This window comes from Elephas maximus, chromosome 2 (assembly GCF_024166365.1).
Source record: "Elephas maximus indicus isolate mEleMax1 chromosome 2, mEleMax1 primary haplotype, whole genome shotgun sequence".
Lineage (NCBI taxonomy): Eukaryota > Metazoa > Chordata > Mammalia > Proboscidea > Elephantidae > Elephas > Elephas maximus.
The window spans coordinates 74,865,985-75,104,723 of record NC_064820.1 but is presented as its reverse complement, the minus strand read 5'-3'; the positions used below and the strand labels follow the sequence as shown (position 1 = coordinate 75,104,723).

Below are 238,739 nucleotides of genomic sequence, written 5' to 3'. Positions count from 1 at the left end.
TAATTGGTAAAGTTAATGCATTTACTGACTATAGCAAAGCAAGAGGAAATTATTTAGGTGAAGTAGTACCAACTTTACGGTATAAATTTGGAAAATGTCAAACTCATGGAAACAACTTTCTAGGCATAATTAGAAATAACTATCTTGGATCATCCTAAAGAGGAGGTAGTGTATTACTAGCAATTTTCGTAAGTCCTGCTGAAGATATGAGGTAGCAGCTTCTCCTGCCCAAGGTGACCTACTGAGGTCCATTCCAGCAGTTATTGGTCCTTTCCGAATGCCTTTTCTATCAGTGGCTTGTGTAAGAAACTGTGATTGACTTATCAAACTCTAACCTGTTACTGAAAAATATGCTAAAAAGGAATAATGGTTATTGAAATCATTCTCCTAACTTTATATATCATATATTTTGCTGGAGCGTTTTCCATGTTTTTATACATGAGGTTTTTACCCATTTCCAGGAAACTGCTTAATCTCTTTTGTATAGGATTCTTTTCAAGTTCCACTTTGTAAAGAGAGCTTTTCTGTTCAAGGCTAGGGTCGTACTACTACCTTTAGCTTTGGGTCTACAATCCATTTAAAAACTATTGAACTTTTCAAAAATATAACCCTAAAGTGCAAACCTAATATAAAATTGACTTTGGCAGTCAGTTTATGAGATTTGTATACTTTACCGTCTTTGTCAGAGGTTTAGCATGATGTAAAATAAACATAATGGTTAAGTGCTTGACTGCTTACTGAAAGGTCGGTGGTTGGAACGCATCCAGAGGCAACTGCGAAGAGAGGCCTCAGGATCTGCTTCCAAAAGGTCACAGCCTTGAAAACCCTATGTGCAGTTTTACTATGAAAGACATGGGGGCACCATGAGGCAGAATTGACTGGACAGCAACTGGTGATGGTTAAACAGAGAGCATCTTAGCTTCCTTTTTTTTAAATAGTATTTTATTGCGTTTTTGTTGAAAGTTTACACAGCAAGTTAGGTTTCCATTTGATAATTTCCATATAAATTGTTCAGTGATATTACATTTATCACAATATGTCAACATTAACTTTTTTTGAACAGTTTCTACCTATACAATTTAATGACGTTGATTATATTTTTTAAGTTGTGCAACCATTCTCACCCTCCTTTCTGGAGTTGTTCCTCTCATTAACATAAACTCGCTGCCCCAAGGTTCCTATCTAATCATTGTAGTTGATATTGTCAGTTTTATTCTATATAGATAGTTCTTAAAAGAGGATAATGCTCAAGGCAGACTCTTTTTTTAACTGGTTAAGCTAAACCGTTACTCAGTTTTAAGAAGACTTCAGGGGATATTTTTGGTTTAAGGTTTAAAGATTATCTCAGGACAATTGTTTCAGGGGTTTATTCTCCCTCCATGGCTCCAGAAGTCTGGAATCAATGAGAATTTGAAATTCTGTTCCACATTTTCTCCCTTTGCATCAGGATTCTTCTTTGGAATCTTTGATACAAATGTTCAGTAATGGTAGCTGATTACCATCCAGTTTTTCTGGTCTCATGACAAAGGAGGCAGTTGTTCACAGAAACAATAACCCACACATTCCATATCCTCCTCCTGTTCCTGACTGCCCTTCTTGCTCTATTGCTCCAGGTGAATAGAGACCAATTGTGCCTTGGAAGCTCTGCAAGCTTTTAAGATCCCAGGCACTACGCAATGCACTGGGAGATAGAACGGAAGCATTAAACACGCTATTAGGGCAATTAACTGGGATGGCCCATGAAACCGTGACCCTAAACCTCCAATCAAGGAACTAAATCCCATGAGGTGTTCATAAGCAGCCTCAGCAGCTTTTTCTGTTGTTGTAAATATGTCACACAACGTTGCCAATTCAACTTTTTACAGGTGTACAACTTATTGGCAGCAATTACAATAATTGGCTGTGCAACCCTAACCTTAGTGCAACTTTTCCATCACTGTTAACTCCCCTTTTTCCCCTCCCCCACGCCCCGTAACCACTAATAAACTTTGGTTTCTATACCTTTGCCTTTTCTTGTTTTTTTATATAAGTGATGTCATACAATATTTGATCTTTTGTGATTGGCTTATTTTGCTCAGCATAATGTCTTCAAGTGTTAGCTTCTTAAGATAAGTTTCTAGTTGCCTTTAGTGATAAGCACTGATGAGAACCACCAAAATTAAACTGAAAAATACTTGATGTATTATTTTTATGAAATTGTGGTTAAATTTATTCACTAGGTCAAAACTGAGTAAGAATGTTGATTATACTACCTCATACAACTTTATCTCATAAAGTATTTGCTATATAATCACATTTTAAAAGATATTATCTTTATGAATGGCTAATAGTCCCTAGGTGGTATAAACAATAACACAACTCAGCTGCTAATTAAAAGGTTGGAGGTTCAAGTCCACCCAGAGGCACCTCGAAAAAAGGCCTGGTGATCTGCTTCAGTAATAAATGTAACAAACATTTTCAAGGTTATATAGATGAGATGGTGGGGGCCGGGGGTGGGCATAACTATAAAGGGGGAGCACCAGGGAGATCTTTGTGGTGTTGATGGTTCTGTATCTTCATTGCTGTGGTGATGACAATTAGTGGAAGATACACAGCCACTGTACCAAAGTCAATTTCCTGGTTTTAATACTGTACTATTTTTTTTTTTTATAGATATGTAAAATGTAACCATTGGTGGAAACCAGGCGAAGGATACACTAGGACCTCTGTACTATCCTTTCAAGTTCCTGTGAATCTTTAATTATTTCAAAAAAAGAAAAAAAAGTACACTTGCTAGTGCAGAAAGTACTTAGTCACATAAATCCATATTCTATGTTCCTGAGAGATGGAGAAAGGAAAAAAAAAAAAACCTGTGATGTTTTTCCTTTCAGGTCAAGACTTACTGGGAAAGAAAAAGACCTCTCAGACACAGAGGTGTGAAAAGTCAAAACAGAATGTATTTACACAGGAAAAAAACAAAAATTGCATTCATTAGAACGAAAGAAAAAAATGTTTTAAAACTCCATCATCTGCTTAAGTTTTTATGTCTCTAACCTATGAAAAGCTCTAATTTATCAATAAGAGTCCATTAGAAAAAAATAGAAGGGGAGGCTCTGGGTGGTGCAAAAGGTTAACATACTCAACTCAGCCGCTAACCAAAACGCTGGAGGTTTGACTATACACCCAGAGGTGCCTCAGAAAAGGCCTGGTGCTTTACATCTAAAAATCAGCCATTGTAAATCCTATGGAGCACAGTTCTCGTCTAACACACCTGCTCTCTGTTCCATGAGTCACAGTTGACTTAGTGACAACTTTTTTTTTTTTTTTTTTAGTTTCCTAGTGCTGCTGTAATATCACAAGTAGGTGGTTTTAAAGAACAGAAATTTATTTTCTCAAAGTTCAGGAGGCTAAAAGCCTAAATGAGGGTGTCAGCTATATTGATTCCTTCCTTGGTAGGCCCAGGGTTCCCTGGTTCTTGGGTATCCTCACATGGCATCTGTCTTCCCCAGTATGTGCACATATCTCTGTCTAATCTGTTCTTTTTATAACTCAGAAATTGCTGGGTTTGGGACTCACCCTGCATAGGTTTGGCCCAATTAACCAAGAAACCCCTATTTCCAAATAGAATTACATCCATTGGCCTAGGGTTTAGAGTTTCAACACATGTTTTGGAGAGGGGGGCACAATTCAATCCATAACAAATGGCTATACTATTTTACACTCCTACCAGTAATATAGGAGCCCTGGTGGCGAAGTGGTTAAGAGTTCAGGCTGCTAATCAAAAGGTCAGCAGTTTGAACCCACCAACCGCTCCTTGGAAACCCTATGGGGCAGTTCTACTCTGTTCTACAGGGTCGCTATGAGTTGGAATCAACTTGACAGCAATGGCTCTTTTTTTATTTTATTTTATTTTTCTTACTGGCAATATAGGTAAGCTCCATTGCTCCACAGCTTCGCCAGGTATTGTCAGTCCTTCTATCTTTAGTCACGTTGGTGGGTGGCAGTGATATCATGGTTTAAATTTGCATATCCCTAAGAGTCACATGTTTGCTTGTTGAAAGTGAACAAGACTTAAAGCTCTTACCAATGAAGATCAAAGAATACAGACTTTAGTATGGATTACACCTCACCATATGATCCACACAGTCCAATGCCTTTGCATAGTCAATAAAACACAGGTAAACATCCTTCTGGTATTCTCTGCTTTCAGCCAGGATCCATCTGACATCAGCAGTGATATCCTTGGTTCCACATCCTCTTATGAATCCAGCCTGAATTTCTGTTGGTTCCCTGTTGATATACTGCTGCAGCTGCTTTTGAATGATCTTCAGCAAAATTTTGCTTGCGTGTGATATTAATGACATTGTTTGATAATTTCTTAATTTGGCCGGATCATCTTTCTTGGAACTAGGCATAAACACGGATCTCTTCCAGTCAGTTGGCCAGGTAGCTGTCTTGCAAATTTCTTGGCGTAGACGAGCCCAAAGAAGGAACTGATGTCTTGGAATCATGGTGTTGGTGATGAACATTTAATACTGTATACCATAGATTGCCAGAGAATGAATAAATCTTTCTTGGAAGAAGTACAGCCAGAACACTCCTTAGAAAAGAGGATGTCTCATGTACTTTGGACATGTTATGAGGAGGGACCAGTCCCTGGAGAAGGGCGTGCTTGGTAGAGCGTCATTGAAAAAGAGGGAGACCCTCAATGAGATGGATTGACACAGTGGCTGCAACAAGGAGCTCATCTAACAACAAGAGTAGTGATGTTGAGCATCTTCTCATGACCTTTGTTGCTTGGATTCCAGGCAGCTCTGTAAATGCTCTGTGCTTCAGTTTCTTCCATCTTTAAAATGGGAATGTTGTTAGCTGTAGTTCAGTTGGCCCTAACTCACGGCAACCACATGCACAACTGAACTAAATACTGCACAGTCCTGCTCCATCCCCATGTTTGGTTGGGGATCAGACTTTTGGATTCATTGGGTTTTCATTGGTTGATTTTCAGAAGTAGATGGTCACACCTTTCTTCCTGGTCCATCTTATTCTGAAAGCTCCACTGACACCCATTCAGAATCATAAAAAAACCCACCCAGTGCCATCGAGTTGATTCCGACTCATAGCGACCCTATAGGACAGAGTAGAACTGCCCCACAGAGTTTCCAAGGAGCACCTGGCGAATTCGAACTGCCAACCCTTTGGTTAGCAGCCATAGCACTTAACCACTATGCCACCAAGGTTTCCATTCATTCAGAATCATAGCAACATGTAAATCTCCACTCATGGGGCGGTCGTGGCTGTAAATAAGGTGAATGGGCTAGAATCCAACTTAGGTCTCTTTGCATGGAACTCCATTAACCAGTTGCCCTTAAGTGGATGTGAACTCAAGGCAACTGTGTGTATCAGAGTAGGACTGCACTCAACGGGGTTTTCAATGGCTGTATCCTTTCAGGAGTAGATAACCAGGTTTTTCTTCCAAGGTAGTAGATTTGAACTGCCAACTTTTCGGTTAGTGGTCAAGTGCTTAAATTGTCGCGCTCCCTCAGGGACTCTGCATGGAAGGCAGAAACCACCAAACCCACTGCCATCAAGTCGATTCGGACTCATAGGGACACTGTGGGGTAGAGCAGAACTTCCCTATAGGGTTTCCAAGGCTGTAAATCTTCATGGAAGCAGAATGGCCACATGTTCTCCCACAGAGCAGCTGGTGGGTTGAACCACCGGACCTTTTGGTTAGCAGCAGAACGCTTTAGCCACTGCACCACCAAGGCTCCTGCATGATAAGCAACAGCCCCTAATTCATAGTGTTGTCGTGACGTATACATAAACAAATAGGTAAAAGTCTTAAAAGCACATTAAAAAATAGTAGCTATATTATTACTGGTTACTAAGTTGCACTGAATATTACTCTATTGCTTACCCCTATTTTCTAAATTACCCGCAATGAACATTATTTTCCAATAAAAAAAATTGTTTAACATAAAAACACTGTGGTCGAACGAAAATGTGAAATTGAAAGATTGAGGGGGATATGAGGTGGAAAAAAGCAAAGCGGCCAAAATCGGAGATTGGTAGTACTCACTAGAGAGGACGCACAGTCCTTCCATTACCCAGCCACCCTCCAGGCCACCGTGCTCTTCCGCTCCCAGAAGCCCCGGGCAGCGGAAGTCGTCACTCAGAAGAGCCCGAGCCTCACGCCGCGGATCCCGCAGTAGACTCGCCATGGCAATGGGCGGTAGCGGTGGTGTCCCGGAGCAGGAAGATTCGGTGCTGTTCCGGCGTGGCACAGGCCAGGTGAGGTCATGGCCGGCGCTGTCTCCCTCCCGGCTACCGGTGCGCGCTCTGAGCGCGCTTCTCCTGGCCTCGCGCTTTCCCTGGCTGCGGGGCGGGGCCTGGCCGGCCCTGCTCTATGCCCCACTCTCCTTACTGCAAACTCGATCTGCTAGGGGCGCCGTGATGGCTTTGAGCTAGGCCGTACCGTAGCTTGACAGAACTTTGATTTGTTCCCCTGTATCTGACTGGGAGGAAGAGAGGACAGGACCAGGATGAAACAGAGAAACCAAGTAGGAGTCTAATGAAATGGTCCAGACCTGGATCAGGATGTTAGCATTAGAGTTAGTGCAAAGTGTTTGGATTCTGGATATATCTTCAAATCAGAAGCAACAGGTCTTGCAGATGAATTCGATGTGGAAGTTAGAGAGAGAGGAAAGTTAAGGACAACTCCCAGATTGTCCTGACCGTTGAAAAGATGAGGTTGTCTTTACTGAAATGAAGACGACTTCAGGTAGAGCCGGTTTATAAGGGGGAAGATTAGGAGTTCAATCCTAAAAAGAAAAAAGCGTTGCCGCTGAGTCGATTTTGCATGGAATGGTGGGGGTGAAATCTGATTGGAGTGAGTTCCATAGCGGGAAAGGAGAAATTCAAGATTGCGTTGAAAACAAATGTACCTAGGAGTTTTATTGTAAATAGGAGGTAGAGTAATTGCCAGTAGATAGAGGGTGAGGTGGAGTAGAAAGGGTTTTTTTTTGTTGTTGTAGCCAGTTTATTTTCTTATTTTTGTTTATTTTTATCGTGTTTTAGATAAAAGTTTACAGAGCAAATTAGTTTCCCATTTTTGTTGTTGTTAGGTGCCATCAAGTTGGTTCCGACTCATAGTGACCTTATGCACAACGCAAACACCATCTAGTCGTGCACCAACCTCACAACTGTTGCCACGCTTGAGCCCATTGTTGCAGCCATTGTGTCAGTCCATCTCCCTGAGGGTCTTCCTCTTTTTCGCTGATCCTCCACTTTACCAAGCGTGATGTCCTTCTCCAGGGACTGATCCCTCCTGACAACGTGTCCAAAGTACGTGAGATGTAGATGTAGTCTCTCCATCCTTGCTTTTAAGGAACATTCTGATTGTACTCCTTCCAAGACAGATTTGTTCGTTCTTTTGGCAGTTCGTGGTATATTCAGTATTCTTTGCCAACACCACAACTCAAAGGCTTCAATTCTTCTAGTCTTCCTTATTCATTGTCCAACTTTCTCATGCATATGAGGCAATTGAAAACATCGTGGCTTGGGTCAGGTGCACCTTAGCCTTCAAGGTGACATCCTTGCTTTTCGACACTTTAAAGAGGTCTTTTGCAGCCGATTCGCCCAACTCAGTGAGTCTTTTGATTTCTTGACTGCTGCTTCCATGGATGTTGATTGTGGATCCAAGTAAAATGAAATCCTTGACAACCTCAGTGTTTTTTTATCATGATGTTGCTTATTGGTTCAGTTGTGAGGATTCTTGTTTTCTTTATGTTGAGGTGTAATCCACACTGAAGGCTGTGGTCTTTGATCTTCATCAGTAAGTGCTTCAAATCCTCTTCACCTTTCAGCAATCACGGTTGTGTCATCTGCGTAACGCAGGTTGTTTACAAGTCTTCACCAACCCTCATGCCCCATTCTTCTTCATATAGTACAGCTTCTTGGATTATTTGTTCAGCATACAGATTGAAAATGTATGGTGAAAGGATACAACCCTGATGCATACCTTTCTGGACTTTAAACCATACAGTATCCCCTTGTTCTGTTCAAACGACTGCCTCTTGATCCATGTACAGATTCCTCACGAGCAAAATTGAGTGTTCTGGAATTCCCATTGTCTGAAACGTTATCCATAATTTGTTATGATACACACAGTTAAATGTCTTAGCATAGTCAATAAACACAGGTAAACATCTTTCTGGTGTTCTCTACTTTCAGCCAGGATCCATCTGACATCAGCAATGATATCCCTTGTTCCGTGTCCTCTTCTGAATTGGGCTTGAATTTCCGGCAATTCCCCGTTGATATACTGCTGCAGCTACCTTTGAATGATCTTCAGAAAAATTTTACTTGCATGTTATATTAATGACATTGTTCGATAATTACCAAATTTGGTTGGATCACCTTTCTTGGGAATAAACATAAATATGGATCTCTTTCAGTCACTTGGCCAGGTAGCTGTCTTCCACATTTCTTGGCATGGACAAGTGAGTCCTTCCAGTGCTGCATTTGTTTGTTGAAATATCTCAATTGGTATTCTGTTAATTCCTGGAGCCTTGTTTCTGCCAGTGCCTTCAGTGTAGCTTGAACTTCTTCCTTCAGTACCATTGGTTCCTGATCATATGTTACCTCCTGAGATAGATGAACATCGACCAAGTCTTTTTGGTATAGTGACTGTCTGTATTCCTTCCATCTTCTTTTGATGCGTCCTGCGTCGCTTAATATTTTCCAATAGAATCCTTCAGTATTGCAACTCGAGGCTTGAAGTTTTTCTTCAGTTCTTTCAGCTTGAGAAATGCTGAGCATGTTCTTCCCTTTTGGTTTTCTATCTCCAGGTCTTTGCACATATCATCATCATACTTTGTCTTCCTGAGTGACGCTTTGAAATCTTTGGTTCAGATCTTTTACTTCGTAATGTTTTTATTTCGCTTTAGCTACTCGATATTCAAAAGCAAGTTTCAGAGTCTGTCCTGACATCCGTTTAGGTTTCTTTCTTTCCTGTCTTTCTATAGACTTCTTGCGTTTCTCATGATCATGTCCCTGATGTCATTCCACGACTTGTCTGATCTTTGGCAGTCAGTGTTTAACACATCAAATCTGTTCTTAAGATGGTCTCTAAATTCAGATGGAATATACCCAAGGTCGTACATTGGACTTGTTCTTATTTTCTTCAGTTTAACTTGAACTTGCATATGAGTAATTGGTGGTCTGATCTGCAGTCAGCCCCTGGCCTTGTTCTGACTGATGATATTGAGCTTTTCCATTGTGTCTTTCCACAGATGTGGTGGATTTGATTCCTGTGTATTCCACCTGGTGATGTCCAAGTGTATAGTCACCGTTTATGTTAGTGAAAAAACGTATTTGTAATGAAGAAGGCGTTGGTCTTGCAAAATTCTGCCATTCGATCTCCAGCATTGTTTCTATTACCAAGGCCGTATTTTCCAGCTACCAGTCCTTATTTATTTCCAACTTTTGCATTCCAATTGCCAGTAATTATCAATGCATCCTGATTGCATGTTCAATCAATTTCACACTGCAAAAGTTAGTTAAAATCTGAAATTTCTTCGTCTTTGGTTTTAGTGATTGGTGTGTAAATTTGAATAATAGTCATATTAACTGGTCTTCCTTGTAGGCGTATGGTTATTATCCTATCACTGACATTGTACTTCAGGATAGATCTGGGAATGTTCTTGTTGACGATGACTGCAAGATCATTCCTCTTCAAGTTTACACTCCTGGCATTGTCTGATTGTCTGATTCAGAATGACCAGTACCAGTCCATTTCAGCTCACTAATGCCTATGATATCGATCTTTCATGTGTTCCATTTCATTTTTGACGATTTCCAATTTTCCTAGGTGTACATTTTAGGGTCCAATTATTAATGGATGTTTGCAGCTGTTCTCATTTTGAGTCGTGCCACATCAGCAAATGAAGGTCCCCAAAGCCTAACTCCATCCACGTCATTGAGATCGACTCTACTTTGCGGCAGCAGCTCTTTCCCAGTCATCTTTTCAGTGCCTTCCAACCTGCGGGGCTCATCTTCTGGCATTATTATATCAGACAGTGTTCTCTGCTGTTCATAAGGTTTTCACTGGCTAATTCTTTTCAGAAGTAGATGCCCAGGTCCTTCTTCCTAGTCTGTCTTAGTCTGGAAGCTCAGCTGAAACCTGTCCACCATGGGTGACCCTGCTGGTATCTGAATACCAGTGGCATAGCTTCCAGAATTACAGCAACAGAAAAGCCCCCACAGTACGACAAACTGACAGGCTCACAGGGAAGTTTCTCGTTTAGATGGGTTTTTATATCTTTGTTTGTAAGATGGGAGAAATAGTATGTTTGTAGGCTTATAGAAAAAATCCAGTAAGGACAAAAAAATTGATGATAATTGCTGGAGTGATGTCCTAGCATAGGTAAGAGGAAATGGATTTGGCCTTTGTTAGGATGCTGACCATTTATGTGGTAGCAGTTATACGAGTACAGATGTGGGTAGATATGGTGGCATATATGGTGGTGGGAGATTGTGAAAGTTCTCTTTTGGTTCCTGTTGTTTTCTCAGCGAAAGACTCAAGGTCACTAGCTAGGAGCAAGTATGTGGGAGAAGGTGTTGGAGGTTTGAGGAGAGAGAAGTTAGAAAGCACCCCTCTAAGAGAATGGGTGAGTGTTGGACTAAGGAAATATAAGGCCTACTTGAAATTAAAACCAAAAAACCTGTTGCCATCGAGGTAATTCCAACTCATAGCGACCCTATAGGACAGAGTAGAACTGCTCCATAGGGTCTCCAAGGAGCAGCTGGTGGATTCCAACTGCGGACCTTTTGATTAGTAGCGGAGCTCTTAACTGCTGTGCCACCGGGGCTCCTACTTGAGATTAATGGTTGCAAATTTAAAGAGAATTGAGTTCATTTTATTATTGAATCTCGTGACTTTCTAGGTATAGTATTATATCTGCAAATACAGATAGTTTTACTTTTTCTTTTCCAATTCTTACATCTCTTGTTGTTTTATTTAATTACTTTATCTCCAATACAGAGTTTATTATATCTGCAAATACAGATAGTTTTACTTTTTCTTTTCCAATTCTTATATCTCTTGTTGTTTTATTTAATTACTTTATCTCCAATACAGAGTTTATTGTAGTGGAGATAGTGGGCAACCTTTATATTTATACCTTTCTGAATTGCTTTGTTTCAGGTGTCTATTTTGTATGTAGTGTAGATTAGACTTGGCTTTGTGAACCAATTTGAAAATCATTTCTTTTGATAGGCAAGTTAAGTCCATTCACATTTTTTATGTGACTGAAATCAGATCTGGATGCCAACTCATGTAAACCTCAGGTGTGTCAGAGTAGAACTGTGTTCCACAGGGTTTTCATTGGCTGACTTTTCAGAGGTAAATCGACAGGCCTTTCTTTTGAGACACCTCTGGTTGGATTCCAATCGCCATCCCTTCAGAACTCCATAATTACTTTATACGTTGTTTTATTTATTATGTTCCTGTCTTTGCGTGGTGTATTTCTTTGTATTGTTGTTGTTTGTTTGTTTTTTTCCAATTTCTCTTGGTATTTAGCCAGGTGTGTGTTTCTCGTCTAGTAGTTTCTGTTATCCTGTAACCTTTTTTATAATGCTCTTGACCACTTTTTTCTATTTTAAGTTTTATTATCTGGTTTGTCAGTTTTAAATAGTAGTATCCTTTGACTTCCACCTACTGTTTTTGTGAAGGATAATGAAGTTATTCTTTCTCCTTTCTCTCTCCCTTCTCCCTGTTTTATGCTGCATTGTTTCTGTTTTGCCTGAACATATGACATTAATATCCTTTGCTTTTCTCTTAGATCTACGATTAAGTGTATTTGATACTAACGGGTTTTTTTTTTTAACCAAAGTTTTTCCAGTCATATCTTGGTTGGATGAAGCTTATCTCCAGTAGATTCCTCTGGAAAGGCTAGTGAGTACAGTATTCTTCCCCATTTTAAACTTAGCTTATGGTCTTGCTACTTGAAGGACATCTAGGCTGCATATAAATTCCTTGACTCATACTTTTTTCCCATGAGTATCTATGAAAAAGTCAGATGCTAACTAATTTTCCTTATTTTGTGAATGACTTGGTGTTTTTGCTTGGAAACTCTGAGGATTTTTTTTTTTTTTTTTTAGGGTTTGTTTGTTTTGGTTTTTATTTTGCAGAGGCTCCATTGATACACTCGATATTCTTCACCAATCATCTTTATATACCACTTTATTTTTTTATTTTGTTTTTGTTCCCTTGGCTCTTTTCATGCCTTTCTGTGGTACCCTTTAGGTTTTCTGTCATACGTATTCTTCCTTGGATACCTTGTAGTCAGTCTTACTTTTTCTTCCATTTTCTTTCCTGATTTTGTTTAACTCTGGATTCAGATTTTCCCTTTTTGGGCCTTTTCTCTTTGGAATTAAATTTTTTTTTTTATTCCAAGTGGTTTTTTTCCTTATTGCAGGTGCTGCTTTGGGATATCTAATATAACTTATCTGTTCGTGGTTGTTATTTGGGAAGTTTTTTCAACTAAAATGTTTATCAGTGAAATTGGATGACTTTGTTTTTTGTTTATTTTGAAATGCCTTATTTTGCTGGTTTAGCAAGCTCAGACAGTGGAGATATGAGGAGTTTGTGTTGCTTACTTTGTACCTTGCTTCCAGAGAGCCCTCTTGAGAGCCCTCTTCTGTTCCTACAGTGGAGTGATACTTCCTTTACCAGTGGTGCCTTTTGCAGTTGTGGGGAATTGAAGTGTCTTCTGATTTTGTGATTTATTTCTTCAAGACCCTTAATTTCTACTGTTTTGCTCTCTTTCCCTTCACCAAGTCTGCAAGGAGCATCCCCCTCCCCCCCGCTTCCAAGTTGCAGTGTAATCTTGAACAAGTCAGTTAACCTCTTAGTTATTACTTTCCTTATCTGTAAAATGACTTAATGGTTTTAAGTGCTTTTTTATCATATAGCGAGAATAACTGTTCTACATTGGAACACATTTCTCTCATATAATGGAGGTTAACAAGAAGATGACAAAAGTTAGTTTTATAATTTAAAAAATGAGTTTTTTAAGCTTCTTTGCAAATTATTGATTAATATCCTATCAATCCAAGCTACTAACTGAAGGTGTTTTGTAACCTGTCTTCCTGTTGCTGGACATTACGTATCTAGACTTACCTCCAACTACTCCATAACGTGAGCTTGATTCTAGTTAGATTTGTTGCCTCACTAACCCCTCAAATATACTGTGTTTATTTTTGCTTTCATGCTTTTTTTGGCTCGTGGTCTTCCCTGAATGCTTTATATTTTCTTCTCTACCTATCTAAATCCTTTTGATTTTTACTTTCTAGGCCTGTTTCTTCCGTGGTCACCCAGCATACGTTAATTTTTTTCCTTTTAATTAAAATGTTTATTGTTTGTACTTCACATTTTAATATTTGATTATATTTGTTTTATATTTTCCTTGTTTTATGTGGTAATAACGTCTTAAACTCTTGGTTGGACCAAATCTCTTGAGAGCAGGTAGTATGATTTTCCATACCTCCCAGTGATGAGCACAGTGCTCAAAAATATTTATTTTTAAATTGAATTAAATTTAAATAAAAACAGAAATAGCTTAATGATTTTTAGGCCTTTTCCAGATTATTTAGTATCACTACTATTTAAAATGAAAAATTAATTGGTTAATCACCATTAACAGTTTGTATCCTTAAACATTTTGAGAGTTCTTTGAATAATCTATAGTCACATTGCAATGTCAAGAGAAAAAAGTTCTTTGGACCATAGGGTCTGTGGTCAGAATAGCATTACCCTAGTTTGGATAAAGTCAACCTGGTGGCCAGGTATTTCTCTTCTTGCCAAATTAAACCTTTTATCAAATCTTAGAAAAGATTGAAGCATGCATTACCCTTGAAGAGATCCCACTGTGATCAGTAGATAGGTATTAGATAGTAGGGCATTCACTTTATGACATGCGTTTTGGAACATTTGCAGATTTCCATCATTGGGGGTAATGTCACATAACCTCTAAATAGCTAGGCTTCCTGGGGTTTTATTTAGGTTTTAAAACACCCATTTTCCATGTAATTTGATTATGTCTGGATTTGGATGTCTCTTGCTACTGTCAAACATGTTTTTCATGAAACCCATCCAAACATGAATTGTTCTTATTCCTTATTCCTCCCAGAGTGATGATTCTGACATTTGGGATGATACAGCGTTGATAAAAGCCTATGATAAAGCTGTGGCTTCATTTAAGGTATGAAATGTTCACTCACTCTCCTTTGTTTCCTCGTATTATTCATTTGGTAAAAATTTAATTAGACAGCATACAGTAAAGTGTCAAAGTGCATGTTATTCAGCTTTAATTTTGATGATGAAGTGGAAATATGGGTTAGTTAAGTCAGATGATATCTTACTTTAGAAGTTAATAGCCTATCTGTATGTCATCCCTTTACCTAACCAACCATTTGCTGTCCAGTCAGTTCGAAATCACGGCGATCCTGTGTGTGTCAGAGTAGAACTGTGCTCCGTAGTTTTCAATGGCTGAGTTTTCAGAACTAGATCACCAGGCCTTTCTTCCAGGGCGACTTTGGGTGGACTCAAACCACCAACCTTTTGCACCACGAAGGTGCAAAATAGAGTTTTAAGCATCTGTTGTTTTTAATATTTTCACATTATATCAAACTATAGAAGTCCTTTGATTCACATTAACAGGAGAAGAAAGGCAGTATGAATTACAATTTTAAAACATTTGACAAACCTTTACTGAAATGAAAATGATGATGCTGAGTAATAATAGGGTAGTAGTTAATACCTGTAGAGTGTTTATGGTATTCTAAATGCTTTATGTACATTAAATTAATGCAATCCCCTCAATACCCTGTGAGTTGGGTATCAAGTCAAGTATTGCTGATGGTAGAAAAATACAACTGTTTTAGGAAGTATAGTCTGGTTTTAGGGCCCAGATAAGACATTTACCCAGTTGTCCAACATCTTCCTTTTCCCACTGTCTGAGGTAATTAGTCTTATTGATTAGCATGTGTGGGCCATCCCACTCCAGACTAGGCTGGGCATAGAGAACACCAAGCATATAGAGTCCCTTTCTTTCCTGTAGTCACTCCTTTAGCGTGAGGTAAATTTCAGACCTGTTCATTTTCTTGCAGCTGAATTCTAGGTTTTTAAATAATGCCCTTTCCAGTATACACTTAGAGTAGAAGTAGACTAATGAAGGGTTACCAAGAGGGTTCTGTAAAATACAAATTGCAATGGGAGAGATTAGAGACTGACACCAGTTAGGTGCCCCGTGGTTCGTGAGGGCCTGAACTAGTTATGACAGGTAGAATGCCCAGTTTAGGGATGGGGCTGGTGATATTGCAAGGGGAAGTAGCCGGAGTAAAGGAGGAAAAAGAACTGATTTAGAGGAAAGATAATTTAGTTTTAATCATGTTGAGTTTGAGGTATGTGTGAAGAGATGAAATTGATAATTAGAAATGTTGGCTCAAGCCAAGGAAAAAAGTCAGAGCTGGTTAATAACTTTAGAAGTCCATTTGCATAGAGGTGGTAATAGGAATGGATGACTGTGAGCAGATAAGGATGGCTATCCTTGATGCCAATACCAAGTTTAATGCTTGATCAGAGAAGTAATAAAAGCATCAGGGCACTATGTTGCTATGCCATCTGGGTATCATGAATTTCAAGAGAGAGATGGGTCTAATATTACAGAAAGGATGAGAATGAGGAGTCTTGATTAAAAGCGTCTTTAGAATTGATGATCAGGTGTATGATGCCTTCAGAAGCAGTTTTGGTAGAGTGTGGGATGGTGAAAAGAGGAAGTAAAGGCTTTCTGAAGTGGTGGGGTCTTGAGACCAGCTTATAGTGGTAACTGAGCTATGTTGTGATTTCTCTTTAATATATCAATCTGTAACATGTTCATTTCTATACATATTTTAATAGCATGCTCTAAAGAATGGTGACATTTGTGAACCTTCAGACAAACCAAAAGGCACACCTAAAAGAAAACCTACTAAGAAGAATAAAAGCCAAAAAAAGAATACCACGACTCCATTGAAACAGGTTATTTAAAACACCGAAATTTAACTTCAAAGTATTTCTTGTTACTGTCCTTATTAACTAGTGTAAAACATCTTTAACTTAAATGATTAGTATGGTGTAACTTAAACGATTAGTACATTGTTTTTCTGTTGACATACAGTTGTAAACTGCTATTAAACTTTCTATTGTTTAGGAATACGTATGCCAATACAAGTATAAGGAATTGAGTGGGAATGATAAATTCAGGGCAGCGTTTACTTTGTGGATTAGACGAGAGAGGTGATGTTATTTTGGAAAGGTACCCGAGAGCCTTAAACTCAATTGGCACTGTTTTACTTCTTAACCTGAGAGATGGGTATCTTTTTTTTTCTTTCAGGCACCCTAAAACTTTTAGCACCAGAGAACCGAAAACTCTGGGAAGTCATTTCTGCTCGTTAAAACAATAGACCTGGGAGCTAACTGTTGGGGTGTCTCACTGGTCAGCTTTAGTTTCATCACTACCAAGGGGGACGCAAGCTACCGTATGACGAGCGCTTACGTTCCAGACCCAAGTGCTGGGTACTCTACACACTTTCCCTCCTTTCTAGCCCTCACAACGAATATGTGAGGCGGAAGATATTATTGCCATTTAACACATGAGGGGCAAATAAGACTGAAGAGATTAAGAAACTTTTTCAAAATTATATAAATGGCAGAGTTACAATTTAAGTTTATGTATTTCTGGCCCCAAAGTCTTTTTTCACTAAAGTATCCCGTTTTCCAGATCAGATAACTGGAGAGTGTCTCCCCCCGCCCCCCGATCCCCCTCGCCCAAACGAGATTATATTTTACAGTCTTTAAAAGAAGTGTATGTGTGTGTATCTTTGGTTTCTTTTGTAGTGGAAAGTTGGTGATAAATGTTCTGCCATTTGGTCAGAAGATGGCTGCGTTTATCCAGCTACCATTGCGTCAATTGATTTAAAGAGAGAAACCTGTGTTGTGGTTTACACTGGATATGGAAATAGAGAGGAGCAAAATCTGTCTGATCTACTTTTCCCAACCTTTGGAGGAGTTAATAATGTAGATCGGAATACTCAGGAGAATGCTCAAGAGGTGAGAATACAAAAGAAAAATAGAATTCTTAGAAGCCAAAAATGGATGAGAAACTAAATAGTATAACTCGTCAGTTTGATTCACTAAAACATTAAATTTTTCCTAATGATACCTTTATAACAAAAACACATTTTTTTTTTCTCTTTTTAAAGAATGAAAATGAAAGTCAAATTTCAACAGATGAAAGTGAGAACTCCTCCAGGTCTCCTGGAAATAAACCAAATAACATCAAGTCTAAAGCTGCTGCATGGAATTCTTTCCTGCCTCCACCGCCGCCAGTTCCAGGGTCGGGAGTGGGACCCGGAAAGGTAAACCTGCTACCCACAGAAGGTTTCCCAGGTGGTAGTTCATAGTGTTTGGACATTCAGCCTCGGCATTAAGTTAACGGTAGCTTTTCCCCTGAAGTTTTTGCAGCTGTCTGTAACTGCTACAAATTCACACTTGGGAATTCCTTGAAAAGGAAATAAGATAATGATGCAGAATAGTTTATACTGAAAGACTTTCCCAGCTACTTTTGTGGAGAATTAGACTAATAATTTAGCAAAGTACGTAAGTTAGAAAATATAATAAGACTTTATCGTCAGCTGGATGATAGACTGTAGCTCACAGTATCACCTGTGTAAAATATATAAAAATTGGGAGAGAACACAATTTGGATGTCCTATTGGCAGCATCAATATTTACACCTAATATGGATAAAATCTTGAAGAGCTCCTGGATTGTTTCGCAGACTTAAAAAGTAAATATAGATTCTATTTAGGCTTCTTTTGTTATAAATAATAGAAATTACAGAACAAAAAAGATTTTTATTGAAGCTTGCATTGTTTTTCAGTTTCCTGAATGTAAAATGATCAGCCTCATAAAATGTATATGTATGTGTGTGTGTATATATGTGTGTGTGTGTGTGTATATGTATATATATATCATGCTGCATTGGTCTCAGGACCGATCATTCATGTTTAATGAGGGATTTGCTCGTTTTCACAATATATGCTCTAAGTTAGCATATGTATAGCCAAAAGAGCATCTATAAAAAGAGTGTGCAATTCAGTTAATTGTGGGAAGATATAGTCTCTTACGATTGAAATATTTTGCTAAATACCATTGTCTCTGGTTCCTTAGGTAGTTAAAAATCTTACTTTATTTTTACTTCCCAAATATCTGTATAGAAAGGAAATGAGAAAAATCTAGAGGTTGCCATTTGACTTACAAGTCTGTTTGATTTCAGTATTTGGTACGTGACTAAACTTTTTGATCTATATAATATAGATATTATTCTGGGCAATCATTTTGATTCTTTTGGTATTGAATCATTTTCTGTTTCATGTTGAAATTAGTATTTATTTATTTTTTAAATATCTCTTTACAGCCAGGCCTAAAATTCAGTGGCCCACCACCACCACCGCCACCCTCCTTCCTATCATGCTGGCTACCTCCATTTCCTTCTGGACCACCAGTAAGTGCAGAAGAATGCAGGTTAAACTGTACTTTCCTACACGGTTTGGGATTTATCAGAATATAGGTGATTGCTGGAAATTTTGCAAAGTGTAGGTGATTGGAAAATGTCATCTTAGACCAACCGTAGGGCAAGATTCTAATGAGCAAAAATTTGCACTAAATCTCCTGTTTCTTTTTTTTTAATGTTCTCTGATACCCAGACCCAGTCCTCTTATATCCCCACCTCTTGAGCCCTGGGTTGCCTGTTTCCTTCTTGGCAGAAGTTGTTTCTCATTCTATAGGGAGGAAGCCCCTGTTAGAAAGGATTTAATTACACCTTGTAGGGTAGTAATGACTTGTCCTTCCTGGTAGGTATACTTAGATGTTAGTCTCTCATTCTGTGGACTGGATTTCTAATGATAAAATTTTAAGTATCAAAAATTGCCCAGATGAGGCTAGAAGAACTAGATGGTGCCCAGCTACCACTGATCACTGCCCTGACACAGAACACAACAGAGAATCCCTGACAGAGCAGGAGAACAGTGGGATGCAGATCTCAAATTCTCATAAAAAGACCAGCTTAATGGTTTGACTGAGACTAGAGGAACCTTGGAGGTCATGGTCCTCAGATCCTTTGTTAACCCAAGACTGGAACCATTCCCAAAGCCAACTCTTCAGACAGGGATTGGACTGGACTATAAGATAGATAATGATACTGCTGAGGAGTGAACTGCTTGGATCAGGTAGACACATGAGACTATATGGGCAGCTCCTGTCTGGAGGCGAGATGAGAAGGGCAGAGAGGGACAGGAGTAGTTGAATGGACACGAGGAGTACAGGGAGGAGAAGAGGAATGTGCTGTCTCATTAGGGGGAGAGCAGCTAGGAGTACATAGCAAAGTGTATATAAGTTTTTGTATGAGAGACTGACTGGATTTGTAAACTTTCACTTAAAGCACAATAAATAAATAAATAAAATTAAAAAAAATAGGCTAGATACAAAGACACTTTTTGACAGGCTGTGTGTCTTGGGGTTGGGATAGGTGGATATTCTCCCCAAGATCTATTTAAAACTGTCCTTGAATTTTTTTTTTTTTTTTTTGAGGAAAAATATGGAAATATTCTTGGTCTTTTATCCAGTTTCATAATGGAACAACAAAAAAAGTTCTAATCAAAATGTTTAAACATTTTATGTACCCTATTTGGGAAACCCTGGTGGCATAGTAGTGAAGTGTTACAGCTGCTAACCGAAAGGTCAGCAGTTCGAATCCACCGTGCACTCCTCAGGAACTCTATGGGGCAGTTCTACTCTGTCCCATAGGGCCGCTATGAGTCAGAATCGACTCAACAGCAACAAATTTTTTTATTATAATTTGATCCTTGTTCAATTTAATTTTGCTGGTTAAACTATCGGTTTGGCTTTCTCCAAATGTCAGAATTTTTTTTTTAATTTCAAATAGCTGATATGGAATGTAGGGAAAGATACAATTAATGTCCAGTGTTCTTTATGTGAATTGGATCATCAGACTTCATGTTTTGTGTACTGGTTTTAAAAGTCCATCTTTTTCCGTTTCCAGATAATTCCCCCACCACCTCCCATATGTCCAGATTCTCTTGATGATGCAGATGCCCTGGGAAGTATGTTAATCTCTTGGTACATGAGTGGCTATCATACTGGCTATTATATGGTAAGTGATCACTCGGCATCTTTTCTTAACAATCTCTTTGTGGTTGTGTGACTAAAAAGTCATTTGTCTTAATGCTAAGGGAAAAAAGCTAGTCACAAAGGACTACATATTGTATGATCCCATATATGAAATGTCCAGAACTGGCAAATCTACAGAGACAGAAAGTAGATTAGTGGGTATCTAGGTTGGGTAGGGGGAGGGAGAAGGATGGGAGTATTAGGGGAGTGATGGCTAAGGGATACAGTTACTTTTTTGGGGTAATAAAAAAGTTCTAAACTTAATGGATTCGCAACTCTGTGAATATACTGAAAACCAGTGAATTGTATACTTTAAATAGGTGAATTGTGTGTTATGTGAATTATATCTCCATAAAGAGGTTTAAAAAAAAAGTCATTTGTCATGTAAGTTCCAAAAGTAAAAATTACTTGAAAGTTTAAAAAATATTAAGTTGCTCTTGCATCAGCCCCATTAAGTGTAATTGTAGTGCATTTAGAAATCTTTCATTGCATTGTTAGATTGTTTTTTAATTTTATTTGTTGTTGAGAATATACACAGCAGAACACACCAACTCAGCAGTTTCTGCATGTACCATTTAGTGACATTGATTACATTCTTTGAGTTGGGCAACCATTTTCATTCTCCTTTTCTGCATTGCTCCTCCCCCATTACCATAAATTCACTGCTCCCTAAGGTTCCTATCTAATCTTTCAAGCTGCTATTGTCAGTTTTATCCCATATAGATAGTTCTTAAAAGAGCATAATGCTCAAGGCAGACATTTTTTACTAGTTAAGTTTAACTAGTATTTCATTTTAAGAAGACTTCAGGGGATATTTTTGGTTTAAGGTTTAAAGATTATCTCAGGACGGTTGTTTCAGGGGTTTATCCAACCTTCATGGCTCCAGGAAGTCTGGAGTTCATGAGAATTTGAATTCCTGTTCTACATTTTCCCCCCTTTTGATCAGGATTATCCTATGGGATCTTTGATCAAAATGTTCTGTAATCATAGTGGAGCACCATCCAGTTCTCCTGGTTTCATGACAAAGGAGATAGTTTTTCATGGAGGCAATTAGCCATACTTCCCATATCCTCCTATTCCTGATGGTCCTTCTTCTTCTGTTGTTCCAGGCAAATAGAGACCAATTGTGCCTTGGATGGCTGCTGGCAAGCTTTTAAAATAGTAGGCGCTACACAACGAACTAGGAGGTAGAACAGAAGCATTAAACACATTATTAGACCAGTTTTGTTGTTAGATTATTTTGATTATACATTTTCTATTTTGAATGACACTTTATTTTCCAAACTCGTTAGTATTTGTGATATGATTTGAAGTTATATAGATTGTAGTATATGGAAAAATAATGGGTAATTTTTTTTTTTTTTTTTGTAAAAGAAAAATTAGATTCTCTTTGTGCATAGAGGAAGGTCTAGGGTAATAGGTACCAAACTGGAGCTTGGAGACTTGGACTTCAGACTTGTCATTTCATACATCAGTCTGTTGCATACATGTTCTATTGTAATTTAGCAGGGAATTTATTCTTATTTTTTTAAAAGGAAGCTGTTGTGCCATCTGAAATTATGATGTGTGATTGTAGCTAATTAATAGAAAAAAATTAACAACTGAATTGAAGCTGTAATTTTTTTTTTACGTATATCATCTGTACATATCCCCATTTAATATTCTTATTTAACAGATGGTTTTTGGTTTTAATTTAAGACCAGTCATCTCACTCTAATTCTTTAACCTTTCCCTTTTTATACGTTAAGTTTCTGTACGTGTTTTCAATAGTTTGTTTTTCTCATTTTTTTTAATTATGAAATATTTTGAAAAATAACACATATAATGTGTACATATATGGTATTAACATACTTTGTGTTCATTAAAAAAATTTTTAGACAGGGAAAGCTAGAGGAGTAAAATCATAACTCTGTCACCTAGATGCACCTTATGTTGACTTATATTCAGGTTCATATTGTGCATAAGGTCCTGGTTTTTGGTTGATCAGTATTATTGTTAATGTAAAATTTTTATTAAATATAGCATGCATGCAGAAAAGTACATAAATTACAAGTTTGCAGCTTGATAATTTTTCACAAAATGATCACACCTGGGTCATCAGTGTCAGTATCAAGAAAAAGAACATTATGTCAACCGCAGAAGCCTCCTTGTGTCTCATTCTAGTCATTAGCTTTCTCCCTTTCAAGGATAACCATTTTTCTGATTTCTAACTTAGTAGATGAGTTTTGCCCATTTTTAAACTTCTTATGGGTGGAATCATATATGTGTGTGTGTGTGTTTGTTCAGTATTTGTATTGCATTTCATAATCTATTTGTTCTACTGTCGATAGATAATTGTGTGGGTTCCAATTTTTGGCTATTATAAGTAGTGTGGCTATAAACGTTTATTTTTCTTTTTTAATAGCTTCATTGAAATATTCACATTCCATACAGTTTACCCTTTTAAAGTATACAGTTCAGTAGTTTTAATATATTTACAAAGTTGTGCTATCATTACTACTTTCTAATTCCAAAACATTTTCATCATCCCAAAAAGAAACCTCATTCCCCTTAGCAGGAGGGCAGGGGTTCAGTGGTGGAATTCTCACCTTCCATGCAGGAGACCCAGGTTCGATCCTTGGCCAGTGCACCTCAAGTGCAGCCACCACCTGTCCATCAGTGGAGGCTTTTGTGTTGCATGATGCTTAACAGGTTTCAGTGGAGCTTCCAGAGTAAGACAACCGGAATCAAAGGCCTGGTGAGCTATTTCCAAAACTCAGTCAGTGAAAACCCTGTGGATCACAACAGTCTGATCATGCATGAGGCCACCATGAGTCGGAGCCAGTCGGACAGCAGCTAACAGCCACAACCCATTAGCAGTCATTTCCCATTCCCCTCTCTTTCCGGTCCTTGGCAACCATAATATACTTTCAGTCTGTATGGATTTGCTTATTCTGGACATTTTATATAAATGGAGTCATACAATATGTTGTTTTTTGGGTCCAGCTCTTACCTCTACCATTTTTTCTTTCAAGAAAAATTTGGAAACGGATGGTGGTGGTGATTGTATAACATGATAAACATAATTGATGTCCCTGATTTGTGCATGTGAAAAATGTTGAAATGGCAATTGTTTTGTTATGTGTATCTATCTACCACAGGGAAAAAAAATCAGAATATAAATAACTAAGAGCAATATTGTTGGAATAACATAAAATAGGCTGTAACTTTGGTACTCATTGGTAACAAATCATTTTCACTACACCTTACAGCCAGTTGGGTGTAGATTAATAGTGAAGTGGAAAGCTGCTGCTTTAGTGAAAGCTAGTTTAATGTAAAATCCGAAACCAAACTCATTGCTGTCAAGTTGATACCTACTCATAATGACCCTATAATGTAGAAAAAGATAAAAGACATTGAGGCTCAGAAGAGAGAGGACATTTGGGTTGGCTCTCACCAGGAAAAGTAACAAATATTTGAGTATTGATTTTTTTTTTTTTTAACTTCTTCACTGGTTTCATTGTGTACTGGTCTTTAATGGCTTTGTCTCGATAAATAGGTGTGACAAGTAATTTTAGGTCACTGTATATTTTATTTGATGGAAGTAAGGTATAAGGAGCTCAGGCGTATCCCTAGACTTACTGAACGAAGAAAAAATTTCTTAATTGCAGCCTAGTAGTTTTTTACTTTGGCATTAGTTTTAAAGGACATTGGAAGGCTGTAAACTTTTTTCTGATGGTATTTTGTTAAATAACAGTAGAATGTGCTATATGAAAAAAAATACTTTTTAACATTTGTATAAAGTATATATGCTTGTCTTTTGAATTCCTTTCCTTTTTTTTTTTTTTTACAGGGCTACAGACAAAGTCAAAAAGAAGGAAAGTGTTCACATTTCAATTAAGGAGTAAGTCTGCTGTCACTAAACAAGTGAATCTCACTTTTTGTTTTATTTTTTTTGGCGCATACTTTGTGATTTGTGGAAATCAAATCATTAAAAAATGAAATGTTAAAAAATTGAAAATTTAATGTGATAACAGTATTAAAGATGCTTTGATGCCAAAACTCACAGATGAGAGATTGATCCCAGCCCCATTAGAATTCTCGTGGTGCTGAAGTATCATGTCACCAAATATTTGCTGGATGGTTGTGTGTGGGAATTTAATCAAGCCTTTAGATCTAATTTCCCATTTACAGGAAATACTGGGGATAAAGGATCAAGTTACGTGACACCACAAAAATAATTGGCCAAGTCTAGAATGTGGAATGTGGAACAGAAGATAACTGCCCTCATTCCTTAAAAATCAGTGTCATGAAAGAAAGAGAAGAAAAAAAAAAACAGGGGGAGGGATAACTAGTCTAGATTAAGAGATTTCAGAGAAGGAACAGCCAAATGCAGTGTGGGGTCCTTGATTGGACCCTGGTTTGAGAAACTTATCTATAAAAGACGTGGGGGGAAGGAGAAAAAGACATTGAAGAAAGTTGAACATGGACTGGATTTTAAATGATATTAGATAATTACTGCTAATTTTTTGAGCTGTGATAAGGGCGTTATAGTTTATAGGAGAATGTCTTTTTTAATTTTTGTACTGAAGTATTTAAAAGTGTTAAAATGTTTCTAATATTTTTAAAATGGCCTAATAAACTGTGTGTGTGTGTATGTGTGTCTGCCTGAAACATATATGGCAAAATGTTAATTACTGAATCTAGGTGCCATGTATATACTGTACCATTTTTTTCTATTTTCTGTATGTTTGAAAAGTGCATAATAAAAATTTTCAATATTTTTAAACTACGTTTTAAAAAATTGTATGTCTGTCATATTCCAGTTGTTGCATTTCATTTTGTACTTTTGGCCCCTATCTGTCAAATCGTTTGCCTGCATGGTATGCCTCTATTCCTTTAGTTCAGTAGGCTTTACTAGGCTGGATAATGTTACAGTAAATATCTTCAAATATGTAATAATCTGATTCTTTTCTGTCATAGCCTTAGGTTGAATCTCTGTTATGTGACTGTCTGATAAAAGTTTTTCACTCATCACTATAAATTTATAATGATTTGTGGTAGATGTTTCCATGTTGCCTTGAAAAGCAAGTTTTTGAAAATCACATTTTCAGAATGAGATGCGTTCCTGGCAGAGGAGCGTATTTTTTTATTGTATGATTTTCACATTTAAGAGTATAATTCCTTTTTGATTAAACTGCATTCAATTGAAGTTCTTCATGTGGGTTATTCAACCAAGTCTAAAAGAGTGAATAGAAAATTTAGCCAAGGAGATGAGATGGGTTAGAGTGTTCCAGGCAGAAAACCAAAAAAACCCATTGCCGTCAAGTCGATTCCGACTCGTAGCAACCCTATAGGACAGAGTAGAACTGCCCCATAGGATTTCCAGGAAGTGCCTGGTGGATTCGAACAGCTGACCTTTTGGTTAGCAGCTATAGCTCTTAACCACTTTGCCACCAGGGTTTCTGTTCTAGGCAGAGAACGTACAAAACTGGAAGGATCAGAGTACAGTGTGTTTAGAGGCATAAGGTAGCATAAATGTCATATCACTAATCCTAATACAACCCATCCGCCCTTATCCACCTCCCCTGCTCAATCCGTGGCATTTCCGCCCTCTTTGAATGTATTCTCTATTTATTTCTAAGACGTAACTTTTCACACTGTATTATCATTATTGTTTATATATCTGTCTGACTCAGAGGGGGCAGGTCCTATGTCTGGGTCTTCACTGTGTCTTCAGTATCTGGCACACTTTTTAGAATGAAGTGTAGGATGTGCTTAAAGCATGAAGAGAGGAGGAGGGAAAGTCATGAGAGGGAAAATGGTATATGAAAGAGACCTCAGAGTTCCCAGATCAAATCTTTCACTCATCGTGGAGGGTTAGGCATCACTTCTATTTTTTGCTGCTTTTTTTTTTCCTTTTCTTTTTAAAGGTGTTTTATTTGTTTTTAAACTTTTTATTTTGAGATCATTGTAAATACCCAGAGGGTTGCCAAGTAGTACACAGAGTTTCCTTATACTCTTTACCCAGCTTCCTATGATGTTAACATCTGTCATAACCACAGTACATTTATCTAAACTAAAATTACCGTTGGTACAATACTACTAATTAAATGGCAGACTTTAATTGGATTTCCCATTTTTCCACTTTTGCTAGCTTTGTGTGTGTGTGTATGTGTGGTAAATACATATACAACAAAATATTTGCCATTTCAGCATTTTACATGTACAGTTTTTACAGGTACAATTTTAGCATTTTACATGTATGGTTCATCATGTGTATATCCCATCACTCTATTTCCAAATTAACTCTTGTCAGTTTTAAGAAAGACTTCTTAAATAACAAATTCTTCTTTAAGTGAATGGTTTTGAAAGTTGAGTTAATGTAATCATATTTGACCTAGGTTATTTTTAGGCACAATTTACCTTAACTTAAATATTGAATAACAAAGCACCTTTCCCCTTAAGTAAAGAGAGAACAAAGCCACCACCACACTGTATGTCTAGACAGTTGTTGTCAGTTAAATGGCGTTAAGTGGTTGCCATTAACAGAAATAAGCTACAGGGTTAATGGTTTTGAATATTTATAAACTTAAGTCATAAGTAGTTTGAAGCTCTTGGCCAATGGAAAAACAGTGGATTCAATCCAGAAGTCAAATTCTTAAAGTTCAACAAGAACAACTCCTGCTTCTGTAAAAGCCTGTGTTTTACATACAGCAATCAGTAGAAGACATTCAGTACTCAGTTATCTCACTAAGTATTAGACATTAGATCACTTTTATTTATGAATCATGCTTTTGAAGAGTATTCAAGAGCGCTTATACAGAATCAGTTCCTTTCTGATACATTTTTGAGGTTTAAATTACAATAAAATGCACAGATTTAAAGGGAAGTGTTTGATCAGTTTTGACAAAGCTGTGCCCTTGTTACAAACACCTCAATCAAGATACAGAACATATCTCTAAACCAAGGAAATCCCTTTGTGCCCCTTTCTCACCCCCAGTAACCACTCTTCTGACTTCTATGGGCAAAGAGTAGTTTGCCTGTTTTAGAATGTCATATAGTGGAATCATGCTGTGGGGACTCTTGTACAGCATTACTTTTAAGATATAGTTACTTGAGTTCAGCTAACATTCTTAGATAATACGTGTAGCGTATTATGAAGATATCAAGTATTATAGTTGGAGAAACTAGTTTCTGAACTTTGAAGATTTTTTATTTTTTATTGTGCTTTAAGTGAAAGTTTACAAACCAAATCAGTCTCTCATACAAAAACTTACATACACCTTACTATATACTCCTAGTTGCTCTCCCCCTAATGAGACAGTACACTCCTTCCCTCCACTCTCTATTTTCATGTCCATTCAGCCAGCTTCTGTCCCCCTCTACCCTCTCATCTCCCCGCCAGGCAGGAGCTGCCCACATAGTCTCATGTGTCCACTTGATCCAAGAAGCTCACTCCTCACCAGTATCATTTTCTGTCCCACAGTCCAATCCAATCCCTGTCTGAAGAGGTGGCTTTGGGAATGGTTCCTGTCTTGGGCTAACGGAAGGTCTGGGGACCATGACCTCTGGGGTCCTTCTAGTCTCAGTCAGACCATTAAGTCTGGTCTTTTTATGAGAATTTTTTTTTGCTTTTATTGTACTTTGAGAGTTTACAAATCAAGTCAGTCTCTCATACAAAAATTTATAAACACTTTGCTATATACTCCTAGTTGCTCTCCCCCTAATGAGACAGCACACTCCTTCCCACTCTCCATTTTCATGTCCATTCGGCCAGCTTCTGACCCCCTTATCTCCCATTCAGACATTAGCTCCCCACCTAGTCTCATGTGTCTACTTGATCTAATAAGCTCACTCCTCACCAGTATCATTTTCTATCCCGTAGTCCAGTCCAATCCCTGTCTGAAGAGTTGGCTTTGGAAATGGTTCTTATCTTGGGCTAACAGAAGGTCTGGGGACCATGACCTCTGGAGTCCTTCTAGCCTCAGTCAGACCATTAAGTCTGGTCTTTATATGAGAATTTGAGGTCTGCATCCCACTGCTCTCCTGCTCCCTCAGGGGTTCTCTGCTGTGTTTCTTGTCAGGGCAGTCATCGGTTGTAGCCGACCACCAACTAGTTCTTCTGGTCTGAACTTTGAAGCTTTGATCCTTTTATTTTTGGTTATCATGACACATAAATTGACCTTTTATATTTAAAAATGGCATGTAATTTAGGGTAGCGCTATAGGGCACTTTTAATAAAACATGCTAGTTCTCGGTTTCCAGGTAGCAGATGACAAATGTGAAGCAGTGTTGCTGAGCATTAATGGGCCTTTGTCTTTAGATAACAGACTTCTGGTTAAGAATGAACAAAATCTTATGGATCTTGGTTTCAAGAGACTCTTGGGTATGTGTTAGTAGATTTGGCTTTCTGTTGTAAAGGAAACTAGAAACTGCTACATGATATTTATCTCCCCTTTATTAGTGATTATAATAGGTGTACTTTTTAAGTGATGACTTTGTAGTAGGCATAGTTAATAGTTATTTCATCTAATCTTTATAGCACTGATTGAGTTAGATACTATTATTCCCATTTTACAGATGAGAAAGCAGACTCACAGAAATGATTTGCCTTGGGCCACATAGTAAATGGTGGAACTATGTACGGCCTCTGAACTTTGTCCAGCTCTCAGCCCCTAGCAGCTGTGTCTGCCAGGCCCCTTGGAGTCTTGTCCTGCACATGCATAACTTAGGATTTGGACAAGGACTCAAGTGGAACTCCTACACAGATTTCTGGAGCTCTTTCTCTGCAAATCCCTCCTCTCCTGACCGTGCCTCCTCAAATTCCAGCTGCCTTATTCCAGTGCCCATACTCCAATCTCTGCTTCTTCCACTCAGGAAGACCACTGCTCTGCTCACGCTCCACCTTCCATCCTGCCACCAGAAAGGGGTGAATATGAAGCTCACGTAATGTGTTCACCGTTTTCAAGAGTCATAGCCCTGTGCTATCTGTTGTCCAGTGCCTGAAAACAGTTGTATCATATATCCTGGCCACCTTTATAGTTTATGGCAGGAGAGCAAGTCCACTACCAGCTACTTCCCCTGTTTTTTTTAAAATCCTAATTGGTGTAAACAAATGTTTGCATTTTCTTCAGGAACACTTGGCTGAATGGCACAATTCATTATATCACCTTTCCCATTTTTGGAACAGTATTCAGTTGCATGTTTCATGAAAGATTTGTCCACTGTGGTGATTAAAACACACTAAATGACAACAGTACACTCTACCTTTCAAGTACGTAAGAGTTAAATGTCAAAGTTGGGATTGTTGATACATATTTTTACATAGCCATGAGGAATATATTCTGGGCTTTTTTACTTAACATAATTTCATAGAAGTATTTTTGTGTATTGATGATTAATTTCATGTACCGGGTCATAGATTCTAATTAGTTCTGTAGATCATCACATGTTGTCATATGCTCCCTCCCAAAAATAAACGAGTTAATGCCCCCATTCTTCACACTTATTTATTATAGTTTACTTAAGAATTATTTCATTCTCTGTTGTTATTCTTGGTTATATAAAAGTTGCAAAATAGTTTCAATTTAGTTTTTGAAACATCCAGTTTATTCTTTTGATCATTTATTTTTAATTTTTATTGTGCTTTAAGTGAAGGTTTACAAACCAAGTCAGTCTCTCAATACAAAAACTTACATACACCTTGCTATATACTCCTAGTTTCCCTCCCTCTAATGAGACAGCACACTCCTTCCCTCCACTCTGTTTTCATGTGCGTTCGGCCAGCTTCTGACCCCCTCTGCCCTCTCATCTTTTCTCCAGACAGGAGATGCCCACAAAGTTTTTTGATCATTTTTTGTTTGTTTATTAAAAACATGGTTTTAGTCATTATTGCCTCATTATATGTATAGGAATCTGATAGGATTTATGTTTGAATGAAAAAAATCGAAAACTGTGTTTATTATGCTTCCTGTTGTTTGTACAAATATGTATTTAATATAAATCATGTGTATGATTGTATGAGAATTGGTTATCAAGAACAATACTCATGGTAAGTTACTTCTAAAAGGGGACTAGAAAACAAGAATGTGAGAGAGACTTTTTTAATTTTATAATTTTTGTGCCGGGTACATTTATCACCAACAAAAAAACTAACATGTAATTAAAATAATCTGGTTAAAATGTATCTATCTTCATTATTTCTTTAAACCTTTTTAAAATTCTATTTTCATAGGTTACTCGTACAGTGTACTTTTATGGGTAAGTGCTTTTTCCTCTTACTGTATGTTGGAGAGCACTCCGTATTGCTATGTAAAGCTATCTCGTTTTGTTTTTTTAACAGCTTCAGAGTATTCTTATGTATAACCCATTGCCATTGAGTCGATTCCAACTTATAGCAACCGTATAGGACAGAGTAGAACTGCCCCATAGGGTTTCCAAGGAGCACCTGGTGGATTCGAACTGCCAGCCTTTTGGTTAGCAGCCGTAGCTCTTAACCATTGTACTACCAGGGTTTCCACGTTCTTATGTATAGTATACCATATTTATTGATCCTTTGTAGGTGAAAATTTAGGTTGTTTACAACTGTTTGCTGTTTAATACTACAATGAGTTTTCTTTTATGTAGTTCTTTTTGTAGAAATTAGGAATATCTCTTTAAGATTAAGTATTTAGAAGTAAAACTGCTGGAGTATGCATTGAAATTTTGATAGATTTTTACCAAATTGCTCTCAGTAGTGGTTGTGTTCATATATATTTCCACCAACATTGTTTGAGAGTTCCTGTTTCCCACCATCTAGTTGACAGTTTATCAAACCTTTGGGTCTTTGTCAATCTAAAACTTGAAAAATGGTTATGTTTTATTTGTCTTTCTGTTTATTTTTAAAAGCTATATATCTCCTTTTTTGGAAAACCTTATGAACATTACCTTTAAGCGCTTTTTTAACTTTTTTTTTTTTTGTCCTTTTTGATTTGTAAGAATTTTTTATATGAGAAACCATCTCTGTGTGATATGAGTTTCTTTTTTTCTAGCATGTCATTTCTTTTGAGTGTGCTTATGGTGGTAGCGGTTGTTTTGACAGAAATGTTTTATTTTTATGCGGCTAAATTGTTTAATTCTCACAGTCCTTTTTATGGCTTTTGAGTTTTCTTCTAATGCTTCTATTTATAAAAGATTATTTTCCCTGTGTTTATGGTTATTTTCCTATTACCATTTTTTATTTTAGGTATTTGTGCTTAAACTATTTTTAATTTTTTTGCTTATAAAGCTTTATCTGTTTCTTTTTAAGTCATTTTACAATTTACAGAAGTAAAAATAAAGGGATAGTGAAAACTATTAGCAATTTTAATGAGAATTCAAATACAACAAACTCAGATTTTGCATATTTTTTCAGTTTTAAGTTTATTTATATATGTATCCAAAATAGGCAACTGTTCATCAGCTGTTATGTATGAACCTGGAACATAGCTATCTTTTAAATACTGATTCCAGATTTCAAATGCATCTTTAATGTGTTCTAATTTATCATTGCTTCTGATTCTTCTTGCACTTGCTTCATTAAAACATAATACTTTGGAAGACTTTGATGGCTCATAATTTTGTTGACTAGATATATATGATGGCTATCTTTGTTCATAACTGCAAAGATTTTCATTTTTATATTTATAAACACCAGTTACAATGATCGTCCATTTTTTCCATTTCTGTATCATCTTCTGGGTACCTTATGTTCACAGCTGTCTTTAACATTTGTCTGCTTAAACTCTGTCAAGTAAATTTTGGTGCATATGTATCATAAAAGATGAAAGAATGGTGTCATATGTCCTTGTAACAAAACAGGTTTGTTCAGGTCTTTATCACAAAATACTGTATGATGAAGTCCTTCATGTTGAATGACTGTAACTAGATGAGAATACCATGTTTCCTTTTTGTCCTTAGAAATAAATCAGTTCTTGAGTTGGAGAAAATTCAACTAAGTTGTTCCCGGAGACTCTCGTCCCAGTAACAGATCCCAGGAGTTGTTTGGCTATGTCTAGGAAGCCTCTGTCTCTGTGCACCCTATGTGCTTTGTTATATATGTGGATATGTATGCAGCATACACAAACTTGTATATACATATGCCAACTTAACACATGATTTTGATAATTGCTGCTTTGTAATATGTTTTAAAATCAGGTAGGGCAGACCAAATACTAGTATGCCTTAAAAGTTTTTAAAATATATTTTTGCTCATTTACTCTTCCAAATGAATTTTGCAGATAGTTTACCTAATTATTTAAGTATCCCATGAAGACTGAAATTAATATTACATTAAATCTTTATATTAGCATATTTTTATTCTGGTTTTACCATGTCTTTATCATTTTATAAGATGATAGGTTTTAAAATATAATTATATCTAGACTTTTTTCTTTCAAATTTAGGTACAGCTCTCTCCCACAGAGAATGGTATTTTGATGTTCCCTTGTCAGTGTGAAAAAAGCTTCATCATTTTCTTCATGAACACTTGGTTGGATAGCACAGTCCTCTGCATTTTTTCAGTTGTCGCATGTGTTCCATGCTTTAATAACCAAGGAAGTGTTTTTAGGGAATAATCAGTTTGAATAACTGGACAGTGCAAATATGGGTGGTTAAAAGATTCTCTGGGTTGCATATAGTGCATAAAAGTCATCTGTCAAATTACAGTTGAGCATGTTTTTATATTGTCACTTCCTTTGTATGTTAAACTTTTTATTGATACTTTTAAAAATAAATGTGATAAATTTTTTTTTTTAAACGTGAAATACATGAATATTTTTCTTTGGAATATATATGGTGAGGTTAAATCTGTCTGAAGATGTAGGAAGAAAACTACTTGGACTAATTGGGTAAAATAGTATTGAAAAGGTACAACCAGTTGTAAAGCACTCTCACTGATAATCCAAAGTTAAGAAACAAAGGCTAGCTGAGTGTCACAAGGACTGGATTTGCCCAGTCAGGAACCAAGACTCTGTCTGCTTCTTGGGAGTCTTGTTGTCATTTTCCTCTCTGTACCTTCTCTTTCTTGTCTTTGTCTCTGTCCTTGTCTCTCTGTTTGACTCCCCGCCTCCATTTTCCCTTCCCTCTCCCTCTCCCTCGCTCTCTTCCCTACTTCCTCTCTCCCAACTGCTTCCTCTCCCAACTGTGCCTGGCCCATTTCCTCAAAGAAGATTCAGCACAGTTGTCTGAGTTTAATTTTAGTTATGAAGGTAGCTTATTTGCTTTTAAGTAATTTTTACTGCTTTAAATACATAATACAATTGGAAAATGGTTTTAAGTTCAACCAAGTTATTAATTTCAGTGAATATTTATTGAATTTTGTGTCTGTGCTAGCACCGTTCTAGGTGCTTGGAAGACAACACTGAACACAACAGATGAAAGTCTGCCCTCATGAAGTTTGTAGTGGTGGGAACCAGACAGTAAACAAGTTAAATGTCTAAGGTGACAGATGGTTATAAAGGCTATAGATAAAAGAGAAGCAGGGAAAGTGAGATTGCGGGGGGTGCTTTTTAAAAAAAAATGGTCAGGGATGGGAAAATTTGGGAGCAGTTAATGGTGATGGTTGAACAACATGATGAACATATTAATGTCACTGAACTGTACAAGTAGAGATGGTTGAAATGGCAGATGCTTATTATTTACCATAATTTAAAAATTATTTACCATGAATAAAAAAAGAAATCAGGGGAATCCTTGTTGGCATGACATTTGAGCAGAGATCAGAATGAAATGAGAGTGAGAGCCATTCAGATAACTAGAGAGAACCTTCTAGGCAAAGGAGATGACAGGTGAAGGCTTGAAGGAATGAAAGACTCTAAGGAAGAGTCAGCCTCGCATGTTCAGGGAACAGCAGGGAGACCTGTGTGACTCAAGTAGAATGAACATGGGGGAAGAAATTGAGATGGGGTTAAGAGGGGCAACCAGGGACCAGGTCACGTGTAGGCCATTGTAAGGTCTTCAGTATTTACTTTGAGCTGGGAATCTATTGGAAAGTTTTGAGCTAGAGATGTAGCATGATGAGACATAAAAAGTGCCTTCTGACTGCTATGTTGCAAATAGACCATAGGGAGGAAGCAGGCAGACTAGTTAGGACCAGTGGGTAGTAGTGTTTGCATCTGAACGTATATTGAGGTAGAGCCTTCAGGATTTGTCAATAGATGGGATGTGGAGTATGAGAGAGAAGAGTCAAGGATAACTCCAAGCTTTTTGGCCTAAGCAACTGGAAGAATGAAGTTGGAATTTACTGAGCTGGAAAAGTCTACATAAAGAGTACTTTTTTGGAGAGGAATGGTAAGAGTTGGCTTTTGGACATAAAAATTTGAGATGCCCATCAGTAGGAGTTGCATATGAGTAAGGAGTTCGGGGGAAAGTCTGGGCTAGAGATGAAAATTTAGAAGTCAACCCAGAGGCGGAATTTAAAGCCATTCAACAGGATGAGATAGGCAAAGAGTGAATTTAAATGAAGATGTTGTCAGGAAAAAACTCCAGGAGTACTCCCAGTGTTTAGAGATCAGAGATATGAGCAGAAACAGCAAAGGAAACCAAGAAGGGAGCCCCCAGTGAGTTAGGAAAGTGAGGAGGGATGTGATGTCCTGGAAGCCAAGTAAAGAACAAACTTTGAGGAGGTGGGAATGTCATATGCTACCGATAGGTCATATGCTGCTAATGGGCCCAGTAAGATGAGGACTGAGAAGTGCCCATTGAATTTGGCAATGGGAGGTCATTGGTGACCTTGGGGGCTGTTCTGGTGGAATAATGTAGGTGAAAGCCTGAAGGGAGGGAGTGAAAGAATGAGAGAACAGTTGAAGATAGTGCATGTAGACAAATTTTGTATTGTTTACTTCTGAGTTTTTGTTATATTTGGATATTAATAAAATCATATTTGATACAGCTTTATTTTAGTAAGGGTGTTATTTTGTGCAACTTGTTTCAGTTACGTATCTGTGTATGTGATATGTATTTGATGTTGGTGGTGTGTGTATGTGTACTGCATTGTAATATTAAATATATTTTTTATTGTGGGTCATGGTAAAAAAGTTTGAAAAATATGGAGTTATGAAAGACTAGGTAGGCAACTCGGGGGCAGTGAGTTTATGTTAACGGAGGAGGAACACTTCAGAAAAAGAGGGTGAGAATGATTGCACAACTTGAATGTAATCAATGTCACTGAATTGTACATGCAGAAATTGAATTAGTGTATGTTCTGCTGTGTATATTCTCATCAACCACAAAAAAATAAGCAAGTTATTTAAAAAATATGGAGTTAAAGCAAGAAAGTGCAGGGAATCAATGTTTAAGGAAGAGGTTGAGTATATGTGGGATTTTACCCAAAGTGGGCACAGTGGGAGGATTTAGGGAGCTGAGAGGCTTGGGAAATGTGATCACAGAGGGGGAGTTTAGAACCAGAAGAGTGAGTGCTGGACAATGAGGGATGATCCAGTAAAGAAAAAGAGGGTATTTAGCTCTGTGGGCAGCACAGTCTCTGTTGCAATTTTTTTTTTAACCCTTTAAAAATGTAAAAATGACTCAGCTCAAGGGCCGTATAAAAACAGTCCAGGGGCCATACTTTGATGACACTGCTCTATACTAAGAGGCTCTTAACAGAAGCTCTGAACAAATAATTTTCATGGAGTCCTGTTTGTTTTTAAATTATTATTTTTAATTGGTAGCCTTTAAAAGTAGCCTGCCTTTTACCTTTGTCCTCCAGCTGTCCTGTTCCCCTCTCTGAAGTCAATCACTGTTAGACGTTTTCTTGTATATCAGTTGAAAGGTTTTCTATGAATGTGTAACATGCATGTGTACATCCTGTCATTCAGTTTTAAGAAATTTAACTAGGTTCTTTTTTCTTTAGGTTCACACTGTCGAATTTAACGTTATACTTGTGCCAGTTTTCAGTTTACTGAGTCTCATCTCCAAATCCATCCTTCATGCCTACTCTGCAGTAATGGATCTGGACCCTTGTCAGCAGGCAGAGTGTAACACTTTGTCAGTAGAGGGTGCTGGTAGCCGCTGGAGCAGCAAGAGGCTTCTTTTCCTGGCTCCAGTGAGCTATTCTAGGCAGATCCCTCCACACGTGTACCCGCCTTCCATAGCACCCAGCTCTGCAGTGTGGCTCCACCAGCACACACCTTGTGTAGTGTCTGGTTTCAGCGGTACCTAATGACCAGCGGCACGCTGCACCTTCCGTGAATAATTTCCCTGAAGCACCTTCTCAGCAAAGTTCCACCAGCCTAGCACCTCCTCAGGTCAAACCTTGCAGCCTCAGCGAGCCCCTCTGTCATCCAGTGAGTCAGGGCTGTGGCTCCAGTGAGGTCTGGACCTCAGCCCTGGGGGAGACTTGTTCTTTTCTTGGGTGCTCTGTCTCAGCTAAGGGCTGGTGGCTGTTCTCTGTATCTGCTTAGAGGTCTCTGTTCCTTATCCAATCTCCATTATGCCAACCCTTTGTTATAGTTCATTCTTTATATTAAATCTTCGCTGGTCAAATTACTTTGTGGTTTCTGTCTCCTGATTGGACTCTGATATACAATACTAAAAACATTTCTGATTACAGAAGTATTGCATATTTAATCAGACAAGCAGGAAGATAACCCCATCTCCTCCTCGTAATCCCATCTTCCAGAAGTAGCCCATTAATGTTTTAGTGTAACTAGTTTTATTTTTAATTTTAAAGATAAAAATAATACAGGTACTTGTAAGATCAAAAACAGTAGAAAAGGGAGAAAGTGAAAGGTAAAAATGTCTTCCAGTAACCACTATTAAAATTTTCTTACATATCCTTCTAGAAAATCCTAATGCATCTACAAACATGAGAGTACTTATTTTAAGAAGTGGGATCATACCAGACATACAGTCTTTATGTTTCGTACTTAGGGAATAGGGGAGTAAAATTGGCTTTTTCTCTGGTAAGAATAAAAATGAGGATAAAATAGTCACTGCTTTGCAACTTACAGTAGCATCATGAATTTAGAATTGTCTTCTGGCCATCCAGGAAACTGCTGTTGAAATTCTGGACACAGACGTAGATTTAGGCACTCATTCAAACGGACTACGTGGAGTAATATGAAGTCACTAAAGTGTGTTTTCTATGAGTAGAGTGGATTCATAAGAAAATTATAAAGCCATTCTAGCATATGGTGAACTCTCAAACATGGTTATGTAAAGAAGCATTAATACTCAGTTTTCTGGAAAGCAGCTGATCTTCAGTAACGCTAAATTCTATTCCGTATTTTACATGTATACAGTGAAACTGACGGCTTGAACTTGATGGGACCACCTTGTGTTTCCTGATCTCGCAAATTTTCCACCTTTGACAGGGTGCAGTCTTAACCACTCTTCTGTCCTTTTAGTGGAAAATATTTTAGTTTTCCTTCTCTGACAGGTTTTCACCTTATACAGATTACGGCTTTCACAGGTTTTAGTGTGTAATAAATGTTGACTCAAAAGCTTCTGGAAAAAGGCGTTTTTCCCTAAGCCCTATTTCTTTTTCACATTGGCATCAGATAAAGGGAAAGTGTAAGTAAAGTCTAGTGTATGTGTATATTAAATATATAAAACTAATCTTAAAAGGACTAAGAAATGTCTCTTAGTCCACAGAAGGTTCGTCTGGACCGCGTGTTCAAGTCAGCTGTTCATTCATCTATGTGTGAAACTAATTCGCTCCTTAAGTCAGTCATCTCATGTATAACTTGAGCACTTCTTCCACATTGTTCCTTTGAGATAGGTCAGTGCACCTCTCCCCGACCCCTCCTCGGCGACTTTGTTACTGTCTTTACCATAGTTAACCTGGAAACCTGATACTTGACCCTGAATAATGGAGGGTTAGCTACATAAACTTCATTGAAGGGCTAATCTTTACTCGGGAGGATGATTCAGAAACTTTAGAGGTACTGGTAATGATCTATTAAGCTGAGTGAGTATGCAGGTTTTTTTTTTTTTTTAATCACATGCCTTACACATTTCATTAATTTTGTATGTATGTAATACTTACTGAAATGTTTTCAGACAAGTTTTTGGAACTGTTGACAAAAAAAACTTCTTGATTCAGCAGTTTTTAGCTGAATCTTCTATTTCTGAATGATTGGGGAGAATGGCAGTACCCATTTCCAGTGAATAGTTAAGTATTTAGATTGAGGGTGTCTTTTTTTCATGGCATTAAGCAATGTGATGTCTTCTGCATCCAGGAGCCAGCTGAACATGTTAAACTTGGTCAAGCGTGGCAGCCGTGACACACACTGACCCAAAGACTTGACTGTTGAGGCCTGAGCTTTGATAAACTCTGTGAAATGCCTTGAGATACTCAATTCTTGCAAATTGGGCAGGTTACCAAGTTCTTGAAAGAAATTTCTATATCCTTCCTCTGTAATCTTGTTATTGATTGAAAGATTTAGGTTCTCAAGTTTCTGGAAACCTCCACTGATTGCTACCTTGGCTATGAAAACAAAATATTTATGAAATTAGAATCATAAGTACATCTGTATCAATAATGGCAGACTAGGTTATTTCAACCAATCTCTTGTTCAACCTCCGCCACCACCACCACTGAATATAGGAAATACCCAGTATAATATTTTAAAAATCTCCTTAAATATATCCTATATAGCTTGAGTCTTTCTGCTATATGCAGAAGGAAAGGAGAAAAAGAATGAAAAAGAATTGGACAGAAGCTGTATGCATATTGGTCAAGAACTTCCCAAAATGGATAAAAAGACATTAAGCCACAGATTCTAAAAACGCCATGCAGAATAAATACAAAGCGAACCCCACCCAGGCAGATTATACTAAAACTAGTTAAAAAAAAAAAAGCAAAGCAAAAATCTAAAGGCCACAGGGCAGGGTTCAGGGGGAGAAAGAGACATCTTCAAAGGACCAACAAAGGTTGACTGCCAACTAAACAAAATAAATGATGGAAATCAGAAACGTGAAAAAAAAACACGTAAAAGGACTGGTCAGTGGGGGGGGAGAGATGCTGATGAAGAGTGAGCTAATTAAATCAGGTGGACACTGGAGAGTGTGTTGGCATCTCTTGACTGGAGGGGGGATGGGAAGATAGAGAGGGAAGATGGCAAAATTGGCACGAAACGAGAGACTGAAAGGGCTGACACAATAGGGGGAGAGCAAGTGAGAGAAGGGAGTAAGATGTATGTAAACCTACATGTGACAGACTGGAATGGTAAATGTTCACTTGAAGCTTAATAAAAATTAATTCAAAAAAAAAAAAAGTGCCAAAATAGAATTCTGTATTCACTGAAAATATATTTCTATAATGAAGGCAAAAGAAAAGACATTTTCAGACAAAAAGTGAGAATTTCAGCAGACCCACACAAAAGGAAATGCTAAAGGAGTTTTTCAGGTGGAATGAATGATTCCTGATGAATGGAAATGCAGAAGAGACTAAGGAGCAACAGAAAACAGTAAATATGTGGTATATCTAAATAATTGTATGAAACAATGATAATGTCTTGTTGGATTTAAATTTATGCAGAATTAAATGACAGGAACAACAAAAAGGTCTAGATGGAGGTAAATGCAGTTAAAATGTTCTAAAGTCCTTACTCATGATGTGGTAAAAGTACTAATTTATATTAGTATCTAATAACTGAAAGATGCAAGTTGTAGTCTCGAGGATGCCACTAAAAAATAGTTTAAGAATGTATAACTAATAAGCTAACAGATGGGAAAAAATAGAATAATGAAGGCAAGAAAGGAGAGAAAAAGTATAAATGGAAAACATAGCAAATAAAAAAGATACAAATTTATATCATTAAATAAATATAAACAGATTAATACTGCAATTAGAACTAAAAGATTAACAGAATGGATTTTAAAAAACCTAACTATATGTTCTTTCCAAGAGACATACCTTAAATATAAGGACATAGACTGAAGTAAAAGGAAGGAAAAAGACATAAGATGCGAATAGCAAAAGAACACTGGTGTGGCTACATTAGTATATGACAAAGTAACCCTTTAAGGCAAGAAGCATCACTAGAGATAAGGGGATCAATCTACCAGGAAGATCTAACAATTCTAAATTTGAATGTACTTAGCTTCAAAATATATAAAGCAAAATTATAACTAAAAGGAAGACAAATCAGCAATCATAATGAGAGATTTTAACATATTTTTCCCAATTACTGATAGAACAAACAGACCCCCCCCCCAAAAAATCAGTAAAGTTATGGAAGATTCAAACAATACCTTTAACACACTTGATTTGACTGCAGAAAACACATTTGAGTACAAATGGAACATTAAGATTGACCATATGTTGGGCCGTAATACAAATCTCAACAAATTTCAAAAATTATACAGTCTATGTTCTATGAGAACAGTGAAAGAAAGCTGAAAATCATTAGCAAAAAGATAATTAGACAATCCCCAAATATGTGGAAATTAAGCAGTGCATTTCTAAATAACTGATGTGTCAAAGCAATGACAGAAAATATTTTTAACTGAGAATGAAATGTAACATATAAAACATTTGAGAGGCAGCTAAAGCCAAAGTCAGTGATCTAACTATCCATCTCAAGAAGTTAGGAAAAAAGAACAAATTATATCCAAGGAAAGTAGAAGGAAATAATAGAGGTAAGAGCTGAAATGAATGAAAACATGGACAGTAGAGAAAACAAAGCCAAAAGTTGGTTTTTTGGGGGGGAAAAAAAAAACTATAAACCAATCAAGGAAAAAGAGAAAAAGTATGAATATTATCAAGAATTAAAAAAGGGAGATATTACTACAGATCTTTAAAAAGATCATAAAACTATATTATGGGAAACTTTAGACAAGTGAAAAAAAACCACAGTTGTTAAGAGCTATGGCTGCTAACCAAAAGGTCGAAGCTACCAACCGCTCCTTGGAAACCCTGTCGGGACAGTTATACTCTGTCCTATAGGGCCTCTATGAGTCGGAATCGACTCAACAGCAACGTGTATACCATATGACTCAGAAATTCCACCCCTAGAAATATCTCCATACAGGCACCAAAATTCATGTATAAGAATGTTCATATCAGCATTATTAATAGTAGCCAAATATTGGAAATAACCCAAAGGTCCATCAAAAGATAAGTAAATTGGAGTATATATCATCATAGAGTGAAATGATATATAGCAATGAAAATCAATGGACTATAGCTACATAAATCAATATGAATGAATATCACAAATATAATGTTGAGCAAAAAAAAAAAAAAAAAAGCCAGACACAAAAGAGTACATACTGTGTAGGATTCCATTACATAAAGTTTTAAAGCAGGCAGAAGCGATCTATGATGCTAAGAAGCAATATAATGGCCACCTTGGGAAAGCAGTGTCAGAGAGGGGACACACGGGGAAGCTTCTGAGCTGTTGGTAATGTTCTGTCTTCTAATCTGGGTGATTGTTACAAATGTATGTTCACCTGAAAACTAGTTGTGTTGTACCCTTATGATTTGTGCACTTTATGTATATTAATCTTGAACTTAAAAAAAAAAAATTTCTGTAATGAGTGTTTGGAGGATATGTGGCCCACTAACTGAAACATTAGGTGGATGTCAAGAACACAGGCTTGAGGTCTTGTATAACCTTAAACGGGAAGCCATATTGCACTTCCAAATCTTACCAGAATGAACCTAAATCTACAGATGGGCACTAGAGGGAACAATACGACAGAGAAAATGAACTGAGTTGAAAAATGTTTTAAAGGGAATATGTTTTTTAGTAGACATTTTGTAGACCTCAGCATCTGTAGTAGAAAGCTTGGATAACACCACCGACAAGCAAGCTGAAATGCTTTAATTTAAGGATAACTCACCAGTTTCCATCACGCTGTCATCATTCAAAGTCTGGAAAAATGAGAGAACTCAGAGACATCGAAGCTGCTGTCATTGCTGGATGATCAGCTTGGCCGCTTGATAAATCCCATCCCCAGTAGGAAGGATCAGTTCTTCGAAGTTACTGAGAGAACCTAAAGTGTAGGCTATCAGAAGAGACAAAAAAATCTACTCTCTTTGTGCTATTTTGTTCCCACAACAATGGTAATCTATAGCCTCAAAGTCATGCGCAGCCCAGGAGACCCTAGGCCCCATGTAGCATGCAGGCCGTTCCTCTTCCTCTCCAAAGGCATTGCTGCCTCCAGACAACCATTCCTCCAACTTCCCCTGACCAACCTCTCCTGCACTGAAGTCCAGACCGCCTACTGTAGCTCCATTTCCTCTTTAAGACTGAAGCTGCTACAGGCCCCCAGGACATTCCCCTCACTCCTCAATGCCTTCAGCAGCCTTCCTTTCCAACCTGCTTCCAACCTGCTTCATGCTGCTGTGCTCAGTGATTTCAACATCTGCCTCACAGCCCTCAGCCTCACAAGCCACCACTCTCATAACCTTTGACCCCTTCTTAGCACAGCACACTGTTGATTACTAGAAAGTCCTTTATTTCTGAAGTCTCACACTTCTATAATTACAAATATCTGTTTCCTTAATGAGAAAGAGTGCTATTTCCATAATGTACCATGCAGACTACAGCCTCAAATCCACAGAGGCTTTAACTTGTAAATAAATTATAGGTCAAGTAGCTGTACTCATGTAAATCAAAGCGCCATTCTTAACTAGTTTGGGAGAATCACATTCAGCTGAAATCTGGATCAGTAATTTCTCCATAGTGTGGAAATTTTGGAATTCTTCAGGAATGATTGAAAAAACATTTAGCTTGTCATTGAGTTTCACAGACAGTTCTTTCAGGCACAGGAACTTGTCCAAATTAGGAAAGATTTGGTCTGGAAAGCAGCAGTTTCCCATCATTAATCTAAAGCATTCTAGATGAATAATTTTTAAGCTGTCGCTTTAATTCATAAAGCTGTTTTCATATTTTAAAAGGAAAACCTTCCATTTACCATAAAATATATTCAGAACTTCATATATGAAGACACTGTTTTTTGCAGCATTTATTGATACCTATTTAAAAAAAAAAATTTTTTTTTCTTTTTTATTATATATATATTTTTTTTTTATATGGAAGGAAACCCTGGTGGCATAGTGGTTAAGTGCTACAGCTGCTGACCAAAAGTTCGGCAGTTGGAATCCCCCAGGCGCTCCTTGGAAACTCTATGGGGCAGTTCTACTCTGTCCTATAGGGTCACTATGAGTCGGAATCGACTCGACGGCACTGGGTTTGGTTTTTTGGTTTTTTTATTATATGGAAAGTTTGTGCTACTCTCTTAACTCACAAAAATAAATAAGACACTGCCTTTGCCTTGCAAGCTGCTCACAGTCTAGCCGGGAAGATAGACTTGCAGATAGATAATTATGGAATGTACCAAGTGCTGTGATAAAAATACACATAGAGATTTCTCTCTTTTTTTTTTTTTTCTCTCAGTTGTATGGAGGAATAATGGTGGTGTGGTGGTTAAGAGCTCGACTGCTAACCTAAATGTTGGCTGTTCGAATCCACTGGCTGCTCCTTGGAAACCCTATGGGGCAGCTTTGCTCTGTCCTACAGGGTCACTATGAGTTGGAATCGACTCTACGGCAATAGGTTAGCATTCATAAATGTACAGTTCAATGAGTTTTGACAAATGTGTACGCCCATGAAACCAACATTCAAGTCAAGAGAATGAATTTCCCATCATCCGAAAGTTCCCACCTGTCTCTTTCTAGTCAATCTTGCCCTGCCCATTCAATCACTTCGATTTCTAGCACCAGGCTTAGTTTTGCTTGTCATGGACTTATAAATGGAATCACACAGGATGTATTTTTTAAGTCTAGGTTCTTTTGCTTAGCTTCATTTTTTTCATGGTATCTTTTGCAAAGTGGAAATTTGAATTTTGATGAAATCCAATTTATCCATTTTTCTTTTATGATTAGTGACTTTTGTGTCCCATCCAAGAAATCTTGGCCTATCCACAAATCATGAAGATATTCTTCTGTGTTTTCTTCTAGAAGCTTTATAGTTTCAGCATTTATATTTAGTCTACGATCCATCTCAAAATAATTTTTGCATATGGTATGTGGTACATGAATATTTACTTACAGTTATTATCATTATTATTGTTTAGATAGTTCTGTCTTAGGCCAGTAGGACCCTCTTCAACTTGGCTGATGAGTGAGTCCTTTTGATACAACCCTAGTAATCTTTTATACTTCCTTGCTTTCTGTTAAAACAAAATGTTCTAAGCTCATGCTAATCATTTCCTGCCCTAGACTTTAAATCAACCATCTCTCCACAAAGCCTTAATATCTCTTAATGGAGAATGGCTATTTGAAGACAGCACTAGGATGCTTATTGATACTTTTAGGTATTGATTTTAGGCATATTTTCAGTGAACAGAGATAAGACATACATATATTTATATTTAAAGATAAATATCTCATGATTTATACCGATATTTCCAATTCAAATTCAGAATTAGAGGGTGTTACTTAACTATCTTTGTATGTCCCTTTTCCCACATCAAGTGTCCTAGTTTTCAAGGTCATTGGAGATGATAGAATTAGCATATCCCTTTATTACTCATTTGCTCCATCCACGTTACACCCCAAATGGTGTCAGAATAATGATATGAACAGTACAATGAAAAATATGATACTTGACAACACCAAATGTTGGCGAGGATATAGAGTAACGGGAACTCTCATTCATTGCTGGTGGGAATGCAAAATGGTATAGCCACTCTAGAAGACAGTCTGGCAATTTCTTACAAAGCTAAGCATAGGATTATCATACAATCCAACAATCATGTTCCTAGGTATTTACCCAAATGAGTTGAAAACACATGTCCACATATAAACTTGCACACCAATGTTTATAGCAGCTTCACTCACAATTACCAAAAATTAGAAGTAACCAAAACATCCTTCTATAGGTGAATGGATAAACAAATTGTGGTATATCCATACAAAGGAGTATTATTCAGTGATAAAAAGAAATGAGCTATCAAACCAAGAAAAGACATGGAGGAACCTTAAATGCATATTGCTAAGTGAAAGAAGTCAGTCTGAAAAGCTCCATGATGTATGAGTCCAACTACATGATATTCTGGAAAATGTACAACTATAGAGTAAAAAGATCAGTGTTTGTCATCTGGTCAGGGGAAAAGGGGAGGGATGAACAGGTGAAGTACAGGACATTCAAAGGGCAGTGAAACTAGTCTTCATCACACTGTAATTGTAGATGCATGACATTATGCATTTGTCAAATCTCAGAGGACTGTATAACACAAATGAACCCTAATTTAAACTGTGATTTTAATTAATAATAATGTATCAATATTGGTTCATCAATCATAACAAATGTACCACACTAATACAAGATATTAATGATAAGATACAACTATACATGGACCTAGCCAGATGGAATACACAGGAATCAAATCAACTACATTTGTGGAAAGAGACGATGGAGAAGCTCAATATTATCAGTCAGAACAAGCCCAGGGTCAACTGTGGAACAGACCGTCAACTGCTCATATGCAAGTTCAAATTGAAGCTAAAGAAAATTAAAGCAAGTCCACAAGCATCAACATATGACCTTGAATATAGCCTGCCTGAATTTAGAGATAATCACAAGAACAACTTTGACATACTGAACACAAATGGCCTAAGATCAAAAGAATTGTGGGATAACATCAAGGCCATCATACATGAAGAAAGCAAAAAGTCATTACAAAGACAGGAAAGAAAATACCAAAATGGATGTCAGAAGAGACTCTGAAAGAATGTAGAGTAGCTAAAGTGAACAGAAGAAATGATAACGTAAAAGAGCTGAACGGAAGGTTTTAAAGAGCAGCTCAAGAAGGGACAAAGTATTATAATGAAATGTGCAAAGACCCGGAGTTAGAAAACCAGAAGGGAAGAACATGCTCAGCATTTTTCAAGGTGAAAGAACTGAAGAAAAAATTCAAGCCTCAAGTTGCAATATTGAAGAATTCTATGGGCAAAATATTGAATGACGCAGGAAGCATCAAAAGAAGATGGAAGGAATACACATAATCATTGTACCAAAAAGAATTGATCAACATTCAACCATTTCAAGAGGTAGCATATGGTCAAGAATCGATAGTACTTAAGGAAGAAGTCCAAGCTGCACTGAAAGGCATTGGTGAAAAACAAGGTTTCAGGAATTGACAGAATACCAATTGAGATGCTTCAACAAATGGATGTAATGCTGGAAGCTCTCACTTGACTATGCCAAGAAATTTCAAAGACAGTTAATAGTCCAACAGACCCGTATTTTTTTTTTAATAATTTTATTGTGCTTTAAATGAAAGTTTACAAATCAAGTCAGTCTCTCACATAAAAACTTATGTACACCTTGTTACATACTCCCAATTACTTTTTAATGAGACAGCCTGCTCTCTCCCTCCACTCTCTCTTTTCGTGTCCATTTCGTCAGCTTCTAACCCCCTTTACCCTCTCATCTACCCTCCAGGCAGGAGATGCCAACATAGTCTCAAGTGTCCACCTGATCCAAGAAGCTCACTCCTCACCAGCATCCCTCTCCAACCCATTGTCCAGTCCAACCCATGTCTGAAGAGTTGGCTTCGGGAATGGTTCCTGTCCTGGGCCAACAGAAGGTCTGGGGTCCATCACCACCGGGGTCCTTCTAGTCTCAGTCAGGCCATTAGGTCTGGTATTTTTACGAGAATTTGGGGTCTGCAACTGACCCATATTTGTGCCCATTCCAAAGAAAGGTGATTCGACAGAATGCAGGAATTATAGAACAATATCATTAATATCACATGCAAGCAAAATTTTGCTGAAGATAATTTAAAAAAGGGATGCAGGCATATATCAACAAGGAACTATCAAAAATTCAAGCTGTATTCAGAAGAGGATGTGAAACAAAGGATATCATTGCCGATGTCAGATGGATATTGGCCCAAATCAGAGAACACCAGAAACATGTTTACCTGTGTTTTATTGACTGAACAAAGGAACTCAACTGTGTGGATCATAACAAATTATCAATAACATTTTGGGAATTCTGGAACACTTAACTGTGCTCATACAGAACCTGTACATAGACCAAGAGGCAGTTGTTTGAACAGAACAAGGGGATACTGCCTGGTTTAAAATCAGAAAATGTGTGCGTCAGGACTGTATCCTTTCACCATACTTATTCAATTTGCATGCTGAACAAATAATCTGAGAAGCTAGACTATATGAAGAAGAACAGGGCGTCAGGATTGGAGAAAGACTCATTAACAACCCATGATATGCAGATGACACAACCTTGCTTGCTGAAAGCGAAGAGGACTTGAAGCACTAACTGAAGAAGATCAAAGACTACAGCTTTCAGTATGGATTACACCTCAACACAAAGAAAACAGAAATCCTCACAACTGGACCAATAAGCAACATCAAGATAAACGGAGAAAAGATTGAAGTTCTCAAGAATTTCATTTTACTCATATCAACAATCAATGCCAATGGAAGCAGCAGTCAAGAAATCAAATGACGACATACTGCACTGGGCGAATTTGCTGCAAAAGACCTCTTTAAAGTGTAAAAATCAAAAATGCCACTTTGATGACTAAGGTGCGCCTGACCCAAGCCATGGTATTTTCAGTAGCCTCATATGCGTGCAAAAGCTGGACTATCAAAGAGGAAGACTGAAGAAGAATCGATGCATTTGAATTATGATGTTGGCGAAGAATACTGAATGTACCATAGACTACTAGAAGAAAGAACAAATCTCTGTTGGAAGTACAGCCAGAATGCTCCCTGGAAGTGAAGATGGTAAGACTTAGTCTTGCTTACTTTGGGCATATTATCAGGAGAGTTCAACCTTTGGAGAAGGACATCAGACTTGGTAAAGTACAGGGTCAGGAAAAAGAGGAAGACTCTCAAAGAGATGGATTGATACAGTGGCTGCAACAGTGGACTCAAACATACCTACTATTGTGAGGATGGTGCAGGTCCGGGCAGCGTTTTCTCTTGTTGTACATAGGTGTTATGGATTGAATTGTGTCCCCCTAAAAAATGTGTGTCAACTTGGCTAGTCCATGATTCCCAGTATTGTGTGATTGTCCACCATTTTGTCATCTGATGTGATTTTCCTATGTGTTGTAAATCCTACCTCTATGATGTTAATGAAGTGGGATTAGTGGCAGTCATATTAATGAGGCAGGACTCAATCTACAAGATTAGGCTGTGTTTTAAATTAATCTCTTTTGAGATATAAAAGAGAGAAGTGAGCAGAGAAACGGGGACGTCATACCACTAAGAAACAAGAGCCAGGAGAATAGTACGTCCTTGGACCCTGGGTCCCTGTACTGAGAAGCTCCTCAACCAGGGAAGATTTTCCTCCAGAGCCAACAGAGATAAAGCCTGCCTCTGGAGCTGGCACCCTGAATTCGGACTTCTAGCCTCCTAGACTGTGAGAGAATAGTTTTCTTTGTTAAAACCATCCACTTGTGGTATTTCTGTTACAGCAGCACTAGATTACTAAGATAATAGGGTTGCTATGAGTTAGAACAAATTTGATGGCACCTAACAGCAACAACAATAGGAGAAACTGTGCAGAGGAGAGAAGGGTATACAGGAGCTCTCTGTACTTTCTGCACAATTTTTCTGTAAGCCCAAAACTGTTCTAAAAAAAAAAGTCTATTAAAAATATACATGATATTGAAAAAGTTACTTTTTAAATTTTTGAAATCCTTAAGATTTATTCTATGAAGAATCTACAGTATAACTATCATATTTTAAAGTCATTTGGAATAGTTTCTTCCTATGTGGTTATACCACCACCTGGCTATGCATTCTGATTCATTTGTTTCATTTTATTTATTTTTTTTTTAGGAATTTGCATTATAAATTTAATTTTGTTAAATAATTATTAAAAATTTTCATGGCTCCAAAGTAAAATTTACCAAACAAGGTATATCCAAAGAAGTCTAGCTAAAATTCTTGTTTCTTCCGTCACGATCTCCCCCTCCTTATAGGAAATCATTTTAAACATCGGTACAATTTGCCATGTTTGATAGCAGTGTATCACATATTTTCATCTTCCTGTTTACCTGTAAAGCTTTAGTGTAACTTGTGGGAGTTGGGGGTATGACTTAGATTGACTAGGTTGTAGCCATAGGGTACAGGGTAGTTTTACCTCTAAGGGCTGAAGCTGTCCCTGATGCCAGAAGTTCCCCTTCTGTTAATACAGTAAGCTGTGCGCTTGTATGTGTACACACATGTTGTACCTCTAAATCCCAAGCAATCATGAGGCTGCTAGGATAAGGCCTCTACTATCCAATTTGATTGGGTCACACACACACAGACACTTTACAAAGTGTTGGCAATTGGAAGCTATTATTACTTATAGAAAGTAAACAACAAGAACAAATCACTTACGGAAAGCAAAAAGTAACAGGAACAGATTTGAGGTGAACTGGTCCCCCCCACTCCCATGAGTACCCCACTTAGCATCATAGGAGAAGAATCTTCTTATGTCTAAAAGGGGACCTGCTCACCCTTCCCAAGTTACCTTTGTCCATTTCTGTGTCACTGATCAGGTACGCTGTGGATCAGGGGTCAGCAGGTTTCTCTCTTGCTCAGCTGGTGTGTTGTCTGCTGTAGTCAGGTGCAGCAGACTGTGTTTGTTCCCTCTCTCTCTCTCTGGCTTTTCTTGGCTGGCTCTGGCTCCCTGTGCTTACTGGTCCAGCTTGCAACCAGCAGCTTCAGGACAACCCTGGGCCAGTGCCAGGCTTGGGCTGGCATTACAACTCTTGAGGCAAAACTGTTATACGGGCAACTGCTGTACGGTGTATATGCCCAAGACTCTGTGGGAATACCTTTTGGCACCCTCAAGACAGGCCTCCTCTAGGCCCCCTCTGGACAGGCCTCTTGGCCTCAGGGTTACAGCTCTCAGCACAGCCGGTGCATCTGTCCCCAAAGGCAGGCCGGCTCGGCCCCCACTCTGCTGCATTCTCTGCTTGGTCATGCACCTGCACGCGGCCAGACTGTGGCTGCTTTTCCGTTACAGGCCTCTAACTCTCTTGGCAACTCTTGCCCGGAGGTGCTCAGCTCTGCTCTGTGAGCCAGCTTGCCCACTGGAGCTATCTGCTGGTTCACTGGTTCATGCTGTTGGCACCGCTGCCTCCGTTTCTCTGCTGCTCAGCTATGCTGTGCTTGCTGCCATTTCTCTTTAATGTTATCAGCTCAGTGTTACCAGCTCAGTACAACCCTTTCACTCAGATCTAGGAGGTTCTCAGTGCAGTGACACCAAGTTGGACAGGCTCCAGGCTCTTGTTGATCAAGAAGTCCCCCCCAAAAGCTCTGGGGGATTGGCTGGTTATATTGGAAAACTCCTTGTTAATTTCAAGGTGTGGCTTTCATAAACTGACCAGTCCCTTAGGCAAACTGTAAACCAACCAATTCTCTTGGGTGGGTTGCATACCACTTAGGCAGATAACAAACCAACCAACCCTTGCAAGGCTGCTTAGGTGGATAGCAAACTGACCAATTCTCTGGCAGATTTCATCCTGACTGATCATTCTGGGAGAATTACAAACCCAGAGCCAGAAAAGCCACATAAGAGAAACCCACTGCACCACATACAGTAAATCACCAGTGACCTGGGCTCAAATAATTTAGAATTTATCATTATTTTAAGAAAACCAGGTCTAAGACTGGAATATGTTTTGGAAATAGCAGGATAAAAACAGTTTCTATTTCATATACACTTTTTGGAAGAATTAAGTGACATAATGTATATAAATCTCACCATAGTGTTTGTCAATAGTAATGGCTGAATTGATACTATTATTAGAAGTAGTACCGATACTTACAATACTATAGTATTGATAATCTCAAAATAATTGCAGACTTAATCCCCCACCCCCACACACACCTATTCAATTATGCTTTGGTAACAGAGATTTTACTAATCTTCCAAAAGTCTAGGTACCAACTATATAGAAATTATTTTCATGCAGAAATTAAAAAAATTAAAGAGATATTGAAGGAATGCGTATCACATGCCAGCCACCATGCTAGGTCCTGAACAATTAGGCAGACTTAATGGGCAGATCCCCCACGTGTCTGTCAGTTTGTCCTACTGTAGGGGCTTGCATGCTGCTGTGATAGTGGAAGCTTTGCCACCAGTATTCAAATAGCAGCAGGGTCACCCATGGTGGAGAGGTTTCAGCTGAGCTTCGAGACTAAAACAGACTAGGAAGAAGTACCTGGCAGTCTATTTCTGAAAAGATTTAGCCAGTGAAACCTTATGGATAGCAGTGGAACATTGTTTGATATAGTGCCGGAAGATGAGCCCCTCAGGTTGGAAGGCACTCAAGAGACGACTGGGACTGGTGAGGAGTGAGCTTCTTGGATCAAGTAAACACATGAGACTATGTGGGCAGCTCCTGTCTGGAGGGGAGATGAGAGGGCAGAAGGGGTCAGAAGCTGGCCGAATGGACGTGAAAATAGAGAGCGGAGAGAAGGTGTGTGCAGTCTCATTAGGGGGAGAGCAACTAGGAGTATATAGTAAGGTATATATAAATTTTTGTATGAGAGACTGACTTGGTTTGTAAACTTTCACTTAAAGCACAATAAAAATATTAAAAAGAGAGAGAGAGACAACTGGGGAAGAGCTGCCTTCTGAAAGTGGAGTGGACCTTAATGACTTGGATGGAGTCAATCTTTCGGGACCTTCCTTTGCTGATGTAGCATGACTCAAAATGGGAAAGAAACAGCTATAAACAGCCGTTAATAATCGGAACATGGAATGTACGGAGTATGACTCTAGGAAAATTGGAAGTCATCAAAAATGAAATGGAATGCATAAACATTGATATCCTAGGCATTAATGAGCTGAAATGGACTGGTATTGGCCATTTTGAATCAGACAATCATATGGCCTACTATGCGGAGAATGACAGCTTGAAGAGGAATGGCGTTGCATTCATTATCAAAAAGAATATTTCAAAATCTATCCTGAAGTACAGTACTGTCAGTGATAGGATGATATCCATGCACCTACAAGGCAGGCCAGTTAATATGACTATTATTCAAATTTACACACCAACCACTAAGGCCAAAGATGAAGATATTGAAGATTTTTACCAACTTCTGCAGTCTGAAATTGATCGAACATGCAATCAGGATGCATTGATATTACTGGAGATTGGAATGTGAAAGCTGGAATCAAAGAAAAAGGATCAGAAGTTGGAAAATATGGCCTTGGTGATAGAACGATGCCAGAGATCGCATGATAGAATTTTGCAAGAGAAACGACTTCTTCATTGCACATACCTTTTTTCACCAACATAAACGGCAACTACATACATGGACCTCACCAGATGGAATACACGGAAATCAAATCAACTATATCTGTGGAAAGAGACAATGGAAAATTTCAATATCATCAGTCAGAACAGGGCCAGAGGCCAACTGTGGGGGAAAAAAAAAAACAAAACTGTGGAACAGACCATCAATTGCTCATATGCAAGTTCAAGTTGAAACTGAAGAAAATTAGAACAAGTCTACGAGAGCCAAAGTAGGATCTTGAGTGTACCCCACCTGAATTTGGAGACCATCTCAAGAATAGATTTGACACATTGAACACTAAAGACCAAAGACCAGACAAATTGTGGAATGACATCAGGGACATCATGCATGAAGAAAGGAAGAGGTCATTAAAAAGACAGGAAAGAAAGAAAAGACAAAAATGGAGGTCAGAAGAGACTCTGAAACTTGCTGTTGAACATTGAGTAGATAAAGCGAAAGGAAGAAATGATGAAGTAAAAGAGTTGAACAGAAGATTTCAAAAGGCAGCTCAAGAAGACAAAGTAAAATATTATAATGACATGTGCAAAGACCTGGAGATGCAAAACCAAAAGGGAAGAACACGCTCTGCATTTCTCAAGCTGAAAGAGCTGAAGAAAAAATTCAAGCTTCAAATTGCAATACTGAAGGAGTCTATGGGGAAAATATTAAACAACACAGGAAGCATCAAAAGAAGATGGAAGGAATACACAGAGTCACTATACCAAAATGAATTGGTCAACGTTCAACCATTTCAGGAGGTACCATATGAGCAGGAACCAATGGTACTACTGAAGGAAGAAGTCCAAGCTGCATTGAAGGCGTTGGTGAAAAACAAAAACCAAACCCACTGCCGTCAAGTCTATTCCAGCTCATAGCGACCCTATAGGACAGAGCAGAACTGCCACATAGAGTTTCCAAGGAGCGCCTGGTGGATTCAAACTGCCGACCTCTTGGTTAGCAGCCATGGCACTTAACTACTATGCCACCAGGGTGAAAAACAAGGCTCCAGGAATTGAATTGAGCCCACTGAATGTGGAAATTATCGAACAATATCATTTATACCACATGCAAGTAAAATTTTGCTGAAGATCATTCAAAAGTGTCTGCAGCAGTATATCACCAGGAAACTGCCAGAAATTCAAGCCAGATTCAGAAGAGAACATGGAACCACAGATGAAATTGCTGATGCCAGATGGATCCTGGCTGAAAGCAGAGAATACCAGAAAGATGTTTACCTGTGTTTTATTGACTATACTAAGGCATTTAGCTGTGTGGATCATAACAAATTATGGATAACATTGTGAAGAATGGGAATTCGGGAACACTTAACTGTGCTCATGAGGAACTTGTACATAGATCAAGAGGCAGTTTGAACAGAACAAGGGGATACTGCATGGTTTAAAGTCAGGAAAGGTGTGTGTCAGGCTAGTATCATTTCACCATGCCTATTCAATCTGTATGCTGAATCACCATGCCTATTCAATCTGTAATCTCAGAAGCTGGACTTTATGAAGGAGAATGGGGCATCAGGATTGGAGGAAGACTTATTCACAGCCTGCGTTATGCAGATGACACAACCTTGCTTGCTGAAAGTAAAGAGGACTTGAAACATTGATGAAGATCAAAGGCCACAGCCTTCTGTATGGATTACACCTCAACATAAAGAAAACAAGAATCCTCACAACTGGACCAATAAGTAACACCATGATAAATGGGGAAAAGATTGAAGTTGTCAAGGATTTCATTTTACTTGGATCCACAATCAACATCCATGGAAGCAGCAGTCAAGAAATCAAAAGACACATTGCATTGGGGAAATCTGCTGCAAAAGACCTCTTTAAAAGTTTTGAAAAGCAAAGATGTCACCTGAAGACTACGGTGCTCCTGATCCAAGCCATGGTGTTTTCAATCACCTCCTATGCATGTGAAAGCTGGATGATAAATAAAGAAGACCAAAGAAGAATTGACACCTTTGAATTGTGGTGTTGGAGAACAATATTGAATATACTATGGACTGCAAAAAGAACGGATAAAAAGAAGTACAACCAGAATGCTCCTTAGAAGCAAGGATGGTGAGACTATGTCTCACATGCTTTGGACATGTTGTCAGGAGGGATCAGTCCCTGGAGAAGGACATCACACTTGGTTAAGCAGAGGGTCAGCAAAAAAGAGGAAGATGCTGAATGAGATTGACTGACACAGTGGTTGCAACAATTGGCTGAAACATAATGATTGTGAGGATGGCGCAGGACCGGGCAATGTTTCATTCTATTGTACATATGGTCACTATCAGTTGGAACTGATTTGATGGCACCTAACAACAACAACAATGGGCAGCTACATCATTAACTAACTGAAGGATAATTTTCAAGCATCATTTCACATGTAGATCATTCTTTTAATAATAATAAGTAATTTATGTCTGTTTATTGTGGGTTTTCATTAGATACTATTTTATTAATTTTGCCCGAGTTACTTAAAAACCATTCTATTACTTAGGCCTTTTACTAATAAATGCTACTGACAAAAAAAAAAAAAAAAAAATCAGTGACATTTTATTTTAAATCTATTCTACCAGCAAGCATTTATGGTCTCATACCTTCAGAAGCTTTTATCCGCCTAAAACTAAATAAGAGTAAGAAAGTAAAATTAGACACCAGAACACTCATCCAAAATATATCGAGATATACCTTCTAACTTGGTTATCCTTGAGGCTTCCAGAGACTCCAGGGGCGTCAGGGTGAGAAGCAGCTTCTGTTCTGCTGCACTGAGCTCAAACTGGCTGATGGAACACTTGGTGAGAGAGGCCTTATATAGCTCAAGAGCCAGGCAGATGCTTTCAATAAAGGCCCTGCTGTGTTTGAAAATGGATTTCAGTGTGCTGTGAAGCTGCGAAGCTGAGAAGACTGTCCTCAGAACCTGAGCATCCTCGGGTCAATAGCATCACTATTAGTCACATGTCCCTCCAGAACAGGAATCTTGTACTACTTTGAAGAAAGGTTCCAGTAGCCAGTGCTGATGTCTGGTGATGCACTGAGTCGGATATTCTGAAAACTCATCATGTTCTCCTCTTTTTCAGCTAAATTCTGCTCCCATTCTTTCATAGGTTCAAAGGCAGAAGCATAGTCCTCATCTATAGCTGGCACTTGTGATTTGTCCAAACATGTTTCCAGGACTGAAAGATCTGCTCTGGGTGGTCTTTTGTTTGCTTTTATGAAGACCTGGATGCTCCTCAACAATAACAGGCTTTCTGGGTGGTCAAAAAAGTACTGTAAGTCAAGCACATCAAAACCAGTGTTTTCTCTTGAAGAAATCGCAAAATAAATAGAGAACATGCAGAAGCAGCGTTGCTTTGATAAGCAATATTTAGGGCAAATGCCAGTAAATATTCTGAAACCAATGAAAGGTAACCTCGAGGATGTAGTTGCCACAACCTCCTAATTAACTCCATCTTCAGTTTTTTTTTTTTTTCAGTGACATTTCTGGATAGTGCTTCAGATAGTCATCATTTTCAGATACAGTCTCAAATGACTGTTTATCATCAACCAGATAAAGCAAATGAGATACAATTTTTGGCCCTCCCTTTGTTGAAGGATGGCTGGAGACATAGTTCAGAAAATTGTTATAGAGACCTATAGCCATCATCATCATCATCATCATCATAAAATAGATGAGTTAATTTGTTTCAAATAATAAAGTCCCAAATCTTGATCTTCCTGCCTCTCCAAATCCAGGAGTTCAATCAGCCTCCTCCTGTAAGAAATTCTTGGAAAACAGGATTTAAAAACTGATAGACTGGTCTCAGTCTCTGGGCTGTGAATTTTCTCATCAAGCATATGGTTAGATCTTCATCTTCATCAGCCCCTGCTCCTGTGTGGTCATCATCACTAAACTCAAAGCAAGATGAAAAAAACCCTTTCAAGGCCAGCTCACCACAGGAGGACACAATCGCTTTGAGAAGTTCAGCTTCAGTTTTGTGCTTTAAGAAAAGGCATTCCATATAGGAACTGAAAACCCCCACATCATCAAAGTACTGGTCAAAAGGATACCGACACCAGTTAGCACAGACCGCTGCCACAAAGAGGGGAGTTTTCTGAATTCTCTGCAAGTTTTCGTTCTTTCTAACGTGAATCACAAACTTTTGCAGACGGGTCATATTGTGTGAAAACAGCTTCCATAATATATAGATGGCATCATAGAAGGGAAACTCTTTGATCTCTAGAATCTTATCTAGGTATCAGCAGATGTCCTGGGCCCTGTTCGTACGGACAGCAATCAGTAAGTAGGTCTCTGATGAATGGTTTTTTTTTTTTTTTAGTTTTTCTGTGACTCGGGGAATTGAACACATTCCTCTGTAGTCATCCAAAAGGAATAACACCTGATTCTGTAGCTGCTGGACGATGCTCCTCAGGCACAGTTCAGTAACAGATCCTTCTGTCTCTAGGAGTTGGTCACAGACAATGTTGGCCAATCTGGACCAGTCTGGCAGAGGTAAGAGAGAGAGAGAAGATCAGCTGGAACCTGTTTAACAGGGGACAGCATCCAATGCCCGGAGAAGAGCTATTTTCTTCAGAAGGGTTGTCTTTCCTCTACCAGCTTCGCCTTCATCACACATGACAGTTCAGTTTGGCAAATACCTCAGGCAACACGAGGGGCTCCTGCACGTGGTTGCTGATGTGCTGTGAAGAAATGGACAGATCACAACTCAGCAACTGGTCAGTAGCTAGATGGGAAGAGACCCTAAACAAAGACATGTGGCGGAAACTGGCGCTGGTGTAAACTGCTCTTAGTCGCTCACTCAGACCCTTTGCCTCCAGAAACCACTGGGTTTCCCCCTGTGCTGTCCCTGTGGAGATAAAACAAAGTGGCACAGCTGAGACTGAAAGTCACATCTCTCCCAATCCAAATACCATGCTCTTTTCACTACATGATTCTGTCTCTACTACTGATGTATTAGGATCTTTCACAGGCTTCTATGACTCCCAGATTGGGATGAGTCCACTGTTCTAGCCACAAAGTCAGAGTATGGGGAGCATGTACCCAAAGTACCCCACTTTCCATGAACACATGAGCACATGGAATCCTATAATTTCCCATTTAAAAATTTCAGCAAAGAAATTTGCTGAATGGTCCCTTTAAATACCAGTTGGTTTTTATTCAAGACACACTGGCTACTATCAATTTGGTCCTTCATTCGCTCTGGCGATGTGACAAGAACCCTGACTTTCTCTCACGTACAACACTGCATTTCAACACTGCTCTTCCGCTGGCAGCTCTTCCAACAAGTACAAATACTCTCTCTTTTCAAATCCTCTACATACAAATATATTTGAACATATATAAAATTCCACGTGCTACTTTACAGTTCTTACCTGGCGCTATAGAACTAATTTCTACTGAATCTTCAAGATTGCTTTCACGTGTGGTTTCCTGTGAAAAATAAAAGGCTTTATTAAATAAAAAATTGAATAAGAGGCTGGGGCATCATGTTATATTTGGAGGCTAAACATCTTCTAAATGCAGCCCACCCTCAAATATTTATGCTTGTCAAAAGGAGGGGTATTGCAAATACAAAACAAGAAACAGTCTGCAAATGTGCAAGAATATGTGTTCCTGGCAGTGGATACTATACAGGTAATTGGAATCGTAGCACCTAAGGCAAAAAGGATCCTCCAAAGATCATTAGACACAGCCTCTGCCCTTAGTTATTAACTACGTTTTCAATATTATACACCTGGGATATAGAAAGGCTATGTTTTTTCTTTAAAAATTAATTTTTATATATTCCCATTTTTTCCCCTTCAATTCTATTTTCCAATTCACAGTTATAAAAGATGCATCCAGTGAAAAACAAGTTGCTTTGTTTTCTTTTTGTGGGATGGCAAACATTCCTAATACACAGCCTCAAAATAAGGTGGTGTGTGTGTGTGTGTGTGTGTGTGTGTGCTAAATTGATAGTGGCTTATATCTCAGAGAATTATGTAGAATTTCTCAACTTAAAGGGTCAAACTATTATCTGGGTTTAAATTTGGTTGGTCATTTAATTTTGTCAAAAAAATAAAAATCTTCTCAGTCCTGAGAAAGGCTAAGTAGTAACTCAGGCCTTCCTGCCCTCCAAGAGAAGATCCCAGATGGAATCCAGGTAACTGGGATGTTAACTCTAAATGTAAAGAAGTCTGTACCCCAAAGTAGAAGGGATTCCCTACACATTTCCTGAAGTTAGGTATCTAGGTGTCTCTCTTGTTTACCGTGGTATCCCTGATGGCACCTAGCACACGGTACATGTTTATGGCAGGTGCTTAATAGATATTTGTAGAATTTACATATTTATTTATGATGAGCAATTCTTGTTCAAAATCAGTTTTCAATCACGTGATCACTTGCTGCTAAAATAAACAAAATGGTGTTGTTCTTTACCATTATTTCAGAAAGTTCACCATGGCTCTGAAGGTATGGAACCACTTCTGCAGAGGACTTCATATTCTGGAGAAATTGACAGCTATGCAGAAAAGAAAAGAGTTATAAAAATAGTTCTATGCAATTAAGCATTTGCACTAGGTGTTTAAACACATTGTTAGAATTTTAATGGCAAGAATTAAGTATAAAACTAACATTTCCAGTAATTCTCTCTGTCAGTGTCATTATCACATAAGACGTTTAAACTGTGGCTCTCAGCAATAGAAATGTCAATAGTTATAATGCAATGGTGGGGATATCCAGGGAATTTGGTGGAATGAGGGTATATTTAGCACTCACCCATGAAACCAAATAAAATGAACCTAAAGAATGAAAAACAAAGATGAAAACTCCATTTATGGATCCTGGAACAAAAAAAGGACGTTAGTGGAAAAAACTGCTTTCATTAGATGGAGTGGCAGGATTGTCGGAGAATCATTCCTTTAACATTTATTTCCATTAATGTTAGAATTCTGTTTAAGTAATGCAAAAAAAAAAAAAAGATTTGTGACTATTTACCTAGACCCTAGAAAAAACAGGCCTTCTCAGAGTCACTGTTTTCAGAGACCCATGTCATTCTAAAATATAAGAATATCTTTAAGAAAAAAAAAAAAAAGCTACAGTACCATTGTCTCTCCTAGAAGAAGATTAACAGTAATTCCTTACTGTCACCAAATATCAGTGTTCAAATGTCCACAATTCTCATTCTTTCTGTTTCTCTCCCCCTTTCCCCACCCCCCGCCCCCCTGGTTAATTTGAATCAGGATCCAAACAAGGTCCATGCATTACATTTAGTTGATATGTCTCTTAATGTTTTTAATTTGTAGAACTTTCTACCCCTTTTCTTTCCTGTGTCTCCCTCCCTCTCTCTGTCCCACCCTCTGTGTGTCTGTGTGTGTGTGTTTCTCTCTCCCCGATACATGGGATATGTGCAGATTTAGGGCGATCTCTGGAAGGATTTGTATACTTGACGACTGGGGAGTCTGGCCGGAACGGCAATCCTGGAGAAATGCGTGGATCATCTAATGAAGTCCATTTGTCCATGTGGTCACATCTCCATTAGTAGCAGAGCCGGAACTAGCACTCAGGCCTCTTGACTCCCTGTCCACTCCTTACTATACCACCACTAGAAAGAAAACTTAAATTTGAATTAGAAGTTTTGTTTTTTTTTTTTTTTAAGTTAATTTAAAAGCTGCTTCTCTTTTGTGGAAAAGGAATGCAATTTTTAAAAATGATATTCAATATGTTCTTTAAAAAATTCAAAATTCATAGATTAATTTCCATGTTTTAAGTGCGGTGATGTGCTTTGTTCATTAGATAAAACATGTTATTATTATTTTTATATAGCTCTCTTTACTGCCAGTAACTTTCATTGGACCATAGGAACTAGATTCAGTCATCACAGATTGTTTGTGGCATTCCTTATCATTCTCTTTGCCTTGACTTAGAATTTCAAACATAGAAAGAATTTTACACATAGAAACAGAAAAAACAACAACAAAATTCAAAGAACAAGCAAAAAACTTCAGCTTCTATGCTACTGTATATCCAGTCTTTGATTGTATTACGTTTTGTTTCAAGAGAGAAGATAATCTGAAGATTTCATTTTAAGTTACCACATGTTGTCACTAATAGAAATGAACAATTATATGAGAACAGCAGTAATTCTCATAAATAAATTTTGGGGTAAATTTTTGACAGTTTTATTTAACTTTAATAAAATTCACCAATTTTAAGTGTATAATTCAATAAGTTTTAACAAATATTCATTGTATGGCCACAAACACAATTATGATATAGGACATTCCTATTATAGTATTGGGGTAAATTTTAATTATGTTTATAATTACAGGTGTGAATTTCTTCAAAGTAAGAAATCCTCAGAGGAAACTGAGTCATTTGCTTCATACTAAAATATGCAGGAGCCCCAGTGACGCAATGGTTAAGAGCTCTGATGCTGACCAAAAAATTGGCAGTTTGAACCTACTAGCTGCTCCACGGGAGAAAAGACCTGCCGATCTGCTCCCCTAAAGATAAAAGCCGAGAAAACCCTATGTGGCAGTTCTACTCTGACTTATAGGGTCGCTATGAGTCAGAATCAACTCGATGGCACACAACAACATACTAAAATATTCACAAATGAAATTATTCTTTGAGATTTGTTTTAAAATAATAATCTGATTATTATTTTTATTTCAAATGGAAAAAAAGGTGGATGAAGTATGAGTTCCATATGGATAAATATTTGTTAGGGTATTCTCTATGTATATATTTGCAATTTGCCATAATAAAAGGTTAAAAATTGTTAAAAGAACAATGTACTCAGTAAAAACAAAGAAAGTCATATAGAAAATACTAGTAAATATACTATTGAAAAGAATTAAAGTTAATCACTTCATTTTCTCAGTAGGGAACTAAAGACCACTGCAATAATAAAAAGTCTGACTGAGTTTTTGAAGTAAAACATTTTTGTTTGGGATATATTCAACAGTGCATGAAACCATCTGAAATAATGTTTTAAACATTGTTTTTACATTTTCAAACTTCTTTCATACACTATACTACCCCATGCTAATTATTTCTATTTATTAAGGCAGATCCTGAAGCTGTCACTTGACAAAACATACTTAATGTATTTGGGAGTCATAAAAAAATGTTTTAAAAGCTGTTTAAAATAATGTAATTCAAACTTTTCACAATTGTACTGAGACCATTCCTGCTTGAATAAATTCTGGGGTGGTCCAGTTTTGGATAGAGAAAGATCAAAACTGTAGGAAACCCTGGTGGCATAGTGGTCAAGACAAAACTAACCAGTCTCACCTTCCTGGTGAGCTACGGTTGCTAACCGAAAGGTCAGCAGTTCAAATCCACCAGCTGCTCCTTGGAAACTCTATGGGGGCAGTTCTACTCTGTACTATAGGGTCACCATGAGTTGGAATCTGCTCGACAGCAAGGGTTTTTTTTTCTTGGGGGGGGCAAATTTGTTGGATTAGAATTAGTGCTCAATCACCTGCCTAACATAAAGTAGGAACTCAGTAAATAATCGTTGCTGTTATTACAGTCCTCATCCACATCTGTCATAACATCTGTGGCGTGGCTAGGACAGTTCAAAGTGCAACTTCGTGAAATGCAACTTACTTTACACATTAGAGTTGGCCCTCAGATTGAAAAAAAAAAAAACACTAAACTAAACCCTCCAATACCAAATAGCAGTTAAGAGAATCAAAGATCATGTAGGAGCAGAGGAAGGAGGATGAGTGAGAAGGAGACTGGGGTCAGGTTGGTCTCATGACTTATTTTTAGGGCCTTAACAAAGCAGCCAGTATTTCCTAAGGTCCAAATTTCAGGAAAAATAACTTTCTGGTAATATGCATTTTGCTGTTGGGTGCTGTTGAGTCAATTTTGACTCATAGCGATCCCACTTGACAGAGTAGAACTGTCCCATAGGGTTTTTTAGGCTGTAATATTTATGGGTGCAGATCACCAAGTCTTTCCCCCACGGAGCTGCTGAATGGGTTTGTATCACCAACCTTTCAGTAAGTAGCTGAGTGCTTAATCTTTGTACCACCAGGGCTCCTTGATAATATGCATATATTCTTGATAAATTAACACATTGAACTAAACCCAAAGCAAAACTAAAGCAAAATTTCTAAAGTTAAATTTTAATAAAATAGATCTTATACCTAATATGACTGCAGCATAATGAATCACTTAATGTGGCCCTCCTAGCATGGCCTTTGTGACACATACGTGGTGATTAAGTGGGACTATGAAAATAAGGTATATGGAACCTGTGATGGTTGGGATCGTGTGTCAACTTGGCTAGGCCATGATTACCAATATTGTATGGTTGTCCTCCGTTTTATGTGTTGTAGATCCTGACCCCTACATGCTGATGAGGCAGGATTGGTATAGGGTGTGTCTTAGGAGGGTGTGACCCAAGTCCCACCCTTACTCAAGTTGTGCCTTTCCCTGGGATGTAGCCTGCATCTAAGATATACGTGTGTGTCCTGACAGGGCTCTCTCTCTGCATCTGGATCCCATGTCCAGTTTATGATCAGTTGACCTCCAGTTCTTGGGACTCAAGCCAGAGGCTTGCTGTCTGACCTGCTGATTCTGGAGTTCACCCGCCTCTACAGCCCCTTGGGCCTGAGGCCTATCATGTGACCTGATGTGCCAGCTTCCGTAGCCTTATGAGCCAGCAGGCTGTGTTTGGATTCGTCAGCTCCTGCAGCCACGTGGGTCAGGAGAAACCTACGTCTGACCCACGAATTTGGAATTTGGGACTTGTCAGCCTCCACAACCATGTGAGTCATTTTGTTTATACGATTTGTGAGTTCTTTGAGATGTTGGAGTGAGTTAGGGGACCCAAACATGGGAGGAAGGGTACTGAGGGGAGGGGGAGTAGTTCACGTTAGAGATGATGGAGTGGTACAGGAGTTTGGAAAAGTTGAACATTTGGGACATCTTTAACCTCCGCTTGGTGCTGGTCCTTTTAGAAGAAATTATTCGTTTCGTGAAGAAAGTTTCACAAAATATTGCAAAAGTAACTGAAATATGGAACCTGATCTTAAAACTCCAGAGGAATACTTTTAGAAAATGATTTCAGGTTACCCGTAAAGACAAAGCCAGCTTCTGAAAGCTCACTTGGGGATATTCCTTGAGTGTAAAACAGCCAGTTCTTGAAGGATTCAAGTCTGACCTCTTCTTCTTGGTACCTTACTTTGTCCCCTCTCAAGTTTTTCTCCAGATACTTTACCGTTATATCATACTTTGCAATGTTACCAACATCTTTTGCCCAAAAGGAATTCACAGTCTGGATATAACTTCTTGAGGTCTTCTACGGGGAGTCTCTTGAGGCTGATGCTGTAGAGGATTAAGCTACAGCAGTAGCACCGAATCCCAGATATTACTCCCTTTAAATAAAACCCAGCAGCTGCCATCTTCTGAGGGGTCCAAGAGCTATATGACTCAGAAGTCACAAAAGACTTTAACCTCTTTGCTTCACTGCGCATTCTTGAGTTAAAGCCTTTCTGCATTTTTGCTTGGTCTTTCCGCTCCTCCTCTTCTATTTTCTTTGCGAGTTGAACTGCATCTATGCCCAGAAGGGCAGACGGTCTGGCAGCAAAGCATAATCAAACTAGGAAATCTCATTTAGAGGCTTCTCCTGGGTGGCCATTTTCTGGAAAGGGAAGGAAAAGTAGGTTGACTGAGTATAGTAACATGTTTATTATAAAGAGCACTTCCCATCATTTCTGAAGAAGGCAGGAATTGAAGGAGTGGCTGGATTTTCAAGTCAAAAGAAAAGTGGGAAATTATAAAGCATCAGTATTCATCCACTTAGTCAATCAACAAATATTTACTAAACACCTACTGTGTGTCAAGTGGAGTCCCTGGGTGGTGCAAACTGTTAACCACACTTGGCCGCTGACTGAAATAGTGAGAGGGGTATTTACTAACTAGATAGTAGACAACAATTATCTTAGGTAAAGGGAAGGACAACACACAATAGAGGGGAAGTCAGCACAATGGGACTAAACCAAGCTAAGAAGTTTCCTGAATACAACCAAACACTTTGAGGGACAGAGTAACAGGGGCAGGGGTCTTGTGAGCATGATTTCAGGGGACATCTAGGTCAAGTGGCAGAACAAAATTTATTAAGAAAATGTTCCGCATCCAATTTTGGTGAGTGGCGTCTGGGGTATTAAAAGCTAGCGAGTGGCCATCTCAGATGCATCAGTTGGTCTCAACTCTCCTGGAGCAAAGAAGAATGAAGAACACCAAAAGACACAAGGCAAATATTGGCCCAAGAGACAGAAAGGGCCACATAAACCAGAGACTCCACCAGCCTGAGACCAGAACTAGATGATGTCCAGCTACCACCAATGACCACCCTGACAGGGAACACAGCAGAGAGTCCCTGAGAGAGCAGGGGAAAAGTAGGGTTAAGAACCCAAAATGCAGTAAAAAGACCAGACTTGATGGCCTGACTGAGACTGGAGGGAACCCAGAAGACATGGCTCCCGTACTCTCTGTTAGCCCAAAACTAAAACCATTCCCAAAGCCAACTCTTTAGACAAAGATTAGACTGGACTATAAGACATAAAATGATACTTGTGAAGAGCGTGCTTCTTAGCTCAAGCAGATACACAAGACTAAATGGGCAGCTCCTGTCATTTTGCCTTACACAAGGCAAAATGAGAAGGCAGAGAGGGACAGGAGCTGGTTGAATGGACATGGGAAACACAGGGTGGAAAGGGAGAGTGTGCTGTCACATTATAGGGAGAGCAACTAGGGTCACATAACAATGTGTGTATAAATTTTTGTATGAGAAACTAACTTGAACTGTAAACTTTCACTTAGAGCACAACTTAAAAAAAAGTCTTGGCAATCTACTTCCTTAAGATCACAGTTATTGAAAATCATATGGAGCATAGTTCTACTCTGATACACATGGGGTCACTGTGAGTCAGAATTGACCTGATGGCAGTGGGCTTTAATGCAAGGAAAACAGTCTCTTTGTCACCCGTGCATAAAATCCATTTCAGCAGTGGTTCCTCAGGAAGCTCTCTGTATCAGTCCACAAGATTACTTAGCTCTTTGAATAGCAACTTGTTTTGGTTATGTCTTGATACCTCCCCCATAGAGTGTTAATTTTAAAAAAAGAAAATTTATATATGGAGCCCTGGTGGCACAGTGGTTAAGAGAGAGAGCTACTGACCAAAAGGTCAACAGTTTGAATCCACCAACCGCTCCTTGGAAACCCTATGGGGCAGTTCTACTGTGTCCTACAGGGTCGCTATGAGTTGGAATTGACTCTACAGCAATGGGTTTGGTTTTGGTTTTTTGGCCAAGGGATAACAGCATGGCTCCAGGCCTTCCCAGGGATAAATAAGCACAGTGTTGCAACAGCCCAGCTGAGACCAATCCTGTATTTGCATAACAAAGTTCAATGGTCAATTTTGCTGGTCCTGAGGCCATTAATGGAGCCCTGGTGGCATAGAGTTAAGAGCTTGGGTGCTAACCAAAAGGTTGGCAGCTTGTATCCACCAGGCGCTCCTTGGAAACCCTATGGGGCAGTTCTACTCTGTCCTATAGGATTGCTATGAGTAGGAATTGACTCGAAGAGCAATGGGTTTGATTTTTTGGAGGCCATTTCTAGGTAGGAGAGATGATTTCCAAGGCCCTTTCTAGGTCTAATAGTCTTTGCATACAAGTACTGAGGGGGCCATCAAGGCAACTATGTCATGCAGCTGAGATTTAAACCCAAGTTTAGTGGTACAGTGGTTAAGTGCTTGGCTGCTAACCAAAAAGTGGGCAGTTCAAACCTACCCAGCAGCACCAAGGGAGAAAGACCTGGAGATCTGCTTCTGTAAAGATTACAGCATAGGAAAGAAACACTATGGGCAGTTCTACTCTGTAAAACATGGGGTTGCTATGAGTCAGAATCAACTCGAGGCACCCAACAACAATTGTGTGGCTCCTGTGCCTGTTCTTCCTCCAAACCACCCTGCCTCCAACAAGAGAGACAAGAGAAAGAAATAAGATGGCCATAGGCTGAGGCGTGGAAGAAAAGTACCTTTGCTGTAGATGGTAATTTTCTTACCGGAGGTTTATCCAGAATCCCTCTCAAGTGGACGGAGAATGAATGCTCTCTGTTTGTCCTTTAATGAGAAGCAATAAGAAAATATTTGAGGAACTTGAACACAAAGCCAATTTCACACTGTCTGAGAAATCACCAGTAAATAATGTAAGGTATTTCGTCAACAGGGCTTTGTCAGGTCCCAATAGAGTAACAAAACCTACCCGGTCCCACAACAGAAGTACTCTATTCTAAATAGTTTAAGATTTGTTTTTAAGCAAGGAAATTATACTGCTAGTATAAAGCTTATTTCTTTAATGGTGACCTTTTCTATCTTCCTGGTATTTTTTAGGTTCTTTTATTCTTGGAGTTCTAAAACTTCAAAATACTGTGTCTAAGGTGGGTCTTTCCGCATTCATTGTACCAGGCACTCAGTGGGCCTTTTCAGTATGAGTACTTGGGCATCTCATCAGCTCTGGGAAATTATCTTCTATTATTGCTTTGATCATTTCTGACTGTCTGCTATTCTCTGTTCAGTCTTTCTGGTATTCCCATTATTCAATTGAAGCTTTTATCTTTTTGTTTTCTCATATATTCTCAGTATTTTTGCTCTACTTCCTGGGAGATTTCCTCTCCTTTATTTTCCAACTCTCTAATACCCAAAAAACCCACTGCCGCCAAGTCAATTTCGACTCATAGCAACCCTATAGGACAGACTAGAACTACCTCCATAGGGCTCCCAGGCTGTAAATCTTTACAGAAGCAGACTGCCACATTTTCTCCCTCAGATTGGCTGGTGGGTTAGAACCACTAACCTTTTTGTCAGCGCAGAACTTTTGGTTAAACCACTGAGCACTTTAACCACTGTGCCACCAGGGCTCCTAACTCTCCAATAGCATTTTTTAATTTGAGCAACTAAACTTTTAATATCCCATAGGTCTTTCTTGTTCCTTATTTTCATAGCATCCATTTTTTTTTTTTTTTAACCAATACAATCTTCCTGAATCTCTCTGGGGATACCAATAGTTAACTTCTTTGTTTTCTGAATTATCTCTGTTACCTCCAATGTTATCATTACTATTTGCTTTAGTGTTTGTTTTTCACATTGCCAGCTTTCCTCGAATATCTAATGATCCTTGGTTTTCAATTCATGTTCAAGAATGAGGCAATTTAAAGACTGATCGGTCAAAATACGTTTGAAAAAAACCTAATTAAGAGCTACAGGAGTGTGACTGGAACCTGGGCCCTTCACGTTATGGTGAGCAGATTAGGGAGCCTGAGTTTACCCTGGAGAAGTTGTAAATGTCAGTGTAACCAACAGGATGAAACTGCTCCCCCCTCCTGCTCCCATCCCAGCCAGGCTCTCTGACTTCCTGATATTTCTGTGTTGTCTCGGTAACAACACAAGGTCTTTACTGTTGCTTCTCTTCTTAAGGCCGCTTCACTCCTCACCAACTGCCCCGCCACCCCTCCATTCGGACATGAGCAATAAGCTGGAAAGCAAAGCTGTGCTTAGATGAACTTCATGCGTCATACATACCCCCAGCAGTCCTACTGCACCTCCACTGCACCCCCATACATGTTAATTGGTTCCTGAAATTGCCCACCTATTCCCAGAAACTTTATGAATTATGCATAAGTCCACTATCCAGAACACTGTAACTGCCCTAAAATCCCCAAATTCAGAGAGCTTGATTTGAGACTTAGTCTCCGAGCTCCTTGCTTCACCGGCTTGCAATAACATCCTCTTTGTCAAAGGCCTGGTATCTCTCACTTGACTCAAGGGGTCGCATTGGCAGGACCCATTCCCGTAGGGTTACATCAGGAAAACACTTTAGAAAAAATTATTTCAAGTTACCTGTAAAGACAAAATATATATATATGAATAGGTCACTAAAGGTCAGAATTGACTGGATACAACAGGTTCAACAGGTAAAGACAAAGCCAGCAGCTAAGCTCTCACTTGAGGATGTTCCTTGAAGATAAAATGGCCAGTTCTTTTTTTTTTTTTTTTTTAATTGTGATTTAGGTCAAAGTTTATAGACAAAATTAGTTTCTCATTAAACAGTTAATATACAAATTGTTTTGTGACACTGGTTGCCAACACCTCAATATGTCAACCACCCCAGGTTACCTGTTCCCATTCGTCCAGTTTTCATGTCCCTTCCTGCCTTCTTAGTGTGCCCATTAGTCTCATCTATATGATTGAGCTATGAAGCATGACCCTCACATGTTATGGTTGGCCCTATAGCCTGTCTAATATTTGGCTGAAGGGTGAACCTCAGGAGTGACTTCAATACTGAGTTAAAAGGGTCTGGGGGCCATAATCTCGGGGTTTCTCCAGCCTCCATCAGACTAGAAAGCCTGGTCTTTTAGTGTGTGTGAGTGAATTTGAATTTTGTTCTACATTTTTCTCCCACTTTGTCTGGGACTCTCTATTATGATCCCTGCTAGAGCAGTCAGTGGTAGTAACCAGGCACCATCCAGTTGCTCTGGACTCAGTCTGGTGGAGGTTGTGGTAGTTGAGGTCCATTAGTCCTTTGGACTAAACTTTCCCTTGTGTTTTTGATCTTCTTCATTCTCCTTTGCTCTAGCTGGGATGGGACCAGTAGATGTATCTTAGATGGCCACTTGCAGGCTTATAAGACCCCAGTCATTACTCATCACTGTCAGATGTGGAACGTTTTCTTCATAGACTATGTTATGCCAGTTGAGCTATATATCCCCAGAGACCACGGTCCCCAGGCTTCAGCCCAGTTGCTTGGTCTCTCAAGGCACTTAGATGTGTCTGTGGTTTTCCTCTAGTCAAGCTGTGCTGACTTCCTCAGTATTGCATACTGTCTTACCCTTCCCCAAAGTTACCTCTTACCTACTATCTAGTAGATAACCATCATAACCATCAAAGATTGTTTCTTTCTGTGAGAAAACATTTTCTTGTGTTTTTGTAATTGTGGTCCCATACAGTATTTGTCCCTTTGTGATTGACTTATTTCACTCAGCATATAATGCCCTTCCAGATTCATCCATGTTGTGAGAAGTTTCACAGATTCATCATTGTTCTTTATCATTGAATAGTATTCCATTTTATGTATGTACCATAGTTTGTCCATTCATCCGTTGATGGGCACTTAGGTAATTTCTATTTTTTTGCTATTGTGAATAATGCTGCAACGAACATGGGTGTGCATATCTCGACTTGTGTGACAGCTCTTATTTCTCTAGGATATATCCTTAGGAGTGTGATAGCTGGATCATATGGTATTTCTATTTCTAGTTTTTTAAGGAAACGCCATATTGTTTTCCAAAATTGTTGAATCATTTTGTATTCCCACCAGCAGTGCATAAAAGCTCAATTGCCCCTCAACCTCACCAACATTTGTTGTTTTTTGGTTTTCTAATTCATGCCAGTAATATCGGGGGGCGAGATTTGCATTTCTCTAACTGCTAATGATTTTGAGCATTTCCTCACATGTCTGTTAGCCCCCTGAGTGTCTTCTTTGGTGACGCGTCTGTTTATATACTTTGCCCATTTTTTATTGGATTTTTTTTTTTTTATTGTAGAGGTGTTGGGTTTTCCTATACATTTCAGAGATTAGACCTTTGTCAGTGTCATTGCCAAATTTTTTTTCCCAGTCTGTAGATTCTCTTTTGGTGAAGTCTTTTGATGTGCAGAAGTGTTTAATTTTTAGGAGGTCCCATTTATCCAGTTTATCTTCTGGTATTTGTAAATTGTTGATTATGGTTTATATTCTGCTTATGCCATAAATTAGGGCCCCTAAAGTTGATCCTATTTTTTCTTCCATGATCTTTACAGTTTTTGGTTTTATATTTAGGTCTTTGATCCATTTTGAATTAGTTTTTGTGTATGATGTGAAGTACGGGTCCTGTTATTTTTTTGCAAATGGACATCCAGTTTTGCTAGCATCATTTGTTGAAAAGACTTTTCTCAAAGATCAGGTGGCTGTAGGTAGATGGATTTACAACTGGGTTCTTGATTATCATCCATTGGTCAATGTGTCTGTTGTTGTACCAGTACCAGGCTGTTACGACTACTGTAGCTGTATAGTAGGTTCTGAGGTTAGGTAATATGAGGCCTCTTACTTTGTTCTTTTTCTTCAATAATACTTTACTTACCCCGGGCCTCTTTCTTTTCCATATAAAGTTAATGATTAGTTTTTCCATCTCTTTAAGTAACGCTGTTGGTATTCAGATCGGGGTTGCATTGTATTTATGGATTGCTTTTTTTTTTGGGTAGAATTGATATTTTCTCACAATGTTGAGTCTACGTATCCATGACCATGGTGTTTTTCCTTTTATGTAGGTCTCTCTTGGTTTCTTGCAGTACGGTTTTGTAGTTTTCTTTGTATAGGTCTTTTACATCCCCAGTTAGATTTATTCCTTTTTTTATCTTATTTTTTCAGGGGCTATTATAAGTGGTATTGCTTTCCTGGGTTTGCTTTCTGTAGTTGTCTTTATTGGTGTATAGGAATCCAACTGATTTTTGTATGTTTATCTTGTATCTTGCTACTCTGCTGAATCTTTCTATTAATTCCAGTACCTTTCTTGTGGAGTCTTTAGGGTTCTCTATATACAGTATCATATCACCCATGAATAGGATGTCATGGATTGAACTGTGCCCCCCAAAAATGTGTGTCAGTTTGGCTGGGCCATGATTCCTGGTATTGTGTGATTTTCCACCAGTTTGTCATCTGATGTGATTTTCCTGTGTGTTGTAAATCCTGCCTCTATGATCTTAATGAGGGGGAATGGGCAGCAGTTGTGTTGGTCAGGCAGGACTTAATCTATGGGATTGGATTGTGTCTTGAGCCAGTTTATTTTGGGATATAAAAGAGAGAAGTGAGCAAAGATACAGTGGGACCTCATACCACCAAGAAAGCAATGCTGGGCACAGAGCACGTCCTTTGGATCCAGGGTTCTTGCACAGAGAAGCTCCTAGTTCACGGGAAGGTTGATGAGAAGGACCTTCCTCCAGAGCCAACAGAGAGACAAAGCCTTCCCCTGGAGCTGAAACCCTGAACCTGGACTTCTAGCCTACTTTACTGTGAGGAAATAAATTTCTCTTTGTTAAAGCTATCAACTTGTGGTATTTCAGTTATAGCAGTACTAGATAACTAAGACACTTACCAATTTGGATGCCCTTTATTTCTTTTTCTTGCCTTATTGCTCTAGCTAGGACTTCCAGAATATTGTTAAATAGAAGTGGTGATAAAGGTCATCCTTGTCTTGTTCCTGTTCTCAAGGGGAATATTTTCAGCCTCTCTCCCTTGAGAATATTGGCTTTTGGTTTTGTATAGATGTTCTTTATTATGTTGGAGAATTTCCATCCTATTCCTATCTTATTGAGAGTTTTTACCAGGAATGGGTGTTGGACTTTATTGAATGCCTTTTCTGTGTCAATTGAGATGATCATGCATTTATTTATGTGGTGGATTATGTTGATTGATTTTCTAATGTTGAACCATTCTTGCACACCTGATCATGGTGTATTTTTTTTTTCGTATGGTGCTGAATTCTATTGACAAGAAATTTATTAAGAAGTTTTGCATCTATATTCACGAGAGATATTGGTCTGTAATTTTCTTTTTTTGTGGTATCTTTGCTTGGTTTTGGTATCAGGATTTGCTGGCTTCATAGAATGAATTCACAATTATCCCTTCCTTTTCTATGTTCTGAAATAGTTTGAGTAGTACTGTTGCAAACTCTTCTCTGAATGTTTGGTAGAATTCTCCAGTGAAGCCATCTGGGCCAGGACTATTTTTTGTTGGGAGTGTTTTTTTTTTTTTTTTTACCTTTTCAGTCTCTTATCTTGTTATGGATCTGTTCAGATTTTGTATCTCAGTTTGTGTTAGTTTAGGTAGGTAGTATGTTTTTAGAAATTTGTCCATTTCCTCTAGGTTTTCAAATTTGTTGAAGTATAGTCTTTCATAGTTCTCTGTTATGATCTTTTTTTATTTCTGTTGGGTCTGTTTTAATGCCCCCAATTTAATTTCTTATTTTGGTTATTTGCTTCCTCTCCTGTTCTTCTTTTGTCAGTCTGGCCAATGGGTTTGGCGATTTTGTTCATCCTTTCAAAGAAACAACTTTTGGTTTTGTTGATTCTTTCTATTGTTTTTCTATTCTCTTTTATTTCTACTCTGATATTTGTTTCCTTTCTTCTGGTGTCTGTGAGCTCCTTTTGCTATTCTCTATTTGTTCAAGTTGTACAACTAACTTTGATTTTGTCCCTTTCTTCTTTTTTGATGTGTGCACCTATTGCAATAAATTGACCTCTGAGCATTGCCTTACTGTGTTCCACAGATTTTGGTATGATGTGTTTTCATTCTCATTTGACTCTAGAAATTTTTTTATTCCATCTTTGATTTCTTCTATTACCCAGTGGTTTTTAAGCTGGGTGTTATTTGGTTTCATGTATTTGATTTTTTTTTTTCCTTGCTCTTTCTGTTATTAGAAACACTGGTGGTGTAGTCGTTAAGTGCTATGGCTGCTAACCAAAAGGTCGGCAGTTTGAATCCACCAGGCGCTCCTTGGAAACTCTACGGGGCAGTTCTACTCTGTCCTATAGGGTCACCATGAGTAGGAATAGACTCGACCGCAGTGGGTTTGTTTTTTTTGGTTTTCTTTCTGTTATTAATTTCTACTTTTTTGGTTCTGTGATCAGAACAGATGCTTTGTATTATCTCAGTGCTTTGGGGTTTGTTGAGGGTTGCTTTGTGGAAAATAGCTAGTTCTTGAAGGACTCTGTTTGGGTATGCCAAGGCCCACATTGAGGAGTGTTGATGATGCAGTGAGCAGTTAAGCTCTTGGCTGCTAACTGAAAGATCTTCAGTTCAAACCCGTGAAGATTACAACCCAGGAAACCCTATAGGGCAGTTCTACTCTGTCATATAGGGTCACTATGAGTCAGAATTGACTGAACTGCACCTAATAACAATGCCCACATTAGCTGTTCTATGTCTCTTAAAAACAAGTTATTCAACATTTTTAGAGAAGAATTCTCTAATTTTTTAGCCTCAGAGTTAACACCTGTCTGTCAAGTATTCTGATCATGGAGTAGGGGTAGACTGTTAATGCACAGACTTGCAACTAGTGTGTCAAGCTCATGTCACTCCTGCCTTCCTTCATACCTGGCATTCTCAGTCCCAGCTGCTCCAGAGACTTACAGAGTGGATAGTCTCCCACAGCTTATATGGGTATTTGGGCTGTGATTTCCTTTGACTTGCTTCCTTGATCAGTATCCCCTTGTTCTGTCTGAACAACTGCCGCTTGATCTATGTAAAGGTTCCTCACAAGCACAATTAAGTGTTCTGGAATTCTCATTCTTCGCAATGTTACCCATAATTTGTTATGATCCACACAGTCAAACGTCTTTGCATAGCCAATAAAACACAGGTAAACATCCTCTGGTATTCTCTGCTTTCAGCCAGGATTCATCTGACATCAGTGGTGATATCCCTGGTTCCAAATCCTCTTCTGAAACCAGACTGAATTTCTGGAAGTTCTCTGTTGATATACTGCCGCAGCCATTTTTGAATGATCTTCAGCAAAATTTTGCTTGCGTGTGATATTAATGATTTCATTCTATAATTTCCACATTTGGTTGGATCACATTTCTTGGGAATAGACATAAATATGGATTTCTTCCATTCAGTTGGCCAGGAAGCTGTCTTCCATATTTCTTGACATAGACAAGTGAGCACCTCCAGCACTGCATCCCTTTGTTGAAACATCTCAACTGATATTTTGTCAATTCCTGGAGCCTTGTTTTTCATCAATGCCTTCAGTGCAGCTTGGACTTCTTCCTTCAGTCCCATCGGTTCTTGATCATGTGCTACCTCTTGAAATGGCTGAATGTCAATAAATTCTTTTTGGTATAATGACTCTGTGTTCCTTCCATCTTCTTTTGATGCTTCTGGTGTTGTTTAATATTTTCCCCATAGAATCCTTCACTATTGCAACTCAAGGCTTGAATTTTTTCTTCAGTTCTTTCAGCTTAAGAAATACTGAGCGTGTTCTTCCCTTTCAGTTTTCTATCTCCAGCTCCTTGCACATATCATTATAATACTTTACTTTGTCTTCTTGAGCTGCCCTTTGAAATCTTCTGTTCAGTTTTTTACTTCATCATTTCTTCCTTTTGTTTTAGCTGCTCGATGTTCGAGAGCAAGTTTCAGAATCTCCTGTGACATCCACCTTGGTCTTTTCTTTCTTTCCTGTCTTTTCAATGACCTCTTGCTTTCTTCATGTTTGACGTCCTTGATGTCATTCCACAAGTGGTCTGTTCTTCAGTCATTAGTGTTCAATGTGTCAAATCTATTCTTGACACGGTCTCTAAATTCAGGTGGGATATATTCAAGGCTGTATTTTGGCTCTCATGGACTTGCTCTGATTTTCTTCAGTTTCAGCTTGAACTTGCATGTGAGCAATTGATGGTCTGTTCTACAATCAGCCCCTGGCCTTGTTCTGACTAATGATATTGAGTATTTTCATCATCTTTTTCCACAGATGTATTCAATTTGATTCCTGTGTGTGCCGTCTGGGGAGGTCCATGTGTATAGTTGCTATTTATGTTGGTGAAAAAAGGTATCTGCAATGAAGAAGTCATTGGTCTTGCAAAGTTCTATCACTTGATCTCTGACATTGTTTCTCTCACCAACACCATATTTCCCAACTACCAATCCTTCTTTGTTTCCAACTTTCGCATTCCAATCACCAGTAATTATCAATGCATCCTGGTTGCATGTTCAATCAATTTCAGACAGTAGATGCTGATAAAAATCTTCAGTTTCTTCAACTTTGGCCTTAGTGGTTGGTGTGTAAATTTGAATAATAGTCGTATTAACTGATCTTTCTGACAATGGCATTAGCTCAAAATTTTCACAATTTTTTGTCACTGAGTTCCCTAAATTAGCTACCATAGGAATCAAGGAAAAATATATTTTGCCTTTTCTGTATGATCATGTCAGGAAAATGGAAGAAGAAAATAGTACACTCAAAAGAGAAGCTCATGCAAGTCTTAAAATTCAGTTTTTGCTAGATTAAACTACTTTACATTCCTACCTAGAACACTTTAATTGCCTAGCTGTATTTCAATAGAGACAGCGCAGGCTTTTGGACAAACACTTGCCATTTTTTTCCCTAATTGCTAGTAACTGAAGAAGAGTTTCTATCTCTGCCATAAAGTGAGGATGCAAAAGAAATATAATCTAAGGAAAGCAACCTTTACACAGGTGTCTTTTGTTTAAAGTGGGCTGAGAGATGTTTTCTTTATGACAGTGGTGTAATAAAAGTTGTTTCAAAAAGTCATGGAATTAGTTTCATGAAGTTTCCCGGACAACTTAAAAAGATTTTAACAAGCTGTTTCTGGGAAATGAGGCCTCAGTACCAAGTAGTTCTCATAAATTTCTGAGCCATTTGGTTAGAACCGTTTTATTTCAAACTGTGATTTTTTTTAAGACCCCTCCTGAAGGATATGTAATGTAAGCATTTGAGACTATGACTGAAGAACTCTGTAATTAATTCCTGAAACCCAACACTGTGAGAGCCTTCCTCCTGTATCCCATTACCCAAAAGAAGCCCATTGCCCACTTTCTAAACCACCCTTCTTGTGATCTCAACCAAAGACTAACTAATCAAATGATTGTATTATAATTCCTTTGTTCTTTGGACTATTATCTGTTCCAGTTAGAAGCTCTCTTGCAGGAGCCATTCATTTTCACTTTTGCAAACTGGTGCCTCTCTGCATTCAAATGTTTCCTTTTTTTTTTTTTTTTTTTTTACCTAATCCTCTTAAGCTTATTTCAAGGACTGAGTGAGTGGATTTCTTCTCCACAACAGAACTGAAATCTATTTCGAGCATACTCCTTGCTGGCGCAGTTCTAAGAACTTAACGTATGCCCATTTAATCCTTTTAGCATCCCAAATGAGGTAGGTATTGTTATTATCCCCATTTTACAGATGAGGAAACTCAGGCACAAGGGGTTAGGATTAACCATCCAGTCTGACTAGAGTCTTCGCTTTTTTTTAACATACATTTTTTATTGTTGTAAATATATATGTAACAAAACATGTGACATTTCAACAATCTTTACATGTACAGCTCAGTGATGTTATGTTCATTGTATTGTCCAGCCATCACACTTATCCATTCCCAAATTATATCATCACATTTAACCTACACTTTTGACCCTATGTGATGCTGCCATAAAGACTAGATTTTAAGGAAAAACCCAAGTGTTCCTGAAGCTTCACTCCTTCCCCCTTTTGGTAGTGCAGCAAATTGCTGAGTTAACTCAATGAAGAACACAAGTTTTCTAGGTATTACCAAGAACACTGGTATGTGAGCTTCTATAGCTAAGCTTTGGTCCAACAAAGTCATTTATACACCCAAGAAATGAACATTGTTAAATAGTTGGCCAGGTATTCCCTACCCCTTTCCTAACATATAGGGGCAGTGTTCTTGTTTAGAAGTACTTTTATGGTGTACCTAGTTCCTCCTGGCCCAACAATTCTTTTTATAAGAGGTCCAGAGGCCAGGGGAAACTCTTCACACTGCTGGACTTTCTGCCTGTTAGTTCTCCCCCAATAAACTTTACTTTCCATCTATACAATTAATGTTGCTGTGTGTATCTGTCTGTGCCCAGTACACATTACATTTATTCCAGGACCTTGTAGATTTTGTTGTTCTTACACACTTTTTTTTGTCTGTTTTTACTATTCCATTTCCTACGTGTTCATTGATGATGTACAGGAGTCCTTCTGATTTATTTATTTATTTTATGATTTTTATTGTGCTTTAAGTGAAAGTTTACAAATCAAGTCAGTCTCTCACACAAAAACTTATATACACCTTGCGGCATACTCCCAATTACTCTCCCCCTAATGAGACAGCCCGCTCTCTCCCTCCACTCTCTCTTTTCGTGTCCATTTCACCAGCTTCTAACCCCCTCTACTCTCTCATCTCCCCTCTAGGCAGGAGATACCAACATAGTCTCAAGTGTCCACTTGATCCAAGAAGCTCACTCCTCACCAGCATCCCTCTCTAACCCACTGTCCAGTCAAACCATGTATGAAGAGTTGACTTCGGGAATGGTTCCTGTCCTGGGCCAACAGAATGTCTGGGGACCATGACCACTGGGGTCCTTCGAGTCTCAGTCAGACTATTAAGTCTGGTCTTTTTATGAGAATTTGGGGTCTGCATCCCACTGCTCTCCTGCTCCCTCAGGGCTTCTCTGTTGTGTTCCTTGTCAGGGCAGTCATTGGTTGTACTTGGGCACCATCTAGTTCTTCTGGTCTCAGCTGATGTAGTCTCTGGTTCATGTGGCCCTTTCTGTCTCTTGGGCTCGTAATTACCTTGTGTCCTTGGTGTTCTTCATTCTCCTTTGATCCAGGTGGGTTGAGACCAATTGTTGTATCTTAGATGGCTGCTTGCTAGCATTTAAGACCCCAGATGCCACTCTTCAAAGTGGGATGCAGAATATTTTCTTAATAGATTTTATTATGCCAATTGACATAGATGTCAATTGAAACCATGGTCCCCAAACCTGTGCCCCTGCTACACTGGCCTTTGAAGCATTCAGTTTATTCAGGAAACTTCTTTGTTTTTGGTTTAGTCCAGTTGTGCTGACCTCCCCTGTATTCTGTGTTGCCTTTCCCTTCACCTAAAATAGTTCTTATCTACTATCTATTTAGTGAATATCCCTCTCCCACCTTCCCTCCCTTCCAGCTCTCGTAACCACAGAAGAATGTTTTCTTCTCAGTTTAAACTATTTCTCAAGTTCTCATAATAATGGTCTCACACAATATTTGTCCTTTTGCAACTGACTAATTTCACTCAGCATAATGCCTTTCAGGTTCCTCCATGTTATGAAACGTTTCACGGATTCATCATGTTCTTTACTGATGTGTAGTATTCCATTGTGTGAATATACCATAATTTATGCATTCATCTGTTGATGGGCACCTTGGTTGCTTCCATCTTTTAGCTATTGTAAACAGTGCTGCAATAAACATGAGTGTGCATATACCTGTTCGTGTAAAGGCTCTTATTTCTCTAGAATATGTTCCGAGGAGTGGGATTGCTAGATCGTATGGTAGTTCTATTTCTAGCTTTTTAAGGAAGAGCCAAATTGATTTCCAAAGTGGTTGTACCATTTGACATTCCCACCAGCAGTGTAGAAGTGTTCCAATCTCTCCACAGCCTCTCCACCATTTATTCTTTTGTATTTTTTAAATTAATGCCAACCTTGTTGGAGTGAGATGAAATCTCATTGTAGTTTTGATCTGCATTTCTCTAATGGCTAACGATCGTGAACATTTCCTCATATATCTGTTAGCTACCTGAATGTCTTCTTTAGTGAAGTGTCTATTCATCTCTTTAGTCCATTTTTTAATTCGGTTATTTGTCTTTTTTTATTTGAGTTTTTGCAGTATCATGTAGATCTTAGAGATCAGGTGCTAATTGGAAATGTCATAGCTAAAAACTTTTTCCCAGTCTGTAGGTAGTCTTTTTACTCTTTTGGTGAAGTCTTTGGATGAGCATAGGTGTTTGATTTTTAGGAGCTCCCAGTTATCTAGTTTTTCTTCTGCATTCTTAATAATGTTTTCTATACTGTTTATGCCAAGTATTAGGGCTCCTAACATTGCCCCTATTTTTTCTTCCATGATCTTTATCATTTTAGATTTTATATTTAGGTCTTTGATCCATTTTGAGCTCGTTTTTGTGCATGGAGTGAGGTATGGGTCTTGTTTCACTTTTTTGCAGATGGATATCCAGTTATGCCAGCACCATTTGATAAAGACTGTCTTTTCCCGATTTCACTGTTTTGGAGCCTTTGTCAAATATCAACTGCTCATATGTGGATGGATTTATGTCTGGATTCTCAATTTGGTTCCATTGGTCTATGTATCTGTTGTTGTACCAGTACCAGGCTGTTTTGACTACTGTAGCAGTATAATAGGTTCTAAAATCAGGTAAAGTAAGGCCTCCCACTTTGTTCTTCTTTTTCAGTAATCCCTTATTTATCCAGGGCTTCTTTCACTTCCATGTGAAATTGGTGATTTGTTTCTCCATCTCATTAAAGAATGCCGTTGGGATTTGGACTGGAATTGCGTTAAATGTATAGATTGCTTTTGGTAGAACAGACATTTTCATAATGTGAAGTCTTCCTATCCATGAGCAAGGTATGTTTTTCCACTTATGTAAGTCTCCTTTGGTTTCTTGCAGAAGTGTACTATAGTTTTCTTTGTATAAGTCTTTTATATCTCTGGTAAGATTTACTCCTAAGTATTTTATCTTCTTGGGGGCTACTATAAATGGCATTGTTTTGGAGATTTCCTCTTCGATGTTTTTTTTTTTGTTGGTGTAGAGGAATCCAACAGATTTTTGTATGTTTATCTTGGATCCCGATACTCTGCTGAACTCTTCTATTAGTGTCAGTAGTTTTCTTGAGGATTCCTTAGGGTTTTCTATGAATAAGATCATGTCATCTGCAAATAGAGATACTTTGACTTCTTCCTTGCCAATCTGGATGCCCTTTATTTCTTTATCTAGCCTAATTGCTCTGGACATCCAAAACAATGTTGAGTAAGAGCGGTGATAAAGGGCATCCTTGCCTGGTTTCCGATCTCAATGGGAATGCTTTCAGGCTCTCTCCATTTAGGGTGATGTTGGCTGTTGGCTTTGTATAAATGCTCTTTATTATGTTGAGGAATTTTCCTTCTATTCCTATTTTGCTGAGAGTTTTTATCATGAATGGGTGTTGAACTTTGTCAAATGCCTTTTCTGCATCAATTGATAAAATCATGTGATTCTTGCCTTTTGTTTTATTTATGTGGTGGATTATATTAATTGTTTTTCTAATGTTGAACCATCCCTGCATACATGGTATGAATCCTACTTGGTTATGGTGGATTATTTTTTTCGATATGTTGTTGAATTCTATTGGCTAGAATTTTGTTGAGGATTTTTGCATCCACATTCATGAGGGATATAGGTCTATAATTTTGTTTTCTTGTGGTGTCTTTATCTGGTTTTGGTATCAGGGATATGGTGGCTTCATAGAATGAGTTTGGTAGTATTCCGTCCTTTTCTATGCTCTGAAATACCGTTAGTAGTAGTGGTGTTAACTTTTCTCTGAAAGTATGGTAGAACTCTGCAGTGAAGCTGTCTGAACCAGGGCTTTTTTTTATTGGGAGTTTTTTGATTACCTTTTCAATCTCTTCTTTTGTTATGGGTCTATTTATTTGTTCTACCTCTGTTTGTGTTAGTTTAGGTAGGTAGTGTGTTTCTAGGAATTCATCCATTTCTTCCAGATTTTCAAATTAGTTAGAGTACAATTTTTCATAGTAATCTGATATGATTCTTTTAATTTCAGTTGGGTCTGTTGTAATATCGCCCATCTCATTTCTTATTCAGGTTATTTGCTTCCTCTCCTGTTTTTCCTTTGTGAGTTTGGCCAGTGATTTATCAATTTTGTTGATTTTTTCAAAAAACCAGCTTTTGGTCTTGTTATTTCTTTCAGTTGTTTTTCTGTTTTCTATTTCATTTAGTTCAGCTCTAATTTTCATTATTTGTTTTCTTCTGGTGCCTGTGGGTTTCTTTGTTGCTGTCTTTCTATTCGTTCAAGTTGTAGCAATAATTCCTTGATTCTGGGCCTGTCTTCTTTTTGTATGTGTGCATTTATTGATATAAATTGGCCTCTGAGCACCACTTTTGCTCTGTCCCAAAGGTTCTGATAGGAAGTGTTTTCATTCTCATTGGATTCTCTGAATATCTTTATTTCATCCTTAATGTCTTCCATAATCCAGTATTTTTTGAGCAGGGTATTCTTCAGTTTCGAAATGTTTGATTTCTTTTCCCTGCTTTTCTTAATTTCCACTTTTACGGCCTTATGGTCAACAAAGATGCTCTGTAATATTTTCCATGTTTTGGATTCTGTTAAGGCTTGCTTTATGACCTAATATGTAGTCTATTCTACAGAATGTTCCATGCGCACTAGAAAAGAAAGCATACTTGGTTGCTGTTGGGTGGAGTGTTCTGTATATGCCTATGAGGTCAAGTTGGTTGACAGTGGCATTTTGATCTTCCATGTCTTTATTGAGCTTCTTTCTGGATGTCCAGTCCTTCATTGAACGTGTTGTGTTGAAGTCTCCTGCTATTATTGTGGAGCTGTCTATCTCACTTTTTAATGCTGATTGTTTTATGTATCTTGCAGCCCTGTCATTGGGTGCATAAATATTTAATACAGTTATATCTTCTTGCTATATTGTCCCTTTAATCATTATATAGTGTCCTTCCTTATCCTTTCTGATGGATTTAACTTTAAGGTCTATTTTGTCAGAAATTAATATTGCCACTCCCGCTCTTGTTTGATTGTTGTTTGCTTGATATATTCTTTTCCATCCTTTGAGTTTTAGTTTGTTTCTGTCTCTAAGTCTAAGGTGTGTCTCTTGTAGGCAGCATATATATAGACGGATCTTGTTTTTTTAATCCATTCTGCCACTCTCTCTTTATTGGTGCATTTAGCCCATTGACATTCAGGGTAATTATGGATAGGTATGAATTTAGTGCTGTCATTTTGATGTCTTTTTTTGTGTGTTGTTGACAGTTTCTTTTTACCACTTAATTTTATGTGTTGAGTAGATAATATATTGTCCTTTTCTCATATTCGTTGTTGTTGATTTTGTTTCTGCTGAGTCTGTACTTCTCCCTTGTATTTTATTTTAATGAGTAGGATAGTTTGTCTCCTTTGTGGTTACCTTATTATTTACCCCTATTTTTCTAAATTTGAACCTTTAATTTCTTTGTAACACCATATCTTCCTCTCCATATGGAAGGTGAATGATTACATTTCTTAGTTCCTCTTTATTATTTTAACATTGTCTTCTTTTATATACTAATATTGCTGTTACACTGTTTTGAGCTTTTTTTTTTTTTTTTTAATAATCCTGCTTTGTTTTTTTGGATTTCCCTGTCTGGGTTGACTTCTAGTTGCTCTGCCCAGTTTTCTAGTCTTGGTTTGACACCTGATATTATTGATTTTCTAACCAAAGGACTCCCTTTAGTATTTCTTGTAGTTTTGGTTTGGTTTTTATGAATTTCCTAAACTGTTTATCTGGAAATGTCTTCATTTCATGTTCATATTTAAGAGATAGTTTTGCTGGATATACGATTCTTGGCAGGCAATTTTTTTCCTTCAATTTTTTAAATATGTCATCCCATTGCCCTCTTGCCTGTACGGTTTCTGCCGAGTAGTCTGAGCTGATTCTTATTGGCTCTCCTTTGTAGGTGACTTTTCGTTTATCCCTTGCTGCTCTTATAATTCTCTTTTTATCTTTGGTTTGGCAAGTTTGATTATAATGTGTCTTAGTGACTTTTTTTAACATCTACCTTATGTTGAGTTCGATTAGCATCTTGGATACGTACCTTCTCATCTTTCATGATATCAGGGAAGTTTTCTGCCAATAAATCTTCAACAATTCTCTTTGTATTTTCTGTTATCCCTCCCTATTCTGGTACTCCAATCACTTGTAGGTTATTTCTCTTGATGGGGTCCCACATGATTCTTCAGGTTTCTTCATTTTTTTTTAATTCTTTTATCTGATTTTTCTTCAAATATATTAGTGCCAAGGGATTTATCTTCAAGTTCAGAAATTCTAACTTCTACTTGCTCAATTCTGCTTGTCTGACTTTCTATTGAGTTGCCTTTTTCTGTATCAAGTTAAGAACTTCCCTTTTGCTCCTAGTGACAATAAAAACTTCTTCATAGTCTTAGTGAAAAATAGAGTCAAATATCATCTCCACATGGCAGGAAGGAAAAAATTTCCTACAGGAAAGGAATTAAAATATTGGGTAGCCAAAACCAAACAAACAAGCAAGCAAATACCCACACAATCCACCACCCAATCTGAAGAGAGGATTTGGTGTTGTGAACTTTAAAATAATACCATTTTCAACATACTCATACATACACACAGTAATATTTTAAATTTTAGCTATTATAGGGCATATATAGTGTTATGGATTGAATTGTGTACCCTCAAAAAATGTTTGTCAACTTGTCTAGTCCATAATTCCCAAACTGTGTGATTGTCCACCATTGTGTCATCTGATATGATTTTTCTACGGGTTGTAAATCCTATCTCTATGATGCCAATGAGGTGGGAATTATTGGCAATTATGTTAATGAAGCAGGACTCAATTTGCAAGATTAGGTTGTGTCTTAATCTCTTTTGAGATATAAAAGAGAGAAGCAAGCAGAGAGACATGGGGACCTCATACCACCAAGAAACAAGAGCCAGGAGAACAGAGCACCCTTTGGACTCAGAATTCCTGCACTGAGAAGCTTGTTGACCAGGAAAAGATTGATGACAAGGACCTTCCTCCAGAGCCAACACAGACAGAAAGCCTTTCCCTGGAGCTGGCACCTTGAATTTGAATTTCTAGCCTACTAGATGGTGAGAGAATAAGCTTCTGTTTGTTAAAGCCATCCACCAGTGGCATTTCTGTTATAGCAGCACTAGATAACTAACAGAATTTGGTACCAGGTGTGGGATGCCTCCAGGCACTTATTGGTGGAGCTACAGATCTTTGGAACACTTGCTCCAGGAGGGCAGACGTGGGCTGCAAGACCCAAGGGGCTAAGAGGCCAAGGAACCAGGAATCAGAAGCTGAAGAGACAAGGAACACAGGAAGCAGAGATGCCTCAGTCTCAAGGGTAGGGTCATGACCTTTGGGGTCTCAAAGGGTAGAGGAGATACTCAAATGGACTAGGGGGATGGGGCTGCATGAAGACACAGGGAGCAGAGTTTCCATTACAGAGGGCCTGGAAGGCAGAGCTGAACCTCAGAGCTGAGGGGCCTCCACTCAGAATCTGGAGAGTGTGGCGAACACCCAGAGTCTGGAGGGCAGGGCCATTGACTAAGTGGTCACAGAGAACAGAGAATTATTTTTAACCTTAAAAGCTAATATAATGTGTTCTGCTGACTTGCTTGATGCCTGTTATCCCTTCTTTCCCTCCAATTTCTCCCATTTGTAATGGAAATGCCTAGCTTGTGCCTGTTCCACCATTGTACTTTGGAAGCAGACAACCTGTATTCTAGATTTCACAGATGAAGAGGAATTTTTGGATTTTAGACTTGAAGTAGATTTAAGTCTTTTGCTATGATATGATGGGGTGAATGTGTGGCAAGAACATGAATTTTGGGTGAAAAGAGTAGAAAAGGCACTCAAAATATGACTGGGGAGGAGCCGCATCTTCAAAATAGAGTCAACCTTAATAATGTGGATGGAGTCATGCTTTCAAGACCTTTATTTGCTGATGTGGCATGATTCAAATGAGAAGAAACAGCTGCAAACATCCATTAATAATTGGGACATGGAATGTACGAAGTATGAATCTAGGAAAATTGCAAGCCATCAAAAATGAAATGGAATGCATAAAGGTCAATATCCTAGGCATTAGTGAGCTGAAATGGACTGGTATTGGCCATTTTAAATCAGACAATCATATGGTCTACTATGCCAGCGATGACAAACTGAAGAGGAATGGCATCGTGTTCATCATCAAAAAGAACATTTCAAGATCTACCCTGAAGTACAATGCTGTCAGTGATAGGATAATATCCATTCGCTTACGAGGAAGATCAGTTAATACGACTATTATTCAAATTTATGCACCAATCATTAATGATAAAGAAGAAGAAATTAAAGATTTTTACCAACTTCTGCAGTCTGAAATGGATCAAAAATGCAATCAAGATACATTGATAATTATTGTTGATTGGAACCCAAAAGCTGGAAACAAAGAAGAGGGATCGGTAGTTGGAAAATATTCCTTGGTGATGGAAATGATGTCAGAGATCGCGTGACAGAATTTTGCAAGATGAATGACTTCTTCATTGCAAATACCTTTTTTTGACAACATAAACAGTGACTATACACATGTACTTCATTGGTGGAATATACAAGAATCAAATCTACTACATCTGTAGAAAGAGATGATGGAGAAGCTCAGTATCATCAGTCAGTACAAAGTGAGGGGGTGACTGCAGAACAGACCATCAATCGCTCACATGTAAGTTCAAGTTGAAGCTGAATAAAATTAAAACAAGTGCATGAGACACAAAGTATGACCTTGAGTATATCCCACCTGACTTTGGATACCATTTCAAGAATACATTTGACGCACTGAACACTAATGACCGAAGACCAGAGGGATTGTGGAATGACGTCAAGGACAGCATACATGAAGAGAGCAAAAGGTCATTAGAAAAGACCAAAATGGATGTCAAAGGAGACTCTGAAACTTGCTCTTAAATGTCAAGTAGCTAAAGTGATAAACGGAGAAACGATTGAAGTTGTCAAGGATTTCATTTTACTTGGATCCACAATCAACAGCCATGGAAGCAACAGTCAAGAAACCAAAATACACATTGGATTGGGTAAATCTGCTGCAAAGGACCTCTTTAAAGTGTTGAAAAGCAAAGAGGTCACCTTGAAGATTAAGGTGCACCTGACCCAAGCCATGGTATTTTCAGTTGGATCATATGCATGTGAAAGCTGGACAATGAATAAGGAAGACAGAAGAAGAACTGACGCCTTTGAATTGTGGTGTTGGAGAAGAATATTGACTATACCACGTACTGCCAAAAGAACGAACAAATCTGTCTTAGAAGAAGTACAACCAGAATGCTCCTTTGGGGCATGGATGGCTAGATTGCGTCTTACATACTTTGGACATGTTGTCAGGAGGGATCAGTCCCTGGAGAAGGACATCATGCTTGGCAGAGTACAGGGTCAGCGGAAAAGAGGAAGATCCTCAACGAGGTGGATTGACACAGTGGCTGCAACAATGAGCTCAAGCATAACGATTGTAAGGATGGGTCGGGACTGGGCAGTGTTTTGTTCTGTTGTGCACAGGGTCGCTATGCACAACAACAACAAGAAAAGCTAAAGCATAAAAGGAAAAAATGATGAAGTAAAATATTTCAAAAAGTGGCTGGAGAAGACAAAATAAAGTATTATAATGAAATATGCAAAGACCTGGAGTTAGAAAATCAAAAGAGAAGACCATGCTCAACATTTCTGAAGCTGAAAGAACTGAAGAAAAACTTCAAGCCTCGAGTTGCAATACTGAAAGTTTCTATGGGAAAAATATTAAACAATGCAGGAAGCATTGAAATAAGATGGAAGGAATACAGAGTCACTGTACCAAAAAAAAAAAAAAAAAGTTGGCCAATATTCAGCCATTTCAGGGGGTAGCATATGATCAAGAACCAATGATACTGAAGGAAAAAGTCTAAGCTGCACTGAAGGCATTGGCAAAAAACAAGGCTCCAGGAATTGATGGAGTACCAATTGAGGTGTTTCAACAAACAGATGGAGTGCTGGAGGTAGGTGCTTACTTGTCTATGCCAGGAAATTTAGAAGATAGCTACCTGGTCAACTGAGTGGAAGAGATCCATATTATGATCATTCCAAAGAAAAGTGATCCAACAGAATGCAGAAGTTACTGAACAATATCACTAATATCACATGCAAGTAAAATTTGGCTAAAAATAATTAAAAAACAGTTGCATCAGTACATTGATAGGGAACTACTAGTACTTCAAGCTGGATTCAGAAGAGGACATGGAAGGAAGGATATCATTTGTGATATCTGATAGATCTTGGCTAAAAGTGGAGAATACCAGAAAGATGTTTACCTGTGTTTTAGGGACTATGCAGAGGCATTCTACTGTGTGGATCGTAACAAATTACTGATAACACTGAGAAGAATGGGAATTCCAGAACACTTAATTGTGCTCATGAGGAACCTGTACACAGACCAAGTGGCAGTCATTTGTACAGAACAAGGGGATACTGCATGGCTTAAAATTAGGAAAGATGTGAGTCAGGGTTGTATCCTCTCACCATACTTATTCAATTTGTATGCTGAGCAAAATAGTCCAAGAAGCTGGACTATATGAAGAAGAACTCAGCATCAGGATTAGAGCTCAGCATCAGGATTAGAGGAAGACTCAGTAACAACCTGTGTTATGCGGATGACATGACCTTGCTTGCTGAAAGTGAAGAGGACTTGAAGCCCTTACTAATGATCAAATACCACAGTCTTCACTATGGATTACATCTCAACATAAAGAAAACAAAAATCTCACAACCAGACTGATAAGCAACATCATGATAAATGGAGAAAATACTGAATTTGTCAAGGATTTCATTTTACTTGGATCCACAATCAATGCCCATGGGAGCAGCAGTCCAGAAATCAAACATATTGCATTGGGCAAATCTGCTGCAAAGGACCTCTTTCAAGTGTTAAAAAGCAAAGATCTCACTTTGAGGACTAAGTTGTGCCTGACCCAAGCCATGGTATTTTCAATTGCCTCATATGCATGCAAAAACTGGACAATGGATAAGGAAGGCTGAAGAAGAATTAATGTCTTTGAATTACGGAGCTGACGAAGAATATTGAACATACCATGGACTGGCAGAACAACGAACAAGTCTGTCCTGGAAGAAGTACAGCCAGAGTACTCCTTGAGGTGAGGATGGGGAAACTGTCTCATGTACTTTGGACGTATTATCAGGAGGCACCAGTCCCTGGAGAAGAACATCGTGCTTGTTCAGGTAGATTGTCAGCAAAAAAGAGGAAGACCCTCAACAAGACGGATTGACACCGTGGCTGTAACAACAGGCTCAAACATAGCAATGATTGTTATGATGGTGCAGGATTGGGCAGTGTTTCGTTCTGTTGTACATGGGGTAGCTATGAATTGGAACCGAATTGACAGCACCTAACAACAAGCAAAGGAAGCCATACGTACTGTATGATTCCATTTATAAGAAAATGTATAACAAGCAAAACTAATCTCTATCAATAAAAAACATATTAGTGCTACCTGGGTTTGGGAGTCCTGGGGAGTACTGACTACCAAGGGGCCTTCAGAGTGATGGAAATGTTCTATATCTTGATGATAGTGGTGGTTGCATGGGTGTATACATTTGTCACAATGCACTGAATTGCCCCTTAAAATGAGAGTATTTTATTGTATGTTAATAAGATGGACTATATAAACAGCTTGGCATCAGAATTAGAGGAAGGCTCATTAATAACCTAAGATATGCAGATGACACAACCTTGCTTCCTGAAAATGAAGATGACTGGACTCATTACTGATTAAGGTCAAAGACTACAGTGAACAAGAGGAAATGAAAATCCTCATAACCAGGCAAATAAACATTATGAAAAATGAAGAAGAAATAGAAGTTGTCAATGATTTTGTTCTACTTGGATCAACAATCAATGTCCATGGAAGCAGCTGTTAAAAAATCAAATGATGTATTTATTGCATTGGGCAAATCTGTTGCAAAAGACCTCTTAAAAGTTTTAAAAAGTGAAGATGTCACTTCGAGGACTAAGGTGTGCCCTACCAAAGCCATGGTCTTTTCAGTCATCTTATATGCATGCCAAAGCTTGCAATGAAAAAGTAAGACAGAAGAACTGATACATTTTAATTGTGGTGTTGGCAAAGAATACCGAATATTGAATATACTGTGGACTGCCAGAAGAACAAACAAATCAGTCTTAGAAGAAATACAATCAGAATGTTCCTTAGAAGCAAGGATGGAAAGACTTCGGCTCACTTACATTGGACAGGTCATCAGGAAAGACCAGTCACTAGAAAAGGACATCTTGCTTGGTAAAGTGGAGGGTCGATGAAGGCAAGGGAGGCCCTCGGTAAGATGACTTGACACAGTGGCCGAAACAATGGACTCAGGCATAGCAACAATCATGGAGATGGTTCAGGACCAGGCAACGTTTTGTTCTGTTACACATAACGTCGCTATCAGTTGGAGCTGACTCGGTGGCAACTAACAACAATAATAACTCAATGAATTTGATTTTTAAAAACTGTAAGTGTATAGACAAATACACTAAAAAAAAAAAACAAAAACTAGAGAATGAAAAAGCAATTCCATGTTTGGGTTTTGTTAAAGCTACCCAAGTTAGTTTTTTTAAAAAGTGCTGTAGAATCCTATCATCAGGACCTGCTTTAGTTACCTATGTACCTCTGTAATATGTTTAAGGCAGTAGTTTTCATACTTTAGCATTTATCATAATCACCTGGAGGGTTTGTTAAAACATAGACTGATAGGCCCACCCCCAGTTTCTGATTCAGTAGGTCTGTGATGGAGGGTCGCTATGAGTCGGAATCGACTCCACAGCAGTGGGTCTTTTTTTTTTTAAACAAGCTCCCAGATAGTGCTGATGCTGCTGGTCTAGGGATCACACTTGGAGTCACTGATTACAGAGATCCTTAAAAGATCCCTCTTCTTCCTAAGAGTCCATTCTTAATACTTAATACCTGAAATGAGTTGTCCCCTAGGAGGGCTATATCCCAGGAAATCATAACACCTGAAAATTGAAAGATTATCTGCCCTGCTAAGGAGCAGAGACGGGCCAGGCCAAAGTAGTAAACTGGTGGCCTGCTGATATGTTTTATTTGGCCTGTATAGTTTTTTTTTTAGATGCCAACAGCGAAAAGGAAGCCCTGGTGGCATAGTGGTTAAGTGCTACGGCTGCTAACCAAAGGGTCAGCAGTTTGAATCTGCCAGGCGCTCCTTGGAAACTCTATAGGGCCGTTCTACTCTGTCCTATAGGGTTGCTATGAGTCAGAATTGACTTGATGGTGCTAGGTTTGGTTTGGTTTTTTGGTTTAACATCTAAAAGTTAAGGGAGTTCACTTAAAAAATTCAGTTTTTGGGTTTCTCTTTAAGTATCAAAATATATGGTAACAGAGGATTTGTATTCCCAGAATGTAAAAATAGCTGGAGCTGAGTAATGGTTATTTCTTTAAAATTTTTTGATTAGGTAAAAAAATGCACATTCAAAAGGTACAAAAGGAGGTACAGTGAGAAGTACATCTCCCTTCTATCCCTGACCCCAGTATCCCATAGGAGCCTTCTGTAAATGGGGCAAGAGCTTTCCAGATGCCACCACTCTGCACTAAGCTGGCCCCTGTAGACATTTGAGTTTGCATCCAAACCCACTATAGAGCTGTCCTTTGCGTTCCCAAAGCACTCTGCATATTATTAGCACTTTCACAATGACTTCTTTACATTTATTTCTGTCTCAGGATGGGAGGTTCACAGATCCCTCAGGTTAGGCTTTATGTCCTCTTTTTACTGTCTGTATCACAATGCCTAGGATCCTGCCGCGCACACAACAGATATACAAGGTTTGTGGAGCAAACTAATAGATAAACTAGTGAACAACCCGTGTATTGTTTCCAGGACCCCGGCCTGAGATATGAATCAAATAGCAATTTGGTCAGATGAAATCAGGAATTTAAATCCCATATGGACCCCACCAGGGTCCCAGTCTACCTTGTAATACTTCTCCCCAGGACAGAATTAGAGAACCCAAACCAAAACCCATTGCCAAAGAGTCGATTCTGACTCATAGCAACCCTATAGGACAGCGTAGAACTGCCCCATAGAGTTTCCAAGGAATGCCTGGTGGATTTGAACTGCCAACATTTTGGTTAGCAGCCGTAGCTCTTAACCACTAGGCCACCAAGGTTTTCAAATTAGAGAACATGGAGAGAATAAGGAAACCCTGGTGGCCTAGTGGTTCAGTGCTATGGCTGCTAACCAAAGGGTTGGCAGTTTGAATCCGCCAGGTGCACCTTGGAAACTCTATGGTACAGTTCTACGCTGTCCTATAGGGTCGCTATGAGTTGCCATCAACTTGACAACACTGGGTTTGGTTTTGGTTTGTTTGGAGAGAATAAATCCTCTGCTCTTACAGAACCGGGCACAAAAGGGGTATTAGAGTGCTCCTGGCTACTTCCTAGAAGTGTGACATCCTCCCATGCCCTTTTCTTCATTATTATAGTATGTTCCAAGGGCTCAGACCTCTTACCCTTTCTCTTCACTCTGCCACCACTAAAGGCCTTCGGATTCCATCACCCCACCTCCCTAGGACTACTTGTGCCCTTTCTTTCTCACTACTCATGAAATCTTTTTATGTTATACATTTGCCAACCATTATAGAAATAAAAAAAGCTGAACACAGACATAACCACAAACATGAGGCAATTACAAAGTATTGAGAAATCTATAAAATTCTTACAGTTCTTTCTTACAGCCATCCTGAGCAGCAGAAGCCCTACTGTACCGTTTTGACATGTTAGTATTTTGATTATGACGTGATTCAGATACATAGTAGGTCACATGGGTTCTTAAACTAGAGGACAGCTTAAACGGAAATACAGAAATCTTTCTCTTTGTAAAGGTAAGCCTTTTAATCTAATCATTTTCTCTTCTTCAGCCTCCAAATACTCCCATACCTTGTATAGATGAAGTTATTCTCAAGGGTAAATGAGGTCCATGACAAACAGAAAGAGTGTACATATTGCCACATACAGGTGGAAAATGTGTTGTTTGAACCATGACCCAAATACAGGAAAAAGAAATTCTATTACAGTTCCCCCTCCAACCTCCAATTCCATACTTGCTACTTAATTTGATGGGTAAGACTGCTATGGTTCATTATTCAGGCTTTCAACTAACAGCTACTACTACGTACCATGATACTACTTTATTTTCATTTACTTCACAACTTTCCAGAATTCCATAAATTTTATTTTTTAATTTATATGACTCAAAAATTAAAAGTACAAAAAGATAATAATAATAATAATAATCGCACTCTTACCCTTGCCTTCATCCACTCAGTCCCACACCCATACCCTGTGTATTCTCCCAGTTTTTTTTTTCCTTAAATAGCTTTATTGGGATATAACTCACATACCACACAATTTATCCTAATTCAATGCAACCATCAGCAAAAATAAATTTCAGAACATTTCATCACCCTGAAAAGGAACCCCGTACCTATTAGCAGTCACTCTCCATTTCCCCCAGTTGTTCATAGTATTTATTTCCTTATAATCCTTTTACTTCCGTAAGGTTCAGAGTAATGTCCCCTCTTTCACTACTCATCTTAGTAGTTTGAGTCTTCTCTCCCTCTTTTTTTCTTGGGCAGTCCAGCTAAAGATTTGTCAATTTTGTTGGTTTTTTCAAAGAACCAACTTTTGGTTTTATTGATTTTTCTCTATTGCTTTCCAATAGAAATTGCAAATATATATTCTTATTTTTCCTATTTCTTCACGTAATAGGTAGCATACTATATACTCTGGATGCTAGTATATTCTTCAGGTAGAAGGAAAATGATCCTAAATAGATCTGAGATGCAAGAAGAAATGAAAGTGGTAAATATGTGATTAAATTTTAATAAACATTGATCAAGCAAGTATTAATGTCTTATGAAACAGGGAAGATTAAAATATACAACAATAATGTATAAGAAACGAAACCCCACCCCACCCCCCAAAAAAACCCATCCAGTCGATTCCTACTTATAGCAACCCTATAGGTCACAGTAGCTACCCCATAGGGTTTCCAAGGCTGTATTCTTTACGGAAGCAGACTGCCACATCTTTCTCCTGCAGATTGACTGGTGGGTTCCAGTTGCTGATCTTTCAGTTAGCAGCCCAGCACATAACCACTATGCCACCAGGGCAGTGAGAAAACAGGTAAATGAAATTCAGGTACTTTTAGTCTTTATGTCTGTGGAGCCCTGGTGACGCGGTGGTTGAGGGCTATGGTGAGCCAGCCTGATAACCAAAAGGTCGGCAGTTCTAATTCACCAGCTGCTCCTTGGAAACCCTATGGAGCAGTTCTACTCTGTATTGTGGGGTTGCTATGAGCCAGAATTGACTGGAAGGCAATGGGTTTTTTAAATGGGTACATTTTCTGTGAAAGGAGCCCTGGTTAAGCACTTGGCTGCTAACTGAAGGTTGGTGGTTGGAATCTGCCGGCAGCTCCTTAAGAGAAAAGACCTGGTGATCTGCTCCCTTAAAGATTACAACCTAGGAAACCATGTGGAACAGTTCTACTCTGTTATACAGGGTCACTATGAGTTGGAACCAACTCAACAGCACACAACATTGTGGGGAAGGTAAAGGTATACGTTAAGTTTGGATTTTGATAAATTATGAACATGTATTGGGCACAAACTTCTAATGCCTCCTCAGATTTCCCTGGCCACCTCCTTTGCAAAGATTTTTCCTGTTTCCTAGTCTGCACCACTGCTGCCACTGTCCAGCTTCCTGATTTCGATGGAGTCCAAATTGAAACACAGGTGAGTACAGTCCACATGCCCCACACACCAACACTGTATGAGCTGAGTCGCTCGTCCACTTCTAGAATTGGATGCAATGGCACGTTGCTGAGCTGAAGGACCAGATGACACAAGCCTATGCGGCAAACCTTGACCAGTGGGAAACAGGAGATGAAAGAAGTCTGCCAAACAAATTCCCCCTCCTTCCACCCTTTGACTTTCCTTATATACCTCCAAGCGAGCACATCTGTTGGGAGACTGCTCATCATGAAGCTTGGCCATTGTGGTAACACACTGCATCATGTTTTCCCTTGCCTTTTGTTCTCTACCCTCACTTCCCCAGATTTGTACCTTCCAAAAAAAGTTACAATACTTTCTACTTTCTAAAGAACCCAAGTTAAGAAAAGTCTGTTGTTGAGACTGAGTCAGTCCTGACTTATGGCAACCCTGCATGTCCAGAGTAGAACTGCTCCATAGGGTTTTCAAAGCTGGGATCTTTTGAGACCAGATCGCCAGGCCAGGCTTATTTTCTGAGGTGCCTCGGGTGTGTCTGAACTGCCAACCTTTCCAATAGTATCTTCACCGACTGAGCCACCTAGGGACTTCACAAGAAAAGTATAGTGCTGTCATTTCTAGGGTAACCACCAAAAGAATAAAAGTGGAGTATACAACAACTTAACAACAAAAAGACAAACAACTCAATCGAAAAAATGAGCAAAGAACTTGAATAGACATTTCACCAAAGAAGTTCAAATGACCAACAAGAATATGGAAAGAAGCTCAACATCAGTTATTAGAAAAATACACATCAAAACCACAACGAGATAACACTTTTCACCCACTTGGATGGCTATGGTTAAAAAAAATAGTAAACAACAGTTGTTGGCAAGGATGTGGAGCAACTGGAACCCTCATCCATTGCTGGGGGGATTGTAAAACGATATGGTCACTATGGAAAATAGTTTGCAGTTCCTTGAAAAGTTAAACATGTAATTACCATAAAGCCAAATCTAAACTCATTGCCATTCTCTGGATTCTCACTCATAACTCTACAGGACAGAGTAGAACTGCCCCATAGGGTTTCCAAGGCTGTAATCTCCTCCTGCCTCCAAGGCTGTAATCTTTATGCAAGCAGGCAGCCACATCTTTCTCCCATGGAGTGATGTGTGGGTTCAAATCACCAACTTTTCAGTGAGCAGCTGAGTGCTTAACTGCTGTGCCACCAGGGCTCCTTATAACTACCAAATGATCATTGTAGCACTATTCACAATAGCCAAAAGATGGAAACAGCCTAAATGTCCATCAACAGAAGAATGGCTAACAATAGGATATTAAAAAAAAAAAAATTTTTTTTTAATATTACTCACACATAAAGAGAAATGAACTTCTGATACATACTACCACATGGATGAACCCTGAAAACAGAATATTGAGTGAAATAAATCAGTCACCAAAGGCCAAATATGAACTATGATTCCACTTATATGAAATACCTGAAACAGGCAAGTTATTAGTGGTTATCAGGGATAAGTGGGAGGGAGGGGGAAAGGAAGACACCGGATTTCTATAAAGGATGATGGAAAATTCAAGAATAGATAATAGTGATGATAAACATAACTAATCTCACTGAATTTTACATGTTAAGATTGTAAATTCCAAATGTTGCTACCTATATATTTACCACAATAAAAAAATAAATAAAACAAATACAAGGGAAAAATAAAGAACAGACAATTTCCAAACTAGCTGAAGAAAAACACAGAATGGTAAAAATTAATCAATATTAAAAAAAGCAAGAAAGAAAAGAAAAAGAAACATGGAATAGCTGAAACAACACAAAATAAGAAGGTAGATTAAATCCAAATATATTAGTAGGCACATTAAACAAAAATGGACTAAAATCTTCCATTGAAAAACAAAGATTATTAAGACTGAATAAAAAAAGTATGAAGTCCACAAGGAAAAAAAAAAAAAACAGAAGAAGATAAAGAACATGAAGTAAAAAGGTAGGCATTTAAAATTATTTAAAATAAATCCCATCTTCATAATTTAAGTATTAAGAAGTGAGCTTCTGAGGTGGGGCCAAGATGGCAGAGTAGTCAGACACTTCCTGTGGTCCCTCTTACAACAAAGACCTGAAAAAACAAGTGAATTGATTATATATGACAATCTAGGAGCTCTGAACATCAAGGCAAAGTTTAGGAATCGAACTGAACAACAGGGGGAGGGAGGAACAGTTCAGAAGCAGCGAGGAACTGCCCGACCTGAGCTGGCGGGAACTGGCACCCTACAGGCTGGATCAGCTGGCATGAGCAGTGAGGCAAGCAGTGACGCCCGGGATGCATTTTCCACATCAGGAGAGATCAAGTGGCAGAGTCTACTCAAGCTTCCAGAATCAGTGGAAAGTGGTGCTCAATCAGCAAAAGGTAAGTACACGCATCTAACCTACCACATGGATCAAAAATCACCCCTTTGGGAAAAACCTCTCCGATTTACCTGCCCCTTCCCCACTCTATGCTAGGTCCCAAGCCAGCTTCAGAGATAGCCACGTCCCCTGCACTGGAAGTAGGACCCGTCATGTGCCCTGAGCCATTCTTCCAGCCTTGGAGAGGGAACAAATTAACCAACAGGAAAAAATAATGTGCCAGCTCCCCTAAGCCGAGAACTCAGGGCAGGCACAGCTCCTTTGCATAGGCACAGGCATAAGGGTCCAGGGACTTTGAATGCCCTTCACCACTGTACAGACCTCTTTGGGCCCATTTCGACAGTGTAGGCCCTCAATACCACAATGCAACAGAGTGTACACCTGAAGCCTAAGTTCAACTGTATCAGCTGTATGGTGGAGTGGCAGGTTCGTAACATTTGACACCGCTCTGCCTATTAAGCAGGGTCCTCACCTACCCACATCAGCGGCCTAAGGGCTGGTGGCTCCATCCACACCACCTAGCCACCCATGACAGGGGTCCAAGAATAAGTGATGCCTCTCAGTCCTTGCAGCCGACAGAACTGGATGCCCATAGTCCAGCTGCAAAACCCACCCACCTATGCACTCTAGGGAACAGAAACATGCCTTCCCCCCAGACACTCAGAGGCAGCGGTCAGCACCCTGCCTTAGTCAGCATGTGACCCCCTACTATAGCCAGATACCTGTGCCTCCATCAATCGCCCCTGCCTGTCTAGGACTGTAGGTGAGAGCCTGTACCACACACTTGATGACCGACTACCTGGACACCTGAGCTGAATCCATATGAGAAAAGTACACGGACTCCTGGGCTCACACACCTGGTTAAAAATCTAACTACCCAGTGACATGACGTGAAAGCTTCAAAGGCACCAATAATCAAACCAGCTCACATGAGCAACCTATTTGGGCATATCAACATAAAACAAAATGAGAAGCTGGGACACAGTAAGCAAACATAAAATAAATAAACATACTAACTTATTGATGGCTCGGAGACAACAGTCAATATCAAATCACATGAAGAGGCACACCATGATGGCTTCAGCAAGCTCCCAAAACAAAAAATCAAGAAATCTTTTGGAGCAAGAGAATTTCCTGGAATTACCGGAGGTAGAATACAAAAGATTAATACACAGAACTCTTCAAGAGATCAGGAAGGAGATCAGGCAAAATTCAGAACAAGCCAATGAACACACAGAAAAAGCAACAGAGGTTATAAAAGAGCATAATGACAAATTTAACAGGCTGTAAGAATCCACAGAGAGACAGCAAACAGAAATCCAAAAGATTAACAATAAAATTTCAGAATTAGACAACTCAATAGAAAGTCATAGGAGCAGAATTGAGGCAATGGAAGTCAGAATTAGTGAGATTGAAGATAAAGCACTTGACACCAAATTATTTGAGAAAAAATCAGATAGAAGAATTTTAAAAAAATCAAGAAGCCCTAAGAATTATGTGGGACTCTATCAAGAGGAATACCTTACCAGTGACTGGAGTACCAAAATGGGGGAATAACAGGAACAGAGAGAATTGTTGAAGATTTTTTGACAGAAAACTTCCCTGATATCATGAAAGGTGAGAAGATACGTATCCAAGAAGCTCATCAAATCCCACACAAGGTAGATCTTAAAAGAAAGTCACCAAGACATACTATAATCAAACTTGTGAAAACCAAAGAAAAATACAGAATTTTAAGAGCAGCTAGGGATAAACCGAAAAGTCATCTACAAAGGAAAGTCAATAAGACTAAGCTTGGACTACTCAGCAGAAACCATGCAGGCAAAAAGGCAATGGGATCACATATATAACGCTTTGGAGGAATAAAATTACCTCAAGAATTACGTATCCAGCAAAACTGTCTCTTAAATATGATGGCGAAATAAGGGCATTTCCAGATAAACAGAAGCTTAGGGAATTCCCAAGAACCAAACGAAAATTACAAGAAATACTTAAGGGAGTCCTCTGGTTAGAAAATCAATAACATCAGATAACAACCCAAGACTAGAACACAGGACAGAGCAACCAGTTATCAACCCAGATAGGGAAGTCACAAAAATAAATCAAAACTAAAACACTGAAAATAGGGAAGAGATGTCAATATGTAAAAGATGACAACATTAAAAGAGAAAAGCACTAAAAAATGAAGTCATAGATCTTTCTATGGAGAAGAAGTCAAGGTGATACAAAGAAATGAAAGACTGGCTTAAACTTGGAAAAATAGAGGTAAATATTAAGGTAGCCAGAAAGGAAACTAACAACCCTACACATCAGAATAAAAAACAAGAAAAACATAAAGATTCAGTGAATACAAAATCAACAACAATGAAAAAGAAGAAAATACATAAAGAAAAACGACTCAGCACAGAAAATTAAGTGGAGCAAAGAAACTGTCAACAACACACACACAAAAACACATCAAAATGACAACACTAAACTCATAAAAAACTCATACCTATCAATAATTACACTGAATGTCAACAGATGAAATGCACCAATAGAGAGACAGAGTGGCAGAATGGATTTAATAAACACGATCCATCTATACGCTGCCTACAAGAGATATGCCTTAGACTTAAAGACACAAACAAACTAAAATTCAAAGGATGAAAAAAAACATATTAAGCAAACAACAATCAAAAAAGAGCAGGAGTGGCAATATTAATCTCTGACAAAACAGACCTTAAAGTAAAATCCACCGCTGAGGATAAGGAAGGACACTATATAATGATTACACAGTCAATACACCAGGAGGACATAACCATAATAAATACTTACCCACCCAAAGACAGGGCCCCAAAATACATAAAACGAACTCTAACAGCATTGAAAAGAGAGATAGACGGCTCCACAATAATAGTAGGAGACTTCAACACCCCACTTTAAGTGAAGGACAGAACATCCATAAAGAAACTCAATAAAGACATGGAAGATCTAAATGCCACAATCGACCAACCTGACCTCATAGACACATACAGAACACTCCACTCAAAAACAGCCAAGTATCCTTTCTTTTCCAATGCCCATGGAACATTCTCCAGAATAGACCACATATTAGGCCATAAAGCAAGCCTTAACAGAATCCAAAACATCAAAATATTACAAAGTATCTTTTCTGACCATAAAGCCATAAAAGTAGAAATCAATAACAGAAAAAGCAAGGGAAAAAAAAATCAAAGACATGGAAACTTAACAACGTCTTGATCAAAAACTACTGGATTAGAGAAGAAATCAAGGATGGAATAAAGAAATTCACAGAATGAGACTGAAAACAAATCCTACCAGAACCATTGGGACACAGCAAAAGCACTGCTCAGAGGTCAATTTATAGCAATAAATGTACACATCCAAAAAGAAGGGCCAAATCAAAACATTAACCCTATAACTCAAACAGAGAGCTCAAAAGAAGCCCTGGAGCACCAGAAGAAGGCAAATAATAAAAATCAGAGCAAAATTAAATGAAATAGAGAATAGGAAAACAAGTGAAAGAGTTAACAAGACCAAAAGCTAGTTCTTTGAAAAGATTAACAAAATCGATAAACCATTGGCCAAACCGACAAAAGAGAAACAGGAGAGGAAGCAGATAACCTGATAAGAAATGAGATGGGTGATATCACAACAAACCCAACTGAAATTAAAAAAATCCTAACAGAATACTATGAAAAATTGTACTCTAATTTGAAAACCTAGAGGAAATGGATAAATCTCTAGAAACACGCTACCTACCTAACCTAACACAAACACAGGTAGAACAACTAAATAAACGTATAACAAAAGAAGAGATTGAAAAGGTAATTAAGAAACTTTCAACAAAAAAACTGTTTGGTCCTGGAGAATTCTACCAAACTTTCAGAAAAGAGAATACTACTACTACTAAAGTCATTTCAGAGCATAGAAAAGAATGGGATACTCCCAAACTCATTCTATGAAGCCAGCATAACTCTGATAGCAAAACCAGGTAAAGACACTACCAAAAAAAAAAAAAAAATTATAGACCAATATCCCTCATAAACATAGAGGCTAAAATCCTCAACAATATTCTAGCCAACAGAATTCAACATGTCAAAAAAATTATTAGCCACAACAAAGTGGGATTCATACCAGGTATGCAGGGATGGTTCAACATTAGAAAAACAATGTAATCTATCACATAAATAAAAGACATGAACCACATGATCTTATCAATTGGTACAGAAAAGGCATATGAAAAAGTCCAACACTCATTCATGATAAAAATTCTCAGCAAAATAGGAATAGAAGGAAAATTCCTCAACATAATAAAGAGCATTTATACAAAGCCAACAGCCAACATCTGCCTAAATGGACAGAGTCTGAAAGCATTCCCCTTGAGAAAAGGAACCAGAGAAGGATGCCCTTTATCACCACTCCTCTTCAGCATTGTTCTGGAGGTACTAATCAGAGCAATTAGACTAGAAAAAGAAATAAAGGGCATCCAAATTGGTAAGGAAGAAGTAAGCGTATCTCTATTGGCAGATGATAAGATCTTATACACAGAAAACCCCAAAGAATTCTCAAGAAAACTACTGGAATTAATAAAAGATTTCAGCAAAGTATCAGGATGCAAGATAAACACACAAAAATCAGTTTGACTCCTCTACACCAACAAGAAAACTTCGAAGGGGAAATCACCAAATCAATACCATTCACAACAGCCCCCAAGAAGATAAAACACTTAGGAATAAATCTAACCAGAAATGTAAAAGACCTATACAAAGCAAACTGCAAGACACTAATACAAGAAACCAAAAGAAACCTACATAAGTGGGAAAACATACCTTGCTGATGGATAGGAAGTCTCAACATTGTGAAAATGTCAATTCTACCCAAAGTGACCTACAGATACAATGCAATGCCAATCCAAATTCCAATGGCATTTTTTAATGAGATGGAGAAACAAATCACCAACTTCACATGGAAAGGGAAGAGGCCCCAGATAATTAAAGCATCACTAAAGAAGAAAAGGTGGGAGGCCTCACACTACCTGATTTTAGAACCTATTATACTGCCACAGTAGTCAAACAGCCTGGTACTGGTACAACAACAGATAAATAGACCAATGGAACAGAGCTGAGAATCCAGATGTAAATTCATCCACCTATGAGAAACTGCAACAATGGGCTCAAGCATAACAATGACAGTGAGCATGGCGCAGGATCGGGCAGTGTTTTGTTCTGTGGTACATAGGGTCGACAGCACCTAACAACAACAACATGAGCAGCTGATATTTGACGAAGGCCCAAAGTCCATTAATTGAGGAAAAGATAGTCTCTTTAAAAAATGGTGCTGGTGTAACTGGATATCCATCTGCAAAAAAGTCAAGCAAGACTCATACCTCACACCATGTACAAAAAGTAACTCAAAATGGATCACAGACCTAAATATAAAATCTAAAATGATAAAGATCACAGAAGAAAAAATAGGGAAACATTAGGAGCACGAATACAAGGCATAAGCAGAATACAAGACATTACCAACAATGTACAAACACCAGAAGAGAAACTAGATAACTGGGAGCTCCTAAAAATCAAACACTTATGCTCATCCAAAGACTTTACCAAATGAGAAAAACGATTACCTACAGCCTGGGAAAAATTTTTTTGGCTACGACAATCCGATCAGGATCTAACCTCTAAAATCTATAAGATACTATAAAACCTCAACAACAAAAAGACAAATAACTCAGTTAAAAAATGGGCAAAGGATATGAGCGTCCACTTTGTCAAAGATGACATTCAGGCGGCTAACAGAAACATGAGGAAATGCTCACAATCATTAGCCATTAGAGAAATGCAAATCAAAACTACAATGAGATACCATCTCACCCCAGTAAGGCTGGCATTAATCCAAAAAACACAAAATAATAAATGTTGGAGAGGTTGTGGAAAGACTGGTACACTTTTACACTGCTGGTGGGAATGTACAATGGTACAGCCACTTTGGAAATCAATTTGGCCCTTCCTTAAAACTCTAGAAATAGAAGTAGCATACGATCCAGCAATCCCACTCTTGGAATATATCCTAAAGAAATAAAAGCCCTCACACAAATAGATATATCTGTTCATTGCAGCACTGTTCACAATAGCAAAAAGATGGAAACAACCTAAATGCTCATCAGCAGATGAATGGATAAACAAATTACGGTATATTCACACAAATGGAATACTATGCAACGACAAGGAACAACAAGGAATCCTTGAAATATCTCATAACATTGATCAATTTAGATGGCATTACGCTGAGTGGAAGGCATTATGTCAGTTGCAAAAGGACAAATATTGTATGAGACCACTATTATAAGAACTCAAGAAAAGGTTTCAACACAGAAGAAAACATTCTTTGATGGTTACAAGGGTAGGGAGGGAGGGAGAGTGGTATTCACTAACTAGGTAGTAAGTATTAAAAAAAAAAAAAAGTAGACAACAATTATCTTAGGTGAAGGGAAGGACAACACACAATACAGGGGAAGTCAGCACAACTGGACTAAACCAAAAGCTAAGAAGTTTCCTGAATACAAGCATGATGTACTTCTCCAGGGACTGGTCCCTTTTAATAATATGTTCACAGTATGTAAGATGAAGTCTCACCATTCTCTTCTAAGGAGAATTCCGGCTGTACTTCTTCCAAGACAGATTTGTTCATTCTTTTGGCAGTCCACGGTATATTCAATATTCTTCACCAACACCATAATGCAAAGGCATCAATTCTTCTTTGGTCTTATTTATTGTCCAGCTTTCACATGTATAGGAGGCAATTGAAAATACCATGGCTTGGGTCAGGCACACCTTAGTCCTCAAAGTGACAGCTTTCCTTTTTAACACTTTAAAGTGGTCTCTTGCAGCAGATTAGCCCAATGCAATACGGATGTCTCTACATAGCGGACACTTGTTTTTTTTTGGTAACGGGAAAGGCAGGGTTACTGAATGTGGGTGAAGTGTGCACAAGCGGACCAAGGTAAATGATGACACTAAGAAGTACACAAGAATAAGGGGTGTTTTTGGTAAACGCTAAAACATATACATTTTTGCAACAACAGTACCAACAACCAAAAAACATGTGTGGGGTTACATAGCTGTATACGTATGCACATACGTGTAAAGGATGGTATATGTGTGTAAATATGTGTGCACATATAGGTGTATCTGTAAGCATATGTATATACATGTATGTGTGTGCTGCATATATATTCATATATATAATAAAGCACATGGGGGCACAGATATACCTACTTCGTAGACATAACTAAACACCTCATGGTATTGGTTTACTGCGTTTGAAGGCTTAGGACTGTAGTCTCGTGGCACAACTCGGTCAATTGGCTTAACGTAGTCCATAAAGATAATGTTCTACAACCTAGTTTGGCGAATAGCGTCTGTGGCCTTAAAAGCTTGCAAGCAGCCATCTGAAATACAACTATTGGTCTCTACTAGTCTGGAACAAAAGAGAAGGAAGGAAACTCTCATGGATTGAAATGTGTCCCCCCAGAATATCTGTCAACTTGGCTTGGTCATGATTCCTAGTATCATATGATTGTCTACCATTTTGTCAGCTGATGTGATTTCCCTGTGTTGTAAATCCTACTATCACTACAGTGTAATAAAATGGATTAGTAGGAGTTATATTGATGAGATCTACAAGATTTGATAGCGTCTTAAGCCAATCTCTTTTGAGAAACAGAAGAGAGAAGTAGCAGAGAGACAGGGGGACCTCATATCACCAAGGAAGTGCTCCCAGGAGCGGAGACTGTCCTTTGGACCTGAGGTTCCTGCAAGGAGAAGCTCCTAGACTGAGCAAAGATTGATGACACGGACCTTCCTCCAGAACTGACAGAGAAAGCCCTCCCCTGGAGCTGACGCTCTGAATTTGGACTTGTAGCCTACTAGAGTGTGAGAGAATAAATTTCTCTTTGTTAAAGCCACCCACTTGTAGTATTTGTGTTACAGCAGCACTAGATGACTAAGACACAATTGAAAGACACGAAGAAGAAACTAGTCCATAGGACAAACAACCTACACAAACCATGGCCTCATCTATCCTGAGAAGAGAAAAATTAAATGGTGCCTAGCTATCACTACTGACTGTTCTGAACAGAGACACAATAGATAGTCCCAAATAGAATGGGGGAAAAATGTAGAACAAAACACAAATTCTTGTAAAAGGTCAGATTTACTGGACTGGTAGAGACTAAAGGAACCCCTGAGACTATCACCCTGAGATACCCTTTAAACTTTGTGCTGAAACCACTTCCGGAAGTCACCGTTCAGCTAAATAACAGACTGGCTTATAAAATAAACAATACCACCTGTGAGAACTGTGTCCTTTAAAAAACGATCTATATGGTTTACCCTAAAACTAGGTTAATGGAACAGAACAACCAGAACAGAAATAAAGAGAATGTCAACACATTATGAAAAATGTAACCAGTGTTACTGAACAATGTATATAGAAATTGTTAAATGGAAACCTAATTTGCTATGTAAACTTTCACCAAAAACACAATAAAATAATGTAATAATAAAAAAAAAGATCATGAATTTCATAGTGAAACTCAGCTCTAAAGTAACTAATGTTTATAAATTCAAAATAAGCATACCTAAGAAAGCCTGATTTACTATCAACAGGGTATACTCTGAGAAGAGTTCTGCCTATAATGGAATATTTGCATTGAACCTGAAACATAGACCTCATTACACATTCTCACCCACATTTCTCCGATGACCAAGAGTGGGAAGGTTGAAGAGGGTTAGGTTAAATAGTTCTTGCACATGAAACTGAGCGAAACTAACAGGGATAGACACCACAACTTTAGCTTCATTAGCCTGAACCATAAGGTAAACCAGTCTCAGAAAACAATTAAAATGTTGGTAATTTACCAATTATTAGAATAAAATTTGAAGCAACAGGTTTAGCACAGAAGAGTGAAAGTGTCAAAAGAACTCTTCCCCTTGCTGCATTTCAATTTCATCTTCATTTAAACTGTCTAGCTCTGCTGCCAATGCCTGATAAAAATAAGAATGTTAACTATGTTTCTAGACAACTCAGCTTATAGTAAAAATGATTTCTGATTACTAGATTGTATCTGGACTGCGATGCATGCAGTGCAGTCAATTACTTAATATGGCCCTTTTAACCACACATGGTCTTGTGACTCTCACAAAATGATTTGGTGGGACTACACAGGAGGGATCAGTCCCTGGAGAAGGACATCATGCTTGGCAGAGTACGGGGTCAATGAGGTGGATTGACAGTGGCTGCAACGATGAGCTCAAGCATAACAATGACAGTAAGATGGCTCAGGACTGGGCAGTGTTTCGTTCTGTTGTGCATAGGGTCACTACGAGTCAGAACTGACTCAACGGCACCTAACAACAACAACATGCAAATAAGGTGTGTGTGGCCCACCAGTGGGACTGAACAGCCTGCTAATAATGCAAATAAGGTGTACGGAACCCTTGTGGGAGTGGGACCATGCAAATAAGGTATATGGAACCCTAACAAGGGGATTGGTCAACTATGCCACCCTGCTAGGCTTAAAGGGAGCCAATCCCACAAGTGAAGAGGGACCTCACTACTATCAAGAAAGAAGAGCCAGGAGCAGAGTGTGTCCTTTGGACCAGAGGTCCCTGCGCTGAGAAACTCCTAGATCCAGGAGACAGAGACAGAGCCTATAACACCGGAGACAGTAAAAAGTGGTGCCAAGCACGGCACAGAGAAACAGTGGCAGCAGAAACAGGAGATTGGCATGAGATGGTGCAGTGGGCTTCCTGGCCCATAGAGTGAGGCAACTACAGTGGATGTGCTGGCCCATGAAGCAAGAAAGCTGAGCACCTTCAGGAAGGAGGCTTGCCGGTGGAGTACGGTGCCTCCAGGCACTTGGTGGAGCTAGGCTTGGTAACCTATGAAGTGACAGAGATTAACGCTTTCTGGCTGAGGCTTCCTGGTGGAGTGGGGTGCCTCCAAACACTCACTGGCGGAGCTAAAGAGCTCTGTAACACTTGCCCAAGCAGGGCTAAGTTCAGGCCAAGGGGCTGAAGGGGCTGAGTGGCCGAGAGCCGAAAGAGAGGCCTGCCTGCAAACACAGCTAAGAAGCTGTCCTGACTGATGAACTGTATCCTGAGTCATTCCTGATCCTGAACTGTAACCTGTTACTTCCCTAATAAATCCCCTAATGGTGACTATTGTCCTGTGTAGCCATTGCAACAAATTATTGAACACAGCAGAGAAGTAGAATGCTGTGGGTGGGCCAGCTGGTGTCAGAATTGGTAGAAAGGTTGGAGGGTATATTTGACCTCCACATCAGAGGAATCAGTCTTGGGCCGATGTTGATTCTCCCTCCTTGTGAAGTCAGACTTCTGATGCCATCATGCCATTCTAACAATGCACTATAAATAATATGATGGGGACACCATGTTTTGGGTTCCCTGAGTGTAGTGACTCTTGAAACTGACACATCCCTTGTGGGGACCCTTGAAGCTATTTGTATGGAATTGTTACAAGAGATACTGGCTCCTCGACACCGAAGGAGGCTGTCATCTCCCTGCACCTAAACTGTACTTTGAGCTCTGCTTGAAGTTCTTCTGCTGCTAACGAGGACTACTGGCAGGCTGATGTTTCTAATAACCTTTTGAGTAAACTGGTGTCAAGTGTCGCCATGGAAGTCTTGTGAGATTGAATGTTTAAACCTAAAAAGACCCCTGTTGGCCACAGCAGCATATAATTTCATGTGTTAATTTCATAATTATATTTGAATGTCTAGTTAAACCTAAAAAGACCCTTCTGGTGGGTGTAGCGGTATATCATATGTATTAATTTTGTAACTACTGATTAATTTTCATCTTACACTGAATTTGTACTTAATTTTCTTCTTACACTAAAAATGAATTAAATTGTAAAGATTCTGTATTTATTTTAATTATAAAACAACGAGATTATCACATCAATTTAATCATTACAAGTAATTTAAATACTATTGTATTTACATAAATGCACACTTTTAAAACATCATGACTCAAAATAAGAAAACAAAATTAATTGAACAAAGTACTATTAAGTTCCAGTTGTTTCTATGATAGGATACAAATAAAAAATTTAATAAAAATATTACATTTTCTTAGCAAAAAGTTTCTTAAATCAGATTTTCCTTTTGAATTGTTCTCCATGTTTTAATTGGAGGTTCTTCTACAGAATCATTTTATTTAAAGTTGCAAGTTTCTTTTCAACACATGCAATGTGTACTATATGCTGGAATCAAATACCTGAAGGAGATGGAATCTTATGAATACAGCCAGGACAACAGTGGAGAGAGTCGTGAACAAAAACATCACAGTCCACACAGAAAACATTTTGGCACACAGTGCAAACATAGACCTGCAGTGAAGAGAAGAAAAGTGGTAAGTAAAAATAATTTCCAAAAGTTAAGTATAGCAGAGCTAGAAAATATTCAGGTTGCTTTGTTCTTTAGTATCACTATCAACTTTTTCCCACCTACCTACCTATTACTTCCAGTGTACTATAATATCCTCAAATTTAAGGCAATGTACTTTCCCTCTCAAAATGATCCCTTAGAAGTGAGGTAATGACTTTATTTTTGAGTCCTTAAGGTCTCTTGTATTATAGGGCACTCTCAATTACTTCATTTTAAGTAACCATTTGGGGAAGACACATGAGCTTAATCAGAGCTTTTTTTTAAAAATTGTGCTTTAGGTAAAGGTTTACAGAACAAATTAATTTCTCATTAAACAATTAATAACACATATTGTTTTGTGACATTGGTTGCCACAGAGCTAGTTTTAAACACTTAGAGAAATCACCTGACTGATTCAGTTAAAAAGAGAAGCACAGAAATTTAGCCCAGGTTTAGTTTTATTTCTAGGGAATGACCTCAAAATGCAAAAGTTGTTTCTCCTTTTAATTATGCCTTTAAAGAACGTGATAAATATAAGACAAATAAAAAAGAAATAAACCCACTGTTCTATCAGTATTACATATATGGCAACTTTCCAGGGGCATCATCATAAACAGATTAAAAAATTATTACATCTCAAACAAGGAAGGATGATGTGTTCTTAAGAACTGTCAAGTGATTCAAAAAGTGGTTCTCGTGAGTATGAAGTTACTGATATCAAAGAGGTATGGAAAAATTTTTAATTGTTTATGAAATGTGAAAGTAGACTAAACAAGCAATACTTCTAGTTAATATGTTAAAAAAATACTTTTAAATATGGACACATAACTAAGGTAATAAAAAATCAGACATAACAGTGATCTATTTTATTTGCCTCTATACAAGTTTATATATTCAAATAGACCCCTTCAAAAATTAAAACAAAAAAAAAAATTTCTCATTGGCACAATAGAGAAATCATTTTTCATCTGTTGCCACCTTAAATGATGAGTTATGACAAAACCTGAAGTACAATATGGAGGAAAAAAACTTAATATTTCCAAAGTAAAAGTAGTTTAGCTTGCAAATGGAAATACTAAAACATCTTCATAGCAATATTAGAATACAGAATGACAAAATTACTATTTTGCTCCAATTCCTCTCTACCTACTGTAGTTACCATATTTTTACACAAATAACACGCACCTTCTATGTTTGTCTGCCAACTTCACCTCCCAGGGAAAATATTTCGGGGGGGGGCAGGAGGCGGGAGGGCGCGGTTGGCAAACAAACATAGAAGGCGCACGTTATTTGTGTGAAAATACAGTATACCTTTAAGAAATAACTGATATGAATCTCACCTCTAATAACCTATTGAAAACTTATTATAATACCGTTTCCTCAATATTTCCTACCCAACCCAGTGAATCCAGTGCCATCGAGTCAATTCTCAATGGCAATGGGTTATATTTCCTACATATTACTTAATATTCAGAAAGCAAATAAACTTACATGTTGGTCTTTCAATTCCCCCTGACATCCGTAACAAAATCTGAAAAAGAAAGTTTAGGAATCATTTTGTTTAGAATTCACTCACAAAAAATAGTTCAACAAGATCTTAATAACTGCCCCTAGACACCCTGCTAAGAACTTAAGCCACTCCTGAAGTCCCTCTTTCAGCCAAAGATTAGACAAGTTTATAAAACAAACAACACACATGAGGAATGTGTTTCTTAGTTCAATCAAATATATGAGACCAAATGGGTAATACCTACATAAAAGCAAAGATGAGAATGCAGGAAGGGGCAGGAAAACTGTACGAATGGATACGGGGAACCCGGGGTGGAAAGGAGGAGAATGCTGACACATTTCGGGGATTGCAACCAATGTCACAAGACAATTTGTGTATAAATTTATTATTATTATTTTTTAATGTGCATTTATTCTGGTTGTCATGGGAACTGGCATTTTTTGCAAGATTCTAAGTATGACTCTTTTTTTTTTTTTTTGAACTTTAGATGAAGGTTTACAGAGCAAACTAGTTTCTCATCAAACAGTATACCCAGGATACCCATTGTTATATGACACTGGTTAACAACCCCACGACATGTCAACACTCTCCCTTCTCAACCCTGGGTTCCCTATATCATCAGCTTTCCTCTTCCCTCCTGTCTTCCAGTCCCTGCCCCAGGGGTGGTGAGCCCCTTTAGTCTTGTTTTGTTCCATGGGACTGTTCAATCTTTGGCTAAAGGGTGAACCTCAGGAGTGGCCTCATTATGGAGCTGAAAGGGTATCCGGGGGCCAAACTCTCAGGGTTTCCACGGTCTCTGTCAGGCCAGCAAATCTGGTCTTTCTTTTTGAGTTAGAATTTTTTTCTACATTTTCCTCCAGCTCTGTCCAGGACGCTGTATTGTGTGATCCCTGTCAGAGCAGTCAGTGGTGGTAGCCAGGTACCATCTAGTTGTACTGGACTCAGTCTGGTGGAGGCCATGGTAGATGTGGTCCATTGGTCCTCTGGACTAATCTTTCCCTTATGTCTTTAGTTTTCCTCATTCTTCCTTGATTCCAAAGGGGTAAGACCAATGGAGTATCCTAGATGGCGACTCACAGGCTTTTAAGACCCCAGACGCTACTCACCAAAGTAGGACGTAGAACATATTCTTTATAAATTGTTATGCTAATTGAGTAAACTATAAATTTTTGAATGAGAAACAAATTTGTGCTGTAAACTTTCACCTAAAGCACAATAAAATAATTCAAATGTTAAAAATAAGAAAAAAAAAAGATCTTAATAACTGTTGTTATGTGCCATCGAGTCAATTCTGACTTATAGTGACCCTATAGGACAAAGAACTGCCTCATTGGGTTTCCTAAGCTGTAATCTTTATGGGTGTGGACTGCCAGGTCTTTTCTCCCACAGAGCCACTGGTGGGTTCCAACAGATCTTTTCAATTAGCAGATGAGCACTTTAACTACTGAGCCACCAGGGCTCTTTTTTAGTAACTAAACCAAAATCCATTGCCCTTGAGTCGATTCCAACTCACAGAGACCATACAGGGCAGAGTACAACTGCCCCATAGGGTTTCCAAGGAGTGGATGATGGATTTGAACTTTTGACCTTTTAGCAGCTGAGCTCTTAACCACTATGTCACAGAAAAAAAGAAAAAATCCATTACCGTCGAGTTGATTTGGATTCATAGTGACCCTATAGGACAGAGTAGAACCGCCCCACAGAGTTTCTAAGGAGTGCCTGGTGGATTTGAACTGCTGACCTTTTGGTTAGCAGCCATAGCACTTAACCACTACACCACCAGGGTTTCCAGTACACCACTAGAACCCTTTAATTAATAAGTAATTATCTTTTACATATGACTTTTAGAATAAAAAGTTAAGAATATCAGTCATTTTTAATAATTCCACAGTATGTCCCAAGGTCAACTGACAGCCCGATGTCCTTTTTTTTTTTTTTTTTTAATTTCCATCAAGGATAAACACGAACATAGGTTAGCAACCTTTCTCAAATGAGGCTATATGAGAGAATAAGCCCTATGGAAAATGATTTGAATGAGTATTTTTCAATTCTCCCAAATATTGTAGGCAGGGCATTTCTTTTTTTTTTTCAATCACTAATTCACCCCCAGCCTCTCTATGAGTTGTCTAAATCTTGTGATATGTTCAACTTGCTTTTACTTGTCAGATCTGGTCAATATCAAAAAGTTTCATAGTGCACACAGCTGTCCAAGTGTGAGAAAAGAGCAAATGAAACCTCTTTGGAGGACAATTTTGAAATACCTATCAAAGCTTACAAAATATACATAGTCTTTGACTCAGCAAGTCTACCTGTAAGAATTTATCATGCATATACACTTGCACAAATGTTCTAAGATAGAGATATAAGCATTATTTGCTAATAACAAAAGGAACCATCTAGATATCCAACAGGAGGCAAATAGTGATATAAACTGTGATACTTTCATGGAATATGTAATGATTTCAAATAATTAAATTGATCTAAATATGCTACATAAAATGATTTCCAACCAATAATTTTAAGTGTAAAAAGCAAACTGGATGGATACAAAATTATCTGCTATACAATAAGTGTTTAGCATGGTTCCTAAATCCTGGATGTTCTTAAAAGCAGTAAATCTGCATTTCCCTAAATCTATTCTCTGAGATTAAGTCTCCCTACTTCAGACTTTATTAGCGAGATTTCACAGCAATAGCATTAATAAAAATAAAGGGTTTTATTAATATCCAGGATCTAGATCAATTATGGTGTTTTCAACTGCCTCATATGCATGCGAAACCTGGGCAATGAATAAGGAAGACCAAAGAAGAGCTGACACCTTTGAATTACAATGTTAGCAAAGAATATTGAATATACCACGGACTGCCAAAAGAATGAACAAGTCTGTCTTGGACGAAGTACAGCCAGAATGCTCCTTAGAAGGATGGTGAGACTACATCTCACATACTTTGGACAGGTTATCAGGAGGAATCAGACCCTGGAGAAGGACATCATGCTTGGTAAAGTAGAGGGTCAGTGAAAAAGAGGAAGGCCCTTAACAAGATGGATTGACACAGTTGCTGCAACAACAGGCTCAAAAATGAGCGTAACAAGGATTGTGAGGATGGCACAGGACCAGTCAGTTTTTCGTTCTGTTGTACACATGGTCACTATGAGTCGGAACCAACTCAATGGCATCTAACAACAAGGTCAATTTGCTAAGCTGTTGGTAGCCAGAAATTGGCTATGGTGAGAGTATTTATCCATAGAAGTAGCAAACACTAAAAATCATTGCTTTTTTTTCTTTTCAAGAACTGGGTCACAAGCACACCACCATTCTTACTATACATATACATGTTCAGGAAAACTAACAGATTTCCAGAGAACCAGATCAATTTAATAAGTTATTTCAGCCATAACTAAGGCATTCTGTATCTCGTTTTCTAAATTAGAAGTAATCTTGTGCAAGATAATTTTACTCTCTTTTTTAATGCAGTGAGAATCTATCTAAACATTGATATAAAGTTTACCACTTACAAAAGATATAAGTTAATCAAAATTCATATACCTTTCTCCATTATATTCTTCTAGGGGAATTTCTTGAAAAGCATCCAAAGGAAATAAATGATGGTAAGACCGTGCCAGATGGGGAGCAGACACCAAAGTAAGGCCTAACAAACAAAAACAGAGACAAGCTTAATATTAATAGCCCACACCTCACAGAGCCAATGACTAAAAAGTCAAATGATCTAACTTAGACTACAAAATGTCAAGCTTCTTTTAGGGTTCCAGGTATTCATTTTTTCAGTTTACCTGCAACCATAAAAGGATATTCCAGGACAGAGTCTTAGCTCTGTCACTAAGTGACTATGTGACCTTTCTTGGCCTACTTGCTTATGCATACATGCAATAAAATTCTATCACTTTAATTTCCAATTCTACTTATATATATTTATTTTGTGAAGGTAAGAGCTACAAAAAAATATCTACTGAAACTACTACATTGCCTTTAAATAATATACTTTTTCCAGAAAGAGAATGAGGCTGGAAACTCTTTTAAAATGCTATATTTATTCTTGGAAGTAGAGTACTCAGCACCCAGTGACGAAAGTAATCTATTTCTCTCCTCACAGGGTAAATTGAGAAATACTGTAGAGGCAGAACTCAACATTTATATTTGTTTTAGCAGCAATATAGACAAAAAGTTATTTAAGATTAATTTTTTGGATAATGAATAATAGTGGGTTTCTTACCACAGACTTTACATTCAACAGGAAGCTCACAGTACTTCGCCCGACACTGTGGGCAGAAATAGCCTCCTAGTGTAAGCCCTGGCTCAGTATTGCTATCCAAATGCCTGTGGGGGAAAAATTACTTTTAGAGATATACACAGATGTAAAGAGAGCTAAAGAAAGTGTGCTACCTTGATTTTAAAATCTCGAAGTTGTCCCACAGCTCACTGATTCTGTTTATTTTTTTGGTCTTTTATTTTTCTTCTCTGACTTTATGTTGAATAGTTTTCTATAGCTGTTTTATTCATTAATCTTTTATTCTGCAGTGTCTAATTTGCTGTTAATCCCAGCCAGTGTATTTTTTATCTTAAAATATTTTATTCTTCATCTTGAAAAGTTTGATGTGGGTCTTTTTTTATATCTTCCATATCTTTTCCTATCAGGCTCATGTTTTCTACCTTCCTGAACATGGAGTATACTTATAATAGCTATTTTTAATGTCTTTGTCTACTAATTCTATCAACTGTGTCATTTCTAAGTATGTTTCCAATGAATGCTTTTTTTCCTTCTTAGGGTCATTTTCCTAACTCTTTGCATGCCTGATAACTTTTGACTACTAGATGTGGCGAATTTTGCTTTGAGTGCTGGATTTTTCTGTATTAAGTATTTTGGGGCTTTATTCTGGAATATAGTTAAGTTACTTGAAAATAGTTTGATCTGTTCAAAACTTCCTCTTAAGCTTTGTTAGGCTGGTCTAGAACAATTGCTTACCCAGTGCCGTCGAGTCGATTCCGACTCATAGCGACCCTATAGGACAGAGTAGAACTGCCCCATAGAGTTTCCAAGGAACGCCTGGCAGATTCAAACTGCTGACCCTTTGATTAGCAGCTGTAGCACTTAACAACTGCTAGTCTGGGGTTAATTTGATTCCATTATTGTGGACTGTTTTCAATATCCTTTATGTTAAGAGGTCAGGCCGTGGCAACACGGACCATTCGCTGCCCTGTGTAAACTCTGGAGATTGTTCTGCCTGTTCCTTTCCATGGTTCTTTCGCTGGCCTCTGGTAGTTTCCTCATATGCATCTGCTGATCAATACTCAGCTAAGAATTCATGGGGAACTTTCTGCAAATCTCCAGAGAGCTCTCTGTGCAACTCTTTCTGATATAAAAAAAAAAAAAAAAAATTTATACTGCCCTGCAAATTCTAGACATCTCGGCCTCCCTCAAACCCTGGCCTTTGTCTCTTCAACTCAGCAAGACCTTTGGGCTCTGTTTGGGTTCCCCTCTCTAAGTAGCAGCCTGGAAATTCTTTCCAGGGGGTAAGGTGAAATAGTCATAAGGCTTACCCCATTTATTTCTCTTCTTCAAGGGATCATTACCTGCACTGCTTGTTGTCTAGTGTCTGAAAATTGTTGCTTTATGTATTTTGTCTGTTTTTTTTTGTTGTTGTTTTTGGTCATTTAAGGTAGAGGACAAATCCTGTTCATTATACTTTCATTCTTAAATTTAATTCTGTTTTACAACCATATAAAATATAAAGTTCCAAACAAGGTATATTCAGAAAAATCGATGGTGTATACCTGATCCCTCTGCCTTTCCCCACACCCCTTCCTCCATATAATCATTTAAAATTTTTTTCTTCATACTTCCATTATTGTTGTTTTTATTATTAACATAAACAAATATGTAAGAGCTACAAAAATATCTACTAAATCTATTGCATTGCCTAGGGTACCACTCGCCCTGGCTCTCAGATGAGAGGTAGTATACTATATACTTTTCTCTACCTTGCTCTTTTACTTAGTAATATATCCTGAAGATCATTCCACTGAAGTACACAGAGTCCTCACTCCTTTTTACAGCTAGGTAAAAAATACTATTTTACAATAATCATTACATTTTAAGCCCATTTTTAAAATTTATAACTTAAGAGTAAGGAATTAAAACCGTAACAGATGATCACAGACAATCCTGAGGTCTTTACTTACGCCATGCTGAATGAAGGTTTGGCATCTTGATCAGACAGAGAAGCAATGGTATGCTGAGGAAATCCTTCACAGAAGAAAATTGTGTTACTTTCTTTTCCAAGCAAATAGCAGAATTCTAGGAATAGAAATCTAGAAGTGTTCCTACCAGAAAGCTTGTACAAATGTTCTCTTTCCTGCCTCTTAGATACACTTACGATGAAACTGGCTGAAAATCCAAACTACAAGAAAAACTAAAAGTGGGGGTGGTGGGGGAATGATCTGACTGCACGTATGACTTCTGATTCTAAAGTTCATATCTACATTTTCTAATTTACTAACAATACATACTGCTTTTTAAAAGAAAAACAGTTTGTGATTTTTAAGCAGTTTCTGACACAACTGGGAGCTTCTATTACATAGTCCACTCACCCCCTCTATAAGAATATAATTGTATGATTAAAATTTCGGAATACACAAACTTTTCATGTTGTTTGTTCCTTGTACGTATTTTTTAATTCTGAAAACATGTTTAGGAAAAGCAGAAACCATAAAAGAAAAGAGATTTCACTACATAAAAATTTACCTACATATGAAAACAAACAAAAGACCAACCAGAAAAATATTTGCTTTATGTGAAGGAGAAAACGTTATAAAATTTTTGGAAAATAAAAGAAAATTAAAAGTTTTTTTAAATGATTCAAAACCCATCATTCTATTCACCCCAATACTCCCAAAAAATCACTTGTAGCAGTTTGGCTTACTTCCTTGTAACATTTTGTTTTCGCATAATTTGTATTAAACAGCATTGACCATACAATACAGAGGATTTTGTAGCTTGTTTTTCAAAGTTCTTAATATAACAAGTATTTTTTCAATAAAGTGTCTTTATACTTTTCTAGCCTTAATAAAAGAAAGCCAGTGGTGTTCTCTGGGTGACAGGATTAAACCTGGTTTTTATTTTCCTCTTTTTACTTCACTGTATTTTCCAAAATTGCTCAATAAGCATTATTTGTTTTCTAAATATAAAATATTTAAGTGAAAAGAGAAATACTGGAGTGTTAAAACAGCAATTTGTGCAAATGAAAAAAGAAAGCCTAAAGTGACCAAAATAAATATAGAAAATGTCTATTTCAATATAACACAGAATAGACACGTACCCATACGAATAAGTGAGCATTCAGAATTGGAGCTGGCAGGAGGAGGACTAACGTGATGTGTTAGCAATTCTTTGTAATGGCTCTCATCTAAAATAACATGGTAAGTGCCTAATAAGACAAAGAGTAAAAGGAAAAAAATCAGCATTCCAGATACAAGAACAAATTACAATTTCTATGTAATTTGGTAAAAGATATATCATCTGAAAATGTACATTTTCAAAATAAAGACTTAAGTTAAACTGTCATTTAAAAACAGTTTAAGTAATATCTCTAAATTGACTTCTCTGTGTATAATTACAATTTTATTATAGCCATATTATGAGATCTCCATGAAGTACTATACATACTGAAATTTCTAATTTTCCAGGAGTTATACAGTACTTCCTCTAAATACATAAATACTAAAAAACTTTTCTTGCATTTGAGGATGATCTCTTACAGAATCAATGATATATTTAAGGTGACATCTATATTTTGGACTACAAGATATGAACTTGTATAAATTTAGTAGCTGACAAGCATATTAAAACATTCTAACTAGTTTAATTGTTATTTCATACATGGTAATTATAAATAAATACTGACAATTCTAGACACATACCACCAGTCTCACGAGCAAGTACAGTGCAAACTCGAACCTCTGCAGACAATCCAATAACAGACACTCTAATTTTAGCTGCCTTTAGAGTCTTCATAAAACCCAAGTAGACAGAGGGTTGGGGCCAGCAAGGGGGGAGAAGAAAAACATTTAAGAATTAATGTGTTTGAAAAACAGAAAGAATGCTCTGAAAACTAGTGATAAATTCACTAGAGAATTCTCTTCAGAGTTGTAACTTTGGTTTTGATTATAAAAAATGTGTGGTTCTACCTTGACTAAATCATAGATATTAGAGGGATCACAAGTTGTAAGGCTGCTAAAGATGATCAGGACTTCTCTACTTGTATGTCCTGGCATGTGTCTAAAGAAAGATAAAATACACTCCAATTAGGTATAACAAATTAAATTAACATTAACATTACCCAAAAAGAATAGTACATGTGGTTTACACATTTAGACTACAGAACACCTTGTTTGTTTCAACACTGCAAGGGAATGAATTGTGAATATATTTTAAAGACTTTAATATAAATTTTCTAAAATGAACTACATATTTCTTCATATTGATTCATTTATTCAGTTGTGGATTGAATAACAAATATGATTGACAAGGTTCCTGACATCATGGAGCTTACATTCTAGTAGGTTTGTTTCATACAAAATCTAAGTATACATCGGGAAGTATGACAATACCACATGGGTCAACTTTCAGTTGTATACGCATAGCTTAACAATAGTAATACACTTCTTTAAGACTATAACAATCTGTTGATGATTCAGAGTCATTATAATTATAAATAATCTTTGTATATCATTTTAATTAAATAATAGCTTATGGGGGGTTTAAAACGTGGTGAGCTGTTTGCCCCTATACTAAATAGGAATTCTTATCCTTTCTGGAGCAATTTTATCAGCTTTATAGGTTTTCTGTTAAGATCTGCATTATCAGACTCTCAACTACCACTTATGGATGCTGCCATTGTACCTATCTCTTGTACATGCATTACTTCCTTCTCTTCTACTTTGAAACTATAAAAATATTTATTATATAAAGGTATAAAGTGTGAGTCAGAGCAGCCTATCAAGGGATAAAATATATGAGCTTTGTTGTTGTTAGCTGCCATCGAGTTGATTCTGACTCATAGCAACCCACGCTGCTACTGAATACTTCCTTTGGGTTTCTTAGCTATATTCCATGCAACTGAACTTGCTATCAATGTATAGATGTATTATAAAACAAGTTAATAAAAGTTAATAAATATACAACCAATTCAAAATTATTATATCACACTAAATTCTATAAACAATCCATTTTAAATAAAATATTTATTTTTTCATCAATGTATTTCTTTTGTGCTAGTTTTGATTATATTTTCTAAACATAGTTTTGATATTTTTCTAAAACTTTTAAGCATATGCCTCACCTATTAAAATGTAAAATAAAAATAAAATTACCAACTAACACCATACTAAAAATCATAAATGTCATTCTACATTTTTTCTTCTAATAATGATTTCATTATAGCTGGGTTTATGGAGACTAACATTAACATATTGACATTTCAACTTAATTCATTCAAAAAACTTAGAAATTAATTATGAATAATAAATGTAAAATACTAACTTCAGAGTCTGCATAGCCATGTTTAAGGAATTATAAAGAGATGGTTCTCCATGGCAGGTCATGTCTACAGCTTTCTTTAAAGATGTTATGTGTTTCCTTGGGTTTCCTAGAATAGAAATGGAATAATTTACTTTTAACAAAATCTAACACATACTTTATGGAAATTTATGCTTCTCCAAAAATTTAAAGATCTAGGATGTTAAAGCACAGACTCTCTTCAATTTGAACTTCCAGCAAGTTGCACTTTTCTCAAAAATGTTTGTTAACCTCATTCCTGCTGAAAAAATAAAATGATCTGTTTCTTTGTATCTATTAGCACATACATTTTAAACATTAATCCGAGTGTGTATAACTTTTTACTTTTAATATTTCCATATTTGTAAGACTAATGTATTTTCACATTTCTGAAATCAAGATACATCCTACGACCAATCACTGGCAGCCATGCAGCATTAGTGACATAGTCGTCATTGCCTGCTCACATGCCAACCTACTATTTATTAGTTATTAAAAGTGTTGCCACTTTAATTGTATCATGTACATTGCTGGTGCTATTCATGTTGTTTAACTGCTATTTTAAAATGTTTTTAGAAAATTTATTAATACAAAAGGTTATATTTGCATTTAGAAAGGCATAGAACAGAGCAATGAGGTAGAAGTGTATTACTAGCAAAGCAAATAATTCATTGATGGAAGAATATCTGCAATTTCCTATTTTCTTGGGGGGGAAAAAAAAGACCTTTATAGGCTCTAAGAAGGGAGGAGTGCTACAAGTAGACAAAACTGTCAAATCCCTAAAATCTGACAGGATTGTCAAGCACCACCAAGCTGGTGTGACCAATTTGTGTATCATTTAATACTGTGTCAAAGTTTAACTGCCAAGGTTTTTCCTTCTTAATGGCTCATAAGATAAAGGTTTCTCTTATTTATATTCAAAGAAATGTGATATTCTATAAACATTTTCTCCTATTTCAGCACTGTCTCCATATTAATTAATGTCTCCATATTAATTAATTAATTAACTAGTTGAAATTTTCATTAGTTTTATCATATAGTGTAGTTCATCAAATTACTTCCATACTGTTGAACATTTATTTCCAATTTGTCACTATTATATATAGTACGGTAAACACTATCCTTGTATAGTAAGTCTTTTTCTTCTTTCATAACATTATGTAAGTATAATTACAGGGAACAATCACTTTTGTGGCCCTTTTTCAAAAAAATTTTAAATTCATTTATAAGTCTGGTTTTATAAATACTAGTTTCTCAGGGTTCATTAAGCAATACTTTGCTTTTGAAACTTAATTTCGCCAATTTAAAACAATAAAAGTGTATTGAGTTAGTCTGTATTTCTTTGACCACTTGCTTGGCTAAACTTTTTTTTTTTAATATTTATTTATTTTCTGTTTTTATTTTGATGTCAATTATCTCCCTTCTCATCCGTTCATCTATTTAGAGCTTCCTGGTGCTATTATTTATCTGAATAAGCTTTAAAATATTAACCATTTGCCATATTTATTATAAACAATTTAGATTTATTGGAGTCATAAAATTATAGATACAAATAGTCCTTCCCTAAGTCTAACTCCTTCATTTCATAAGTGAAAAAACAAATTCAGAGAAGTTAAATGATGTATGCCTAGCTCATGGCAGAACCAGCACTCAAACCCAGATCTCCCAGCTCTCTATCTACTTCTCTTTCTACCATACTATATGAAATGTCTTTTCATCTCCAGCTGTGCTATGGGCATAGGAAAGAAGCATGCTACGTCAGTGTCAGCGTGGCTTACGGAAGTGACTCTCACTGAAAGGTGAGACAGTACCTTCAATAAGCCTGTCAGAATCTCTACAGGCTTCTTCATCTATATATGTATTACTTCCCTGGCACCCATAGAAATCAACTACTACTTTGGGGAAGAGGGAGAAGGGAGCCAGTCCTAAATCCTTACTTGATTATATAATAATTCTGCTTAGCTCGTGTGGTTCAGGTGGAGCAGACTGTGCCTCTATCCTGTCCCGAAGATAGGCATAATCCAGGACTACCAATAAAATACTTCATTCCCCTGCCCACTCTGACTGCCCGTGTGGGGCATGTCATAAGCACGGCCAGTTAGAGTCCTCCCTGGCACCTGTGATGAAGCTATAGCTTACTACCATGATACAGACTTGAGGTTATTAATGGAAATCATTTTGCCAAAAGAAAACACATCAGAGAATGAAGTCAGACAGAACTAGGACCCCTGGAAGCAACTGTACCTGAAATCAGCCTGACTTCTAAACATGGGCTGTTAATTTACCTTTTGAACTTAAGCTACTTTGAGTTTTTTTTTTAGGGGAGGTAGTTATCACAAGTGAATTTCTTGGGTCACTTTAAGCTAGCATACAGTTTACTGCTTATGTGTCATGGCAAGGATGAAAGGTTTAGAACAAGATTTAAGGGACAGTGTAATTCACGGAAAATAAAATGGAATGAGTGATGTGAATTTATAACAGCACATACACAGGCAAATAAAAACCACCATTACTATCGCTTAAGAGACTAAAATTCGGTTAGGCATGTGATGCAACCAGAATCATTAACGACAGCCACAGTTCAATGTTTATACTCTTTCCTCTTTAAATTAGAGGTTTAATTTCTTTAAAAAGTTAATTTTAAGATTGAGTTTTACGAACGGTTACAATAATTTTATCTTAATACTATCGGGATAAGAATGTACAGATTTTAAATAAATACACTTATATTCTTTGCAATACTACCCACCGCTGTGCAGAACTCAATTTAAAACAGTTAACCTTTTTATTATTAAGTGGTCTTACATACAGAGCTTAGCGAAAGACTTCTCTGTACTTATTGTGCAGCCACAGAAAGAGCATTACAAAGCTGGGTAAATAAGGCAAAGTCCTTGAGTCCTTATGTCTACTATCTAATAAAGGTAATTTTATGCACATTTATGTATAGACAAAACATACCTGAGAGTTCAGTCAGTTTTTCAGCTCTCTTACTCTTAGTTACAATTATTCCAATCTCAAAACAAAAACAAAAATGACCTATTTTAATTTAACAAATTATTGCCTTTTAATAAGAATTAACATAATTAAATTATTACAAAGGAACAAGCGACATAGAAGAAATTTTTTCTCATGGTGTTTTTGACAAATAAATTTAGCTATGAGTACACTATAATTGCTTAAGTTTTAGAGTTATTTTGCTTTTCACCAATTCTCAATTTGAATCATTTAGTAATTCACAGAAAATATGTACCATTTTTTGAATAAATTATACTTGGCAGCAATATCAGGACTCTAATTCTGAATTCTATCACTACATACATACCTGACTAATAGGATTTTGATCAAAATATTCCTCTACGAAGTATTCCAACAACTGTTTGAGGGGAAAAAAAAATAGGTAAGAGCAAAATTGCAACCATAAGGAAAACGTTTAATTAATGCTTTGTGAAACTGATTTATCCAATGACTCTTCCCATGATTTTTAAGCTTATAGTAGATTTTTTTTTAATTTCACTAGTAAAAACACAAAATTAAACTAATTAGCTAGTAAAAACCTTAATTTTAACTGTTAAGTGATAAGATGGCTCTAAGCTAGTCTTTAAAAGATGGACCCATTTGAACACATCAGACAGAAGCAATTTAAGCAAAGGAACAGATCCAGTTAAATGAAAATAGAAACCAGAAAATAAGCAGAATTGAGAGTTTTGTTAAATTTGGAATAACCTGAATGTATTTGTAAACTTAGGAGATGAGATTCAAGTAAGTCAGTGAAGAATGAAGATCCAATAAAGAAAAAAGATAGCTGACAAAGCAAGGTTCTGATTTGAATGGGAGGGTGGAAATTAAGGGCACAAATCATTAGCTATTTTGGCTTATGATTTCCTTAAATGATCTGGCAGGATTTCTACTTGGCTATAGTTTGTATAAGGAGCCCTGGTGGCACAGGGGTTAAATGCTCAGCTGCTAAGTGAACGGATGGTGGTTTGAACCAACCAGCAGCTCCGCGAGAAAAAAGATCTGGCAATCTGCTCCTGTAAAGATTTGCAACATAGGAAACTATATGGGGCACATCTACTCTCTCATATAGGTTAGGGTTAGGGTTACTCAACAGCACACAACAACAACATACTTTGTATGGAAGTTCCTGAGAGGTACAAACAGTTAATGCACTCGGTTGCTAACTGAAAGGCTGGAAGTTTGAGTGCACCCAGAGACACCTAGGAAGAAAGGCCTAGTGATTTATTTTCAAAAAATCAGCCATTGAAAACCCTATGGAGCACAGTTCTACTCTGACACGCATAAGGTCACTATGAGTCAGAATTGACTTGATAGCAACTGGTAACTGGTAATAGTTTGCATTAACTCTAAAGAAAAATAAAATTGTATTCTTTAAAAAAATTTTTTAAAGAATTCAGTGTCCTCTCCCACATTTAATATAAATTAAAATGATTTTACTATACCTTTAAAGTACATGTCAGTCTATTGGGCTTTAAATCTTGGTCTTCCATTGTTCTGGATCCATCTACTACCACATAAAGGTGGCGCATCTACCCAAAGAAATAAATAAGAATAAATTTCAAATTTATTTTTCACCAAGAATTAAAATAGCATTTTAATATTCTCTTCAATCTACACATATATTTTAACTACATTCTTTTAAAAGGTTTGCTATTTTACTATTGTTTATTCTACTAAGCCAGAATGTTTCTCTACCCAAACTAATTCTGTACCAATAAAGGAAAACAAATAATAACATACCATTCCAAGTCGAACTTGTCCATGGTGCTCAAATACTCTGTTAAAATTATTCAAAAAATTTTAATGAAATACTATATACTAAAAATCAACTTTCCAAATAACCTGCATTTTCTAATGAAATAAGAAGTATTTACAATTACTAAGCTATGAGCTCCACATAATTATAGAAATTTGGGTGGTTTCCTGAAGACTTATTTCCCTTTTGAGTCCAGGATAGGTCCCTGGTTCTTTCCACCTACTCAGAAGGCAAGAAGCCAGTTTCCCTGAAACACAACAGAAATGAAGTACTGCAGAGTGGGTGTAGGTAGACAGAACGGCTTAAAGGAACGTATTTTGCTTTCTGTAATACGCTTATGAAGATGTACATACCTTTTTCTCTTTGCTTTAAAAAGAATGTCTTCTATTGTAGCTTTAAGTGATCCAGATTCATCTTCTTTAAGAATCTCCCTAAGGAGGAAATGAATTGTGTGGCTAATTGCCTCTATGAAACAACTGCCCCTTTTGCCATGAGACCAGAACTGGATGGTGCCCGGCTACCATGACTGAACATTTTGATCAGAGATTCTATAGAAGAATCCTGATCAAAAGGGAGAAAATGCATAATAGAATTTCAAATTCTTATGAAATCCAGATTTTCTGGAGCCATGGAGACTGAATAAAGACCCAAAACCACTGCCCTTAGATAATCTTTAAAACTTAAACCAAAAATATCCTCTGAAGTCTTCTTAAAACCAACAATAGCTTAGCTTAACTAGTAAAGAATGTCTGCCATGAGTATTGTGCTTTTTCAAGATCTATCTATATATGGGATCAAACTGACAATAGCTACTCAAAAGATTAGACAGGAACCTCAGCGGGGCAGTGAGTTTATGTTAACAGGGGAGAAACAACTCAGAAAAGGAGGGTGAGAATGGTTGCAAAATTCAAACGATGTAATCAATGTCTTTGAATTGTACATGTAGAAATTGCTGAATTGGTGTATGTTCTGCTGTGTATATTCTCAGTAACAACAACAAAAACAAACTATATATATAAAAAAGATCTCTCTATAAGCAATAATCACTTATTTAAAAAGATAAGCCCAAGAGAAATACCAACCAAAAGGTGGGCAGTCTGAACACACCAGGCACTCATTGGAAACCGTATGGGGCAGTTCTACCCTGTCCTATAGGTTCGCTATGAGTGGAATCGACTCGACAGCAATGGTTTTTTTTGGTTGTTGTTGTTAAGAGAAATGAACACCTGTGTCCACACAAAGATTTACACGTGAATATTCAAAGTAGCATCACTCATAGCACTCCAAAATTGAAACAATCTAAATGTCCATCAACCGGTGCGTGGATAAATAAAATGTCACACATCCACATCATGAAATACCGTGCAGCAATAAAAACAAACTACTGACCAATGAATCTTGAAAACAGTATGTTAGGTGAACATGAACTACAACATGGATAACCTTGAAAACAGTATATTAAGTGAAAAAAGCCAGATACAAGAGACCATGTATTGTGTGATTATATGAAATGCCCAGAATAGGTAAATTTATAGAGACAGGAAGTAGGTTAGTGATTGCCTGGAGCTAGAGGTGAGAAAGACATTATAGGTAGTCTCTGACTTATACAGTATTCAGTTATAATGACCCGTGCTTATACCACCTGTTTTTTTTTTATATCTTTTCATTAGTGACATGTACTACATACAATGTTGCAGCGCATCATTTGCTGATGTTATCTTTCTCCCACAGATGTTCAAAGATCGGATTTACAAACATAATAATAAAAGGTAGTAATAATGAAAACTAAAAAAAAAAAAAGGTATTCAACTTCTATCAGAACCGACTTACAACAGAGTAGTCAGAATGGAACCCCGTATTAAGTCAGGGGCTGCTTGTAATTGTAAGTAGGTAGGGTGGTGAAAATGTTCTAAAATTGGTTTATGGTGATAGCTGCACACTCAGTAAATTTTTTAAAAATCACTGAATTGTGCATTGGAAAAGGGTGAATTATAAGATATGTAAAATATACCTCAATAAAGTTGTAAAAAAAACAAAAACAAAAGTCTAAAAAATAAGAGAGAACTACTGCGGTACTTACCATGTTCTTTCATAGCCTCCTTCCCATCGCTTAGTTCTTTCAGGTTCTTCATCCATTTTTTGTCTTAAAATGTATTATATAATTCAATATCCTATAAAAATCATTAGATTGTGAACATTCTAAAGGTGTTTGTCACCAGATGCATCCAATTAAATTTGAAAATTAAAGAGAAGTAAACATAAAAAGTTTAATATAATCAGAATGCAAGGGCATCTTACTCTCTGTAGGCTACTCAATAACTCTTCTTGGATTAAAGCACTTCTTTACAAAATTCTCTAGGAACTCTTTTTCCTATCCCCATGAAATAATATGAATATTTTTGCACAAATTTGGAACTAACAGAAATACACATCTTTTTACTATTTTTAAAAAACAAAAATGCATTACAAATGTGCCCAAAGTCAGGTCCAGGAAACTATGGGAAGTGGGCAGAGGTGTGGATGAAACAAGATTAGCCACAACTGATGGTTATTGTAGCTGAGTGATGGATATGTGACGATTCATTATCCCTCTAATGTTGTGTATGTTTGAATTTTCCCATAATCAAAAGTTTTTCAAATAAAATTTATTATTTATAAATGGGTAAATGCTTATGGGAAACCCTGGTGGCTAAGTGATTAAGTGCTATAGCTGCTAACCAAATGGTCAGCAGTTCAAATTCACCAGGCGTTCCTTGGAAATTCAATGGGGCAGTTCTACCCTGTCCTGTAGGGTCGCTATGATTCGGAATTGACTCAACCGCAGCAGGTTTGGTTTGGTTTAAATGTTTATGACCCATAATTCAAAAGAAGGAGGACATAAAATTAAACATGAGCTCAAGCATTAAAAGAAATTAATGTAAATAAAACAGTAACTACCTCATATAATTATTATGAAGATAAAATGAGTTAATACATGTAAAGCACTTAGAAAAACGTCTGATACACTCCAGTGGAGAGTCCTAGAATGCCCAGCTTAGGAACACCCATTACATACAGTTACCTCAAGCAAGGGAAGTATCCAAATAGCACAATAAGATGCTGAAATTGGATTCAAAGAGATCTTGACAGGCTATAACCTTGAACTTTGATAGGAATAAAAGTAAAGTCCTATACTTGAGTGTAAAAATTTATCTGCACAAAGAAGTGTGGTTAACATGAATAGAGGAAAGAACTTAGGTATTTTAGTTAACCTCTGAAGGCTGTACTCTTTGATCTTCATCAGTAAGTGCTTCAAATCCTCTTCACTTTCAGCAAAGTTGTATCATCCGCATATTGCAGGCTGTTAGTCTTCCTCCAATCCCGATTACATAATCTTCTTCATGTAGTCCAGCTTCTCAGATTATTTGCTCAGCATACAAATTGAATAAGTATGGTGAAAGGATACAACACTGACACACACCTTCCCTGATTCTAAACCATGCCGTATTCCCTTGTAATGTTCAAACAACTGTCTCTTGGTCTATGTACAGGTTCTGCATGAGCACAATTAAGTGTTCCAGAACTCCCATTCTTTGCAACGTTATCCATAAACTGTTATGATCCACACAGTCGAATACCTTTGCACAGTCGATAAAACACAGGTAAACATCTTTCTGGTATTCTCTGCTTTCAGCCAAGATCCATCTGACATCAGCAATGATACCCCGCATTCCACATCCTCTTCTGAATCTGGCTTAAATTTCTGGCAGTGCCCTGTCAATGTATTCCTGCAACCACTTTTGAATGACCTTCAGCAAAATTTTCCTTGCATGCAATATTAATGATATTGTTCAATAATTTCTGCATTCTGTTGGATCACCTTTCTTTAGAATGGACACAAATATGGTCTCTTCCAGTCAGTTGGCCACGTAGCTGTCTTCCAAATTTCTTGGCATATATGAGCGATCACCTCCAACACTGCATTCATTTGTTGAAACATCTCAACTGGTACTCCATCAATTCCTGAAGCCTTGTTTTTCACCAATGCCTTCAACGCAGCTTGGAATTTTACCTTCAGTAACATTGGAGCTTGATGATATGCTACCTTCTGGAATGGATGAAGTTGTCAAGGATTTCATTTTACTTAGATTCACAATCAACGCTCATGGAAGCAGTAATCAAGATATCAAATGACATATTGCATTGGGCAAATCTGCTGCAAATGACCTCTTCCAAGTGTTAAAAAGCAAAGATGCCACTTTGAGGACTAAGGTGTGCCTGACCCAAGCCATGGTGTTTTCAATCAACTCCTATGCATGTGAAAGCTGGACAATGAATAAGAAAGACCCAAGAAGAACTGATGCCTTTGAATTATTGTGCTGGAGAAGAATACTGAACATGCCATGGGTTGCCAGAAGAATGAACAGAAGAAGTACCGCCAGAGTGCTCCTTGGAAGCGAGGATGGCAAGGCTTTGACTTATGCACTCCAGATATATTATCAAGAAGGACAAGTCCCTGGAGAAGGACATCACATTTGGAACAGTAGAAGGTCAGTGAAAAAGAGGAAAACCCTCAATGAGATGGATTAACACAGCTGCTGCAACAATAGGCTCAGACACAGCAACGATTGTGAGGATGGTCCAAGACCAGGCTTTTTTGTCTTGTTCTCCTGTACATAGAGTCCTATGAGTCAGAACTGACTTAATGGCACCTGACAACATATGATTGTCGAAAAATATACAATAAGCTAGTGAAAGACTACCTTATAGTAACAAAAATAGAGTGTGTAGAATAATGGAGATTATAAAGTACAGAAATTTTAGCCTGCATTGCTGAGAACCATTACTGAAATACTATTCTCTTTCTGATGGCTACTTTTAAAAGAAACAAATAACAACTGAAGGATGTTGAAGGAAAATGTCTGGGACGGTGAGGACGACTAACGCCACGCTTCCAAATATATGAGAGTTTAGCGTTAAAAAGAAAAATTCAAGGAAGACCAATTTTATCATCATGAAGAGCAGTATGAAAGATGATTTAAACTTGTTCCATATTCACAGGAACAACTAGGACCAACAGGCAGAAGCTACAGAGACAGATTAGTAAGAACTTTTCAGTATCTCACCTCTTCTGAAGTTTAATCCTACTCTATCCTTCAGTTTGAACTGACTTTATCCCCAAGTTCCTAATGACCTTCCACAACCCACAATGCCAGATACTAGCCCCCTGCCCTGCCTCTTCTAAGCTTCTTCAGCATTGACTCTGGGTACATTCTTAACCTTGTTTTCATTACTTCACACACAGTAACCTTTAGAAGTTCCTAGCCAGAAGTCATCACACTCATACCTCCACCCTCCCCAATGGAGTCTCCCTCCCCAATCCATTCTTTCAGCTTCTTTCTTCCATAAATGATGAATCAAAGGAATCCTTGGTGCCAAGATATTAAGGGTGAAACAAATCCCTGTCATAGGCAGGAGCAAAGATTAATTTTTGTGATGAGGACTATATAACCTAGACCATAACGCTCTGTTCATATCATTGTTTCAATAGAAAAAATTTATTTTAAAAAATCTAAATAATTGACTTCGGGAAATAAAACCTATAGACAAGTTAGAGACTGCTTTTATGTCACCACTGGTTTCTGTGGCACCAGATACAATCAGATGTTATTAGCTTAAGTTCTGTTTGCCTCCTATTGAATTAACAATCTTCTCCTTGGCTCTCTAAGAGGCTCATTTGTTTCAAGAAACCTGGTGACCCACTTTAGTATCCAGAAGTAACTAGAAGTGACTTAATGATTCCTAACATCTGTGCTATTTCAACACCCTAACCATGTTCGCATCTTGTTAAGTTTGATGATAAGTGTGGTAACATAGCACAAAGTAACTAAATAGAGCATTTTTAATCCTCCCATAAGCATTTTTTGTATTTATTGTGAACCCCAATAATCAAAAGCTTGAATAATATTAATGTTTTTGAACTCAAATTCTTCAAAACCAAGCTATTGGTGTTCATCACATCAATCATTTAAAAACAGTATTTTAGTTTATTCTAATTCTCTGAAGATTCAGAAACACAGTAAGAACTGATGAGTAGAAACTGCAAGTGAAATCATTTTTGGCTCATTGTACTCAAGGATTTTTTTTTTTTTTTTGACTCAACGACTTCTTGGTGGTGTCTGTAATGGGATAACATAGGGATAGGAAACGAAGTACTAAGCTCCCCATAACTGGAGATGCTGAAAGGGAAGTTGGATATTTACAATGTATGCTCTTAAAAGAGAAGGGATTTATATATGCATCCTGGAGAAAGATGTACTTGGTAGCCTCTTTGGTACCACCTCCAACGGTCTATAATTTTTTAATATTCCATCTTCTCATCCTCACAAATATCGCTGATTCGTTTCCTGGGAACGCAATCCCCGAAAAACTACTTTCCCCAGAATAAGTCTATTAGTTTAATTCCTGTCACGGGAGCTCCAAATGCTATCTGCAAACAAATGAGATCTGCACCAAACATTGCAGTTTACGAAGCTCTTCCGCACACCTTATCCTGCCAAGCCCTGTGAGACAGGGTGACTTCTGTCTCTGTTTTTCATGTGTGAAACTCGAGGCCAGGGAGGTTGGGGGCTGCCTCGAGGCCACACAGCTGAAGACAGAGTACAAACTCGAACCCAGGACTACACTTCCTAAAATTTGTCTTAGGTAGAGCCACTTTTACAGACTGCAGCCCCACAAGCTTCTTTGCAGCTCCCCAGACAGAAGTCGTCCTCTGCCTCCCTCTCCACACATCCCTCTGCCCCTCACTCCCTCAGAAGCCGGGGCAATTCAGCCCTCCGCCTCTGCCCGCGCAGGCCCCTCCTTGTCGCGGCGTTTCCCGGGCGAAGAGTCCCTGCCGCAGCACAACGCGGACCGCGTTCGTCCCCGGACTCACCCAGCCGGCCGAGCCGCCACTCTACCCGGAAGTTCCTCCCAATCCTCTCTATGGTCGCTACAGAAGTCCTTCCGCCACGCCCTGCGACGACGTAGAAGCCTTCCGGATGCTTCCGGGGTGGCTGTCTTAGCGGGAAACTGGCAAGCCTGGCGGAATTTAAGGTGCTGGGAGAGGCTGCCTCTCCATCTTTCAGCAAGTCTTTGCAAAGAGGCTGTAAAGTTGGGCAGAGATGGCTCGCAGTTCCCCTAGTGGCCCCCATTCGCTCTTTGAAAGCGGTTGTTAGATGCCTTGGAGTGGGTTCGGGCTCATAGCGACGCTACGCACAACAGAACGAAACACTGCCCAGTCCTGCGCCATCCTCACAATTGTTATGCTTGAGCCCATCCTTGCGGCCACTGTGTCAATCCATGTCCTTGAGGGTCTTCCTCTTTTTCTCTGACCGTCTACCAAGCATGATGTCCTTCTCTAGGGACTGATTTCTCCTGACATGTCCGAAGTGTGAGAAGCAGCCTCGCCATCCTTTTCTCCAAGGAGCATTCTGGTTGTACTTCTTCCAAGACTCACAGCAACCTATAGGACAGAGTAGAACTGCCCCCACAGAGTTTCCAAGGAGAGCCTGGTGTATTTGAACTGCTGACCTTTTGGTTAGCAGCCTTAGTAAGACAGGGAGCAAAGGCCCTGAGATGGGAGGGTGCCTGTTTAAGGAATAGGAAAGAGGCTGGTGTGGTTAGAAGAGAAGCAAGCAAAAGAGAAACAGACTATACTATCAGGGAGGTAACAGGGGGTTGAGTGTAGAATCTAGAGACTTAGTAAGATAGGGAACAGAGGGGCCCCCAAATCTACAAAATAACAAGAAATGGGCCAGGGCACAGAAACAAAGGCATTCCCCAGAACAATGGGACAGGGTATCTAAAAATAGCCCACAAACTTCTTTAAAGTTGTCTTTCAGAAGTGGCTGGAGAAAAGCGGCCCCAGGGCTGTGTGCAGAACATCCACCTGTGACCACTGTGTGACCTTCCACCAGGGGCAGTAAGGGGCTGCAGCCCCAGCCAGGGAATTGAACCCAGGGATCGAGACACTGCACAGGCATGACACCCCATCATAAGTCCTGCTATGAATCCCAGAGGCGTCCAGGACAGGAGCCATCTTGGAAAGCTGCTGTGCTGGCATCTTGGTTAAGGTATCCCCACCTGTGCTTATGAATAAACATGAATCTCTTCCCGCCCAAAAAAAACTTTTAAAAACCCAGGCCTGTCTTTTGTTCTGTGAGACAGAGGTATGCATTGCTCTAGGCCCTCCTTGTCTCTTCCTGGTCTCCACTTGCAAGCCTTTTCGACAAAGCTTTGCTTGTGCGGAAAACGGTAACATTAGCACTTAACAACTACACCACCAGGGGTTCCTAAAAAGCCCTCTGTCAGAGGTGGGATTTGAACCCACGCCTCCATTAGGAGACCAGAATGCCCCCAGGCAAGGTGCGCACCTTGCTTCTGGTGCCTTAGACCACTCCGCCATCCTGATACGCATTCTTTTGGCAGTCTGTGGTATAGTCAATACGCTTCATGAACACCACAATTCAAAGGCGTCAGTTATTCTTCAGTCTTCCTTATTTCATATGCATATGAGGCAATTGAAAACACCATGGCTTTGGTCAGGCTCACCTTAGTCCTCAGGGTGACATGTTTGCTTTTTAATACTTTAAAGAGATCTCTTGCAGCTGATTTGGCCAATGCACTGTGTCTTTTGATTTGACTTCTGCTTCCATGGGTGTTGACTGTGAATCCAAGTAAAACGAAATCCTTGACAACCTCAATCTTTTCTCCATTTATCATGGTGTTGCTTATTGGTCCAGTTGTGAGGATTTTTGTTTTCTTTATGTTGAAGTGTAACCCATACTGAAGGCTGTGGTCTTCGATCTTCATCAGCAAGTGCTTCAAGTTCTCCTCACTTTCAGCAAGCAAGGCTGGAAAGTTGTAGGGGGGCTTATCAGCAGCCTCTGGGGAACTTAAAATTTTTTTTTTTAATAATTTTTATTGTGCTTTAAGTGAAGTTTACAAATCAAGTCAGTCTCTCACACAAAAACCCATATACACCTTGCTACACACTCCCAATTACTCTCCCCCTAATGAGACAGCCCGCTCTCTCCCTCCACTCTCTCTTTTCGTGTCCATTTTGCCAGCTTCTAACCCCCTCCACCCTCTCATCTCCCCTCCAGGCAGGAGATGCCAACATAGTCTCAAGTGTCCACCTGATCCAAGAAGCTCACTCCTCATCAGCATCCCACTCCAACCCATTGTCCACTCCAATCCATGTCTGAAGAGTTGGCTTTGGGAATGGTTCCTTTCCTGGGCCAACAGAAGGTCTGGGGGCCATGACCACCGGTGTCCTTCTAGTCTCAGTCAGACCATTAAGTCTGGTCTTATGAGAATTTGGGTCCTGCATCCCACTGCTCTCCTGCTCCCTCGGGGGTTCTCTGTTGTTTTCCCTGTCAGGGCAGTCATCGGTTGTAGCCAGGCACCATCTAGTTCTTCTGGTCTCAGGATGATGTAGTTGCTGGTTCATGTGGCCCTTTCCGTCTTGGGGTTGTAATCGCCTTGTGTCCTTGGTGTTCTTCATTGTCCTTTGATCCAGGTGAGTCGAGACCAATTGATACATCTTAGATGGCTGCTTGCTAGCGTTTAAGACCCCAGATAGCACTCTTCAAAGTGGGATGCGGAATGTTTTCTTAATAGATTTTATTATGCCAATTGACTTAGATGTCTGGGGAACTTAATTTTTATTATTTCTAAAAGGTTGGGATGAAGGCAGCGGCAGCAGCAGCTAATCAAGTATTGCAGTGCAACAGTATACCGGGGCTCCTCTATTTGGCACCTTGTTAGTTTGATGATGAGTGTAGTAATGTAACATGCAGTAACTAAATGGAGCATTTGGATCCTCCTGCTGTCCCTTCAACAAATATTTATTGAGCACCTATTTTGAGTCTGGTAACAGTTCTAGGGACTGAGGAAATAGCAATGGAAAGCTGACAAAAATCCTTGCCTTCATGGAGTTTTCCTCATACTGTTGTTGTTAGGTGGCTTCCAGTCAATTTTCTACTCATAGAGACCCCATGAAACAACAGTAGAACTGCTCCATAGGTTTCCTAGGCTGTGATCTTTATGGGAACGGACTGCCAGGTCTTTATTCCACATAGCCGCTGGGTGGGTTGAACTCATTTTTTTTTTCTTTCCTAAGCTATTGGTCCTTTATATCTTTTGTAATTATAGGCTTGTTTGAGTTGCTTGTTAGTAAACTATTGCATGACATTTAGACTAACACAGATTAAATCCAAACTCATACTTAGTGACCATATCTTAAACTCCATGGTTGGAGATATTCAGGGCATGAGGTCCTTCTAGATTTTCTGAGTGCTTGTGTTGTTGCTGGGTGAAAACCCCAGGTTTTGCTCGGCCTGACTTGTTACAGCCAATAAACAAGAGGCCAAGGTGGGAGATCAGAAAAACACCTTTATTTTGTTGTACAAGGAAAGGCGCAATTGGGGCTGCTGCCTCCAAGACTGCTCACAGGCAGCTTGGGGAGGTGGACTTTTACAGAGAACAGACAGGGAAATGTAAATTCATCATGAGTATTCAGGATTGACCTTCACACAGGCACTGAGGGCTTGGGGATGACTATGCATTTTCTTTAGGCAAGGATTTGATCCCCCAGGATGGAGAAAGAGGTTGATTTTCTTTCATTAGGAATGTTAAGTCTCCACCCAGAGGCCGGTTGAGGCCATCTATGGACATTTGTTGTATTTGAGGGAGAGAAGGAGTGAGCAGGGGATGAATGGTGAATGCTGAGGCAAAGAGGTGGGATGGGGGGAGTGAGCATTGTAGGAAATTTGGAGGGATGGTGATGGTTTGGACTAGTGTGGTATGGCAGTGTGGCTGGTGAGAAATGTTTGCATCCTCAACCTTGTCGATAGGCTGGATATGTTACGAATAAAGAAGCAATGATGACACCAGAGTTTTTAGCTGACTGAGCGACTGAAAAGTTGAAGTTGTGATTACTGAGTAGTGGGGAGGGGGGGCGGGAGTGGGGAGGCTCACAGTAGGTAAGATCAGTACAGTTTTGGACAAGTTGTTTGAGATGCGTCTTGTACACACAAGTAGAACGACTAGCATTTCCACACTTGACAAATGTGGAGGGAAAGCGCCTCAGAGGATGGAATAGGATTAGAACCAGGACAGGAATAACACAAAAGAGTTGCAGGAGCGGGATTGGGATTCCCCTCCCGCCCCAGCATATGCATCCCTTCTGTCGCCTATATTGTTATGTTAGTATCAAAATCTTCCATCTGTGCTCTCTCCCATCAAAAATATAAACATAAGGCATCCTGCATAATAGTGAAAAGAGCAGATCAGGATTTAAAGTCAGGCTCTGCCACACTAGCTGAGTGACCTCGAGTCACAACCCTAAGTCTGTGAGCTGATCTGTAAAATGGAGATACCTCCACCTACCCTGCAAGGCCCTTGTGATAAACACACACTTTATTGAATTGTGGCTGTTCAATAACCAGCTCCTTGTATTTCCTCTGGGGCCCTCGTGGCGCAGTGGTTAGGAGCTTGGCTGCTAATGAAACCCACCAGCCGCTCCTGGGAAATGCTATGAGGCAGTTCTACTCTGTCCTCCAGGGTTGCTATGAGTCGGAATTGACTTGATTGCGACAGGTTTTTTATTTCCTCCCAGAAGACAAGGTCTTAGTTTATTTTTCATGTTGTCTTTGTATATAGCAAAATTTTAAAAGGGAAATGTGCACTGCCAATTCTTTCCCAGGCCCACCAGGCTTCTATCTTTGCCTCCCTCACATCCTTGAATAAATTTACAGGAATCTCACACACAAACTCCATACGTTTCCTTTTTTTTTTTTTTTGGTTCTGGTTGACTATTCTTAGATGGGAGGCATTCCTATGAGAAAAAGCCACAACCCCAAGTTTCTCTCTTGTAATTCATCAGTCTAGGTAGTTTTTAAGGAAAACCAGGAAACGGGCAGTGAACTCAACAGTAAACTAAAATTAAAGCATATTTGTGGAGAGGAGGCTGAGTCGTTCAGACTTTTCCAACTGCAAAATTTGCTTTGTAAAGATTTTAGCCTAAAACAAAATATGGGTAAATCCATGGTAATCTCTTGGCATAATTATGAGTGACACAATATTCTAATTGTGCACAAAATGATGGGATAAAGAAATTCTCTAACCTAGTCTAACATTTCAACTTGTAGAACTAAGGGAAACTATAAAGAATGGAACAATCTGTTCTTTGCCCACGGGTGGCTGGACACAATCCATGGAGTTAGGAAATCCATGAACAGCTCAGCCAGTGGAATCCAGGGCTTCAGACCGGTTCAGTCATGGCCGATGAAGCAAAATCGGAATGGACCAGAATTTTAAAATTGGGGTGATGTGGAATGATAAGCGCAACAGGAAAATTACGGGTTGAAGCCCTGGAATGGGAGTCTCAGAGGAGGCGTAGTGAGCCTTTTCAAGAGCCTGTGTTATTGCCAGGACTGTGGAGAGCGACACGTGTGGGCCGCCATCTTTGAGCGGTGCACTGCTGTTTTTGACTATGCTGGCAAGAGATTTGGTTGCTGTGCAGTGGGAACGCTGCCCTTGTATTCTAAGAGGGAGATTAAGTTTCTAGCAGGGCATCGACCTGTAATTTTTCCTGTTCCACTTCACCAAGTTTTAAAAATTTGGGTCTGTTTGGGTTTTGCTTCATCAACCTTGACTGAACTGGTCAGAACCGGTTCAAAGCCCTGGTGGAATCAAGCTGAAATACAAGGACCACGCAACCTGAAAAGGACTGGGAGAGGTGAACCTGTGCACTCCAGTACCTTTAAGTGGGACCTATTGCAACTATTCCAGAGAGAACAAGACTCATTTAAAGCATCCAAAATAGCCTATAACAGTACCTAATACTCTTTGATATGTAAACTCGATGTGTCCTCTCCTTAGAAACATTTGTTCATCATCTATGAAAAGTCACAATGCCAAGCCTAATGCAGTATCTTCGCAGAATTCAGAAGCACTTACATTCTGCTTTAGAGTGCACTTGACACAGACCATATAGGATGATACATGCACTTTTAAAAACAATTATTTTTTTAATTTTTATTGTGCTTTAAGTGAAATTTTACAAATCAAGTCAGTCTCTCACATAAAAACTTATATACACCTTGCTACATACTCCCAACTACTCTCCCCCTAATGAGACAGCCTGCTCTCTCCCTCCACTCTCTTTTCTTGTCCATTTCGCCAGCTTCTAAGCCCCGCTACCCTCTCATCTCCTCCTCCAGGCAGGAGATGCCAACATAGTCTCAAGTGTCCACCTGATCCAAGAAGCTAATTCCTCACCAGCATCCCTCTCCAACCCATTGTCCAGTCCAATCCATGTCTGAAGAGTTGGCTTTGGGTATGGTTCATAACTATTTCTTAAAAACTAAATTATTTGATGTTTCATATTCTGGCTTTGGGATATAGGTGGGGAAAAGGTAACCATAACTGGCCATATTTATTATTTACTTTTGGACATTTATTGTTCTAAGTCACACATCAACTTCCTTCACAACAACTATAAGAGATTAGGTAAAAGTATCTGTTTTATAGATAAGAAAAACTGAGGTACAGGGAAGCTAAGTAATTTGTCCAAGGTCACACTGCAGGTACTTGCTGGAGGGTAAATGAAGGATAGGACAACACATGCAGGGAAGAACAAAAAGGTCCTGTGGCAACTGCACTTTTTTGGGGACACCCTTCCACATTGTGTTGCAAACATCCTGATTATTTGTCCATGTTTTTTCTAACTCTGAAGTACCATTATTTTAATTTGCTAACACAATGTTTTAAAAAAACTGTCCAAATGATCTAGTCATTTGTTCATGAAAACTGTTCCCATTAACAGAAGAAATGTTACTGATACGAAACACACGAGGAGGAGGAATGATACAGCCTTCCATCACATTTACTTGTCCTTTCAGGCAGAGGTGGCAGGGTGTGGTGGAGTGGAATTATGAGCTGCTGAGACATTAAGTTTGAATTCTGACTCCTCCAGCCTCTGAAAAAGATGAGTGGGGAAGACACTTCCATTCCAATGCTGAAGTAGGGAAAATGTCTTTGTGTGAGGAGCTCCCATAACCCAAATTATAACTAAGGTCCCTGGAGCCATGATTAAAGTACTCTTCTGCCTTGACTCCTCTTTTCCAGATATATACCCATTCAGCTCTTTACGGATACTCAATATTTCATATGAAGTATTTTATATTCAAGTATTTAAAATGTACTGAAAATTAAAACAGGTTACTTTATATTAACATCAACCAGAGCAATCCCACATGATCTAATCCATTAATTTATTAACAAAGTCAGCCTAGGATGGAAGTTTAGAACCTAATTGTCAAACAGACTGAGATTCCAATCCTCAGAGATTAGCCACTTTCTGGTGTGTGCCAGGGGCCAGCTAAATCTATCAAATGCTTAGTTTCCTTATCTGTAGTATGTGAATGAGGGTAAAAATGGATACATGTCCAAAGACTGTTGTGAGGATTAAATGAGATTTCATACATATACAGTTAAATATATAGTTAATATGAGATATTAACTATACTAATAAACCAAAACCAAACCCAGTGCCATCGAGTCGACTCTGACTCAAAGCGACCCTATAGGACAGGGTAGAACTGCCCCACAGAATTTCCAAGGAGCGCCTGGTGGATTCGAACTGCCGACCCTTTGGTTAGCAGCCATAGCACTTAACCACTACGCCACCAGGGTTTCCATAAATACTAATAGACAATTTTATTTCAAAAAATACAAATAACATATGACAAAACACTAATGCTTCATATTTCTGGGTGATGGCTACATGTATGTTTGTACTTTTCTGCATTTCTTTGAAGATTTCAAAATGAAAATATTTGATCCTATTCACTTTTAATACATAATGACATGTAGGGTGGGAATTGCTTTATGCAGTGCACTTTTATCAAAATGATCACATGCCGTCACAACAAACTCCTTGGGACAATGGTTTATAGCAGAAAGCAGAACCCAGAAGGTCAGAAATGGAAGAAACCTCTGAATTCTAAGCCCCTTATTTTCTAGATGAGGAAACCACCTGAGTGGCTTTTCAAAATTACATGCAGCTAGTTAATGTCAACACTGAGAGAAACATCCTAGTCCTTATTTTTGAAGTGGTCTTTAGTGTAAGTTCCACATTTGAAAACTGATTTTATTTTTTTTTTTATTTCAAAGTCCAATTTTATGGCACAGTTTTACATTGCAAACCCGTATTATTCTCTCCCTTCAGCCAGGAAGTTTTGTCAGAACACTGGGAAACTTGCCTTCATAAACTAAGTACATTGACTTCCAAGAACATAGAGCTGGAAATTTAACAGACAAAAAAATCAGTTAAGGTGCTCAAGAGTCCCTTCCATCTGCTGTGAACCCAAAAGCTATAAAAAGCATAAGCTGATTATGACTATCTTTTGTATTACTAAGTATGTACAGCATGCAGAAAATTAACAGTTTCTTCAATTTGAAGAAATCAATCAGTGTTAAAATGGAAACATTATTTTTTAAGAGTTTGTCTTTAGAAAATCATCCAGACTTGTATATAGACAATTATATACTTAAGATGTCTGAATTAAACACTAAAGATTAGCGTAAAGATTATTCTTAGAGAGACTTTCATAAAAGCAAAACCTTTGCATAAGAGTACATTTCTAAAACCTAGGAGTATGATCACAATCGCCTTTGTAACTTGGTTAGCTATATATACAGTATTATCAGCTAATTTTACTTTACTAATAAGACTTTGAATTAAAAAAAAAATGCTGCGATCAAAGGGCACCATTCAAAATAATCTGGTGTTTTATGGTATAGCATTCTATTTCCAGACAAATCAGCCTTCTTATAGCCAAAAGATTGGGAAGCTACCAACCAGCACAGCACCCAAAATAGCTTAAAACAACAAATACAACTCCTGAGTACAGCTTTCCACAGCTTAACTGCACTAATGACATCAAACAGGTATAATATAGCAAGAAAACATCAGATTTAATACCTTATAAAATATGTACAGAACTTGAACAATTTTTGTAAGATACAACTCAAGTCACAACTGAATTACAAATGTAATCAGATACTCAGTTATAATGGAAAAGCCTAATGGGTTAAAAAAAAAAAATGTAAACCATAAAAGATAGCAAATGTTTTTAAAATACACAAAATTCTAACCAGTAAGTTTAAATTTTGATTTTATAAAAGTATATATTTACAATCTTAAAATTTGTTAATTTTACATGAGCTTTATTAGAGCAAGAGAGAACAAGGATAAGTTCTTTTTAACCACTTACATAGGTAGTCGGGGAGACTGGCAGAATGCAGTACATGCTAGCTAAAACAGGAAGGACCAAGGGCTTTATTAGTGGAGTCATAAAAAAGACTTCACCAAAACTGCAAGCTAGCAAACAAGCAGTTTCACTTTAGATACTTCAATGCAGGAACCCAGTTTTCTTACATGACAAAAGGAAGATTATAAATAGCAGTTATCTGAAGAGTAGCTGGGAGGATTAAATGAGATCACCTGTGTGAATGCACTTACATATTATCATTAAGACACGCCCAGGGTGTTAAAGTTCACAGCACAGTTCACACCAGGACCTTCCTTTCAGGTTTAAAAACCTCCAACAGTATTTAGTTCTTAATACAAAAACCAATGTTTAAAGCATAAAATCCTTAATTGGAGTGTTCAGCCCCGTTGATTTTCAAAGCCATTTATAAAACACTTCAATACTGATATTATAGTGATGATATTAAAGCTATCAAAACTTTGTAATGATCACAAAGGTTTGACCTCCCAGGTTTCGAGTCCAAAGTCATTTGCCTGACAGAGAACACTGCAGAGATATCAGACAGATACTCCATCTCTCAAACAAGATGACATCTGCTTTCTATGTTTTCCGTTTATCATAATCTCCAACCATCTTCTTGATGTGTGACAATTTGCTCTTCAACTGCTTGCAATAATTCCTCTTACTTTTGTAATCTGCAGACTAAAAAGGAAAAAAGTGAATCACATAAATTCAATCAAATCAAAATGGGTCATGTGTTAGCTGTTGGAAAGGCAGAGGTGGAAAAAGGGAATACTACTTAGTCAAATAGACTTGTCGGGAGTGTTAAATGAGGCAACATACTTAAAGTACTCAGCAGTATTCACTAACCACAGAGGCAATTGATTCTCTTTCCTCTATCATATCATCTTAACTAAGTTTTACAAAGGATATACTCATTTCTAAATATGTGCAAATGACCAAGAATATTTATGGCGCTTTTTGCTAAGACATTATCTAAAATCTCATTAAAACAAAAAACTGGTGATATCATTTGACTTGAGAAAGGAGAACCATGTGAATGGCAGTGTAAGAGAGACAAGAAATTTTACTATATGATCTTTTAGAAGTCTGCTTTTAAAATCATGATGTTTGAGGATTTTAAATGTGTTTAATATAAATTTTTTTACAAGCAAAAAATTTTTTAAGTCAGTAAAGACTAATGATGCCAAGAGTTGGCAAGGAAATGGAGCAATGGGAACATACACCGTTTGGTGGGGATATAAATGTAAATTGACACAGGCACTTTGGAAAACTATTTGGCAGTATATACTAAAACCCTGGTGGTGTAGTGGTTAAGTGCTACAGCGGCTAACCAAAGGGTTGGCAGTTCAAATCCGCCAGACGCTCCTTGGAAACTCTGTGGGGCAGTTCTACTCTGTCCTGTAGGGTCGCTGAGTCGGAATTGACTCAACGGCAGTGGGTTTACTAAGGCACAAAGACCCTGCAGTTTTACTCATAGTTATATGTACACATGTGCACAGAAAGACATTAAAAAAAAAATTTATAGCTGCATTACTTGTATCAGCCAAAATGTTTGTAGTTGTATTAGTTAGGAACAACCCAAATGTTCATTAAGAGCAGAATGGACGAACAAGTTACGTCAGACAGCAATAAAATAAATGAACCTCAGCTAATGCCACAACAGGAATGTACCTCACAAACATAAATACTGAGCAAAAGAAGCCACTCAAAATATGCGTACTATGTGATACCATTTATATAAAGTTCAAAACTGGTAAACAAAATTTATGATGTTAAAAGCCAGGCTGCCTGGATAAACCTTGAAAACATTATGCTGAGTGAAATCAGTCAGTCACAAAGGGCAGATATTATATGACCCAACTTACATGAAACATCTAGAACGGGCAAATGCACAGAAACCAAAGTTTATTAGTGGTTACCAGGGGAAAGTGGAAGTCATCGCTGAGGGGCACTGACTTCTGTTGAGGGTGTTGGAAACATCTGGGAACAGACAGCAGTGATGGCCAAATAACATGATGAACGTAATTAATGTCACTGAATGTACATGTAAAAAATGGCAAATGTTTTGTTATATATATTTTTACCACAATAAAAAAAATTTCAGGATAGTGGTTACTTCGGGGAGAGGGCAGAAACCGGCAGGGAATGGGGAAAATATTGCTAAGAAATTAATTTCTTGATCTGGGTGGCAGTTACAGAGGCATGTGGTCATTTTGTGAAATTTTACCAAGCTGTACACTTACAATTTATGCACTTTTCTTTATGTATACTTCAACTTAAAAATAAAGTTTTTAAATAATCAGCATTGGTTGTAGCTACAAACCACTAAAGCTAAGGTTCCAACTTCTCAATTACAGTTTTCATCTTGTAATTACAGGCCTCCTGTCTATAATCAGGGTATGACAAGGCACTCACAGCCGCTGTAAAGGTTAAATGAAAAGCACATAACAGAAAAGTTCTTCCTGACAGAAGCTTACAATCCAGGATACTTACTCTTTTCACTTGCTTCAGTCTATTGTATTCATCAGCAGCAGCCTATTAATGAGAAACACAAGGGAATATACATTTAGTGGGGCACTTTCTCTTTAAAGAAAAACATTTCCTGATGCTATACTCTGGATCTAAAAATGCCAACTTATGACCAAAAGGGGGAATTAAAATAATGAAGTCTTAAGGCTGGAAGGTCTGAAGGAATTCAGAGAAGAAACATTTTGACATGGTATTTCTCCTGTTCCATTCACATGAACAAGTAACGCTATTTTTTCTGCAGCCTCTCATCTTGCCCCAGGCCAGTCCACAAGCCACAGGCCAGGTCTTTTCTAAAGCACAGCTCTGATCAGGTTATATCCCACTGCAAAACTTGGCTGAGCTCTCCTTTAGCTTCTGTATAAATCTAGTCACCTACCCTTCCAGTCTCAATATCCATCATTTGCTGTTCCTTTATAAACTAGGCACGTCTTAACTTCCCCTAAACTCCCAGGACTTGAGCAGACTTTAAGCCTTCTCTGAGTAGTCAGTTACAGTACTTTCTGTACATAATGCAAGCACAGCATTTTACTACATTGACTAAGGTGTTTAGACATCAGTTTTTCTCTTCAAATATGAGTTCAAAATCTTTGAGGGCAGAGACAGGGTATTGTTTCTCTTTTTAACCTCAGCAATTTTATACCATCTAGGAAAGAATAAGTGATCAATAAATGTGTATTGAATTCAAAGGGTTTATGATAACCCCATACAGAAACCATAAAAGAAAACTATAAAGTCCTACTATATAAGAATACTTCGATACTGAAAGGCAGATCACCCCAATAGAAAAATGGCAAAGGGCATTTAATCACATTAATATGAATTTCCAATAAATGTATGAAGTGATGTAAAAAGTTTCATTACTAGTATCTAACACCCAAGCAGCAACTTCAGGCACATGTTAGTGATCAGTGGGTCAAATGAGCCCCCCAGTGCATTACTAAGGGGAATGAAGTTGGTACAAATTTTCTGATGGGTAGTTCTGCAACAATACGGATCCAAAGATTTATGTTGCATAACTTAATATTCTGGAATTTGTTCTGGCTAGATAAGCAGACAACTGCGCAAAGATGGAAAAGTTCACCAGAGTATTAGTGGTACTACTTGGTGAGGGTGGGAGGGAGACATACCTAAATGTCTGTCCACAGAGGGTGAGTTTTAAGTATGGTACAACCATAAAATTGAATATTATGAAGCTATTTTTAAAATAAGTAGATCTTTATTATTGACATGCAAAGAAAACAATAAGCTATTGTTGAGTAAAAAAGCAGGATATAAGTAGCGACAGACAGTAAGAAAGTGTTAAAAGAAAAACAAACAAAAATCCCACAATGATGGGGTCATGTCAAAGAAACACAGAAGCCAACTGAAAGGGCTTCCAATGGTCAAAGATAGAAGAATTAGAGCATCAAAATAAGCAAAGCAGTATTGGATTATAACCTAAAGTACAAAGTAGATATCCAGCAGTCCATGGTGATATGAATGAGTGAATGCATGAAAAATGAAATGTTAAAAGCCATTCATTTATACATTCATGCAAATCTCTTGTGCAGAAGAATTCTAAGTAATTTATGTAGATACTCTGCCCTCATGGAGGTGGCACATAACTCCCCACTCCTTAAGTGTGGGCTGCACATAGTCACTTCCAAAAAGTACAGTATGGAAAGAGGGAATAAAGAATAATTTTACAAAGGAGAGACCTAACAAATACTACTTCAACCAGGTGATCCAGAGGGGAAAAAAAGATAATCATAAATTACTGTTAAGTACTAAAAAAAAGCAGGAAGGATGTAAATAAAACATATAAGACTGTTCCATATCAAAACTTGTGTGTGTAACATACATATATATACGCACTCCTGCATGGAAAGGGTGTTTTAAACACTAATTATTTTGGTGATATCTGGGTAGTGGGATTTAAAACAATTTTTCTGTATACATTTTTGTCTTGTTTAAATTTTTTTTACATAAACAATGAATTATGTTTATAGATAGAGCTATAAATAGAAATTATGTTTATAAATAACATGGCTATTTTCTTTTAAACAGGAAGGGATATATGTAAATAGACTATTGTTCTCTTAACCATACTCTTCAATTTGGAAAGACTTATCCAACTCATTTTCAATGAAATTACAGTTTGATAATGATTAGTAAATTTTTTAAATCAACATTAGTATAAAGGATACTGTTATCTCTATTGATTAGACTAAACTATGTAATTTAGAAATATCAGGTTTGAGAATACCATGTACTCTTCACTTTCTTCTCTATAGTCATCCAATTCTTTATCCAGACGAGAGAGCTCTTTACTGATCTCATCGAGTTCTGCCTGTAAGCTCTTGTATTCCTGCAGGCCAGTGTCAAAGCTTCTCTTGTAGAGTTGTCTTTGTTGATCTGAAGTGATAGGTGGATATTCCCTAAACATTAAGAGAGAAAATGATACATATGTATCCCTACCCATTGTCACTGAGTCAATCCCGACTCACAGCAGCTCTATAGGACACAGTAGAGCTGCCCCATAACGTTGTCAAAGCTGCAGTCTTTACCGAAGCAGAGCGCCATGTTTTTCTCCCATAGAGTGGCTGGTGGGCTCAAATCGCCAGCCTTTTGGTTGGCAGTCAAGTGCTTTAACCACTGCACCACCAGAGCTTCTGTGTGTCCCCAGATGACTTAAAATCCAGTGTTTCTTCCTCAAAAATAATAAAGCTGGTGCGGTATGGAGAATGAGATCCTCTTGTTTTCTTTCTGTTGCTTATGGGGAGAGGAAGGTGGGATGCAAATAGGTTCTTTTAAGAATGCTTATACTTTATATACTACTGCTCTTTTATTTTTTTCTTTTTTAAAGCAACTATGCCTATACGATTATTAAAAATAAAGCTGAAAACCATTTATGAAATTCAAGGGTCCAAGTCATAGGAACTCATTACTTTGAATACACGACACCACATGATAATGGAATATTTGTGTTTAAAGTCTTAAAACCGCAGTTCTGGAGCATGAACATGTTCTGATTACTGCAGTGACAGAGCGGCAGACTGCCAACCTGGCTGCTTCCTGCTACCACCTAGGGTTTCAAACTTCTTCGTGGGGGAGGGGTTCTTATTTTTCCTAAGTGGAAATTGTTTGTTTGTTTTTTGACTATAAAAGTAGAGGTAAAAATGTACATGTATAAAAATGTATGTTCACTGTAAAAATAATCTGGCAGTGCATTCAAGTATGAAGGAGAAAAACTGAAATCTGTATCACTAATAGCTCTCACTATACCAGCTATTCTTTACTTAAGAAGATGATGCTAAAAAAAAAAATGCTACTGCCTCACAAAGCACTGAGAAAATACTCTGAATTGTTTCACAGGGCTAAGGAGCTTCATAAAAAACAAAACAAAAAACCAGTTGCCACTGAGTCGATTCTGACTCATAGTGACCCTATAGAACAGATCAGAACCGCTCCCTAAGGCTTCCAAGGAGCACCTGGTGCATTTGAACTGCAGACCATTTGGTTAGCAGCCGTAGCTCTTAACCACTACACCACCAGATTTTCCAGGAGTTTCATAACAATATGGAATTTCAAATTTTAGGTCTAACAGTCAGTCTAATATCTTCATTTTACAGAGAGGAGAAGTAAAATGATTTGCTTAAAAGGGAAATAAGAATTCAGGATTCCTAAAAGTTTTCTGTTAAACTTTCCTTCTAAATATAAGCTATGCAAGTATTTCCCAGACAGATGGCTGAACTAGGCCAGTGACTCCTGGGGGAAGAGGGAAAGATGGGGTATCAAAATCACACATGAGTAGGGGGGTTTCAAGCTATACATGTCCACTCATTCCTCCCAACATCTTAAAAGAAGCAATGTTTTGGTCAGCCACTATTTCTGATTTGTGCCCTATTCCTCAAAATACTTAGGCATAAAAGGCCTACATATCATACACGAGTATAGTTTGACACGATGGATTAGAACAAAACCACTGACACAGAAAGGAACTTAATCACAACCTTGGCCAGAACAGTAAATCGCTATCTCAACTGTTTACCAAACTGTTTACCAAAGTTCTCTGGATTGAACTTTTAAAAAGAAACTCTGTTACTGAATTATAACATGTAGCAATTGTTGAAATAGAATACATTTGTTCAGTACATTTTCACCTAATTTTTTTTTTTTAAAGAGGGACACTCTGGTCTTAGCATGACAGCTTCACTTAAAAGTAATTGCCAAGAGACTGGAAGGAGGGAGCGGGCTAACTCACTAGGGGGAGAGTAAATGGGTAGTAAGGTGTATATAAATTTATATGTGAGAGGCTGACTTGATTTGTAAACTTTCACTCAAAGCACAATAAAAATTATTTTTTTTTAAAAAAAGTAATTGCCAGAGGAAGGCCAGAGTATTGGTCTGGGAATCTTATAATCAGTAACTTCTTTATGTAAAACAATGTTGCCTATACTTGTATTTTATTTATTTGAAAGACTTTTCTTAGGTGACTACTGGAAGAGGCAAGGGCACTGGTGAAGTTTATCAGCCATTTGGTGGGGAAGCTGAAAATGATTTTAAGACATGGTTATAGCCAAACACATCCCCACCACCTCAATCGTTATTATGAAAGGTCACTGGGTGGGCCAGGGCGGGGGGCAGGTAGAATGTCTCCAGTTCTGCTTGGCAGAGGATGAGATTCCATCATGAACCCAGCTTTGGAGGCAACAGCTCCAAATCTGGTTGGCCCATTTAATAATCAGGATGGGAAATCGGATCCAGCAAGAGTAGTGCTGACTCGGTACCTGATCCAGTTCTCCTCCAGCTCATCGCACGACTCGCCGCCTGTTGTGTAGTCTGTGTCATAGTGGTCTTGCTCTGTTCTCCTTGACTTCCCTGCTCTTCCCTTCGTGGAAGCCAATTTTGAAGGCGTCTCAAAGTTACCGCTGCTGCTGTAACGAGGCTGTCTGTAGTCATCCACAGGTGAAGTCAGGGCAAGCTCCTGAGCCACCTCAGGCACCCTAATAAAACAGGAATCGTTTTCCAGTGACTACGGGGTACACTACAATTCTCTGCCAGTGCATTGTAACCACGACAACCAACAATAACACCAAGAGACGTCACATGTAGGTGAACTCACTCAAGGAGTTCATATGCGCAACACTGAGCAGATGCCTAGTTTCCTGCGTTTGATTTAGCACCACCTCAGTCCTCTAACACATACCAGCAGCTTTAAGGCTCTGATTTCACCGTTCTCCATAAAATGGATCAAAGATTTCATTTGTGGAAGTTCAAACCGACCTAGAACAGGTGTTTACCTGACCTGTGCCTGAGACTTACTATGCAGAAGGCTGCCAAGAATAACACTCATAATTCTTTTCCATGTGTTCTTCCAGCTCTAAGGCATGCTGGGTGGGGAAGAGGAATGCACTTTACATGTTCACCTCTGCAAGCCTGACTCTCAGAAACAAGCTCTTCATAAGACTTCGTGAAATAAAGATATATGTTAGACTACCATATATCAATTTTCTTTTCTAGATAAAATATTTAAAAATCTAAAAAAAAAAAAAAAGTAAAGCTATATATAGCAATGATTTAAAGAGCTCATTAAGGATTCTTTTTAAATTGCTATATTAATCCCAAAGCCATGTAAAGTGGATGAAATGGAGCTTTCTATTACACTTATTATTTCTCTAATATACCTGTTTAATATTGTATCAGATTTTTAATAGTACATAATGTTTCTGCTACGAGCATGAAAATTAAGTCTAACACAGGGATAAAATTCCAGGTGCTGTTATTGTGTGGCAACTGAAAACAACTACTGAGTAACGGAAATGCAGAGCTTAAGTTTCCTCTGTGGTAGAGCTAAACCAAAACCCGTCGAGTCGATTCCAACTTATAGCAACCCTATAGGACAGAGTAGAACTGCCCCATAGGGTTCCCAACAAGTGGCTGGTGGATTCAAACTGCTGACCTTTTGGTTAGCAGTGCAATGCTTAATCACTACACCACTATACCACTACTACCAACTCTTCTCACTGACGTGGATTGCTCATTCCCTCTTCATCAAAACATGTGCTTAGGGAAACAATTGAAACTCATTCGAACTCTGATATCCATGAGTAACGAACATCAAGTATTACCCCGCTAGGAGGTCTCCAGGGAGTCCTGGAGGGGGCAGTGGTTAAACACTTGGCTGCTAACTGAAAGGCCGGCAGGCGGTTCAAACCCACCAGCTGCTCCACAGGAGAAAGATGAGCTAGAGGACAAAAACAGAAATGAAAGACCAAGAAAGGGCCTGAGCCTCCCTATTCAATACAAAGAAAACAAACAGAACAAAACAAAAAACCCAGTTGCTATTGAGTAGCTTCCAACTCATAGGAACACCTAAATCAACTATTTAAAATATCCAGAGCATTTTCTTTTTATTGTACTTTAGATGAAGGTTTACAGAACAAATCAGTTTCTCATCAAACAGTTAGCACACGCATTATTCTATGACATTGGTTAACAACCCCACAACATGTCAAAACTCTCCCTTCTCAACCCTGGGTTCCCTATCACCAGCTTTCCTGTTCCCTCCTGCCTTCCAGTCCCCACCCCTTTAGTCTTGTTTTGTTCCATAGGACTGTTCAATCTTTGGCTGAAGGGTGAACCTCAGGAGTGACCTCGTTACTGAGCTGAAAGGGTGTTGAGGGGTTATACTTTCAGGGTTTCTCCAGTCTTTATCCAGAGCATTTTATATGTCCTTACTGCTTTCAACTTATAGCAACTGTAATCTTGTGCAGTATCTACCAGGTTTACTCTCTGTTTTCTAGGTGATTCAGAGCTACTTGATTCTGTTGTCAGAGTCTTAGATTTCTAACCATACTTGTTAATTTCTTGTAGACCCCTAAAGCTTTGGGTTCTGTGTAGTTGGAAGTGGGGTGGTATTTATTTCTTCTAAGTTTATTCAGGTAATATAGCTTTGTATGCTATGTTAACGCTACTTCTAATGGAAAAAAAATGTGACTTTCTCCAAGAGTCAATGATTAACAAGTTCCTGGACACACTGCCAAAACTGCCAGGTACTCTACTCTTTGCTTCGAGGTAGCAGAACAAATGGGGCCAGGGGCCAAGTAAGGAGGAAGCTAAAGAGCAAAACAAAACAGAAAAATAAACAAAAAAACAACCAAAACACAAAAAAACTAATTAAAGTGGCCTCCTGCCTTAATTTTATGATCTTAGATGCTGATATCAGAAATCCTTACTTTGCAAGTAAAGTATATGTAAATGAAGAGTTAGGAAACATATGTATTCCCAACAACCTTTAAACATATTTTTAGACACAAGTCCTACCAAAAATCTGTACAATTCGGAAAAGACAACCACCCCTATATTGCCCGGCTCCCTTCTTTAGTCATGCTCATATGCATTCCTGACCTCATCAACTCAGGTCCAGAAGACCGCCCTTTTGTAGCTTTTTAATTCATCTTTTTTTCTTCTTTATTTGTTTGTTTTGTTCTCCTTCCTCCCTCCCACACACCTGTGCTGTCCCTCTCTTGCCCTAACTTTCAGTGTAGTCATTGTGCACTTTCTTCCACCCCTGCTAAATTGAAACTTAGATGAGAACATGAACTTGGTGTTCCCGGGGGCACCTGGCCCACTATTGTTCATGGCAGGTAGGTGTTCAAGACAACTACTGAATTGATTCACAAGAATCCTCCTTTTCTGATAACACACAGTGTTGGTGCAGGAAAGGGAACTCTACATAATCAACATCGATGCTATGACTACATGATGCCCATTATTTTATGTGGCATTTTATAACTGCCAGTGTTATTTAGGGTATATTCAAACCTGGACAATCAGAGAACTCCATCATCCCGGCTTCAGGGATGACAGGGACCCAAAAAAGGGCCAGTCAGAATCTCCCCAGCAGATTTGATACGTAAGCTTTGAGAAAGGAAATCTTTTCTGAATCCTGTGCTGGAGCATCAATGGCGCTGGGTGAATGTGGATGGCCATCTTGCCACAACAGAAGCTGGACTGAGAATAAGGTCGACATAGCAAGAGATAAGAGCTTGAAGGAGTCCTGATTATCTTCTGAACCTCTGGATCATGCCATACGTAAAACCAGATTCATCCCTGGGACTTACGTAAACCAGTAATTTCTTCTTTTAGCTTAAGTTCGTGTGACTTGGGCTTCTCTAACTTGTATAAAAACCCTAACAGATTATCTTATCAGCCTAGTACTACCAAACAATGGTCTCATTTGGCACTCTAAGAGTAAGCTTGCTTTGACAGCTTTAAATCATGGGAACATTCAACTTTCTATGTCTTGATTTATAAAGGTTAATTCACCCTGAGTGTGAACAGGATAGTACGAAGTGTACCTGTGGTACAATGAATCACTTTTATGGCCTTTCTCACCATGGTCTTGTGACTCTTACAAAATGATTGGGTAGGACTATGCACAAGCGGTCTTGTTGCCTACCAAGTGGACTGGACAGCTCGCTAATAATGCAAATAAGGTATATGGAACCCTTGTGGGAGTGGGACCATGCAAATAAGTTGTATGTTGTATGGGGACCTCACTACCACCAGGAAGAAGAGACAGGAGAGGAGCGCATCCTTTGGACCCAGGGTCCCTGCGCTGAGAACCTCCTAGATCCAGGAGACAGACAAAGAGAGGATTTTAACACTAGAGGTGGCACAAGACAGCCGGAAATTATAGGAGGTCAGATGCCCCTGTGCTGCCATTTTTGCTTTTTTTTTTTTTTTTAATGGGGATCTCCCAAATTGACTTCGAAAAAGTAGAAAAGCAACTGTTTTCAGTTAAATTCTGGTCTATCCTCATCTAGAATTATTTTTAATTAGCAGACTGCCTTGAAATTCTAAGGTACAGAGTATTACAATGAGCAAAAGAAGCTAAACATGAGAGTAACTACAATATGATTTCACTTTATCAAATATAAAATAATATTCCAAGAATAGGCTGAACTAATAGATGTTCATAGGTGTCAAAATAGTTTTTACCTCTAGAGGGGTAGGTATTGATGGAGAAGAGGCTTGGAATTTCTATATCTCAGAGTGGTGATTATTTGAATGTTCACAAATGTGAAAATTCATCAAGCTGTATACTCAAGATCAGTGCTCTTTGCAGAGTGTATGTTACGCTTTGGGGAACAAATCTTAGTCTTTGAGGTACCTCAACCTTAACGTGGACCTTAGACACAGTGGTGTTCATTATTTAATTCCTACTCTATCCAGTAAAATAGCAAGCAGGACAGAGGTGCTCACGGGGTTAACTAAGCACCTCTAAGAAAGCAGTAAGAAAGACAGGCTATGATTTATTACCCATGGCTATTCCCATCCAAATGGATGTCCTGTGAATCCTCAGTACCCTTCTATGGACAACACTTGACATTTTCTATTACAAAAATTCCTTCCATCATCACCCCATGTAACAGGATCTGTGAGACATACCATCTCATTCATATCCCTTAGCACCACCCCTTCTTCTGGTTCTAAAATTAAGCACCATATTTGCATTTTCTAGACCTTCAAGAAAGTTCTGGGGTGTAGGTTGGGAGTGTAAACTGGTACAACCCTACAGAGTACAATTTGACTACATTTATCAAAAACAACAAATACACATTTCCTTTAACCTAGCAATTCTACTTTTAGTATTTTTCCTCCTGATACAGTCACATACGTGTGAAGTGATAAACGTGCAAGATTACTCCCTACAGTGCTGTTTGTAATAAAAAAAAAGAGAAAAGTATGCGCTGAAATAGGACTAGGAAAATAAATTACAGAATATCCATTCAACAGAATATTATGCAGCTATAAAAAGCAATCAGTAAGACAACACACAATACAAGGAATGTCAGCCTAATTGGACTGGACGAAAAGCAAAGAGGTTTCCGGGATAAAATGAAAGCTTCAAAAGTCAGCGGAGCAGGGGCTGGGGTCTGGGGAACATGGTTTGAGGAGACTTCTAAGTCAACGGGCAAAATAATTCTATTATGAAAACATTCTGCATCCCACTTTGAATTGTGGCACCTGGGGTCCTAAATGCCAACAAGCGGCCATCTAAGATACATCAATTGGTCTCAACCCACCTGGAGCAAAGGCAAAGGAAGAACACCAAGGCCACACGACAACTAAGAACCCAAGAGACAGAAAGGGCCACATGAACCAGAGACCTACATTATCCTGAGACCAGAAGAACTAGTTGGTGCCCGGCCAAAATCGATGTCTGCCCTGCTAGGGAGCACAACAGACAACTCCTGAGGGAGCAGGAGGCCAATGGGATACAGACCCCAAATTCTCATAAAAAGACCATACCTAATGATATGAATGCGACTAGAGGAATCCCAGAGACAATGCTCCCCAGAACTTCTGATGGCACAGGACAGGAACCATCACTGAAGACAACTCATCAGGCATGAAAAGGACTGGTCAGCGGCGGGGAGAGAGACGCTGATGAAGAGTGAGCCAATTAAATTAGGTGGACACTGGAGAGTGTGTTGGCAACTCTTGACTGGAGGGGGGATGGGAAGATAGAGAGAGAGGGAAGATGGCAAAATTGGCACGAAACGAGAGACTGAAAGGCCTGACCCAATAGGGGGAGAGCAAGTGGGAGAAGGGAGTATGATGTATGTAAACCTACATGTGACAGACTGATTGGAATGGTAAATGTTCACTTGAAGCTTAATAAAAATTAATTAAAAAAAAAAAAAAAGCAATCAGTAAACTCTTTGCAATACTGATATGGACAGTCTCAAAGATACGTTGCTAACAATGTGTTTCATACGCTAGTTTCGTCTTTTTTTAAAAAAAAAAGAAAAAAAGAACCAATATACACATCTGGTCGGCATATTTATAAAACATCTCTGGAAGGATATTTAAAAAAACAAAAAACAAAACTGGTAACCCTGGTTGCCTCTTAGGAGAAGAGCCAGGTAGCTGGGTATAAAAGGTACTTGTCATGGACTGAATTGTGTCCCCCTCAAAATATGTGTCAACTTGGTTAGACCATGATTCCCAGTATTGTGTGGCTGTCCTCTACTTTGTGATTTTCCTACATGATATAAATCATAATCTCTGCCTGCAGTTAAAGAGGATTAGGATGGGATTGTAACACCCTTGCTCAGGTTACATTCTTGATCCAAGGTAAAGGGAGTTTCCCTGGAGTATGGCCTGTCCCACCTTTTAAAAGGAAAGCAAGCAGAGAGTTGGGGACCTCATACCACCAAGAATGAAACACTGGGAGCAGAGTGAGTCATCTGGACCCAGGGTTCCTAAGTAGAGAAGCTCCTAGTCCAGGGGAAGACTGATGACAAGGACCTTCTTCCAAAGCTAACAGAGAGGGAAAGCCTTCCCCTGGAGCTGACACCCTGAATTTGGACTTCTAGCCTACTAGACTGTGAGAAAACACACTTCTCTTTGTTAAAGCCAACCATTTGTGGTATTTCTGTTATAGCAGCACTAGATGACTAAGACAGTTCTCTTTTGTACCATTAAAATTTTGTACTAAATGAACACACTGGTTTTATTTGAGAATAAGTAAGGCTTTAAAATTATTCCAGATAAATTTGTGAAAATATTTTCTTGGTTTTCATGAAAAGGGTCAGCACCTCTGTAAAGTCTGTGTAACCATACAGACCTTTCAATTTAGAAGCAAAGCTGGTCAAAAAATGCAGTCTAGGTATTTACTTTGTATGCTCGAAAGTCATTCAAATTATACCTTAAAATTTTTAGGACTGCCTCTCTACTGTGTACCTTTGCTCTTAATAGCTTCAATACTTTAGTTTTTGTCAAAATCCAAAGAGAAGACAGGAGTACAGAGAGAATACCCTTCCTCCAATTATTCACCAGAAAAAGGGGAAAACAAGGGTGGTGCCAAAGGGTATGAATGACCAAGGTGGGTTCTGAGACCAAAACAAAATATATGGGGGTTAAGGAAGGCTGCCAGTCCATTCAATTTCCAAATTCCATTCCAGTGTAATAATAAAGCCTACTGTCTTCAAAAAGCCCTGATGGGTTAAGAGCTTGGCTGCTAATCAAAAGGTTGGCAGTTCAAATCTACTAGCCACTCCTTGGAAAGCCTATGGGGCAGTTCTACTCTGTCCTATAGGGTTGCTATGAGTCAGAACTGACTTGATGGCAACAGGTGTGGTTTTTTGGTTATTGTCTTCAAACTTATTCTATAATTAACTCATCTGCTGGTGTCATCCTTTTTTTTTTATTATTGTGCTTTAAGTTAAAGTTTACAGATCAAGTCAGTCTCTCACACAAAAACTTATATACACCTTGCTACGTACTCCCAATTGCTCTCCCCCTAATGAGACAGCCCGCTCCCTCCCTCCGCTCTCTCTTTTCGTGTCCATTTCTCCAGCTTGTAAGCCCCTCTACCCTCTCATCTCCCCTCCAGGGAGGAGATGCCAACATAGTCTCAAGTGTCCACCTGATCCAAGGTGCTAGTGTCATCTTACTGGGATTCTAAGCCAGAACTACTATGTACTGAGATAGTGGGGGTGGGAAGATAGGTGTAAAACTTTGAAATAAAAAATCTTCCCAATGGATATACCTTAAACTCAGAACAATCAAACTACCTAAAGGGAAGATTTTTTGGTCTTCAAAGGGATTTAGAGTTCTAGAATTATATATTGTTGTTGTGTGCCATCAAGTCGATTTCAACTCATAGCAACCCCACATGACAGAGCAGACTACCCCATAGGGTTTTCTAGGCTGTAATCTTTACAGAAGCGGAGTGCTGTGTCTTTCTCCCATGGAGCTGCTGGATGGGCTCAAATTGCCAACCTTTCAATTTGCAGCTGAGCGCTTAACCACTGCACCACAAGGGCTCCTTAGAATTATATATGTTGTTGTGTGCTGTTGAGTCGACTCTGACTTACGGCAACCCTATAGGACAGAGAAGAACTTCTCCATAGGTTTCCAAGGCTGTCATCTTCACGGAAGCAGATCGTCACATCTTTCTACCACAGAGTAGCTAGTGGGTTCAAACCACTGACCTTTTGGTTAGCAGTTAGCACTTAACCACTGTGCTACAAGGGCTCCTTAGAATTATATATAATTTTTGCTGTTGAGTTGATTCCAACTCATAGCGACCCTATAGGACAGGACAGAACTGCTCCATAGAGTTTCCAAGGAGTACCTGGTAGATTCGAACTGCCAACCTTTTGGTTAGCAGCTGTAGCACTTAACCGCTATGCCAGCAGGGTCTTCAGAATTATATATAGGAGCACTAATTTATCATCCGTAAGCATAAATTATATCAAAGTCCTTAATGATATTGCCAACGTCTTTCTCTCCCTATCAGTCATTAGGTTGGGTTAGAATTGGGCTTTTGGGTGAACTAAAACCAAAATGGGGATACCATTTCAATAACCATAATTGCATCTACTATAGGCCAGACACTCACTGGGAGGTATTTCAGATTACATAAAATACCAAAAATATAAAACAAAACCTAGAGGCATTATTAGTTGCACATACTCCCCAATAATATGGAAGACACAGTACAGCAGCCTGGCAAATGAGATCTCAGAATTCCTGACTTCGACATGAAGTCTTCTAGCTTTAGGGTTGCTGTGAGTCAGAATCGACTGGATGGCAACTGGTTTGTTTTTTTTTGGTTAGTTTAAAAGAAATGTAAATGGACAAGGTTGATCAACAAGCTATCTCCCTCTTCTACTAAGGAGATCTAATAAATAAAGGCAAAAAGAGAGACTGAGAACCACACTTAGCTCTGCTGTCAATCAGTTAACTTTCACCCATACCCAAACCTCAAAACCAGAAATAGAGAAGAGAGGACACAAATAGCCACATTCCTAGAGTGAAAGGAACCAACCCTGCTTTTCTCTATTAAACAAACAAACAAACAAAAACAAACCCATCGCTGTCAACTCATAGCGACACTATAGGACAGAGTAGAACTGCCCCACAGGGCTTCCAAGGAGCAGCTGGTAGATTCGGACTATCAAAATTTTCGTTAGCAGCCAAGCTCTTAGCCACTGCGCCACCAGGGCTCTTTCTATTAAACCACAAGTGAGAAGAGGCATTTTCAGTTTAGAAGAGAAGAAGGCCCTACCAACTCACAACCCCATCCTCCCCATCACAGCCTTGGAAGTAGCCCTAGGCTTCTATGTAAAATGCTAATCCCAGCCTTCAACTTTAACACACACACAGCTGGATATTTTTAAAGCAGAATTAATGGCACAAAATACTACTTACGGTGTTGATTTGTAGGAAGAGTCTGGGTAGGGCCGCTTGTCATTCACTTTCCCATTGAAAGAGTATACCACGGAACCATCAATTCTTTCCACATCAGACGGTGGCGGGGGCATGTCTTGTGTGCCTGCGGAAACATTTTTAACCTAAAGAAACAGCCCAAGGAGACACAAGTATTATTTAGCCTATAATTTAAAAGGGAAAGAAATGCAAGAAAAATATCATATACAAAGTTATTGTCTAATGTTTATTGGGCTCATCAAATAAAAGCAACCTGCAAGGACTGCCTTTTTATATCGGTCAAATCAACATTTTTACAAACACATAAAATGAGCTAATTCCTAGTTTAAGAAGACCGAAATGCGTTACAAAAAAGAAAAATCTTGATTATCTGATTCTTGTCCTGATGTGATTAAAACCAAATTCGGGTTGCTGACGAATCAATTCCGACTCATAGCTGGACAGGGCAGAACAGAGCTGCTCCATCAGGTTTCCAAGGAGCAGCTGGTGGATTCGAACTGACTCTGCTCTTAACCACTCTGCGACCAGTGCTCCCCGATGTGATTAAGTGTAATAATTATCTATGGTAATTGCCCCATTCCCTCCCTCTCCCCATCAGGAAGACCAGTCTCATTTTATCTAGGGTTATAGGGCCTGAGCTTTGATGGCCCAGAGGTTAAGCACTTGGCTACTAAGCAAAAAGTCTGCAGTTCAAACACACCAGCCACACTCCACAGGAGGCAGATGTGGCAGTCTGCTTCCTTATAGAGTCACTGTGAGTTGGAACTGACTCGATGGCAATGGGTTTGTTTTTTTTTGAGGAGGGGTTAGAGCCCAGGAATTTGCATTTCTTACAAGCTCCCAGGTAATACTGATGCTGTCTGGGCACTACATGGGGAAAACTACTAATCTAGGACAAAGGACACTGGCTCTTCTTAATTCATGAATTCATTCATCTCTAAACATGCAATGTTAAAACCCCAGAAGAAATTAGGCAGCTGGAACTGATTTTTGCTATGGCTCTTCAAGGAGAGCTGTTTACTTTCCCTTAAGGTACATTCTCAATGGCTCTATTATTTACAGCCTACACAGTACAGTCACATTGCTGCCTTCCTTTCTGCTTCCTTCTTACCCCATTCTGATCTGTAAGTAGATTTGTCCTACAGAAATAATAATCTATTGAAATTATACCTTGTTAAATATGAAAAGCACAGCCACCTAGACTCCCAGCATAAAGTCTGTTAGTTTTCATGTAGCAGACCCAACACTTTAAATTTCACCTAAAGATCTTGAAAATTATTACATATTACTTTGCAACTGGTAGAAAAAAATAAATAAAAATAAAGTGCTGCATCCAAATAAATCACTGAGTTATTTTAACATAAAGGAATAAAAATAAGGTGGAAAAAAAATCAAAATAATTCCACAAATTATTTCTCTGAAATAGAGTAACTTTTCCACAGGGAAAGTGGGACTGCAGTGGCATCACCCCAGATCTGACAACTACAAGATCTATAAAGCCTCAGTCTCCTGCAAGAAACTACCTACTCCATAAGGTTTTTTTTTTTTTTTATCGTGCTTTAGGAGAAATTTTACAACACAAATTAGTTTCTCACTCAAAAATTTATGCACGGACTGTTCTGTGACATTGGCTGCAACCCCCACAATGTGTCAGCACTCTCCCCCTTTCTACCCTGGGTTCCCCGTTTCCTTCATCCAGTTTTCCTGTCCCTTCCTACCTTCTTCCATAAAGTTGTTTTATCGATTAAATGACATGGTAAGGTATGTATCACGTTAACACAGTGCCTTCTGAACACAGTAAAAACTCAGGGAAGAGTTTTCTGGAATAATGCCATTGGATCTCATCAAAGGATTTTATAAATATCTGAAGGTGACAGCAGACTTTTATTTGAATTATTTTGCTACTATAAGTCCTTACAATTATGTTCAGCATTAATACAGTTTATTTCCCTGCAATGCACACACCTTACACCTCTAGGTTTTTCATTCTGTGTAGCATCAGAATATGGCAGGCTCCTTTCCTATCCCTTCAATATTAAATAGCAAAAGATATTTACCCATTCCTCAAAGTACACAGAGGCATTCTCAATTGTTTATTATTCCCATGAGTCAGAAAGGAATGGAATAATTTTTCTCTGAAAGTGGAATTTGGCAGCAACTGGGAAACCAGTGGGTGAGTTGCCAGGGAGTGTACTTAGACCCCACCACAGGGGATGAGGTGGGAATCATTCTTGGCTTCCAATGAATTCCTTTGTTGTTAGCTGCTGTGGAATCCAACTCATGGTGACCCCATGCACAACAGATTGTCTTAGTCTGGCAGCTCTTGGCTGAAACCTGCTCAGCATCAGATTCTTTAAAAAAAAATTCTCTGCTGTTGAATCGATTCTGACTCATAGCAACCCTACAGGACAGAGTAGAACTGCCCCATAGGATTTCCAAGCCTATAATCTTTACAGAAGCAGACTGTTACACTTTTTTTCCTGCAGAGAGGCTAGTAGGTTTCAACTGCCAACCTTTCTGTTAGTAGCCGAGGGCTTAACCACTGCCTCACACCAGGGCTTCTTATCAGTTCATTTCCAAAAACCCAAACCCACTGCTGTCAAGTGGATTCTGACTCATAGCGACCCTGTTCACTTAAGATACTGCAAATCACTAAGTTTCACAAGCAAATGCTTGGCCAAAGGCCTCTTCTTATTCCGGAGGTCTCATCAGAATTTAAAAAGACTTCTTTTAGAAAAAAACAAAATAAAATGTATTTTACACTTCTCCAGGCTTTTCCCCACTCCAACATTAGCAGAGGTTGCAAAGCTCACTGGTGTCCTACTGACTTTAGCAAGCCTGAAACCCAAAGTTTCATAAATAAGGGGTCCTTGTAGAGACTTATCAGCACCTGAAATGCCCTTTTCTTTACCAGCTAATCCCTAATGTGCTCCAAGTCTTGGCTCAAGTGCACCACCTTCCAGAGGCCTTCCACACAAGCCTCTGCTGGGCAAGCCACCAAGCACCTGTGCATACAAACCTCTCACCAGAGCACTTACATACCACAAACAATTGCTTTGTTGTTGTTGTTGTCGTTAGATGCTGAGCAGTCAATTTTGACTCATGGTGGCCCTATGTGTGCAGAGTAGAACTCCTCCATAGGGGTTCCCAGGCTGTGACCTAGAACAATTGCTTACTCACAGTATAATCACTTGCTCATATATCTAATTATTACATTAGATAGTGGACTGCTTTTAAAGCCACCATCTCTGCTTGCTTACAATGTGTAAAATACTGAACTGATACGTCATTGTGTAGGCACAATCTTATAGGTAAATATTATTATTCTCTTTTCTGATACGAGGAAGCTGTGCCTCAGGGAGTTAGATAACCTGCCCAAGGACTTTATACCTAGAAAGTGATAATGTGGGATTTAAATACAGGAGTAACCCTAAAGTCTCTGCTATCAATTCACTGCCTCTCACTGGGCAGTCTCCTACCTTCTTCCTCTTTGAGTATCCAAAGCCTAACAGTGCCTGGAATGAATTAGGATCCCACAATTTGCTAAATAAACAAAGGATACCTTATTTATCACTGATCTACTTTTGTATTGTATATACCCAAGCATCTTGTCAAATGAGCCACTCTGAGATGGCCTTTATCTCTAAGAGTCAAGCAGAACGGGGCTAGCTCACCACTGATTCCGCCCTCCAGCACAGGTCTTCATTAGTTAAAGTTTTATTTTATATATCTGTATAAAAAATCCCAAGCCAGCAATGCTGCCTAGACTCAAAGATGAGTAAGATGCACTCTTTGTCCTCAAAAGGAGCTTAAAGTCTAGAGGTAGAGACAAAAGTGTATTTATAACACAAGGGAGTAAAGTAATTTTTCCTTTTTTATGCTTCAGTTTTCCCAAAAGAAGTCAAAATATTACTTTTCTCTAACTCATTTCATGGTACCAAAGTGAAGTGAGTATACAGGCAGTCCCCAGGTTATAGGGTTATACTTGTTCTTTGATGTTTTGTAAATTTGCCCTCACTTAGGAAAAACTGAACCAACCCCTACGAGCAACAGATTCTTCATCACAATCACCTCCACTTGTTGCATGTGCAGCTTTTAAATCACTGAAGAGGCTTCGTGCCTTTTCTTGCACTCAGGTAAGGCCACTGTATACACCTGTTCCAACTTACCTACAAATCCTTAAAGACACATTAAGGAACAGATTGCGTTCGAAACTCGGGAACTGCCTATACCTCCTGCTTTCAAAGAACAGTAAAGGGGAGAGGAAGCCCCAGTGGGGCCTAACTAGGTACTAGTAATTTATACAAGGAGTCCCCAGCCTATGCTCCCTATTACGAGAAAAGGGATTTCTGAGTTGCACTGATAGGATCCCCAGCCAGCTCCCAAAACTTGATGATACAGCTAAGGTTCTTGAAAAATAACACCATTTCATTAATCACAATAAATTTTTAAAGACTTAAAACCCAAGACAAAAAAAAAAAAAAAAGCCTTAAGTATAAACAGCAAATGGTGAACAATTTTCCTTAACTTGAGAACAGCTCTGAGAAATTAGGGGCAGAAGGATGCAGGGTAAAGAACACAGATTCAGGGAGATTTGCCTTAAACTAAGCATTGAGGGGAAAGAAAAGTTTGAGATTCTATCATTTCTAAAACCAAATGTTGGGATTACTGCTCTAAATCAGAGACACATCTCATGCCAGGACAGGCAGATCCAATACCTCGACCCCAGGGCTTTCCAGGGTGGAGGGGACACAGGTGATGAGAGCTAGGGCTCTGTAGGCAGCAGAAACCCACACAGCAGAGCCTAACCTTCAACTGGTTTTTCTCAACTGGGATCTTCTCAAGAAGCTCCTGAACCTGGTGTCATTCCTTCCCCCGACTCGTCTTTTTAGAGGGGAAAGACAAAAGCCAGTAGAAGGAAGAGAGGCATGCTGAGGCTGAGGGGAAAAAACACACCTACCCAACCAACAAATGACTCTGATTCACGCTAGAGATTAAATTAAAAAAGGAAAAGTGCTCACACAGACCATGTTTAAGCATCATTAATAATTAACTAGGGTGATATACAGGAAAGCCTTACCAAAATTCCAATCTCAATCATGGAAGTGTTTCTGAATGTCAAAATGAAATAAACGTAATTTCAAAAGATCTTCACAAAAGGTAATTATGGTAAGGACAAATCTTTGTTCAAAATTTAGAAGTTTTCTGATTATAAATCACTTATGAAAAAAGTCTTTGCAATAAACAGCATGAGCATGCCTAAGAGAGTTAATGAAAACATCCTAAGTCCCTGTAGGATGCCAGGAGGAAAACAGAAGGCTGCTTTCCTTAGCAGCTCAGGTGCTCCCCCCTCCAAACACCTGTCTGTATTTTGGGGCCTTTGCCTTTCTCACCTGGGACCAAGATGGATCTACATAAGCAATCTCCTCATCTCGACAACTTGAAGTCAGAGATGGGATAAAAAGGTCATAAATGTTTTCGGTCACTTTGAAAGAAAATCTTCTCTACTTCCCCAAACTAGATTTTGGAAAAAAAAAAAACTTATCACACTCAAATCAATTTCATCTGCAATCTGGAATAAGTAAAAGCAAAAAATTGCGATGATGGCTGTTATGCATTGAATTGTGTCCTGCAAAAAGATATATTGAAGTCCTAACCCCTGTACCTGTGAATGTGACCCTGTTTGGAAATAGGGTCTTTGAAGATGTTATCAGTTAGATTAATGTAAGGTCATATTGGAGTAGGGTGGGTCCTAATCCCATATGACTAGTGTCTTTATAAAAGAGAAGATTCACAAAAACAGGAGAAAGAGAAAGGATACCATGTGACACTGCAGCTGGAAGCCATGCAGCAAGCCAAAGAACGCTGGAGCCGCCAGAAGCTAGGAGGCGTGAACCTAGGAGGCATGAACAGTTTCTCTTTCAGAGCCCTAAGACGGAGTCAACATGGCTAATACTCTGATTTGGACTTCTAGTCCTCAGAACTGTCAATAAACTTCTTGTTCTTATAAATCACCCAATTTGTAGTACTCTGTTGCAGCAGCCTTTGGAAACTAATAAGGAGCTCTGGTGGCGCAACAGTTAAGCACTGGGCTGCTAACCAAAAGGCTGGTGGTTTGAACTCACCTGCGATTCCACAGGATGAAAGATCTGGCAATCTGCTTCCCCAGAGACTACAGCCTAGAAAATCCTATGGGGCAGTATCTACACTGTCACAAGGAGGGGCTATGAGTTGAAACTGACTGGAAGGCACACAACAACAAAGGAAGCTAATACAACAGCCATTCCTCATTTTTCTCTTTGTTCCGCCTTCATTCCTAGTTCACACACTGTAGAAAGAGTCAGGCTAGACCTGCATTCAACTGGTCTAGCAACGTGACAAAAGTCACCTACCTCTAAGAACGAAGGGAAAGATCATCTACTGAGTATCTACTGTGTGTCAGGCAAAGCCTGACCTTGCTCATTCCTCCACCACCACCACTCTTTGAGATAAGATTACCTCTATTTTCAGATGAATAGCTTGAGCCTTTGAGGTTAAATGAACTTGCTCAAGTCACACAGAAGGTGAAGTGGTAGAAGGGGATTTGAACCCTGGTTCTCTTGGTTCCAAAGCTCAGCTCTTTCTGGCATAACAAACTGCCACCTCAGTAAATCCAAACATGGCTTGAGATAGCCAGTTTGTCTGGAAATTGACTACTCTCTGTGACAAAGAAAGCCATTCTCATTGCCTGGCCCTTAAACTCTTCACCACACCCTAATGAGATATGAAGTGATTCGCCTATTAACCTAAATCTGTAAGAGCAGGTTCTAACACAAAATTACTACAAATGTGTGCTTCAGTCACCAGGTGCCTTTGTTTACATCAAGAGTGCAGAAACACTACCCTTTTCAAAGGGAAACAAAAGGGCTTTTCCTGCTTGGTAATTACAGTGGAGAAATACATGGGTGTCAGAGGGAGGAGCACCTTAATCTCAAAGTATCATCCCCAGTTTTACAACCTGTGTGTTCCACCCTCACCTGCCATGTGCCCTTGTACTACAAGTTTTCTGAACAGTAAGTAGCCCAACTTGTTCTTCCCGTTTTCTGGTATTTTACAGTCACAGATGCCCCTGCCAATGGAGAGCCTTAAAACTGCCTCAGAAAAGTTCCCTTATAGGAGGCCTTACTTTACCTGATTTTTAGAACCTATTATACCGCCACAGTAGTCAAAACAGCCTGGTACTGGTACAACAACAGATACATGGACCAATGGAACAGAATTGAGAATCCAGACATAAATCCATCCACATATGAGCAGCTGATATTTGATAAAGGCCCCAAAACAGTTAAATGGGGAAAAGACAGTCTTTTTATCAAATGGTGCTGGCAAAACTGGATATCTATCTGCAAAAAAATAAAACAAGACCCATACCTCACTCAACGCACAAAAACTAACTCAAAATGGATCAAAGACCTAAATATAAAATCCAAAACGATAAAAATCATGGAAGAAAAAATAGGGACGTCAGGAGCCCTAATACATGGCATAAAGAGTATAGAAAACATAAAGAATGTAGAAGAAAAACTAGATAACTGGGAGCTCCTAAAAATCAAACACTTATGCTCATCCAAAGACTTCACCAAAAGAGTAAAAAAACTACCTACAGACTGGGAAAAAGTTTTTAGCTATGACATTTCTGATCAGCACCTGATCTCTAAAATCTACATAATACTGCAAAAACTCAACTGCAAAAAGACAAACAACCCGATTAAAAAATGGGCAAAAGATATGAATAGACACTTCACTAAAGAAGACATTCAGGTAGCTAACAGATATATGAGGAAACAGTCACGATCATTAGCCATTAGAGAAATGCAGATCAAAACTACAATGAGATTTCATCTCACTCCAACAAGGCTGGCATTAATCCAAAAAACACAAAACCATAAATGTTGGAGAGGCTGTGAAGAGACTGGAACACTTCTACACTGCTGGTGGGAGCGTCAAATGGTACAACCACTTTGGAAATCGATTTGGTGCTTTCTTAAGAAGCTAGAAATAGCACTACCATATGATCCAGCAATCCCACTCCTTGGAATATATCCTAGAGAAATAAGAGCCTTTACACGAACAGATATATGCACACCCATGTTCACTGCAGCACTGTTTACAACAGCAAAAACATGGAAGCAACCAAGGTGCCCATCAGTGGATGAATGGATCAACAAATTACGGTATATTCACACAATGGAATACTACGCATTGATAAAGAACAGTGAGGAATCTGTGAAACATTTCATAACATGGAGGAACCTGGAAGGCATTATGCTGAGTGAAATTAGTCAGTTGCAAAAGGACAAATATTGTATAAGACCACTATTATAAGAACTTGAGAAATAGTTTAAACTGAGAAGAAAACATTCTTTTGTGGTTACAAGAGGGGGAAGGGAGGGAGGGTGGGAGACGGGTATTCACTAATTAGATAGTAGATAAGAACTACTTTAGGTGAAGGGAAAGACAGCACACAATATAGGGGAGGTCAGCACAATTGGACTAAACCAAAGGCAAAGGAGTTTCCTGAATAAACTGAATGTTTTGAAGGCCAGCGTAGTAGGGGCAGGGGTCTGGGGACCATGGTTTCAGGGGACATGTAAGTCAACCGGCATAATAAAATCTATTAAGAAAACATTCTGCATCCCACTTTGAAGAGTGGCATCTGGGTCTTAAACGCTAGCAAGTGGCCACCTAAGATGCATCAACGGATCTCAACCCACCTGGAGCAAAGGAAAATGAAGAACCCAAGGACACAAGGTGATTACAAGCCCAAGAGACAGAAAGGGCCACATGAACCAGTGATTACATCATTCTGAGACCAGAAGAACTAGATGGTGGCCGGCTACAACCAGTGACTGCCCTGACAGGGAACACAACAGAGAACTCCTGAGGGAGCAGGAGAGCAGTGGGATGCAGACCCCAAGTTCTCATAAGACCAGACGTAATGGTCTAACTGAGACTGGAAGGACCCCAGTGGTCATGGCCCCCAAACCTTCTGTTGCCCCAGGAAAGGAACCATTCCCAAAACCAACTCTTCAGACATGGATTAGACAGGACAATGGGTTGGAGAGGGATGCTGGTGAGGAGTGAGCTTCTTGGATCAGATGGACACTTGAGACTATGTTGGCATCTCCTGCCTGGAGAGGAGATGAGAGGGTGGAGGGGTTAGGAGCTGGCGAAAAGGACACGAAAAGAGAGAGTGAAGGGAGGGAGCAGGCTGTCTCATTAGGGGGAGAGTAATTCGGAGTGTGTAGCAAGGTGTATATGGGTTTTTGTGTGAGACTGACTTGATTTGTAAACTTTCACTTAAAGCAGAATAAAAATTATTAAAAAAAAAAAAAAGTTCCCTTAGACCTTTCTCCACCTTTGGTTGCTTGAAAGCAGAGGTCTAATCCCGCAAATGAAGAGGTCCTAGACCAGGTGTGAGAGTGTCTGATTAATTCACGGTGATTGGATGGTATTAAAGATTTGGCAAACTGCCCCTTACCCAGCTGCATGTTGCCCATAGGGAAATATTAATATATACCAGCAAAGATGAATTCTGCAACTCCCTAGGAGTCCACGAATTATTAAAGCTTTGGGGATGGGGAGAGTGAAGAAACCTTATACTCAGTGAGTGAACCTTATCCATCAGTTATCTCACTCAAGGCCCCTTGGTCTATAAATGGACATCCTGGTGAATACCGTACTATAGCTTAATATACATGTATTTTATGCCAGAACTCTCCCACAGGTGTACCACAAGGTACGGAACACCTTAGTCCTCAGAGCCTGTGGGCTACTTATCTTTGGGTGTGAGCCCCATCTGGAGTTTATCCCAGTATGTTGCACAACATTATCATTTTCTAACTATGCCATGATGTGGAAAAGGTCTTAACAACAACAACAAAACCAACCTGTTGCCATCAAGTCAATTCCAACACATAGTGACCCTACAGGACAGAGTATTACTGCCCCACAGAGTTTCCAAGGCTGTAATCTTTATGGAAGCAGATTGCTACATTTTTCTCCTGGGAAAAAGGCCTTATGCACCCATTAACTCAAATGCTAACTGGGCTTGCAATGTAGCAGGTGCAGGTTGAATATATGGATCAGTGGTTCTCAGTGTGGGGCTCCCAGACTAGCATCAGCAACATTGCCCAGGAACTTCTTAGAAATGCAAATTCTCAGGCCCCACCCCAGACCTACTAAATCAGAACTTGAGGTTTGAGGCCCAGGAATCCGTTTTAAGGAGTCCTCCAGGTGATCCCGATGCTCACTAAGGTTTGAGCACCACTGATGTAGGACACAATTCTCCTCCATGTTACAGACAACTGTGACTTGTTTAGACCATTGTACCTGTAGTTAATTTTAGAAACACTAATCCTATTTAGTGCTGAAAACCTAGGAATTCCTGCTTTCGGAGAACCACAAAAGACCCCAACAACTCTAGAGCACACTCCACCTCACCTTCCATTACAAAACTCTCAGGTGTGGCTCTCCTGGCCTCCCCTCCCACTCCTTTTCATTCGCAGTGGTGCTGGGAAAGATAAGGTCCCAGGTACCCTGACTCTGGATGGTTTCTAGAAGTCAGTGATGGACAGGGCACCTCCACTTCTGTATCATTTTGTTCTATCTGAGGCTACAGATAACAACATTATTCTTCCTGGGAGTGAGAACTAGTATACCAGGTGAACACCCATAGGACTGTTTGCATTAGAGAATGCTTGTACTCGTTGAAAATAAGCGAGCTATGTGTATTTCATCAGATGTCTAAAACTGATTATCACCACTGCCCTGTCCCAGACACCTATCCCACACATGCCTGCCTCTTCCCTCCTTTGTACAGAGGGAGATAATAAGCAGAGCATGCCTACGCCCTTGAAAAAGACACTTGTTCTTACTATAAACCTGTAGCAGAATGGGTAAGAGGAAGATTAAGTTAAACTGAAACCAACATTAAATGTACTCACATTTGGGTACCTTTACTTTAAATCACGTCCTCCTCGTTCAAACTCATCCTTGCAAATAGTAACAATTATTATTCTAGCTAAAACTTACTAAGCATTGTACATACCGGGGACAGAACTTTTATTTTCCCATTTACAGGTGAGGAACTATTAAGTGAACAGACAAAATCACCTTGGGACAAACTGATTAACTGTATCAGAAGACCAAGACAACCGAAGATTTGTACCCAAGGCTGACCACAAAGGACAGGGTCCAGGTAGCACGACCAGGGACCCTATCTCTTCTCTACATCCAGCCAGCTCATCCTCACTAGCTCCTATGCTAAACAAATGTTGCATCACCATGTCAAAACTTAAAATTTCTGGAAATAAGTAAGACTACCTAGATTAAGACTGCTTAGCTTTTAGATTTAAGGACTGTACTTCCTATGCAAAAAGACCTTATTTAACAGCTTTTGTTTTCTAACTGGTAACAGTAGAAAAACAAGTTTATGGCATAGCCTAGTTTTCTCTCCAAATTTAGTCTACTCCTACATCTGATATGAATCATGTAGCATATCAAGAAAAGGTGTAAATTAGGAGACAAGCAGAAAATATTCATTGAAAACTGGTATGCTGATTTGTGACAGATAGACACTTTATAATTACATTATCTCATTTTAATTCCTGAGTTTTATTAACTAAGTACTATTTTCCCTAATTTTATTGGCAAAGAAACGGAGGATCAGAAGGTCTGAGGAAAAAAAAAAAAGTTACGTCAAAAAATCCAAGTTATAAAGGCAAATATCTGGGCTAGAATGTTTGTTCTGCTGTTTAACATCTGCTGTATCTGAGACAAATTACTGAAGCCCTCTGCAAAGTTCAGTTTCTCCTTCTATAAAAAATACCCACCGTGTAAGGACTGCTGTTAGGATAGTGATAACATATAGAGTAGCCGGCCTATAACAACTACTTGTGAAATGGTGGTTAGTACACCTTTATTTCTTGTATTGCGATTTTTTTTTTTTTTTTGGCTTTATGGTTAAAGTTATTAAGACATGATGCTCAAACCAGAGTCAGTCTGGTGTATTACACTGAAAAGAGCACTGAATAAGGAGAGTCTAAACTTCTAGTCCTGACTCATCATGTGACCACAGCAAGACACCATCTTGTTAGTGTGGCCACCTCCCAGATCTTCAGCTACCTCCTATGGAAATTCGGTGAGGCAGATTAGATGATCTCATCCTAAGGCCCCATTCATACTGCTCTCATATTGATTTCTTTTGCTTTTACCAAAACCAAATCAAAATGTAGTCACAGAAGCACCTGAAACTGAAGTTCTTAACTTTCAGTTACTACTTCACCAGAATACTGCAGGTATCAACAAGGATTAATCTCAAGTACACAAGTTTTATCACTAACTCTTCATATTTACTGTGGGTGTATGCTTTTCCAAAACCAGACTCCAGTTATAAGTATTATGGGAAGATGAACATAAAACCAAAAAAATCAAACCCAGTGCTGTCAATTCGATTCCGACTCATAGCGACCCTACAGAACATGCATGCTCAAATTTTTATGACCTTCTAGAAATGCAGGTGGGGAAAAGGGGAACCTGAACCAAAGATTAACATGAAATACCTGTCTCATGGAATAAAGGGTGCTAGTCCCTCCCAGCTCAGGTCTGTTGCTCTCGGCTGAATAGAGCCACCACTGGCATTCTCAGTGTGTCGGCAGAACACAACTCCTTGGACCATAGTCCTCTGACCTCATAAGAGGTTGAGCTCAAGCAGTGGCAGGAAGGGATCTGAGCAGCATGGCACCCTCAATGAGGGGAACCAGCAGCATACTGAGGTGGGCAGGAGTGGGGCAGGCACATTTAATTCAGAGCTGCTCAGAAACTCTAAGTTATTCAAATTGCACCTTGAATTTAAAGGTGGTGAGATGACCACGTAAAAAACAAGGGGACAATTACAACAAATTCATACAGCATATTTACTGTACATATTGTCTACACAGCACCATTTCTCTGGACAGCATCCTCCCACTCTACATAGTAAACTATGAGAACAGCCATGTGCCATATAATGTGCGGTGGCCTCTGCCCTAGTCACAGTGGGTTACATAAGGGTGGCCGCTTGACCCAAGCTGAGCCAAACAGGGTCTCCTCCTCAGGCCAGTCTTAGATATAACTCTAATATGTAAAAACTCAAGAGCTCTAAGCAGCTGCTTTCTGTCCTGGGGAGAAAGGTCATATTCCCTGAGAAAAAAATGAAGCCTACCCAAGCAGAAAGAAGTCAAGATGAGAAAGGGAGTCCTAACAGCTTGTCAGTGCCTGATTTTTAGTCGTAACCTGGAGACTGCCTATACACTATCATGCAACAAACTACACTATCTCAGAATCACGCCTCACAACGGGTGACCTTTACCCCGTCAAAACTTTTACAAGAACCCTGAGTATCAGAGAAACTGGTTGAGTTTTGCCATCTCAGCAACTGCCGAAAGGTAAAAAGTAGAAAACCATAAGGCCAATAAACACGAGGATACGATCAGAAAAACACAAATCAAGACAAGAGTCAGATACTTTTATGTGTGTTTGATTGGCAAACATTATAAAATCTAACAATATCAAGTGTTACTGGTGAGACTATAAATGGGTAAAATCTGGAAAACAAATTGGTATTATCTAATAAAGCTAGGCATTCACAAACCCTACGTCCCAGAAATTCCACTCCTGGGTACACGCCCAAGAGAAACTGCTGCACAAGCATAGGGGACTCAGTGCTGCATGGCAATACTGTTCTTCATAATCCGTACGCCCATCAATGGGAGGATGAATAAACTGTTATAAAACGGAAGATTACATAACGGTGGAACCAGATGAACTCATATATGTGGAGAGGAGGGGACCAAGTCATAATGAACTCAAAATTCAGGATCAGTCACTTCTGGGGGCAGGTAGAAGCAGGTGGATGGGAGACTAAAAGAACACATAGGGTAATGTAACTTAGACTTAATATTCTAATTCTTGGGTTGGAGAGTCAGTGGGTGTTCGTTATTAAATAAACAAAACAAGAAGGATATACACTAACCAAAGATAACAATGTCATGAACCAAGAATTGGGATACTGGAATTAATCTATTTCTGGGTCTCTGAGGTCCAATTAAAAACAGAGAAAAGTAATCATTAAGGTTTTCCTTAACAGCATGTTGGCGTGGGAATGCTTGGTTAAGGTTCTAGTCCTGGCTCTGTCACCCCTATGTAACCCTGTCACCCTTATGTAACCCTAGGCATGTGAATGAAAAATGCTTTCTATTTATACAACAACAAAGTTAACTTTACCATCAGTTTTCACCACACCGAAGAAATGGATCATCTGCTTACTGTAAGAAAATGACTTAATAACTTTTTACATAATTGCTCTAGTCAATTCATTAATAGAATAATCAAAAGATTTTATTTTCACCAAAAATGCAGAATTTCAAAAGGTAAAATTTCTAGACAATTGGCTGGCCAATTTGAAGCAAATTAAGTTATATTTTATCTCACATCATAATTAAAAATAAATTTCTCAATCTGAATGAAGTATGGACATCAGTTAATAATAATGTATTATTATTAGTTCTATGAAGTGTGGAGCACCCCCGCAGTAAACAGTTTGGTTTTGGTTCTGGTTCCTAAGAGCCAGACCACACCTGAGGCCAAAGAGTGGGAGCTGACCAGACCAAGAGGAACTACCTGGGGGCCTGATGCCCACTAAACCTCAGGAGGCATTATGTGATCTATCGTGGCTACGTTGTGAAGCCAATAAAGGCCTCGGAAGATGGATGCTCCGCAGAGCTTCATGGGTGGAGAGAGCAAACATCTGCTCTAGGGAGGGTAAGTGTGTCCACTACAGACACGGAACCTCTGCACCAAGACCCCTCCCAGACCCTGCCCTATGTGTTTGCATCCTTTTTACTGCTAGATGAAAGACAGCCCTTTCTCTGGAGTTTGTGAGTCGTTCCAACAGATTATCAAACCTAAGAAATAGAGAAGGGACTAATACCTGGTGACCTAACCCTGGGTGAATGGGGATGAGAAAGAGAGAAGGGGCCAGTAGCCACTGACCTAGCTGCAGGTGAATGGGGATGAGAGAGAAAGGGTTGTGCTGACAGCTACGATCTAGGGTGACCAGCTAAGGGAAGCTGAGATTTCCACGGGATACAGGTGGCTGTGAAGTGGGATTTATTATCCACCCCACACTGGCATCAAAGGTGGATGATCTCAGCCTCCCTGGAATGATCTGCACCACTGGCTCAGCAAGCAGGGTTAGCTAAAGACAACGCTGACTGCTCAGGTTCATTAGTTGTGACAAATGTACAGTACTCATACAACATGTTAACAACAGAGGAAATTGGGTGTGTTGGGTATAAGAAAATTCTCTGTATTACCTTTGTAACTTGGCTAAAACAAGAGGTTTATTTAAAAAAAAAAAAAAGGGGATGGATTGGGGTGATGGCTACAGAACTCTATAAATTTGCTTAAAATCGTTTAATTGTACACTCATACTGGGTGAATTTTATGGTATAAAAAATTTACCTCAATAAACCAGTTTTTTAAAAAAGTTCCTGGGGGTCTAGAGTTCTAAATAGGAAGAAAAAAAAAATTTTTTTTTTTAAAGTAGAATGAGAGCAAGAGAAACTTTACATCATTCAAGGATGATAAAATGTACCACGAACTGACAAATATGTTTAACTTGACACTCTGGACACAATTAATCCAAAACAGAGTGGAAATTTAATAAAACTTCAGAAGAAACTATAGAGGACTATTATTTAAACCTTGAAAGGTGAGTAGGACTTTTTAGGCACAACACAAAGCAACACAGAAACCATGAACAAACAGACAGGGAAAATTTAAGAAAATAAAAACACTGGAAATAAAATTAAAAGACCAACAAAATCTGGGATGAAATACTAGGAACATAATACAAAATGTCAATATTCATATATGAAAAACTAATAAGAAAACAGTGAACTCAAAAAAAAAAAAAAAAAACCAAGTCTCAAATGACTTAAGAATATAAATAAACAACAACAAAATAAGCCAAACTCACTGCCATCAAGTCCATTCAGATTCATAGTGACCCTATAGAAATTAACCAGAAATAATCAAAACGTCCATCAACTGGGGAATGAATCAGGGTACATTCATGCTATGTGACACCATACAGCTATAAAAGCAAGTAGGTAGATGTCGGTGTACTGACAGAAAGATGTTCATGATACAAAATGAGTAAAAAAAAAAAAGCAAACTACAAAGTAAAATGTGTATTATGATCTTATTTTCTGGTTAAAAAATAAGATCACATTACTATGTACAAGACATTATCCTAAGTATTTATTATCTGCAATAACCCTATCAAGTAGGTACTATTACTATTTCCATTTTAGAAATAGTGAAGCTGAGGCAGAGATGTGAAAGATCTTGCCCAGGTCTCACAGACATGGCCAGGCTACATTACAGCCCACTCTGCTATAATGTGTCAAATTTGGTTTGTGCACTTGGGTAAGTCTAAGATGCAGCACAGATTTCTTAAACAGTTTTATAGCTGGGAGTAGGAATATATTCCTAGTTAAATATACATATTACGACTAAGAGGTGTGCAATTTCAGAAAAATTAAAATGGAGGAACAAGGGAGTATGTCTTAGAATGAAGTCAATAATGGTGTAAGGATAGAAAAAAAACCTAAAAGGACGTAAACCTATCTGCTAAAAGCTATTAAATGGTCCCACTGGAAATTGAGGAAGACTCGAGAGGGAACACTTTCAGTTTTTTATTTCTGTATTTTTCTATATTGTTTCCAGTTTGTTACAATAAACTTGTATTACTTTCATAACAACAACTTCTTATAAACCACAACAAACTAAAAGACAAGAAGCATTTATATAAATAATAGGTATCGGAGTGGTGAAATTGTGGAGCCATTTTTTTCCATTATATTCCTATATCTTAAAATCATCTAGTAATATTTAAGAAAAAAAAAAAAAAGGGAAGCAAGAAAATGACAATTAGATCTGGGGTTTGAGGACATACCAGAAAAATAAAGATCTGCAAATTTAATTAAAAGAATCATAAAACACTTAAAACGTTGATACAAACTTAAGTGAGTGCCTGACCACACCAGGTTAACAACCAAACAGTATGCAAAAATGGTCTGTTTGTTTTACAAAGAACAAATACCCAGAAAGGTGAAAAACTCAAAATCCCCAGTAAGGCAGAGAAAGCACTGCACTGCACTAGGGACAGGAAATTCAAAAGTTCCAAGTACTGTCACAGATAATACAAAAGGGCCAAAACCTCTTTAAAACTCTGAAGCTTTTGAGGTCCTCTGCTCTAGCAGCTGTAATCCTAAAGATGTTAGAACTCCAAAAAGACAGACAGTAACATTTAATAAGATAATGTATTTCTAGACTTACCCCAATTAGTAGAGTGGGGGTAAACTGATATTAAGTAATTAACTCATTGTTGCTTTAGTAAGTTTTTCTTTTTCCCCCTTAAACAACTCACTATTAGCTGTATGGGGAGTATGTTGGCTCAATTTTCCAGTGAGGAGAACCCAAATTTTAATGCTCATTTAGCACAAGTTCCACTCGTAGTTACTTCTAAATTTCCTTCCATTATTTTACTTGCAGACTATTATCATGCTTGGTAAAATAGAGTGTCAGTGAAAAAACTGGGAAGACCCTCAACGAGATGGGCTGACACAGTGGTTGCAACAATGGGCTCAAGCATAACAACAATTGTGAAGATGGGGAAGGACCGGGCAATGCTTTGTTCTGCTGTACATAGGGTCGCTACGAGTCAGAATTGACTCGACGGCACCTAACAACAATAATTTTTATATTAGTTTCTAATGACCAAAAGGAAGGAAAGTCACTAACCCACTTGACCATCAGAGACTTCAGACACAAACATCTCCATTTCCGCAGCCACTTCTTTCATTACCTATTATCAGAGTGAAGCTGATTTGGAACAGAAGAGCAGAAACAAGAGAAAGAGTCTATATCTCGTTGTTGAAGTAAATTGAGGAAAGAAAAGAATGAGAACATGGTCTTAAGCTCAGCAAAATAAACTTGGGCAGGTGAGAAGAGAATGAAAGGAAAAGCAAAATCCTTTGACTGAAGTCATAAAGTAACTCAATAGATAAACTGAAAGAAAGGGGGGAAAAATGGGAAATTTGCATGTGACTAAGCATTTTTTTTTTTTAAGCATAGGGTCACTGTGGGTTTGGTTTTTTTTTTTTTTTTTTTTAGTATCATATAAGGAGCCCTGGTGGTGCAATGATTAAGAGTTTGGCTGTCAATTGAAAGGTCATCAGCTCGAACCTACCAGCAGCTCGTGAGGAGAAAGATGTAGCAGTTTGCTTTGTAAAGATTACAGCCTTGGCCCCCAGACACCCTTTTAACTCAGTACTGAAGTCACCCTAAGGTTCACCCTTCAGTCAAAGATTAGGGCCATAAAATAAAATGAGAAAAAATGGACACACCAACCCAGGGGCAAGGACAAGGAGGCAGGAGGGGATAGGAAAGCTGATAATGGGGAACCTAAGGTCGAGAAGGGGAGAGTGTGGACATGTGGGGCTGGCAACAAATGTCACAAAACAATATGTGTATTAATTGTTTAATGAGAAAGTAATTTGCTCTGTAAATCTTCATCTCAAACACAATTAAAAAGAAAAAAGAAATTACTAGAAGATCAACAACAACAACAAAAGATTACAGCCTTGGAAATGCCGTGTGGCAGTTCTACTCTATCCTGTAGGGTCGCTAGGAGTAGGAATTGACTCACTGGCAATGGGTTTGGTCTTTTAGTTTGGTCAAAATCATACATCTGATATTCAACAGGTTATTCTTTAAGTTCCATATAATAAGAACAGATTTTTTTATTTATTACTAGTGAGAAACTATAAGATAGACATTAAACAACATACTGGCAATCAAGCTTCCCAGGATTTGGTGAGGAAGCTTTGGGAAAAAAATAATGCTTTAAAAGCCAAGTAGTTCTTTCAGCTTCATCATCATCACCTCAGTAAATTACTATGGCTATCTTTTGCCCAATTATCAAAAGCACCTAAAACTGATTTAAACCTTCATGACAGTAAAATCAGATGAGGGGCCAGAGTTCACTAGGACTCGTATTACTGGTCTCCACTGAAATGGAGTTTTTTTTTTAAAGGCTCCCGAAACCTTAAGCAAACAAAACCAAGCCAGTGAAAACCGACACACCCAGAAACTCTCAGGCAAACATTTACTTCATAGCTCACAATAGACTGTCCTATTCCATCTACAGGTGGCCTTGTCTGGAGCTAAAGGTCAAAAGAAACACTCCCTGATACCTCACACCTTATAAAACACTTGGGAAAAAATGGGGGAGGGGGCGGAAAAAGAACGAAAGGGCTTCAAATAGAGAGCTGGGGCACAAAGCAGGATTCTATCATCTCAGTACCATATACATACCCATCCTTTCTAAAACGGTGTTATTTTTGCTCCTTAATTAACTTGAAAGCATGTCACCTACATTTCTAGATTTCTTCAAAAATTAGACTTAGCGGATGCTAGAGCTAAAGGATCCTTCAAGATTATCAACGTCTTTACCGTAGACCTAACCTGTCGCACCCTGTCCTTAGCCCTCCCCACCCTACCTCACTCCCAAGAGCCACAAACAAACCTACCCTGGCACCAATGTCCAGTATCCTCAACTAGCCTTCATGGCAAGATGACAATCTGGTCAAAGACTCCTGTAGTGGCAGTTCCTGAGGATGCTCACACCACCATCCTAACAGAGGGTTTCTGAGAAACAAATCTCACTCCAAATATCTCTAAAGACAGTTTAGGTATCAGTAACAGACTCACTGGGGAGATACTTCAGAGAGAGGGACCCTCTGAGCATTTGACAAATCATAACATACGAAGCCACCTAATGGTATGATTAACAGTATAAACAAAAGACAAAATCGGTCTCATCTCTTTCTGCCTCACTAATGTATTTCATAGGTAAGTCTTAGCACAGAATTAGTCACTGTGGTTTGTCATACTCTTATCCATGTAAAATGTTTAAAAGATCGGCCACCCGAAACCATTCCAAAGGCACCCTTGCAAATCTTGACCTGAGGCGGCACCTGGGCAATGTTTCCCACTGCTGGTGGGAATGCACAGTTGTGCGACCACTTTGGCAAACAGCCTGGCAATTCCTCAAAAGTTAAACACAGTTACCGTATGACTCAGTAATTCCACCCCACACATATATCCAAGAGAAGTGAAAACATACATTCGCACGAAAACTTGTATGTGAATATTCATAGAAGCATTATTCATAATAGCCAAAAGGATAAGCAGAAAAAAATAAAGGAGGTGGGGTGGTGGGAGGAGCTGCACTTGTTTTGCAAAGGCCAAATTCTCTCTGTACCATTCCTTTAAAACAGGGTTTGGAACTGGTTTGGTCCAGTTCAAACCCTTGCTGAGAATTTGCATTTCTAAGAAGTTTCCAGGTAATGCTAATATACTGGTTAGGGACCAATTCTGAGAACCACTAGTAGAGCAGTGGTTCTCAAAACTTATCATAAATAAGAATCACCTGGGGATCTAGTTAAACTGTAGATTCTGATTCGGTGTATCTGGGGTGGAAATACAAATTCCCAGCAGGGGTTTGAAGCCCTGCTTTAAAAGCCGTTTCTTTTCAGTGCCTAGATCTACAACTTGGAAATAGAAATCTGGTTTTTAACCTGTAGTGAAACAATTTCCACTTACCCCACCCTTCTAACATTCTGGGTAAAAGCTGAGGCAACAATTTTGCAACATACACAGCCAATAATTTTAGGACCAAAGTTCAATAAACCACTAAAAGTCAAGCTTAGATATAGAAAACTGGAGTTTAATAGAAGACTGAAAGTTTGTTGATTTTTTTTCACACTTACCCACTCTTCGACATTGGGGGGGTGCTCGTCATAGACACGCTCCTTGTCCCACAAAATATTTGACTTGTCGTAACGGTCTATCTTTCTCCGAGTTTTCACAGCAAAAAAAATTATTAAAGCAAAAGCCACAATAACCAGGAACCCCAGTACAATGGCAATGGCCTAAAAACAGGATTAAAGACATTGACATAATTAGGTTTTACTTGCTTACTTTATCCCAGTTGTTCTTATACAAATTCTTAGACTCCTTATCATCTAAGGCCCTACCTAGTATCTACAGTTTAACTGATATAAAACAGAAGCAAACGATTACATTTCAGAATTATCATAAAATCTAACCCATACCAACTGGGCTAAGGCTAACAACACACACACACACGCCTTAATTCCATCTTTATAAGATGCTTAAAATCAGGTACTATATCATCATCTCCATTTCAGAGTTGAAGAAAACTAGTTCCAAAGCCTGTGTACTTAGGGGCTATATTTTTATAAACAGATGAGAATGTCCAGTAATTAACTCAATCATTGGTATACTTCATACTTCTAAGGGGTGTGAAAATGTTTTCTTAAAAGTAGCCTTAAATATCTACTCATGCTTATAATCTTAATCATTTAATACATGCTTAGTAAATCTTTTTACATTGAAAGTAAATTTCATAGAGGATCTGCATTACTATAAATGGTGAGGACAAGGATTTAACCAAGCTATAAATTATAGCAAAGGAACTAGTAATGACTCATTTGGTCTGGCCAGCCTCTGTTTTAGGAGTCTATTGAATACTTACTAGAAAGAGTCTGTGCAAGGAAACTTCCTATTCTTATGATTTCTCCCAATGTCTTATAGGTATTAAGCTGTACACTGGCCTAGGGAGCACCTGAAGTTAAGGCAGGAACCAAGCCTCTGCCCTGGATGTCTAGTAATGAGTAACAGGGTCAATGCCTATTTCCTGCTGTCTATGGTGCTGGGTTTTTTTTTTTTTTATCTGACAGTGACATCCCTTTTCAAAGAATACAGGTTTCAGGTAGAGAACTAAGAGGCAGGATACCCTTAGCCCCTGTTTATCACAGATACATCTGAATGGCAACAACTAATCTCTGAAAACCTACATTTTAAAAGAAAACATTTCAGACTTCAAAATAATGACACACAGTTATAGAAGGTCTAACCCCAAAAGTGTGACTCATTCAGGTAAAAGAATGGAAATTCCTGAGTCATGTAAGGGGGAAAAAAAATAGCAAGGAAGAAAAGATTAGCAACTCAGAAATGTTTGTTAATAAAAGGCATCCAGATTGGAAAAGAAGAAGTAAAATGATCTCTGTTCTGGATGATATGATCCTATACGTAGAAAATCCCAAGGAGTCCACAAGAAAACTTCTAGAGCAAATAGAGGAATTTAGCAAAGTTGCAGGGTACAAGGTCAACAAACAAAAATCAGTTGGGTTTCTATACACCAGCAATGAGATATCTGAAAGGGAAATTAGAGGAAAAATTCCATTTACGATAGCATCTAAGAGAATACAATACCTAGGAATAAAGCCAACCAGGGACAAGAAGGAGTTATACAATGAAAACTATAAAACATTGCTGAAAGACATTAAAGAAGACTTAAATGGGAAGATGTTTCACGTTCATGGGTTGGAAGGTTTAATATTGTTAAGATGTCAATGCTACCCAAAGTGATCCATATATTCAATGCAATCCAGATCAAAATTCCAACAGCCTGCTTTACAGAAATAGAAAAACCAATTCTCACCGTTATATGCAATGACAACACCCAAAAAACCTGTTGCCACTGAGCGGATTCCAACTCATCGAGACCCTGTAGGACAGAGCAGAACTGCCCCATAGGGTTCCCAAGGAGTGGTTGGTGGATTCAACCTGCTGACCTTTTGGTTAGTAGCTAATCTCTTAACCAGTGCACCACCAGGGTTCATATAGAATGACAAAAACAACAACAAAAAAACGCACTGCCACTCAGTCGACTACATAAGGTTTCCGAAGCTGTACATCTTTACGGAAGCAGACTGCCACATCTTTCTCCCACCCCGAACAGCTACAACAATGTTCAAAGAGAAGAAAAAAGTAGGAGGACTCACACTTTCAGACATCACAACATACTGTACAGCTACAGTAATCAAAACAGACTGGTACTGGTATAACAGACATATAAAGCAATGGAACAGAATTGAAAAGTCCAGAAATAAACCCACACATCTATGGTCAACTGATTTTTGACAAGGGTAAGTCTATTCAATGGGGAAAGAAGAGACTCTTCAATCAATCGTGCTGGGAAAACTGGATTTCTACATGCAGAAAAATGAAACAGGGTCCAGGCCTCACACCATACACACAAAAAAATTCAAAATGGATTAAGAACCTAAATGTGCAAACTAAAACCATAAAATTCTTAGAAGACCAAGCAGGGGTAATGCCGTCAGGCCCAGCTTTCAAGAATGGATTCTCTAACATAATAACAAAAGCACAAACAGCAAAAGCCAAATTAAATAAATGGGACCTCATAAAAATTAAAAACATTTATTCATCAAAACACTTAACAAAAAAAGTGAAAAGACAAGCTACCAATAGAGAGATTTTGGAAACCACATATTCAACAAGAATCTAAAAACCAAAACAGATATAAAAGTTTGTTAACAACAAATAACCCAATCATAAACTGAGCAAAGGTCTTGAATAGACACTTCACCAAAGAAGACACTCAAAGGGCCACCAAACACATGAAAATATGCTTGGTGTCATTAGCCATCAGAGAGATGCAAATCAAAACTATATAATGAGATACCGTTTCACTCTCACTAGGATGGCTAAAGAAAAAAACAAACAAAAATAACAAATGTTGATGAGGATGTGGGGAAATTGGAACCCATATCCGCTGCTGGTGGGAATGCAAAATGGTACAGAAGTTATACAAAACAGAGTAGTGATTCCTCAAAAAACTAAAAATAGATCTATCATATGACCCAGCAATTCCATTCCTAGGTATATAACCAAAAGACTTGAAAGCAAAGTCAAAAACTGACTTGTACACCAATGTTCACTGCAGCACTATTCACTATACCCAAAAGGTAGAAACAACCTAAATGCCCATCAACACGCGAATGGATAAACAAAATGTGGTACATATACACAATGGAATACCACTCAGCCAGTAGGAGAAATGAAGTATTGATACATGCTACAGTATGGATGGAGCTTGAAGATGTTATGCTGAGTAAACTAAGCCAATCACAAAAGGACAAATATTGTATGACCTCACTTACATAAAAAGACAAGAAAAGGCCAATGTATAGAGACCAATGTTTATCAGTGGTAACAAGGGTGGGAGGGAGGGAAAAAGGAGAGGTTAATGGTGATGGAAAAATTACACTGATTAAGAGTAGGGTTGCACAGCCAATTATTGCAATTGCTGTCAATAAGTTGTACACCTGTAAAAAGTTGAATGAGCAAAAGTTGTGTGATAGATATATTTACAACAATGACAAAAAAAAAAAAAAAAAAAAAAAAAAGGAGGCACTGCTAAGGCTGTTTAAGTACAGCCAAACACTAATGGGATTTGGTTCCTTGATTTGGAGGCTTAGGGTCATGGTTTCATGGAACATCCCAGTTAACTGGCCTAATAAAGTATTCATTGCTTCTGTTCTACCTCTGACTTCATTGCATAGTGCCTGGGGTCTTAAAAGCTTGCAAGGAATCATCCAAGGCACAACAATTGGTCTCTATTCATCTTGTGCAACACAGAAGAAGGAAAGTGTTATGGACTGAATTATTTCCCCCCAAAATGTGTGTCAACTTGGCTAGGCCATAATTCCCAGTGTTGGGTGACTGTCCACCCTTTTGTGATCTGATGTAACTATCCTATGTGTTATAAATCCTAATCTTTATGATGTTAATGAGGCAACACTCAATCTACAAGATTAGGTTGTATCTTGAGTCAATCTCTTTTGAGATAATAGGATAGAGCAGAAAGGAGAGGGACCTCCTACCACCAAGAAAGAAGAGCCAGGAGCAAGTGCGTCCTTTGGACCCTGGGTCCCTGCACTGAGAAGATCCTACACTAGGGAAGACTGATGACAAGGACCTTCCCCTAGAGCTCACAGGGAGAAAGCCTTCCCCTGGAGCTGGCACCCTAAATTTGGACTTCTAGCTTCCTAAACTGTGAGAGAATAAACTTGTTTGTTAAAGCCGTCCACTTGCAGTATTTGTTACAGCTGCATTAGATAACCAAGACAGAGTCAAGAGTAGGAGGAATATATGGAATGTGTCTACTTGCCTCCATGAAGAACTGCCTCCTTTGCCATGAGACCAGAAGAACTGGCTGGAATTCGGCTACCATTACTGAACATTTTGATCAAAGATTCAATAGAAGACTCCTGATCAAAAAGGAGAAAATGCAGCATAGAATTTCAAATTCCCATGGACTCCAGATTTCCTGGAGCCATGAAGATTGGATGAATCCCTGAAATTACTGCCCTGAGATAATCTTTAAACCTTAAACCAGAAATATCCCCTGAAGTCATCTTAAAACCAAATAATTTAACTTAACTAGTAAAAAAAAAAAAAGGTCTACCTTGAGCATTATGCTCTTTTAAGAACCATCTATATGGGATCAAATTGACAACAGCAACTTAAAAGATTAGATAGGAACCTTAGGGGGCAGTGAGTTGATGTTAATGAGGGAAGAACAACTCAGAAAAGGAGAGTGAGAATAGTTGCACAACTCAAAGAATGTAATCAATGTCAGGAAATTGCATATGCAGAAACTATTAAATTGGTGTATTTATACTGTCTATATTTTCAACAACAAAATAAAATTTAGGAAAAAAAAGAGAAATGTTTAACTTGTTAATATAATTAAGATGACTTATGGTTACTAATGGCAGGGTTCTCAACTCTGCCTGCACATTCAAATCATCTGGGCAGTTTTTAAAAATATTGGCACCCACTTTGAAAACTACAAAACACTTCTGAAAAGAATTAATGACCAAAATAAACGGAAAAAACCCTATGTTCATGGATTGGAAGGTTTACTATTGCTAAGATGGCAGTACTCCCCAAATTGATCTACACATTCAATACAATCCTTTTTTGCATAAATTGACAAGCTGACCCTAAAATTCACATGGAAATGAAAACGACAAAATCATCTTGAAAATGAAGAACAAAGTTGGAGAATTCAGACTTCCCAATTTCCAAACTTACAACACTAAAATAATCAAGACAGTGTAGCACTGGGATGAGGATAGACTTATACATCAATAAGGAAACCCAAGTGGCCTAATAGTTAAGTGCTACAGCTGCTAACCAAGAGGTCAGCGGTTCAAATCCACCAAGCACTCCTTGGAAACTCTACGCTGCAGTTCTACTCTGTCCTATAGGGTCACTATGAGCCAGAATCGACTTGATGGCAATGAGTTTTTGTTTTTTTTTTTATATACATCAATAAAATAGAATTTAAAGTCCAGACAATTCAACAGGGAAAGAAGAGTCTGCTCAACAAATAATGCTGAGAACTGGACATCCATGTGCTAAAGGATGTTGGATCCCTTCTTTACATCATGCACAAAAATTAACTCAAAACGGATCACAGATCTAAACTATAAGAGCTAAAGTTATAAAACTTTAGACAAGATAGAAGTAAATCTTTGTGACCTTGGATTAGGTAAAGCCATATTATAGATGACACCAAAAGCACAAGAGTCAAAGAAAAATTAAATAAACTGAATGTTATCAAAATTAAAAACTTTTGTGCTTTTTAAGGGGCGCATCAATAAAATGAAGACAGCCCACAGGATGAGACAAAATATTTGCAAATCATATATCTGATAAAAGACTTTTATTGACAGTATACTAAGAATTCTTACAACTCAGTAATAAAAAGACAACCCAGTTAAAAAATGGGCAAAGGATCTGAATAGACATTTCTCCAAGGAGGATATAAAAACGGCCAAAAAGCACATGAAAAAATGTTCAACACCATTAGCCATTAAGGAAATGCAAATCAAAGCCACAATGAGATTACCACTTCACACCCACTAGGATGGCTGCAATCAGAGAGACATATAATAACAAAGCATGAGAGTATGGGAAATTGAAATCCTCATACATTGCTGGAGGGAATGTAAAATTGTACAGCCACATTGGAAAACAGCCTCTTAGTTCCTCAAGAGATTAAATACAGTTACCGTATGATCAAGCAATTCCATACCTAGGCATATATCCAAAAGAAATGAAAACACACATCTATACAAAATCTTGTACGTGAATATTCACAGCATTATTCATGACAGTCAAAAACTGAAAACAACCTACATGCCCATCAACTGATAAACAAAATATGGTATATCCATTCAATGGAATATTATTCAGCCATAAAAACTCAGTACTGATAATGCCATGACATGTGTGAACCTTGAAAATATTATGGTAAGCGAAATAAGCCAATCACAAAAGACCATATATTATATGATTCCATTTATATGAAAAGTCTACACAGATAGAAAGTAGATTAGTGGTTGCCTAGTGCTGAGAGGGCTGGGGAATTGAGGAGAGACTGCTAATGAGTACAGGGTCTCTTCTGGCAGTGAAGAATATTTTTTTAAAAGTGACTGTCGTGATGGTCATATAATGCTGAATGTACCAAAAACACTGAATTGTACTTTAATTAGTGAATTGTATGTTATGTAAACTATATCTTAATAAAGTGGTTAAAAAAAATACTGATACCTAGCTCCTCCCCCAGATTCTGATTTAATTGGTCAGTCACAGGGCTTTGACACCAATATTTTTTAAAAGTTCCCCCAAGTGATCCTATTGGACAGCCTGAGTTGAGTCTCTGACCTAAGGAGAAGGAGGAAAGGAAACAAACTACCCATACCTCCTGGGGATCCACCACACAGTAGTGATACAAATATTGATCCATGTAGAGTCCAGTAACTGCAGATGTGTAAAACTGGTTGCAGAGAGCATATATTTGAGAACTGTAAATAGATCCAGAAGCCTGGGCAGTTGGGTTAACTCCCATTATGTAGACAATTGTGGCGATAAACACCATGATGCCCAGGATGGCACTCGCTATTATCACAGCCAAGTAATATGTTCTTGTTCTGGATATTTCAGATTTTATAACGCTGGTAACAAATATCACCAATGCAGCAATGAAAGAAAAGGCAGCCATGGCCAACAGGAAGCCCTTTGCTGCTCTCGGATCTGTGTAGCCTCCTCCATAGCCATAGCCATAGCCATAACCATACCCATAGCTACTTCCATAGCTACCAAAGCCACTTCCTACATAAGGGTAACCTCCCAGTAAGCCACTTCCATAGCCTCTGTCCCAGGCAAGTGTGGAAGCAACACAGGCAAATATGGCAATGCACATCACAATAATGAGCATAGAGAGAATCCGAATCACTCCTGGAGGAGAGGTCCATTTGTAGAAGTGAAGAATTTCATCTTCTGGGTAGAAAGAATATGCTGGCTGAGACAGCATTGGTCGATCATGCATCTCTCCACCATATATGTCATTGCTTGGTGCATAATGATTCGGTTTGCTGAAATGCACATGAAAACAATTTCCAGTTAACACTTTTTGGTGGTTTTAAACAGAAAGAACATATAAAGTATTTAGAATAATTTAAACAAACCATTAGCTAATGAAACTATTATTAGTACTGGCCCACCAAGAACAGTAAGGATATCTGTACATCAGAATCACTTGGATGGCTTGTCAAAACATAGATCACTAGCCCAGGTGATGTTGATTTGGCCACACTTTGAGAACCACTACTCAAGCACTCTAGCACACTACAGAGCAGAGTCTCAAAATCTGCTGCATATTAGAATCATCTAGAGAATGTGTAGAAGTCTCAGGTAGAGCACTACACACCAGTTAAATCATTTTTGCAGACAGGACCCAGGCAGTTTTAAACAGTGACTTTAACCCTTTTGCCTATGTGACTCAAGATCAGTGTATTCAGACATGACATTTATACCAGACTACCTGGGATCACAGGGTTCTGGGTGGTGCTAATGGTTTATGCATGACTACAAACGTAAAGGGTGGGAGTTCAAACCCACTCAGTGGCACCATGGAAAAAGGCCTGGCAATCTGCTTCCATAAAGATTATGGCCAAGAAAACCCTATGGAGCAGTTTTACTCTGTAACACATATTGGGGTGGCCATCAGTAGGAACTGACTCGACAATAACAGCTATCCAAGGTCACGTGCAATTCCTAATAGCCTTACTACTTAAAAAAAGCATACTCATTCATTTACTCATTGGACAACTATTTGTTGGAGTTGCTGGGCTGACATGCACTGAGCACTATGCTTTTGATACCAGGGATATACAAACAAGATAGTATCACTCCACACCCCTCACAAAGTTTTGTTGCCATCAGGGGTGTAAGACATTAAACAAATTACTTTGTGACTTTTAGTTACAGTTTTGGTAAGAGTTACAAAGTAAACCAAGTATGCAAGGAGGGCTCCTTGGGGGTGGTGCCTAACTGAGTCTTGACTCTCCTTTATAAAGATACTTTGAAGCTCCAGTAATTTAATCATAAACAGGCCGTTTGTAACAGACACACTAATGTGCGGTCACACGGAACCGAAGAACCACTGTCGCCACCTGATCTCCTTTCTGCAGTGGACTGGGTACATAAATTGTGGTATATCCATACAGTGAACTACTACAGAGAAGCACTGTCCAATATGGCAGCCACTAGCCACATATAATCACTGAGTTCTTAAAATGCAGCTAATCCAAAAAACACACTGGATTTCAAAAACTAAAAGTATTAAAAAAGAGTGTAAGTATTCCTGGATAATTTTTTATATCAATTAAATAGATGTTGAAATGACATATTGCGTTAAGTGAAACATATTATTAAAATTCATTTCACCTTTTATTTTTAATGCGACCACAAGAAAATGTAAAATTATATATATGGCTCATGTTATATTTCTATATTGCTAAAAAGAAAAAAATCAAACCTAGTGCTGTCGAGTCGATTCTGACTCATAGTGACCCTATAGGACAGCATAGAACTGCCCCATAAGAGTTTCCAAGGAGCACCTGGCAGATTCGAACTGCCAACCCTTTGTTTAGCAGCCACCGCACTTAATCACTACGCCACCAGGGTTTCTATACTGCTATGAAAAAAAAATGAACTGTGAATGACTACATGCAGCAACATGAACAGATCTTATTAACAATGCTGAAAGAAGACAGAAAAGAATACGTATGGATTATAAACTGAAAAACAAGTAAAACTGAACTGTATTGTTTACGATATGTAAGGTGGTAACATAATAAAAACAAGCAAATGATCATTGTACATTAGGATAGTAGTGTCCTTGGCAAAAGGAGAGGGCATAGAGGACTTTTAGGGTATTCTGTTTCTTGACCTGGGTGATGACAGTATGGGTGTTTGGTTTGTCTTTATTTATCATATCATACATATGTTTTGTGCCCTTTTCTGTACATACATATTTCACCACTGATTTAAAACAAACAAAGTCATCAGGTTAATGGAGTACGTGATTCAACTACCATATGCTCCAGCATATTTTAAGAACCACACAGTTAAAAAGTAACTGTCACTACTATGTACAGGTACCACTAAGGAGGCTACATAATAGGGCCACAACACCTGTGACAATTATCACACAAACAGGTAAAGGTACAAAGTTTTTAAAAGAAGAAATCCTTACCAATACTTGATAGTAACCTTTAAAATTTAAGAATTTATTGCTAAGTCCCCAAGTGACCAAGGACTCTAAGAACTCTTAATTTTACTTCATTTTATATAATAAAAAAGCCAAACCCATTGCCACTGAATTCATTCCAACTCATAGCTACCCTATAGGAGAGGGTAGAACTGTCCCATAAGGTTTCCAAGGCTGTAATCTTTACAGAAGCAGACTGCCACATCTTTCTCCTGCAGAACGGCTGGTGGGTTCAAACCACCAACCTTTTGGTTAGCAGCTGAGCACTTAATCACTATACCACCAGAGCATTTATAAAAATGGCAGGAATTGCTCTCAAAATTGACAATATGAATAACATTATGCTAAGTGAAAGAAGTCAGTCACAGAAGACCACATACTGTATGCTTCCGTTTATATGAAATGCCCAGACGGAGACAGAAAGCAGACTGGTGGTTGCCTAGGGCTGGGGTAGAAATGGGCACTAATTGCTAATGGGTGCAGGGTTTCCTTTTGAGATAATGAAAATGTTCTAAAAGGCACTGGAATGTATGCTCTCAACGGTTAAATTGTAAGATATGTGACTTGTATCTAAATAAACCAAAACCAAAACCAAACCCATTGCCATCGAGTCAATTCCAACTCATTGCGACCCTATAGGACAGAGTAGAATTACCCTGCAGGGTTTCCAAGGAGTGCCTGGTGGATTCGAACTGCTGACTTTTTGGTTAGCAGCCATAGCTCTTAACCACTACACCACCAGGGTTTCCCTATCTAAACAGCTGTTAAAAAATTAACAATATATTGCCAAGGGCCATTTAAGCAAGGCATTAATATAGAAGCTCCATACCATTTGTGAAAAACAAAAAGGAATAAAAATACACATAACTATAAGCCTAGACTATCTCTTGAAGGAAACCTAGGAAACTGGTGACAATAGTTGCTTCTGCAGAGGGAGGCTGTCATCCTGGAAATTAAGAAAAAAGGGAAGCTCATTTTTCATTGTCTACCCTTTGGTACAATTTAAATTCAGAAGTGCACAAATTGTTTTATTTTAAAAAGCAAAGCACTTAACAGACAAAAGTCCCAGTTACATGCAATTATTTTTTTACATGTGATAGACTTACCAAAAAAAAGCTAAAGAGTTATTTACTTACAATTCATCAGGTCTGTAAGGAGGTGGACTTTCAAGAGGCCTTGATGACATGGCTGATGTCTGGTTACCTGATCTTCAGGATGAGCAACACCTGGTAGCTCCCAAGATAAGCCAATCTAAGCAATGAAAGTAGGGTAATGGCATTACTACGGAGCTTGGAGTTTCCTTCAGTAACTAGCTAATGATAACAATCTTCAAGTTACCACTCAACTAACCACATGGTTACTTCTCTTATCCTTTCCATTGCTAGTTTTACATGTTGCACCATTAATTCCTTGAGCACAGGGCATCACTGAGCTTAGGAGTTATCCAGTCTGGTATTCCTCATAGCACCTAGCACCATGCTCTGCATATCACTGACGTACAAATAAAACATTTTTTAAACTTGAAAATCTAAGCCACAGTAGTGATAATTTCACAAAGCTTTTACAACATAGGTAAGATGAATTTTTTTTAAGTAGTCATTTTAAAGAACAGGAAGATGTGTAAAGAACGACATAAAAATTCTCAAGTTTATTCAGTTTCATACTACTTTCGGAAGTTCATCTATAAAATGAGAATGCATATTAAAGTGCATATACAGTAGCATCTAGTACATACTGTAGAGGGGCAGCGAAAAAGAGGAAGACCCTCAACGAGATGGACTGACACAGTGGGTGCAACAAGGGGCTCAAACATAGCAACGATCGTGAGCATGGCACAGGACCAGGCGGTGTTTTGTTCTGTTGTACACAGGATCGCTATGAGTTGGAACCACCTCGACGGCACCTAATAACCACAGCGGCAGTACATACTAGCCCCTCAATGGTAGCTAAAGCATAATCTGATCAGTTAAAAATTGTGTCTTTATCATTAAAGATGACTACAAAACTCACCTATGGATGGTGGAATTGTGAATATTTTTCCTTACCTCCTTTTCCAAGCCTTCAAAATCAGCATTATGTTTATAAAAGGAGAAAAACATTAAACACACTATATTAGAGAGCCCTCTTCTAAGAACAAAATAGTGATTTTGTTCTAAAATTCCTCAGAGCACAAATCCCTAACCATCTGAGAGGCAATTTCACTCTATCAACAAGTGTTTATTAAATGCCTACACTATGCCATGGGAGCCCAAAGAAGTATGAGACAGTCCTGAGGAAGGTAACACACTACGTGGAGAAAGGAAACTAACAAAGCCACATCTGGCAGTGTTTAGGGCTGAGCTGCACGATAAGCGTAGTACAGGGGTAACCAGCAAAGACTTAAGAAGGGACAATCTGTGAAGCTGGGATCCTGGAAGAAAGGGAGGGAGGGCAATCCAGGCCAAGTATGGCTAGTTTGTGGAACAGTGATGGTGGGTGGGTGGGAATACCCTGGAATAGTGCAATCTTTTAAAATAAGGCTACGTAGACCGCGATATAGTGTAAACATGAAGGGCTTCAAAAGCTTTGTAGGCAATTCCCATCTCATTCAGGTAGGGAATAGAGAGCCAGCTCGTGATTTTCACTCAGCAGGGGTGACATAAAGAAATTTAATTTCAAACCAGATTAGAAGGACAAGCAGGACTGAATAGGAAAGGGCACCTGGAGTCAGCAGCAGTGAGCCCAGGTGTGCCATGGTGAAGGACTTGCTTAGGAGATGGGGGGAAGAAAACTAACATCGGATACCTACTTTACACAAAATTCTCATTTCATTCTCAGAACAACCCTCTATGGTTGATTAGCCACATGATAGGTGCAGAGCTGGTCAGAGATGTTAGGTAATTTGCTCAAGGTCATGTGGAGGTTAGTGAGCCACTTAGCTGCAATTTGAACCCAGATGATCTCGTGTGCTTTCCACTACCACAATTACAAAGAATGAGTTCCTTTTGGGACATACTAGTTTCTGGGTGCAGAGGAACATCTAGGTGTTAATATCCACTAGGCAGTGAAGCTGGGAGTCATCTACCTGGTTCCACAGGCAGGTCCATGCGCACGAAGAACTCTCCAGGGAAGAGATTCAAGAGCAACAAGATGTGGCAAACACAATCGCCAAACCTACAAAGCTTTTTATTCTAGAAAATTCAGTGCTGGAGACACTGGCAAGGTACCCGTCACAATAGCTATAGCGCATCTCCTATTAGGAATATTAAACCAGCTCTAAACTCTTTCCAGGTTGCAACAGTGATTAGTAAAGTAGGGAACTTTCAGGTCCACTAGAACATAAGCTCCATGAGAACAGAATTTTTGCCTGTTTTGTTCACTGATCAAAAACAATGCCCAGCATACAGCTGTCACTGTTGTTTGGTGCCGTTCAGTCAGTTCTGACCCAGAACCACCCCATGTACAACGGAACAAAACATTGACCGGTCCTGCACCATCCTCACAATCGTTGCTATGCTTGAGCCCACTGTTGTAGCCACCGTGTCACTCCATCCTGCTGAGTGTCTTCCTCTGTTTCTCTGACCCTGTACTTTACCAAGCACGATGTCCTTTCTCCAGGGACTGATCCCTCCTGATAACATGTCCAAAGAATGTGAGACATAGTGTCACAAGGCATACAGTAGGTACTCAAATTTGTTACATGTTTATACAAGTCAGACTGAGCCATGTATATTTTGCTTGCAAACTTTCTTATGCTTTCAGGTTGAAGATAATAGAAAACTAACAGATTAACTTCATGAGGATTACTCCTGAACAACATTTGAGAAAGACTTATAATCTGAATATTTTAAAGCGCCTAATTTTTTTTATTTTTAATTATTTACCTTTTCCAATAAGATCTGTGCAATCTTACATTGCTATGTTAAGAACAGTGTATCAATTTGAACTCTTTAAATTTCTGTTCTTCAAAATAAACGGCAACTGTCCCCCAAGTTCTCAAGGAAAGCCAATTCCAAATTTCTCAGAATAAAATATTGTCTAAATGTGCAAATGACTTGAATAAACATTTCAGCAAAGAAGAAATTCAAATGGCCAACAAGCAGATGAAAAGATGCTTAACATCATTAGTCATTAGAGAAATGCAAATTAAAACCACAGTGAGATATCACTTCATACCCACAAAGATGGCTATGATGAAAAAAGCAGAAAACAGGTGTTGGCAAGGATGTGGAGAAATTGGAACCCTCATCTATTGCTGGTAGGACTGTAAAATGGTAAATGGTATAGCCACCATAGAAAATAGTCCGGTGATTCCTCAAAAAATTAAACATTGAATTACCACACAGTCCAGCAATTCCACTCCTAGGCGTATGCACAAAAGAATTCAAAGCAGGAACTCAAACAGATATATGTACACCAATGTTCACTGCAGCACTACTCACAATAGCCAAAAGATGGGAACAAACTAAATGGAAAAACAACTCAATGGCACTGGGTTTGTTTTTTTTTTTTTTGAGCAACATGAATACCTTTAATGCCACTGAATTTTATATACGAAGAATGTTCAAATGGCGAATGTTTTGTTACATATATATTTATCACAATTGAAAAAAAAAGAGACAACTACTCTTGATGGGAGATTTTACGTATATATGTCCGTCCGTGTGCGTGTGCGTGTGTGTATATATATGTTGTTGTTAGGTACACGTCAGGTGTTATGGATTGAATTATGCCCCCCCAAAATATGTTGTAAATCCTAACCTCTATGCCTGTGGTTTTGAAGTCATGGTGGCACAGTGGTACAGAGCTTGGCTGCTAACAAAAAGTTGGCAGTTTGAATCCACCAGCAGCTCCTTGGAAACTCTATGGGGTGGTTCTACTCTGCCCTGTAGGGTTGCTATAAATTGGAATGGACTGGATGGCAAGAGGTATGCCTGTGGCTATAATCGCATTTGGGAACAGGGTGTCTCTGTTATGTTAATGAGGCAGAATTAGTGTAGGGTTTTTTTTTTATATTTTGAGTCAATCTCTTTTGAGATATAAAGAGATTAAACAAGCAAGAGAAGCAGAGATGGGGTAAGATAGATACCAAGACACATGGAGATCTCCAAGAAACCAGGAAGCAGAAGCTCAAGAGACAAGGACATACCTCTAGAGCCAACAGAGAAAAAAAAGCCTTCCCCTAGAGCCAGCTCTCTGAATTTGGACTCTTTGGCTCCTAAACTGTGAGATAATAAATTGCTGTTTGCTTAAACCACCTACTTATGGTATTTCTGTTATAGCTGCACTAGGTGACTAAGACACCAGGTGAAACCTCATAGGAGGGAATATCAGGAATGCAAGAGCATAATACAGTTAGCATAAGTTTCCCAACACAGTGAAGGAAGGCAATTTCTCTAGTCATTTATTTTTAAAAGCTGTTCTTACTGAAGCATATTATACATACAGAAAAGGGCATAAAGCATAAATGTACTCAGCCTTGTAAACAGCATCCAAATCAATTTCTCTACATTCTAATGGTGAAACCCACATATAAACAAGCAACTTAGTTAGGGTGCTACAGAAAAGTAAAGCTCGATGTTAAGTGTCCTCCTAATTGATGTTCAGAAAAAGAACATTAAGAAAAACTGAATTTAAACTACTAAGGGAAAATGTGGGACTCTTCCAACTCTGGATGTCGAATACTGTCAAATTGACTTTAGAGGTATCTTGGCTGTGCTTATCACTCACTCGCTCAAGATTATCCCAAAGATTCCAGGGATAATCTTGTATAATTTGACCCAAACTAATCCAGACTCAGGCAGAAGCTTAAATTCTGTCAAAGACCCAGGCAACAAAATCCCGTCTAGCTGGCCACTTTCTAGATTCAGAGTTTAGTGATTATGTCTTCCGTGACAGCAGATTTTAAACTGGCAGCAAATAATTTTAGAAGACACATTCAAACAAGTCCAGCCACACCAACTCATTTCCTTTTTGAGAAGTCTACCTGATTGATATGGAATCATGGTGGCATACTGAATAAGCGCTCGGCTGCTAACTGAAAGGTTGGCCATTCAAACCCACCACTCACTCCATGGGAAAAAGATATGGCAGTCAGCTTCCATAAAGCTTACAGCCTTGGAAACTCTATAGGGCAGTTACACTCTGTCCTATAAGGTTGCTATGAGTCGGAATCCACTCAAGGCAAGGACTTGAAGGCAACAGGTTTCACCTGACTGGTAGATAAAGTCAATGTAGAGAGCACCCCGAGAACCTCAAGGACATGCATGTGTATACAGTGTGGCTGGGCAGATTCCTAAGGGGCTGACTAATGGTTACCTAACTAGCATGAGAAAATGGACCATTGATGTCCACCTACAGGGTGTTTTCCAGTAGTGACCATAGACAAGTAGGAGACAAGCTTATCCAGATCTGCAGCTGACAAAACACTACAGGGTAACTACCCCACTCACTGAGAGCACATGGACAATGACCAAGATCTTTGTAAGGCTAGAATGATGAGTTGTACAATGCAGTATAACCCACTGCCGTTGAGTTGATTCTAACTCATAGCGACCCTACATAGAGTAGAACTGCCCTGTAGGGCTTCCAAGGCTATAATCTTCATGGAAGGAAACTGCCACATCTTTCTCCCGCAGAGCAGCTAGCGGGTCCAGAACTGCTGAACTTTCAGGTAGCAGCAGAGCACTTTACCCACTGTGCCACCAGGGCTTCTGCAGTATAATCTAGTGGTTTTAAAAGCCCATTTACTAGCTCATTAGACAACAAAGTCCTCACCTTCTGTGAGCCCCAGTGCCCTCTTCTGTCAAAAGGGAATAATCCTGACCACTGGGTCGAGACAATTAAGTAAAATGTCACCAAGGCAGCTATTCCAATGGTGAGAAACCTCAGTGTTCAGGCACTTAGGTACACTGTATCCATTTTCAAATATCAACTGCATGAAATAAATCATAAAAAAAGGAAACTAATTTGTAAACTTTCACTTAAAGCACAATAAAAATTATTTAAAAAATGGAAGCTCAATTTAAAAAATCAATTAACACAAGTATAGGAAAAGTGAGATCTGGTTTAATAGCTGTTCATTTTTTAAAGTGCATTTTGTTGGTGAGAATGTCAACAAAAACTAACAAGCTATCTCAAATGTAGGCAATATTCACAGAGCCAGTGCTTGGATCCAGGAAGGATACATTTATTAAAAGAAACACACCTAAGGGCCACATAAACCAGAGACTACGTCAGCCTGAGACCAGAAGAACTCGATGGTACCCAGCTACAACCAATGACTGCCCCGACAAGGAACACAACAGAGAACACCTGAGGGAGCAGGAGAGCGGTGGGATGCCGACCCCAAATTCTCATAAAAAGACCAGACTTAATGGTCTGACTGAGACTAGAATGACCCCAGTGGTCATGGCCCCCAGACCTTCTGTTGGCCCAGGACAGGAACCATTCCCAAAGCCAACTCTTCAGACAGGGGTTGGACTGGACAATGGGATAAAAAAAGGTGCTGGTAAACAACGAGCTTCTTGGATCAAGTAGACACTTGAGACTATGCTGGCATCTCCTATCTGGAGGGGAGATGAGAGTGCGGAGGGGTTTAGAAGCTGGAAAAGACAGAATGGAAGGAAGGAGCAGCCTGTCTCATTGGGCGAGAGCAATTAGGAGTATATAAATTTTTGTATGAGAGACTGACTTGATTTGTGAACTTTCACTTAAAAAGCACAGTAAAAATTAAAAAAGAAAAGAAACATGCCTCCCTTGCTAAAGTGGAGTTTTGTACATCAAGTTCCTCCTTCCTACCACTCCTATACCACGTGACTCTCCAGCAGGGTGACTGGATCCTTAACAATATAGTAAAGCCATGTCTTAAGACAGATGCTTGGAAAAACAGGAAATGTTTGGCCTGGAGAACTCAACATTAGAAGGAGCGCTATGCGGCAGCCTTCAGATGTCTGAGGAGCTGTCTTTGTAGTCCTAGAAATGGTTTAAAAAAAAAAAAAAAACACCCCACAGAGTCAGATTTCAGCTCAATGTTAGGAAGTCTCACCCTCACCCTAAGCCCCCACACCCTCCCAAAAAATAGCAAACAACAACTTGAGCTCATTCCATTTATGCAAATCTTACATTATTTGATGTTTTTCTGGAGACTGGACTAGACAATTTCTAAGGTCTCCTGCAAGGCAGAGCGTGTGACTGTGCGTTAAGACCAGCAGCCAAAGGAGAAAGAAGACCAAGAACAGACTGTTGCCCATAATCTGGCCAGTAAATATCTGTTGAGTGAAGGACAAAATAAAAAAGGGGTGAAAAGGCCACTGGATTTCCCTAGGGAGCTCACTGATTCTCATCTTCACAAAAGCTGTTTCAAGAGAATGATAGGGACAGAAGTCAGATAGCTGAGATAAAGTCAGGCTGAAAACCAACATCTCAAGCTGAGGTTAAAATATAAAACACTTTCTCCCTTGAAAATGTTTACTGACCAAAGCTGTCTTAATAAAAAACTAACCTAAAATGAAAAAGTCTGAAAATGCTACGTCCCAAAATTATTCTTCAAAGCAAACTGTCAACAGATGAAAAACAAACTTCATTGTACTTAAGGGGAGGCGGCAGTGGTTCAGTGGTAGAATTCGTGCCTTCCACGCAGGACGCCTGGGTTGGATTCCCAGCCATGCACCACCACCGCCCATCTGTCCAGTGGAGGTTCGTGTGTTGCTGTGATACTCAACAGGTTTCAGGGCGGTTTCAAGACTAAGACTAGGAAGAAAGGCCTGGGGATCTACTTCTGAAGGTTCAGCCAAGGAAAACCATATGAATCACAACAGTTCAATCGTGTACATGGAGGGGGTTGCCATCAGTCGGGGCAGACTCGACAGCAGCTGCCAGCAACAACATACACAGGGCACACTATCCGCTCCTTTCAGACTGCACGCAGCAGTAGTCAACCTGGTTCAAGAAATTTTCAGCTGTGCCTGTTATCACTAATTGATTCTATTCAGATTACATCATTAATAAGCTGCCTATAACTTTGAAATTAGGCAAATATAGACTACCTCCGGCAGAAAACGACATTTTTATTAAGCTCTCCAGGTGCTTTTTTAGGACACCAAATATTTTGAGAATCACTGCCAAAAATGATGGCATCAATCCAAGAGAGCCTTGGATCTTGCCAGTTTTCTGTATAGAAACCCCAGATCTTCCTTCACCCGCAGGCCCCTCCTAGCCATTCAGGTCTCAGTTCAAATGTCACCTCGGAGACATTCACTCCATCACAACAAACCTGCTTTATTTTCAGAGCAAATTTCCCCCTTCATACTTAAAAATCTTCCTTCCTTTTTTTTTTGTACACTGTCACCATCCTGTCCCAACTGGAACGCCAGCTTCACAAGCACTTGTTGTCTGCCGTTGAGTCGATTCCAACTCATAGCAACCCTAATGTGAGAAAGTAGAACTGTCCCTATGGAGTTTCCTAGGCTGCAAATCTTTATGGCAGCAGATTGCCAGGTCTTTCTCCTGCAGAGCAGCTGGTGGGTTTGAACTACAGACCCTTCAGTTAGCAGCCGAATGCTTAACCACTGTGCCATCATGGCTCCTTTCACAAGTACTTACCAACAACCAAATCAAACCCATTGCCCTCAAGTTGATTTCGACTCACAGAGACTCTACAGGACAGAGAAGAACTACTCCACAGGGTTTCCAAGGCTGTTTTCTTTATGGAAACAGACTGCCACATCTTTCTTCCACCAAGCGGCTAAAAACGATACCCGTTGCCTTCACGTCGACTCTGACTCATAGCGACCCTAGAGGACAAAGTAGAACTGCCCCACAGAGTTTCCAAGAAGCACCTGGTGGATTTGAACTGCCGACCTTTTGGTTAACAGCTATAGCAGTCAACCACTACACCACCAGGGTTTCCACCAAGTGGCTGGGGGAACCAACTGCCAACCTTTCAGTAGGCAACCAAGTGCTTCACCACTGTGCAGCCAGGGCTCACAAGCTCTTAGATGTCTTAATTATCCCTGGTGCCTAGAACTAGTCCCTGGTATAAAATGATAAGCAATACTTAATTAATAAAACCAACAGCCCACATTAGCATTGAAATTTCAATCCAGGAGTGAATGCCCTGAAGTCCTTCTTCACACTACACTTCAGGTTAAATTAAGCAAAAAGCAGTTAAGTGCTTACAGTCTGAGGGAAAAGGCAGAAAAGGACTAAGTTTTTTACAACCTTGCAAACCAATATCAAGGTTATCACTTGGGAACTTATTAGAAACGCAGGCTCCCAGGCCCCACCCCAGATTACTGAATTGGAATTTGCATTTTTAACCAGTTCCCCAGGTGATTCATACCACATTCAAGACTGGGAAGCACTAGGTTACAAAACAGCCTCAAGCCTATAGGCTAAAAGTGTTTGGATGACTGCTGTGTAGCAGCCCTGGTGGTGCAGTGGTTAAGAGCTCAGCTGCTAACCAAAAGGTCAGCAGTACAAATCTACCAGCGGCTCCTTGGAAACTCTTTGGGGGCAGTTCCACTCTGTCCTACGGGGTCACTGTAAGTCAGAATCCACTTGATGGCAACGGGTTGGGTTTGGTTTGGTTTGGGGTGGCTGTCGTTTGGTACCCTAGAGTTCCATCTCAGCTACCCTATGTACAACAGAAGAAAACGCTCCCCAGTCCTATGCCATTTGTATGACTAAAGCCCACTAAATGTTCTAATCAAGCAACGTTTCAAATGCAACTGAAGAATTCTTCCCTCCAGGAGGGAGAAAGATACTGCATCAGTAGCCTTTTAGTGATGGATGAAAACCAAACAAACCAAACCCGGTGCGGTCGAGTCAATTCCGACTCCTAAAGGACCCTACAGGACAGAGTAGAACTGCCCCATAGAGTTTCCAAGGAGCGTCTGGTGGATTCGAACTGGCGACCCTCTGGTTAGCAGCCACACCACTTAACCACTACGCCACGAGGGTTTCCGTGATGGATGAGCTGGTTAAAAATAAATTTTTATCATTTTGAAAAGACAATGATTTCAATATTATCTTTAGAAGAAAACAGGAAAAGTTTTACCTTTGCATCAAATAAGACGTGGAATATTTACATGAGGCCTTAGGGACTAGTCAAAGGTAGAGAATTCCAGAAAAACACCCCAAATATGGTTCTGATGCTGGAATATCAAGGACTGGTGCTTCTCCAATACCTCCTCCCAGATAAATTTTAGTAGTTTTCAAGGCATCCCATCTGGAACATTTCCCTGCTACATTTACCCATCTTTTAAAAAGGGGCTCAAATGAGGTCTGCCTTTTAGAATTGTTGGGATTATTAAACGAGGTAAAGTACACAAAGCTTCTAGCAAACAAGAGAGACATATAAAACTGCATCGCTATTCCACTAAAAAGCCTGGAAGCTGCCTAAGGGAAGAGAACCTGTCTTACCCATCTTGCTATCCTCTACTCTCCCTCACCTAACAAAAGGCAGGTCACAAAAGAAGCATCTAATAACTAAATGAACGCAACAATACCCAAAAAAAACAAAACAAAACAAAAAGAAAACCTGTTGCTTTGAGAAAGTATCTATTACTGCGGCTCCACTATTTAAAACGTCTATTTTAAAATACCGGGAAAAGAAAAGATTCACATGTACAGTGCGAAAAAAATATTACACTTTAGAATGCTCACTTTTAGAACAAGTTCTAAAAAGTATAAAGAACAAGTTTTCAATCGCTACAAGAATCACCGGGAAGTACCTTAATGTGAGGCGTTTCTCTTTTCCAGAGATCCCAATACGACTCCTGCTGTGCGTGAGAGCCACACACTAACCTGGAAAGCTGCCTCGGCCCCGCCCCGGGTCATTTTCCAGGTGGGCAGTTTGCCCAGCGAGCCCCAGAGCTGGTCTGAGGATGCTGAGGCCTCCCCTGGGACAGAAGGGGCTCAGATGTGCTTTTCCATCCCCCAGGTGCAGAGGCCATTTTGACCCCTCAACCCACCTCTCCCACACACTTCCTTCCGACATCCACAACAGGTCGGCTGGCTGCGCGCGGGACTGCACCTACCCTGGTAGTCTCAGAACAGGCGCCCCGGCCAGGAGCCGGTCCTGGTGTTCGTTCGCTCCAGCAGCGCCCAGAAGCACCGCGGGCAGGTTGCGCCCGAGCTAGCCGAGCGGAGACCGCCCGGAGGCAGGTCCGCCCACCTGGCCGTAGCCTTTTTGTCTCGGGTGAGAATTTGAAGCACGAGCAGCTTCCCTCGAAGTACAGCCACACTCGAAATTAAATCCAACCCCCACCCCGGTTCAATCGACGCCGGTTCCCAGAACTCCCCCTAAATGAATTCAAAATAGCCAGGCTGGCCCACACGGGACTCCAGGCAATTTTCACAGATTAAACCCGGCCACTCCCTCTCCAGGATAACCAAAGGGGTGAGGGGAAGAAACCATAACTTCCACTCGACCTAAAAGCCACCACCCCGGATAGTGAGCGCCGCTTGTTCCCGCCCCCGGGCTCAGGACCCCAGAGGAGGCAGTCGCCGCGCCCCTTTCCCTGAAGAGCCCCAAAACTGCAGCTTCCGGATCTGAGCACAGGCTTCTCGCTGTTCACCAGCCTTTCAACCCCGTTAAACTGAAGAGCTCCCCGCGCCGCCTGGGCACTGGTAGCTTTAAGCGTTTCCGCCGAATAAAGCTGATCGCCGGTAGCAAGTTGCTCCTCGCCCCCGGCGGCAGCCTCCCAAGTGCGGCTCCCTCCGCAGACCCGCGCGCCTCGGGTTCCCGTGAGTCCCACCCAGCCCAGGGGCGAAACCGCCACCGAAACCAGTGCGAACGTCCTCCCTCTGCGCCTCCCTGCTAGATGGAGGCGCTGCGATCTCCCTACGGAGACCTTGGGGCTCCCGTGCGCTCCTGGCGCCTTGCCCAACTCTCACCCACTCACCGCCGCCGAGCCGAGCCCAGGAAAGCGCTCACCTGGCGGACGCACCTGACGCTCTGCGACTCGCCCGCGCTCAGCCCCAGACAGGGCTGGGGACTTAGCTCTCCCTCTGCTCCCCTCCCACCTCTCGCTCACCAGCTGCCCAGCCCCCGGGCATGCGCACCGACGCCAGGCCGGGAGTGCGGAGGCCCACCTGCTGCCCCCAGACTGATTCCCTCCAGTCGGCTCTCCCTGGACTCCCGCGGCTTCCTTCAGAGGAAGGAGGGAAAGGGAGGTAGGCGAGAGCGAGGACGTGTGGAGTAGCCGGCCTCCTCCCCCGGTGACCCGTCCACCTGAAACTGGGATGGGAGGGGGAAGGAAGAGGTGGAGGAGGAGGGGGAGGAACCGGTCCTTCTCTCCGCACACCCATCCGTGCTCACAGTTAAAGGAACAGCGACTTGTTTTGCCCGAGGCTGGCCCCCTCCCTGAGGCGGGACTGAACGCAGAGGAGGGGCTCGGGCGGCCGAGGAGTGAGGTGGTTTTTCCTGGACCCCTCTGAGGCGCGCTGGGAGCGCTTCCTGCATCGGGTAGAGCAACGGAGTTAAACGTAGAGGGGACTGTGTTCCTCCTGGGAATCCAAGGGTGATCAGCACTTTGGTAAGAAAGGCACGCCCTCACACCACATTGCCCTTCTCCAAAATTTGCTCAAAGTTTTGTTAGAAATATCCAGATATCTTGCTCCAGCGAGGATCTCCAGAGAGATTTTCAAAAACTTGTCTACATTTAGGAACTACTAATGCTCTTTTGATTTGGAAAAGACCATTACTCAGAGTTGTTAAAATGAAGGTACTGTAGATGCTGGTGTTGATAAATTTGCCATCGAGCAAGACTAAATGCATACTACAGCATACGTATGAGTTTGGCAAAGGACCGGGCAGTGATTCGTTCTATTGTACATGGGGTCCCTATGAGTCGGAACCTAACAACAACATACACTATCACCACTTCAGAGCCCTCTCCCCTCCTCCCCAAATTTAACTATGGCATGTATCATCGGGAAACCCTGGTGGTGCAGTGGTTGAGAGCCACGACTGCTAACCAAAGGTCAGCAGTTCGAATCCACCAGGCACTCCTTGGAAACTCTACGGAGCATTTCTACTCTGTCCTGTAGGGCCGCTATGAGTCCGACGGCAACGGGATGTGTCATTGAGAGTCGATGCTTGGAAGATTTAAACTATTTTAATACTGTTTGGCTTAAAAAAAAGGAAAAAAACCCTGTGTTCTGGGCTGCTGGTGTTCTTGATCTGGATGGTGGTTCCACGTAAGTGTTCATTTTGGAAAATTCATAGTCTACACTTACTAAAAAGTGTGGACTTTTATGTATGTGTGTTGTTGCTAGGTGCCATACAGTCCATTTTCAACTTACAGTGACCCCATGGGACAGAGTAGAACTGCCCCATAGAGTTTTCTAAACTGTAATCTTTATGGGGAAGGAGCCTTGGCGGCCCAGTGGTTATAGCACTGGGCTGCGAACCCAAAGGTCGGAGGTTGGAACCCAGCAGCTGCTCAGCTAGAGAAAAATGTGTCATTCTGTGAAGAGTCACAGCCTTGGAAACCCCATGAGGCAATTCTGCTCTGTTCTGTAGGGTCGCTATGAGCGGGAATAGACTGCACTGCAGTTGGTTTAGGGTTTTTGTTGTGTGTTGTTGTTGTTAATCTTTGTGGGAGTAGATGAACAGGTCTTTCTTCGGAGGTGCTGCTCAGTGGGTCCCAACAGCCAGCCTTTTGGGTAGCAGCTGGGCATTAGGTCCGCTGCCAGGACTCCTTGCTATATTGTATCTAAATATTAAAAAAAAAAAAAAAAATTGTACCCCAGGATGTGGCAGTTTTAGTTTCTGCAACTTATGTATCTGCATTGAAGTTGAAGGCTGGAATTTAGATTTCTAAAGCCTGCTTCGCTTTGTGTTCCAGTCTGGAATGTTAGTATTGCTAATTAATTTCTGTCCAATCCCACCTACTTCTCTGCCTTTAATTAAGTGGTTAGAAATATGACTCTCCCATACATTAGATCTTAAAGCACAATTCAGTAATTAAGGAAGTAAAAGCATTATATAAATTTAAAATATTTTGTATGATGAGAGCCTTAGTGGGTAATTAATTGGGTTTTTTTTTTTTTCATGGAAGTCATTGCTACAGTTGATTTAATATGACTATGTAGTTTTTGTGAATGATGCAGTTTAAACTGGTATTATTAATATTGAGGAAGTCAGGTTAATCCTCTTAATGTTCCCTGTCAGATTACTAAAATCTCCAAACATTCCACTCAGTTTATAATTAAACGAAGGAACATTTCCTAAGACTCAGATTTGTAAACACATGTCTATTATTTTATAGTGTATTTTGACATGTTCTGAAGAGGAGGTCTTAGTTTTTTACTCTTTTAAAATGTAATATAATTCACATATCATTTATTTTCACCTTTTTACATTTCAGTGGGTTTTTTTTTTTTTTCTGTATTTCACAAGGTGATACAGCTATCACCACTAATTCAAGAACATTTTCATTGTCCCTCATACTCATTAGCAGTCACTTGCCTTTTCTGCTTCCCTCAGCCCCTGGCAACCACTAATCCTACTTTCTATGGATTTGTCTCTTCTGGACATTGAGCCCTAATGGCACAGTGGTTAAGAGCTAAGCTGTTAACCAAAAGGTGGGCAGTTGGAATCCACCAGCTGCTCCTTGGAAGCCCTGCAGAGGCAGTTCTGCCCTGCCCTGTGGGATCACTGTGAGACAGAATCAACTCAACAGCATGTGTATTTTTTTTTTTTTTGTGGACATTTCATATAAATGGCCTCACAATATATGGCCCTTTGCGTCCGCCTTCTTTCACTTAGCTTAATGTTTTCAAGGTTCATCCATGTTGTACCATGTATCAGTACTCTGTTCGTTGTAATGGCTGAATAACATTCCATTACATGGGCATACCACATTTTGTTGATCCATTTATCAGTAGATGGGCATTTGAGTTGTTTCCACTTTTTCGCTATTATGAATAATGCTTCCATGAACATTCATACACAGGTTTTTGTGTGGACATATTTTAAATTATCTTGGGTAAATTGGGTTTTTTACTTAAACTTTCTATCATTTTAAGAAAATAATTCCAAACAATGCTCACAACATTGAACAATCTAAAAACTGCATTCTTTTCACTATCACCTAATATTGTGCATATAGGTGGGAGATAAAAGTGTCCAGAAAGAAAATCCAGGCTTAAAACCCAAACACATCACTCTCAATACAAAAACAAAATTGGTTGGATGCTAAATGATGCCATGCTCAATTTAATCATGTTAAAACCAAAAAACCAAACCGGTTGCTATCAAGTTGATTCCAACTCACAGCGACCCTACAGGGCAGAACAGAACTGCCCCACAGGGTTTCCAAGGAGCAGCTGGTGGATTTGAACTGCTAACCGATTAACCACTGTGCTACCAGGGCTCCTTAATCATGTTACATAATCATAAATTGTAGCACAAATATCTTTTAATCAAGTATTCCTTCTTGGCCACTTAGAGTAGTATTATCCACTATTGAACATTATTCGATGAAAATCCTCATGACTCAGAAGTACATATTATTCTCAGAAGACCTGTGATTAGCAGTTTGGTGATTTTACCTACAGCCAAATAAATGATAATGATATAAAACCATTTTTTTTTCCTTTTCTATGTAAAGGAGAAAAATTAAGAGCTAAAATTACTGTGTCAGAAATCTGGGTTTAAATCTCAGTGTTGCTACTTATTAGTTGCATAGGATTAAAAAAATTAGGGAAGTTAAACTCCATAAACACCTCATTTTTCTCCACTGTAAATTGGGATGATAATAAATAATACTATCTTCATAAGGTTGTTGGGAAGCACATGGAACGTTCATCAAGATAAACCATATCGTGAGCCGTAAAACAAGTTTCCATAAATTTAACAAGTCATTGCTCTATCTCCTCTGCCTGAAACAGTCCCTATCACACAAATATTTGTTGACTTGAGTGAGTGAATATAACTGATTCCGGATTCCTACATGCCTGTTGGAATCTTATCTGTCTCTCAGAAACAGCCTCCGTCCATTGTGAAAACAGCACATTCCTTAGTAGCATTTCAAGGCTTCAATCTCTAGTACTAGGTCTTAAAGGAGAAAATAAGGGAGACTAGATATTTCCACTCTACCTGACCCACTTAGTGATGAATTCAATGATTGGTAATTATTCAAATACAACTCAATTTGAAACTGCTGAGGGTCTGGCAGGCAAGGTCCTCTTGTTTCCCCACCCACCAGTAAAGAGGAAGGCTCCCAGTCCCTGAAAGACAATTTCCTTGGACAGATTTATGGAAATAATTATGGGGAAGTCATCAAAAGGTAATTCCTGAGAGAATGGTGACACTTGGTGAGTAAGCTGCTGTATCTTCAATTCCAATGTATTAAGTAAGTTTCCTCCAAGGAGGAATCCAGGGTTGAACAAAGAGAGGCAGCACCTGAACTCGAACCTCAACAAGCATAATAATAATAGCCACCATTTACTCAGAGTAAACATGTGCCAGGCACTGTAAGAGTTTTATGAACATTTAAATTTTTTATTTTGCCTTAAAAACATGAAGATATATTATTTTTTCCATTTTACAGATTGGGAAACTAAGTGTTATGGATTGAATTGTGTCCTTCCAAAATGCGTATTACCTTGGCTAGGTCATGCGTCGCAGTATTGTGTGGTTGTCCACCATTTCATGATCTGATGTGATTATCCTATGTGCTGTAAATCCTAACCTCTATGATGTTAATGAGGTAGGATTAGAGGCAGTTATGTTAATGATGTCAATCTACAGGATTAGTTTGTACCTTGAGTCAATCAATCTCTTTTGAGTTATAAAAGCGCGTCCTTTGGACTCAGGGTCTCTGCGCTGAGAAGCTCCTAGGCTAGGGGAGCATTGGATGACAAGGCCATTCCCCCAGAACCAAAAGAGAAAGCATTCCCCTGGAGCTGGCACCCTGAATTCAGAATAAACTTCTGTTAAAGCCATCTGCTTGTGGTATTTGTTATAGCAGCACTAAATAACTGAGACACCAAACCAAACCCAGTGCCATCGAGTCAATTCCGACTCATAGCGACCGTATAGGACAGAGTAGAACTGCCCCACAGAGTTTCCAAGGAGCGCCTGGCGGATTCAGACTGCCAACCCTTTGGTTAGCAGCCGTAGCACTTAACCACTACGCCACCAGGGTTTCCCACAAAGGCACAGAAAAGTTTAATTATTTACTCAAGATGTCTGCTAAACTGAAGAGTCAGTATTCTAACACAGATTGTCTGAGGCCAGAATTACAGTTCTAAGCAATTTTACTGTATTAATAGGGTTTTTGCCTCTAGAAGACACCAAACTCCTTGAAATTATCCAGAGAGAGATATCAGAGTGCAGCTGTAGAAGAATTCTAAAAAAAAATGAGTATAATAGAGTGTCATTGATGAGAATGAACCAATTATAACTACTCTCAACACATTGGTGAATATTTCAAATATAATATTTCCAGCAAAATAAACCAGCACCCTAAAAATACAGTATGATTCCATTTATAAAGTTTTTTTTAAAAAGTTAAAAAACAGTCAAAACCAAACTATATTATTTGAAAATATATATATGCTAGTGGCAAAACTATAAAAACAAAGAAATTATCACAAAAGTCAAGATGGTGGTTACCTCCAGTTGCAAGAGAGAGGGTGAGCATGGGAAGAGAGGAGTGGAGATGCTCCTGAGTAAAGCAGTATTCTGTTTTTTCTCCTGAGCAAAGGTTGCATGGTTTAACAATTTGTTAAACTGTATACATAGGTTCATGCACTTTTTTGTATGAATTTTATATTTTATAATAGATTTTTTTTAAAGATAGGGTACAGAGACATTCTTAGAAGATGCCTAGAGACCTAGGATTTTTGTGACCAACATTCCGCAAACACTGGCATTAAATAACTTTCTAGGACCATAGTAAATTGAGATCATCATCTAAAGGGGAAGAAGAGTCAGGGTAGGCTTGGTCTAGACAGAATGCTGTCACAGTTACATGGATAATCTGGAGAAAGAAATTTGGGGCTTTTTTTTTTTTTTGTAGTTGTATCAGTTATCCATTACCGTGGAGAATCCTCTTGCAGGCTATTTTAGGAACTGGCCTTTTTTAAGCTCAGAAGAGGAAAAAGTAAATATTAACCAAATACTGTGTTCTGATATCTATTTTTAACTTCACATGACTACCTCCTGTGCACCCAAACTTAAAAAATAAATAAATAAATAACAATCTTGTAACTTATTACAAGAAATCCTAACCCTAGAAAAAACAGTTGAAATGGGTGGGGATAAAACTGATAAACTTCAAGCAGATCAAAATTCCTCTTGAAGAGTGATGGAGAAATCGGGAATGGATACTGGTGATGGTTGAACAACATGATGAATGTAATTAATGCCACTGAACTGAACGTGTGAGGGTGGTAGTATTATGGCAAATGTTTTTGTTACCGACGTATTTACCACACACACACACAAAATGCTTTAAAAAATTCCTCTTGAAAACAAGTAACAGTGATAGTTGCACAGCATGATGAATACAGTTAATGTCACTAAATTATACATGTGAAAAATATTGAAATGGCAAATGTTTTGTTACACATGCATTTACCACACAAAAAAGTTTCTCTTGACATTCTGTTGGTTTTGAGGTACCGTTCTCCTTGTGTTCATTACAGAACTTCCAAATGGCCACTTTTCTGATTTTATTTGGAATTTCTTTAGGAGAAACTTCTCTTTAGAAAAAATAATGAGCTTACAAAGGAAAATTCACTGCAGCTCCTGAAATCAACATGCTGACTGACAGAGTGTGGTGTAAGTGCACATGTGGGATCTGTATATGAAAAGGAATATTTATTCAGTCAAAAAAGATTTCCTGAGCACCTGCTATGTACAAATCCTGTTTGTTCTAAGCCCTAGCGATACAGTGGACTCTAGACAGACAAAGTGCCTTGTGGAAGCTTATACTCTCGTTGGGAGAAGACTGCAATAGAAATGACTAAACAGAAAATAAACAAGATAATTTCAGATAGTGATTAAGTGACCTGAAGACAGGAAACAGGCCATGGGGACAGAGAGGGATGGGAGGGGTGGAGGGAGGGACAGCCTTGGGTAGGGAGGTCATGGGCAGCTGCTCTGAAGAGGTAACACTTGAGTTTAGACTTGAATGATGAGAAGGAACAAACCATGCAAAAATCTGGGCAGACAACATCCCAAGACAGGCCCTACGACAATTCCGGAAATTGAAAATACAGCAGGGGAGAAGGAAGGGGAGAGTTTGTTGGATGAAGTCTGAGGAAGGCAGAGATTAGATTTTGGCTGCCATGCCACCAAGTCTGTGTTTTCTTCTAAATGCACAGGGAAGACTTTGGAAGGTTTTGGATTTTGTGTGTCAACCTAAGCACTTTCCTATTTAAAAAAAAATTTTTTTAATTCTTTTGATAACACTGAAGCATTTACCTTTAAAGTTTGTAGCTTCAGAATAGAAAGGATTAAACTTGAGAAGGAGACCCAGGGTGACCTGAAACCCAATTGATAGCATCTAAAGAAATGTAAATGACTCCTATGCATCTTCCTACATAAATCTTAGTTAGAAATGTTGGCCTTTGTGCTGGAGAGGTCCACTGATAAGACACAGGAAAGAATAGGTAGGAAGATGGTAGGAGGAGCTGTGTAGGAAAAAAATCCCGTGATTATTTTATTTTTCTATATTTTCTAAAATTTCTCAATGAATAAGGAGCATATATTATTTTTGACTATTAGAAAAAAATCATGTTTTCATTTTTTCTTATTATGTTGAGAAAGGTCAAACCTATAGAGAAGGTCAAACCTAAAGTTGAGAAAATGACATAAAGAAAACACCTAAATTCACTAATTGTTAACATTTTCCACATTAAAGTTTTATTTTTGCTCAAGTATTTAAAAGTAAAGGAGCCCTGGTGGCGCAGTGGCTACGTGCTTGGCTGCTAACTGAAGGGTTGGCGGTGGGAACCCACCAGCCACTCTGTAGGAGAAAAATGTGGCAGTCTGCTTCTGTAAAGATTATAGTCTCGGAAAACCTATGGGGCAGTACTACTCTCTCTCATACAGTAACTGTGAGTCCGAAGGCAACGGGTTTGGTTTTTTGGTATTTAAAAGTAATTTGCAAATACATTTATACTTCAGCCCTAAATACATTCTCATACATAACAACCAAACCAAAAAAACTCATTGCCGTCAAGTTGATTCTGACTCATAGTGACCCTATAAGACACAGTAGAACTCCCCATAAGGTTTCCAAGGAGTACCTGATGGATTTGAACTGCCGACCCTTTAGTTACCAGCCCAACTCTTAATCACTACCCCACCAGGATTTCCGCATAAGCACCATACCATTACTATACCCAAGACAATTAATGTTAATCCAATAATCTTATTATGCAGGACATATTCACACTTCCTCTTTTATAGGTTTTTTTTTTTTTTTAACAAAAGCTAATCAAGTATTATCCGTTCGAATTGGTTATCAAGTCTTTTTAGTCTTGAACAGTCATCCATTACATTTTTGTCTTTCATGATATAGCCATTTTTTTTAAGTGAAAGTTTACAAATAAAATCAGTCTCTCACACAAAAACATATACACCTTGCTACATACTCCCAGTTGCTCTCCCCCTAATGAGAAAGCCCACTCCCTCCCTCCACTCTTTCTTTACACATCCATTTCACCAGCTTCTAACCCCCCACTCTTTCATCTCCTCTCCAGGCAGGAGATGCCAACATAGTCTCAAGTGTCCACCTGATCTATGAAGTTCACTCCTCACCAGCATCTCTCTCCAACCCATTGTCCAGTCCAATCCCTGTCCGAAGAGTTGGTTTTGGGAATGGTTCCTGTCCTGGGCCAACAGAAGGTGTGGGGGCCATGACCACCAGGGTCCTTCTAGTCTCAGTCAGACCACTACGTCTGGTCTTTTTATGAGAATTTGAGGTACTTTCCTGCTCCTTCAGGGGTTCTCTGTTGTGTTCCCTGTCAGGGCAGTCAACGGTTGTAGCTGGGCACCATCTAGTTCTTCTGGTCTCAGGCTGATGTAGTCTCTGGTTTATGTGGCCCTTTCTATCTCCTGGGTTCGTAATTACCTTGTGTCCTTGGTGTTCTTCATTCTCCATTCATCCAAGTGGATTGAGACCAATTGATGCACCTTAGATGGCCGCTTGCTAGCATTTAAGACCCCAGACGCCCCTCTCCAAAGTGGGATGCAGAATGTTTTCTTAATAGATTTTATTATGTCAAATGACTTAGATGTCCCCTGAAACCATGGTCCCCAAACCCCTGCCTGTGCTATGCTGGCCTTCGAAGCATTCACTTTATTCAGGAAACTTCTTTGCTTTTCGTTTAGTCCAGTTGTGGTGACCTCACCTGTATTGTGTGTTGTCTTTCCCATCACCTAAAGTAGTTCTTGTCTACTATCTAATTAGTAAATACCCTTTTCCCACCCTTCCTCTCTCCCCCACCATGACCATCAAAAAATATTTTCTTCTCTGTTTAAACTATTTCTCTAGGTCTTATAATAGTGGTCTCAAATAATATTTGTCCTTTTGCAACTGACTAATTTCACTCAGCATAATGCCTTCCAGATTCCTGCATGTTATGAAATATTTCACGGATTCATCACTGTTCTTTATCAATGCACAGTATTCCATTGTGTGAATGTACCATAATTCGTTTATCCATTCATCCGTTGATGGGCACCTTGGTTGCTTCCATCTTTTTGCTACTGTAAACAGTGCTGCAATAAACATGGGTGTGCATATATCTGTTCGTGTAAAGGCTCGTATTTCTCTAGGATATATTTCAAGGAGTGAGATTGCTGGATCGTGTGGTAGTTCTATTTCTAGCTTTTTAAGGAAGTGCCAAATCGATTTCCAAAGTGGTTGTACCATTTGACGTTCCCACCAGCAGTGTATAAATGTTCCAATCTCTCCACAGCCTCTCCAACATTTATTATTTTGTGTTTTTTTAATTAATGCCAGCCTCGTTGGAGTGAGATGAAATCTCATTGTAGTTTTGATTTGAATTCTCTAATGGCTAATGATCATGAGCATTTTCTCATGTATCTGTTAGCTAACAAGCTACCTGAATGTCTTCTTTAGTAAAGTGTCTATTCATATATCTTTTGTCCATTTTTTAATTGGGTTATTTGTCTTTTTGTAGTTGAGTTTTTGCAGTATCATGTAGATTTTAGCGATCAGGTGCTCATCAGAAATATCACAGCTAAAAACTTTTTCCCAGTCTGTAGGTAATCTTTTTACTCTTTTGGTGAAGTCTTTCCATGAGCATAGGTGTTTGATTTTTAGGAGCTCCCAGTTATCTAGTTTCTCTTCTGCATTGTTAGTAATGTTTTTTTATACCGTTTATGCCATGTATTAGAGCTCCTAACGTTGTCCCTATTTTTTCTTCCATGATCTTTATTGTTTTAGATTTTATATTAAGGCCTTTAACCCATTTTGAGCTCATTTTTGTGCATGAAGTGAGGTATGGGTCTTGTTTCATTTTTTTGCAGATAGATATCGAGTTATGCCAGCACCATTTGATAAAAAGACTGTCTTTTCCCCATTTAACTGTTTTGGGGCCTTTGTCAAATATTAACTCTTCGTATGTGGATAGATTTATGCCTGGATTCTCAATTCTGTTCCATTGGTCTAAGTATCTGTTGTTGTACCAGTACCAGGCTATTTTGACTACTGTGGTGCTATAATTGTTTCTAAAATCAGGTAGAGTAAGGCCTCCCACTTTGTTCTTCTTTTCAGTAACGCTTTACTTATCTGGGAAACCCTGGTGGTGTAGTGGTTAAGTGCTACGGCTGCTAACCAAAGGGTTGGCAGTTCGAATCTGCCAGGCGCTCCTTGGAAACTCTATGGGGCAGTTCTACTCTGTCCTATAGGGTCGCTGTGAGTTGGAATCCACTCGATGGCACTGGGTTTGGTTTTTCTGGGTTACTTATCTGGGGCCTCTTTCCCGTCCATATGAAGTTGGTGATTTGTTTCTCCATCTCATTAAAAAATGTTGTTGGAATTTGGATCGGAATTGCATTAAATCTATAAATCGCTTTTGGTAGAATAGACGTTTTTATAATGTTAAGTCTTCCTATCCATGAGCAAGGTATGTTTTTCCACTGATGTAGGTCTCTTTTGGTTTCTTGCAGAAGTGTACTGTAGTTTTCTTTGTATAAATCTTTTACATCTCTGGAGAGATTTGTTCCTAAGTATTTTGTCCTCTTCAATGTTGTTTTTATTGGTGTAGAGGAATCAAACTGATTTTTGTATGTTATCTTGTATCCCAATACTCTGCTGAACTCTTCTATTAGTTTCAGTAGTTTTCTGGAGGATTCTTTAGGGTTTTCTGTGTATAAGATCATGTCATCTGCAAGTAGAGATACTTTTACTGCTTCCTTGCCAATCTGGATGCCCTTTATTTCTTTATCTAGCCTAATTGCTCTGGCTAGGACCTTCAGCACAATGTTGAATAAGAGTGGTGATAAAGGGCATCCTTATCTGTTTCCCGATTTCAAGGGAAATGCTTTCAGGCTCTCTCCATTTACGATGATGTTGGCTCTTTGCTTTGTATAAATGCCCTGTATTATGTGGAGGAATTTTCCTTCCATTCCTATTTTGCTGGGAGTTTTTTAGCATGAATGGGTGTCGAACTTTGTCAAATGCCTTTTCTGCATCAGCTGATAAAATCATGTGATTCTTGTCTTTTATTTATGTGGTGGATTACATTAATTGATTTTCTAATATTGAACCATCCCTGCATAGGGTAGAAAAACACCCTGCATACCTGGTATTAATCCCGTTTGGTCATGGTGAATTATTTTTTTGATATGTTGTTGAATTCTATTGGCTAGAATTTTTGTTGAGGATTTTCGCATCTACATTCATGAGGGATATAGGTCTATAATTTTCTTTTCTTGTGGTGTCTTTACCTGGTTTTGGTATCAGGGATGTGGTGGCTTCACAGAATGAGTTTGGGAGTATTCCATCCTTTTCTATGCTCTGAAATACCTTTAGTAGTAGTGGTGTTAACTCTTCTCTGAAAGTTTGGTAGAACTGTGCAGTGAAGCCGTCCGGGCCAAGGCCTTGTTTTGTTGGGAGTTTTTTGATTACCTTTTCAATCTCTTCTTTTGTTATGGGTCTACTTAGTTGTTCTACCTCTGTTTGTGTTGGGTAGGTAGGTAGTGTGTTTCTAGGAATTCATCCGTTTCTTCTAGGTGTTCAAAGTTGTTAGAGTACAATTTTTCATAGTAATCTGATGTGATTCTTTTAATTTCAATTGGGTCTGTTGCAGTATCACCTATCTCATTTCTTATTTGGGTTATTTGCTTCCTCTCCTGTTTTTCTTTTGTCAGTTTGGCTAATGGTTTATCAATTTTGTTGATTTTTTCATAGAACCAGCTTTTGGTCTTGTAATTCTTTCAATTGTTTTTCTGTTTCCTATTTCATTTACTTCTGCTCTAATGTTTATTATTTGTTTTCTTCTGGTGGCTGAGGGTTTCTTTTATTGTTCTGTTTCTATTTGTTCAAGTTGTTGTAGGGATAATTCTTTGATTTGGGCCATTTCTTCTTTTTGTATGTGTGCATTTATTGATACAAATTGGCCTCTGAGCACTGCTTTTGCTGTGTCCCACAGGTTCTGATAGGAAGTGTTTTCATTCTCATTGGAGTCTATGAATTTCTTTATTCCATCCTTAATATCTTCTATAATCCAGTCTTTTTTGAGCAGGGTATTCTTCAGTTTCCAAGTGTTTGACTTCTTTTCCCTGCTTTTTCTGTTATTGTTTTCCACTTTTATGGCCTTATAGTCAGAGAAGATGCTTTGTAATATTTCAGTGTTTTGGATTCTGCTAAGGCTTGCTTTATTACCTAATATGTGGTCTATTCTAGAGAATGTTCCATGTGCACTAGAAAAGAAAGAATACTTGGTTGCTTTTGGGTGGGATGTTCTGTGTATGTTTATGAGGTCAAGTTGGTTTATTGTGGCATTTAGATTGTCCGTGACTTTATTGAGCTTCTTTCTGGATGTCCTGTCCTTCACCAAAAGTGGTGCATTCAAGTCTCCTACTATTATTGTGGAGCTATCTATCTCACTTTTCAGTGCTGATAGAGTTGCAGCCCTGTCATTAGGTGCATAAATATTTAATATGGCTATATATTCCTGGTATATTGTGCCTTTAATCATTATATAGTGTCCTTCCTTATCCTTTATGATGGATTTAACTTTAAAGTCTATTTTGTCAGAAATTAATATTGCCACTCCTGCTCTTTTTTGATTGTTGTTTGCTTGATATATTTTTTTCCATCCTTTGAGTTTTAGTTTGTGTCTCTAAGTCTAAGGTGTGTCTCTTGTAGGCAGCAGGTAGACAGATCGTGTTTTTTAATCCATTCTGCCACTCCCTGTCTCTTTATTGGTGCATTTAGTTCATTTACATTCAGTGTAATTATGGATAGGTATGAATTTAGTGCTATCATTTTGGTGTCTTTTTTTGTGGGTTGTTGACAGTTTTGGGGTTTTTGGGGTTGACAGTTTCTTTTTCCAACTTAATTTTATGTGCTGAGTAGATTGTATATTGTCCTTTCCTCATATTCATTGTTGTCACTTTTGTTTCTGCTAAGTGTCTATTTTTTTCTTGTATTTTATTTGGAAGTGTAGAATAGTTTGTCTCCTTTGTGGTTACCTTATTATTTATACCTATTTTTCTAAATTTAAACCTAACTTTTATTTCTTTGTATCGCCTTATCTTCCTCTCCATATGGAAGAGCTATGACTACATTTCTTAGTCCCTCTTTATTGTTTTAATATTGTCTCCTTTTACATAATGACATTGCTGTGACCCTGTTTTGACCTTTTTTTTATCTTATTTTTTTGATTTCCCTGTCTGGGTTGACTTCTGGTTGCTCTGCCCAGTGTTCTAGTCTTGGGTTGATAACCTGATATTATTGATTTTCTAACCAAAGAACTCCTTTTAGTATTTCCTGTAGTTTTCGTTTGGTTTTTACGAATTCCCTAAACTTCTGTTTATCTGGAAATGTCCTAATTTCACCTTCATATTTGAGAGACAGTTTTGCTGGATATATGATTCTTGGCTGGCAATTTTTTCCTTCAGTTTTTTATATAAGTCATCCTATTGCCTTGCCTTCTTGCCTGCATGGTTTCTCCTGAGTAGTACAAGCTTATTCTTATTGGCTCTCCTTCGTAGGTGCCTTTTCATTTATCCCTAGCTGCTCTTAAAATTCTCTCTTTATCTTTGGTTTTGGCAAGTTTGATTATAATATGTCTTGGTGACTTTCTTTTAACGTCTACCTTATGTGGAGTTCAGTGAGCATCTTGGATAGATATCTTCTCATCTTTCACGATATCAGGAAAGTTTTCTGCCAACAAATCTTCAAAAATTCTCTCTGTATTTTCTGTTATCCCTTCCTGTTCTGGTACTCCAATCACTTGTAGGTTATTTCTTTTGATAGAGTCCCACATGATTCTTAAAGTTTCTTCATTTTTTTAAATTGATTTGTCTGATTTTTCTTCAAATGTATTAGTGCCAAGTGCTTTATCTTCAAGTTGAGAAATTCTGCCTTCCACTTGCTCAAAGCTGCTTCTCTGACTTTCTGTTATCTACTTCTGTAATTTTGTTGTTAATCTTCTGAATTTCTGATTGCTGTCTGTCTGTGGATTTTTCCAGCTTATTAAATTTTTCATTATGTTCATGAATAATCTTTTTAATTTCTTCAGTTGCTGTATCTGTGTGTTCCTTGGCTTGTTCTGCATATTGCTTCATTTCCTTCCTGATGTCTTTTGAAGGGTTCTTTACATTAATCTTTTGTATTCTGCCTCTGGTAATTCCAGGAAGGCACTTTCATCTAGAAGATCCCTGGATTCTTTATTTTGAGAGCTTGTTGAGGCGATCATGGTCTGTTTCTTTATGTGACTTGATATTGACTGTTGTCTCTGAGCCTTCTATAAGTTATTGTTATTAGTTTATTTTATGTTTGCTCACTGTGTCGTAGCTTCTTGCTTTGTTTTGTTTTGATATGCCCAAATGGGTTGCTTGAGTGAGCTAGCTTGATTATTTTTGTCTTAGGAGCTTTGATGTCCTATCCCCAGATGGCTAGAGCTGTTATCAGGTATATTAGTCTAGGAGTCCATTCACTTTTCTTGTATGAATTCAGGTCAGGTGTCCAGGTAGCTGATCATCAAGTGTGTAGTACAGGCTCTGTCCTATAGTCTTAGAGGGGCAGGGGTGATTGGTGTAGGTACCAGTATCTGGTTGCAGCAGGGTGTCACACTCCGAATAATGAAGGGGGCTGAGAATCATCCACCACATATCTCTGAGGAAAGTGTGTCCCTGTTCCCTAGAGCGTACAGGTGGGTGGGTTCTGCAGACAGACTGTGGGCACCCAGTGTTTTTGGTTGTAAGGACTGGGAGGTACCAGTTATCCTTGGACCCCTATCGTGGGTGGCTGGGTGACCTGAGTGTAGCCACCAATCCTTGGGCCCCTGATGTGGGTAGGTGAGTACCGTGTTTAATAGGCAAAGCACTGTCAAACATCAAACACCCACCTCTCCGCCACACAGATGAAAAGGTTTGAGTCTGCCAACAAGGGTCTCTTCTCCTGAAATAGGCCCACACAGGTCCGTGCAGAGGGGAGAGGTACTCAAAGTCCATGGACCATTTATCCCTGGACAGGAGCGGCTTCTGTCTTGAGTTCCCACGGTTAATGGAGCTGGCAAATTATCTTTTCCCCCAATCGCAAATTTATTTGTTCTCCAAGGCTGGGAGAATGGCTGTAGGTGCTCAACAGGGCCTATCTCAGGCCCAGGGAAGTCAGCCACTGAAGCCAGCTTTGGGGGTGGGTATGCGGTAAAATATATGCAAGTACTTAGCTTTTGCCGAGATCATTGTTCTTCTCTGGTTCTGGAGGTGTGAGTAGGCTGTGTGGCTGGCTGCTTCTCCCTATGGAAACTACAGCTGAACAGTAGTACCAGCCCGCTGCCGCTGCTCCTGGAATGGTGCCTGAGGGCTCCCCATGATTCAGGTCCTGTAACTCCTCTCCGTTTCTGAACCGTCTCTTCCTCACCCTGCCCCTCAGTTTGTTTTCTAAGCTTGCCTTTGATGTTCAGGGCTCCTAGCTTGTCATAAATACACTCGTTTCACTTGTTTTTTGGGGTGTTTGTTTTAAAGAGGGCTCTCCAGAATCGTCTATCTATTCTGACATCTTGGCTCCACCTCCAATCTTGCCATTCTTTAAGAATATGGTCCAAACTAATCACCAATTTTATATGGAAAGGGAAGAGGCCCTGGATAAGTAAAGCATTACTGAAGAAGAAGAACAAAGTGGGAGGCCTCACACTACCTGATCTCAGAACCTACTATACAGCCACAGTAGTCAAAACAGCCTAGTACTGTTATAAGAACAGACACATAGATCAATGAAACAGAAGTGTGAACCCAGAAGCAAATCCAACCACCTATGGGCAGATGTTATTTGACAAACAAAGTCCATTAAATGGGGAAAAGACAGTCTGTTTAACAAATGGGGCTGGCATAGCTGGATGTCCATCTGTAAAAAAATGAAATAGGATCCATACCTGACACCATACACAAAAGCTAACTCAAAATGGACCAAAGGAATAAAATATAAAACCTAAAATGATAAAGATTATGGAAGAAGAAATAGGGACAAGGCTAGGGTAGGGATCCATTGGCAGCTAATGGAATAAATAGAATACAGATCATAACTAGCAATGCACAAACACCCAAAGATAACCTTGATAACTGGGAGCTCCTAAAAATTCAATACTTATGTTCTAAAAAAAAAAAAAAAAAAATTTTTTTTTTTTTTAATGTTCATCAAAAGTCTATACCAAAAGACTAAAAAGAATATATACAGACTGGGAAAAATTTTTTGGCTACGACATATCAACACCTCAACAACAAAAAGACACATAATCCACTTAAAAAATGGGCAAAAGATATGAACAGATACTTCACCAAAAAGACATTCAGGCGGCTAACAGATACATGAAGAAATGCTGGCAACCATTAGCCATTAGAGAAATGCAAATCAAAACTACAATGAGATACCATTTTACACCAACAACACTGGCACTAATAAATAATAATAATAAATATTGGCAAGGCTGTGGGGAGATTGGAACTCTAATGCATTGCTGGTGAGAATGTAAAATGTTACAACCACTATGGAAAATGATGTGGTGCCTCCTTAAAAAGCTTGAAATAGAAATACCACATGATCCTAGGAATATGTCCCAAAAAAATAAGAGCCATCACACAAGTAGACATATGCACACTCATGTTCATTGCAGCATTATGCACAATAGCAAAAGGATGGAAACATCCTAAGTGCCTATTAATGGAAGAATGGATAAATAAATTATGGTACATACACACAATGGAACGCTATGAAACCATAAAGAACAGTGATGAATCTGGGAAACATCTCACAACATGGATGAATCTGGAGGGCATTATGCTGAGGGAAATAAGGAAATAAGTAAATCACAGAAGGACAAATATTGTATGAGACCACTATTATAAAAACTGAAGAAAAGGTTTACACACAGGAAAAAAATAATCTTTGATGGTTACAAGGGAGGGTAGGGGAAATCACTAATTAGCTAGTAGACAAGTACCAATTTTGGTGAAGGGAAAGACAACACACAATATAGGGGAAGTCAGCACAACTGGATCAAAACAAAGGCATAGAAGTTTCCTAAACACATCCAAAGACTTTGAAGGACCAAGTTGCTGGGGACTATGGTCTCGGGAGACATCCAAGTCCACTGGCATAACATAGTTCATAAAGAAAATGGTGAGTGCCGTCTGGAGTCTTCAAAGTCTGTGAGTGGTCATCTAAGATACATCTATTGGTCCCATCCTATCCAGAGTAAAGGAAACTGAAGAAAACCAAATACTAAAGAAAAATATTAGCTTAAAGGACTAAAGGACCACATGAACCACTGCCTCCACCAGCCTGAGCCCAGAAGAACTAAATAGTGCTTGGCTACCACCACCACCACCCCCCCGCCCCCGACCATTCTGAGAGGGATCGCAATAGAGGGTCCGAGACAGAGTGGGAGAAAAATTTAGAACAAAATTCAAATTCACAAAAAAAGACCAGACTTACTGGTATGACAGAGACTGGAGGAACCTCCAAGACTATGTCCCTCCCAGACAACCTGCTAACTCTGAACTGAAACCACTCCCAAAGCCCACTTCAGCCAAAGATTAGACAGGCCTATAAAACAAACAGTGACACACATGAGGAATGTGCCTTTTAGTTTAATCAAGTATAAGAGACCAAATGGGCAACACTTGCCCAAAAGCAAAGACGAGAAGGCAGGAAGGGACAGGCAAACTGGACGAATGGACATGGCGGAACCCGGGGGAACCCCGGGTGGAAAGGGGAAGAGTCCCAACAACATTGCGAAGATTGCAACCAATGTCACAAAACAATTTGTGTATAAATTTTTGAATGAGTTACTAATGTGTGCTGTAAACTTTCACCTAAGGCACATTAAAAAAAAAAAAAGAACATGGTCCAGTTTGGTTGAATGCCTCACCGTCTAGATTTGTCTGTTCTTCTTCCCTGCCCTCCTCCCCCCTTATTAGATTTAGAGGAAACATTTTGGCAAGAATACTGCATAGATGATGTTTTGGACTTCGTAATGTATTGCGTCTCAGGAGGCACGCGTTATCAATTTATACTAAGATGAGAGATGCTGGGTTTGATTGCTTGGTTAAGGTGGTCTCCCCGACAATCTCTCTTTTCCTTTTGTAATTAATAAATATTCTGAGAGGTGATACTTTGATTCTGTGTGACTATCTTATTCCCTAACAGCCTTTCATCCAGTGAAAGCTCCATTGCTTATCCTTGCCTGATTCAATTATTAGTTGATTGTTGCATAATAGTTATTTTCTAGAACTATCAAATATTAGTATTAACCCAGAAAAAACCCAGTGCCGTCAAGTCGATTCCGACTCATAGCGACTCTATAGGACAGAGTAGAACTGCCCGGTAGAGTTTCCAAGGAGCAATATTAGTATTAGTACTATGTAATATCAAGAAAAAAATACAAATCAAAAAAAGAAGGTGGAAAATATTCTAAATCGTCAAAATATTGACTTTTAACGAGCAAAATTTCCTTCTAGTGAGACATTTTCTTTGTTTTGCCTTTAATGAGTCAACCAATTCCCTCATCTGCCATTGTGCCTTTTATTAATTAAGCACAATATAAATAGCTTGTTTATTTACCAAGTAGGGTGGGTGATGTGGGAAGGAATCAAACCATACTTTTATATAACACTCTTCCCTCACATAGTCTAGGAAATGAGGCATAAACTCATAAAAATTAAAAAAAAAAACTAAAAAGGACAGACAAGAGCTGAATGAGTGGTAGAGGTAAAGGCGGAGCTGCTCCCCTGGCTGCCCCTGTGCTCCTCCCCCTCCTGTCTCTGTAACTTGCCCTTTGCCTACACTAAGTCCTGTACCTGGAATGCTCTTCTTCCACCTGTGTCTGCCGTCCATATCCTAAAATACTGCCAGTCTTTCAAGAGTGAGCTGAGATACCACCTCCAGTATTTAAAAACAAGAAAACAACTTTAATTTCTCTTCCCTAAGAAGTGCCTTCTGCCAATTCTGCATATACTCCAAAAACAATTTATCTCAATCTATTAAATGTCCGCTGTCAAAGGGTTTGTTTTTTTGTTTGTTTATTTGTTTTCTTGTCAAATCACTTTGTACTTTGATTAGGTAAGTGTATGTCGTTCCTCTTCTAGACTACACTCTCTGAGGGCTCCTTGTCCATCTCTGTTCCCCGTGGGCCCCTCCTTAGGGTACTCTGCCCTTCTATTACTTTGAGTAAGTGAGCAACGTTCGACGCCTCAATAAACTGTCCTTAAGCATGTTGGAGTTGAATTATGCTGGTAATAATCTTGATCAGAAATTCTGCCTTGGCCCTCTACGTTTATCTTTTCAAAACATGTTTCCTACAGTAGTGGGTTAACAAGGAAGTTTTCTTTACTCCCTCTCCGAGACAGAGGAAAAAAAAATAACAGGAAAACAACCCACAGAAAACAATGAAGATGAATATCAAATATTTGTTCCTTTCCATACAAAATGAGTTATGCACAATATTAGATCATCAAAATAGTACTTGAAAGAATTAAAGTTGCTTTGAGCTTTAAGAATTTCCAGTGTAGCAATTGGCTGTTTTAAATTTAAACCTGTTGTACATAGGGTCACTGTGAGTCAGCACCAACTCAACGGCACATAACAACAACGACGTTTTAAATGGAGTGAAATTAGAACACAGCCTTTTAATAGAAGCAAGTAGGTATTACTCCATATATTCACAGCTATCTTCTGGAAGCTGTGCTTATCATACTTGTGAGCCAGGAACCTGCCAGATGCTGCAGGCAAGTAAGTTGCTTCCTTAATTTGCCCCCGTAGACTTTGTAGGAAAAGAAATAGAAGATACTATTTATTGAGTGCCTTCTGTGTGCCACACACAGATGTTTTAGACAGTTATTTAACATTTTCAGTTAAATAGTATCTCCATTTCATAGATAAGGAAACTGAGTCTCATAGCTAAAGAAATTGAGTTTTACAGAAAGGAATAATGCTGGGATTGAAAAATTCATGTCTTTCTGACTCCAAAACTGATATCATCATAGGACTGTTTGTTTAGGTGCCTCCTATACCAATTTGACTCATACTCAGCGACCCTATAGCACAGAGTAGAACTGCCCCACAGAGTTTCCAAGGAGCGCCTGGTGGATTCGAACGGCGACCCTTTGGTTAGCAGCCATTGCACTTAACCATTACGCCACCACGGTTTCCGCTATGAGTTGGAATTGACTCAAGGGCACTGGGTTTGGTTTGGTTTATACCAATTTGTGCCTTCCTATATCCACACCACCTCCCACAATGCCTGGCACATGAATATCGCATTGAATACAACTGAACACCTCCCAGCATCCTCTGCCCTTTTCTTCTTACCTCGCCAAATCCAAATCTTATTCTTATATTTACCTTCCTTTTGTAGCTAGGTGCTTTAAGAGAGGCTGACCTCACCCTCAACTCCAGGGATGGGGCTGATTGGCTAAAGATAGTCCAAGCCCCTTTCTAGTGATTGGTTCGGGAACCCACACCTAAATCAATCAGCACATAGCATACCCCGGTGACTATTAGTTGTCCAGAGGAAGGCGAGAGAGGTAAGGCCAGTGAGGCTAACTGGTTGGGGGCAGGTTTTCATTTTCTAGCTGGACATGTTGTCCCAGTACTGCTGGCGGCCACCTTAAAACCACTTGGGGAACCAACGTAAGGATGGAGTCTACGCCTAGAGGAGGGAGGGCAGCGCCAAGAGGACTGAAGAAAACGAGCCTGAAGCTCACCCGACTTTGCCTTTATTATTTAAACACTTTCAGCTTGGTTTTCTGTTCCACTGAGTTGAATTCGTCTTAATTATACAGATGGTATAGGCATCTAGTAAGTGTTCACTGAATAATATTTATTTTGTGCCAGTTGTCAAAAGAAACTGAGTCAATGATAAATTTATCTATTTAAAAAAATTTTTTTTTTTAAATATACATGAGGCTAAATGGGCAGAAGATTCGAGAATTGAGTACCACTAAACAGAGAGTGAAGAGTGGAAAGGTACTCCTCTGAGTAGTATCAGCAGTGAAGCGACTGGCTTTTTATTGACAAAACTCAGGAGCGATAGAAGCTTACGTACAATTTGCTATTGAAGTGCTGTCAGGATTTCATTAGTCAAGGAAGGTGGAAGCACTATCAGAATCTCATTGGTCAAGGAAGGCGGCCTGATTTACAGGAAAGCTAGGCTTTAGTTTCGTGAAAGACAAGTATTATAGGGAGTTGTCCACTTGACCACAGATGCCAATTTTGATAACCACACAACTCCCTTTTAATTTCATTTAGCACAGGAATAAGTCACTTTACATACACCTTAAAAACCAGTTGCCCCGGAGTTGATTCTGACTCATGGTGACTAGATGTGTTTCAGAGTGGAACTGTGCTCCATGGGGTTTTCAATGGCTGTGACCTGCCAGCCTTTTCTTTCTTTCGAGGTATCTCTAGGTGGATATAAACAACAACCTTTCAGTTAGTAGCTGAATAATTTACCCATTGTGCCACCCAGGGATTCCTTGCAAGGTGGGTGTTACCACCACTCCCATTTTATAGGTAAGGAAACTAAACCTCATAAGGTTAAGTGGTTTTCTTAAGGTCACACAGCTAGTAAATATTGAATTTGGGAGTCAAAGATCTTTTAAATATGAGGCTTCCTTACCCACTATACTAATGAAGGGATAAAGATCCTTACTCTGTGACATTTTTGCTTAAGGGACAACTCACAAGAAAAAGTTATAAAGCAAGATTAATTTTCTCTGCCTTTTTCACTAAACAAATTTCCATAAATCTCATTGACATAGACCAGAACATCCGTGTGCAAGATAATCGAGCCACCCATGGTGATTCAATGAGGATACTATGCTGAGGTAACAAAAACACCACAGAGTTTTGTCATCTTAAAGCAGCAAGGGTTTATTTCTTGTTCCTGTTGTGTATCTAAAGAGATAGCTGAGGGTTCTGTTTCATAATTTTCTTACTCTGGTACTCTAGTATCAGAGCAGCCACCATTTCAGATGTTGCCAGACACTAAAGCAAAGGCATACAAAGTTCTGAAGGGTTTGCACCGGCAAAAGCTTTAACTTAGAAATGATATACTTCACTTCCGTTCACAACATATTGCCAGAACTAGACATATGGCCCCACCCAGCCATAGAATTCCATGTGCCTGGAAGGGGAAGAAAACCAGAATCTCATCTGTGAGCAGCATTACTGAACTCACAATTGAGCATACAGATAGTAGAGTATGCCTGTATCCATGTTCATCCTTAAAATAAGTCATAAAAAAAAAAATGTGTATAATGTAAAACTTAGAGCCGACAGATTTCATGGAGCCTCTTATTTTTTATTTTATTTATTGTGCTTTAAGTGAAAGTTTACAAATCAGGTCAGTCTCATACAAAAACTTATACACGCCTTGCTGTGTAACCCTAGCTGCTCTCTCCTGAATGTAATAGCACTCTCCTCCTCTCCACCGTGTATTCCCCTTCAACCAGCTACTGTCCCCCTCTGTTTTCTCGTCTCACCTCCAGGAAGGAGCTGCCCACATAGTCTCATGTGTGTACTTGAGCCAAGAAGCTCACTCCTCACCAGTATCATTTTCTGTCTTATAGTCCAGTCCCTGTCTGAAGAGTTGGCTTTGGGAATGGTTCCAGTCTTGGGCTAACACAGGGTCCAGGGGCCATGACCTCTGGGGTCCCTCCAGTCTCAGTTAGACCATTAAGTCTGGTCTTTTTACGAGAATTCGAGGTCAGCATCCCACCGTTCTCCCGTTCCATCAGGGATTCTCTGTTGTGTTCCCTGTCAGGGCAGTCATCGGTGGTACCATGAAGCCCTTTAAAACACTTTACAAAGGTATTTTTACAAGCAGTATCTCAGTTTATCCTCACCACAACTCTGTGAAGTAGGTATAGTAGGTAGATGTTAATATTATCCTATTTTATGGAAGGCGACTGAGGCTCCTGGAGATTACCTGACTTGCCCAAGGTCACAAGTAATGGAGCTGAGACAGTTTGACTCTGTATCTCACTTTACTTCCAGTGCACTGACCAGCTGCCATCTAGTCAACCCCAACTCATGGCAACCCTAGGTCTGTCAGAGTAGAACTGTGTTCCACAGGGCTTTCAATGGCTGGTTTTTTTGGAAGAAGATCACTAGGCCTTTCTTCAGAGGCACCTCTGGGTGGAGGAAAATTTCCAAAATTTTGGTTAGCAGTCAAGAATCTTAACTGTTTCCACAACCCAGGATCTCCTCCAGTGCACTACATTGCCTTTAAGGAACTACTTTCATGACAGAGTCTTAGCATATCAAAGTATTGTCAAACACACAGGCGAATATTAGCCTTAGAAACAAAACAGTGTATGAGGTTTCCTTTGGCAGATTGCACAATTCAACAAGTCAATAGCCTAAATAGGGCTGACACCCAACCATTACATGTTGTTGTTGCTATTAGTTGACATGGAGTTGATTCCGACTCCTGGTGATCTGTTATATAGATCTATATAATTAGGCTGAAAGCTAGAGGCAACCTACTAGTCACCCACTGTTATTTGACTGATTGGCTGACTTTCTAGGAACAAAACCATATCAAAGCTTCTAAGAAGTAGTAAAAATCATGACCTAAGTGCCTCTTCCCTCTTTGCTTCCCCTTTGACATCAGTCCTGGCACCAGGAAAGAAGAAAAGAGGAAGACATTTAAGGGAACTGGACCAGAAGTTAGGAGACCCAGTTATGGACTCAGCTTTATCAAAACCAGCCATGTAACTATAAAATTTGGGTAGTAGTAATAGTAGTGTCAGAACCTGTCTAACATCAGGGGGAAGATGATTAGGATTAGCTCCAAGCTGATTCCCATGAGGTGGACGTCAGACGTACCTCCACTCTCCAAACTTTTTACCAGTTCTGGCACCAGCTGTCCCTTCCATGGCACTCTCTACTTCTCTTCTGGGTTTGATAATCCATTGCAATGGCCACAAAGAACTCACAGACCATACTTACAGTTAAGTGGTTTATTAAGGAAGCAACAGGGTACAATTCAGGGTCAGGTTCAGGAAGCATGCTGGCAAAGTCTGGAAGGCTCCCCCAAAGTGAAGAGTACATCCCACCTGCTTCAGTTCAAGATGGCTCTCTTAGCTCCTCTCAGCTGTGCAAGCAAGCAGGTCCTTCTCTCTGCGATGCATAACCCCTCTTGGCCACGTGGGTCTCCTCTCAGCTTCCTCAGGACAGGCTCCTCTTGCCCCTGCCATCTGTCACCACTTACTCTGTCACCTTCTGGGCTTGTCACTGTCTTAACTGTTATAGCTCTTGACCTGTGTTACAGCTCTTTTAGGGGGTTTCTTGCCTCTGTTCTCTTTGCTTCTTCTCTCTTGCTTCTCCTTTCTGCTTCTTCCTGTTTCCTGTTTCAAAAACCTCTGTGGGGTTGGCTGCATATATACATAAACTCCTCATCAATTTCAAAGCATGGCCTTCCTACCAGGGCCACAAACTGACCAATCCCCTCTCAGAAGGCCACAGACACATCATTTGCACGGTAGGCTATAGTAATTTTATTTGCATAGTCTATAGTCACTTCATTTACATAGTATATTGATCAATCCCTGTGCAGTGCATACAATCATAGGGCTGCCTGCAGCCCAGGGCCTGACAAAAAGTATCAAACCAAGTTGCTTACAGTTTACCCAGGAAACAACAAACCCTCTGGGGTAGAAAACTAGGGCAAAGGTTAACTCCTCAGGGCTTAGGGGATATACCTTTCAAGCTGTTTTTCCAAAGAACCAAGGCAAAAGGCCACATAAAGAAACTCACTTCACCACAGTAACTTTAAAGAAGTCATTTGATCTGTCTCTACCCGTGACAATTAAAATGATGTCTGCGAAAATGTTTTGGCCATATTAGTAGAACTCAAACATACCAACAATCAGGAAGATGGTGAAGGACCAGGCAATATTTCACCTGTTATACATAAGATTGCCATGAGTCAGAGCCAACTCAGTAGCAACTAACAACAGCCAAATCAAACTCATTGCCATCAAGTCAATTCCAACTCATAGTGACCCTATAGAACAGAGCAGACCTGCCCCATAGGGTTTCCAAGGCTGTAATCTTTACAGGAGCAGATGGCCATATCTTTCTCCAGTGGAGTGACTGGTGGGTTTGAACCACAGATCTTTCAGTTAGCAGCTGAGTGCTTAACCACTGCACCACCAGGGCTTCTCTTAACAACAATAGAAACAGTAGTTAATGCATCCAATATTTAATACTAAGTTGTTTCCATGTACTTGGTCTTAGTGAGAAATACAAGAATAATTAAGGCATGGTCCATGCTGTGGAAATCTGTTGTTTTTTCATGTCTAGTTTCTATTAAGGGCATTCAGATTCTCCTTTAAGAACTTGTCTCTCCTTCATTGTGTGACGTCCTGATGGGATTGTCAGTCACAATGCTCTGCTCCCACCATAGTGGGTATGAGATCCAGGCTGGCTAATCAGACATGGTGATTGCTTCAAAAATGTACACATGACCCTACACTAATCCTGCCTCATTAACATAACGAAGACAACCCATTCCCAAGTGGGATTATATCCACAGGCATAGAGGTTAGGATTTACAGCACATTATTTTGGGAGGACACAATTCAATCCATACAGTCAACAAATTCCCTTTTATGCATAAATTGGTTTGAGTTGAATTTCTGTCACTTGAAACCAAAGGAGTCCTGACTAAATATAGTCTCAAACCTCAAATAAAATTCATATCCTACAAACTGTATAACATTTACTTAATAATTAAAGAATAGGGGCCATTTAGGAGTTTCTAGGAAATGCAAACAGTCAAGCACTCGATTACTAGCTGAAAAGTTGACGGTTCTAATCCATCCAAAGGTAGCCCAGAAGACAGCCGTTGCAATTTGCTTCCAAAAGCTTATAGCTGTGAAAACCCTAGGGAGCAATTCTACTCTGCACACATGTGGTGACATGGGCTTGTCATGAGTCAGAGCAAACCCAATGGCAAGCAACAACAACAAAGGCCATTTAAGAAACATATCGGCTAATTTAAAAACATGCCAGCTAAGTTAAGTGATGCCCTCAGCACCCTGGAAGCTCCTAGCTGGAAGGCCACTCTCCTGTGAGCCTTCCTACTTCTGCCCCCAATAGTTGAGCTGGGTGGTTATCAACAGTTGTACTATACCCAAAACTGTTATTGCCACTTGTTATTGTATATTTATTATTTGATTAATTATTATATAAACTAAAAAAAATGTGATGGATCCCTGAAAGATGTTTTTTATAAAAAGTAATTTACTTGTTTTAGAAAGACTCAAAAATGTTGCTTTAAAAAGTGTGCCATTAAGTTAGATGTGGTAGTTGTTGTGTGCAGTCAATTCTGACTCATAGTGACCCTGTATGACAGAGTAGAACTGCTCGAGATAGGGTTTCCTAAACTGTATTCTTTACAGGAGCAAATTCCCAGGTTTTTTCTCCTGAAGAGCTGTTGTTGGGCTGGAACTGCAACCTTCTGATTAGCAGCTGAGCACTTAAAGACAACTCTAAAAGATTGGATGAAAAAAGTACAAAAATGCAGAAGACTTCTTAGTTTCCTAGTACGTCTAAGTGCTTAACCATTGCACCACCAGGGCTCTGTTTCTGTGTCTATGCAGCTCCCTGTAACGCGGAAAAAACCAAACTCACTCCCTTTGAGTCGATTCCAACTCATAGCGACCCTATGGGACAGGGTAGAGCTGCCCCATAGGGTTTCCAAGGAGCAGCTGTGGATTTGACTGACAACCTTTTGGTTAGCAGCTGAATGCCTAACCACAGCACCACCAGGGCTTCCTTATAACGCAGAAGTGATTAGATTTAGGACACGCTCTTCACTGCAAGGCACACAACACCAAAAACAACCGCACTGATACAGCTTCATTAACATAGCAAAGAAAACCCTATTCTCAATTGGGATTGGGAGTGGGATTTCAACACGTATTTTGATGGACACCGTTCAATTCATAACAGCTTCTGTACTCAGATTGCTTCCCAAGGACCTTTAATTTCTCACCTCACTTTAAAGAAACTGGAAATCACAGATGGTCATTATGAGTATAGCTTATGCAAAAAAATATAAATAAATAAATGATGAGAAACTCTATACTCAAAGAAAAGCCCTTGCTCCTTCAAACTATTGGCAAATGCATGCATATTATATATTTTAAGTTAAAACAGACTTTTTAAGGTACCTCTGCGTAACTTTTTGATCTTTAGCTTTAACCAAATTTTTTCAGTTGGCATTCAAATTCCTGATCTCCACTGTGTCAAGTAAGAGAACAAAGCTCTGTTGATTTCACACAGTCATCTTATTGAGCAACAGCAGGTATGAACTTACCTAGGGATTGGAATATTCATTTTAGTTATTATGACTCCATGTAACCTACCTCAGAGATATTGTGGGTTTGGTTCCAGACCACCAAAATAAAGCGAATATTGCAATAAAGTGAGTCATACAAATTTTTTGATTTCCTAGTGCACATAAAAGTTATGCTTACACTATACTGTAGTCTATTAAGTGTGCAATAGCATTATATCTAAAAAAATGTACATACCTTAATTAAAAAATACTTCATTGCTAAAAAATGCTAACAATCATCTGAGCCTTCAGAAAGTTGTAATCTTTTTGTTGGTGGAGGGTCTTGTCTCAAAGTTGATGGCTGCTGACTGATCAGGGTGGTGATTGCTGAAGGCTGGCACCATTTTTAAAACAGCATGTGCTCACAAACCTTCAATTTGTAAAAAATGCAATATCTGTGAAGCACAATAAAGCTAAATGCAATAAAACAAGGTATGCCTGTACTGAAAAAATTTAAATCATTTTCAAGGCAACAAAACTTCAAGATATGACTCACTAATAAATTAGGCAACAGAGTACACTTAATATGAAATATTTACCTTCATTTTTAATACCATTTTGACTCTAAGTTATATTGTTTTGAAGTTTATACATTTTTGTATTTCCATGGTTTAGCATAACACCTGGCACGAAAGAGGAGAATGTTTTAGAACATTTAAAGGAAATTAGGTGGGGCAGAGGAAAACCTGGTGGCCTACTGGTTAAGTGCTATGGCTGCTGACCAAAAGGTCAGTAGTTTGAATCCACCAGGCGCTTCTTGGAAACTCTATGGGGCAATTCTACTCTGTCCTATAGGATCACTATAAGTCAGAATCGACTCGATGGCAATGGGTATGGTATGGTGTATGGTATGGTGTGGGGTATGGTGTGGTATGGTGTGGTATGGTATGGTATGGTATAGATGGGGTAGAAGGGGCATTCTAGAAACAGGGTAGAGCTCGTATAAAAGTATGAGGCCTGACAATTACCTCACAAGAATGCCGTTGGGGATGGCTCCCTTGCTCCCGTTTCTGTAACTTAAATGGAGCACAGCAGCCTACCTAGAGTGCTTACAACTGGAGCTGATTTTTTTTTTAACAACATCTCCTGTACATGACAAAAATTTTTTTCTGTAATAATCAGTAGGGTCAGTATTTTCTTGATTCATTTTTACTTGTAAAATGACCAATTTAAAAGGAAAATATTTCGATTTTAAAGATATTATTCAAGTTCTGTAATATATTTGATATATTAAGTAACATTTGTATTTATCAAACAAAATGGAGATATTAGATCTCACACTTTGCGTTGCATTTATTGGCAAACAAAAACCTTCAAACAGCCACATAAATAACAGAATTAAAGTATCTTGTGTTGTTGTCTTTATAATTACTGTACTACCCTTGTTTATTTGGAATCTTTGTTGTTGTTGAGAATACACATAGCAAAACATACACTAATTCAATAATTTCTACATGTACAATTTAGTGACTTTGACTACATTCCTTGAGTTGTGCAACCAATCTCATCTTCCTTTTCTGATTGTTCCTACCTCATTAACATAATCTACTGCCTCCTAAGATTGTCTTAGTCATCTAGTGCTGCTGTAACAGAAATACCACAAGTAGATGACTTCAACAAAGAGAAATTTATTTTCTCAGTCTAGTAGGCTAAAAGTTCAAATTCAGGGCTTCACCTCCAGGGGAAGACTTTCTTATTCTGCAGGCTCTGGAGGAAGGTCTTTCTCATCAATCTTCCCCTGGACTAGGACATTTTCAGTGGAGGAACCCCGAGTCTAAAGGACGCACTCTGCTCCCGGTGCTTCCTTCTTAATGGTATGAGGTTCCTACTCTCTGCTTACTTCCCTTTCCTTTTGTCTCTTGTAAGATAGAATGTGATGCAGGCCACATCCCAGGGAAACTCCCTTTACATTGGATCAAGGATGTGACCTGAGCAAAGGTGTTTTGTCCCACCCTAATTTTCTTTAACCACAGGCAGAGATTAAGATTTATAACACATAAGAAAATCACAATGGAGGACAACCACACAATACTGGAATCATGGCTTAAGTTGACACATAATTTGGGGGGACACAATTCAATCCATGACAGGTTCCTATCTAATCTTTCAAGTTGCTGTTGTCAATTTGATACCATATTGAAAAACAAAAATAAAAACCTGTTGCTGTCAAGTTGATTCTGACTCACAGTGACCCTACAGGACAGAGCAGAACTGCCCCCACAGGGTTTCCAAGGAGGGGATGGTGAATTCGAACTGCTGACCTTTTGGTTAGCAGCCAAACAGTTAACACTGGCGCCACTAGTATAAGTAGTTCTTAAAAGAGCATAACTTTAAAGCAGAGCTTTTTTAATCATTATGCTAAATGATTATTTAGCTTTAACAAGACTTCAGGAGCTATTTTTGGTATAAGGTTTAAAGATTATCTCAGGGCAATAATTCAGGGGTTCATCCAACCTTCGTGGCTCCAGGAAGCCTGGAGTTCATGAGACTGTTAAATTCTGTTCTACGTTTTCCCCTTTTTGATCAGGATTCTTCTATGGACTCTTTGATCAAAATGTTCGGTAATGGTCACCGGGCATGGGTTTCTGGTGGCACAGTGGTTAAAGAGCTTGGCTGCTAACCAAAAGGTTGGCAGTTCAAATCCACTAGTTGCTCCTTGGGAACCCTATGGCGCAGTTCTACTCTGTCCTACAGGGTCACTATGAATCGGAATCAACTTGACAGCAATGAGTTTTTTGGGGTAGTCAGGTACCATTCAGTTCTTCAGGTCTCATGGTAAAGGAGACAATTGTTTATGGAGGCAATTAGCCGCACATTCCATATCCTCCTTCTATTCTTGACTCTCCTTCTTTCTCTGTTGTTGCACCAGGTAAATAGAGACCAATTTTTGTGCCTTGGATGGCCACTTGGGAGCTTTGTAGATCCCAGACGCTACAAAATAAACTAGGAGGTAGAATAGAAGCACTAAACACATTATTAGGCCAGTCAGCTGGGATGTTCTGTGAAACCACAACCCTAAACCTCCAAACCAAGGAATGAAATACCATGAGTTGTCTGGTTGTACATAAGCAGCTTCAGCAGTTACTCTTTTTTTTTTTTTTTTTTGTCATTCTATTAAATATATCTATCACACAACATTTGCCAATTCAACTTTTTACAGGTGTACAACTTATTGATAGCAGTTACAACAATCGGCTGTGCAACTCTACCCTTAATCAGTGCGATTTTTCCATCACCATTAACCCCCCTCTTCCCCCTCCCTCCCACTGCTGGTAACCACTAATAAACTTTGGTCTCTATATATTGTCCTTTTCTCGTCTTTTTTATATTAGTGAGGTCAACAATATTTGTCCTTTTGTGATTGGCTTAGTTAACTCAGCATAATACCTTCAAGCTCCATCCGTGCTGTAGCATGTATCAATACTTCATTTCTCCTACTGGCTGAGTGGTATTCTATTATACGTACTACATTTTGTTTATCCATTTGTGTGTTGATGGGCTTTTAGTTTGTTTCCACCTTTTGGCTATTGTGAATAATGCTGCCGTAAACATTGGTATACAAGTCTCTTTTTGGTTCTCTGCTTTCAAGTCTTTCATGTATATACCTATGAGTGGAATTTCTGGGTCATTTGGGTATGGTAGTTCTATCTTTAGTTTTTTGAGGAACCACCACACTGTTTTCCACAATGGTTGTACCATTTTGTATTCCCACCAGCAATGAATAAGGGTTCCAATAATTTACGCACATCCTCTTCAACATTTGTTATTTTTTTTTTTGTCCTAGCCGTCTTAGTGGGAGTGAAATGGTATCTCATTTTGGTTTTGATTTGCACCTTTCTGATGGGTAATGACACTGAGCATATTTTTGTGTGTTTGGTGGCCATTTGAATATCCTCTTTGGTAAAATATCTATTCAAGTCCTTTGCCCCTTTTGTGAATGGGTTGTCTTTTTGTTGTTAAGTTGTTGAAGTTTTTTATACACTTCGATTATTAGATTCTTGTCAGCTATATAGTTTCTGAAGATGTTCTCCTAGTTGGTAGCTTGTCTTTTCACTTTTTTGATTAAGTCTTTTGATGAACAAATGTTTTTAATTTTTATGAGGTCTCATTTATTTATTTTGTCTTTTGCTGTTTGTGCTTTTATTATATTGGAGAATACATTGTTGAAAGCTAGGCCTGACAGTGTTACCCCTGCTTGTCCTAAGAATTTCATGGTTTTAGTTTGCACATTTAGGCCCTTAATCCATTTTGAATTTGTTTTTGTGTTTGGTGTGAGATATGGATCCTGTTTCACTCTTTCGCATGAGGAAATCCAATTTTCCCAGCACCATTTATTGAAGAGACTCTTTTTTCCCCATTGAATGGACTTAGCACCCTTGTGAAAAATCAGTTGACTTCGATGTGTGGGTTTATTTCTGAACTCTCAATTTATTCCACTGGTTTCTTGTTATACCAGTAGCAGTCTGTTTTGATTGATATAGCTGTATAAAAACCAAACCCAGTGCTGTCAAGTCGATTCTGACTCATAGCGACCCTATAGGACAGAGTAGAACTGCCCCATAGAGTTTCCAAGGAGCACTTGGCAGCTTAGAACTGCCAACCCTTTGGTTAGCAGCTGTAGCGCTTAACCAAATGCCACCAGGGTTTCCGTATAGCTGTATAAAAAAAAATAGTATGTCTTAAAATCAGGAAGTGTGAGTCCTACTTTGTTCTTCTCTTTCAACATTGTTTTAACTATTTGGGGCCTCTTGCAATTCCATATAAAGTTCAGAATTTGTTTTACTATTTCTGTAAAGAAGGCTGTTGGAGTTTTGATTGTGATTGTGTTGAATCTATAGATTGCTTTGGGTAGTATTGACATTTTAACAATATTAAGTCTTCCAAACCATGAACATAAAACATCTTTCCATTCATTTAAGTCCTCTTTCATCTCTTCCAGCAGTGTTTTATAGTTTTCATTGTATAAGTCCTTCATGTCCCTGGTTAGATTTATTCCTAGGTATTTTATTCTGTTACATGCTATTGTAAATGGAATTGTTTCCCTAATTTCCCTTTCAGATTTTTCATAGCTGGTGTATAGAAACCTGTGATGGTTAAGATTGTGTGTCACCTTAGCTGGGCTATGATACTCAGTGTTTTGGCAGTCATATAATGTTGTGATCACTTCCCTTCTGAAATATGATACGTGATCACCTGCACAATGGGATCTGCTGTGAGTGGTACCAGAGTGGGTGGAACTTATGGCAGCTCACTGCCCTCTCAGCCTTCATCTCTTCACCCTCCACCTCCTAGTCCTTTCTGCTCTCCTTGCCCAGGCTTTTGCTTTTTCTGGATCCTGCAGCTGACTCCTGTTCATCTGACATCTGGTTCTTGGGACTTGAGCTAGCAGCTTACGTGCAGCCTTGCCTGCTGATCTTGAGATTCATCAGTCTTCACAGCCTGTAAGCAACAGCCCTTCTCTCCGGCCTGCCAATCTTGGGTTCACCAGCCTCTGTGGCTACACGAATCAGGAGAAGCCTCCTTCCCGCCCTGTGGACTTGGGATGTTACAGCCTCTAAAAACTGTGTGAGCCGTTTTCTTGATATAAATTTCGCTCTCTCTCTCTTTATATATATATGTATACACACACACACACACAAACCCTGGTGGCATAGTGGTTAAGTGCTATGGCTGCTAACCAGAGGTTGGCAGTTCAAATCTGCCAGGCACTCCTTGGAAACTCTATGGGGCAGAGTTGGAATCGATTTGACGGCAGCAGGTATATATTTATGTTTTACTTCTCTAGAGAACCCAGCCTAAGAAAAAACCCAACTGACTTTTGTTTGGTGACCTTGTACCCTGCAACTTTGCTATATTCCTCTATTAGCTCTAGAAGTTTTTTTGTGGACTCTTTGGGATTTTCTACATATAGGATCATATTATCATCCACGAATAGAGATAATTTTACTTCTTTTTGAATCTGGATACCTTTTATTTCTTTTTTTTGTCTTATCGCTCTGGTTAGGGCTTCTAATACAATATTGAATAGAAATGGTGAGAGCAGGCACCCTTGTTTTATTCCCAATTTCAAGGGGAAATCTCTCAGTCTTTCTCCATTAAGTATATATTGGCTGTTGGCTTTTTATATATGCCCTGAATCATATTGAGCAATTTCCCTTCTATTTCAATTTTCTTGAGGGTTTTCATCAAGAAAGGGTGTTGGATTTTATCAAATGCTCTTTCTGCATCCATAGAGATGATCATGTGGTTCTTTTGTTTTATTGCTGTGGTATATTACATTGATTGATTTTCTAATGTTGCAGTCCCGAAATAAATCCCACTTGGTCATGGTGTATGACTCTTTTAATATGCTGTTGGTATTCTGTTTGCTAGTAGTTTGAGGATTTTTGCATCTATATTCATAAGAGATATTGGCCTATAGTTTTCTTCTTGTGGTATCTTTGTCTGGTTTGGGTACCAGAGTTATGTTTGCTTCATAGAATGTATTAGGGAGTATTCTTTCCTTCTCTATCTTTCACAAAAGCTTAAGTAGAATTGGTGTCAATTCTTCTTAAATATTTGGTAAAATTCTGTAATGAAGCCATCTGGTCCAGGACTTTTTTGTTGTTGTTGGAAGGTTTTTTTTTTTTTTTTGTATCACTGATATAATCTCTTCGCTTGTTCTGGATCTGTTAAGACTTTCTATTTTCTCTTGGGTCAGTTTCTGTAGGTTGTGTGCTTCAAAGAATTTGTCCATTTCATCTAGGTTATCCAGTTTGTTGCCATACAGTTGTTCATAATATTCTGTCTTAATTCTCTTTATTCCCATTGGATCAGTTGTAACGTCCCCTTTCTTGTTTTATTTTTGTTATTTGCATCTTCTCTCTTCTTTTCTTGGTCAGTCTAAACCCGTTGCTATTGAGTCAATGCCAACTTGTACTGACCCTATAGGACAGAGAAGAATTGCCTCATAGAGTTTCCAAGGTTGTCATCTTTTTGGAAACAGACTGCCACATCTTTCTCCTGCGGAGCAGCTGGTGGGTTTGAACCCCCAACCTTTTGGTTAGCAGCCAAGCACTTAACCTCTGCACCACCAAGGGTACTCTTTGTCAGTCTAGCTAAAGGCTTGTCAATTTTATTGATCTTTTCAAAGAGCCAGCTTCTGGTTTTATTGATTATTGTTTTTGATTTTATTTATTTCTGCTCTGATCTTTGTTATTTCCTTTCTTCTGGTGGGTTTAGGCTTGGTTTTCTGTTCTCTTCCTGGTTCCTGGAGTTGTTGAGTTAGGCTGTTAACTGGTGATCTTTTTTATGTAAGCATTTATTGCTGTAAGTTTCCCTCTGAGTACTCGCCTCTGCCGCATCCCGTAATTTTTGGTATGTTGTACTTTCATTTTCATTTGACTTTAAAAATTAGTGATTTCTCCTTTGACCTATTGGTAGTTTAATAGTATGTTTTTTAATTTCCATATGTTTTTGTATTTTCCAGGCTTTTTTTCTGTTGTTGATTTCTGGCTATACTCCCTTGTGGTCAGGGAAGATATTTTGTATGATTTCAATCTTTTTGCATTTAGCAAGACTTGCTTCCTGAACTAAGATGAGGTCTATCCTAGAGAATGATCCATGTGCCCTGGAGTAGAATGTATAATGTGATGTTTTGGGGTGGAGTGCTCTATATATGTCAGTTAAATCTAGTTGGTTTATAGTGTCATTCAGGTCCTCTGTTTCCTTGCTGATCTTCTTTCATATTCTGTCCAATATTGATAGTAGTGTATTGAAGTTTCCAACTATTATTGTAGTTCTATCTTCCACTTCAATTCTGTTAGTGCTTGTTGTATATATTTAGGTGCCCTGATGTTGGGTGCATATATATTTATGATGGTTAAATCTTCTTGATTAATTGACCCTTTATTACTATAGAATGTCCATCTTTACTTTTTCTGACAGATTTTGTCTTAAAGTCTACTTTGTTTGATATTAAGATTGCCACCGCAGCTCTCTTTTGGTTATTATTTACATGGAATATTTTTCTCCGTCCTTTCACTTTAAACCTATTTGTGTCCTTGGCTTTAAGGTGTGTCTCTTATAAACAGAATATAGTTGGATCATGTTTTCTTTTATCCATTCTGTCCCTCTCTGCCTTTTGATTGGAGCATTTATTCCATTTACGTTTACTGTAATTTCTGATAAGAAGTGACTTACTTCTGCCATTTTTTAATTTGTTTTTTGTGTGTCTTAAACCTTCTTTGTCTTTATCCTTTAGTACTGCTTGCTTTTGTATTTTGTTAGTTTATTGTAGTGAGTCTTTTTTGTTCCCTTCTCCATTCCTTTTGTGTATGTTTTTATATAATTTCTTAGTGGTTACCATGGATATTATATTTAAGAGCTCGTAATTATAACATTCTAGGGTAAGTTAGTACCAACTTAACTTTAGTAACATACAAGAAATTCTATATCTATACCATTCCTTCCCCCCCTTTTGTTATCATTATGTCTTTATATTTCATATGCCCTGTAACAATTTTATCCTTGCCTTTTATATATTTGTTATTAAAAATCATAAAGGTTAAGACATTTAGAATTACTGAGCATGAATACCTTACTGCTAGCCTTTGTACTCGTCCGTGCATTTCCCTTTATTAAAAAAAAAAAAAAACCCATTGGTGTAGAGTGGATTCTGACACATAGCGACCCTATAGGATAGAGAACTGCCCCACAGGGTTTACCAAGGAGCACCTGGTGGATTCAAACTGCCAACCTTTTGGTTAGCAGCCATAGCTCTTAACCACTATGCCACCAGGGTTCTCTTCCCTTTGTTAGGAATCTTTCTTTTTATGTATAGCTTTGAATTAATTTCTAATGTCTTTTTTTTTGGGAATCTTCTATTTAAATGCAGACATATGTACATCACGGGGGTTGCAGAGGCTAACTTGCTCTCCCTCCCACAAGAAGTTCAGCTTCCTTTACAAACTTTTTCTTCAAAAGAACGCAAGTAGCTAAGTCCTGTCAGGTGGGGGTCAACTCTATAATTGAGAGCTCTTTGAATTAACTTCCGCATAAAATACTTTTTAAGGATTAATAAAAAATCAAACCTGTTGCCATCGAGTTGATTCTGACTCATAGCAAGCCTATAGAACAAAGTAGAACTGCCCCTTAGGATTTCCAAGGAGTGGCTGGTGGATTCAAACTGCCAACCGTTTGGTTAGCAGCCAAGCTCTTAACTACTGTGCCACTAGGGCTCCTTTTTAAGGATAAGTAATAAAAATGTGTTAATTTGAAGTTTACATATATATTATTAAAACTGCACAGTAACCACAGCCATTGTATAGAACAAATAGTTTATCCAGAGAGGAACATTTTATCACCGACCTTGTTTGGAGCTGCCAGTGTGTGGTGGTAATAAAATGCAGGCAGGCTTGATTCAGTTTATTTATGTCTTTAAATTCTCTACAGATCCTGCACGCCCTTACTATCTATCTGCAAAGTAAACAGCCTCTCACACCACTGAGATGAGCTGCAAGGTGGATCACATACTGGGATTTTAGATTTCATAGTGTGGGCAGGGAGAGGGAGCTTTTGAAGAAAGTTGCACAAACAAAACTTAGGAAAAAAGACCCCTTGAGACTATGGGCAGAATGGATTGGAAGAAATGGAGGCCTGTGATGATACACTGTTGCAATTGCTATTTTGTGCATCCTTCCAAAACCTTTGCTGACTGCCTAAATCCCTCAAGGGTTCTGAGTTCTGAGAAACCTCAAGTTTAGCTTGCCACCCCTGTTCAATCTGCACCTATGCAGTTTAGGGACTCACCTCCAAGCCAATCAAACTCACCTACTCCGAGCTCATTAACACTTCATTTTATAAAACCCAGCTTAGGGCTCAACTCCGATTTTAACTTTTCACCCAAAAATTTTCTGGCCATTTCAGCCCATTGTAGCCTCTTCAGAAATATCCCTCCCCAGAATTCTTAGCATTATTTGGGTGTGTCAATCCAGACATAAGATATGTAAGTGTGTTTAAGAAATGATAAAAATGATAAGGACTACATAAATTAGCAGTAACATGGTTCAAACTTCAAAAGGTAAAAAAAAGTAAATACCATCTCTTGAATTGTTGAACATAAATATTCCATTCCCAACTCAGTGGAAAATTCCTGAAGGGCCAGAAATGCTTTTCAGACGTCTTTGAATTCTAAAGAGCACTATACGTAGTAATACCAGTGCACATTTTAACTCTCGAACCCTGCCCTGGTCCTCACATTCTTTTAAGTTTGGCTGAAGACAGCTCTGCTTTTACTAAGAAAACCTAGGCCACGCTCATCTACCTCAAAGGCTCTCTGGAGCATCCACCCTCCTCTTACTCCTTCGCTCCCTCCCCTCTCCTGACACCAAAGCCCCTGGTCTCAAAATGTCAGAGGAAGGGCCTCCCTCCTCCCTCTCAGGGTTAGCTTTCCATTCT

The 238,739-nt window shown here is 39.0% G+C and overlaps 4 protein-coding genes across 17 annotated transcripts; 1 reads left to right on the top strand and 3 right to left on the bottom strand.

Moving 5' to 3' along the window:
- The first annotated feature begins 6,166 nt into the window (after window positions 1-6,166).
- LOC126065332 (survival of motor neuron protein) lies at window positions 6,167-36,774 on the top strand. 5 transcript variants are annotated; one of them, XM_049865184.1, is made up of 10 exons: window positions 6,167-6,270; window positions 14,172-14,243; window positions 15,941-16,060; window positions 16,919-17,131; window positions 17,284-17,439; window positions 18,501-18,587; window positions 20,145-20,255; window positions 24,105-24,155; window positions 30,489-30,514; window positions 36,123-36,774. In XM_049865184.1, exons 1-8 carry the CDS (start codon window positions 6,199-6,201, stop codon window positions 24,150-24,152), a joined length of 879 nt encoding a protein of 292 aa, XP_049721141.1. In that variant the 5' UTR covers window positions 6,167-6,198; the 3' UTR covers window positions 24,153-24,155; window positions 30,489-30,514; window positions 36,123-36,774. The 5 variants fall into 5 exon arrangements, with proteins under 5 accessions (XP_049721141.1, XP_049721132.1, XP_049721151.1 ...); XM_049865175.1 differs by lacking the exon at window positions 36,123-36,774 and adding an exon at window positions 32,677-32,985; XM_049865194.1 differs by lacking the exon at window positions 30,489-30,514.
- A 1,425-nt stretch (window positions 36,775-38,199) lies between these two features.
- NAIP (NLR family apoptosis inhibitory protein) lies at window positions 38,200-63,976 on the bottom strand. Its single transcript, XM_049867688.1, is given in 15 exon segments — window positions 38,200-38,699; window positions 42,062-42,226; window positions 55,196-55,426; window positions 55,429-55,791; window positions 55,794-55,977; window positions 55,980-56,171; window positions 56,174-56,256; window positions 56,259-56,977; window positions 56,979-57,051; window positions 57,054-57,124; window positions 57,126-57,351; window positions 57,878-57,935; window positions 58,923-59,004; window positions 63,576-63,593; window positions 63,747-63,976. Coding segments are annotated over 15 exon segments (3,060 nt in total). The 3' UTR covers window positions 38,200-38,334.
- On the bottom strand, window positions 61,541-130,453 carry GTF2H2C (GTF2H2 family member C). Of its 6 annotated transcripts, none has more exons than XM_049865136.1 (18): window positions 126,743-130,436; window positions 125,572-125,662; window positions 123,845-123,922; window positions 123,476-123,512; window positions 123,178-123,264; window positions 122,040-122,090; window positions 121,676-121,730; window positions 118,703-118,808; window positions 117,349-117,439; window positions 117,082-117,169; window positions 116,481-116,588; window positions 115,345-115,408; window positions 113,378-113,481; window positions 112,693-112,795; window positions 109,127-109,166; window positions 107,487-107,598; window positions 66,568-66,625; window positions 61,541-64,143 (listed from the first exon to the last, which is right to left on the bottom strand). In XM_049865136.1, exons 2-17 carry the CDS (start codon window positions 125,625-125,627, stop codon window positions 66,591-66,593), a joined length of 1,215 nt encoding a protein of 404 aa, XP_049721093.1. In that variant the 5' UTR covers window positions 125,628-125,662; window positions 126,743-130,436; the 3' UTR covers window positions 61,541-64,143; window positions 66,568-66,590. The 6 variants fall into 6 exon arrangements, 5 of the variants coding, with proteins under 5 accessions (XP_049721093.1, XP_049721102.1, XP_049721111.1 ...); XR_007514831.1 differs by lacking the exon at window positions 66,568-66,625 and adding an exon at window positions 102,819-102,963 and having other exon boundaries at window positions 63,576-64,143; window positions 126,743-130,435; XM_049865145.1 differs by lacking the exons at window positions 61,541-64,143; window positions 66,568-66,625 and adding an exon at window positions 75,730-83,384.
- A 6,140-nt stretch (window positions 130,454-136,593) lies between these two features.
- Window positions 136,594-200,490, bottom strand: OCLN (occludin). Of its 5 annotated transcripts, none has more exons than XM_049865051.1 (9): window positions 200,164-200,267; window positions 188,381-188,495; window positions 184,392-185,064; window positions 177,496-177,657; window positions 156,557-156,699; window positions 147,115-147,330; window positions 144,591-144,762; window positions 142,310-142,351; window positions 136,594-140,494 (listed from the first exon to the last, which is right to left on the bottom strand). In XM_049865051.1, the coding sequence occupies exons 2-9, from the start codon at window positions 188,428-188,430 to the stop codon at window positions 140,393-140,395; spliced, it is 1,560 nt and encodes a 519-aa protein (XP_049721008.1). In that variant the 5' UTR covers window positions 188,431-188,495; window positions 200,164-200,267; the 3' UTR covers window positions 136,594-140,392. The 5 variants fall into 5 exon arrangements, with proteins under 5 accessions (XP_049721008.1, XP_049721027.1, XP_049721026.1 ...); XM_049865070.1 differs by having other exon boundaries at window positions 200,132-200,167; XM_049865069.1 differs by lacking the exon at window positions 200,164-200,267 and adding an exon at window positions 199,265-200,114.
- Window positions 200,491-238,739: the final 38,249 nt, after the last annotated feature.

Bases quoted from the DNA above. Each gene is read 5' to 3' on its own strand.
- LOC126065332 (XM_049865194.1), top strand. From the start codon at position 6,199: ATGGCAATGGGCGGTAGCGGTGGTGTCCCGGAGCAGGAAGATTCGGTG. The intron at 17,132-17,283 runs GTGAGAATACAA...CTCTTTTTAAAG, and splicing joins CTCAGGAGAATGCTCAAGAG to AATGAAAATGAAAGTCAAAT. The intron at 17,440-18,500 runs GTAAACCTGCTA...ATCTCTTTACAG, and splicing joins CGGGAGTGGGACCCGGAAAG to CCAGGCCTAAAATTCAGTGG.
- GTF2H2C (XM_049865127.1), bottom strand. From the start codon at position 125,627: ATGGATGAAGAACCTGAAAGAACTAAGCGATGGGAAGGAGGCTATGAA. The intron at 122,091-123,177 runs GTATAGTAAAAT...CCCCTCAAACAG, and splicing joins GACTGACATGTACTTTAAAG to TTGTTGGAATACTTCGTAGA. The intron at 109,167-112,692 runs GTATATGAATTT...TTTCTTTTTCAG, and splicing joins GAAGAATATAATGGAGAAAG to ATTTTGTTACGGATGTCAGG.
- OCLN (XM_049865043.1), bottom strand. From the start codon at position 188,430: ATGTCATCAAGGCCTCTTGAAAGTCCACCTCCTTACAGACCTGATGAA. The intron at 144,763-147,114 runs GTACCGAGTCAG...CTTAATGTTTAG, and splicing joins CTGGAGGAGAACTGGATCAG to GGAATATCCACCTATCACTT. The intron at 142,352-144,590 runs GTATTCTCAAAC...TCTCATTAATAG, and splicing joins AAGAAAGTGAAGAGTACATG to GCTGCTGCTGATGAATACAA.